Source organism: Neodiprion virginianus, chromosome 4 (assembly GCF_021901495.1).
Source record: "Neodiprion virginianus isolate iyNeoVirg1 chromosome 4, iyNeoVirg1.1, whole genome shotgun sequence".
Lineage (NCBI taxonomy): Eukaryota > Metazoa > Arthropoda > Insecta > Hymenoptera > Diprionidae > Neodiprion > Neodiprion virginianus.
The window spans coordinates 7,214,979-7,503,336 of record NC_060880.1 but is presented as its reverse complement, the minus strand read 5'-3'; the positions used below and the strand labels follow the sequence as shown (position 1 = coordinate 7,503,336).

The following is a 288,358-nucleotide window of genomic DNA, read 5'->3' as shown; positions in this document are numbered from 1 at the left end:
GATGTTATTAAATTGAAAATATCCATTTATTATTGGTCGTATACTCGGTCACTCCGAAGTCGTTCTAAGAGAAATTAATAGCGCCCGCATCTGCACCGCAAAATAGCAGCTACCGGCTGCTTCCGGTTATGCCGATAAGATCGTAATCTGTCGGGAAATCTAGTAATTAGTTATCACGCATGTATTCCGTAACCGTAATTTTGCGCAACGTCACTTCCTAACAGTGAATTACGTATCGTAACCGTTCCCCGCTCCCCGTATCCTCAACGTCTCACAATCAAACGCGTTGCACTGCGGCTATCAAACATCGATTTCGTCTCGTCCGCATGAAAATGCCCGATACAGGATTTATTACTTTGTACAATTTTCATCTTCCCTACACTCAGAGAAATTTTTAGTTTCGGTTACCGCTCGGTCCTTAAATATTTTCATTTTTTACCACAATCGAAATGTATGGTTCTAGGTGAAAAATGAAAATTACTTTTCTAGCTGTGAAATCTTTGGGCGACAAATTTCGAATACCTGATAATTTCAGGCTTTTGTTGAGTTTTTCATGTTAAAGTACAAGATTGAGATTGGTATTAACTGTCGTAACATGATGAAAACTTTGAAAAATCAATATTTTGCAATTTCAAAATGAATATAGGAAGTTTGAATTCTAAAATGAATGAAAAAAAACGCTTTTACCAGTTTGATAGATCTGGTTCTTTGATAAATTTTACTTGAGTTTCGAAATAATATGCAGAACTTGTGAAAAACTTTACGAAGTTTTGAGACTTCTAGAACAAATGTTGAGAGAAATGTGAGAGATATAAAATTTAAGTGAAGAAAAATTGATTGCCCAAATATGCGTGCCTGTCAAAATCTGTTGCGAAAAAGACTTGAAAGTTAGACAAGTACAAAATTGTCAAAAATTTGTTTCGATTTCGACCAAGTACTTTTACAATAAAGCAGTCATTCTACGATGGTAGAGAAGTCGACTTGTTCTGTAACTGTATATAACTTCTGTCCGGCAGCGTTTTGTAAAAAAAATAGAGGCATGCATCTGCAAAAATTTTGGGATCGAGGATACAAAAAAATTTCACAGCATGCAGTTTCTTCGTTGATTCAATAATCTGGTGAATTATAAGGAATACCAAAAATCATAATTATGAAATCTTGAGCCGATTTAACGTAAAAATTATCGGTGACAATTACAGTATTCTGTTTTTTTTTTATTTTTTTTTTTTTATTTTTTCATTTTCTTTATTTTTTTTCAAATATAAGCGGACGCATCTAAAATTAGGTAAAAAGAGAGCCTAAGACCCAAAACCTGAAAGAATTTGTTAGATTGCAAACCTAAAACTGTTCTGGTGCTGATATACGTGCAAGATTGTTGAATATCCGTGATTTGATAAAATCTTCCGTATATGAAGAGAGGCCTTAATTAACGAGACGAATTAAATTAATCAGGAAACTTGATAATATTCTCTTCAACGTGAGGACGATCGGCGCGCGTTGTTTGTAAAATACAAAGAGTAAAATTTCGCGAAAGTGAGGGAGTAAGCGGAAATGAATTCCAGCGGCAAAAAAGCAACGACAATAACGAAATAGGCACGCGGCATATTGTGCTCTGCAGGTATAATTATATTAGGCATAGCTCTGTACGTGTATCGTGCTCGAGTGTAACACCTTTATTATCCTCGATCATTGCGGAGAGGCTTTGCGCATGGCAAACAAGCAAGAACAGTAAAAGAGCGAACACTTTGACGTTTCCTGTAATGAGTGATCGAAATTCTTGCGGAGTCACGAAAAACGATAAGATCGCGATGAGATTAAATCATTCTTCACGATTCTGGAGTTTTCGCGTAATACTGCGAAGTACAAAAATCTTCCTAATCGTGACGTTGCTCAGCAAACGAAGTTTGAATACGGTAACCAATCATGGCCAGAAACACTTGCATACGATCGATTAATTGCGATTGTTAAAGACAAATGCGGAAAGCATATAAAACAGTGAAAACAAATTTTCTCGATAAAAATTAATTTTTTATAATTACCAGTGCAAAAATCGTCCTACGTAAAATTGTCGATTGCTGCAGTACGTAGATTTTATCTACGCTGGTCTGACGTGTCAATTTTTCTCACTATAAATATGGATTGTTGCAATATTTACCCATTTTTCAATACTTTTTTTTTTTCGATCTTCGATAATCGATACGACCTGCTGGGGATTGTTTGAAAACGATCGAATTATTTTCCTCTCAACTTTAGATATTTTTCAGTTGGATAATTTGAAGAACTTTATTGAAAAATCGGGAAACTTTCGGTTGAAACAAAAGTAGAGTAAATGCCTGTAAATACTGGGAGGACAGTTTTTTTTTGGAAAATCTCTAAAATTGACATAAAAACCTGTATGAGATTTATTTTGTGAAACACGAAGGATGCTTTGTGCCGAAAAATGATTTTTAATTATTTGAACGAAAAGATTTTCATATTTTGAGGAGGAAGAAAAATTTGGAATACTTAGGATTCACTTTAGACAAAGGATTAAGGATTTTCTTAGAAATCTAAGGACTTTTGATAAACTTAACAGCCCGTGAGTGACCGACTACACATACAGTGCAAAATAATTAGAATCTATTGGATATGTTGGCAGCAATGTAACATTAAGCTAAATCTAATTTAGTATTTTTTACGTTCATGAGTTGGTACTGCTGTAGTTCAATAATGATAATAATAATAATAAAACAGTGACAAAAAAACTGTCGTCGAAAAGATGTAGAAATTTAAGACGTGTGATTCAATTCGGTAACCAGAATATCCAGATCTCTACTACAAAAAGGCTAAATGCGCACCAAACAATAAGAATTTTAAAATAGAGCTTTGAAGTGGCCAGCTTGCCACTGAGAAAAAAAAAGTCATCGAACCAAAGAACTAATTTTCTTGATTTCCAGTTTATTTGGTTCGAATAATTTTTCAGTCGGAACAACCACTTTTTAATTGAAACAAAAATATCGATGTATCGATTTGAATGCCATATGCTTTCGAGTTTAATGTATTTCAAACAAGTACGTATTTATTTCATAGTATTAAACTGGATATTTCGGAACGAAAGCTTCGCTTGAATCAACAAACCTCATTTAATTCGCGAAAGAATAGTACTTTAACCGCTGAACACATCGGTTGAAAAGTACGGAGAGATTGGAAATAATAATCCCACGCTTGCTAAAATATTAACATTATTGCCAGATAGTATATTTGGCTCAATGTCATGTTTGTCCGACGTAATCAATGTTAACTTTGAACACAGAAATGTGTAATATGTTGAAGAAAGAATTTTTTTCACAAGACAGGTTTTGATATTTATTTAAAAAAAATATTTTGTTCGTGAGATTATATAAGCTACTTCGAACAAAAAAACAAAAAAATCCATGCAAATAAATGAGGATTTGTTTGAGCCGAACCAAGAAATAGTTGTCGAGTTGCTACATGTACCACATATAATTCAAGTTATTGACTAATACAATGAAATATAACTTTCCTCACTTTTAAACAATCACGTGTAGTTGAGAATAGCAAACACACACTTTAAATTGATTTCAAGAACTCTCGATACCATTTCACACGCGCTTGCAATAAATGAATCATTATTTTTACTGAAATGAAATTTTTGTTGATCCGATAATCTTCTGATTTTTTGACGTGCATGTTTCACGGTTTTCCACCGAAATGACTATTCATCCGAAGTAGTACCAATTTCGGTCACTAGAGGGCAAGCTTTCCCACTTGAAAAGTAGCTTCAAACATGTTTATATACTCGAATCGTTCGCATTTCTGTTAATCCGCCAACTACATGTGATGCGATATGTTGCGTTACGGTTTTGATCCATCCGTGTTTTTCGAAAATTGTGTTTGGAAGTGATGCTACTACACTTGTTTGGTGGAAGTCAATAACAGTAGCATATCGTAGTGAACAAAATGGAAAAAAAAAAAATTTACATGTAAACGAGTAATACTTACGCTACATTTATATATCCATAATGCTCAAATACCAAAGGAATCAATGAATTGTTTAAATACGTTTTTGATCCAAATACGGGTATAGTTGTTGTGTCATCAGTTTTTTCTGTACAATTCCGTATCTTCTTTGATCGGAACAATATCCCATTGGTCGTTGTGAACATTATTTGAGTGAAGGGACAATTTGTTTGACTTGATACATGCAACGTTTGGATGAAATTATCAAGCCAGAAGAACAGCTCGGTGAGTTATGTCGCTCAATATCTATTTAATTAATTTAAATTATTTTTCATCGGACCTTAATACGGATTTTTTTAATTGGAAACTACGTAAATTGTCGCTTCGAATAAGTGTGCTGAGATCCACAAGGCTTTCGGTACACGACCTAGAAAAGTTACTTCCCATAATCGAGAATCTTCTGTTAAACAATGAAGTGAGGAAATTGAAATTGCTGTACTGAGAAAAACTTCATTTGTTAAGGTAACTAGAAAAATTCAGTAAAACAGGTATCGTTAGAAAAAATGTTTGAATATTGTTTTTCTCTCAGTGTGAGCATATATGGCGAAATTCAATTATTAAACCAACCATACGTTCTTCGAAAACTTGAGCGTCCGTCAGTATATGAATAACTGAAATTTTCTAATTACACACAAAATCGAAACACATCGAATCAAATTTTCGTGCGGCTGCAGACAGCGGATTCGGTCTTATTAGGAACGAGTTGCCGCCTGAGAATTCGGCTTATGGTTGATCCTGACTTAACAAACGGGCTCGTCCTTCGGCCACGCAGGACTCAAGGATCACGCGTAGTCCGGGGTTATACACCCGATATTCTGCACGTCGTGGAGCGAGACACGCGATGGCTTTTGCCGTCTAGGGCTCGAAGTCCTCTTTCTGACACGAGTCGTCTCCCCGCGACCGTTCTTTCGGTTTATTCCAGATACCCAAAACCCTCTTATCGTTGGCACGATTCCCACACAGGTGCAAGTTTCTCAGGAAGTATCGTGCCTAAATTGACGTTGAAAAGAAATCGGCCACTTGGTTGCCTCTGCGGGAAATGAAAATGTGACCAAAGACTGCTTGAATGAAAATTTCTACCACACAGTTTCCATTTTATGTTACTATCTTTTTTTTTCAATACGTCGTGTCATTTTTTTTTTTTTTGCTTTTTTTTTTTTATTTTTATTCACAATTTGCGCCTCAATTCTTTTTTACAAATTTCGAATTACGTTTTTGTTTACTCCTTTCAAATTAACAATAAAATGAAAGCTTCCTCGCGATTTTTTTACCAACGAAAATTTCTCACAGCTTGCAATGATCTCCGCGTGGATTGAAAATTTTTGCCAGATTGAGAGAAATTACATTCGTACAGGTGATAGAAAATTCTAGTCGAATGAGAACCGTTACGAAAACGACAATGCCGTTGGCGTTACATGAAAATGTGACACGAGTAACTATTTGTTGTAGTCACAGTTGTCGATACTAACTTGCATTTTGTTACTTGAATTTAAATCCTCCGGTTACAGTAAAAAAAAAAAAAAAATGAGTATAAGGTTAATGATTGTACAGTAACCGCAATTAGGAACTACAAATTTATGTCAGTGCAATTATTTACGGTAAACAGGATAATCGAAAGAAAACCACATCACGAAAAAAAATTCTTGATCTTCCATCAGGTAGGTATGCACACAAAATTTCGATGCTGAGATATTTGCGGGCAAAAAAAAAAAAAAAAACTGCGAACAAATTTCGTAAATATTTTTACTCCTACATTATACAGTGAGATAAATTTTTAGTTCCGGTTACTTTTCAGTCGTTGACTATTTTCATTTTTTACCACAATCGAAATATATAGTTCTGGGGAAAAAATGAAAATTAGTTTTGTAGCTGTTACCAGAAAGTCTAGAATCCGTTACTATTCTTTCTCATTACGATCGCTGTTACCATATTTTCTTGCAACTGTTGCGAAAATTTAATGCTCGTGCAAGAATAAATTGACGTTAAAGCCTTGTTTAACTAAAAAAGTAGAGCGAACCTCACAAACTGATTTCGCGTTGCAATAACCAAAAAAGGATCGACGATAGCGCAAAATTATTACGCGTGCCTCGTTTTTCGTAATCCCAACAGTGTTTTTTTTAACGACACCTGATTTACCCAATTTTTCTAGTTACTATAACAAATGAAACTTTTCTCAGTGTAAATATACAGAGAACGAAATTTTACCGAGTCAAGATTCCACGGTCTCCCGAGACTAAGAAGAATACACAGCGTAGATTTTTCGCGTGTGCATCGGCATGTGTGTAATATGCATGCATATGTGCGAAACGCGTTCTGCGTTCGTTCTTCGGACGGTGCGTGCGTGTTTCCGAGGTGGAAAGGGGCGAGGGAGCGGGGAGGGAAAGGTAAGCCAGGCGAACAGGTAGGTAGGTAGGTAGGTAGGTAGGCAAAATCTCTCCTCCTCCAGACGTCAGGCAAGTTTTTGCCAATTTTAGATCGCGAAAATAACATTACGTTGACCTGCACGCAGGATCGGGCTCGAGTCGCGGGCTTTTTGTCTGCGGGTAATAATTATAATCGTCTAGGCACAGCGGAGCCAGAATGATGTGGTGATGTGCAGCATTCGCACACCACGCGGTGCAGCGGACTCTTGTACGTTACACCGTTACACGCGTAAAAGCTTGTATACCTGTACACTACGTAAAACGCAGCCTGAACTCACACCAAAGTTACCGCAGCTCCTGCCGCACTTCAGACTTTGCCTTTGGCCTTTGACGCTGCTGCTTTTGCTGCCAAACGACAAAGCCCTCCAGCCCTCCGCCCTCTTCCTTGAACGTGACCAAATTTTTTTTACCTCCTTCCCGCCCGTTTTCTCGTTATGCATTGTTGAATTAAACCCCCCCAGGACCGAGTGCTGCATCTTTAGATCTCATGCGCTGAATGAAAATTACGTACCGGTCTATGAATGTATCAGGGGATGTGGTGGTACACCTATACTTATACAGTGCACGTACGATGTGTGAGCGACATGAACCTACTTGCAGTTTGGGATGCATGTCGGATCGAGGGAAGGGTCAAAGAAATCTGCAAAGAAAAACTTGATTAATCAAAGGTTTGATAAATAATGTTCTTTCAGTCACAATGGGATGCTCAGCGTCTCGCGTTTACAATTTCCGTGTATTTTATTAACAGTTTTTTTCCATTTCACATCCGCCATATCGGGTCCACACAGATTGGATTCAGAAATTATCTTATTTCGACTTCAGATTCGTGATCAGCGACCCCAAAAACCCCCGAGTAACACGTTTCGGCCAGAATCATCGAATCTTGATAGTTTTTCGATTTTACATTCGCCATATTGGATCCAGAAATTATCAAATTCGGACTTCAGATTCGTGATCAGTGACTAAAAACCTCCGTGTAACAAAATTCGGACCAAAATGTTGAGCTGAAAAATGTGCGACTGGAAGGGTTAAAATGATTGGTTGGACAAAACTCGATACTTTTGGTTTTGTCATTGTATCGCGAGATAGTTTGCATCGAGTATTCGTAAAATTATTTTATTCGGAAGCTACGAAGATATCCTAGAAAAGACTGTAATTGTAAACAAAAATTTGAGTATTCATTACTCGTATCAAAATGGTTGAAAATTAATCATGATAATATTATGGAACGCACTTGAGCGATACTGCAAGGACTGATGGCATCGAATTAGTTTTGGGAATACAATCGAACCATTCGTCATGTATTTCAATGCGCATATAGCCGCAAATATTTATTACTCCAAGAAGCAATTAAGAGTGGGATGATCAGTAGGATCAATAGTACAACTAGGGTTTTTTTTTTCTGTCTATTCCCGCTGCCAACAGAGAATTCCGTACTTTCGAATGACCGAAGAAAATTCAAAAATTTTTTCAGATTTTTCGCGTCATTCAGCAACGAGTCGCGACGAATTAAACTTGACCTACGGTGACGGACTGTGAAAAACAAGTTTTTCAATCTATAGGTGAAGACAGAAGGCGTCAACATTTTATTTTTCATAACGAACAATGAATCCTTGAAGGTAAAAGACTTTGAGCTTTCAAGCAATTTTTTTTAAATTTTGTGCTACTTTTTTTTCGACTAAGATAACGAGCTTCAAAGCCACGCAGCTAAGCCTTCCGCTGAAACGGACATTAGATTCGTTGGATTTCATGCTACAACGGCTCGTTTTATTCGGAAGACCATTTTTTAACAATTTACCGGCTCGGACAATTTTTAAAGAAACCGTTTGCAAAAAAAAAAAAAAAAAAAAACTAACTATTTATCATTTTATGGGTTTTTTGACCAATCAGATGCTGTTGCATAATTACAGCGTATTTAAAGACAAAATACAATTTTTTTCAACATTTGTTTTTGCATATTCATGTAGGTATTTTTTGAAAATACGCAAAACGAATTTTAAGCTGCGTAAAAATCACGAATTCATGCTTTAACATTGAAAAATTTTGCAATCGTAAACCATAATGTTTTGTTTTCTATTTTCTTTAACCTCTGAGAAGATTTCTTTGTCTATAGATTTCCTCAAAATATTTCTGGCTGAATGTATAATTTTAAACGTCATGAAATCAGCATAATATTTGGCAGTTTTTCATTTATCATGGATTAGATCATATTACACTGCGAACACTGGTTACACAATAAAACTTACAAATCAAACGTACGATGATGTGGCAAATGTTTTTCAATTTGAGGATCGATCGACAAATATTTAAAAAAAAATCTAAAGCAAAATACAACCATAAGCTTGTCGTTTTTATAGCAAGAATTTTCATAAAATTTTGCAGACATATCGAAATTAATTAGATTTAAAAAAACTGAATTCTTCCATCTCGCATCAAAATTTCTTGGTCACGAGATCGTCGAGGAAATTTTTGAAAGCTTGTTTTTTCTTTATTTCTTCAAAATTCATGTATCAAGCGGGAGAGAATTTAGAATTTTCAGAGTTGAATATTCAATTTGACAATATCATGGATCTTATTACCGACAAAATGTAAATCATTATTGCATGCAGAGGTGGTCGACGTGTCGGTAATATCGCGTTGTAACTGACCTAGCTCATTTATGTAATTGCGTCACCGCCGAAAACCGGCATGAGCGCTTCCCAGTAATGACGTAATCTGTAATCAGGATTTAACCTGCGGGCTAATCAACGAATCGGATGTAAGTTTGCGCGGTGTTCGAATTAAATGAGACGTAGCCTGAACGAAAAAAAAAAAAAACGAACCCTGACCGAATAATTAAGTGTACATGTATGTATGTTTAGCCGACGAATAGGATATAATCTGTGAGTTTTTGCTTCAGTTTTGTTCTCGCTTCGACTTATTACCTACGTTTTTTTACTTCTCACACCGTGGATATGCGGTTGAATTTGTAAGTCTGAAGCATTTTTGTTTTTTGTTCTTTTCTTTTTTTTTTTTTGAATATTATTCGAATTCCTACATTTTTTAATCATCCAGTTTCTTATTTGTGAAAATATTTCTCCTATCGCACTTGAGCATTCGCTTTAAGCTTACTAATGTAATTTGTTTCGAACATTCGAGGAAATCTTGACTGAAGAAGGAAACAAATTTATACCATTCTGTACATAAATCTGACAGTAAGCTTGTTTATCGTCAAATGTCTTCTCGTTCCAGTGGAAGGAAATCGTACTTAATTTACTAATTATCACATGGATAGTAAAGTAAAATATCGTGTGACACGATAAATTTTCCAACACCTTTAAAATTCGGTGTAAAGTGAGTTGTTTTTTTTTTCTTTTTTTTTCTTTTAATTAGCAGGTTGAAAATTGGAAAGTTACATGTTACGTTCGACTGTCTTCGTTGTTCAGAAAACTTCTGTTAAAACAATTACAGAAGACATGTTTTTTTTAGAATCCTAAAATATTCGTTATCTTCTTTTTTATATTGAATTCCCTTTTTTCTCTTCTTTCTCCATGATACAAAAATAATCGCAAGTCATTTCGGTGCCGTTTCTGGTTGGGTTGGAAAACTCAGCGGCAATAATACAGTTTTGAAACCTTGAAGGTTACCCCGAAGATACTAACAGTCCCTGCATCACGCGAGCTGCAGACAGCGTGACGATGGTCCGCCATTTCTTTGGCACTTATCTCTAGGATTGAGGCGATTAGCCAAAAAAGAGAAGATAAGCCGTAGGAAGAACAAGAATGACCACTTCTCCTCGTCTCCTTCTCTCGACACATCCTCATCCTGTTTCCGTTGCCATGCGAACGCGTTACACAGGAACGTATAAAAAGGATCTGCTGCGCCAACTATGCAGAATATATTTTTAATACCGAGAGCTAAATACGTTGATGAATTGCGTGGTGAAATTCAGTATGGAATGGCATCTTGATACGGTCGGATGATCGCGAAAAAATACAGCTTGATTGAAAAATAACGACAATCGCACAGTCGTTGTTTAGGTTTTGAAAAGCCTGGATTATCATTACTGTTTTTATTATTATATTGTTTATTTTTATACGTGATTATAAAAAAGGCCGTGATATACTGCAACTTTTTGATGATTCATTTTCTTTTTTGTTTTTTTTTTACCGTTTTATGATTTGTTGCGTGCAATCTTTGAGAGGTAAGAAAAGAGGGAATTATACTGAAAATTTTTAACTTTCGCGTTGAAAAATATTCTTACTCGGGTATAATTCTTAATCTTGCCGTTTTTGAACAACGCTCGGTAATTCAGATTGTTGTTTCATCGGCAATGTTTAAAAAGATCGTCGAAAAATTCATTCGAAGGTTCTTCAATTCCAAATTTGTATAAAATCCACGAAATCTCTGATTCGGAATCACGATGGATTGCACCCTGTCAAATTGTTGATGAATTTATCTCATTGTCAGTACGGAATTCGAGAGCTTTGATGCATCAATTCCGAATAAGAAAAAGCTGCGGTAAGATGCGATCGATGGGCCGAGCTTTTAGTCGCGCTGCAAAGCCGATTTTGCCGGGTGAATTCGAAGAGGAACCAGAAATACGATTCCGATAATGAAAACGGAATAATAAATTTGACAAAAAATAAAAATAAACAAACAACGCTGAATTTTTATGCCTCATTCACGTACCCTGAGATGCATGCTTTATGCGCTATGTATATGTATAAATATATATATGATCTGCTCGGTGCGTTGCGTGCGAGGCGTAATTAATAGTTAATATTAAACTGTGATTAACGACTGGGAACGCCATGATGTCACTTGCGTGGATGAATATCCTCTCGCTTATTCGACGATCTCTGAAGGCATTACTTTCTGCGTACACATTTCTGTACGCCGAGATGGCCTGGAGCATGTCTCGCTAATATCTTACGCTTCTATTCGGTCAAAAGTTTAACGCAGGTGTCGGTACACGCACGACCAGGATGCGATGCGATCCGACCAGCGAAATAGACTTGAAGAGGTGGAAGAACAATAAAAAAAAGAATAAATAAAAAGACACGGAATGGAAGAATCCCAGGCTTCAGTGATCGCGGAAGGATCGGGCTTCAGGCAATAAATAACTTGTTCCTCAGTTTTTGATTATTCGAATTATTTGATAATTGCATACTTTTTCCAATTAATCAATCATTTTCAACCTAAAATCCCCTCCGTTAGATTCTTTACACAATTTCAATATTTTTGGGCACGCCGTTTTTCGTTTGTAAAAAAAAATCTATTCATCTAAAGTGTCACGGTTTTTTTTTTTTTGTTATCGATACGAGATTGGAATGATGTGAGACGATACGATTTTGTTTTGAATGAAAAAATTTATTCGAAAATCCGACCGTCTTGAAATCCTTAAAAATGAAGGGTGAATTTTCATGATTCTATTTTTTCTTTTAGCTACGCAAACATCAATCTCATTCAAGTTCAATGCGAATAAGGAAATCTGTATTGAATTTTTTGCAGTTCGCAATTTATACTAATTGATATTCGTTGAAACATTTTTATTTCGTTGCTTTTTTATTCAGACTGTACGGCCCAAGCATTTTTAATGAGGCGTCGCGACGAGCTCCGGTGAACGACGCCGGTTCCGTATCAATTCCTGCAAAATATATTATTATATGCCTCGTGATAATAGGTGAAACGAAGTTTGCTCGCGATGCACTTTGCCGATAATGGATCAGATGCCTCTCTCCCTCGCCACCTTTTGGAGCTTGCAGGAAATGTCTCTCGCATCCTCAATGCCTGTGTTGAATATGATTTAACGGTCATGAAGTACGAACGCGAAACTTGGAACTCAAAGAACAGTGACAAGGAACGTTAAATCAAGTGGCTGGAAACACTTTCTTTCAAATAGTTAGACTAAAATCAGATTTCACGGTAGTCAAACCTTTCAAAGAAAAGTTCGATTGAATATAATCGGAGATATTATGACGAAACATCTGTAATTATTAGTCTGGTCATGAAATCCAATATGAGTATTCTTATCGCTAGACGAAGGTGAACAAGAACGATGAAATAATTACTAGTATCGACAAAAACCGATCAATTATATTTCTAAACTGCAATGTCTAACAATAGGAAAATATCGGTCAATATTTATTACATCCTGTGCAGATATTAGAAATGTACATCGTGTTTGACGATCGCAAGCTGATCCAAAAACTACAGTCGACTCTTCCAATGAGCAATTTTTATCTCCACGAATTTTAGACGACCTGTCATAATAAACCTGCACTCGACAGCTGCACTGAGAAGGCAGACAATAGCAGTGTCCTAAAGGTTAAGGGCTCGCAGCTTTATCGGGTTTAAGTACGGTTTTACTGCCTGCGTATACCGGAGGTAAATACATGTACTGCATACCCAGCCGCATGTAAAGAGATCCAGGTAGAGACGGTGCAGGGTATGGGTTGAAGACGAGTGAACGTGTATGAGCCGCCGGTTGATACACAACACGACCCTGAAAGCTCGCCAAGTTCAAGGTCGATGACGAGCAGAGTAGCGGAAGCCAGCATTGGATGCATTCGTCTGGTGATACGGAGACCAGAAATGATGCGATGTGGTTTTAGATCGTAGGAACGTTGCTTCTTTCATCTAATTGTGAAATTGACCAAGGTTTAATTTACTTTCAACGTTAAAGATTTCTGGTCCAGTATCACGAGTTGGAGAGAATAAACGAACCGTAAGAAAAAGGCAGGGATTATCCTTACCGAATGGTGAAGGAAGGACGGTAGTGGATGAACATGTGCCGCCGAAGTCGAAGAGTCCTCGGAAATGGTCATCCACTGGTACCTTACCACCGTTATTTCAAAAACAGCCACTCTGTGCTACGCGTACTGAACCTCAAATTTGCGGCAAAAGGACAGCTAGATCAACGGTCACTTGAATCGAAGATAGACATGCTTCGCTTTTGAATCCTACGATTCACGAATAGGCACTCACAACTGTGGTGAGTAGTGCTTCATTTCTTCAAGTTCCTTTTCAAACTTTTTACCTGGTAGAACGTGAAATGTAAGAGCCAGTCCCGATCCACGAAAATTGACAGCTCAAGTTCTTGCAGGTATGAAGAGTTCTGGGATCGATGGCTTAACTGCTAGAAGAGCTTTCGAGGAATGGTTCGGAGGTATGAACAAGTTTTGCAGGACGTGGGATGAACACAGCCAGTTGAGCATTAGATCAGAGTAAAACGTGAGTCGTTTTTATACTTGTAATACGTCGGAAATACGGGTATGCAGATTTCTTTTCGATTTAGTAAACAATCAAGAAAACTGCAGCTCTATTGTTCCTAGCCGTGAATTCAATTGTTTTACTCTATATCCTCATAATGTCGTCGTATAAAGTGCACACTTCTCCGTGTTAAGCTAACGTTGTGCTCAAGAGTTACCATACTTCAAGCTCATAACGATTTGGGTTAGAAAATCTTGTTCGTTTATTTTTGAACGATTACAATATCTCACTGGTTTGAGCTATGGGGATGCAAGATTTTTGCTGTCAATTGACGCTATGAGAAAATTTGTCGAAAGTGCAATGGTTCATTGATGTAACCGAATGTGATTAATCCGTTCAGAAGGATTTCATCTTTGGTTCCTTGGTAATTATTCAAATTGGCGGAATGAATTTCTCGGAGAATTCTGCCTGGAAAGACTATAAAGAATCGATTGGATAGATTGACGTGTAGTTTGGAATATCTAAATACTTCGCGAACTATCCCAGAAATTGTGATATTCGATTAAAGTGAAGAAGAATCAATTCAAAAGGTCACCGTGTGTAAGGTTACGGTACGAAACACGAGATGGCCTCGCACCTTCATTCGCGTCACACAATTAGGCTTGCTAGACGTGCTGTAAAAAGCTGCAGGAAGCGTTTCGCCATCACCGTTGAGATGAAAGAAGAGAGATGCGTCCGAGGACGTCTCAGGTCGGTCAGTTCCGGACTGGTTCGGGTCGTCGAGACTTTGGGAGTCTGACAAGAATTATTAGTGGGTGAAGGTAGCCAGTAGCTGAGCCAGAGGATCAATACCAAGCAGACGTCCGTGCACTGTGGCGGAGTGCACTTCTCCTTACAGCACGTAGATAGGTATATACATGTATACATATATATATATGTATGTATATATATATACCTGTACATAAGACAGAGCTCTAGGCTAGGCTAGGTTGGGTCTAGGAAAGGCTGGCTAACCCGGGCGAGGAAAGTCTAGATCAGGCGAGAGGAGAAGAAGACGACGACCCCTTCTGAAGACTCTGAGTCCTTAGCTGAACTCGACGGCTCTGTGAACGCTGAGCTACTGCTCAACGCTTGTCTATAACCCGGGAATTCTTTATTACACACTGGGTGAAGAATTTCCATTTTCACTCGCACTTTAATGCCAGAAAACTGGGGCAATTCCGCACCGTTTGGATCAGAGTTATCGAATCACAACGCCCGGAGTATTTTGGGGTCACTGCAGTGTCGGATGGATAGTGGAATTCAAAACAGCGGATCCAATATCGGTTACGTAAAAATACATTGAAGAAACAATCCAGTAAAACCATTTGCGGGGAAACGATCCCGCTGCGTGTGGTTCCAAATATAATCCGTACGTTTCACCAGCCACTATCCACACATGTGAAACTTTGTCTTGATCTATTCACTTGCGTACTGACGTACGGAACTCTTTTATAGGAGTCAAGAGAACAAGTTTCTACCACGAAGGGAAAAATATCACGCACGCATTCACGTAAAGTTGCATCTGAGTACGTCAGCAAGGATGAAATTCAGTCTGTGAAGCGTTGCGTCATAAAATATAGAGAGACATGTAAGGTTAAAAATGATTTTGAGCCTCACTTGCAATGCGACGTGTGGAGTAACAGTCGATGTCATTGGATCATCATCATCCGTGCTGACATACTTTAAATGTTTGAATATGACAGTATCGATTTCACTGTTTTTCCCTCGTTTTCGGATTGAACAACCAAATCAATCAAATCGTGAAATTCAAGGATAGACTATACAATTTTACAAAGGCAAGCGGTGATTACGGAAGATCGTAACGATAATGGGTTTGAATTTCGTTTGAATTGTTTTCTATGATATTCATTGCCTTGTTTGTCATAAAATTTTTGTACAATATACGTGAGAAAACTTGGGCATGGAAAATCTTTGGTTGGTATTTTAAACACACTGAATACTCTCATCTCAGCTCGTTCTTTCTATGAATCAATTTGTGGAAACTGAACATATCGATGTATAATGGGGTAAGATTCACAGGAAATTGACGTGCCAGGATAGTTTCCAATGAAGTCGGGAATTAATTAATAAATTGCAAAAGACGAAACGTTGAGGTATAATGGTTTAATATAATCGATCATTGTACATAAAAAAAAAAAAAAAATAGAGGAACATTCTCAGATTATAAAACTACGAGGAAATACCTGCAGTAAACTAACGATAAGTTGAATTGAACTTTATACATACGTATGAAGATATTGTAGACTGATGAAAAGTGAACGGAGTCGGAAAAATTAACTCTGGCTGGAAAAGGATTTATTAACCAGATGACTTGATATAATTTCAAGTCATCAGTCTTCAAATTAATTCAAATGACTTCACATGACTTACACTGACTTGAAGGGATTTGTCATGATTTCAAATTACATCAATTGACTTCATTATGACTTTACATGACATCAAGTGTCTTCATGTATTTACGGTAAACTGTCCTCAAGTGAATGCTAATGGATTTATAACAGTTAGAGAGACTCGACATGATTATCAATAACATAAAATGACTCCGGTTGATTCCAATAGGAATTCACGCGACTCGAAGCGATTTGATATACCTACTTTTAACTGTCTTCAAGCAAGTACCAATGACCTTGTGAGAGTTAGAGAGACTCGACTTGATTCCCAATCACTCCGGTTGATTTCACTATGAGTTCACGTGACTTCAAGCGATTTGATGTACCTAGTTTCAACTGTCTTCAAGCAAGTGCCAATGACTTTATGAGAGTTGGAACAGCACGACATGAGTCCCAATGACTTGAAACGATTCCAGTTGATTTCACTACGAATTCACGTGACTTCAGCTGCCTTCAAACGAATGCCAATGACTTCAGACGACTTCGAGTGACTCACCATGATTCCCAACGACGTCAAAATGCTTCAGTCCATTACAATCTGCTAGAAATTCATAAGAAAAGACGACACGTCTCACCAATCCAGGTATAGCTACCCCCTCGAATGATCCGGATGTCGATGATCCCACTGACCCAGTCGTCCGTGGATGCACGGCGAATACAGGGGTGGCTGTACTTGAAAGGCTCTCGAATCAAAGGGTAGGCAGTCAGAAACGAAGAGTCAGCGTCTGTCGCAGCTCATCGCATGGTGAATGCGTGCGTCTGGGCGTGCGTGTCAGGGCGAGAGAGTGCAACGGATGGACCTCGGCTTCGGTGCAGCTAAAACGACGTCGGTGCAGGGGCGTCGGAGGACGAGGGACGCGGAAGGCTACCGATTGATCCGTGGTTGCTCTCCGCTCCTCTTCCCCGACGCCACCTATTCCATCCTCGTCCTCCCCCCTCCGGCCCTGGCAACCCTCCGTTTCTCATTCCTTTTACCTTCTCACTCTTACGACCCTCACGAATCCAGCGTAAGACCTACACACGTATTATGGATAAATAACTGCAGGTACCCGTTCGGTGTGTTTCTCGCTTCATACACTCCTACTTCCATTACGCTCGTGCATCTGGTCATCTATTATTAGCCTCGTTCCTGATTATATCATCCGACCAACTACCATCCGCAATCCAATTTAAATTCGGCATTGCTGTGCGTCACCCTCGAATTTTCACCCCGCGGATATGGATTTTTCAACATTCAAATATCGTCGGCGTGTGTAGCGATACACGTATCGTACTCAACGAGATGAGTTTACCGATTTGTTACGGTTCCTCGGTTCCTTCGAGTCTCGTGAATTCTCATTCTCATTCTCGATGTGACAGACGATTGATCGCTTGCGTCGATGCGACGAAATGAAGAAACTGGCAGGATCGGTGGATTTGCAATTAGTGTATACACTGGGCAAAATTTCATTTGTTACAGTAACTAGAAAACCTGAATAAAACAGGTATCGTTAAAAAAACTGTTTGAATATTGTTGGGATTACGAAAAACGAGGTACGCGTAACCATTTTGCGCTATCGTCGATCCTTTTTTGGTAATTGCAACGCAAAATCAGTTTCTTCGGTTGACTCTACTTTTCTTCGTTAAATAAGACTTTAACGTCAATTTATTCTTGCAAAAGCATTAAATTTTCGCAACAGTGATCGTAATGAGAATGAATAGTAACGGATACTAGACTTTTTGGCAACAGCTAGAAAACTAATTTTCATTTTGTACCTAGAACTATATTTTTCAGTTGTGGTAAAAAATGAAAATAATTAAGGACTGAGCGGTAACCGGAACTAAAAATTTCTCTCAGTGTAGATGCCAGCAAACGCTGTACAAATCGTGCATACCAGTCTAATTCTACCAATGTTGGATCCTCACTGTTTTTAATTTTGTTGAAAAATTTCCTCAGAATTTTTCAAGTAAATCTGTATTACTTGTAATTTTTTCGAACCAACATCTCTCATGTCGTCAATTAATTAGCTTCGAGAAAACTGAAAAACCTCTCAAAAATCTGGTGTTACATACGATAATGAGCAATTTGAGCAATCACTTACAGTAAACTGACTCTTCCTTGTATTTTTTTTCAACTTGTTTTTGCCTAAAAAGCTCAAAATAGAGTAGAGCAAGTAGATTTCTGAGATTTTTTTCAGATTCTTAAATTACGACATAAGAAATGTTGGTTTTAAAAAATTACAAGCCTTGGACGCTAACATAACTTGGAATATGACGTTAAAAAATTCAAGACGGTGGCCGCAAAGTAGATAATTCCAACAAGGATTAAAATTGCTTGAATTTTCGTCCAGACGTTTTCGTTTAGCATTATAAGCTGTGCAATTTGGAATTAAATAAATAATTCTTGGACGGATCTTTCGATTCTTTATATATGGGTAAACTTTCGCAAATTTGTTTGTTTTACTTTTGTTTTTACGTGCAACTTGAAGTCACAACTATTTCTACTTGTTCGTCGATCCAACTGTTTCCCAAAGATTCTTGGCCAAATTGTCAGCTCCGCAGACATTTGCGTTACAAAAGTTTTGGAATTAAAGTTTAAGCTTATATTTAGACTTGTGTAATTCGAAACGAACATTGAATATTTGCTTGGACGAATATCCGGAATTGAAGCCTGAACAAAGGCAACGAAGCGTCTTTGTACGCGGTATACAACAATAACTGAAAATAATTCTGTCATCATAATTCGAATCATGGTACAAGCGCCGAGTGTTTTTAAAGGGTTCGTCTAGTCTGAAGGCTGTTTTTGGGTATTTTTTTAAGACCAACCAATGAAACAAAATTTCTCATAATTTACACATTACATTTATTGACGCTTAAACAAACTTTGCGAATTTTTTCGAGACCAAATATTGAATATAACCTAATTTATACTGCCCGATAAGAACGTAAATTAAAAAAAAAAAAAAAAAAAATGCACACACGATACCTTCTCCTGTTTTGTACTTCCTTTTTTTCAGATTTGAAACGAATGTTCCCCTTTAATTGCGGCATTTGCCTTTATTTATTCTCACCCGTATACACAAAAAATCGTTTGTTTAGAATGTTTTGTAAAAAATCGATGCACAAGCAAGTTTTCGTAACTCCATTTCTTTTTCAGGTGTTTTGAACTGATTTTTCTTCCGATTTGAACAAAAAAGCTACATCACGAACCGCTGTATTCGAATCTAAGAAACGATAAATCGTATATAAAACGAAGGTATTTCGAATGAAATAAAAAGGCAAATGAATTTTCTCACCAATTGAGTGTCGGTAAATAGCGAGCGAAAAAAGTGAAATAAACGAAAATCAACCAAAGTAACAATTAAAAAGCCGTTCGAATGTGACCGGACACGGGAACTTGAAGTATAAAATTGTATAATTGGACAGGTACCTAAAGAAGGTTGCTGGGTCTGCCAATCGAGCTGTGCGTAAAAGGTGCACGTATAGAACTCGACTAGTGTCAATTTGCGAATCCATGTGAGTGTGTAATCCAAGAGGATCGACGTGTCCCAAAGCCGAGTAAAGAATCGTGTGCGTATTCTGCCAAAATGCCGCTACGCTGTAGTAATTTTAGCGTTGTGAGTCATCGTAATTTTGCTTCTTTTTATTTATTTACAGACACTAAATACGCCAAATATATAAATACGCGAAAGTAAAACGAGGGAACAAGTAAAATTGAAATCGACAAAAAATTAAATTACGGGAAAAAATCCGTAGACATTCAAGCAGAAATGTAATCGGTAAGACATTGCGTATCGACACATTTACAGATTTAGGATCGTTGAGGCATTTGGCTTATAATTGAATATTCATCCGTTTCGTTAAATTTATTACAAACAAGTAATTGCACTTTGTGAAATTCACGATATAGTTCGGTAAAAACAGCGTCAAACCTAAAACATTGGAAACAAAATAGGATTTGCAACATACTGAAAATGTTATCCAATGAATTTTATGCACCGAAATCAAAAAAATCCGCGTTATAAAAAATATTCGCCCAATCGAGTTTGTTGCACGGCGTACAAAGAATGACCCAAATTCTGCATCGACGGCCAAAAATCGTTACCGTCTTTCTCAGTTTAAGTATTATACACAATACGTCTACATACGTATACTCAAGGTAAAAACGTACTTCTTTTTGCACAACTCAACACACAATTAAAAAATACAGCTGTGAGAAGAAAAATAAATGTACGTGCTTTCCATTGATCACCGCAAACTCTCTCACACACGCACACACAACAGTTCGTATCATGAATACCCAGAGCAGCAGCTCGCTGCACAACCTTCCACAAATATATAATGTATATATATATATACACACGTGCTAAAATTGATTATTATAATATTAATAACGAAGCAAAAGATAAACAAAAAACAAAAATGGAAAATACCCGTGTAACGAAGTAAAGATCGGGCTTCGATCGCGACTGGGTCGAGGCTTCGATCACTTTAACGAATAAGTCACGCACCAGTTTTCTACCGTATTATATTTATTTCATCCGCGTCGGTGTATATTCGCGTGTGTATGTACGTGAAAATATATTTGCGTACAACGATATCGCGGTCAGATTTGCTAAAATCTCAATTGTCAGCGTCGCTTGCAAACGCGCTATAACGAGACACCGAGTTTCGCGTGGCAATGCCGTGGCGACGGGGGGAAAAGAGGAGGGGAGGGGTTACGTAATCACCAAAATCCGATCCATTTACGCACGCTCCTCCGCACCTCTGTGTGCCTACCTGCCTGTGGTGTACGGACATTATTGCTGTAAACTAGTTACCGACACATTTGAACAAAAAACACGATACTGAGGAAAAATTGATTTTCTACAGTGACTGGGAAAATTTCTGGCGAATTTGGTATTGTTTAAGATAACTGTTCAAATATTGGTGGAATTATCGGAAAATTTTGCACAAATGAGTCACTGTATTTGGGGTAATTGTTACATACATCTTATGGTTAATCGTAAAGAAACTTGGAGCAAAAATATTTTACAGACTGAGAAAGATTTCATTTGTTACCGACTTTCCGGTAAGAGCTAGAAAACTAATTTTCATTTTCTACCTAGAACTATGTTTTTCTATTGTGGTAAGAAATAAAAATAGTTAAGGACCGTGCGGTAACCGGAACTAAAAATTTCTCTAGGTGTAGATCTGTTAGTTTGGTTTAATGATTTTTTTAGGTAAATCAAGCTTCAGCGTCACTTTAAGTGCTTATTGTCAGTCAAGATCAAATTATCGTTGGAGTTATTTGAGGACGATGAGTATGAGCGTGACTTTGTTCAAAGGGAACAGTGAAAGATACATGACTTTCCGGTTGCAGCTACAAAATTCATTTATATTTTATATCCGGAACTATTTTATCGAGCTTGGTGAAAAATAAAGCAAATATTCAAGGATTGGATAGTAACAGGAATGAGAAAATTTGATTGGCACAGGAATACAGATGGAAACTATCTCTGTAGTTACATGTAGGGAACTTCTACGAAAATCAGGATTGCTAATATTTTGACGTTTGAAAGAAATTTTCCCACTTTCATACGTGTTTTTTCACGAAAAGACCGTTCTGTTTTTTTTTTTTTTTTTCCACCAATACTATTTTCCTACTTTTTCTATACTCGAAGTAGGGAGGGAGTTTATAATTATGGGGAGAAAATGTGATGTAATCAATGAAGAAATTTATTGTTTCAGCGTCCGTTTTTCTTCTAGCCATTGGAGTTTGCTTGATTTGTTTACGCTGTTGGTGTTTTTTTTTTTGTCTCGCTGTTCGTCAAATATGAGACGATATTTTCAAGACTATCTGTAAGTGAAAATTCACACGGATTAGGTTTGTTGAAGTTGGGTGAAGTTGGTTACGTTGATCAAGTGTACGTAATAACTTTCAAATACGAAGTTATTTTTCTCGTTATCAACTAATTCTGACTATCCACCAAGAATATACCATCGTTTTTTCACTAGTTGATCCCGTTTTGACTCTGTATTTCAGAAATCACGCGATGAAATTCTCAATCCGGAATTGAAACGAAATAACGGAGCACGTGGTCATTCAAATGCTTGCTCTCTGCAATGGATGTAACATAAAAATCTGATGACTTTCTTCACATTTTACACACGTGTCTTTAACAATTTGAAAAAAGAAAAAAAAAAAAAATTTACGCAACTTCAACAGGTTAAAAAAATGCAGGGAGGGGACGTCCAGTACATCCAGTGTTGGAAGTTTGTCTGAAATGTGCGTTATCAATGACAGTGTCATTAAATTGCACCTGAACATACGTTTTGCAATGGAAAAGAAAAAAACACAATCCACAATTGTCATTGAATTATTCAACCTTACGCGCATTGCGAGGAGCAGGAATTTGCTTCCAACGGAACTTAATCATTCCGCGTACGGATATCGTGTACACGACTAACACGATGACTGATAACATCGCGTGAAAAAGGGGAAAACTACGCAGACGCGTCGTTCCAGAGCGGCAAAAATAAATACCAAGCATATTTCTTTCCTATTCTTTTTTTGGTTTTGTCACTCGCTATCATTTTTCGAAAGATAAAGCTCCGCGGATAGCCGCTTGTTATACAATCGTTTCGTATGCATACGCGTGGGGTTGACGAGAGATGCGTTAATCGCGAAGCTCCGATAACGTGTTCGAAAAATTAACAATATCGCGCGTGTGCGCCAAGACATGCGTGTTCGCGGGTTTATACGTGTTAGGTGGGTGTACAATCAGGCATGTAAACGCTCGCAATGCGCTCAGTCGTCTCTATGCGCGCGTGTTGTACGTGAGTATTTTACAACGTACGTGTGTGCGTGCCAGGATAGGTGGACGTAGATTACATCTAAACGTGCACGACGCAAACATCGACGTATTATTGCGTGTCTACACACACCTAGACACACACTTACCGCGGTTGGATGCGTTACCTAACAATAAAGAAAGAATCGCACGGGTCTCGCGCCAGCTTATACACACATGTATCGGGCATTCCGGTTCGAATTTACGCTAACCATGCCCGCTGAGTTGAAAAATAATCGATCCATCGATTAATCCAGTCGTAAAAAATAATCGAACGCAATGAGAGAAATTTTTAGTTCCGGTTACCGCTCGGTCCTTAAATATTTTCATTTTTTACCACAATCGAAATGTATGGTTCTAGGTAGAAAATGAAAATTACTTTTCTAGCTGTCACAAGAAAGTCTAGTATCCGTTGCTATTCTTTCTCATTACGATCGCTGTTGCTATATTTTCTTGCAACTGTTGCGAAAATTTAATGCTCGTGCAACGATAAATTGACGCTAAAGCCTTGTTTAACTAAAAAGGTAGAGTAAACCGAACAAACAGATTTTGCGTTGCAATTACTAAAAAAGGATCGACGATAGCGCAAAATGGTTACGCGTACCTCGTTTTTCGTAATTTCAACAATATTTAAACAGTTTTCTTAACGATACCTGTTTTACTGAATTTTTCTAGGTACTGTAACAAATGAAATTTTTCTCAGTGCACGACTCGATTGAATCGGTAAAAATCAATCGGTTGATCGATTGTTTTTTATTTTTTTCAAACGGTGCATATGAAACGAAAAAGCTGGAAGCTTTTTTGGTAATCTATAGTTTCGTTCAAAATGTTTTTCTACAATTTCAGGTGAAAATATTCATTTATCCTTCACTCGTTATTTCAAATAGGTACTTAGTAAGTGATACAACGATAATAATTGATACTGTAATCACATAAATTGATATTGTATTGTATCGTCCAGGGTAGTAAAAAACATAAACCGATAGTGAGGAAAACTAATCGAGTCTGTCGATTGATCGAGTTTGAAAAATAATCGATAATTTTTGGTTATTCTTAATTGATGCAACCCAAAATGTCTCAAATAGACAGGACCGAGTACTTTTTACATTTTTCATTGATATCATTTTGATTTTTCTTGAAGTTTAATCACTGCGCACAATCTTGAAGTGTACAAAAGTGTATATAATATTCTATAACCATCCCGAAAATTTGAATATGATCACATTTATCTTTCGTTTCCAAGAGACAGAGCATTCAATAGAATTGAGAGAAGCATTCGGAGAATCAAAGAATCAGATAACCCAATGAGAATTGTGGTGGAAACGTTTTTTTGTTTTTTTTTCATCCTTTTTATTGTGTAAACACAATACTAGCGATATTCCTTTCCTTGTGGTAGCCATGCCAGAACCATAAAAAACAAAAAAAAAAAAACAAACGGAAATAACAAAAACGGAAACTTGTCGGAGGGTACAAATTGCGAAATATTTGTACTGACGGCCTCTCAAGTGATTTAGGAAATTCCGAAGGATGAAAATCGTCTTGAAAAGTATGCTGAAAATCTTTATAGTACTGATTGTTCTAAAATGAATTTAATTTTTTTTAGTTACTGGGAAATTGCAATAAAACACTTAAACACAGTGGGAATTATAAGAAAAATGTTACCGTCACTTTCCAGTTTAATTATACCGGCCAACGCTGTATTTTTTGATAAATCGTAGCTCCGAGCCGTTTCTTTAGTTTGGAATTCTTTTTTCACTTCAATACAGCCCGAGAGTCCCTTTATTATCTTGCGGGAAGTTAAAATCATCCTAACAGTGAGAGCAAAATATATATGTATAGTGAAATCAAACAGAACATTGACTGGTTATGCAGTTAATTTCCAAAATATACGAAGGAGAATGGTTTTTTCATTTTTTGACTATGGTGAAAAACGAAAACAGCTATCACAACTGGATATTATTTGAATTTTTTTTTTTCCAAAATTTCAGACGCAGCCACGGATTCAGAGTTCGGTTTTGTTGCAAGTGGTCGCGGAATGGCTCATACAGACGATAGTATTAGCAACGCAGAGCGCGTGCACCCACACAAAAATATGTGTACAACACACGTCGGGAGGTTCGCGAACACGCGCGTGACGGAGGTTTGGCACATCGCGGATGCACGCGCACGAACGCACGCATAGATACACGGATAAACACAGACGCAAAAACGCGCGGCGTCGTTCGTTCGGCATTACGCGCCACCTGGCCAACCACGTCTAGGCTTTTTCTACGCCGGAATAGTAGCGATCGACTAACGGCCGCAAGATATACCCCGGCGGTTGTTAGTTCGATCCCAATATACATCCATATCCAACCCGACTTACATCATCGGCCTAGTCGCGGGCTGCGTCAGCCTAATCTATAACACGTATGCCGGGTTAGAGATCGATTTGTCCAGGATGCGCTGGAACGATCCTATTTATTTGTTTGTTTACTTATGAATTCGTTTATACATTTATTTGTAGTGAAAAAAAAACCCGAGAGACGAACCGAAGGGAGAGCGCATGCAGCGGATACTGTAAATAAAACTGTTCACTGAATTAAAAAAAAAAAAAGAAAAGGAAAGAAAAAAATCAGGATATCGACGTGGGTGAGGCGCCTGTTGGAATTAGTTGAGAGGTAGGGCGGGGGAGAAACGTATATCAATATAGGAAAATATAAAAAAATATTTTAAATATAAAGGCCAATATTGCGATCATAAAAAATAAACAAATCGTTTAAAACCTACAGTATCAATTTGTAATGAATTTCAAAATTCATGTAAGAAATTAATAGTTATGCTTGAGTTGTTTTCCAAAAAATGACTTGTATAAAAGTATTTTAAAATAAACCAATTTATTCTACATCGGAATAACCGTTTTTCAGGCATTCTATGCGAAGAAAAAAAAAAAGAACTGTAAAATTCTTTATCGCGAGGGCGGCAATCGAATCCTTCAAATTCCCCGATTCAAGATCGCGGATGACCATTGCGCGCCAACACAGCGCAGGTCGCTCGTTCAGAGATCGCGAGTATGCGAACACACACGTAACATACATACATATATACATATACATATATACGTGTGCATGCGGCGATTATCACGCGCCGCGGTGTATACACAACAGAGATAGGTTTAATACAGCGGAACGTTTTATGCAACTTTTTGCTACCGTGCGTACGTACGCACACGTAAGCGTCAAGTCCGCATGTGGAGGTAACTCAGAGTAGATAGATAGATAGATATACAAGTAGACGCAGGCTGCGCATGGTAAACACACCGAGCTCGAGGCGGGCTGCGCAGAGATATAGTTGCCGGTAAATCCGTACGGCGTGTCGGTGTGTTGGTGGGGAGCGTTTCACACCTGACTACTACGCGAGTCAAGCGAGACACGGAAATCGCGTTTTCGGTGTTATTTAGGAACGCGGCCGGCCAAAGTTGGGACGAAAAATCGAGGATCGTTCGTCGACGATTTTTCGCGGGCCTTTTAACTCGCCTATGTCCCGGCACCCTGTCGACCATCTTCGAAAGCGCAAAGTCTAGGGCGCACGGTTCGTAACTTGACTCTCGGGCCGAGCGAGCGCCGAGCTGACAGTAGGCCGGCGACGTCACAGTGGGCCGGTTGAGCCTTCCTTCGTTCGATTCAGGGCAGGCTCCATTCATTTTACATGTAGCAAGGTAAATATTTATAATGCAGTGGCTATTTCCGAGATCGTGCGGCTAAAGTGCGTGCAAATCTTTACACATATGTACGTGCGTATACGTATACCACGGTATACGTGGATATTATTATGCGTATTGTACGCACCATCCGTTACACAACGCGACACGCGCATTTACGATAAAACGTATCCAACCGTAAAGAAGCGTGTATAATAATACAACGTATTTAAAAAATAAAAAATAAAATAAGGAAAGAAAGATTAAAACTAAAAAAAAAAAAAAAAAAAAAAAAAAAACAAAAGAAGACAAACGTATTACAAGAAAAGTACGCGTCTAATAACACATCTAACGCACCGAGTTGATTTATATACGTATAATTGAAAATCGTTTTTCTTTTTTTGTTTTTTGTTTTTTTTTTAACCTATCCGTCGTTGAGAATCTGTGAGTTTTTAAAAAGATATCATGTGAAACGAAGAAGAATATTATCCACGCCTTACGGAGGAACGGAAGAGAGGAGGAAAAGGAAAAATTTTAATAAAAAGTTTTAACCGTATTCTTATGCGCTAAATATGGCGCTTATAATATGATTGTTAATTGTTGTTCCACGAGGTTAGTTTCGCGATCGATTAGTTTGTTGTTTTCGCAAATCGTCGTTGCTTCAACACGGTTTCGTTTCCAATATTGTTCTTCTCCGGTGTTTCTGGCTGCACGCCTCGTGGGAGGAGAAGTTTTCTCAACGTCGTCATCGTCCTCCTCCTCCTCCTTCTCATCCTCCTCTTTCTCCGCCTCCGCCTTATCCAGCTCGTCGTTTCTGACAGCAAAATCGGAGGATCGGAATCGGATTGAAAAATGCGACGCACCGTCCCGACGATATCAAAATAACGATCAGCCGGCTAAAAGTGCAGAAGAGGAAGTGCAGGACAACAACGGCGACAGAGCGCGCCTGGAATTCAAAATCGAATCGTCAACGGTTACGCGAGCGCACCGTTGAACCGATTCGAAAATTTGAATTTCGAACGCCGTTTGGCGCCCCTTTACTCCGGCTCTACCACTCACGGCGAACGACGAAATAACGACTTTCCGCCAGATCTCGTGCTGCGACCGAGGCCGGCGCTGCAATCCGCACAACTTTGACGTTTGAGAAAAGGTCGCGTGCATCGCGATGCCTTGCCTCGACGACGACGCGCCCCCACAACACATATGGCTGGATGATTAACCGTCGTTAAACGTCTCGGACGTCGGGACGAATCGTAACCTCAAAATTGATCGATATTTCTACGTTTCTCGATCGCATCCGAAACCGCAAACTTTTCCGACGGTCCCGGACTCCGCAACATTTTTATTTCTGATTCAGCCTACGATTCTTCTTCTTCTTCTTCTCCTTCTCCTCCTCCTACCTTCTCGGGTTTAACGACTCATGGCTGTATTTTTGTGGGAATCTCATCTGCACCGTGAGTATGTACACATATTTTTTAAACATTGAAACGACACCGTCGAAACGAGGCCAATTTTATTTCGCCATCGCTATACTTATTCGTCGGTCAATTTGCAGTTGAGATCATATTGAAGTTGGTAACTTTATCGTAACGATTTTGGAACTGTAAAACGTAATAAAACAAAACACACTCATATTTCGAAATCATAGTTTCTTAAAAATGATTGTAAACTTAAGAATATAGTGTTTTTATTCCACAATGTTTCGTTACGATAACGTTACTATCTTCTAACTCGTTTGTTAAGTTCGTCACTGTATTCCTCGCGTCGTTTTATCCGCCGTTAAGTTTTCGCTTACTTTCACGCGTCGAAAATTTACTGATATCGCTTTAATTCTGACCGGTACTACCAGTCGTGAAATTGATGGCATATACACGCGCCAAGTGAGCCACCCTCTCCGAGGTTGATTTTTATTGGGGTTCGCTTGACCCGACGTAACGGCAGGCCTTCCAACATCCCACTGCCAAAATCCCTGAAACGAAACAAAAGTATGCCGAGAGAAACATTTTCGCAACTTGTCCGTTCTTCCTGCGAGCAATCGGAAAGTAAACATATCGTAGGCGAAAAAAATCGGGAAACGATTGGAGATGAGGAGTAAAGTGAATTGAATTAAGCGACACAACGCGTTTGCAGTGAAGGTGATTCTGGTGAGTGCTTAGTTTATTCCCAAAAATATTATCCTTGTCTCACGTTTTAGTGCGGAAAGTCTCGAATGGCCCGTGTAGTTAAAGCCGACGGAAAATGAGGCTGAAGCTAGTAACGTTGGTGTAACAAAACATTGAGGGGAAAAAATCACTAGTTTGTAATTTTTTAGTGACTTTGAAGTGGGCAAGTTTTGAAAATATGAATTACTTTCACTTTGCTACAATTTACTGCATTTCAGAGATTCCCAAAATTACGAAGTAAAGACTTTTCCAAAACACGAATCGTTACGATAACGTGACTAACTTCAGCCACGTGACGGAAAGCGTGTTCGTATCAAATTTTTACACTTTTTGACAATCTGTGGGAAAATTTTGGGTACTCGTAATGCTGGTTCAGAGAATCCCGCAATAATTTTGCAGAATTAATCCCCTCTCGCGACTTTTTGGTAACTTTCTTCAAACTGTGACTCGAACACGTGGCTGCTTTTGCGGACTGAAACTAATGGAAGGCCCACATCGGTTGATTACGTTCCTCCGTTTCCCGACCTAGTCGAAAACTTTTCGATACATGGCAGTCGTTCGAACCAGACTGATGTAAAAATAACAAATGTACGTACCTATGTATTATCATAATCCTGACGTGAAGGTTATTGTTCTTTGGTGAGGATAAATCGATTTCGGAAACATTCGAAAATTGTACACCTACATACATCTCGTTCGATATAATCCAGGGGCAATAACCTGGCTGAAGTTAGTAACGTTAACGCAACGAAACGTCAAGGGAATAACCATGACCGTGCAATTTTCTAGCGACTTTCAAGGAGTTTACTTTTCGAAATATGTGAGCATGTTTTGTTTATCACAGGCTTATTTAATTTCAAACAATCCTAAATGTGCAAAGTAACGATTTTCCCTTATCATTCGTTATCACTATAACGTTGCTAGCTCAATCCATCGTACTAAACCAAGTGCATCGAAAAAATTCCACGAGGTTGAAGTTTAGTTTATTGATCTGTAACTGCGATCCTTGAAAACTATTTCGAAAGTTGGGAAACAGCGATTCGTTTTCAGCGTTTCCTTTGGCTGGCGTTACAAACTTCAATCTAGTGAATTTTTAAACGTTTTACCTGTTCAATCGAACGATTGGAATATGAGGCGATTTGGGAACCGACGGCTTCGCCTTAATTTCTTCTTCTCATCCTTTATTTTTCTTCGCAGTTCTCGTTGATATCCGCGTTCGTCTGTCCTTCTTTTTTTTTTCTTCTCCACCCGACGCCGTGCCACTCTGAAATTAACGATGAAGTGCGTAGGTAGGTAGGTTTGTTGGTTGGTTGGTTGGTTGGTTGGTTGGTTGATTTCTCCTTCGTGGAGTCCCGATTCTCCGAGTCTTATTGCAATTACACATAGCCCCCAATCCCCTGAGTGCTCGCAAGTAACTTTTTATGGCGTATAAACGTAGACACGTAGATACACACGCGAACACACGTACATTAAACACAGACGGACCTGTGTTCAAGGTTATAAATAAATCTCAGTTTCATTGTCGGTACACAATTACACCGTTAATTCAAACTCTCCTATGTAAGTGTAACAAATTTTTCTCTTTTCCCCGGCGATGATGTTACAGTTGCGCTTCACTTGGTCTCCTAATTCGATTCAACGCAATGTTTCTTCGATCTTTCTTTGTTGTATTTAAGAAATAGCTGACATAGTAGATCGTGCGTAAATGTCGGCGACCTAATAATGAAGATCGGTTGCGACAAATTTATTTCGGTTCGTTGACCGTTCCTCAGCGCAGATACCAAGTCTCGGATATTTTATACACCGCTGAGAGAAATTTTTAGTCACGTTTACCGCTCAGTCCTTAACTATTTTCATTTTTTCCCACAACTGAAAAATATAGTTCTAGGTACAAAATGAAAATTAGTCTTCTAGATGTTACCGGAAAGTCTATTATCCGTTATTATTTCTCATTACGATCACTGTAGCTATATTTTCTTGTAACTATTGCGAAAATTTAACGCTCGTGCAACAATAAATAGATGTTCAAGCCTTATTTAACTAAAAAAGTAGAGTAAACCTCACAAACTAATTTTGCGTTGCAATAACCAAAAAAGGATCGACGATAGCGCAAAATGGTTCGGCGTACCTCGTTGTTCGTAATCCCAAAAATATTCAAACAGTTTTTTTTAACGACACATGATTCGTGCATTTTTCTAGTTACTATAACAAATGAAATTCTTTTCAGTGCACCTCGTGCCTCAGATAATATATTTCGTAAGAATTACACACACTTGTTTTGATAAATAATCGCGTTGCATTGGTGGTGAAATTGCGGTTCCAAAAGTATTAGTTCCCGGTTCCTATTATAAATAAAAATATATCCCCAACCATAAAACTATCGAATTTATAATGTATGTAGCACATTAACCCGCGAGTTATCGATATTAGCTGTGTCATAATGTATATATATACATTGTGTATGGTTGTGTGTGCACATAATTTGACCACTTATAGGTATGCATGCGGAGCTAATAATTCGAGTATAGCCTGTGGGCGCGTAAATTACCCTTTAGGGCTATAATCATCTTTCGATTAATCTGCGGGGAGGCATGATGTATAACAGTAAATGAATGGATCCTTCTTATCTTCGCATCGAGTATATATATATATATATATACGCGTGTGACATGTTCGTTTTCACCGTGATCGTTATCGTCATCGTTTTCACTCCTTCGTTCATTTTGGTGTTCGTTTAAAGCGGCTACCCGAAGCTAGTGAAACATGAAGATAGGTACATACTTTAATGCCAATTTTTATCCGTAATGATTAATTGCAACGCAGGGAAATTATTAGTGACGCGAATCACGGACCAAGCGGTCTGAAACTCTGCTCACTTCGCTATTAGCTGATCAGGAATTGGTGCATGATCAAAAATCGGGACACTGAGCTTACTCTAAATCGATTCTGGCCTATCAAATTCGTAGAATAACGAGTCGTGTTAATTAATATTTCAAAATGGAACGCCAAAGGTTTTGCACAATTAAAGGGTTACATACAGTTAGAATTTTCAAAAAATCGAATTTTTTTTTTTTTCATTTCATTTTCTTAATGTAACGGTGAATATTTTCGAAGTTACACGTAAATTTGAAAAGGCGTTTCAGAGTGCTTGGAAGTACAAGGCCGGAGCGGAAGCGCTTACCTGGAACGCTGTCCCTTTTATGCACCTGCCTATTGTAAATGTTCCCTTCTAATATATTCAGATGCGTAAAGCAACATTGTGTTATTGTTTTTTTTTTATTTTTTACCTGAAAGGTAAATTTTTATTTCACTCTCCCCAAATTTTAAACGCCTTTTTTCTCAAAATGGTGTTTAAAAAGTCGGTGACCAACATTACTCTAAAACGGCTAAACCGATTAGTATCAAATTTTAACACGAGCTTCTTAAATATATTTTTTAGTAATTAATCGAAGATTTTTTCTCACCGATAAATATTTTTTTTTTTATAAGCAATTTAAGGCCGAAATTTTGGTCAAAAATCGTTTTTTTTTTTTTTTTTGAGAAGCCGCCATTTTGTCAAAAAAAAATTCATTTTGCTTATTCCTTCGATTAATTACTAGATTTAACATCACTTTAACGAAATCTGTTTGGTTATTTAATTTCTGAGGATCCAGTTCAAAGATATAGCGGTCACCGCAAAACGTCATTTTTGAGAGGAGCTCCTTTCAAAATAAATATTTTTACTAATACCAAGTCTTAAAATACAATTAAAAGATACCATAATATGTGTACAAATTTTTAGATCAATAAATTTGAAAGTTTTCTCAAAAAAAATTCTGGAAAATTCGCTTTTTTTCGGTCATCGAACTGTATATAACCCCTTAAGTGCGACTGTTTGCACCAGTCTTCATATATGCTCAAATATTTGGACGATTGATCAGTTTTTATACAAGGCTGAAGCTGGTAGCCAGAATTGGCAGCCAAACGTTCTAATTTTCATTTAAATAAGGCAATGAAGTTCGAAAATCAAAATTTTGCGAAATATCTTGAACCCCCGATACTAAGAGGATAAAACTGAACTACATTTTTGTAATTTCCAAAAAGTTTAACACGTTTAGCTGCCAACTCTGGCTGCTAGCTTCAGCTTCATAATTTTTATAAGCTTCTGGTTGACTTTAACGTTATTTGATAATAACGTTGTCTTAAATAAAAGTCTGAGAACCGGTGAAAACGTACGTCTCGTCGGTAGTCGGGAAATAATTTAGCTAACGCGTTGTAACTGATATAAACGTTATACCCAGTTTCATTGATGTTCTCACATATAACAATTAGCGGCACGATAGTAACTAATTGAAGTGTTTTTAACGCTGCATACATCAGTCAACTCCAATTTTCGAGACCGCGTGCCGCGAATGATTAAGAGGCTTGTTAATATGGCAGCCGCGGTGGGATTTTGGCGCGTATAATATTACGGGAGTGCAAGGATTACGCAAAAATTTCATGGTTACACAATGTAAGGATAACGTTATCAAACTTTCGCTAAGAATTGAAAGGCTAGAAAAGCTCGTAGCAATTTTTTTTTTTTTACTGTGTTTTCCTATATTTTCAACATTTCTTCTGACAACACTATTTTTTGTATGAAAGAATGCAGAAAGTTGAAAAGTGAATAAGTCAAAATATAGAATACTCAGAATTTATGTTTTATCGAACGCTCAAGTTGGTGCTAATAATAATTATAAGAATCGATGCTGAATTTCTGAATAGTAAATGAAAACTGGGTGGTTAATTTAAAGCATGAAGTAATGAAATTGTCGATCAATGATTTGTTGCCTTTGTACGTATCTGTATTTAAATTGTTTTTTTTTTTCAACGTTGTAAATTGGCTCAGCCGACTAATTATACAAAATCGTCAAATGACATGTAAAAAATTGCAAAAATTCCATATTTTGACTTTAGAGGCAGTAACCTTGACTTTCCGTTTCGGTTTCTAAGATTACTTTTTACTTTGACTTCCCGAATTTTTGCATCCTTCTGTATTGAAATTGTTTTAATTTCTCAACCGTTGCGCATTATCTCAACCAACTAACTGTAAAAAATCGTCAAATGAAATGTAAAAATGAAATGTAGAATAACCTTCAGTTTTCGATAAATTAAAGTGTAAAATCGTCGTAAGAAGTACCGAAAAATGATTTAAAAAAAAAAAACACCCCTACAAATTTCGCCCAGTCTATATACTTCCATCTATCCGCACTCCGATTTCACTTTCTTCTCAGGCACTGTACGTGCGACCCTTCTTTCACACGGTCATCCCACTTCTCGACCCCTTCGACCCAGGTAGAAAAGTCAGGCAGATCCGACAACCCCGCTAATTGTGAGCCTATTCAAAAATCCCTGGTGAGGGAGGCTTTACCGAAAAGGGCTGAGGGTGCAACGAAGCTAGAGGTGCATGTGCATACGATGTAGCGACGTGGGTATAGGTTGACGTGCGTGTCCCTCGCCCCCCCCCCTCTCTCTCTCTGTCTTGTTATAAATGGATTGACCCAAAGAAAACCTCTGAAATGACATAAATAACGCGGCAACGGATCCGTAGGCCGTAGGCCGCAGCGTTGTAAGAGCCTTACGTAACATCTTCTAGCTCGACTCCGATGCGTGTGGGGGAGAGAATTTGTCTCGCACACGATGCCAAGGCAGAGATTCAGATACCGGTGCCTGATCGATGCGGTCGTTCGATCGTTACTCCTAGAGTGCCCCGCACTTCTCCATACGTACCGATAACTAACGAAATCCTTCTTAGTCGAGGAAATAAAGCACTAAAAACGGCCCAACTGTCGATTTTTTGAGCAGTAAGACGGATTTTAACGCGGTTTTTTGCATTCGATTCGTAAGAGCGCCTGCAAACTTTGTGAACTAAATTGATTAATTAATTTTTTGAAAATGCATTATGGCATTAATAATATGCAATTTGCAAGTGCACTTCCAAGAGACACTAAATAAAAAATTTGCTACTCGGGGGTTTTTGGGGTCGCTGAACACGAATATCGCCACGGCAACCGTCTCCGAGGTACCTGGTGCCCAGGGTGGACAGTATCAACGTCTTCTCCTAGAGTTTTGGCGAAAATTGTGATCGAATTTGTCGAAACTCGTTGCTTGGGGGTTTTTGGGGTCACTGAATACGAATATCGATACGGCAACCGTCTCCGAGGTACGTGGTGCCCAGGGTGAACGTTTCAACGTCTTTTTCTGGAATTATCTTGAGTATTATCATTTTTACCTCAATTAAAGTATATTGTTCTTAATTCAATCACAAATTCGATCACAATTTTCGCCAAAACTCTAGGAGAAGACGTTGATACTGTCCACCCTGGGCACCAGGTACCTCGGAGACGGTTGCCGTGGCGATATTCGTGTTCAGCGACCCCAAAAACCCCCGAGTAGCAAATTTTTTATTTAGTGTCTCTTGGAAGTGCACTTGCAAAATGCATATTATTAATGCCATAATGCATTTTCAAAAAATTAATTAATCAATTTAGTTCACAAAGTTTGTAGGCGCTCTTACGAAGCGAATGCAAAAAACCGCATTAAAATCCGTCTTGCTGCTCAAAAAATCGACAGTCCATTGCTTTATTTCCTCGACTATTCTGCATTCCACTCACTCACGTACAACACGCCCGAGTATTAAGCGTCCGCTTTTCGTGGCTGGGCCATTCGGATGTACGTAGACGTGCCCGTGCCGCGTCATGCACCTGAACGCTTCGATTCGCACATTGTGTACGAAAATTAATTGCATTTTATCGAACGAATACGAAACGCGGCTAAAGCTGTTGGACGAAGAATTTAGCTGGTTTTCAACGGATAACACAGCTCTGTAACGGTGGAAAAAAAGGCCCAACATTTGACAACTTATTTTGGGTGTTGTGAGAAAAGAGAATGGGGTTTTTTTTATTATTTTTATTTATTTTTTTTTTAAATTTATATCAAATTTTGTACAAACGGTGCATTTTTGAAAAAATAAATCGATTTTTGGCAAAAAATAAGCAGTAAACTCTTGATAGACAAAAAGAGAAGAATTTGCATTGAATAAAAAAAAAAAAAAAAAAAACGGCTAGAAGCTACTGTCAAAATTTCAAATCGATTCATCCAACGGTGTTGAAGTAATCTGTCCTCTCAGTTTGAAAAAAATGGTTTCGAGAAAAAATGAATTCAAAGTTTCACGAACACTCAGCGCTTGTTTCGTGGCAAGGTGGCAAAATCGACAATCGAATGGTTCAAAAATTTTCATTCACTACAGAACCAATTGAATATTGTTTTTGTGAAGATAAATATTGTTTGAGGCGAAAAAAAAAAATCGTCTCTTTCAAAATCCTCGAGTTATTTTACCCCTCAACGTATTTCACAGACCCGAAGAAACTTTGGTTGGAATTTGTAATTTGTGGTCACTTCAATTTGTGCTTAGTCGTCCTGACGGCACTTCGAATTCATTTCAGAACACTGGTGTTAGGTACTTGAATTTCTATCAACTGACGCGAAGTCTGCAAATTTCAGACTTGGAATTGCTGTTTAATTAAGTTGAATTCGTGGGAAGTCACTGATCGATGTCAATTGATGACAGGTAAAAACATAGAAACTCAAGTCCATGCTGTTGAGTCACGTGATACGATTTAAACAATCCTGATTCGTTTGCTATCGTGATTGTGAAGTCATATTCAGCCGTTTGAAATCACGTAAAACGTCGAAAGAATTGACTTTTTTGAAATCATTTGAAGTTGTCTCGACACTTACTTCAAGTCGTACCTGAAATCATTTACAATAGTCTGATTGTGAACTTACATCGAATAAAGTTACACCTCGAAGTCGTTATTGATAAATTAAGGTGGGCAATTCGAATGAAATTCATTTGCTTCAAGTCACGAAGCGATTTAGAATCATTCAGAGTCATATTAAGTTGCGCGAAGTAGCTTGAGTAGTTCATAATGTAGACTGCCTTGAATCCATTGTGTCACTTGAACTCTTGATGTGTCTCGAAGTCAGGTGAACGGTTCACGGCAGGCCGGTAAAAGAAAGGAAAGAAACTAAAAAAATAAAAAAATAAAAAAACAAAGGGATGTCGGTAGCATTGTGCAGCCAAGATAAAAGATAGCGTCAATCACTCCTTGGTGTACTTGATCGCAGGCATGCTATTTCTGAAAGTGCGTTTACATCGAGAAAACGGAACCTCATCGAGAACTTCTAGACTTTGGTGGACAGCGACGCTCTTGTACTGGCAAACTTGTCATTTCAACAAAACTGATTGATAACAGTTCTCAATGTAGGTACAGACAACTGAACTGTAGTCATGAATGAAATTTACATTGATTTGCATTTAAAGCAAAAAAAGAAAAAAAAAAAAACCGTTTCGTACACCTTGGAGGCGGTTTGAAAGGATATTTAAAAATCTTGAACCCGCGAACGTTTCATCAATGTTGTTGTCATTTTTTGTTTATTGGTAGCAGAGAGTGCTGGGTCACATTTTTCGCATTAGCAATGTTATCTGTTCCTATTTCACCGATCGATTCACGTGAGAAATTCCCTTTGATAAACCGAACTACGATTATCCATTTTGCCTGATCATAGGTTCAATAAGGTTCAGATTAGTCAGGTGTGCCGAACGTGACACTGATCAAGGCTACGTTCAGGCTACTTTCGTTACGAAGCTGATCAAGCCACTGTAAATATTACTCTATACTCGTCACCTTGTAATTGTATATCGCCACGTGTTTCCTGTCACTTTTGTAACTGTTGCGAAGTATGCTGTTCGAAATAATGGAGACTCTCATTTTTTGACACGACTTTTGGAACTTTGAGGAATATCGGTACAAGTATGAAAGTTTTCCATGGTATACATACATATATAGGTATATATATATATATATATATATATATATATATATGAGTGTTTAAAAAAAAACGACTATTTTTTTTTTTCGAAGAACATTGAAAAATCTTCCGAGTGTCCCTCAAAAATGACCTCGGTAAAATATGAGCTCTTAATATTGGTATTTAGAGGTGGCGATTCTCAATTTTCTGTTTCCCATTTAAACATCATGGGGAAAAATTTTTTTTAAATTTAGAATTTTATTGCTCGAAAACGAATCAGTGCGAAGATATAAGCAAAACATATTCTTGTAGGAAAATTTTACGCTCTACAAAAAAGAACTGAGTAAAGATTTGCGTAAGGTAAGTCGTTTCGGAGTTATCAGGCCTCAAACATCGAACCGTTTGAAATAATGATGTTATTAATTTATGAATGCTACAAAACTGACTCATATCGTAGATTAATGAAATTTATTAATTAACATTTGATTGGAAGTCTATAGTTTTAATTTTAAAATCAATAATATTGTGTATTTAAGTGATATGAGTCAGTTTCTTAGATTAATGGACAGAGTCACGTGTTTTTTTTTTTTTTTATAAATATCAGAGTAAACCTTGAGCATTCTTTTTTTTCTTTTTTGTTTAAGACTGAATTTTCCGGATCGAATTCTCCGTAGTTTCTAAGAATTCATTGAACGTGAAATCTTAGTTCAGCCGGTCTAGCTATAATTTTGTTCTACGCGAAACTGTAAGTGGAGAGTAACTGATCACCGGCAAGTGCTGAAAGTGGTTGATAAAACGTGGATGAAATTACAAGTGCGTCTAAGATCATCCACGTTGATTCATCATCGTCAGTTTTGTTTGAATCCAACCGCCGAAACGTTTTGCAAACAATGCTTTCCTCTTGACTTCAGCGTCAAGTCTGAATCATTGTGAAACTAAATGTTCCTTCACGCCGCATTATACACTAATTATCGTATAAAAAATGATTACCGTAATTAGAATCGGAAATATCTGTTAACAGGTTTATAATTATCCACTTATCGACAATTCGTTCGTATAAAATCAACAGTTATTCATTGTGATTACGAACATTCATTAAAGGTCAACTTTTTCTTGATACCTGAAAAATAGTCGAAAATATAACGATTCAAATACTACCGAACTGTGACGTCAGAATGGTACAACAATGTGAAATAATGCAAAAATAACAAAATATCACTGACAAACTTTACTGCAATTATCAGCTAGATGCAATTAATGACTAGCAGATGTACATCTACACATATACATATATGTGTGAGAATAGAAAAACCGATTTGAAAAATAGAAATAAACGACGCTTCACTTCGAATCTTGCGTGAAATTGTTTCATTTCTGAAAACGAATGTTTATTTATTTTTTTTTTTTTCATTTCTTGTTTCATAAAAATCGATTTCAGCGTTGTCGAGATGGGTTGTAAGGAATCATGTGGCGAAGGCGTGTGATTGGAGGGAAAAAAAAAAAAAAAATAGAAAATTCTTTATTTCGGAAACATTTCAGGCGTCGTACTAACGCGGGAAGAATCCTTGGTGGAATTCAAAATAAAAAAAAAAAAAAAAAATTGTCAGGGTCAACCGTTCAACGAGTCGGCGTGGAATGACCCGTATATTAAGCCTAAAAATTCGACACGTGTCGCGTGCCTTGTAGGTGTGTACTTTTCGTCGTGACGTCACGTCCCGACGCCATAACCTTACCCAACTCTCTCTCTCTCATGCCTCTCATCCTCGATGCGGCGGATTTTATTCCTTCGCACGATGTTTCGACGAGAGGCGACGCGACCGTCATCGTTTGTTTTACGAGCGGAGTGGAACGGAACAGTTTATAACCTAACCTCACCTAACCTAACCTAACCTAACCTAACCTAACCTAACCTAACTTAACCTGACCAAACCTAACCTAACTTCGCACGATCTGAACCGACTAACCGAGGCAAACGCCGCGAGAGAATCGAGCTTGCCGGGGGGGAGGGGGGGGGGGGAGGGGGGGGGGCGAAACGCCGCCGCCGCCGCCGCTCTCTTTGCATCAGCTGTTGGCGCGAAACTCGAGAGGAACACGTTGCGCGGTCGCATGACGAGAGGCCACCAGACCTGAGGGGAGTGGGGGGGGGAGTGGGGGGGGGAGACACGCGTTTAGCACTTCGCATTGTGATCGCACTCTCGCTGTCAGCCTCTGGGCACACTCTCCCGCCTCACGTTTCCGCTCCTCCGATGATTGTTTTCCTTATTCTTTGACGGGTTTTTGCCTCTTTCTTTTATTTAACTCTCTTTCGTGCTTTCCAAAATTCATCAATTACTTGGCGGACGTACGTAAATTACGTGTTCGAATTTTGAGGGCTTTTGACATTTTCTTCAAAATAAAACATATATTTGATCGAGAGTAGAAACTTGTCTCGCTATTATTCATCCTCGGAATGAGTATTTTTACATTGTACCAAAAACAAAAAATTGCTTTCGCGTTTTGGATTTTTCGCACGAAATTTTTTGGCTCGTAATTGAAGAAAATAGATTCGATATGGATGAATTATTTGATCTCCCGAGTCCAAGATGGTGTGTGTAAAAGATTCCAAATAATTTCTGTATCGAATGCAAAAATAAAACATTTTTCCTAAGCATGGGACTCTCTGTTACAAATCTATATCGTATATCTAATAATAACAAATCGACTGGTATCTTTTGTGTATAAATAAATCACTGACAAATCGTCTGATCTTAAAATTTTGATATTCTTCTCAACTGTCCCAAAAAACAAGTTCAGTAGACCAAATTTCCAAGTAAAAAAAAAAAAAAAAAAAAAAAACGTTTCAAGTGAACGTAGCTTGCGAAAGTTTGAGAAGAATATTGTTTGAATAATTACGCAAATTTCGTATCGTTCATCTAAATATTCTACCTTTTGCTCATACTTATATTTTATATTTTACGTCACAATTCATCGTCGATGCAACGTGCCTGTCATTGTAATTTTTTGATTTCCTTAGCAAACACCTAAAAGTAGATAATTTACACTATTTTTGACGTATCGAAAATTGGAAAATATTTAGTAATTAAAGACAGACGCGTTGTACCAAAATGAGCCAACAAATTTAAAAAAATACGAAAATGGGCCCCCATCTCAAAAATTCACTCCACCGACTTTCCGAATTCTTACCATTTGCAAATATCTGCAACGCTTCATCAACGCAATTCGTATTTTACGCTTCATTGTACTGGAATAAGAGAAACTTAATTTTTAACAGTTGTTATCAATTCTAACGACACTTTGATTTTCTGTAAATATGATTCAGTGCGAGATTGGGATTAAAAATAATTTTCATTTCAACCACAAACTTTTAATATTCGAAAAATTATAGAGCTGAAGAAATCGTTGTTTCGTAGTAAGAGGAATTTTTGAAATGCAGTAAATTATAACGGCACATAACATATTCATAATTTGAAAACTTGACTATTTCAAAATCACTATAAACTTGCAAAATTACGTTAACGCTACAAACTTTGACCTCATAAAAAATTTCAAACCGCAACAAAAATTATTCCCACCAACGATACAAGAAATAAAAAAATACCATGAAATTCCAAAATTCGCAGAAAAAACTTTTTTCACTCAACATGTCAAAAGCATAATTCTTTGACTTTCGTTTGTGCATCGATCTTACACCGTTAATTATCTCTTCAACTTTACATTTATATCCGTTGCGTGATCCACGAACAAATCGATCATTGCAACCAACCCGCTATTAAAATCCCTCTTAAATACACGCTCTGAATTATTTGTCCCATTATTTATATACTTATACGTGATTGATCCACGTTACTGATTTTATCGATGTATCACGAAACAAAATGTTTTATATTAAAAGTCACAAAGTGAATAAGAACCAAGAAACTTATATTGGTAGAAATAGTGATCACAAACACCAAGGTGGCGATAGAACCAGGAAAACCGTGAATAATCTGGGAATTTCATCAATTGGGAAAAGTCGGGGAAAAATCAGTGAATTACTACAGAACCTAGCGCAAAACGTAGTTTATTTTTTTTTTTTTTTATAAATCGTTTTCAAACTTCGGCAATTAACTTTTTCAAATTATTTGTGCAAGAAAGCAATACCACGCGTTTTTTACTTGCGTGCCCAATTTCTGGAGCTTTTGGTCACGAAAGCTTCCCAACTATCACCTAAGTTTCGTGAGAAAAAGTCCGTGAATTTTGATTTTTCTTTTTCTTACGGGAAAATTCAGGTAGTTGTTATTTGAGCAAAATTTTCGCCACCGAGGAAACGGTTATTGTATTTTCTAAAAATCGACGTCGCGTCTGCCGATTAGTCGAAAAATCGCCAATGGATTTCTGTCTGAAATTGCATCGTCTCACCATTATTTGAGAGGCGTTGTATTACTCAGTTATCGAGGCGAATAATATTTGCACACGCGTGTTTGGATAACCCAGTGTATGTATCGGCAAGGCTGTCGTAAAAGCTCATTGCGGTATTTTAAACACACAAGGTACACCGCTGTTTGGATCTGATTATTACTTCGCTCATACTTCTCTCGGCGTGTCTGGTAGCCCGAAACAGCTTAGCGTTTTATCGTTTCTCTTTGTTGCGGTACGATTTTTCACAACTCAACTCAAAAAAAGAGTCTTGTTTTTGAAAAGTGGAATTGGGGCGAATTCCATGGAAACCCGATCAACGTCTAACCCTCACCGTTTCCAAATTGGTTTGAATTTGTTTTTTTTTTACTTTTTGTACAATTGTCTCAACTCTGAAACAGTACCCTGAATTTTTTCAGATTTTTTATTCAACTGCTCAATCACTTATAAATATTTAGAGTCATTTTGAAAAGAACCATCGTTAACATTCTCAAAAAATTTCACACAACTGTAATTTTTTTTCCTAACATTTCCAGACCGATGATGGTCAGATTTTTTTTGTCAACTGAAAAATCGTTCGAACGATACGAAAACTTTTCAAAACTTCTATTTTTCACTTGAAACATTTCTAGACCGGTTACACATTCAACTTTTTTTCATCAACTTCATCGTGAAAACCGGTCTAGAAATGTTACGGGTTAAAAATAGAAGTTATGAGAGTTTATCGTAAATTTTCAGACCCTTCAAACAATGTTGGAGTTGATCAAAATAAAGTGTTGAAAAAAAAGTTGAAAAAAACCTGCCCATTATTGACTCGGTCTTGAAATATTTGGAAATGAAAATATAGTTTTTTGAAATTTTATTAACAATTCTAAAAGGGATTCTTTTCAAAGTCACTCCAAATATTTGTAAATAATTAACCAGTTGATCAAGTAATCTGAAAAAAATCAGAGCACTATTTTAGAATTGGAAAAGTCGCAGAGATTTTCTTTAACAAAATCAAAAATGATTTGAGTCCGACGTTGGTTGGGTTATATTCGATTTTGCGAATTGTGTCAGGTTCGCAAAAATTATCGTTTACTCAGGTCGATGGACGCATTGATAGCAGAATTTTTTCAAACACGAGTATCGATTATCACGCGGAAAATAAAACTGTCCAGCTCCCGAATGTCGGTCAGTTTCAATTCCAGAGAATAATAGGAATGAAAAGTTATAGAATTAATGTAACAGCTGTAACAATAAGATCGAGCACCTCTTGAGAATACTAAGTTAAACACGGAGCAGAAAGATGGAACGAAAATACGAGGTCTTTATTCTTGACCGATTAGTTGTCGTTATAATTGTATCATCTTTGATCAATCGTAGGGATCAAGAAGGATCGTATTGAAATTTCAGCAAAAATTATCGTCGAGCTTGAATGATAATTTTTTTCATTAAAATAAACCGAAGAATAAGATCTTTTTTGGTTGCATTCTGTCTGATCCTTGGTTATAGCATCACGAAAAAAATTAATTTGTAGTGTTCAATTTTATAGCAATTGGTTTCAGTTATCTAGAAATTTACAATTTATGCCGTTAATTTATAATTTTGAAATATCAAAGGGTCAATAATTGAGTCTAAACGTGTCAATAACTGGTACACTATACCTTGGATATCACGGATCTAGATTTTATCGTTTTTAATACATTCATTTATGGATAGAGAATAGTGTCAGTGGTGCGACTATCGTTACAAATTCACGATCTCCGTGCCTTAAACGAAGAATTTCACGCCTAGTTTTCGTTTCTCTTCATTTCATAATTCCGAGGATACAATGGACTCGTTTTCAAGTAACGCGTAATATTTTGAGAGTATGTTCATTATGAGATACTTTTATTTAGCGCTCGTTTTCAACAGTGACAAATGTAAATTGAAAATGATGTGAATGTGTTGAACGATGAACTATGTTTATAAAACATGAAACAATTAATATCAAATTCAGTACATAATACAATATGAATATTAATAATAAAAAAAAAAAAAAACACTTCAGATTTTTAAGACTATTTTCATCGTATGCCGGTGCAATAAGCTTTCAGTTTTTCGAATTAGTAGGCTCAATTCTGAGAAAGCATCCAAACACTTATCAGTGGTTATAACAAGAAATATTTGAATGCAATGTTACGTTCAGAGCAAAATCCTTGATACTGATCGGTGAATCTTTCAATCGTGAGAATATTTTTCCCTGCGATATAAAAATGATCAGCGCAAAATAGGCGTTAATAGTCTTCACCTGAATAATTTTCAAACCAAATACTCGTGCGATTTAATTTTAGAAATCGATATGTTTCATCGTTTTAACTAAAAAATACAGTCACAAATTTAGTATTTATGAAATTATACCCGTCATCTACAAAGATCAGATAATGCTCGTTTTCAAAACGGTTTGAAATTATTATCAATAATTACGATTACGAACCAGAGTTTCACTTGTTTTCCAGCAGTCCATTCGGTATTACCATTTTTTGAATCAAGTATTCAACGATGCCAAAATAACGGAAGGTTTATCGCACAGGTTACTATTAATTTTGTCATTAGATTTGTGATCAGCGACCCCAACAACCCCCGAGTAACAAGTTTCGGCGAGAATCATCGAATTTTGATAATTTTTTCAGTTTCACAACCGCCATATTGGATCCGCCATCTTGATTTTAGAAATCACCAAATTCTGACTCACTTCAGATTCGTAATTAGCGAGCCTAAAACCCCCCGAGTAAAAAAATTTTAATGATACCTGTTTTACTGAATTTTTCCAAGTGCAGGCCTACCAACGTCTCCAATTTGAATGAAATAAAATCCCTTGGATCAGACGCGCTCTCTCTTGCGACAGAAAACGGAGGGCTGCCCGCGCGTGTATATTCGGGTCTTCGATATCGTTACGTGGAAGTTATATCCTATTGACAAAGTCAATGGCATTTTATTAATTGCGTTATGGAGTTGGTATAAAGGTATATCAAGTCCGGAGGCCGCACGAAGGAGCGAGTCACGCACGCTTCTCATTTCGAATATTGAGGAGGCTCTGCCGCACACGCGTATTATACATATATTACGTATATATTATACGTATACACACACGCGCTTACACGTAAATGAATATTGCATGTATCGGCGTACCGGCAACCTGATATAACCTAATATAACTTCTTCCCCCAAGAAGTCAAACCACGATGACGACCGGCTTACCCGCAAATCTCTATTCCGTTGGATTCGTATTTATTACATGTCTATGCGTTCACCTTAAATCCTCAAATCTAATTGTCTGCCAGACAGCGTATAATTTATCAGTTAGCGAAATTATTATCGACGTACAAGATCTACATGTTTCAGTCTATTCGGTAATTTCTTACTGTCCACCAGCATAAGCGTAATATCTTCAATCGAGTATCATGACTTTTGTTACGCTTGTATCACTTTAAAAACGTTTCCTTCACACACTGAGAAAAATTTTCATCTGTCACAGTAACTGGGAAAGTTCAGTAAATTAGGTATCGTTAAAAAAATCTGTTCGACTAAAAAAGTAGAGTAAACCCGACAAACTGATTTTGCGTTGCAATAACCAAAAAGGGATCGACGATAGCGCAAAACGGTTAGGCTTAGCTCGTTTTTCCTAATTCCAACAATATTCAAACAGTATTTTCAACGACACCTGTTTTACCGAATTCTTCCAGTTACTACACAAATGAAATTTTTCCCACTGTACATACATACACGTATATGAAACGTGCAACACGTATTACGTGATGGAAGGAACGAGTATAGAGTGACAGATAAGTTTATATCGTCAGCTGATATCTGTCATATCCTATGCCTCTGCCACGTGTCCGTACACCAGTCCGTACGTAGAAGGTATTCACACGTACGTACCTGACGTATCAGGGATTCGGGTGGGAATCACTTTCACGGTGTTACACCGGTGCTTGCTCGTGCTGCAGAGTGCGTTAGATAAGTTGCCTCCCGCCCTCGCGCGTCTATTTGCTTTCACGATTGATAATACATTATGTAAAAGCAAAAGTGTGAGATAAGCGTTGCAATTTGTATGGTAATATCGATACGCTCGGTACGAAATTTAATCTCCCGATATCGACGGCTATGTGAGTTGGTACACCTAACGTGCGTATACTTGAGCATGTGTGCACCTACGTTCGCATATGTCGGAACATATATTCACGTGTGTAGGGCATTCCCTGACAATTACACCGATTATTATTTTTCGCCATCAAGGATCCGAGCCTCGGGTTTTACTTCCAATAACTTGTTTTGCGTCGTTTTTTGTGTTTTTTTTTTTTTTTTTTTAATCCGAGACTTACAACCTTTTACATCTTTCTTTTTTTGTTTTTCATAAATTTCGTTTCAAATTTTTATTCGTTTGCGATTTACAAGCTGAAAGAATAACGGAACCACTCGAATATACCGATGAAAGGAAACTTACATGACGATTCTTCGATTTATTTTACTCACGTTTTTGACGAATCCTTGAACAATTTTTTTAATATTACCGAAATTCTTCATTAATCGTGTTCCTTGATGCAATTGATGTGAAAAATGATGTTTGTTTTTATATGTACAGTGACGCGAGCGTGTTGAATCATCGGTTCGTTTTTACTTTATCGTTATTCATTTTTAATAAATAACCTATTTGGTATTTTCATGTTTTATCGTGGTCGCGAATTTTTACCCGTCTTACACGTAAACGTGGGAAAATTGGCATTTCGTGTTGTTCTTTTTATCAAGATACGAACCGACTCATGGAAAACTATGCAGTAAGTAAAAAAAAAAAAAAAAGAAAGAAAAAAAAAAACTTAGCCAAGTGACAGATTTTAGTCAATTTCTTTCTTGCTGTTTAACCAAAGCAAAAAAATTTCACTATATTGTGGTTTTATCAAATATTTGAAAAGTGGATTTTTGGTAAAATAAAATGTCCATCGTTAAAACGTTTCCGTGCCGCGTTGAATTAAAATTCGTATACAAAAATCCCTGATGGTGAAAATATCACGGTTGGTGGATATTTTCCGAATTAAGAATTCAAAAGTTTATCGCACTTTTGCGCGTGCGGTAATTTTCATTCACGCCTCACTGTAATTCCGGTATTGAATAAATTGTTTTCATATTGAAATCTGACCTGACTCTTTAGAGGTTGTGTTAATACCAATTACTGTTTCTCTTGCCATTATATCATAATCTGTACAAAGTGAAACTAAGTTTTAGTGCGAAACCAATGCCGGTAACAAGTGAAAGGCATTAATAAACAATACAGTACCTACTTGGATTTCGCAGAAAATTAGACAATTTTCAATTACTCAATGACTGCAGTGGCAATTGCAGTGTGTATGCATCGATAGTTTCGTGAAAATCTACACGTTTTGATATCTTGGGAATCTTGTCTTCTTGAACTGTCTAATATTACGTCTCTATATATTTTAATTTCTTGAAATTTTATCAAATTTCGTTACAGCAGTTGCAAATTATTTACACTTGATTATTTTCGTGTGTTTAGCAACAATCTTATGCAAACACACATTTTTTGCGGCTTGTCTAATGCTGGTACTTTCATGGAAACAAACCGAAAGGTTATGGACGGGCTTTGGGAAAGTAATTTTTTAAAGTTCAAGGTGTTTCATCAATTCAGATACTAAAAAAGTTAGCCGTTTCGACTCTATTTTACATATCGAAGAATTTATACGTAGACGCGAATCGCGGATAAAACTATTCATTGCGAAAATAAAAGCAATAATAAATTTTGTAAGCAATCGATGAGTTCACTCATAGACATAGTCACGGGGAATCGAGAACATGATTTGAAATGTGAAATGTCAATCAATTATGATTTTGAAAGAAAGTGATACTTGATGTAACGTTTTCTACGAATTTTTATCCTTCTTGAGACAATTTCCGATAATGATGAATTTTATACGACATTATTTTCATTTTAAAAACGACAAATGTTTTCAAAAAGTAGTCTGACTGAAAATAATCGTGAATAAGACTAGGATTAAAACAGAGACCCGTTACAATACTGTATATTATTATCAGTTTACAATTAGAAATAATGCAGTCAATACATGCCAATATACCATATTTGAATGTTGAATTGAAGTTCTAAACAGTGAGAATCGAGTTTTTAATATTCAGCTCGAATTCATTGGAACAAAATGTTCAATACTGAAAATAAATCGAGGTCCGGGTGTTTTGAACCTTCTCACTGGGTCTTCGACGGTATTTTAAAGGGTTCACCCAATCCCAATAAAAAGAAAATTGGAAGAAAAATTTACGAAAAAGTCGAGTTATATTTCGGTAAATATCAAGTATCATGAGATCTCGCACAGGTAAGAAACACGAGTAAGGTTTCGTTGGCATAAATAAATGGTACAAGTTTGTTAAAATAGCCTCGGAATCTTGATGCTAAGTCATCGATGATCCTTGAATCATGTATTATTTCGTTAACATAAACTTGGTTATACATCGTTTGAAGTAATTTGACGTATCGTTAAATCCTTGAGTTTCGGAAGTCGAGCGAACGCTCCAACCGAAAACAGTTTTTCCAACTGCCCTTCAACGACTCGAATCGCCAATCGCTGATAAAGGGAGAGTGTTCGACGTTGATCTAGGATCCCCCTGACGACGATCACGTTGTGTAAATGATGTATGGTTTTTGTAATTTTCAGCAGGGTTGCGGGCAGTTCAGACATGGGAAGTGAGCATTACTGCCTGAGGTGGAACAATCATCAGAGCAACTTGCTGGGTGTGTTCAGTCAGCTGCTGGAGTCCGAGTCGCTGGTGGACGTGACGCTGGCGTGCACGGAGGGCCCCTCGATCCGCGCTCACAAGGTTGTACTTTCGGCCTGCTCCAGCTACTTCCAGGCTTTGTTTCTCGACCACCCAAATCGCCACCCCATCGTCATCCTCAAGGACGTCCGCTTCTCCGAGCTACGAACCCTCGTCGACTTCATGTACAAGGGAGAAGTGAACGTTGAGTATTGCCAGCTCTCAGCGCTCCTAAAGACGGCCGAGAGTCTCAAAGTCAAGGGACTCGCTGACATGACAAACATCAATGCTGCGGCATCGTCGAGGGATGAACTAGACCAGCAGCAGCAGCAACAGCAGCAACAGCAACACCAGCAGCAGCAGCAGCAACAACAGCAACAACAGCAACAGCAACAACAGCAACAACAGCAACAACAACATCTTGCCAATGAGAACCAGCGGGATCGAGAGCACCGGGAACGCGATAGGGACAAAGAACGGGAGAGGGAAAGAGACCGGGATAGGGAACGGGAACGGGAACGGGAACGGGAAAGGGAAAGAGAGAGGGAGAGGGAACGGGAGAGGGACAGGGAAACGGAAGTGGAATGCGAACAATCTCAACCTCAGCAGCTCAGCGACGTAATGGAAGCTGTTCATATGACCGAGTGTCCACCGTCACCCACGGGACCCGGGAGTCCGTGTCCCGGACCTCTGGCCCTTCATCGAACCAGAAGGAACTCGGACGACGCTGCGAGCCTCGAAGAAACGAGAGGCTCCCTGAGTCCCATATCCGTTCACAGTGGTCCCAGCGACATGAGTCTCAGTAATAACACCGCCGGTGCAACAGCCGGAGGCATTATACCCCTCCAACTGCCGCAAAGCAGGCTTCCGTCTCCTCACAGTACGGAACCACTCGCCGGACCCTCGGGACTTCCGCCTGTACAACAAGTTCCTCTCGTAAGTCGATCGGATTCTTGCTGCTTTTGGTTTCTTTTTTTTTTTCTTTTCTTTATCTCTCCCAACACTTCCTCGTCGATTTTACCATATCGGTTTTAAAAACACGATCATCGAGACAACCGTCGGTCCGATGTGGATAGAAAGGTTACCGGGACGTGCTTTCAACATTTTGTATTACGTGAGAAAAGTCGGTTTAGGAGACACGAAATGGCGGCATGTGAATAAACTGTCGTAAAGAGGTCAAGGCGCCGAAACGACACTTTCGATCACTACTTTGTCAAGTTTTTATACTTTCAAGTAAAATTTGGAGGTGATACTTCCTAGATGTAATAACTACTATCGAGAAATAAATAGCAGCGTGGCGCGTGGTCAAAAAAAGCTTATGCTGCCTGATCGGGCTGTCAAGTCAACACCGATCCTTGCTTCAAAGAACTAACGGTCCGTACTTAAAGTGTACCTAAGACAGCTTAAAACCTAGGCATATGGCTATTGAAATCCCATTTCAAGTCAAAGACTGTTAGATATTTAGGCAGAAAATTTTTTGCCGTCAATTCGAAAGTTCTTAAATAGACGAATCGATGGAGGCAGGGTTTCGCATGAGGATGATTGCAAAAAAAAAAAAAAAAACCTCTCTTCATTTTTTCACATCTCTCTAACCTCACAATTTCTGAAATACAATATATTTTTGTTTATGAATCGGTATAAAGAGGTTGTAAAAATCGTTGGTAGTCGAATAAAAGAGATCTTGAGTGAAAAATAATTTTAAATTCGGCAAAAATTGATTTATTTTTTGTCTGAAATACGTAACAGTTTCAAAAAAACCAAAAATTTGTTCGGTTAAACTTTGTTTTGGTGAGTAAACAATTTGTTCTGATTAAATAAGTATCCGGTTGGCCGTGTGGTGAACATGTAAAGAAAGTTTAGTACACTTGAATAGTTATAAATCGGAAGTCCGACAAATCTTTACTATAGAAATTAAAAAAAAAAAAAAACTATACTATCCAGTTTTTTATCGTCTCGATGAATCGAAACTAGAAAAAGCGCTTAGTCGTATTCGTATGATATCGACTAGTTCGAGAAAATCAGTCAAATTAGAATCTACACACACAATGTACGAGATGAATTCTTCCATTTTATAAAATCATGCCTGTCAGCCAGTTTAGTAAAATTCACACGACTCACAGTTTGGCATGTTACGAAACGTTATTCCTGAGTGGATAACAAGTCACTTTTTTTTTTTTTTTTCCTCACTCACTGTCACTTTTTTGCTTTGCAAATGTTCGATCATCGAGAGTATTTCGAGAAACTGATTTGTAATTTCAATAAAAAAAATTTAACATTTCGTCATTATTTTACGTCGAAACGAATAGTTTACAGTAAAAAGACAAGGAAAAATCAATTCAGACTCGGAATTGTTGAAACTCGTTCAATTCTGAAATGGAAAAAATTTCCCAGCTCAAAAATGCAGAAGATTTAACTTGTTTCGCCGCAAACTGATTTCTACGTAACAATCATCGCTTGCTCTCCGCATCGCCGATTCCGACCGTTGGTATGCAAAATTAAGTTATATCTCATTGAACAATATTAGATCGGTGAAATCTGTATTCCGAATCTGTGTAGTACGCCGAATGTATTTAATCAAAAGCCAGCATCAATCAAAGTTTTGATCACGCTCTATCAGCGATGACACCGATATTTTCGTCCTACATAATATAGTATAACAGTATTAGCATATGAATATACGACACGTATACAGGTTGTACAAACGTGATGAAACCTGAAACGGTTTGATAACGTGGTAACAAGAGTTAGGCCGATAGTAAAATTTGTTCTCACGTTTTATGCTATACTCGATTCGTAGTTTTTGATTTGCCTAAAGTTCCGCGCGATCTTGCTTGATCAAAAACTCCTAATTACGTTAATTAGCTTTTTTGAAATTACGCTTAAACGTAAAATTTATCCGCAATCTCGTACGTTGCGGGAACACTCTTCGACCGGAACTTCGTTAAGACAGTCGTTTGCGTTCCCTTTTGGCGCAAAATCCTCGTCCTCCGTTCGTTCCGGTAAATGAATAAAATAAAAAAAATAAAAATAAATAAATAAATCACCGAAATATTTGCGTTCTCTTTTTCCAGTCCCTGAAGAAGGAAGTAGATTGGGAGCGATCTACGGACGATCGAGTATCGAATATCGAGGCGACGACTGACTACAGACTCCCACCAGATCCGGTGAGTCTTGATTCAATTATAACTTACAAGTTTATTATCAACTCGCTCTTGTTCGCCTATAACACATGTATACACATATTACGTATTCCTCTTAACTCTGCATAGTTCGTTATACTCTCTTAAATAATAATAACAACAACAACAAAAACAGCAACAACAATTATCGTTATTATTGTTATTGTTATTATTGTCATCATCAATACATATGCATATATTATCCCGTTTAAATACATACCTAACGTAATGTACATGCACAAATATTCCGCGCGTACACGAAACGCTCATCTTGCAACGATTCACGATAAAGCAAGGTCATCAGGTTGCTGATTATTATAATACAAGATCGTAAAGTTTTTTTTATTTTTTATTTTTTTTTCTTCACATTTTTCTGGCCCTCCCCCCCCCCCCCCCGCCCATCTCCTCGCCGAAAAGAGACAAAAAAAAAAAAAAGAAAAAAAATGATTAAACAAATCGAAATAAAAACACTCGAATACTCACCTTATCGTATAATTAAATACGCGTCACTTGCGACCTGTCAGATAATTTATATAGAAGCACCTTTAAAATATTCCAGAGTTATAGAAAAGCAATTCCGTGTTGGGATTTGGTATCGTCGCGTATGTAATTTTTACGTAAACGTTGTTACGCTTAGATCTATGATGACGACGGTCGTTATTGATTTATCATCATTGATAATTATTGTTCGTTGTTTTACGTACGGGCGAATTTGACAAACGCGGACGTAACGTTTCATCGGTTCTGCCGTTAATGCGATTTATCGGTAAAAAGATAATGCTCTGGACGAACATGTGAAAGTTTGAAAAATCACAGGGAATACTGTGTTACGTATGTGATCATGTGTTTCATTATTTATGCTGTAACTACTGCACGTGGGTCTGTTGCATGCATGTGTTGCCGAGAATGCTTTTGCTAACCGCTGCGGTTTTCTTTCTTAATGCCATTTCACCGCTGTACACTTGTTGGAAAAATATATTTTACCATCTTAAGCATGCGTGTGAAACTTGTGGTCAAGTCGAAAAAGTTATGCAGACGAAAATATGAAGGAACGAAACTTTCAACGGGGCGGTCAAAGTCTTGTCGAGTTTAATGCGTATGGAAACAATGCTTAATTGATCAATTTATGGAAAGATATTGGGAGATAGTAATTTTTAATTGAAAAAGCAAAATCGTAAATAATTTCGAGGAGATCGAATTAACGTTACGTTTAAACAAAACGAATGAAATAAATATTAACATCGTTATAAATTGCTAGAATCGAATTTGTCCTAAGGCTTCACGTTTGATCGGAAAGACGTGACGAGGAAAATCATTTTTAGTTTGGAATAGTAAATTGATACTCTATTAAAAAACATATCATTTTAGTCTCAGATCTGACTTTGCCTCTTTGTAAAGAATTCAATTGCAAAGTCGTCGAACACTCTTTTTCCGTTCGAGAAATAATTCAATAATAATTATACAATTTTTGTTCATATTTTTATTTCATATTCAGGAAATACTATTTCAATTGAACTCAAAACGACTAACTTCAACTGCATCAATTAATCCCTCGTTCCATTATACACTTGCCTCGCCAGTTGTCTTGCTTGTCTGTAAATTTGACACGTAAATTCATTCTCTTTACGTAAGATATATTTGAAAACATCGATCCCGCACTTGAAATACGACACAGTTCAAAGTAAAACATCGAGTGAAACTTTAAAATCCCGAGTCACCAGAGGTCGTCACAGTTTTTTCGTAAATTGCTCTTGTATCGAGAACGCCTAGCGCTCAGCGACATCTAGCGGTGATAATTCGTATCTTTTCACGATTCGCTAAAAATATTACAAAAACTTGTCATTTTTCGATTATTCAACCAAATACAAAAGTTAACTATCAATATTTAAATTTTTCCAACTGTGTTCCGCAATTGATGACCGTGCGTTTATCCCGAAAAATTAATTCGACAATTTTTCTTATTAATTGTCCGTTAACATGACGAATTCCGTTTATCACGTGCATATGTACGTAATATACAGTAATATACATCTATGTGTTCCGCTGTACGGTTGGATCTACTATTTCATGTGTGTTTATTACCCTAATAATTTTTCGTCGTCGTCGTTTTATATATATATATTATATTATTCAATACACACACAATTCATTAATCTCTCTATCATACCAACTTCACATACATCGTAATTTTTACTAATTCCCATATAATTATATACTCACGTCTGCTGCGCCTCGCCGCTCCCAATTTCTGTGTACTCACGCTTTTAGAGAGAAAAAGATGAAGAGAGAAAAAAAATCACTCAAAAATGAAATCACCCCTCCTAGAGAAGAAGCAAATAAGATGCAAAAAAAAGAATAGAAAGCAATAAAAAAAAAAAAAAATAGAAAATTCAAAAAAAAAAAAAAAAAAAACGTCTTCTCACATACTTTTCCACACTTCCACGCAAATAACTTTCCACTACACGTTACATCCTCCTTCTCATCATATTATATCCTGCCAGCCCGTCTTGCTAGCTCACTGTCAAGAAGTTGACCTTCGTTTTTGGCCATGGTTGTTTTTTTACTACATTTACATATTTATAAATCTCTATTTATATACATATATATATATATATATATATATATATATATATATACATTGTATATGCGCATTACATGTTGCTACATATCGCATAATAATACACGTATGCTGTACATTTATATGTATGTATGCATATATATATATTATATATAATACATAATAAATATATATGTATATATTAGGGTGGTCCTCATTTAGAATTTTGACGAATTTATTCCGGATCACCCCACCAAATCAATTATAAACAATTGAAAAACTATTCACAATTTTTTTCAGATTTTTATATCAACTGTAATCGCAAGCACGGTGTGAGAGGAAGGATTTCCCAATTTAAAGTACACGTGTTTCGGACACGATCTTAGTATGTATTTTACTGTAAGAGTAACAATGTTCGAAAAAATCCATAAACGTGAGGTTCTAGTGAGCATTAGTGCTACTATCTGAGAAAAAATTCACACCATCGTACCAGGTAATACAGACAATTGCATTTCTTATAAATAAAAAGAAAAAGTCAAATTCTTAGGGTGTGCAACTCGGCGAGATTGGTTGGTACGATGATGTGAATTTTTTCTTAGATAGTAGTACTAATACTCAGTAAATCTTTGCAATTACAGATTGATTCGAACATCGTCACTCTTGCAATAAAATATATGCTGAGAATGTATCTAAAACAAGTGTATTTTAAATGGTGATATCCATCCATTTACAGGCACGGGTTAGAATTGATATAAAAATCTGAAAGAATTAGGAAATTGTTTTTGAATTATTTATAGTTGATTTGGGGGGAGGTCTGAAAAAAGATCATCAACACCCTGAGTAAGGATCACCCTAGTATATATACATACTGTATGCTTTTTGGCATAAAGTTATACTGGGTATGCAAATTTTTTACCACACAATTCGTTTATATTATGTATTACGTACACATATGTGCACATATATGTATGTATTATACGTCGTATATGCACACATTCATTTATCGTTGTTTTGGGGTTGAGTGCAATGCCATTGCTCCACGTACAATTAGCGCTGCGGTATTTCTTATATATTATACACATATATACATATCGTATTGTATATCACTGAATTTGATAAAACAGAAATGAAACATTTAAAAAAAGAAATGAAAAGCAACAAAAGAAACGAAAAATTGGGAGGACGAACGTACTAGCTTTTTTTTTTTTTTTTTTACTCATATATACATTTAATATTATACATATATAGTATACTGTATAAATAGCCCGCCAAACAAAAATGAGCGTCAACTTCTTGTGCTGTCGTTTAATTGAAAATAGAAAAGAAAGAAAGGGAAAAGGAGAAAGAGAGAGAGAGAGTGAGAGAGAGAGAGAGAGAGAGAAAGAGAGAGACAGAGCAAGAAAGTGAAAGAGAGATAGAAAGGGAGAGAGAAGAAAATCAGAAAAGCACAAATATATGTATATACGCAAGTGAATACGTATACGTATACATATATGTGTGTTGAAAAAAAAAAAAAAAAAAAATTCTTCGACCCAACATACATTATTATGTGAACAATATACCAATACATATACACGCGACGTGGAGAATTTCCGTTTGTTACGAATAACTCGACTATAATAACGGATATTTACTTGTATACTGATCGGTACACGTGGAAAGAGAAAATAGTAGTCAAAAACGTAAAAAAAAAAAAAATATATATATATATATATATACAATCAAATGAAATGAAATAATATTTAAAAAAAAGGGAAAATCAGCTTACCTTTATGCATCATACCTGACACGGTCGCGGTGTAAAAAAATCTTACCTACAATTTTTACAAAGTTTATTAGTATACGTGTAATGGACAGTATATGTTATAAAACGATATTATTTCTACATATTATAAACATGTATATGTATACGTATACACACACACACACACTCACACACACGCACACGCACACACATACACACACGATAATTAAATCACCAAAGTATACAGGTTGTACATTTGAAGTATTTCGTCTTGTATAATTGAAAGACAGGAATAAAAGTAGAAATTCGAATACAAATAATATACCGCGACGATACATAGATCGATCGAAAGAGACGTAGAGAGTGAGACAGAGAGAAGTTATAGACACAGAGAGAGCCTGTAGTTACGGTTTACGTGGAAAAAGAAAGGAAGTAAATTTAGAGAAAAAAAAAAAACAAGCAATGAAAAAAATTGAAAAAAAAAATTTTAAAATTTAAAAAAAAAAAAAAAACACCGAGAGAGGCAAGAAGTTGATGTTCTTGTTTGTTTGGTTGCAGGAGTTGATGGGTTTGGATGAACGGGTGTTTGCGTGCATGTACTGCGGTGCCTCGTTCCTCCATCAGAGCAAGCTGACGCGGCACATCCTATCGCACAGCCTCGAGTCGCTAAAGTACAGGGAGCAGGCGGCGCATCTCCAGCTCCAGGCGCAGCTCGGTCTCGATTCGGGTCTCCATCTGGCTTCCGAGGTTGTCCACTACGCGCCCGGAGGTCCGGTTGAGCCGATGGACCTGGAGCTAGCCGCCCATTCGGACCCATCGTCCGGTGTAGTGCTTTGCAAGTTTTGTGGTAAATCATTCCCCGACGTCGGTTCGCTGATCGCCCACCTCCCCGCCCACACCGGCGACCGACCTTTCAAGTGCGAATTTTGCGGCAAGGCTTTCAAGCTTCGCCATCATATGAAAGACCATTGCCGCGTTCACACCGGCGAACGGCCGTTCAGGTGCGCCCTTTGCGGCAAAACCTTTTCGAGATCCACGATCTTGAAGGCACACGAAAAGACACATTATCCAAAGTATGTGCGAAAGTTCCTTTCACCCAGCCCCGTTGATCCATCCGAGGAGGAAGCCCCGGCGGCACATCCACCGGCGCCTCCCCATCATTGAGTATAATGACAAATTTTTAACTCCGCCTCTTTACGTATAATTATCATTATACTTTTATTACTATTATTATTATTATTATTATTATTATATACTATTATTATTACAATTATATATTATTAATCTTACTGTTATTAGCGTAGAGGTACGTGTGCGTTGAAAAATCTCCAACGCGGTATTTTTTCCCACCATTCGTTCGTTCATTTGAAACAAAAAAAAAATTTTTAATTATTTTTTTCAATTTATTATACTCTTTTTTTTTCGATCGCTTCTTCCCGCCTATTGTACTCAGTAGAATATCAATTCCGATCCTGGATACAGATTCCTGCACCGACGTCTTACCGACATATCTAGAACGTTCGAGGATAAGGATATCCCCACTCTGGGTGACCTTATCGACCGTCGGATAGTCCGATTGTCCAGCGTTATCGATCGAAGATAAAAGATATGGTAAAGTAGAGCGCAAATCTGGCGGATTTTAACCCTCTGTCGATAAGGTTGAACAACCGAACGATCCTATGATCGATAAGGTCAGCCAAATTGGGGATATCCCCACCCTTGAACGTTCTAGAAGTATCGGTAAAATGTCGGTGCAAGAATCTGTGTCCAGAACCTGCCTTACTACTCTAATTTTTTCTCCCCGTTTTTCATTTTTCTTTTTTCTTTTTTTGTTGTTCCCTTTTTCACGCCAACGCTCCGCGTTTCATTTGCAAGAATAACGGTTACATATAGGTAGTATAACATAATACATATATAAATATATATATGTATTATATACAATATACATATTATAGGAACAATTGTAAACTACATAAAATAAGCAACTATATAATAATAGCATAATAATGATAATGATGTAGGATAGATATATATAAAAGAAGCGTATACGCGCGTCATGTAGCGATTATACAACATGACCCGGTTGCGTATACATGCATACTGTGCACCTAGCCTCGAGGCAATCCGACGGTATTTCTAGTTAGTCCTGTGATTTTGGTTAGGATGGTTGGTGTATATCCGTGTCTCATTCGAGGGGGAGAGGATAAGAGACACGTTAAAAAACCTAGTATAACAAAGAAACGAAAAAAAAAATGAAATGACATGAAATGAAATTAATATAAAATCATATGAAAATCTCCCTCGTTTAATCAGTGCTTTAAGATAAAACGTTCAGCTTATCCTTATACGTACACATATTTGTATATATCATAGGAAAATACACGCGTGCACGCATAAATTGTACACACATGCATGCGCGTTTCGATGAAACTTTGTTCGCACGCGCACACCCACGCATACTACAATATTACACTATACGCAACTTAATTACGCTGCGTGCATGTGTGTACATATTTATGCGCGAAGTACACGTATTTATACAATTATATATATATACACCTATGTGCATAGGTATGCATACATATGTTCGTGTGTAGGTAAATTATTGAGGTATTTAAGTTGCGAAAGAAGGGGAAGAAAAAAAAAAAAAAGGAAAAGAAAAAAAAATAGAGGTGAAACGACGAGTGAAAACGAAGGGGGAAAAAATAACCTAGACGCCACGGTTGGTGCTTTTAAAAAGAGATTCTGACAAAATGCTGTGAATTATATATAAATTGATTATACATCTAATGATAAAACGGACGAGAAAGAGAAACGATGCTAAAAGTGAAGAAAATAAACTTGATTAAGAAAAGTACACACACACACATACATACAACTACGTCGTGAAATGACGAAAAAAACAAAGAAACAAATAACAATATTGTATATCGTACGATTTCTACTATGTACAATGATTGACTGTTGTTGATACGATTGAGGATATTTTATACTCCAGTTGAACGGGGTGGGTTTACACTATATTAGTAATAATAATATAAAACACAGACGATAAACAAATGAAAATAGTAATGATAAAATAGTAATGATAATTCCATAATATATGTATATGTATATTTAATATACATCTAGAGATACACACGTGCAGGGTGGAGGCTAAAAAGAAATAGAGAGAGAAAGAGAGAGAGAGAGGAGAGAAAGATGAATAGCGAAAGTTGATGAATCCTGAAAGGTCTCTGTACATAAAATATATGCAAACGTACGTACGGATGCAAAAAATGAAATTGCATCCGCATGAATTGGAAACGTAAAGAGTGCGCTGGCATAATATAACGATAACGATACATATTCTCACTCCTTGTACTGTTCGGTCCTTTGATGCGTATGTCGCTGACATACTTCAACCCTTTTTCTTTTTTCTTCGCATTATTACTTTTTTGTACGGTGCAAAAGCTCGGTGATCCTGGAATTCGGCAAGTTCTTCGTTTATATTGAAATGCAATATCGATGTATGATGAATTTTCTAATTTCTTCTGACAAGATAATCGAAAATTCACTGGCTTTTCATTGTAGACACAAACGAGCGGATACCAACGATTGATTTGTCTAGTGCAGATTGTCGAGAATGAAAAAATTTTCTCATCATTCGAAATATAGTATTTGATGTGAGATAACTTCGGTTAGTGTTAAACTCGAATAAAATCGCGCAGAAAAAAATATATATACAACTTTGTTTCGTGTTGGATTAGCAAATTCAAACCTCGGCACAGAATCAACATGGCCGCCGTGTTACCCCGCTTCGAGTTTTATTTCAGTGGCACAATCGCTCTCAGCAACCTTCATTTACCGCGTGACGTTTCACGTTCAACAGCAGTACGGCAAGAGCAGTTTAGTTGTCATTTTACTTTCGGCGAATGTATAAATAGCGAAATTTTCTATTGCAAAGTTTGCACGGATTGTACATGGTTTGCTTATAAAATGTATGTTTCTCGATAAACACAAAAAATATTACAAATGCCTCGCACATTGTGTCTGTTGAACGCAGACGCAATCACGATTTGTTGACGATGTTTGACGTTATTATTCTAAAAATTCGTTCGGCACAATTATTTCAGAAACGACGAGTCGAGATTATCCCGGAATTCTGAAAAGTTGTATCTTTTGAATAATCTCGAATATAAACGACTGACCGAAACCTGTATGGTACGTGGCTATAGAAAGAGATACATAATAGACATGATGCCGGTTAGCCATCGACGGTGCAATATACCTATATCTGTCTATCCACCATTCGTTATTTTTACTCTAATTCGTTGTATATTTATACAGAATAGAAGAACAAGTTATACATGTATACACAAATTAAACGTATATCGCAGTTTAGTTAGCTAGAAAAATCGGTTTTTACATACTATTTGCATACCATAAAATACGTGTACACTGTTGGAAAAAAAGGTTAAGTTTGTTTTTTTTTTTTTCGACGTCTCGAATAGTCTGGTCAAAAATTTATACACGTTTACCAGACAGACCTTTGGCTGATAATAGATACCCACGTTATAAATTTGAGACGAATTCGATGCCTTGTTTTTATAATCATCAAAGATTGTTGATGCTCTGTCGATATTTCTATAACGCATTATTGAACAAAATGAGAAAACTCTCTGCAATAACAATGTCGATTTATACTATTCACCAACGTAATAGAAATGAAACAAGATTTATTTGAAAACGAAAAAATTTTTATTTCCGAACAGTTTAATATTTACACAAACTATTTGGAACAGTGTGTATCCTGTACATCGGTGATGATTGGTCTTTAGAAAAACCACCATAACTTCCTTCTTATTGATTTATTATTTTCAACTTTAATTTGTAAAGAGTGATAAAGCCAACTGGAAAAATAACCGAATATACGTACATACGTAAATATTTAGTCACACGGAAAAAAACGCGAAAAAAAATGTATGCACGTAAATCCTGAGCAAAAATCAGAGCGATTCAAATTGTTTCGAATGTTTGGTAAAAAAAAAAAAAAATTACCATCACGTATTTCGGTATGAAAAGTTCAAGATGGCCGCGTAGTTGGTTCGCCCGGTAATTAATATGTGCAAAAGAATCGTCAATCGAACGCGAATCGAGCTGAAAAAATCTGTGCTGGTTATAATTTTACAGGCACGAAAAGATTGGACTAATTGACAGCCACGATACGTACAATCTTTTCGTGTATAAATACGCAACATAACGTCCAGGATACAATTTGGCAGTAGCGTGAGAAATTATTGGGCAACCCAAACGTAACTTTGTATGCAAATATAATATGAATTTGATGTTTAAACACATCGCGATCAATCAATTAACGTTCAAGTATTGCAGAAATTGTCTATCATTTATACCGTAGTTAATCTTAACCTCATTTTCAATCTCTAAAAGATGTTTCCTACGAGATTTTCGATTATCCAAGAAATTATGCGATGTGAAGGATTTATTTTTCGCAGAAAATATACCGCAAGCGTGTTTTGCAAAAAACTCGATATTCCTCACTCTGTGTTATTACATTTTCCCGTATAGACAGTCGAACGATTTTTCTTGTTTTCCTTTTTATTTATTTTTTTTTTTTTTTTTCAAGTCTTTCTCTTTAGAAAAAAAAAACTTCAACATGCACGCACGCGTATAACGATATGAAGACGAAAATCGAAAGAAATTGTATAAACTAAAAGACATCCGTATACATAAACGAACACACGTGAGAAAAAAAAATTAAAAAAAAAAAAAAAAAAAAAAACAAATACGAACACACGAACCAGAATAAGAACGTATCAATGTCGCGTTAGCAATAATTAATATCTAAATTTTATATACACACCTATACGATAGTTAAATTATTATGTCTAGGATGCGTAAAACTGTACTTTCTTCGTTGTTGATTAGTACCTATGCATATACTAAAAGATGGCGGTGACGATGACGTTAATGATACTGACGACGACGACGATGATGATGATGATGATGATGATGATGATGATGATGATGATGATAGTAGCGTTTCTTACGATTATTTTGGGTGATAAGTAAACCAGTATTTCAATGAACTTTTGTTTTCCTATTAGTTATGTAATTAATAACGCGCTGTTGTTGTTGTTGTTATTACTATTACTATTACTATTACTATTATTATTATTATTACTATTACTATTATTACTATTGTTACTATTATTACTATTATTATTATCATCATTATCATCATTATTATCATCATCATCATCATCATCACGATTATGATTATTATTACTGATATTGTACATAGTACATTATTACACTACATACCTGCCTGTATACGTATAGATACATGTTATACACACTTTCAGAGTGTACCTTGTACGTACAGCGAATGTGTAGATTTTCATTTTTATCGTAATTCTTTCATTTTCTTCTTTCTCCTACTATTTCTTCAATTTCTGTATCTTCATCGTTACCTACTTTTCGTTGATTTTCTTTTTTTTTTTTCTTCTTATTTTCATTCTATTCATCTTTTACTCTCGACGGTGCGTTTCACGATGATGACGATAATGATGATGATGAATATAATTATTATTACTATTATTATTATTATTACTACTACTACTACTATTATTATTATTATTATTATTATTATTATTATTATTATTATTATTATTATTATTCTTTCACCGCGAATATATGTATCATGAACGTGCAGAAAAGGGCATACGAACGGGGCGGCAAAGGGGGAATAGGGAAGGGAGGGGAAGAGGGTGATTATCGTTAATAAATTTTTAGAGAGCGGGTGGGGCGGGGGGGTGGGGAGGGGCAAGGGAGGGACGATTCGGAAACAGGAGTGATTCTTAGAGCTGTGATGACTATACATATATAATGAATAAAATTAATAATTGTATACACAATTTTATCGATTAGTGGTTATGTAGAGAAAAAACGAAATGAAAAAAAAAAAAAAAACAATTATAATAATAATTTAAATGAAACGACGAATGAACCTCTGTGAAGTAAACACGAATATGAGGAATACGAACGATTAGAAACAAAAAAAAAAATAAAAAATTTTATCCAAATTTTTAAAATTATAATTTCGATTTATATACATACATGTGTATATATATACCTGTGTTGTGCATCGTTTATCGAGAGAAAAATTAACAAAGAAAATTGAAGCTGCGAACAACACGATGTACCGATGTATACATATAATACACACTTGCATCTCCTGTTATATAGTGAAAATTATATATGACGGAAAGGAAAGAAGCGAAATCTACTGCGGATGTTAACTGTGATTGTAATTTATACTGTGATTTGTCGATGAAAACGACGGCGAGGAAGGAACGTAAATAATAAAAAAAAAAAAACCAAAAAAAAAACTTTATTCGCATATAAAAATAAAGTCGTTGGAACAAGATGATTTTGATTATTTTTTCTTCAAAAAATCAAGTTAATACTTATCCCTTCGAATCCAAATTATACATCAAACTATCAGTACACTGATCATTTCTTTTTTTTTTTTCTTTTTCGGTAAAAAATCTCATTTCAACATTAATCAACATTGTCATAAGTCATACATATTGAATAATATTTTTTCATTTCATAATATTTTCTCATTAATCATTGCGAGATAAAATGAACGGATGAATTCGGATCGATTACACGGCTTGATTAATCAATAATTAATTATTAAAACATTACGTTATTCGATTGAAACGAAGTAAGATCGCGTTAAACAATGATGTAATAATGTAATAACATCGAAGAAATCGAACTCATTCGATTTTTAACCAACGAAGATTCTCATGCTGATAAAAAATATTATTTCGCACTTTAGAATTGGAATGGAATTTCGCCGGTTTATATTTCAAGAGAAGAGAAAAAGAGACAAAGAGAAAAAAAATTCGGATCACGCTAATTTTATAACGCGGTGATTGTCGCATTCGATCACAGCTGACGCTGTATATAATACGTTCAGGAATGCCTTGTCCGAAATTAAAGAACAAACAGTTTACAGGTGGGTGATTGAAAAAAACATCAATGCAGAACAAAGTCTGTTAATGGAGATGTGAGTGTGTTATGCGTGTTTGCGTGCGTTCCCGTGTCTCTCTGTGTGTCGGAGTGGAAATGATTTTATACAACCCGAGCATGTTTTACGTGTTTTTCCATGCGTGTTTTCCGCACACCAATTACTCGATTTTATAAAGTTCGTGCAGGTCTGCGAATGCGCATGCGCGGAGTACCGAAAAGATCACTTTTAAGTCCAAGGAGTGGAAAGTAGTGTTTTCTGTACTGCGCGCATGCGCCGTTGCGAATAAATCTGACATTACGCGATCCTAACCTCAATTTCGTGCTTCGTGAAAAAACGCAGTAATGAGAGACGACGGCCTTTTCCCCTCGCGTATTTGCAATATTCGTTTTCCCCCTTATTACACAATATACAAATACAGGTTCGAAATGGTGAAGGAAAAGCAAAAAGAAAATCGGTACCTAACGAAGATTAGATAGGAGTTAGACGTGAAATGAAATCGATGAAAGTTACCTGACATAATGAAATCCGAAACTTAATCTTGATTCAGAAATTGCAAAGTCAGGTGAGACTGTCTCAGAAAATCAATTTTACGTCACTCTGATAATATTCGACGTTTATTTTTTCTTCAAATGAATTTTCACCCCGTGTGTATCGAACGATTTTTACAAAAACTAGCGAATTGACTGTCAGGAAAATTGAATCGAAAATTTTCTAAGAAATTTGTTTGTAATCACGCTAGAAGTGGCTAAAAGTCTTTTTTCATGAAAATAAAATTGAACGGAGATTGTATAAACATTGTACCCGGGCAATCGATCGAGACTTTTCTGTCCATGCCTTCAATCATGACGCGTCTGAATAAATAAATAAGCAGTAATTATGCTGTGCAATTTACTTGATTAAGTATGAATTCATTTCTCGTCATACGCGATATATTTATATCTATGTCTGTATATAAATATATTATATATACTACAAACAATTGACGTGACGATTTTGTTTATTTTTATTCGTCTTGCTTTCTTTGTCCGTTTTATTCTGTAAAGCCTATTTTATAACACTCTGATTATACAGAGAATCCGGGAAAACACAGTAATTTATCATATAAAAACGTTCGTAAAAGCGGTGAATTTTATCGAAAATCTGCAACCCCTTGAGAATATTGATGTAGATACTGTTTCTTTAAACTTAATTTGAATTCTCGACTCGACTACTACGATAAAATGTTGTTTTTTTAGTCACATTACGAATACGCTTGTAAAAATTTTACCGAGTAGGTTGAATGTTTGATATTGAAGATTTTTAACCGTCAAGAGAATTGTCGAAAACGAAACTTTGCAAAAACCGTGCTTAATCTTCTCAAAAGTTGAATAAATAAACAGTTTTACGCGATTCTGCATATCTTGTTTTGTTTAAATTTTTTTCTTTTTCATCTTTGTTTATCTTGAAATTCCAAAAATACATTACCGGCATGATTTTTTTTTCGCTCGACACAGTATTACGTATTATTATTACGCATTAATTGATGTAATCAAAAGTATTCGGAAAATTTAACGTAGACAACGGAGGTTTTGAATAATCAAAATTATTTCTTCATAGTCACAATCAGACGACTAATTTCATAATTCTCAAAGCCTTGTAATTAGCAATCGAAGCTGTTGTCCTCTCAACTTTTGGCAAGATTTATTCTGCTATTGTTTTTTTATTCAAATGTATTCTCCCCTCTTTTTCTTCCCCAAGTAATTGTCGCTTAAACATATCATTTTTACAATTAGATGTAACGTCTAATATCCGATGGTAAATCGTATTACGTACAATTGTTGTTCGATTTTCGTAGAGGTGAAAAAATGACAACTATCGCATCGCATTCTCGCCCTTGATTGTGATATAAAAATATAATTCCCGTATGTGTTAGTGAGAAATTTTACTGCTAGCAAGAGTACGTAGTAAAAAAAAAAAAAAAAGCGAAAGATTGATAGAGAGAGAGAGAGCGAGAGAGAAATAAATAGAAGTATTCGTTATATTCTGCACGTTTATAAGTGATGAAGTTAGGACGAAATTTGATAAGGCGAGGAGAATTTGACAATTTTTATAGTACCTGCAAACTCAGGTGCGTTTATTTTTCACGTCGACGGTTTTAAAAACCCATGTAGTAATAAACAATTGGAATCGAAATTTATCCTGTTGGCTCGGAAATCATCGGTGGAAATTAATGACAAATATTGATAGCTATCACACTCAATGTGCCTGTTGAAATAAATTGAAAATATTAAGTAACAAATTTCACAATTTTCACCGCTCGAATACAATTATATGCAACAAGGAAAGCTGTCAAATGTATTCGGATATAAATTTCAATAAAAATTTGAATATTTTTTCAAAAAATTATTTGTTATTCGTTCGAAAACTGTCCTGAATTTATTACATGTAAATTCTCATTCCGACGCGTTATTCATCCGGCTTAATTCATAAATTCATTTTCCAGTACAGATTCATAAAAAAAAAAGAACATGTTTGAACGAACTGTGTTTCTTTTTTTCTTCCGTATGAAAATAATTTTTCTATAATTCCGTAAATTGTATAAAACTTGAAACAGTAAAAAAATACACACACGCACACAAACAAAAGAAACTATATTTGAGCGTTTTTTTTTTTTTCTTTTCTATGTTTCGACCGAACATAATCCGATTATCTAAGTATCAAAAATATTACCGTAACCCAGTTTTTGTTTGTTTTTTTTTTCTATGGTATCAAGTCAAAAATTGAGGCTACAAATACTAGAAGTGACAGAGTTGTAAGAAAAAAAATAAAAGTAAAAAAGTAAAAATGAAAAACGTCAGCGAATATGGCGATAAACGATAAATTCAAAGAGTCAATCATTGTAAAGATAATTCAGTTGGGTTGAAAAAAAAAACTAACCATATGTAAAATGTTTTATTTTTATTTATTTATTTTGTTTTTTTTTTTTTGCTCAACAGTTACGTAATGGCAACAGAATTTTCGAAGTGCAGTATTGTAAAACGGGATATAAGCATAAAGTCACGTTCAAGTTCCATTCAAATACGTGACTTGTAACATATTATTTACACGCACTATTTCCGTCTTGATTTTCCATCCGTCGTATCTCTCACTTCGTTACGAATACAATTGTCAAGTCATATTTGTTAAATTTTTCGAATCTATAAGAAAGGAGAAGAAAAAGAAAGATGATAGCGATTGAAAGTTTGGAAGAAGAATTTCTAAAAATCCGATTACTGAATTTTCATCCCATAAAACTTTGTCAACTTTTTACATACGTACATATCGCATATGATTCATGTACTAGTTTATTCATTCTTTGTTGTAAAAAAAATCAAGCCTATATTGTTATAAAATCTACGAAATTGCAGAAAAATTACCATTCTCTCTTACCAGAGACGAATAAAATTTTCACCAATAAATTATTCACTTACGATGAAAGTATGCCTGCGTTTTGTTGAGACTTGATGAGCTTTTTTTAATAAATATGGTTAAACTTATTTCTCCGTGCCATCATTTTTCGATTTAAGACAACACTTTCATCTTTGTTTATGATTTTTTGTTCCTTATTTCGACGCTCGTTTTAGAAAAAAGAACGATACAAATTTTTGGTACATTGTTAAATCCTGACACAGCGTAATACGTAGAATAAATCTCGGAAGGACATTATTGCCAGAAGTATTAATAAATAATTTAAATCGATTTCTTTAGTCGCGCGTGGATATATAAAATTATATTATCACGTGACATGAATAAACATAAGATACATTGTATATTGTACACACACACGTATACATAACACGATTTCTTTTTTTTTTTTTTTGCTGCGATTAGGCGATGTGTTTTTATTATTTTGCACTTCAAGTTGCGTAATAGTGCTAATTGAAAGAGAATGTTTGAAGGTGGAAAGATCGTATTATTGATGACGTCATCGATATTTTTAAGCGTAGAACTTTCATTGAGTGAAAATAAGATTCGGAAAATTTAAGTCTGGATTTTCATAATCATTCTCGTTACAAAAAAAAAAAAAAGAAAAAAAAAACAGAGGGAAAATTCTATTTTTCGGAAATGGAATAGAAGGTGAAAATCTTCATTGTTAATTTTCGAGGAGGTATGAAAATTTTTGCAAAACGTTGCGGTAATCTTGAGAAGTGGAAAAATTCGTGTAATGCAAAATCCAAGATTTTCACTCGCGACAATTTTGCGTATCATTCCTTACTACGTTTTTTACATACGTGCTGCGGAACGTTGAATCGACAGCAAAGGAGCCTGATAATCATTGTATTAAATATTGAAATACATTACAGTAAACGCATCATGCGCAAGAAACTGGAAAATGCAACAATCTAAATATTGCGCTATCGTCCAAGTGCAACCGCATATCATCCATGTCGCGATAGATAAACCCGTAAACTTGACAGTGATTCTCATATTGCAATTATTCGTACATGCACATCAGGGTGTCGAGGAAAAAAATTATTTGCAAATTTCCACCATGACACCCCCTAAAAACTTGTTACAGTTAAAAAAAGAAAAGGTTTTGAAAAAAGATGAGCGTTTCACGTTACGTGGAAGATCACGCTCATTGTCACTTTTGTACATTTTTTTCAAATTTACGAAGAATCGTGAACAAAATTTTTTTTTTTTTCTTATTGTTTACATCAATCATAATATCGTTTCACGTCACAAAAAAGACCCACAGTTGTAATATTGAGTCTCAAGTTTATGTTTGAGAATTGTATCTGACTACTATTTCATTTTTAATTCAATTTCATAGAATGTAGGTTATAATTTAATACGAACTTTTAATTTAGGCAAATAAGATACTCGGTTGGTACATTGTTGTGTTATGGATTGCGATCTTTGGATTGAATATCAATTCAAAATAAAAAAAAGAATTAGGATGGGAATAATAATTAAAGAACGCTCTTATTTTTACAGAATTTCTCTGTTGATCTGAATGAATTTTTTAGTCGGTGTCATGATGGAAAAATAAAAAAAATTCGGTTCTGTTTTTTAAAGTAAAGAGTTCGTTCGTTCCTATCACGTCGATAATTACTGTGTAATCATATTATATTTGTCTCGCAGTATAGTCATCGAAAAAAACTTGAAAATAACTGTGTACAAATTTCTTTTTTCCCACAAAAATCTACGTACAAACTGTTTTCAAATTATTATGATTCCAACATATGCGATCTCTTTATTCTGCAGCTTCTTCTTCGCTCAAACACTATTATTTTTGTTTAAGAAATCCTCTGTTATTTTTTTTTTACACATATAGCGTAGTCGTAAAAGCCGTGTCATGGCGTTCTGTAATTATTTTGCCGTTTATTCTTACCATTATTATTATTAATATTGTTTATCTGTCCGCAAGGAACGATTCGTCGAGATTATTCATTTTTCCTGAACACGCGTTACAATTTTCACTCGCTGATATCTTAAAAAACAAATTTAATAAGTTAGTATTACTAAAAAATATGTGGGGCCTGAGCTTATGAAAAAAAAAATGTGTCAGTTTTCATTTGAAAACAAATGGCATTAAAATGCTCCGAGTTTTTCGAACTCTCAAAATCGGTTCGAAAAAATAATTGTATAAAAAAAAATATTTCCGCTTGTGATTTTTCATTTTCTCCTTTTTCTGTTCTTCTTCTTCTTCTTCTTCTTCTTCTTCTTCTTCTTCTTCTAAATAAAAAAAAAAAATTGATAAAAATGCCCCACGCGTAAAAGAAGAGATCTAATTGTTAATTTTCCAAATAAATCATCCGGGTGATGAATCGTCGGCATCTGACGTCATATCATTTCTAAAACATATCGCATATTACATATTAGTCGTATATAGATGTATACACGATACAGGAACATGTAAGATTATAACCGTCGTTGAGATACATGATACGTATCTAAATTACGGATAATGCATACTGGACGGGGATAGTAATAAATAATATAGTAAACATTAACAAACAACAGATAGATATAACGATAATAATAAAGCGCGCGAGAGCTCCACAGACGTCACAAAATGCACCTTCGACGTAGAGTACAATGAATTAGCTCCAATATTATACATGTATACACACATATATGCAGTTATGCAGATCGGGATATATATACATACACATGTATATGAACATTTACCGGGAGAATCTCTTGAAAGTTGAAAATCAACCGCGCATGCGCGAGTTTTATCGGCTGTCGCGCAGGCTGGCCATCCCGAGTTTTCAGCTGTCAAACTGTATCTGACGGCGATGCAGTTGATACGAATTTTCGAGGTTAGAATCTCAAATAATCGAGGCAGTGACTCGGAAAGGTTTCGGAAGCATTTGTTGTCGGGTCGGAGAGTCGATTCTTCAAAGAACGGTCGGAAATTAACGCTTATGCTCTTTGAAAATTCAAACGCACACATTTTGCGTAGGTTGGCTCGCCTGCGTCGCGGACAAGAATATCGCCGCGGAAAGATTTCGCCGACCAATGAGATTTAATTATTTGGCGCATGCGCGGTTTGTTTTCAATTTTCAAGAGATTCTCCCGGTATGGTTTTTACACCGCGTGTATGATAGAAATTGTAAACCGATGCGCAGACAAAACCGCGATACTGTAGAATATTTTTATTATTATCGAGTTACTATTATACTTTATTTCTATTTTATTACACCGTTTTAGATAATCATTGCCGATGAAATCGATGTCGTATTAAACGCACGGAGTTCGGTTAAGAAGAGGGAAAACAATTTTATTTTCATGCCTAGGCATTAACGCTAGATAATTATTTATTTACCATGTGATGTATTCATTTCGGTTGTATGATAATAATTAAATTGATTCGACTCGGTTTGTTGTACGTTCATATTTAATCAAGCAAGTTGATTACGATGATATTGAAGAAATCGCTTCTTCTTTGTCGAATCGCGTGAAATTTGTTTCTTGGCTAATTTCTTGGGTGAAAAATGATCGGGTATAATTGATGATTTTTTCTCACGCGACGATAAAATTGGACGAAAGTTTTCGAAAGAGTTTGGAAGAAGAAAAAAAGAAAAGAAAATCTCAACCGATGAAATATTTTACACACCTGTGTTACAATGTGATAAATTTTTCCATACAATTCGGACTTGTGAGACAATCTAAAACATTCGTTAATTATCTGGGGAGAAATGTTGAAACCCAAGAAAAAAACAATTTCAACAATCAATCGTTTCGTCGGTTAGGATGATAACAGAAAATTCCACGTACAGATTTATCAAAGTTTTTGAAAACGGTCCATCAAAAGTAATAACAACATTAACCACGCATTACACAGAGACTGGAAAAATTAATCAACATTAAAATCCCAATCTTACTTGTGAAAAAAATTGAAAAAAAAAACATCTTTAAATTTGAAATCTTAAATATTGCGACATAAATTGAACGAAGAATTGCGCTTATCGCGTTGAAATGGAAGGGGAATGTAAATTGTTTGAAATTTTTACGACTATAATATGAAACTCGCAGAGATGCACACTGTAGGCATAGAGAATTGATCGGTGAACTGGCGAATTAAGGCGAAGATTGTAAGGTTGCGAAATTGCGTTGCAGTTAACGATTATATGCAAAGGTTAATTGGCGCAGGTAACAGTTGGCTGGTTAAATTATATTATTATCGCGCGCATGATGTGCATACGCGCAGACGCAAGGAAAAGAAAATGAGAGAGAGAGAGAGAGAGAGAGAGAGAGAGAGAGAGAGAGAGAGAGAGAGAATAAGCTGAGCGAACGCAAGCGTGTCGCGAGTTTGCAATATTATAAATTATTTACGTTACAGCCGTCTAACGATTAAAGTTAGTACAATAGAAGTAATATATACATGCAAATATATATATAAATATAAATATTTATATTTATATATACGTATATATTACATGTAGGTATAGGTTATAGGTATGTATAGGTGTCTCAAATGGGGTGGGATTGAATTTCCGAATTTTAAAAGTTCCGAAAGCGCCTAATTTAACTTTGATGTTTGCTCAAGGTTTGATTTTTTTTTTTTTTTTTTTTACTTCAATTATCGCCAGCAAAAAATTCGAAATTCCGCGTTATCGGAACTTTTGAAATTCGGTTATTTCGAACCCGCCTCGTCTCAAGTAACTAAATGCACTTGCATATTTTCTGAGCTAAAGTTCCTTAAGGGTTAATCGCGTCTTCAGAGCTTTTATACATATATACATATATATATATTGGCGTATTGTGTGAAGCCAATAAATGACGCGTCCCTGATGTGATGACGGTGCTTTGTTTCTCTTTTAATTATTGTTTAGACGTAGGTAAATATTATATATATACACATATAGGTATCCGTTAAATAGGTGTACAATAGATAAATTTTTTATCATCATCATTTTTAGCAGATTACATTCAATATATAGTTTATAACACTAGGTCTATATATATATATACATACACACGTATTTATAGGTATATTAATTATCAACGATTTATTATTTAAATGTTGTTAGCATAATATATTATATTATCATACGTCACCCATTATAAGTTTATCCTTATACATATTACATTATACACACGATACATTTTATTGTCTCCCAACAATTCTTACCTTATAAGTTATCATTATTATTATCATTGTGTCGACACATAACTTTACTTATATACACAAAAAAAATATATATATATATACATATATATATATGTGTTTATATACGTACATGTATACATATATATATATATATATATATATTATTAAAAATATATAATTTCTATTTTCAAAAATACATTTCTTGTGTTTTCTTATATTTCTTTTTCATACATATCATTATACATATTCATATTATTTCTCAGGAGTAAAATTTCGTATTTCGTTCTTCGAATCGCGAAAAAGGATGATTCTAATATAGTTACTAGATTGTATTTGCTTTTGCCGCTGTTTTTTTTTTGTTTTCATTGAATCATCACGAAGCAAAAGTGCAAAGAGACTGCAAATTCGTGTTTGATTTTTTCAGCTTTATAGACTTTATTTGAGACCGTTGAGAATGTAATAAGAAACAGTAAAAAAAAATCACGTTCTAGTCGCCGAAAAATGTACGTATATTTCGATTTTGATGAAAAATAGCTTTTTACTTATCAACGAATCAATGCCATAAAAAATCATCTTACAGACATATTTATTTCTCGAGCTCACCAGTTGATACGATATTATTCGATGCGTACCGTCGATATACCTTCAAAATGATAAACTTATGGATTCAGCGAGAAGTGCAGGAGAATTTATTTGCGTACAGAATGAAACGAGTTTTATCAGAATCGAACAGGCAACACGGACTTTTATTTTAAAAAAAACTATAAGACAGATTTAAAAAAATTGTGGAACGACCTGATTTCTCTAGTATTCTTAACATCGTGACATGTTGACAGTAGAAATTCAGTGTTTTAAAATTTTTAAATCAGTCTTTTCTTAATTTGACGTCACTAAATTAGCTTCGATGACATTTTTCAAATTTCAGTTTCTCAACGTTTCTGGTTTAACACTTTTTGACCTAACTGTATATGTATACGTTTTATATATTATTATCATCATCATTCGTTTTCATGACAAGAAAGTCTAATTGAAACGGAATTGCGATCGATTCAAATTCTATCGGTGTGTGTCGGTGAATTCTGAACGTTTCTCCGTGCTCAAGATAAGCGTTGACACTTCACCGACTTTGTAAATCTTTCTATTTTGCGAAGGAAAATTATTCCGAATAGACCAGCTGATCTGTAAATAGAATCAAAGTGAAGGAAATAATATTCGTGATTTTCTATCGGTTTTGACAAGTCATTTACACATTTTTCATTGACGGTCTCGCAACTGATGAATCGATTTCACAAACGCGGATACCGTTTGAAACAGCCAAATTGGCAAAAGATTTTGGTAGAAGAAGAAAACGAATTTTCATAAACTTACCATTCGAGAAGATATAATCGTCAAGAATTAAAAATTGTCAGAATATTTGATCTTTCTTTCTTTACGAATTTATTATATTATTACATCGAATGAGATTCCCGAATTATTCTTTCCGGCTTGAAAGATTTTTATACCTAGAATATCGAACACGTGAATAAACTTTTCCAAATATTTTACACTCATACGAGATTGTTACAGATTTGCTCGATTCCAAAAATTAAAATTCCTTCCTTTTCTTCATTCACTCAAAACGGACATCAAAGATTTTGCCAAGTAAACGCCGTGTTGTAATTATTCTCACAATCATTCCAAAATCAATAAATCACACCATCGAATAATATTATACTGAAAAACCCGGATCGAAGTATAAAACTTTGAGTTGTCCGCAACATTTTTGTACACTTCTACAAACGGAATCTAAAACAAAAAAAAAACCGCACCCCTCAAAATCGTTGATACCTTAATTATTTGCTACATAAAATTTCTGGAGATCGAGAAAGAAACTTTATTGCAAAAAATGCGCTATATTTTCTACGGCTAAAATTAACGCTTAGACTTTGTTCGAGAGAGGTTAAAAACGGTGAAACAACGTTTTCATCCGCAGTTTTGTGAAAATGTCGCCGAATTCGATATTCTCGACATGGCGGCGTAAAAATTAGGGGTAAAGAAAAAAAAAAAAAAAAGAAAAGAAAAGAAAAGTAAAACGGTACTTTTAGCCCAATTTTAAGGATTATTTATTTTCAAACCTTGCAACAACCGACCTGACTCGTTCTTCACTTTCACTCTGGTGTATGTTATACATTATTATAGCCTCATTAACCGTTTTATGCACACTTCTGCGGCGAGGTGACCGGACGTCACGCAGCTTCGAGCACGCATTGCGTGCGTTGGCTACTTCACTCCGTTGCCAATTTGCCCGGTTGGCGCGTGCGTTTATTTCTGTAAGTTTCTCTAGGCAACGCACGGCCTGGTTATACGATGTGTATAATATTCGCGAATGATTTTTTTTTTTTTTTTTTTTTTTTTTCTCCACCGAGATATAAATATTCCGCTTCCATTAAATGGCTTCAAAAACAAATTTTTCATTCTCTGCTGAGTACAGAATCGTGCAAATTCTTGAGAGAAGGTTATCCATGCACCTACCGTTCCTACATTTTGTTTTACAATTATTCGAACCTCACCGTCCGTTGCTTCCAAAATTAATCTGATAAAATTGAAATTCTATTCGGATGAAACAATGTTGCTTACGGTTAGGAATATTAGAATGAAGATTGATAAGATTTCACCTAGCCTGACCTAACCTAACTTAACTTAAACTAACCTAACTTAACCTGACCTAACTTACCAAATTAGGTTAGGAATATTTCAATGAAAATTTACAGAATTTGACCTGACCTGACCTAATTTAACCTAATCTAACTTAAATAATTGGGTTGGGTAATATTTGAATGAAAATTCACAGAATTTGACTTGACCTAAACCAACCTATCATGACTCAATTTATTGCGTTAGGAATATTTGAATGAAAATTGTTGGAATTTGATCTAACCTCACTTAATCTAACCTTTGCCTAACCTAACTTAATTTAACCTAACTCGACCTCCATTTGTAGGAGTTATATCTGATTCCGTTCCAACTTGGCATACAAATATCGTTATATCTCTAAAACTATCGATCTGGTTGTAAAGATGTACAGTTTAAAACCTGGCCGAACTTTGTAGCTGTCCGCAGAAAAAAATAGAATCAAAATCGGTTCGATAGTTCTCCAGTTGTGAGGAAACATACGTCAGAAACACTTTGAGTCTTACAAGTGTAGAGATGAAGCTAAGTTTTTGTATTCAAACTTTTAGTAATTCGAACGATTTTTATTTCTACCCTAAAGCCAGAAAAACAACGGTCGATAGTCATGGTGGGTATATGATCGGAAAATTTTGTAATCTGATAATGACACACAGAAATTTTGCCAAATTTTGTTACGTACGAGGTTAGGAAATATTTCGATAAAACTATGAGACACGAAATTCAAACTCGAATAGTCGAATAGTTGAAACTTGAACCATCGGAATACTGATACGTCTCATTCCACAATCGGTGCATATACGATCTAGAAAAAAAGTGAGTTGAAAATACGATCATTTAACTGCAAGCGAAAGAAATTCAGAAAATCTGTGTTCCAATTTTCACATTAATTCTGATTACTTCACCTGGAGCAATGATAATTTAGCATGATTTTTTTACTCTACAGCTATATTGGTCTTTTTCGCATGAAATGGGAATGTTATTTTTTTTTTTTTACAATCTGATAATCGGCATTCATCGGGCCATCAAATCTTGTTACAGGTATCCAAATTTTTTTGCTGCGATTGTGAATAGAAAAAGGATTTCTTTGTATCTGTGACCGAAGCTAAGATACTGAATATTGATTGTTGGCGTTTGATAAGGGCGCGATATCAGCGATAGAATATTGCACGCGCGGCTCTTATCAATGAAATCACGAAACGCACGTGGACGCGATTTGTTTTTTTTTTTTTTTACTTCTTCTTTTTTCACCTACAGCTGCGGTCAAAAGCGTATATCGAACTTCCGGTCTCGTTTCTGAATTAATAACAACTCACGAAGGTTGTGCAAATTGTTTTTTATTTTTTTTTTTTCTGTAAAAAACTCATCAGATTTTCGCATATTGAATCTAAATCTGTCGGTTCACTTTAATCTTGTACCACGTCACATTTTCTCAAATTTTGATTTACTCAACTAGGTATAGTATGAAAAATTATTGAAAATATAAATTTTCACTTGTCAGGTCTACGACAACTGATTCAATCTGTTGAAAGAATTGTTGCATTTTTATTTGCTTGATAATTTTCAAATTTGACTGTGCATTCGTGCGTACCAGTAACCGCAAAACCCAGACGAACCTTATTTCGCGGAAATAAAGTCACTTTCCAAGGGCTTACTTGCTCTGCAGATATGCAAGATTTCTAAATATCAATTTTAATTGGAAATTTCATTTGTTACAGTATCTAGAAAAATTGAGTAAAACAGATATCGTTGAGAAAACTGTTCGAATATTGTTGGAATTACAAAAAACCAGGTACGCCTAACCATTTTGCGCTATCGTCGATCCTTTTTTGGTAATTGCAACGCAAAATCAGTTTCTTCGGTTTACTCTACTTTTTAGCTTAACAAGGCTTTAACGTCAATTTATTGTTGCACAAGCATCAAATTTTCGCAACAGTTGCAAGAAAATATAGCAACAGCGATCGTAATGAGAAAGAATAGTAACGGATACCAGACTTTCCGGTAACAGCTACAAAACTAATTTTCATTTTGTACCTAGAATTATATTTTTCGATTTTGGTAAAAAATGAAAAGCGGTAAACGGAACTAAAAATTTCTCTCAGTGTATAAACCGTCGACTAGAATAGCGGTCAGATTTAATTAACTTTCTGCATCAATCCGGCAGCACTGATTCGACAAATATTTTCCGATGCGTTTGGGATTATTGACAAGAAAAAAAAAAAAAAAGAAAAAAGAAACTTAGATTTCTACAATGTGTACGATTAGATATAAATTTCACACATCATTTGTTGCAATATAGATATCGGTTCAAATATTTACACTTCATAAATTACACTCGCGAAGTGAGACACGTGTGGCTCGGGTTTATTGGCACCGTCATCGTGCTCAAACCTGTGCTATAAGTTGAATTGCTTCTACCTAGAGTCGGTTGAAAGCTGGACCGAGGTGTTAACTGGAATTCACTTTCGTTTATTTTATTTCGTTTCTTCATCCACCCTGAAACATTTACGTTACTCTAATTGTAAGAATTTACACAACGTTGCAGCTGAACGTTAGAATCATCATCGTCACTTTGAGTTAATTATCGTAAATTGAACGGAATAGGTTGGATATTTTTTTTTATTACCCTCTATTTCTCTCTCTCTCTCTCTCTCTCTCTCTATCTCTCTATCTTTCTCAATATTGTAACTGCGTATATGCATATAAGTAAACTAATTTCTCAATTCAGCGAGAAGCATGTCCTTTGTGATTTCTCACATAACTCGTGAAGATTTAAGATAACAAAAACAGAACTCATCGTATACGATACAACGCAAATTTAATGAATATTCTGTAAAACTTTCTGAGCTTTTGCGATTTAAAATCCCACCAACAATAAAAACTAAATTCAATTTAAGCCTAATCGGATATTGAAAAAAAAAATCGCGTGTCAAAGTTTAAACAAAGAGATCACGCGTTGATTTCATTTTTTTTATTCTTCAATATTATTATTATACGTAAATATATGCATGCGGTATGATCTGTAGAAAATTGATTCATCTGTACAAAAAGCGTGTGAAATATGGTGAGAAAATTATGCTCTGAAACTGATTTTGAGTCTAAACAACGGCTTCAGTATCGTCTAATTAATTGCAATTGAAATATCCGACGGTGTGTAAGTTGAATTTAAACGGTTGAAAAATTTCAAGTCGAAACCCGCAAGCTTTGAATATCATCAATAATCTGTTCTGAAATAATCAGCAGACGTTCGAATCATAATCTGAGAGAATACTGCAACGTAGCATTTTTGGTAACAATAATATAACGTGCCACGTGTTATCAGAGTCTCGTATGATTGCATAATTACTTTCTTCCATTTCTTTACGTGTTCTTTTTTTCTTCGGTCATTAATTTTTCCCTTGCGTTTCTCTTTCGATTCCCCTTCCAACGCGATATTTGATTTACCGCAAGACACGTAACGCGTCAAGTTATCGTCACACGAAATTCAAGTTAATTAACGAATCTTCAGCGATACGGTGAATTTTTTTATTTCGTTTTATTTATTTGTTTGTTTATTCGTGTTTACTTCTTTTTGCCTCGTATGCGATTGAACATTTTTATAAGCGAGACGAAGAGAACGAAGGAGAAAAAGAAAGAGAACCTGTAATCGTTTGATTGAGTTATTAACGTCCGTATGTTTAATAATAATTTAATATCTGTCGTCTGACTCGAGACGAGCAAATCAGATACAACGTATTATTAATACCTTCGCTTTATTAAAAATTGATTAATTAGGACCGAATAATGTATCGCTTTAGCTGTGACATCAAAAAATGCGATTATGCGTTTTTTCGATTTATTTTTTTTTTCAACATTGAATAAGATTCACGAAAAATTAAGGAGCGAAAGAGATAGGGAAAATATTAGCTGGCGCACTCGATTCAAACGATGATTCCAAATACTTACATACGTAAAAAACACACACACACAAGCATCTGCATAAAAAATAAAATAGCGAATGAAAAACCGAGCATACAATGTACGTTCACCCGTCAATACTAATTCATCAGTGGTTCACGTATTTGAAATATATGGTCTGTTCCATCAATTAATTATCAGTCAACGATCAGCTGTGAAAAATTGATTTTTCTACAGTTTTGATACGTTATTGTGTGAAAATGTGGATCCGTGCGGAAAAACTCTCAGGTTTTTAAACGGGATCATCACGATAACTTTGTTTGGGAAACTTTGACATTCTATAAATTTTTTGTACAAAAAAAGAAACACCCGTTTCCTTATTTTTTATGGTGCGTCTAATAATGGATCTGATATTTCTCAAGATCAAGATTTTTTTGAACTGAAAACACATTTAGTCATATTTTTTCTCCGAGTACAAAAATATCGTAAAATTTTAAGGAAAAGGTTAAGCTGGAAAAAGTATGAAATCGATCACTGTTTTTATCGTGAACGTTGAGGTTCAAAGGTCTGAAAATTGGAGGGCTTTTTTATTTTCGTATACACGATACTTTAGCAAAATTGCAGTGAAATCAAATTTTTTGCACCAGATCATTGGCCGCTAATTGACCGAATGGACCATACATGCATATTGCGTAAATAAATTCAATGTATAGTTGTGAAGAACATGCATATGGGTGGAGCATAATAGTGCACAAAAATACCGCCTGTTAGCTCGAATTGCGAAGTAATACGCAAAGAACGAAAATAAAATAGTACAATCGTAAATAAATTTTGAAAAATAAAAATAAATCAGAGCAAAGATTTAGAGCAACTTTAAATTCATACAGGCGGATTATAAAATCGTGTATTATTCTACCGATGTATCCGTAATGTTTCGATTCTTGAATCTTATTATACCCTAATTATATACATAATAGGTATTTGGACTGATTGTAATGAAAATATCACTCTTTATTTTTTTATAACGATAGCGATATTCAATATCAGCTGTAATTCTGGATCATTGGTTTACGAACCAGATCGCTTCACCTAACAGGTGGTATGAGATTGAATAATATATGAGGCATTCTGAATCAAATGACGGAGTTATGGGCCTGATGCCATATATATCAGATCTTGATGTCCAATAGATTTTGATTTTTTTTTTCGGCCCAAAATGACCTTAAATTTTGAAAAAATTTCACTCAATTTTTTAGGAGTTGCGTGAGCTCAAAAATTATAAAATCGAGGGAAAACGTGAGGAGCGCAATTTTACAAGGTTATGATTTTTTTTCAGAGAAAACGGGATAAGAACGATTAGTTTTTTTTGTTTTACCTTCCTTTGCTTTCGAAGAAAAAAAACTTTTTCACAAATACTAGTTATTTCTCTAAAGTCATAGGTCGAGAGTGTTATAAGGACAATTGATATTTATTTTTTTTTTTAATTTCTAGAATCAAAAATTGAGATAAAAAACTTTTCAGCTCAAGCATAAAAAATAAAAATAAGATTCGGAGGTCAAAACAAATATTTTCATCGCAGTTTAAGAATGGGCTGAGGATTGTTATTTTTTTTTTATTTTTTTTTAAAATTTCTATAGAAGATAAAAAAAAAGTCTAATAAAATGCCAATTCGAAGTATAACGAAAATATTTGATTTGACCTTCGAGAATAATTGTGTAAAAAAAAAAAAATTGGATCAATTTAAAATCTGTCGCTCTTTACGTCTTCCCTCAATTTTATAATTTATAAGGTACGCGCGACCTCTAACAAATGAAATAAAAATTTCGAACAATCTGAGCTGATATTTTCGGCGAAAAAACAAACCGATGACTCCGTGATTCTATTCAGAATGCCCCATGCGCGTATAATGTAAACGAGTACGTGAATGAGGACGTGCAAATGGATTTTAAATAATTAAACGTTATCTCCAGCATTTGTCTTTTTTTTTTCCTTTAACCTCATTATGAATGCGTCTAAAAATTTCAATCACCGAATCGAATACTTTGAGCCAAAAGTGCGCAGCCAGAAAAAAAAAGATCATGAATTTCACCCCAGTATGAAAAATGTAATCATCTCGATGAAAACAAATTTGTATACGATCGAGATGGAAAAGGTAACCGATTGTGTTTTTTTTTTTTTTTTTTTTCTCACATAGAATAACTTTTATGAGGGTCATAGAAATTATTATCGGTCGTCACAAATCCCGTATAGATGAAAAAAATTAATTAACAACACTAACATAAATTACAACATTTTGAATTAAATTAAAAACGCGCACTCCTTGCCCCCTCGCTTTTGGCTGAACATACATATATTTAATATACTATATATATATAATATGTAATTTATACATAGCTGCTGTTACAATGGGGAGAGAATCGCGAGAGACAGAAAAATGTAGATAATAACAATAATAATAATAATAATAATAATAATAACAACAACAACAATAACAGTAATAACGATTATAATAATGAAATAGAACAATATATAACGCGATATATTATTTCTAAAATGCGAATAACATATAACTCAGCATTTCATAATTACATACTTATAATAATACGCAGATAATCAGACGCGGGGGAGAGGATATAACAAAAATCTGTATTACGTACCTACATCTATAATACATAGTATTTAGCTACGATAACCATTATACATAAATCTTATATTTTACACGTATGTACATTGTACATACATGCATTGTATAACTAACTGCGTCAGTCCGCACAGTTGGCGCGTCTATACATATACATATATTTGATTACGATGCATATATGTATGTAGAACATGTGTGCATATAGTTTTTTAACATCAGAAATCGATCGCGAAGTGAAACAATTTTATTGACATTTTTATCCCTCCCCCCCCCCCCCCTCCCCCCTCGTAGTTTTTCTTTTCGTTTCAAATTTGTTCATTTCTCTGTCGTCCTACGGATTAAATGTGCCGCAGACGACAAGCGCAAATGAACATTGAACGTGACGTGCAGAGTGAGTATAGTTATAACGGTCTAACGGCTTAACGCGCATGCGCTAATATTCTAGAGCGCAAGCAGTTGTTTTGTCAGGCTGACCAACCGTTATAAGTTCAGATGTCAGGCCGCCGCGATCTATGTAACCTGAAAAAATGTTGGTCATCTTGAGGAAACAACCGTTTCTGTTCTAGAATCTTAGCGCATGCGCGTTAAACCGTTCACTCGTTATGATAATTCACTCTGTACGTGGTATATGTAATATTATAACATTCGTGATCGATACATATTCGTTTCTGAACAACACATGTTACATGAACGCGAGCGTTTCAATTGGTTTACACCGACGTGCCACCTCAAACTCGAATTATTTGTATACAAAAGTTTTTAAGCAAGATACAACAAAGGTAAAAGAAAACAAAAAAAAAAAGAAAAAAAAAAAACAACTGAAATCTTCTCTCCCATCGCGGTCTCGTGTAATATAGCAACAATAACAATAATAACGTAATAAATAATATTACAAAACCAACAATACTAACCACTGATAACGATAATTATAACAACAATAACGATAACGCATTAATAATTATTGTTAAAACAATATCACCATTATAGTTACGCAGTAGGAGGGTACAGAAATAATATCAGTTCACATGAAAGCGAATCTACTCTTATATGTGTGTATATAGGTACTATATGCAATGAATTCAATAGCAATAATGTATGATAAAAAAAAAAACAAAAAAACTAAAAAAAAAAAAAAAGACAACAGATATTAACAGAAAAAACTATCAGTCACAATCAGAGGAAAAAGAAGAGAAATGAATCTAGCATGTGAAGAGAAATCGGAACTCGTTATTATATAGAATTTGCGTTATAGATATACAGGGTGTAACAATGTTGCCAATTGCGGGAAATATTAATGTTTTCGTCTCAATTAGCGAAACCGGACGAACGTGAAAAGAGATGAAAAAAAAACAAAGGTCGGTTTTTGCAAAAAAAAAAAAGTATGTAAGTTAGTCGTTTGCGAAATTTGTGCGGATCCGCGGTAATGCGTTGGAAATATGATCCAATTGTAAAGCTAACTAACCAGCTGCCTATGAATTGTATGCGTTTTTTGAGAAAACGGACATTCCAATAAATTTTTTCTTGTTTTTGTTAGTTTTGCGTTTTTCCAGTTTTGCTTATCCAGACGAACTCGGCACCGTATCCCAGAATTGGTAATTTTTTTAACACCCTGTATATACATATACATACAGCTTTATATAAGCGTAGGTTATGTATTGTACGTATAAATAGACAATTGCTGTAATTCAATTTCACGGCTCTGTTAACAATAATCCTGTAATTGAGACTACACACAATATAGTTATATGTATATTATACTGAATTGAATATATAATAATGAAATATAGGGTATAATGTGTACAGTGCTCAGATGTGTGACGAAAATGTCGCGAGAGATATTTATACTAGTATTTTAATAGTTTATTAGGATAGGGTATATAATGATGCATTATATACATATACATATATCGCAAGTCGCAAAACTATAAATTATACAATAATTAAATATATTCATATACATAGTAGAGCTATAAATAAATGAAAAGTGTATTATATACATATATAGGTGAAGAGTGAGAAAAGCAATTATATATAAATATTTAATCACGACGACGTTTTGTAAATAATAATAATAATAATATTAATAGTAATAACACTAATACGGCAAGTACGTATATTTGATACATGTATATATATATATACATAGGTATATTAACATATTACACCGAAACGTAGAAATAAATTATTACAATACAATATACCATGATAAACGCGCATGAATACCATACACGTATAATGCCGAATACAAATATTGTATATTACAATATTGTCACACCATGCTGCGTGCATGATTAACAAATAAGTGAATAACGAGGAGACAAATAATTGATCTATGATATATATGATATAAATATATATATTATATACTGTGAAGGACGACGAATATTATAATGAGAGAAAAAGATGACGAGAAGTGGAAAGAAATTAATCAGGCATCACTGCAGAACGGGCATTCGTGGTCAATTGTGTAAGATCGTAAAAATGATCGTCCCCAAGGCAATGATTCTTTACAACAGTTTACTTTCGTTGTAACGTTGTTTGCTGGGTGGTAGGTAATAGAACTCTAAGAAATCTGGTAGCGTAATTGTGGCGAGAGTAAACAGCAAAATTTAACAGGCTGAATGATCGACTGCGCACGCGCAAAACAATTGAACTCTATTGGTCGGCGAGATCGTACCGCGGCAATATTATTGGCCGCATGACAAGTGAGTCAACTCGCTCGAAACGTGACACGAGGTGCGAAACTCGACCGCACTGAGAGAAATTTTTAGTTCCGGTTAACGCTCAGTACTTGATTATTTTCATTTTTTACCACAATCGAAAAATAGAATTCTGGGTAGAAAATGAAAATTAGTTTTCTAGATGTTGCCGGAAAGTCTAGTATCCGTTACTATTCTTTCTCATTACGATCACTGTTACTATATTTTATTGCAACTGTTGCGAAAATTTAATGCTTGTGCAATAATAAATTGATGTTAAAGCCTTATTTAATTAACAAACTACAGTAAACCGAACAAACTGATATTGTTTTACAATTACCAAAAAAGGATCGACAACAGCGCAAAATGTTTACATGTATCTCGTTTTTCGTAACTCCAACAATATCCAAACATTTTTTTAACGATACCTGTTTTACTGAATTTTTCTAGTTAATATATCAAACGAAATCTTTCTCAGTGTGCGTCAAGTGGCGAACTGATTGTGAAGTAATGTAGTTACAATGACTCGTAGCTAGCATCGGTCATCGCTCGGTTGGTAATAAAAGTTTTCCAATCCTTCCCACATTACTACAACAGCTGTTTCAGATTTGCTTGTTCCAAAAAAAAAAAAAAAAAAAGAAAAGCTTCTCATCACTTACATAACCTCTTAAACTCTATATAAGGCTGCATCTTACAGCTGAATCTCAGGGTGGTCAGCCTGCGTAAAAAGACGACAAGGCTTGCGCATGCGCAGTCGGATATTCAATCTCCCATGTTAAACTATTTCTTGTCGGTATAGTAGGACAAGCTTTTGATTGGCCCGAGGATTCAGGGGAATCGGACTTATAACGAGCATGAATTACGATGTATCGTGAGATTCGTCTCGTCGTTAAGGCGCGTTCACAGAATCGTGAAAATTATTAGAACAATAATAGATAAACAACCGTGATCGGTATTTTATACAATTTTTATCATTACCACGCGGATAGTTATCACATATTCATGACGTACCTACGCGCATAGCGAAATTTCATCAAGGATCTGTTAATCCTTCAACCAATTTTTCACCCAACGCATTCACAAAACTACGTCCGCGTGTTACATAAACTCCTCGTAGGGTAATATCGAGGTGAAGGACGAATAGATTCGCACTAAATGAACGAGATTTTTCACACTTGATTTGATGGTTTTTTGTTTCTCTCTTTTTTGGTCTCGTTCGCGTATGCGTTTTTATGAAGGCAGTGGTGGGAGTTTCCGTCAAGAGATTCAAGCTTGTCAGATTTCTCAGAAAATAATTGTAACCTAACTTAAACCCAATCCAACCTTATAACCTTATTTGGTCACGGTAAATCAGACGAAACTAATTGTAAACAACCATCGCGTTAAATTAAGCGAAATTTCGGTGATGACATAACGATGCTGTAATGAAATTTGTCCCAAGTATTGGAGACCTGTAAAAATTTCCTAAAAGGAAAGATGAAATTAAAAAATAAAGAATGACGATAAATTGAAGAAACTTTGAAATCGCGTGACCAAATTTCATAATACTCAGATGACATAATCGAACAAAGTTGAACGATAAAATAGTCCTGAAAATTTTTTTTCGACTTATCAGAGTTTTGAGATAAAAATATACACGTGTGTGAGAATGTTATTTTTATACATCTCCGTAACGTAAATTCTCTATATCTGTCTGACTCAAATCGCTGCGTACTATGTACGTATATATATATATATACATACATACACACATATATACATACATATACGTGTAAATTATATACAAGTGAAAAATTTATTTCTGCTGCAGTAAAGTATGTATACCGGCAATCTCTGGCATGACTTCACGCATGCCTCTGGATATGTTATACATACCTACGTTGTATATAAGTATATTATGTATAATGTACGTGCATACCTGTCGTACACGCGTATGTTATATCTGCGAATCCGCAACGCCGCCTGGGCCAATTCGCTTCACTTTGCTACACCCAAGGTTAATGGTATAGCGACCGTAGTCAAAGACGCCAAAACGTATCTTACACGGAACGTGAACGTCTTGGTTAAACTCTTATACAAAATTTAACAATTGAACGGCATGCGATCTGGTTTTTAGACCTTTGGAATTTCGCGTCAGAAACTGAAACTTGTAAAAATCTCCGCCGCCTTTGCAGCAGAGTTGTTCAAATATTGTTTATTGCACAGGGTATGAGACGTGTTTTTAGATCGTAATTAGGTTGTAAAAATCTATTGATCAAGAGTCAATTAATATTAATTGACCGTTCAAGATAATCAGATACCGAAAATTTTCCAAAATTACTGTATATAGAAATTGTTTTTTTTTTTTTTTTATACATTTTTTAGATAAACTAACATGTAAAAAGCAATTAATTTCTCGGGAGTATCCGAGCGGAGAATTTTTTAATAATCATCTCTCACAAATCTCTCGAAAGAGCTACGAGTGTAATATGGATTCAAGGAAATAACAAAAACTCCGAGACCTTTTCCGATCTACTTGTGGCATTGGCATCCACAGAAATAACGAAATAATTAAGGGGCCATTCAACAAACGCGCTTGCTTTTTTGAATGATTTGAGAGACTCCCCAACGCCCGAAAATGATACTTCACAAATCTTGACCCTCTCCCCTCCCCCTTTGCTCTTTTTTTTTTTTTTTTTTTTTTGGACTATTGATTCATATTTCGATCTATTTTTATGATTGTTTATGATGAGACATATATTCTAGATATTCAAAATGCAAAATTTGAATAATACAGACCTCTGAAAACGAACGTATTTGTTGAATGAATTCTAACTGAATCATAATACTAAAACAAGTAGTTATCATTTGGCTGACCTCGATGACTAGCCTGAAAACTTCCCTCTGAAATGCGTTTGAAGATCAAAAAGCATTGAATCAGATATATTTTTCGTTTCAATTTTGTTATTCTGTATAATAACTTGAAAAATATTGGTTGGATCGAATCCAAAATCTAAACAGTTTTAAGTTCAAAACAAGTTCATCGATTGAGATAAAAAACATTAAACAAAAATTTGATGAGTTTAAATACGAAAGAAAAACCGTTGATCAAAAACAAATTGACAAGAATCCGTTTACTACTTATTTTCGAGTTGTGGACGGACATAAAATTGATTACACGTAAAACAAACCTCGTCCAGCTGAAAATAGTTGGGGGTGATTCTCTCAACTTCAAACCGTGGTCATCTAATATAAAATCAAATTTCCAGTTATAGGTTAATAACAATTCTTAATAAATAATAAATAATTTCCCTCGTTCTCTTTTTCTCTTTTCAAACAACATTGATGAACAGGAAGTAAAACGCTTGGACACTCGAAGATTGTCAAAGTTGTTCAGTTTTTGTATAAAGTCGATGAAACCCTTTTCGAGTTCCTAATTGATTCTTCGATAAAACAATATTTCATGGTTTCTCAAAAAACATTGACTACGTTTTTTTTTCGATTTTTTCGTACGGTATGACGGGCCGTTAAAAACGTTCCCCCCAAAATAAATTTCTCAGGATTTCTCGACGATGCCGTAAAATTTCCTGACAAAATGCACAGTCTTTCTACACCGATGTGATTACGTTTCTTTGTTTTCTTATTTCCAAGGGTTGAACGTTGGGGACGGTTTTCACCCCTTAAATGGCCGAATTGGCGGATAAAAAGAAAAAAAAATACGTGTCCAAAGTTTTTCGGAGCACCGGAACATGTTACAGAATCCAGGAAATCTGTGAGGTACACCTCGGGTACTTTTCTTGTAACTATGTCGTCTTTCACCCGCATAAGGGTCCTCAGCTCTCGAGTAGCTGCGGCGACCAATTGCGTCCGGAATATCTCACGAGAATCTCCTCGGGGTAAAAACGGCGGTCTCCATCCTCCCTCGGCAAGTCGAAACCCTTGACCTGCGCGCTTAGGGATCAGAGGGTGCGTAACGCCCTGCAGGGTTTTAAGACACGCCCACCTGCGCCGTACGTCAGGAATAATAGGCAACCCTCGGTCCTCCGATCCACCCTTAGCGACCAGGCCCTCTTCCGGTAACCAGGGCTGCGCCGAGTTACTCTACTACCCCATTTCTCGCCCCAGGTTCCGCATCGGGTCACCGGGTAACGCCATGCCACTATTACAAAGCCCAGCTTTCGATCTTGGTCTAAACGCGGCGCATGGCCAATGAGCTTTCGCTTTTTCAAGCGCGATTTGCCAAACAGGGTGCAGTCTCGATTGCCTTTTTGTTTTTTTTTTTGTTGCGAGAGATCAGGAATTAGTCGGTTATCTTGGCCTACTTACCATCGGATTTTAGGTTTCTTCGTGACATTTTATCTTGTGGCCGTACACGGAGGGAAAGGAATTCTCAAAACAATAAAATAGATTTTGTTCACTGAGAAAAAATTCATTTGTTACAGTAACAAGTAAAATTCAGTAAAACATGTGTCGATAAAAGAACTGTTTGAATATTGTTGGGATTACGTAAAATGGGGTAATCGTAACCATTTTACGCTATTGTCGATCTTAAATAAGGCTTTGAGGTCAATTTATTGTTGCACAAGCATTAAATTTTTGCAACAGTTACGAGAAAATATGGTAACAGTGATGGCGATAAGAAAGGATAGTAACGGATACTAGAACTTCTGGTAACAGCTACGAAACTAATTTTCATTTGGAACTAAAAATTTCTCTCAGTGTGGAAATCCATTCGCTTCAATCTAGTTCCCTTCTTTGTTCCAAATACTATGACTTGAATTCAGCAATTACGATTTAGTTATTTTGTCAAAATGATTTAGTCAAGCGAATTCCTTGATTCAATAAAATGTCTTAAATGCGCCTTTCCTATCGCGATCGAGTGCAGTATTGATTCAAGTGAATCTTTTCATGTGTTTCCGAAATTGATTCAATTAAATATCATTTCGTTTCAAGTTTATATGTTGCACCTTGAAGTCGCATGTTTGTTGACAGAAACAATTAGGTACTTCCAATCAAATAAGTACACGAATCTATTCAACACAATATTTACATCGATCGAATGTCATGCTTTGTTGATTTAAGTCGAGCTTGTTTGGCGTGACTGGTTGAATCAGTTGCACTGATTTGTTCAGGATTTAAAAGAAACACGACATGCTTTGAAACAAATGGAGAATACATTCGTCTTAAACATTACTATGATAGTACCATAAACGGCCGCTAGGCGGCGAACTTTCTCGCTAGAAAAGTAGCTTAAGCGATAGTTATAAAACCGGGTAGCCGGCTAAGGAGTCAGTTACGGATGGCTTGAGACAAAGTTGTCAACAGACACATGTAACCATCAAAGAAAGTATAATATCTAGGTTCGAGTGATGGAAATTGACATTAACTACAAATAAGCAGAGACTTTTGACACATGTTTAATTTATATTTGTACACATACAACAATAATTTTTTTCGGATTTTAACCATGAAATATCGAGTAAATCACACAAAATTTTTGAGTCAACAGAATTATGAATGATAACATTCGAAGAATATTACGTTTCGTGCGCTCGAATAACTATAATTTTCAGTCAATGCAAAGAATCTTTGAAGCAACAAATTTCATTACCTCTTTCAACCATTTAACTTTTGACTGAACTAAACATGAATCAGACTATGCTCAATTTGTTGTGATAAAATAATTTCATATTTTTGTAATCAAACGATTACGGCGCGTTCAATCAAATTTTCAGTCATTCCAATCTCACAGCTACTTGATACAATATTCACATTATCTTCGTTGTCAACTTGTTCTTATTGAAACTAGTCAACGAGAATTTTGGCATCACTTTTATCAAAAGTGTGAAACAATATCCTTGGAAGAGATTCCTTGAGAAAATATCGATACCTCTTATTAATTTTTAAGCTAGAAGAATCTTCATAAAAATACAACGGTATAAAACATTCAAATTACAAACAAAAGCTTAGATTCGAATGCCTCGTTACAAATCGCTTAAAAATCTTTAAAAACAACGTCAACTCGTTCGATTTCACTTTACGACGGCTCATTTTATTCACTAGACTATCGGCTGCATTTGCGCAACAAAGAAACCGATCGTTATCTTTCAAGAGGACAAATTGTCCGTATATCTCTCTAAAATTTCTAAGCCGAAAAAATACGCGTGAATCCGCATTAAATAACCTTCAGGCCTGTCGAATTCCTGGATTATTATGTAATACTTTATACTTTTTCCCGTTATCTTTATACTTTTCCGCAGTAGAATGAACAGATCTAATTAATCCCGCAGTCAAGTACGTTGCACTCGTTTGAAGCGTCGTTAAAAACATGTGCAAAGTGAAAAATTGACCGGTTGTAAAATATGGCAAATCGTGATCACCGATCGGTCGTGTCATCAGAATTCAATATGCACAGACGGGCGTTATACATAGTCGCTGCATATATCATGCACGATGTATAGACGATGTTCCTGCAAAATAACTGACCGTTATTCGCCCCTCCCGATCGTGATGTACCTGCAACTGCGACACTCTATATTATTTCGTTTTCAACGCAAATGATAGTATTATGAAAATTCCATGTACATAAGATTCGACGCTGGCTGCACAGTCGTGACAATGCCAATGCACTGTGCATTCGTTGCATGTATACATGTATACCGTATTATATCTCGGTGATATTTACGCGATTGATTCTAAATTTAGATTTTCTCCAAGTAATATCTGCAGGAATATCGTCTCTCTACCCGCGTTATTCGCATTCCTGTTAAACCGTACGTATAACGCTACGAGAATTACGAACGAGTCGTCGTCTACGATGCTTTTTATCTCCTCAAAAACATGATTACACTGAGAAAAAATGTCATTCGTTACGGGAACTAGAAAAATTGAGTTAAACAGGTATCGTTAAAAAAAACTGTTTGATTATTGTTGGAATTACGAAAAACGAGGTACGCGTAATCATTTTGCGCTATCGTCGATCCTTTTTTGCTTATTGCAACGCGAAATCAGTCTGTGAGGTTTACTCTGCTTTTTTAGTCTTTAACGTCAATTTATCGTTGCACGAGCATTAAATTTTCGCAACAATTGCAAGAAAATATGGTAACAGCGATCGTAGTGAGAAAGAATAGAAACGGATACTGGACTTTCCGGCAACAGCTAGAGAACTAATTTTCATTTTCTACCTAGAACTACATTTTTCGATTCTGGTAAAAAATGGTAACCGGAAATAAAAATTTCTCTCAGTGTATAAAATACCGTAAAGACAATTATCCAAGATCGCGACAATTTGAACTGAAAATGTATTTTCTTTTCTACACATTGCGTTGCATTTTGTCCAAACCAAATTGCAGCGCCTCTATTCTGTATTTTTCAATCAAACATTTTTCAATTTTGGTGGAATCTATTCGTCCGAATCTAGCGAGCTGATTTTAATTTCTACGATAATATGTAGATCGAATTAGAATTTTAGAAAAGGAACAAAACAATCGGAATAAATATAAAAATAGAGATTCAAACTTGACGTGTTTTGATACAAATATTTTACATCATCGTTTACATTGCCTACAATACATTTAAATAAAATACCATACAACAAACACCAGGCAGAAAAAAAAAAAAACACGAACACAGCCATGTTTAATATTACATGAAGTAATCAATATGAAATATCTAAGTACTTGCCCACGTATATAATATACCTAATATTATACGGAAACGCAATAATAATAATAAAAACAACATCTTTTGCAATTGCTGGTGACAGATATCAGACCTTATATCGTACACACAACAATACCTTATATAGTACGTACGTAGGATAATAGTATAATTTTCATGTACAGGTATAACGAGGGATTGATTGATGGTTCGATTACTCTCTACTCATTCATTTCACGTTCACGCCTCACGTCATCATTATTCTATAGCCGTTATTATAAACCTATATGCAATATAATACAGCGCGGTTTTAATAGCGAGCTGACATAAACTTGACGGGAATTTTTTTGCACGAGGTATTTAATCACCGCGTTAATCCCTGAACTCCCCCACGTATTACAAACGATGTATTGCCACTGTCGTTTTGTGAAAGAATTAAAAAGGAGTAAGCAATTATAACGCACTAGACTAAACGTTGCAGTTAGAGTTGATGGTGCTTAATTCTACCAGACAACACATCTCACGGACGTTCGGAAGACTTGAGAGTTGCTGATTTTCTACAATTAACCGATCGATTCGGATTGTGAAAAACTTCAACTGTGATCCGCGCAACAGTTTTTTTTTTTTTTTTAATTCTTTTTTACAACGCAGCTTAAGTTTATCGTTAATGACCTGTTACACTGCAGTACGTCTACCTATATCACAGGCTTTTTCATTAACCGATCAGCTGAAGAAAAAAAAAAACAGCAGTAGACAATTCAAAGAGAATATTTACGAGAAAATGAATTGCTCTTGATATGAAAATTGGACAGCTTTTACATTGCGTGCTGCTTTAGAGAGATCAGATAAAGTTTTTGCGTTATAAATTGAACACTGACTTTTTAATGATGAAGAAGTTTTACCATTGTCTGTAAAATACGGTGTGCTTATCAACTCTATCGTTCGTAACCGCCGACTTTGAACCTTGGTTTAGCGATTTTCTGACGGAAAAATAGCAGCGCTGCATTCTAAAAATCCAAGGCACGATCGTAAAAATATATGTTGCACGAGTGGCTATATAAATGCGATCTGCAAGTGTCGTCTAAACGATCGTGCAAAATCAGCATCACTTGAAAAAATTCATCGGAACGCATCGCAATAACGCTTTGCAGGGTAAAAAAATAAGTATAAAATAAACATAACGTATGTTATACGTTACAATTAGTATAAGAATGCGTGATAAAGTTTAGCTTATCGCTTTGTGTTATCGCTAACGACGAAACAAATAAGGAAAAGAGAGACAGAGAGAGAGAGAATTAAAAAAAAAAATCAACAAGTTTCATCGGTAACGCGGAAAGACCGAAAGTATACCAGGGCAAATTCACTGTAAATTATACGAGGATTAGAACGCGTGCTGTAACAGCTGATGATATAACCGAAAGAAAGAAAGTTTTAAGAGAGAGTTGTGGAAAAAAAATTAACGAACAAATAAATTTAACATAGAGGAAAACCACGTGGTTTCCAAGGTCGACGCACCTACGCAGCCGGGAGTCGCGATGACATAAGGTATTAAGTGACCGGAGCAGGAGCGATCGCTAAACGCGAAAGGCGAGGCGCGAAGCTTTGAATTCTTCTGCAGTTCGAACGCGACCTTGCGGGTCCTAGATATTCCGGATCGCTGGCAGTGTAGAGGAGTGTAGGACATACGCATAAAATCGCGCGTCACGTGACACTTGGTGAACTAAAAATAGCAAAGGCCCGCCGAACGAGATGTGACTATTACGACCGTCGCGTTTGATCTGTCGTGTCGCCAGAGAGAGAGAGAGAGGGAGAGAGAGAGAGAGAGAGAGAGGGGGGGGGGAGGGAGAGAGAGAGAGTGGGGGGGGGAGTAAATACCCGATTTCGCACACGTATAACGCCGTGTCACCTGTACACAAACACCTTGTGACGTGAATGAAAATTCGTCGAGAGGACCGGCTTCAGTTCCATTCGGCAAATCCGGCGTATTCCCCACGAATTTCATCATTCTGGATAAGAAATTAATTTTTTTTTTTTTTTCAAATTTATTTATTTAACAATAATTGACAGCCTGTCGCGGCTCCACCCGTTAATATTTTCAAATGACTCTTGCGGCAGAACTACCAGACTTATGCTCTGGCGGTATTTATTGTAGAGATCGTCGAGACCTTGAAAACTCTTGAACATATAACTTGCCTCTATCTGTAAGAGTTTGGTCAGCGTTCGCATAAGTGCCTGATCCCGTTTCGACTTGTCTTATGAATATCGTTATATCTCCGAAACTGTTGATCTCGTTGTAACGAAGTACAGCCTAAGTACTGCCCGAATGTTTTACCTGTTCATAGAAAAAAGAATAATCAAAATCGGTTCGGTAGTTTTCGAGTTATAAGCGAATATACGGACAGAGAGAGATTTTCAGTGTTTACGTATACCTAGAGATTTTAGTGAAAGGACTTTTACTCCTCGCGCGAGCGATTCAACTCGCTTGTTTTTCATTGGCCGACAACTTTTCTCCGAACCTGAAACAAACCTTTCACGATCACAACAAGTTCCCTAGAATCGGTTAACAAGTGACAGTCAACCCTAACCTCTTGAATATTAACAATGCTAGTAACTTTTTTTTACAAAGTTGGTTACGCCTATGAACTAAACGAGTTGCAATTGTCGAGCAAAATCCTTTCAATAGAAACTCGTGGTGTATAATATGTAGAGGAGATGCCGAACGGTACTCGCAGTTTGAATTGAAAGTTAGAAGATGAGGAAAAACTGTGGGAAAAATCTTTAGTGATGTCATTTGCGTCAGTGATGATGTGATCGGTGATTTTGAAACGACATACCTCCACGCTCAGAATTCCTGAACTCTGGGGTGTTTTTCAAACAGCTGTTTGTATTTTCATCCATCATTATTCCGCACGTCACAACTGTACCATAACGTAAGATTTGTTTAATGCAAGCAAAATAAGTCCATAAACATCAATCGTTATAAAATTTCTCATTGTAAAATCTTCATCAAATTATTAATATCTTTGCCTGTGTTACTCGAATTAATCCAGATTCGTTTTTGTTACACAGTAAGGTCGTTGTTTTATTTATCTTTACCATAATTGGCGCTAATGGGATTGCCGTAGATTTTTTGAACGGCTTTTTAAACGATTGGACCGTGGATGGAATTGGTCCTCAACGATCTACTGACTTTCGCAAACTTATTTCTTTCTTTTTCGAAACTTTAGCCAATTTCTGCAACCTTAGACCTAATGAATTGTGTTATTATCATTACACGGTTTTTTTCCTCTAACGTTGTCGAAGAATTAAAATTTCTCTGACCGCAGTTTTGACTTGGAATACGAATTTGTTTTTCCCTATTTCTCAAGATTCGTACCCTCCTGCTGCGAATTATCTAGAAACCAAAACAGCAAGTTTGAGAGGCGTGCAAAAATTTCAAGTCAATTGATATTGAATTTGTATGATATACGTTGTACGTAACGTAAAAGAAGTATCTATTTCTCAACAATACTTCAACAGAGAGAGAGAAAGACACTCGCTATACACGGGTATAGATACACTTACCTATATAATAGTGTAATGTATCATAGAGACGCACTTGCACAGAATTTAATCATTGAATTGCGGCCAATATTCGGCAGCCTGTTTAAACACGTTGGGTGAGGAAGCGATTTTGATGCACTTCATTGATACACGTAATAATTGGGGGGGGGGGAGGAAACGGCAGAAATAAAATTAACCGGCTACAGACTGTAAGGATCATATTCATGCGGTTATATTTTCGAAATATGCGAAATATGCGAGTCGTCTTGCCACGTGTGATATGTTATTATACCTATATATGTAGACAAATATATACACATGTATCGAGATATGTATGCAAAGAATGAAAATAGGGAAAGAGTTGATTTTGAACTTGCGAAAAGTTGAGGGGAGATTTTCCGAGGGTGGCGTAAAATCGACATCGAGATGATTCTCTAAATTGATATCATTTCACAATCATTTCATATAAAATTGTATACGTAAGGATGGAAAATTAACTCCCCGAAACTTGTCGACCGATGGTTTAGTTTCATCTGCGAGGTTTCAGTTTATTTGTTACTATAACTTTAAGTTGTATAATTCATATTGTGTTTCGGTTCTTAGAAGAACGAATGCATATCATAGTTGTAATATAACAATTTGTCGAATAAAAAATGCAAACTGTTTGTGTTAACTCCGTTTGTGTGTCTCTTCATCAGTCATTCAACCGATCACCCATCTGTATTTAATTACGTCGAGAATGTATCGCTATTATACGGTTTGGTCAGAGGAGAATGGAAGTAGAGGCTTAAAAAATGCAACTAAATTAGCTTACAGTCGTGCTGAATACTGTCGAAAATCATTCCTGAACATGTTCCCTTAAAAAAAAAAACGAGCTAATTTTCATTTATAACGACCATTTATTTATATCATTGAAGTGACAATATTATTCGCCAATTGATTTAAAGCCAAAAGTGTAAAATTTGTCCAACATTTATGAACCATAGTATAAAATTTCATTCGTGAATAAATTATCAATAAATGATCTAAAATGAATTTTTGATACCAATTAAGAGCGGTTTTCTGTCTCATCGATATACCAAATGTTTTATATTACTCATATTTCAACGCGCTAGTAAATATTAGGCAAACGTCTCGAATTATTTTGCACTCTTTCGGTTGATAAAAAAAAAAAAATATATGGTCAAGCTCAGTGGAAAAATAAGTGTAAACTAAAATCAATTGGTTCGATATTACCTTATGAAAACAGCAAGACACGTACAACAGAATGAATTTTGGATTTTTCTTCAGTAGATAATTGACTGGAAATTGAACAGAAAAATTTGAACTTTTTCTACAACTCCCAGTGTAGGCATAATTCGTGAAAACTATATTTCGTAATCATACGATGAAACCCTGTGAGGATTTGATTTATTTACATTCACGTTGACGACGATAGGAAAAAATGTGTACAAAGTCAAGACGCAACATGAAAATGAAATGAGAACTTTTATAACTTACATACATCCTCTGAATGACGTTTAGAATGTTATTTTATTCAAGATAGGTACACATGTATCGACTCTATCCGATGCAGGATCTTATCGCGATCATGACAGATAAGTGCAAAAGTGCTCAAGTCGAGTGTGGCGGATTGCTTAAAGAAATACAGAGCCACACATGCTGGAATACTATCGCGTCTTTTTCGTATTCCAATATGAATTTCACAGGTTTCATCTTTAGCCCAAATAACGTCTAATTAATAATTCGCCGCCACCGTGAAAGCAATTATTCGATACAACAGTGAGAAAAATTGACTCGATTCAAGGTTTTCGTCATCGAACTTTATTCACAAGTTCTTCTCGCGGATTTTTTTCACTACCGTATCGCAATCACGATATTATCCGCAGACCAATTTCTCAGTGGCACATTTATCTTTCACGCGCTGGTAAATCTTGGATACAACGATATTATGATCAGTGTTGACGAAGAACTTTCAATCGGGGAAAGTTTGTGTCAGCTGAGCGTAAAGTGAGTCCTGAATTATCGGTACAAGAATTTTGTTTAAACGTTTCGAGTCGCTATATAGATACTGGAATAGACAAACAGCATTTGAATAACCATGTGGTCATACTCTTTTTCTAAATGTCCCTGTGCAATTTTCCTCAGTTTTTTATAACATGATAATAATTGACGATTTAAACGGAAAAGAAGATTAAAAGGAATTACAATTATTGAAGGTGTGCTAGATAGATCCGAAAAAAAGACATTTTTTTCACGTTAGCTAAAAAGGTGAAATACTTTCGAAAATTACGAGTATACGAACAGCAGTAAAACAAGATAAACACATACATTTCAATAACTATGTAATCATATTTTTTTCTTCACTGCCCCATTTTGAACCGGTCTTCCCAAAATTCTTCTGACTGACAATCGATATGACAGAATTCATTGGCCAACAGAAATTTTTATCATCCAGAATTTCGATCAGCACACGAATAATAACGAAAAGCCATGTATCTACAGAGAGTATCAGAATAATTCTGTAAAACGACCGCAGTTTCGATCTTTTCAGAAATACCCTAATGATATTGAGTCTGTACTGAGTAAAAGGATTGGTTAGGTCAACTAAATCCACCAGCACAGACCGCTAAGTGAGAAATTCAATCACAGCAATTGAACACCCTTTGATTCAATCATTGACTCAATTGAGTCAAGCGATATTCAACTTCAGTGAGTAAATTTCTTTATTTCTGACTCAAACATGTTCACTTTTTTGACCTGAAGATCGGGATAAAATATTATGGTGTATTATTCCCTCTTTACTTTTTTTCCTCGTCTGTGAGAAAAAAGTAGCACTTTACTCCCGCATTCACGGAAAATATAGGAAATTAATTTTTCAGTTTTTCTGGTTTTCTCTCCGTTTCCATTTTGTCCTACATCTCTCTGTATTATTATAAACTTTCGATAATATTTTAGTTTTCAGACTCGTAGATCACACTTATACATGAAAGGAAATCACTTTTAAATCAATAATGCGACCAGAATTGAGTCCGGAATAAAGTCCTATATGTAACACAGGAATAAAAGTCGATCATTCCCTTGTTACATAATGTACGGTATTTACAACAGGTTTTTTCTCCCACCGTAGACTCGAGATCATTACCATATTTTCGAATTTCTACTTGACAGAATCGCACTTGTGTTACAGTATACGATTGATTAAACGATAAACTGACGATAACTAGATGAACAAATAATTATCTTCAGTGATTGAATTTCTTATGTAGCGTCCGGCGTTGGCAAATTCAGTTGACAATAGGGTCGTCCTTGAAAAGGGCATTTTTGAATTTTGACTAGTTCGCCCCTAAAATCAGCTCCAAACAATTCAAAAATAATTCCCTAATTTTTTCAGATTTTTATCTCAAATCTATTCCGTGCCCGGAAGAACGTAGATTTCCCCACTCGACCCTTTCAGGGGCACATCAAATCTACCCAACGGATTCAGATGAAATATGGTACCGACAGAAAGGTTTTTTTGGTCGCTATTTACGAATCTAAAGGTAAAAATTTGAAAATTCGAAGTAGTGGATCCAATATGATAAACCAAAACTCCAAAAGTCACTCGATATTGCCATGTTGGTCCCACCATTTAAAATTTTGTAATTTCGAGTTCAGATTCGTAATCAGCGACGTAAGAAACCCCTCTGTATCAAATTTCATCCAAATTCGTGAGGTAGATTTGATGTGCCTCTAAAAGGGTTGAATAAAATCAACCCTCTTGGGGGCACGGGTTAGAATTGAGATGAAAATCCGAAAAAATGATGGAATTATTTTTGAATCATCTGGCATCGATTTGGAGGGCGAACGGGTCGAAATTCAAAAATGACCTTTCGAGGAACCACCCTGCTCGACATTATAGATTTTTTTCTCCAATTGTGGTTCCACGTCGCGCCGCAACGTCCAACCTGACCGTTGTCTTTTTCCAACAGGTATCACTGGCCCTGGGTTTGGAGGTCGGAGGATGGGGTGCGTTGATGGAGAGGTCGTCGAGCGCCGCCCACGGCTCGCTGTTTCCGTCCGGTGGGTTGGCAAGCCTGGCGCGTCGGTGCGGCGTCTGCCTGGCGGCGTTTCCATCCGCGTGGCTGTTGGAGCGTCACGCGTTGCTGCAGCACGCGGGCCACCCTTCCGACGACAAACCGTTCACCTGCGAGCAGTGCGGCCAACGTTACCGATACAGATCGGCGTACGTGAAGCACCGTGAGCAGAACCACCGCGCGCGCCTCCCAGCGGACAAACTCTTCACCTGCGACGTATGCGGCATGCAATTCCGGTACCTCAAGTCCTTCAAGAAGCACCGACTGAACCACGCCTTGGAACGCCTCCACCGGGTCCCCGAGTCCCTGCAGCCGGGGCCCGCGGAGCGTAGTGACCAAGTTTCGAGCACCGGAGAGCCGTCCCAGATGGAGACGACCAGCGAACCGAGCCTCCCGGACGCCGAGGATCGCGTTCAGGTTGCCTCACCCGAGGCTCCCAGGGAGGAAACGACCTCCGAGACCACCAGCGTTCAGGAGAGCCTCCAGGAGCCCGGGGCTCCGGTCGACGTCGACGTCGCCGTCGGTCCCAGGGGCGGCGGGGGCAGCGAAGTTGGAGAGACCGAGGACGCCGGGCTGCAGGACGAAGAACGTGGTGAGCCCGCGGACACGATGCTGGGCCTCCTCAGAGGCCACGATTCCGAGAGACGGGAGCGCCGGTTCGCATGTCCGTTTTGCGGCAAGTGCGTAAGGTCGAAGGAGAACCTTAAGCTCCACGTACGCAAGCACACGGGCGAAAGGCCCTTCGTTTGTCTATTTTGCGGGCGAGCCTTCGGCGGGAAGAGCGACCTCACAAGACACCTTCGCATCCACACCGGCGAACGACCCTACCACTGTGAAATGTGCGGCAAGTGCTTCGCAAGGGCTGATTACCTATCGAAGCACCTCACCACCCACATCCATCAGCGTTAAACGCTTCGAGGGTGTCTTTTCAATCTGCGAATCGCATGGTCCGCTCCTTTTTTTCATCCACACCGCGCGGTCGTTGATCGATTTTTCATTTACGATCCTCAGGACGGAAGTTGTTTTACTTTTCTTTTTTTTTTTTTTTGCAATCGGAGGCTTTCCTCTGGAATAAGGGGGATGGTGTGGCATCGCGTTCGCGAACTGCTGTTGGTACGCGTTGATCGGATTTCGCATTGTGATTATATTTATAGGAAGGATTGAAAAATTAGTCGACGTTGATGTTCTCTTCTCCGAGCATGCCAATAGTCAATGAATGTTATATTGACGAGTGTGTCTCTGGAGATGGTAAATAAGCGTACGACGAAGAAGAAAGAGAATGAAGATTTTTACAATATGCTAGTGAGAATAATTTGTGATAAGGTTTTACCAAAGAACGTATAGAGAATGCGTCGAGCGAAACAATGGCCAACATTTGTTTTCGGTTTTTTTTTTTTAAGTTATTTTTTTCTTCAATCCATTAATATCGATATTTTTTTCCTCGATGGAAGAAAAAGAAAAAAAAAAACGTTCCGAATCTCTGTAGTAATCATAAAACAGCCAATTTATGTGTGTGACTTAAATTCCATAAATATTCTTCCAAATCGGACCGGATATATAAAGAGGAAAGATTCAATGCATTACATTCGGCACTTTCGGTATTGCTATAAATGGAAATATTTATCCAAAAACTGTACCGTATAGTCAGATTGCAAATCACCGTGCAAATCTTTTATTTCGAGTGTATTTCGCAATTTAATATCCGTATTCTGCCGCAAATCTCATGCGATTCAGTTACCATGGAAACCGAAATTGACTGAAACTATTCGAAATTTGTACCTAACTGTAACGAATTTCAATATCACTATTATTCTTCTAAACCTGCTCAAATCATCGACAATATACAACGAATTATCGCGTACCTATCACGTAAATGTGAAACAAAAAACAACGTGCGGCTTGAATGATTATCTCGATCGGAAACAAGCTTTGGAATGAAATTTATACGGTAAAAAAATAAGTGGGAGTTAAGAACAAAAAAAAAAAAAAAAACTGAATTCAATTTTTCAATTACTTTGAGAATCGTGTAGATTTTCATAAAACTTTAACGATCGGCCAATGGTCACGACTTTCAATCGTCTTTAGAACCATTTCAACTCGTTTCAGTATAATGCTGTAATAAACTTCACATACTGGGAAAACGGAGTGAGCATTGATCTTTTCTTCTTATATCTCTCGATTAAATTACACTCACACACACACGCACACGCACAGAAAAGTTTTAATTATACTCAGAGTAAAAAAATCGTTCTACAGTTACGTACGGGATCCTTTTTCGTGATAATGCACGACTCCCAGACGGTGTGTGCCGGTGCCTTTGAGACTCGAGTCCCCTTTTAATATCTTAGCAATAATCCGATCTTCGACTCACTTCCGAAGGGGTAAGTTTGTTTTTCATTATTTGCAACAAATATTTCGAACACTTTGCGTTAAGTAGCGTCAATTAAACCGTACGTCGAACTGGCGGAATTCTTTCATCCATATATTTAATCTATTTCCTTAATTTCAATCGTCATTAATTGCAGCAGGTATATTGATTGCAGACAATATCCTTTCGTTCGTTGATGTGTAAAGCGCGTAATCACACAGGTACAATAATAAAAGTAGTTATAGATTCAATTTTCGCGCCGTAATCCTGGGAGTCGTGTTCCACCTTGTTGTATCCTTTTTTTTTCTTGATCAATTTCTCCTTTTTTCTTGACGTTGAGAATAATAACGAAACGAAAAGTAGGTAAGAAAAATAAAAAAAAAAAAAAAAACGTTCTGTAACGATGAATATAAATTTGAGTAAATTTTCAAAGCGTCATAATAACGATAATAATAATGAATAATGAATAATGAATAATAATATTACCAATAATTTTAATAACAATTAATCATTATAATAATCATAATGACAAGTTGAATATGGGTGCTATTCTACTGGTGAGATTGTCCGGCTCATGAAGCATCCAGGCAGCCAACCCTCCAAATCGAAAGCATCTGCGTGCCAAATATTGAAAATCTCGTCGATTGTATTTTCAGGTTCCCTCCAGATACATAAACATAAAGGCTAGCCTGGTGCTCCGGTGTAACAATTTAGATTTAATCTAGAAGTTGCAAAGGTAAGCAAATAATAATAATAATAATAACACTAATAATAATAATAATGATAATAGTAATTGGTCCGTTGTCGTTTAAACGTATAAACATATGAAACTACTATAAAATACATTAAACATCATATACACACAATATACCTATACGTATATACATATTGCAGTAAATAAACATAGGTATATGATGAATCTTACGTCGTAATATGATTCATGATTGGTTCACTGATTGATGGTGCGATGCAACGAATACATAATATTGGAAAAGTATATGTATATATGTATATATGTATATATTATATATGATATACATGTATATTTACACATAAGGAATGACGAACGATGAATAGAAAAATTATAAAATAATTTTTTGTTTCGTTTCGTTTTGTTATAGCTGTACCGGGACGATATCTTGAAAATTGAAAATGAACCGCGCATGCGCGAGTTTTATCGGCTGTTCGCGCAGGCTGGCCATCCCGAGTTTTCGGCTGTCAAACTGTTTCTGACGGCAATGCAGTTGATACGAATTTTCGAGGTTAGAATCTCAAATAATCGAGGCAGTGACTCGGAAAGGTTTCGGAAGCATTTGTTATCGGGTCGGAAAGTCGATTATTCAACGAACGGTCGGAATTCAACGCTTATGCTCTTTGAAAATTCAAACGTACAAATTTTTTGTACGTTGGCCCGCCTGCATCGCGGACAAGAATATCGCTGCGGGAAGATTTCGCCGACCAATGAGATTGAATTATTTGACGCATGCGCGGTTGACTTTCAAGTTTCAAGAGATTCTCTCGGTATATATATATCAGTATATACAATATACAATATTTAAATTTAGAAAAAAAATATGATTTTTGACATCAGATTAGGATGACTTATCTCGGTGACCTCTCTTCCTATTCGTTTGGTGAATTATAATGGCATCGATTGTTTTTTTACTTTACTACTATACGTCCGGATCGAACGTGTCTAACTGTTCCTCTATACCTATGTGTATGATCTGTCTGTCTTACCGTCCGGCAAATACGTTGGTTGTGAATGGACGGAGATTTTATTCCCTGACGGCTGGACTACTGATACGAAATTTAAAACGGTGAACCCAATATGGCGGATATTTATCCGAGAAATAAAATTAATCATATTTCGTGATAATATGTTTACAGAAACATTTTATTTTTTCTTATTTTTGGAATTCCCACTTCACATTCAACGTTTAAATCCAAAAATTTAAGATAGCGAAGCTCCGTGAAACATTTTTTACCCAAACTTTGTTTATTTCGGTTCAATATTTAAATTAAATTAAAAGGTGTCATTTTCGACGTCAGATTAGAATGATTTATCTTTGTTTTCTCTGCATCTATCTCTTTGGTTATTTGTGGCCATTTTGATTGTTTTTTTTTTTCAAAGATTCAGCGATCGATGTAATTCCACAACGTCAATTTCATTAAGTGATGAATTTGACCGATATTCAGCAAGCCTCATTGCTGAGTCTATGTAACGAAGAAACGAAATAAGTATCTGACTAGAGTAATGAAAAGCCTCAAAACCAGACGTCAGGGAAGACACGGGCATTCGAAATGACGGTTAAAACTATATGGGGAATTTTACGAGTTTTCATCCAGCTTCGGACGATCGCTATTTCCAATTTTGTCAGAACTTAAGCATATGACTGTGCTTTCAAATTGTACAACCGCATGTATTTTCCTTTTCCGATGCCACGCATCGTTCCGAAGATGAAAGCCTTGAATATTAAACCTTAAATTTTCAAGCCACTTTTAGAAAACTGAACAAAATTGCAGTTGGCTCTATACAAAATTTCAAGAACTTCGAAAGGTTGAAAAAAGTAAGCTTGGAAGTCACGAATTATTTACTCGTTACGAATCCATTTATCGTTGTAAATTTTTCTAAAAAAAATTACAGAACCCTTTGGTCAAAATGTCAAAGATTTTATCTTAAATTATCTGTAGTAGCTTTGAATTTTCAAAACTGATCTTAAAAACCTAAAAAAAAGTAAATGAAGTTGTAATGGTACAAATAACTTTCTGCACTATCTTAAGAATTTTATAATTTTGCATAGAATTGAGCGCATTTCTTTCAGATTTTTCGAAGTAGCTGAAAGATATAAAATTTACGCGTGAATGATATGAACGAAAAAGAGAAATATTTATCATATTCTCAATTAAATTACCACAAGTTTGGGAACGCAGGCGAAGGTCCGAAGCTAGGTGAAAACGCTTGGAATTTCCAAAATACTCATACTCACACGCACATACGCATGTATATGATAATGTTTATTTATATATGTATATATGCGTGTGCGATATATGTATGATAATATAAATCTACATCTTACATAATATACAACACCAAGTAATATAAAAATATATAAATAATGATTTATCCAACAATATATTTACACACATACACACATTATATGTATATATATATTTAATGAATGTTCCTATATTTATACCGTAAGTAATATATAATTAGATGTACTATATGAATATTTGATGGTGATTTAAGGTTTTTACCAAAAAACAAAAAAAAAAAAAAATTGTGTCTCTTTAGAGCATATGTATAAGAACGAACTGCGGCTGTAAGAGTTTAAAAGCAAAAAAACAAAAAAAAACAAACGAAAAGAACAAAAAAAAAAAAAAAAAAACAAAACGAAACAAATCGAAGGTAAAAAAAAAATACAACCCTAAAAATCACGATTATTAACCGTAAAAGTAAAGAGATAGAGGGACGAAAATTTGCGAATCGTAGATGATTATACTCGAAGTAAAATTCGATTCAGGTGCTGAAATATAAGTGAAAAAAAAAAAAAAAAGAAATTAGTGAAATTTAAAGAGAAATTAAATTAGAATGAAAGAAAAAAAATAAAATAAATAAAAATTCAAATAGAGAAGACAATTGGTATAAAGATGTATAGGGAAAATACCGCAAGAGATAATTAAGATAAAATGATCTACCTTGTTGAGGTTGGCGCAGGGCTGCAGAGCGAGAGGGTCTTCCTACATTGACTGAATGATCAGATGTGATATACGCGTAAGAAATAATTAACTGATATAATTATTCAATGTAATCGTAATTATGTGTTATTCAATATTTGCTATATATAATAATATATATATATACGATTATGATACATATATACAAAAAGATTATTATAAACGAAGAAGAAGGCGCTGGAGAAGATGGAGAAGAAAAAATGTAATATCTGTAATATATGCAATATGCGCGCGCAGATACAACACAGGGTGATTATTTTCAACGCCAAGAATAACGAATTTCAAGTTGGAAAAATTTGTTTTCCCATAACAGGTTTTCAACAATGTCTTGAAGTGTTTAATATAACGTAAATTCTGACGGTGAGACGTGCCTGTAGTTTTGTTGTGTTTCAAATAATCTTGATTGAAATGATCACCGTGTGTCCATATATGATAATTATCAACGTGTGCGCGTATCTGATACTTTATGGATAATCGAAGATAAGATCATACGTGGTATAGTCTGTTTAAAAAACGTGTCAAGATTTATTTCATTCTAATGTTTTGTGAGGACAGTTTGCCGAAGATTTATGATCTTCCGTTAGGAACGATTTACTCGACTCAGGTCGAATATACCTGTTATAGTATAGTATATAAAAATTACGTCTGCGAGGTAAATTGTTATTAAACGTATAGTCTTACGCTTTTTCCCGTATAACATACGCTAGGTATTACAGTATGGTTATGATAACAAGCGACAAGTAGGAGCGGCTCTGTGATTACAGCTTGGATTCATGCGGTTTTCTGTTCCAGCCAATTACAGGGACGAAGCGACCAGATTTCACACGTCGACTTTTTATTGGATAATATATTGCATACGCGACACTTACCGTGCATTAATTTTAAACTCGTCACGATCGATTCGATATTTTATTTCACAAGGAGTAAGTTCGAATATAAAGCGTCGAGTACATCGAGGATCGTCGGAGAATGATCAAAACCTAGATTATAGGATAAACGACGCGCGATTATCGACATCGAAAATATGGCCGCGTCGTATTTAATTTTAAAAGTTATTATTTACCGGATTTCTTTCCCCGTATAGATTTCGGGTGGCAAAATGAGAGTCCGGAAGCTTGCACAAGGTTTTATTTACCTCGGTTTTCGTACAATTTACCGTAAACGATCAGCTGATCACTCTTCTCAGCGCCATATTGCTTAGTCACGCTTCTTTTTCCGTTCTCAGATATACGTTGATAGAATCTCACATGTTTCGTATTGCAACGCTGAAATACAATGACTGTAATATGAAGGTTCGAGAACGTGTATGGATTGAAATCTCGACTTGTAAAATCATCTCAACTCCGATAAATCTTCCGAAATAATCTAAATACGCACAGTGTCAACGCCATATGACAAAGTGCAAATGAGGCCTAAAATGTGATTTGAAAATAATGGTCAAGATTGTTCAAGAAACTTGAAGAAATATTGAAAAAAAAATAAGTTTACTTTTTGCAACTATGAACTAATTGAATGATCGAAACCAGCTAAACAGAACCTCGCGGTCCAACGTGATTGCCTTTTTTTTTCTTTTTTTTTTGCGCATCCCAGGTAAAAAATTTGCAGACCGATTGATCCACGGTTGATTAACTTCCCTCATCTTCCGTAAATTTAAAGTTTCGCCAATTCTCTGGATCACGATTAAACTATCGTAAGTGAAAATAACAACATCCTACTGCCGCAGTAGTAAAAGAATATCGAAAGGCAAGCTCGCTGTGCACGTTGCAGCCTAAAGCAACGTCCGTCCCCGGCAAAATACCACAATAACGTTTGTATATCGAAGACGTATTTGTGGATATATATATATATATATATATGTAATACGTTAATAGAGTAGATGATAGGGCCGTTTACGCGTTTCATGCAATAAATACGTTACATAGCTGTTTGCTCAATCCTCGGATATCCGTCGGTCCGTCCGTGCGGAACGTTGTTAATTTTAAGGTACGTAATACGTACGGTAGAAACATTATTATTATTATTATTAATAATACTACTACCACTACTGCTATATAATTGTAGCTAACGAAATATTAGAGACAACGTGCTTGGAAGGTAGCGAGCCTTGTAAAAATTATTCTCAACCTGAAAAACCCCTAATATATGTAGCTTGATTATTGTATAGGTAGACCGCAGGTAAACTATATGTTTTACATATAATTGTAACGTTTATTGTGTAATAGTCTATACGAAAAACAGGTATATACGTATATACATACATATATATATATACATATATACCATGTAGTATACACTATTCTTAATAGATCGATGGAATTTCTCCCCCTTTTCTCTAATCTCGATTTCGTCTCGATGTCTTCTTCGGTGTCTATTCAATTGTTATACATTATGTAGGATTTAATACGCAACACGAATATATATTACACTATACATATATATACAATACATATGTTAGATACGTTAATACAGATTTAATAACTAAACTTTACCTATCTGTGAATAATAATAATAATAATAGTAATAATAATTTATTATTACAATTATTGTTACAACCGATTCGTCATGATCGATCTATCGATATTACGTACGTACATCAAAACAGTGTGATTGCAGGAAAACGATATATTATATGCATACATAATTACATATGCATATATATTCAACTATTATGTAAAGTATAAATATAACTGCGTATAAATATAGTGAAAGCACATCTTAAACCTGTGTTTATGTACCGAATATAACAATGCGCGAAAGTGATTTAATTTAATGAAAGAAGACTAAGTAAAAGAAGAAAAAAAAAAAAAAAGAGAGAAAAAGTAAAACGTGCAGACTTTTCGTACCTGATCACGTGCAGTTTGCAGTTGGTAATAATACGGTATAACAGACGCATGTAATACATATATTATACATATATATACAATATATAGTTCCTTGCGGGAAAAATTTATATTTATATCGATGTAGTGATATTTACCCACTGCATAGAAACAACGCCAAATATTGTTACCGTGAAACTTTTAATTTTATGTAATATATACATAATGTAAACAAACACATACAACGACTCGTCAGATTGTTAGGTATATATATATATATATATATATATATATATATAATTATATATATACGTTAACGATGAATACTGCAATCACTCTGTCGACAAAAATCTCTATGGCTGTACTATCATTGTTTACTATTAATTGTGATTATAACCATGTTTATTTTTAACAATATTACCATCATATGATTATACCCACACATTGTATAAATTATACACATGTATGAAAACACGCGTCAACGAATAAGTCGAGAAATATATATATATATGTGTGTATAATTAGACTGGTTGAAAAAATCGAAGGTGTTTTTTTTTTTCTTTTTAATTTCACATGTTTAATAGTTGTAGGAATAGCAAATAAGACGCTTGTTGTAATTTATGCTCTTAATATTAATATTTAATGGTTCCATGAACGCAATTTTCCAATTTCCATTCAATTAAGATGGGAAAATAATTCTAGTTATTTTTGAATTTTTTAGCTCAGTAACGAGGCAATGTACATAAATGACCGATACTCATTTTTGCGGGGAATTTAATGTTCTAAAAAAAAAAAGTCTCTTATAATTTTTTGATAACTAAACTGTTTCAAACTGTTATTCAGGATTCAAGTTGAAATCGCGTGAAAAGAGATTAACAGCGAAAATATATATTTAAACTAATCGATATGGTGAAAGAAAATGTATTAATAATTTTTGGTACTCCGAGCATTTTCGCTAATTATTGACATTACGAACGTGACAATTAATTTCATTTTAAATGTACCTTTTTTTTTTAGCAAAAAATAAACTCGCTTAAACTGAAAATTAATCGAATGACATGATTTTGTAGCGGTTGGAATGCTTCACAAAATAGAAACTCACAATATTTTGTGACAACTTTGGTATTTTCGCTGTTAATCGCGAAAAAATTGAATTTTCATACGATTTCAACTTTATCCTTGAATAACTTTTCAAAGACTTCAGTTGTCAAAAAATTGTAAGAGAACTTTTTTGCGGAGCATTAAATTCCCTGCAAAAATGTATATCGCATATTTTTGTACGTTGTCTCGTTGCTCGGCGACAAAATTGATGAATAACTAAAATTATTTTGTCACGTTAATTGAATGGAAAATGGAAAATCACTATCTAATCAGGAAACACTAAATATTAATATTAAGATAATAAGCATAAATTATAACAAGCGTCTTATTTCCTCTTCCCGCAACTGTTGAACATGTAACATTGAAAAAACAGTCGTTTTGTTTTTAACCAGTCTAGCGTATATGTTTGCATACATGTATAATCGAATCACATATAAGTAATACGAGTATAAAGCAAATGACATTACGTCGTAATACAATATTATTAAACTACTCATCGTACATGTATATAAATTTATTTACATTATATATATTATATTATGTATACATATATCTGAATATGGATGTTAGAAATATTTTTCAACGTGTACTAAATGTGATAATTGAATAATTGACAATGAGCAATGTAACTGTAACATAAATATTATTATACATATATATATATATATATATATATATATATATATGTATATATATATATATATATAAATTATATTATATTATATAACATTATATTATATTATTATCAATGTCTATTGTACAACCTTAGACGTTATAGATTTTGCAATAGATTATACATGTTAGCTGTTAATTAATTAACTGTAACGCGGTGAGGGGAATAATTTCACCTAATTGAAATTGAACAACAATGCTATCTCAGATCTGTCCACAATATTATATACATACCGACACACGAATCCGTACATTAAATAGTACATACACTCAACTATTGCTCCAAGTTACTCTGTGCGGTAATATGCTGCGTAAAATGAATGATTTATTTCCATGTAATGTAACAATCACGCGATATTATCACACCGAATCCGTTTCTGTACCTTTGATATTACAATCCGTGATGCTTGAGTCGCGTACGATTCAAAATCTATCAAAGTGAGCGCAGAAATACGAAATGAGAAAAAAAATAAATGAATAAATAAATAAAAAATACCCAAAAATTACACAGAGAAGTGTGAAAAATTTAGCATCACTTTCAGAGGAAAGATTGCTATCAAAGAATTTGAAAGGTGAAAGAAAAAAGCACATTTACCACAAAAACATGGAAACGATGATTTAATGAAGAATTATTCGAGCTTGTTTAAAAAAGATTGCGCCTGCAATTTGTTTCAAACGGTATGTTTCAACGCAGCATTTTACGGCAATACGTTAATCTGTAATTAGCGCTATCAAAAATGAGAAATAATTGAAAAAACGAAAAATGAAAAAATAAAAATAAAAATAAAAATAAAAAAAAAAAAAAAATCCAATCTTAACGAGAGTAAATATGATATAATATTAAACGAATTATCGCACCAGTAAGTCATATACATTATACATTACTTACAATAATATACAATTATACATAACCGATTGTTGTCTACGATATATATAATAATATGTTATTTTTCTAATTCAAATTTAATTGTTAATTGTTGATAACAAACACACATCGAATTTTAAAACGAACAATGCTATTTAGTTGCTGCTATTCAGTGTTGTATACATGAGATTATTGGTAATTCGAGTATTACGTACATATATACAGTGTAAATCGAACGAACATCTACAATCTATATTATGAATGTATATAGACATACATGTACGGATGGTACGTATCTTAAGCAGTTGGTCATTGGCACTGACGTGCGGTATAATTCAAATTGGACAGTTAATAAACGATCTTGTTATAACTCAAATTACCAAATTATCGTCGCTGCATTAAAATATTGTGCATTGAGCCATAAATAGTCGTATATATAACTAACGATATTTATAATATACTTGGATAATACGGCACAACGATTAACTCAATAATGCCCCCACGGATTGAAACAGTGTGTTTCGATTATTTTTCCACGCAATGTGTGAAATTAACGTCGATTATCATTATCATCCTCAGTGGAATAATTTGTGGATTTTCCTTTGATACGATGGATTTTTGAAAAGAAATAACGAAAATTACGTCATCGACGAATTCTTTATAATTGTGTATTTTTCATTATATTAGGCATAATGTGATACAGGCGAGGATGCATACTTACAACTTTGTTATATTAAATTATACGAGCGATGTGCCGCAGAATTTGCATTGTAGGCAGAGGCTGCAGTTAATAACTCGGCTTATTGTGATAGCTGGATTCGCAGCGTGTTAATAGAAATTGTAGAAGGAAATTGAAGAATAATCGGGAAAGACAATTCAACGAAACGAAGGTGAAAGACTTTTACGATCGTTTAATCGTTGGTATCGTGGGTTGCATCAATTTGAATAAGACGAAAGAAACCGAAACGTCTGGAGCCGTAATTATTGGTTTTAAACGACATTACCTACGATTTTTGTTTTCAAAATTTTTATGCTCGTACAGACGAAACTCGGCAAATATTTCTATTGCCTTGGCTTGCATTGTGTTATAAAATTGATAGAGCGTAAAAATATCTTCAGCGAATTAACATGACTTCCGATAGTAATTACCGATTGAAATACATTGAGATGTTGATTTGATAACCGCAGGCAAGATCTCTTGCCCAAAATTCACCCTACATATTATATGGTGTGTACAATTATGTATATGGTTATTTATAGGCGTATAAAAGGCGTGTGATTTTTCCGTAAACTCGTTAAATGTAACACTGTATATTAGAAATACGATATGTTACCCCCGTGAAAATTAATTGTACCCGTGTATGTAAAGGCATGTATCGCACAAGGAAATGCATGCGATCATCGCGATGCTGTCACGGTACACATATTCAATGCTGTATTTGAGAATTCCTCAATTGTTGTTATAGTTATACAGTTATTCAACGTCAATATATTAGTGAAATCTGATTGTGTATTTGTTGTATTATGAATTACGTAAGAGCGAGTATTATATTGTTTTTTTTTTTTTTTAATTTTTTTTTTTTTTAGTTTTTTGCGCTTCACCAAACGCAACGTCTTATAATATGAATATTCCTCTCTCACGCTCAAAGGTATTGTTACGATACAATTATGATTAATCTCCGATTGGTGATAAATTTACACAAACTAAAGAGTATAAAAAAAAAGAAACAGAATAAAATCAAGAAAAACGAAGAAGCGAAATAACAGCAAAAAAAAAAAAAAAAAATCAAGGCTAATTTCTTAATTTCGAATTGAAGTTCAATTACAATTATACAATAATATTATACATCATATACCGTATGTTTAATTTTGATAATAAACTATTTTTCTACACGTTTTAAAAAGATATTTAAAAGGTAAAAAAAAAAAAAAGAAAAAAAAAGAAAAAAAAACCCAACAAACGAACGCCGCGACGCTTTAATCGATAGTATAAATTGTAATATCATTTTCATTTAATTCAATCGATAAGTAGCCGATACAATTTTTGATAGTAATTCGAATCGTGATCGTACGCGCACGCACACACACACACACATATATATATACATATATATATACATTATAATTACTAAGTGTGTCGTTATTATCTCTTACATCTATATATCGTATGTAAATTTATTCGTCTAGTAATGCAGATTATACAGCATTGAAATAACTGCCTTGGTAGTTGAAGCGTATATTGCACGTTAAATTATAGTGCAGGACTGTGATGTGATAAGAGTTTAGACTGCGTTCTATGTACCGTGCAAGGCTGAGGAGGGAATTTTCGTGAGATTTATACTACACGTGTAATACTATAATAATGTAATGGTTCGAGTATACAATGAAGTCTGCGGATACCTAAGCATAAACCACGTATTAAGTAATATCTAAGGATAATTGATTGTTTACTATTATCATCTCGTAACGTTTTAAACATGTGAGTCAGTGTCGTGTTTGCGAGCAAACGCAGTTTGCTCCTTGGTGTTGTGGGTATATTCGTTCCTAGCAACTGATTGTATATGGTGATTACTATCTCACTCATAACATTGCATTGATCTACTTTTACTCTACCTACTCATCTCCTACGATAAATGAATAAATACATAAATAAATAAATAAATAAATACATTCTGTCCAACTACGCAAGTTCTCGTATCGTCCTAATTACTCTCAATCCGAACTGTACATTTTTAAACGATAAAATTCGCTTTTTGTGTAGTAAATTTGTGCAACAAAATGAACTGCTGGCGGCTTGCACAATACTGAAGAAACCATCGGTCTGGGCACAGTATTGACTGCAGATATTCAAAGGTATTTGAGCATCCTTACGTTATCGTTTAAAACTATGCTGTAGTACGAAAATGTGAAACCGGTTCAGGAGATCGTCGATTTTTTCTTCTACTGTATACCGACGGTTGCGATAATGTGATTGTTGAATAACAACTGAAAAAATTTTGGGTCTCACATTGAAACGTCATAGATGAGTGGCAAATGATTACTTTATTACACTTCTTTTCAACTTATATAGACGTACAATATTGTCCGTGATATAATTATATTACAATTTATTGATATTTTTATTAATGCCAATTACGTTTGTCTATATATAGTACTGAAACGTAATTCGTTAAAAGAAAGTCATGGTACCGTGTTAAATATACACTATTTAACTATTTTGTCATGAAATGTAAAGAAATTTAATACTACTTGCCAATAATTAATGTTAGCCGAAAATTAGGAGGAAAGAATTGGTATAGATATCATTGTACAAAATTAGGCTAGTTAGATCAAGGAAATATTTTTACTCAAATTTAAATCAAAGCTACACAATCACAATCACAATCAAATGCACGCACACCCATACTCTAGATCACAATTTGAGAAAATTTCAGAAGAAGTTGGTCTATACAGAAAAATTCTTATAAAAATTAGGTATCATACGTATAACTATATGTTGTGTAAATTCTCGCAATTTTTGCTCAAAATATATGTTTGCATATCGTGAGGACATAAAACGAATATCTAGGGAAGAAACTGCATTGTCGCAACATTTTGAAGTGCCACAATGAGTCATCGCTACATGCTACAAGATTTATAGATAACGAGCAATCAGAATGTCTTCTGGCAAAGTTTTTAAGCAAGCAGCTTCGCGAGTAATATGTCTCGTTGCACAAGATTTAAGACTGTAGTCAAACAATCGTCAGGCAACTCATTATTGTAACACTGTATTTGCAAGAAAGTCTTAATGTCGGTTTAATTTCAACCATTTCTCGGTTGCAAGCCGAAGAATGTAGGCAGGAAAAGCACCAAATGACGAAAGGCATTCATTCACACCATGTCCAGAATGTTCATATAATTGAGATTACGTACAGTCTACAGGGTTTCGAATAATGTAAGTATAATTATCCACAATCGATCACAGCTAATTTAGAACAAACGCATCAGGTTCCAATTCAAATTATTAAGATTCGGTTAGATAAGGAATTCTCTAGAATTTTGTAAATGTTTTCCCACATGCATATAAACAAACTCTGTATATAAAATTTAGAGTAATTGTCTGCGCCTTAAAAGACTGTTATCAAATTTTAACAGGAATTGTTCGAATCTTAAAATGAAAATTAAATACGACATTCGGCTCTTGGCAACTTCATATAACAGCTGTCATTTTTTGTTTCATGTTTTTTTTTTTGTCATTTTCTTATCTTAATATACATATTCTTAATTCAATAGAGCTACCTAATGTTCAATTGATTTTCTACGATCATTTTCATGAGTAGCGTGTAAAAAATCAAATAAACAAAAATTATTATTAAATAAGTCCGCTACAGGGGTGGAATTGAGAAAATCCATTAAAATTAGTTTAAAAATCTACGCACCAACCTAACAGCGGAAGCGTAAAGTGTATCAGCTATTGATCGGTTCACTGGTATATAGTGATGCAAATCTCATATAACGGACAAATAGAGAATACGAGTAAAAAATTAAAACAGACAATATTATCTATGAACTAAATACTGTTCAATAGTTTAGATATATAAAGTATCCAATTGCATGGAACGTTTTCGAAATTTACAAGTCGACGAAACTGGCAATAGTAACAATAATATTAATAATAATATTAGTGGGTATGTATTAAAAAGATTGAATAATTGTCGAAACATGAGCACAAGGTAACCAACATGGCTTATGCCCAAGGTATAATCCTTGATGAAATTAAAAAACCTACAAACTATTTATATAAATATCTCTTCAATTGAGTTATTTGATCATTACAATACTTATCATGTTTCAGATCCCATTACAGTCGAACTTTTAGCTCGTCCATTCGTTGCATTATTCTCCGTCTCATTTCTTTGTATCTGAAAAAGATAACCAAGTGAACAATATGAACTGTTTCTGATTTCTGAATTTTTAAATACAACGACATTGTACTCGGTACTCATCCTTGATTTAAATATTAGACGAAAAGAGTTTGATTTTCGGGGCAACGCAAATATGCTCACTTTTCTTTCAGGAGAGCTATTTGGCGGTCCTCTTCATAATGATACCGTTGTAAAATGCCTGAACACTCAGCGGCGGAGAGATTCAAAAACTGCGCAACGTCGGAACTGATTTCCGGAGTTGAGAAACGATCGACAAGAAAGAGCCGAGCAACGGTCTCATGGGGTCCCAGTACCACCCTCGTTTCCAGCGGATATTCGTCGTCCCTCAATCTTCGCTGTTCTGAAATTTTGTATTTCACGATATGGGTTTGCCAAATGTGTAATAATTCGTGAACAGGTATTTTTTATCCCTTACCGCCGTTGTCACGAACGACGAATAGTGCAAAATTGCCCGGTTTAGCGTCCACTTTGTACTTGTCGAGCATCAAATTTATAACCTCTTGAGTGCTAACCAGACTTGTCACCCAAACAGACATTTGTGATCCATGCGGTGGCGTAAAAAAACTCGTTTCTCGATTGTAGAAGTGACCATTGATTGAACATCGCCTCCTTAACCGACTACGTGACTGACGTCTTCCACCTGGTCGACGTCTTATGGCAGTCGATCCCGGCTTACGCCGCAAAACAACTCCGTCCAGCTGAAAAATACTCAAGAATTCATTGGCTCTGTTGACCGGTCGATCGTATCTCATCTCCATCTATATTCCTATCAATTAAATTGCTCGCAAGTAGGAGTAAGCCTTTTGAAAGATACTCACTTCCAACCCACTGTCGGTCGACATTGTCATGTTATCGTCGTCGCGAAAATGAAGAGAATTCACTGAATCAGTGTCACTGTCCGTGCGATGTCTCTGCAAGCAATCAGGACCGGACATCGAACGATTCAAACCCTTTTCGATCCAGCTATCATCATTGCTCAAAGTTCTGTTACTGGCACCCATATTCTTCTCTAAACTATCAAAGTACTCGACACGACGAAGGGTCCCATTTCTGTTCGGTGTTCCTTGATAGTTTGGCGTGTCTGTACTAGATGAACTATCCATACTATGCGTCGGTGTGCTGGTTATACTGCTGTCATTGTCGACGATATGTTTCACAGCTTGTTGAGACAGATTACTCGATTCAACATTTTCTACATGTCCTTCAACGGTAGAGTGAACTTTCACCTCAGACGAATCTGCACCGGGCTGAGAGCTAATTGATGGCAAGCCAACTGGCATAGTTTGATACAGCTTGTTGCCCTCCTCTACCTTCCTCTCCACCTGAAAATCGAGTGAGTACATGCGTTTAGTCGGTAAACACATTTTTGTATCACGTATATTACACATTTCATGGGTCAAAAGCATTCTTTTTACGGTCAAGATTTATCTCTAATTCACGCTTATAATTACGAGATATTTAATACCTGAAGAAGTTCATCTAATTCATCCCACTCCATATTTTTGACGTCGAGTTTCATCGGAAGTGTAAGACTTTTCGGGTGATCGGGAGATACTGGAACTGAGTTTGGTTCACTTTCAGTTTCAGTCTCAGGTGGGGAGTTATCCTTTGACGTGGCATCTACTTGGTCGTCATCTCCTCCATCCTGAAAAAGAACTCAAACATTAATTTTTGATTTAGTTTTGATTATTCTGGATTATTTTTATACATTTTTCAGACCTCTGAAACACTCTGTCTACAAGAATTTCGATTTCTTGCAGTGACAACTGTGCGCTGATCATCATCTTCTTTAAGGTGGATAACGCCTCGAACTCCCCAATGAATTCTTAGTGCACCTTCCAGTATTAATCTGCCATTTACCTGAGTTGAAAAAGAATCAATCATCTGTTTTGGCATACTTACGAAGGTAGGGAAAAAAAAATGTGTATTCAAAGAATTTTCACAAACCTCACGACTTCTGATCCCACCACTTTTACCCTCATAATACTGATTGAACAACTTCAACTTTGATTCTAAATGAGACCTAAATGTGAAAATGAACTATTTAGATACAAGGAAAAATCATAATACAATTTATTCATTAATGTGGATTGCGGTTTCCCACATTCAGAAAAAAAACATACAGAACTCAGCTTATCACATGACAATCTACAAAACAAAAAGGACAAGTAATGGTATGAGTAAAAAGTCCATGAAACTTTAATTTCTCAAGAAACAAGTAGAATCTACATCATTTATAATCTCTAGTCGCTTTCAGAGGAATACTACTATAGAATTATTTTTATTCACAGACTGAATTTTTTTTTCGTTTTTTCTAAACTGTATCTTTCACAATTGCGTTAAGCCGTTACAGGAAAACGTATTCTATGATGTGAAATTTATCATACAATTGGCATAAGATAAAAATTCTTCGAGTCAATCACACAGTGTGAATTAATGGTAAGTTTACTCAAATTATACATCTGCGAACATCTAAATACTTTGTTTCAATTGTTTTACCCAAATATTCCATGAGCAGACACACAACTCATAATATCAATGAAATTGAAATTAATAATGTTATTATTGGAATAAAACATAGAAAAAAAATGATCTGTTTTGCAATTTTGCAATAAGTTTAAAGGAGTTAAATTTTCAAAACACCAGCATATCTTGCTCAGTAGTACAGTGAATTACAGACAATTTAAAATTTGCGAAATAATGGTTTTCCTAAGCAGGCCAAATTGTTATCATAATGTTACTAACTTCAAAATGATTAATACTGTCATTCTGAAGATTTTTTATCATACACTTATGTTCTTTACTGACTTGTTTCATATCAAATTCCCTTTTAACACATGAAAAAAGTTTTCATCTCAAAACACTTGGAGTTTCTTCGTGAATTCTAAAGCTTTCTGCTCTTAATTAAGTCCATCTCAACAAAGTTTTTTATTCAAATAAAAATGGAATAATTTTATAATTTGAGACTCTAATCTAGAATCGCTTAACAGAGTATATCTTACCTGGGCAACGTTGATCGAGATTCTTTCTTCCCAAAGCTTGTATGAGATTCCACTCTTGTGCCGTGTCCGAATAACTGGGGCCCAAAGAGAGCCCCGTAACAGGGTACATGACAGTAAGGAACTCCTTTATGCTGAAATGCAGAAAGAACGGGAACGTAATGAGGATATTTTTTTGTTCAACTGCAAATATTCCAGCATGAAAAACTTATTGTCACCTCAGCATGCTGTCCAGGATTTAATCGTTTGCCACATTCTTCGCACCGTAAACATTCTGGATGCCAGTCGTAACCCAAAGATTGTTTCCGCTCGGCTGGAAGATCATACAATATGAAAAGAAAAGAGAAGAAAAAACTAGGGAAAAAAACAATCCTCATCACTATATGGAATAGACATAACCTAAAACAAAGTGCAATGACCTGCCACTTACTACCTTGAATTGTAAATGAGACCCTGCTGTGCATCAGAAGAATATTTACAAACTACCAGGAAAATGTGTGAAATCAGGTTTTTTATATTTCTTTTCTTCATACTCTATGACTTATAGATGTGGAAAGAGTGAGGAAACGAAACTCTGGAGTTTGTCACTCAAGTGACAGAGTGTAAGAAATAAAAAAAAAAATAAAAAAAACTGGTGAATATTCGCGTTTGCATTTTTTATGTGTATATTTACCGAAGTAGACAGGTTTTCCACATTTGTGACACTTCCACATGTTGATACTCGCAGTTGACAACGGTAAAAATTGTTCATCAAGATATACCACTGATATTTTACTGCATTTTGTTTACAAAATTACATACAGACCAGAGTCGAGCCTGCATCTGAAATGACACGCGGTACGTCACTGCACTGTTGTCCTCCCGTTCGCGCATGCGCACGTAACTCGAATGCTGCGCGGCCCACGCGCAGCCATTTCTCATTAAATATCCGTGGACGATATCTTCAGTCAACGCCACTGAAGTCGACGCAACCAGGTGAGTATACCGAGAAAATCTCTTGAAAGTTGAAAATCAACTGCGCATGCGCGAGTCTTGACGGCTCTTCATTCAGGCTGGCCATCCCGAGCATGGAGACTAGAGTAAGTCTCCATGATCCCGAGTTTCAATTGTCAAACTATTTCTGTTGGCGGTATACTTTGTACGAATTTTCGAGGTTAGAATCTTAAATAATTGAGGTAGTGACTCGGAAAGGTTGAGGTAGCATTTGTTATTGAGTTGGAAAGTTGATTCTTTAAAGAACGGTTGGAATTTGATGCTTATGCTTTTCGAAAATTCATCCGTACACATTTTGTACACGCTGATCCGTTGACTGAAAAATATAAAGACGGATATCCCTGGTTAAATTTTTGTGACCAGTTTTCGTCGGGTGTTGACTGAAGAATATAGACTGTTGCCCTGATGGGCTTTGGTGTGAAAAACGAAAATCGTTGTGCGCTTGCGTCCCCTGAGATGGTCCAACGGTAGAGTTGAGAACTTATTGCAGAACATCAGAGTTACCGATTTCGACATGATGCTGGCTGCATTCACCTTCCGAGTAACACAGTCTTCCCAATGGTAAACCCAAGCCGGCGATACAAGAAATTAATAATGAGAATAAATTTCTTCCAAAATTCGTAGCAAAACAGTGATTTAATTAAAGTATAGGTACCTGAGAGAGGAATGTATACATGGATCATAAATAACAATAGATCAGATGTATTAATCATGCAGAGACCAAAAAATACATATGTATATGCGGTCCATGTACGATATTAATATAGGTATATGATCCATTTACGATTCATACGTGATGCATACTATAAATTTTATAATTTTCCACGAGACAAACTAGATTATCTACAATAATACGTTTATAATATTAAAATAAAAGAATTATTCTATTCGACACGCGCTCGATGTATCCCATAACAGTGATATTCATAATTACTCCAACAACTTATCATTTGCTCTCTCGATCTTGAATTTTCTAGGCATAGAATTGAAACGCTGTTTTAGCTAGTCGCAAGTGAAATATCTATGTAAGGTAGATCAGCAGAATTGTTTCTCGAAAAATGTTCGTGCAGAAAAAAATTCAGAGTAACTGTAATAGATCACGGATGCGCTAATTTTGATCGAGATGCTCCGTATATGAGACAGTATTTAACGCAGTGTCCTGATTTAAAAACCTAAAAAGGTGATTGTCAAAGACTTTTTTTTTTATAGGGAGAGATAGAACGAAGCTTTTTAAAACTTTGAGTGTATTTTAACACACATTTGAGAGGTACGAGCAACAATTTTTATCATTCAACTGTCGCGGAACGACAGCGTTATTAGCACCCCCGTTAACTGAAGAATATATCTTTAGTCAACGGCTGACCATCGAAAGGCCTAGCCGCATGAGTCTGGAATCGGCACGAAAGATGAAGTGCGTATTTCTTGTTTGAAATGTGAAAACTAAAATCATTCTACATCATATCATATCATCGTACATCATACATCATACTTCGTACATGGTATTGAAGTTCGAAACAAAAGTTTGGATGCTAGGATGTTCAGAAAGTGACGTCACTCAAAATTTTTTTTCTCTTGACGTCATCGAGCTAAAATTAGCTAGCCGAATTCCTCAGTGTGGAAACAACCGCGCAGTAGAGCGGACGTGTGAAAATCGCGCTCCGCAGATTTCGAGTACCGGGTTCCCTACCTCCTGGGTCCTGCGCTCCGAGTCCGCTTCCTGGTGCAACTCGAGTTTCAGGACAAGCCCTCCATAGTTTCTATGCTCCAGGTCCGCTACCTGGTGAAACTCGACTTCCAGGATAAGTGCTCCGTAGTTTCTGCGGAGCAGGTACGCTACCTGGTGAAATCCGACTTCCAGGACAAGCGTATATGTATACTTATGCATGCGTATATACATATACATATACAGAGAGGTATACACAGAGGTTTTAGTATATTCACATACGGATTTCTGTGTATAGGTATACTTGAACTAAAATATCCTTATCTCTAATACGGAGTTCTTCGTAATTCGCATTTGTTCTTGTAACCCAATGTCCTACATACGATGGCAAAAATCTAGATCCAACTTAACTGAGTCTCAAAGCCCTGTTGACATAAAAGCAGCTATTTGATAGAAATTATAGTTTATAGTTTACACAGCCCATTGCATGATATTTCATTATAAATACATATGTTTCAATGTATTTAGAAATAATTTATCAAATGTACAGAGGTCATGTGCAAATAATAAATGAATTCGACCGCAGTTTGATGTATTCATTGGAGCTTTAACAATAAATTTAAGCTTTGTTACTTCTCTTATTTTATTATGGATAATCAGAAACATTTCCGACTATTCGTGCTGTGGAAGCATGGGGATTAAACCAAATGTAGCAAAAGATTAGAAACAGTGTATGTAGAGTACGAGTTTTTTTCTAATAATGCAAACACGTGCAGCTAGCTTAGTTTTGACATATCTAGAATACCACGCCTTGCGAATTAGCTTTCCAGACGGAGATGAATGATGAATTTTAAGGACTGCATTATCGTTGTTGAATACTCTATGCCTCATGGGAAACGAAAATCTGTAACGATGAAATTGATGCACCGGATCATCGTCGACTTTAACTTATGAAATGTCCTACCATTTTCGAACACCTCCTACCTCCCCCTGCCACCTACGACCATCAATGGCCACTTTCGACCACCCCATATCACCTTCCGCCAGCGCCGACCACCTCCAACCATCCTATTTACCTATATTACTGGATTAGCTATGATATGAAAAGAGAAGAATTATTCATTTCGAAATGGGATTCTATTCGAAGCGCACTCGATGTATTCCACAACATTAGTATTCATAATTATTCCAACAACTTTTCATTTACTCTTTCGATCTTGAATTTTCATAGGCATAGAATCGAAACGCTGTTTTAGCTGGTCGCAAGTGAAGTATCTGCGTTGGGTGGAGGAGCAGAATTTATTTTTCGAAAAGTATTCGGATGGAAAAAAATTCAGAGTAACTGTAATACATCACGGATGCGCTAATTTTGAACGAGATGAAATGGATGCTTCGTATATGAGACAGTATTTAACACTGCGTAGTGATTTAAAGACCTAGAAAGGTGATAGGGAAAGAAAGAACGAAGCTTCTTAACACTTCGAGTGTATTTTAACACACATTTGAAAGATACGAGCGAAATTTTTCATCATCCAACTGTCGCAGAACGGCAGCGTTATCAGCTGACCCGTTAACTGAAGGATATATCTTCAGTCAACGGCTGACCATCGAAGGGCCTGGCCGCTTGAGTCTGGAATCGGCAGGAGAGATAAAGTGCGTATTTCTTGTATGAAATGTGAAAACTAAACTCATTATACATCATATCATATCATCATACATCATACATCATACATCATACATCATACATCTTACATCATCATACCTAGTATTACAGTTCGAAACCAAAGTTTGAATTTTCGGATGTTCGGAAAGTGACGTCACCAATCTAGAATCGGCTAGCCGAGTTCCTCAGTCTGGTAACAACCGCGCAGTAGAGCGGACGGTTGAGAGTCGCGCTCCGCAAATTTCGAGTACCGGGTTCTCAACCTCTCGGATCCCGCGCTTCGGGTCCGCTACGTATTTCGAGTACCGGGTTCTCAACCTCCCGGATCCCACGCTTCGAGTCCGCTACGCGGTGAAACTCGACTTCCAGGATAAGCGCTCCGTGGTTCCTGGTTCATGTTTACAATAAATTATTTCAATTCGTTTTTCGCGCAAGCCGAAATTCAGTAGCTGTCAGTCCGCTGATAAAATTTCTCGACTTCCAGGATGAGCGCTCCGTGGTTCCTGGTTCACGTTTACAATAAATTATTTCAATTCGTTTTTCGCGCAAGCCGAAATTCAGTAGCTGTCAGTCCGCTAATAAAATTTCTCGACTTCCAGGATGAGCGCTCCGTGGTTCCTGGTTCACGTTTACAATAAATTATTTCAATTCGTTTTTCGCGCAAGCCGAAATTCAGTAGCTGTCAGTCCGCTAATAAAATTTCTCGACTTCCAGGATAAGCGCTCCGTGGTTCCTGGTTCATGTTTACAATAAATTATTTCAATTCGTTTTTCGCGCAAGCCGAAATTCAGTAGCTGTCAGTCCGCTAATAAAATTTCTCGACTTCCAGGATAAGCGCTCCGTGGTTCCTGGTTCACGTTTACAATAAATTATTTCAATTCGTTTTTCGCGCAAGCCGAAATTCAGTAGCTGTCAGTCCGCTAATAAAATTTCTCGACTTCCAGGATAAGCGCTCCGTGGTTCCTGGTTCACGTTTACAATAAATTATTTCAATTCGTTTTTCGCGCAAGCCGAAATTCAGTAGCTGTCAGTCCGCTAATAAAATTTCTCGACTTCCAGGATGAGCGCTCCGTGGTTCCTGGTTCACGTTTACAATAAATTATTTCAATTCGTTTTTCGCGCAAGCCGAAATTCAGTAGCTGTCAGCCCGCTAATAAAATTTCTCGACTTCCAGGATAAGCGCTCCGTGGTTCCTGGTTCACGTTTACAATAAATTATTTCAATTCGTTTTTCGCGCAAGCCGAAATTCAGTAGCTGTCAGTCCGCTAATAAAATTTCTCGACTTCCAGGATGAGCGCTCCGTGGTTCCTGGTTCACGTTTACAATAAATTATTTCAATTCGTTTTTCGCGCAAGCCGAAATTCAGTAGCTGTCAGTCCGCTAATAAAATTTCTCGACTTCCAGGATGAGCGCTCCGTGGTTCCTGGTTCACGTTTACAATAAATTATTTCAATTCGTTTTTCGCGCAAGCCGAAATTCAGTAGCTGTCAGTCCGCTAATAAAATTTCTCGACTTCCAGGATTAGCGCTCCGTGGTTCCTGGTTCACGTTTACAATAAATTATTTCAATTCGTTTTTCGCGCAAGCCGAAATTCAGTAGCTGTCAGTCCGCTAATAAAATTTCTCGACTTCCAGGATAAGCGCTCCGTGGTTCCTGGTTCATGTTTACAATAAATTATTTCAATTCGTTTTTCGCGCAAGCCGAAATTCAGTAGCTGTCAGTCCGCTAATAAAATTTCTCGACTTCCAGGATAAGCGCTCCGTGGTTCCTGGTTCACGTTTACAATAAATTATTTCAATTCGTTTTTCGCGCAAGCCGAAATTCAGTAGCTGTCAGTCCGCTAATAAAATTTCTCGACTTCCAGGATAAGCGCTCCGTGGTTCCTGGTTCATGTTTACAATAAATTATTTCAATTCGTTTTTCGCGCAAGCCGAAATTCAGTAGCTGTCAGTCCGCTAATAAAATTTCTCGACTTCCAGGATGAGCGCTCCGTGGTTCCTGGTTCACGTTTACAATAAATTATTTCAATTCGTTTTTCGCGCAAGCCCAAAGTCAGTAGCTGTCAGTGCGCTAATAAGATTTCTATAACTTTACAATCTTCTCATAATCTTTTTGGTCAAATATGTCGATAAAAAAATTATATTAAACCTTACACGGTATTTTTGATTTGTTCTAATGCTGAAAATATTTATTAGCATTCGAGGTATAACTCGAGGTGGTTGGCGGTGGTCGTTGGGGGTGGTTAGGGGTGGTTGTGGGTAATCGCGGTGATTCAGGAGGACGAGGATTTGTGCTCGGTGAGTAAAACACTTTTATAATATTTGATGGCATTTGGATTATATTTTATATAACATATTTCAAACTAGTCATGTTTACATTAAATTATTTCAATTCATTTTTCCCGCAAGCACATATCCAGTAGCTACGAATAATCTTATACAATTTCTTATATCATTAATTAATTAATTAATATTTCTATAATATCTAATGTCAGTTGTAATTATATTTTATCTGAAATATTACAAAGTTGACACGCTTACAATAAATTATTTCAATTCATTTTTCGTGCAAGCACATATTCAGTAGCTATGAATAATCTTGTACAATTTCTTATATTATTAATTAATTAATTAATATTCTTATAATATCTGGTGGCGATTGTAATTATATTTCATCTGAAATATTACAAACTTGTCACGTTTACAATAAACTATTTCAATTCATTTTTCGTGCAAGCACATATTCAGTAGCTATGAATAAGATTATAAAATTTATTATATTATTAATTACCTAATTAATTACATTAATCCTCACACAATATTTTTGATGTGTTCCTATACTAAAAATATTCATTACTATTCCAGGAGTAACCCGAGGTGGCTGGCGGTGGTTGGAGGTGGTCGGAGGTGGTCGGAGGTGGACGAGGAGGCGGACCAGCTGGACGAGGAGGAGGACGAGGTGGACGAGGAGGAGGCGTGGTGCGTCGCCGGAGAGGAGAGGCGGGGTGGGGGCGGGGGAGGGGGAAGGGCCGGGGGAGGGGGAAGGGCCGGGGGAGGGGGAAGGGCCGGGCGAGGGGGAAGGGCCGGGGGAGGAAAGGGTTGGGAAGGGGAAGAGGTGGGACGGGAAGGGAAGGGTTGGGGAGGGGGTGGGGAGGGAGAGGGGAGGGGGGGAGGAAGGGCGGGGAGGGCGGGAGGGTGGGAGGGAGGAAGGGCGGGAGGGAGGGAGGGAGGGAGGGAGGGGGAAGGGATGGGTAGGGGAGGGAGGGAGGGAGGGAGGGAGGGAGGGCGCGAGGGGGGGGGTGACGGATGTCAGTGCGAGCCCGTTAGAGTTGATAGAGTATACCCCCCCTCCCTCCCGCCCTCTCCCCTCCCTCCCTCCCTCCCTCCCGCCCTCCCGCCCCTTCCCCCTCCCTCCCACCCCTTCCCCCTCCCTCCCGCCCTCCCCGCCCTTCCTCCCTCCCGCCCGCCCCGCCCTTCCTCCCCTCTCCCTCCCCACCCCCTCCCCCACCCTTCCCTTCCCGTCCCGCCTCTTCCCCTTCCCAACCCCGACCCTTTCCTCCCCCGGCCCTTCCCCCCTCCCCCGGCCCTTTCCCCTCCCCCGCCCCCACCCCGCCTCTCCTCTCCGGCGACGCACCACGCCTCCTCCTCGTCCACCTCGTCCTCCTCCTCGTCCAGCTGGTCCGCCTCCTCGTCCACCTCCGACCACCTCCGACCACCTCCAACCACCGCCAGCCACCTCGGGTTACTCCTGGAATAGTAATGAATATTTTTAGTATAGGAACACATCAAAAATATTGTGTGAGGATTAATGTAATTAATTAGGTAATTAATAATATAATAAATTGTATAATCTTATTCATAGCTACTGAATATGTGCTTGCACGAAAAATGAATTGAAATAGTTTATTGTAAACGTGACAAGTTTGTAATATTTCAGATGAAATATAATTACAATCGCCACTAGATATTATAAGAATATTAATTAATTAATTAATAATATAAGAAATTGTATAAGATTATTCATAGCTACTGAATATGTGCTTGCACGAAAAATGAATCGAAATAATTTATTGTAAGCGTGTCAACTTTGTAATATTTCAGATGAAATATAATTACAACTGATACCAGATATTATAGGAATATTAATTAATTAATTAATGATATAAGAAATTGTATAAGATTATTCATAGCTACTGGATATGTGCTTGCACGAAAAATGAATTGAAATAATTTAATGTAAACATGACTAGTTTGAAATATGTTATATAAAATATAATCCAAATGCCATCAAATATTATAAAAGTGTTTTACTCACCGAGCACAAATCCTCGTCCCGCTCCTCCTGAATCACAGCGATTACCCACAACCACCCCTAACCACCCCCAACGACCACCGCCAACCACCTCGAGTTATACCTCGAATGCTAATAAATATTTTCAGCATTAGAACAAATCAAAAATACCGTGTAAGGTTTAATATAATTTTTTTATCGACATATTTGACCAAAAAGATTATGAGAAGATTGTGAAGTTATAGAAATTTTATTAGCGCACTGACAGCTACTGACTTTGGGCTTGCGCGAAAAACGAATTGAAATAATTTATTGTAAACGTGAACCAGGAACCACGGAGCGCTTATCCTGGAAGTCGAGAAATTTTATTAGCGGACTGACAGCTACTGAATTTCGGCTTGCGCGAAAAACGAATTGAAATAATTTATTGTAAACATGAACCAGGAACCACGAAGCGCTTATCCTGGAAGTCGAGAAATTTTATTAGCGGACTGACAGCTACTGAATTTCGGCTTGCGCGAAAAACGAATTGAAATAATTTATTGTAAACGTGAACCAGGAACCACGGAGCGCTTATCCTGGAAGTCGAGAAATTTTATTAGCGGACTGACAGCTACTGAATTTCGGCTTGCGCGAAAAACGAATTGAAATAATTTATTGTAAACATGAACCAGGAACCACGGAGCGCTTATCCTGGAAGTCGAGAAATTTTATTAGCGGACTGACAGCTACTGAATTTCGGCTTGCGCGAAAAACGAATTGAAATAATTTATTGTAAACATGAACCAGGAACCACGGAGCGCTTATCCTGGAAGTCGAGAAATTTTATTAGCGGACTGACAGCTACTGAATTTCGGCTTGCGCGAAAAACGAATTGAAATAATTTATTGTAAACGTGAACCAGGAACCACGGAGCGCTCATCCTGGAAGTCGAGAAATTTTATTAGCGGACTGACAGCTACTGAATTTCGGCTTGCGCGAAAAACGAATTGAAATAATTTATTGTAAACGTGAACCAGGAACCACGGAGCGCTCATCCTGGAAGTCGAGAAATTTTATTAGCGGACTGACAGCTACTGAATTTCGGCTTGCGCGAAAAACGAATTGAAATAATTTATTGTAAACGTGAACCAGGAACCACGGAGCGCTTATCCTGGAAGTCGAGAAATTTTATTAGCGGACTGACAGCTACTGAATTTCGGCTTGCGCGAAAAACGAATTGAAATAATTTATTGTAAACATGAACCAGGAACCACGGAGCGCTTATCCTGGAAGTCGAGAAATTTTATTAGCGGACTGACAGCTACTGAATTTCGGCTTGCGCGAAAAACGAATTGAAATAATTTATTGTAAACGTGAACCAGGAACCACGGAGCGCTTATCCTGGAAGTCGAGAAATTTTATTAGCGGACTGACAGCTACTGAATTTCGGCTTGCGCGAAAAACGAATTGAAATAATTTATTGTAAACGTGAACCAGGAACCACGGAGCGCTCATCCTGGAAGTCGAGAAATTTTATTAGCGGACTGACAGCTACTGAATTTCGGCTTGCGCGAAAAACGAATTGAAATAATTTATTGTAAACGTGAACCAGGAACCACGGAGCGCTTATCCTGGAAGTCGAGAAATTTTATTAGCGGACTGACAGCTACTGAATTTCGGCTTGCGCGAAAAACGAATTGAAATAATTTATTGTAAACGTGAACCAGGAACCACGGAGCGCTCATCCTGGAAGTCGAGAAATTTTATTAGCGGACTGACAGCTACTGAATTTCGGCTTGCGCGAAAAACGAATTGAAATAATTTATTGTAAACGTGAACCAGGAACCACGGAGCGCTCATCCTGGAAGTCGAGAAATTTTATTAGCGGACTGACAGCTACTGAATTTCGGCTTGCGCGAAAAACGAATTGAAATAATTTATTGTAAACATGAACCAGGAACCACGGAGCGCTTATCCTGGAAGTCGAGTTTCACCGCGTAGCGGACTTGAAGCGTGGGATCCGGGAGGTTGAGAACCCGGTACTCGAAATACGTAGCGGACCCGAAGCGCGGGATCCGAGAGGTTGAGAACCCGGTACTCGAAATTTGCGGAGCGCGACTCTCAACCGTCCGCTCTACTGCGCGGTTGTTACCAGACTGAGGAACTCGGCTAGCCGATTCTAGATTGGTGACGTCACTTTCCGAACATCCGAAAATTCAAACTTTGGTTTCGAACTGTAATACTAGGTATGATGATGTAAGATGTATGATGTATGATGTATGATGTATGATGTATGATGATATGATATGATGTATAATGAGTTTAGTTTTCACATTTCATACAAGAAATACGCACTTTATCTCTCCTGCCGATTCCAGACTCAAGCGGCCAGGCCCTTCGATGGTCAGCCGTTGACTGAAGATATATCCTTCAGTTAACGGGTCAGCTGATAACGCTGCCGTTCTGCGACAGTTGGATGATGAAAAATTTCGCTCGTATCTTTCAAATGTGTGTTAAAATACACTCGAAGTGTTAAGAAGCTTCGTTCTTTCTTTCCCTATCACCTTTCTAGGTCTTTAAATCACTACGCAGTGTTAAATACTGTCTCATATACGAAGCATCCATTTCATCTCGTTCAAAATTAGCGCATCCGTGATGTATTACAGTTACTCTGAATTTTTTTCCATCCGAATACTTTTCGAAAAATAAATTCTGCTCCTCCACCCAACGCAGATACTTCACTTGCGACCAGCTAAAACAGCGTTTCGATTCTATGCCTATGAAAATTCAAGATCGAAAGAGTAAATGAAAAGTTGTTGGAATAATTATGAATACTAATGTTGTGGAATACATCGAGTGCGCTTCGAATAGAATCCCATTTCGAAATGAATAATTCTTCTCTTTTCATATCATAGCTAATCCAGTAATATAGGTAAATAGGATGGTTGGAGGTGGTCGGCGCTGGCGGAAGGTGATATGGGGTGGTCGAAAGTGGCCATTGATGGTCGTAGGTGGCAGGGGGAGGTAGGAGGTGTTCGAAAATGGTAGGACATTTCATAAGTTAAAGTCGACGATGATCCGGTGCATCAATTTCATCGTTACAGATTTTCGTTTCCCATGAGGCATAGAGTATTCAACAACGATAATGCAGTCCTTAAAATTCATCATTCATCTCCGTCTGGAAAGCTAATTCGCAAGGCGTGGTATTCTAGATATGTCAAAACTAAGCTAGCGGCACGTGTTTGCATTATTAGAAAAAAACTCGTACTCTACATACACTGTTTCTAATCTTTTGCTACATTTGGTTTAATCCCCATGCTTCCACAGCACGAATAGTCGGAAATGTTTCTGATTATCCATAATAAAATAAGAGAAGTAACAAAGCTTAAATTTATTGTTAAAGCTCCAATGAATACATCAAACTGCGGTCGAATTCATTTATTATTTGCACATGACCTCTGTACATTTGATAAATTATTTCTAAATACATTGAAACATATGTATTTATAATGAAATATCATGCAATGGGCTGTGTAAACTATAAACTATAATTTCTATCAAATAGCTGCTTTTATGTCAACAGGGCTTTGAGACTCAGTTAAGTTGGATCTAGATTTTTGCCATCGTATGTAGGACATTGGGTTACAAGAACAAATGCGAATTACGAAGAACTCCGTATTAGAGATAAGGATATTTTAGTTCAAGTATACCTATACACAGAAATCCGTATGTGAATATACTAAAACCTCTGTGTATACCTCTCTGTATATGTATATGTATAATACGCATGCATAAGTATACATATACATATATACACATACATGTACATAAATAATTGCCAAGAAATTAGAAACACTCACAACTTGTCGCAAATAGAGTAAAACGTAAGGTTAATAATATACAAATTATACAAGCGCACCATAAAACGTGGCAAGGGTAATCCTAGTGCAGTGATTGTATAAACTAAAGACATATACATTTACATATACATGATATAAATTAATAGTCTAGAAAAGAGTATTTAGAGAGCTTATCTAATTCCGATCTTGTCACAACAGATCATTAACATAATCAATATACGGTTAAAGCTGTATTAGCTACATTCACAATTAGAGATAATATTTTTTATCCTTTATTATAGTTATTTAATTTCTTGTACAACAATTTTTCAAACTTCACCGCAAAATGCCCAACGAGTTCTCGTAGTGCAAATACGATTCCAATTACCTTACAGATGGCATTACATTGATTTTTGCCTTCTCGCGTCGAGTTATAAATACAGAGAAATCTCAATGAGAGCTCATTTCTATAAGATTTATTGTAGTGCTATATTCGTAGCTGTACCTGTTATTCTATATTATATACTGTCCTTAATTTTAAACACACACCACAACAATGGCTGAAAGCACAATGGCAAGAAGAGAGGAGCAATCTGCATCTTAATAAATCTTTTCTTCTTTATACGTAGCACAGCGATGTCACGTCGGAGGATATGTACTAGTGGATCACTAGGTGGGGCACAGAACTGAAACATAATTATGTTGAAAATCTTCAACATCTCTTACAGAAAGTAGGTACGTTGCCAGAACTTATATACTAACAATGAATATTCATAGAGGCTATATTCATAAATACTTACAAAAGTAAGCTAATATTTTACCCGCAATTGCTTATTACTGATAACTTGATATTACAATATCCCTTTCCCGCCCCTCCCCGCCCCTCTCACGTCCCACCCCGCCCTACCTACTTCTGCTCCTACTCCTACTCCTACTCCTACTCCCACTTCAACTCCTAACTCTCCTATTCCTACTCCGAATTGGTCCTCCTTCTCCATTGGTCATATGAATCGCATCTGGAACCTAAAATTTTCAGCTCCAAGAATAAACAAAAAAGTATGGCTAACCCCTTTGTATTTTTTGCATGAAATTTGAAAAATTGAAAAAGTGCTGGAATAAATTCTTTCATGGTCTATTGCGACGTAATTTTGAGAAAGAAATCGATTGGGCGCATTCCCAATACACTGTGATCAACGGATCAAAAGTTACAGCCAAGAAACGAGAACCTGTGTTTTCGACATTTTTCAGCAGGTGCTTTTTCCTTCGTAATTTCTCTTCTGTTGATCCCACGCTTATTTCGCTGTGTTTTCTGAGTTCCTGAGGGTCCAATTAGTCAGGTGAGGGTCATACAAATCGAATCGGAGACTAAAAGTTTTTCGCTCAAAAAAACAGCAAGGCTTACCCCTTTGCATTTTGGCGAAAATTTTCGCGATTTCGAAAAGTGCTGGAATGAATTCTTACATGCACTATTCCGACGTGATTTTGCGAGGGAAATCGACTGGTCGCAGTCCCAATACGCTGTGATCAACTGATCAAAAGTTACAGCCAAAAAACGAGAACATGTGTTTTCGACATTTTTCAGCAGGTGCTTTTTCCTTCGTAATTTCTCTCCTGTTAATCCCACGCTCGTTTCGCTGTGTTTTCCGAGTTCCTGAGGGTTTAATTAGTCAGAAAAAAGTCATTCAAATCGAATCGGAGACCAAAATTTTTCGCTCCAAAAAACAGCAAGGCTTACCCCTTTGCATTTTTGGCGAAAATTTTCGCGATTTCGAAAAGTGCTGGAATGAATTCTTACGTGCACTATTCCGACGTGATAATGCGAGAGAAATCGACTGGGCGCAGTCCCAATACGCTGTGATCAATGGATCAAAGGTTACAGCCAAAAAACGAGAACCTGTGTTTTCGACATTTTTCAGCAGGTGCTTTTTCCTTCGTAATTTCTCTCCTGTTGATCCCACGCTTATTTCGCTGTATTTTCTGAGTTCCTGAGGGTCCAATTAGTGAGGTAAGGGTCATACAAATCGAATCAGATACTAAAAGTTTACCGATCAAAAAAACAGAAGGGCTTACCCCTTTGTATTTTTGGTGAAAAATTTGGCTATTTCGAAAAATGCTGGAATACACCCTTTCTCGCACTATATTGACGTGATTTTGCGAGAGAAATCGATTGGGCGCAGTTCCAATGCCAAATTTTCCGCCAAAAATACAAAGGGGTAAGCCTTGCTGTTTTTTTGGGTGAAAAGCTTCAAGTCTCTGATTCGATTTGTATGACCCATTTCTGACCAATCGGAACCCCAGTAACTCCGAAAAGGCAGCGAAAAGAGCGTGGGACCAACAGCAGAGAAAGTCCGAAGGAAAGAGCACCAGCTGAAAAATATCAGAAACACTGGTTCTGGTTTTTTGGCTGTAACTTCTGATTTGTTGCTTGCAGCGTATTGGGACTGCGCCCAATCGATTCCTTTCGCAAAATCACGACGGAATAGTGCATGAAAAAATTTATTTCAGCACTTTTCAAAATCGCGAAAATTTTCTCAATATCTCATAACTAATTAGGATGACTCGCTTACATAATGTACATCAAATTAAAATAGGTTACTTAGTCAACAGCACAGACGAACGTGTCAAAATTACGTCAAGATATCTCATGTTACTAAGTCAATCGTATAATAAACGATATTTGATCCTGTCGGAGCACTGGAGTCGCACTCTAGAGTAACATTGACCATGTGGAGCGGCACCAGTGGCTTGGCCTTCCACGTTATTGTGCCCTGATGTGCAAGAGTAGTTCTAGAAATTCTCTCCGTTAGTTGTGACCGGCCTTTAGTATCGAGCCCACTCGTTAGATTTGAGCATTTCGGTTTATTCCGTGAATTGAAAAGACTTATTACCACCTAAATTTTAATCTTCACTGTTATTGACTGACTTTCATCGTTTCGCGAATAGGCACTCTCATGATTATTTAATTTTCCATATCAAATCAGGTTTCGCCCCGATTCGACAGAATCGGGCAATATAAAGTATCGTTTTAAATGAAAATCGATTACGTAACCAATTGTAATAAATAATCATTTCAAATTAATGAGAATTCAGTCACTTTGTCATGTAATTAATCGCGAGCGAACTTTATGGATATTTCTGACCAATAATGTCTTGGCAAAAGACATATCCAAATTTTGAATCCACAAAGACTAAGTGGCTGGGTATAACAACGCGCCGTACTCGTCATCTCTTTCGATTTCGAGGTGATGCTCTTCTCCGGAATTCCATGAAATACTAACCGATACGACCTGATGACTTTAAATCTCGTCGATCTCCGCATATAAAGATAAGTCAATTGGAACAGTTCTCTTCAACTCCAAGCGAATCGATGTTTTCACCACTTTTTCAAACTTCTCTTTTAAATATCGTATCCGAGAATTGATGGCAAACTTCTTTAGCCACAATTAAGTGAAACATATTGTTTTCGAAGCACTTTAAAGTTTGAATCAAATTCCAGAGTTGGTGGCAATCTTTTCTAGCCATCGATCATGAAATATATTCTTTTCTAAAAAACTCAAGATATAACTAACACAAGAATTAGTTATAATATTGTAGAATTGGTGAACTCTCTAGTGTTAAGCTTGACCCCATAGCATAATTTCGCTTATTTCAAATTGATCACATATTTCATTGTCAATAGGATATATTTGTATCGGTGGAAATGCATACTTGGGATTTTGTCAATTGAGTTGGTGCCGATGTGTTGCACATTCCGAGAGTAATTCTCCCGGCGTAACTACAGATAATTAATCAGGAATAAATAGTCCAAATTTGCATGTGGTTCCACGGATCAACTAAATGCAATAATAATTTGTATATTCATGTAAAACTACGTTAATCTAAAAAGAGAGATACAATATTATAATAACCGACCAACTCTAGAATCCTTTTTTTTAATTAATAATCGTTCAGCATAGATGTCCTTGGTACCCTAGCTGTATTTGAATATTAATTCAATGTCGACGTTATTTTCATTTAGATTCACACACAAGCCCGTTATAATTCTTTTATTTCATCAAAATTTATTTGTCATCATTCATTTTTCATAACCAAATAGGTTGAAGAATATATATTAACCTCCAGATTAATCCATTATTAACAATTTATTTTTAACGATCACCTATCCCATATCATTGTTATAATTTAGCCTCAATCATTCAAACAACTCTCACAGCATTGTACATGTTTTTAATTTTTATTCGTCGTCGTTACGCGGGAGCAATCTCGATTATTTATAATCAACAACTACCACCCCTCTGACGTGTCTCACCCGTACGTAAGACTACATCATACAACATTGTTCATATTCTGCTTAATGCAATGTATATCACAGTTGTTTGTCCTTATATATTATAGTCAAACTTTTCATGTGACGTTCGTTTATTGTATTACATTTTCATTTTAGTCTTGAACTCCAATACTATTGGAAATATTACACTAATTATATCAACTGGTATACTATTACGATAATTCTTGGTATAACATATCATGATTAGTATCACGTATTATAATTATACCATTCGGAAACTTGGTAAAAAAGTATACACTGACGCGTAAATACTTGTACTACAAATAAAACATATAAAATAAACTGGAACTGAAACTTTGTAACTATGAATTTTTGATACTTCTCTTCCACTTCCATGAATACCGAGTGAAATAATTTAAACATTTTTCATAGTTATAGTTTGAAAGTGCTCGATCACTTATTTTTTTTTTATATATATTGAAATGTTGGCTCCTGAATGATCATATGATAAGTTCGACATTTCTGGATATAATTGCTACTGTTACGTTCTGGGAAAAACGTCGAGAGAAATCGGTGATTCATTGCGTGATTGAAAATTTAAGTTCCCTTTACAAACCTTGTGATGTGAAGGTTCACGAACTTCGATGGTCAGCTCGTTCAGCTCTTCGAAATCTGGGATTAGGTTGTTTTGCGTCGTGTCAACTATCATTATGAGGGATTGAAATAATTATTCACACAAACACTTTAATTTAAATACACATTTATTGACAAATAACAAGTTCTTCCTAATGCTATTTGAAGTTCGGTTTTAACAATGGTTTAATCACATGTAAGATTCACTAATGGAATCACGTTAACAGTACCGAAGTTCGAAGTTTATGCATGTGAGTGTTGTATAATTTAGATCGATCTACTCTTAATTTAATTTTCATTAAATTGTTTCATGTATAATTTTGTTCTCGACTATCGAATGTTAGTAAAAAAAAATGATGATTGGAGGATGAAATATGGACGGAAATAAAGTAATCAAAACACTCGATTGAGCCAAGAGAATTGTTGCAATTTATTGGCTCGCAGGGGAAAAGCCGCTGAGGCATAAAAACCTGTTATTATTGTATAGTAATAAAGTCGTGTCAAGAGTGTATGACGTGTAAATGTACGATCAATGGTTTTGTCTCGCATGCGGAGAGCTGCCGTGAGATTCAGAGGCCTGAAGGCGTGAAACTACGGAGGTTCTATCGACTGGCGCGAATCTGCTGTTTGTAATTGGAGAGGAGAACAGAGACTGAACTGAGAGGATGGTGAAAATGAGAATACCTAAGATGATCCGCGGCGATGTTATCGGTACCGTGGACTCGATCAGACTGAACCTCCGAGCATCGATTCCGGGTTATTAATCGCTATTCATCCAACGATCAGCGCCATCTTTCGCGATTAACGGCGATCCACCCAATCGCGTATCTCCGCGATCGCGCCTAAACCATAGACCTATAAAGATAGACTGAGCGCTCTTATGAGCCGCTTGAAGCAAACATTTAAAGGACAGAAATATGCCGGGAGTACTCCTTTCTCTCTCTGACGATATTTGTGGCGGGGATCGAGGCGGTAGAGGAGAATGAGGTGAAATTATGCGCCTATATCTATAGCTGTTCCACTTCCACTGCTCCGTTGTCTCCCACCATGACGCCGATTAAAAAGAGAGAGCAGTACTGCCGGTATATCTCTGTCCTTTATATGTAATTGTCAGTGTCTCTTATAGGAGCGCTCAGTCTATCTTTATAAGTCTATGGCCTAAACCTGCCGCGGCTTTCTGGAAGCGGTGGAGATTCCGGGTATCAGACGGGGTAGAAAGCGCGCGCGGACATGGAAACGAAAAGGATAAGTTCGGTTTAAACAGTACTGCTGTGATTATTGGCTGGGGCGTAACATTATTTCTACGTCATTGTGAAGAAAATTGAAACAAATTTTTTGTAAGATATCTGATTATGAATGTATCTTTCTCCGTCTTATGTCGTCGGCACATCATATTCAGAAGTGCAGTTGAAAATTTGTTCGTCAAGAGCACTTAAAAAAAAGTGTCAATTTCGAAGTAGATGATCTTGCTTGCATCATGGATTTCGTATCCGTAAAGAATGGCTGATATGGGTTACAACTTCAATGCCCTTCGATGTCTCTTGTGAGGGAATCTGAAAAATTGTAACGAAAGTTCTTTTAAAGGTTTTGAATTTCTAGAAATAATTAATTATTGTTACTGCGCATATCCGTCACAAAATCGAGCTCAAGTTCATAATACACGTCACCTTTGACACGAAGAAGATGAATAATAAATCTGGAGATTTTGAATCGTAGCCGGCTACGTGTCACTCATTAAAGTTATCGCTAGTGTGCACGTGATAATACTGTTGTAGTATACCTATCTAAGCGGTCGCCTGGATACGCGTTCTCCTGTTTCATCGTCCAACATTTAGAAACTGTCGAAATCCCATGCGGGCATTAAAAATTTTCAAGTAATCCAATCAATTTAGAAAATGTTTTCCCGGGCCGCAAAATCAGCGGCGAAAAACTTTAGACAGAGAGGATACCATGTCGCCGAGGACAAATTCAAGGTCAGCTTAACTAAATTTTCACAGTTTCCCAACTTTACTGTTTTATCGATGATTTCAAGTGTAAAGAACGTAACCGCCAATGCTTGAATGTGTCAGGGGAAACTTTCCTTTACCTTAAATTTTATCACTATCGATTAGGTGCAGATTTCAGTTATTTTTATCAACTGCCAATTAGCGAACTTGATTTTTGATAAACTCATTTAAGTCAATTTAAAATTACTCGTACTAATCAAAGGCTAAATAAAAAACTACCCAAGTTATTGATAGTATTTGCTTTCTCATTACCTGAATACTTTGGCAGAAAACGCAGGCCTTTGTTCTGGCCACAGCGAGGTCTCGTGGTCCTGGAATCCTGGATCCCGTAGTCGAACAGAAGGCCGAAAAGACAGCATTAAACACACCCAAGTCTTCAGAGCAGAACGGTCTCTTTTCCGCTGAAACAAAGAAGAGTTCATTGCAAAAGAAGGTGATAATGTAGTTAATAATAATGGTCCCTAAATTCCTATATCAGACCGAATAGGGGCTATCGGTTTTACACATCCGAGGGAAAGTAATTATTGAATGATTCCATACATGAAAATCGATTAGTCTTGATGTCAGAAACGATTCTGTAACGTTGGTTTCCAAAGCTGCACTCAACTTCTGCAAACCACAAGGCTCAGAATAGCTCAAAGTTTGTTATTGATCTTTCTCTCTTCTTGCGTCACGGATTTGAATTATAAATCATTTTTTAAATAGTTCGTCAAAAAGAGACTGTATCAACAGTAGAATTAGCTTCGGCTACAGTTCACGCTAAAAGCATAGCGTATATGCGATAATTAATGATTCCTACCAAATTATTATTTAACCAATAAAATGCCTTTGCTCCTTCAAACCGTAGCAATCTGAAGCTAGAAAGCTAACGAGCGTTTTCCGAAGTATCCCTGTAAAAAGTGGTCAAGGCAACGCAGCCAATCGTCAACTGAGGACGTTTCCAGTCGCCCGATCTACACATAAGCTTGGAATTTCTAAGCAGGTAAATAATAGTCATATTTTTGCATTATTATTGTTAAATCATATTGTAAAAACTTACCAAGTACCATCAAATGGCATCAGAATCATCAGACAATGAACTCAACTTCCATTTCACGGGTTGACTGATTCAATTCTTTAACGTGAACCTACCATCGAAAAATTGTAACCCTTTGTTGTCAAAACAATGTTCAGAACTAGCTAGTATTCCACGGTTTGAGAAAGTAGATGATAAGATTTCCGTATGTCAGTCGACAGTGACATTTCCAAGTGAAAGACTTCTGTCATAGCAGAATTTGCTCGGAACGATCGAGGCTTTTCGGAAAATGGGTGAACTTCGTGGTATGAAAAATTTCGGAAGTAGCATGCTCGACAAAATACCATTCGTTCGGAAAGTGAACCAGAAACGACATAAACGTGCCGAACAAGCAATGTTGGAGAAAAGGCTTCGCGAAGGCCGGCGACCATCGCTATGGGAAAAAATCAACGACCACAGACCGAAGTGATTTGATGTAGTCAGCGGTGTTGGAGGATGAAACTTGAAAGAGATTTGAGGATGTAGTCAACAAACGAAATAATGGTTTGAAGAATTTGAGCTGCCCTTAACGGATGATGGGTTCACTTCACCCACGCGAAGGAACCATCCGGCAGGATGCGCTAGCGGCTAGTTAATTACGATAATTAGGGTCGCCGAGTGCACACGGTTTTTGTCCTACATCTGTCCCTGATCTGTCGATCGTCTGTTCCCAGAAAACTGAAACACGGAGCAGTATAACCGAGTCGGCACAGATTCTCGGCGAGATGGGCCCATCGTCGTACTCGAGGCCTGACTATTCGAGGACGGATCTTGAGATGTGGTTGCCTGAGCTGACGGAGTACTTCAATATTCTTGGATTGAACGACGCTGGCCGATGCGACTATTCTCCTCCTCCGAGAGTTCGCCCTGGAACTAAAAAAATTCAGAGTCGTAGAAGGCGGTTGAAGAGTGACAGACGAAGAGCGAAATCGGCTAAGAGTGCAACTGCCGTTTTAACAGTTTGCAGCAATCAGCGACAGAGTTCTACCCAGCATATTCGCAAGCGAAGAAAACCAGTGAAGAAAGCAGGTGGCAAGATGGAATCGAGGGATCATGTGACTGTGAGGAAAGTATTCACGGTGTCGATCAATCACACAAGAAAGAGTCCACTAGCGGATCAAAAAAAATGCAGAAGGACGAAGAGTCCGAGGTCGTTTTATAAAAAGTCGGTTACACCACGTATGGGGAATTGGACCGTTCCCGCTATTTTATCTGACCGTAAACCAATCGTGTTGCACAATTTTGAAAACGGAAAGAAAAAACTTAAACCTAAGCTGCCCGCTGGAATGTTGAGATCTTTCCAAGCAAACGTTCTGTCTCTTCCGAAAAATAAGTCCAAAACTAAAAAAAATGCAGTATCAACTAGCCACCTGCAGAGACAGTCCAGAACTCGTACTAGTTATGGTTTCCATAAAAATCGAAAACCGCGACGAAAGCGCCGCTGCAGAATAACGTCGCAATTGAAACCGGAGATTGGAGACAATGAGAACTTTGAACTGGACGTGGAGTCGCTAGAAGAACCGTATTCATCAGTCGAGGAATCATCTGTCAATAATTCTGCATCGGTAATTTCTACGGTTATAAGCAGGAAGGTCAAAAATTGCGAAGAATCATGTGACCCAGGACCAAAACGATCATCAACGGAAACACTTTGCAGTGTATCGCTCGTTTTTAGAGACCACCCTTTGCTCTCCGTTAGCAGTATAAATGGGTCCGAATCTATCGAGAAACAGGCTGCTGAAGTTTGCTATCAAGACTGCAATCTAATTGATTGCGAAAGCTCAGATGAGGTGGGCACAACTGTGCATTCACACGAAACCAAAGAATCTAGGCTGGAGATGAACTTTGTTTCCAACGAAAAATCGGTTTCATATTCATTGAAAAGCTTTTACGGAGGTGGCGACGGTGTCACTGACAATGAGCATGCTTTCCGTGAGCCGAATGGTTTCCAAAAAGCGAGTCAACAGTGCTCTGATTAGAGGTTCAAAAATGATAGCAAACTGTTAGTTTTGATGGTGAAGATTACGCACAAACTTGTCATCTTAAATTGATAACTTTTTCAATAAATATTAAGTGACAATGTCATCATAAAATAGATAGCTAAATTGTCGAGTGACTTAATGTCGTGATGTATATTTTACACTTGTTCTGGAATGTGGTCTTTATGCCAATAAATGTATATAACAAATTTTATTGATGAGATAAATTAGTTTTCATTCCATTATTAGGCAAGACTTGAAGGGAATGCTGGTCAAGAGTACTCAGCTGAAGCAGTTTCTATAGGCGTTTTTATGATTTCAGTTGAAGACCCCAGGAGCCAGGATGTGTGCTCAAGACCCGGATATAACGTGTTCACCAAAAGTAAGTTGTGGGAGTAAGATTCCTAGGCCTCCGCGTTTGTCAAGAGCTAGCGATTTCATAAATTATACGATGGTTATTTTTGGTCGTGGAGATTAATTTTTGTAAATTTCTCGTTAATGGTTTCCTAAGGCATTGAAAATCCAATTCATTTTGAGAACACTACATTTCTCTGACGTCGTTGAGCTCTTGACAGGTGCAAGGACTTGCGGCTTCACCGCTTCTCTAGCTGGACGTTCTCGCTCGCTGTCGCTGTTCTCCTAGACATTGTTGTAAAATGGGAGTGAGGCAATAGTTGGACCCAACTAGTGCTGAGCACCCTCCTGCTCCTAAAGTAACAGAGCGAAAATAGAGGCGAGCTTAACGTACAACCTCGATATCGTCGAAATTCCCCGAAACAAAATCTCCGCAGGAAAAAATACCTCTTACTCTAAGTGGACTGGTTCGAGGGATTGGAGCGATTACCACTTCTCTACGCCCGAAGTCCGCGAGGAAGCTTCATGGGCTGCTTATGTTCATACCAACATCGGATTCTGGAGGCGGAAGAAACTTTAACGATGATTATTTCCCACTGGGAGAGGAATTTGAAGATGAATTGGGCCCAGGCTGGCCGGATCAGGTGCAAAGGATTCCAGCGTCCGGTTTACCTACCGACAAGCTACCTCGATCATCACCTCATATCGACGAAGATCGCGATTATTTCACACGCAAATCACCGTTACAAATGTGCAATCTGCCCAGGCTAGATCAGATCGTTTTGAGGTACGGCCAGCTGGCTGCCCATCTACTAGTCAAGATCGAAAAAACGGTAACGCAGAGTAAATCACATCTTCTATCAAGAAACATGGACGATGACGAGGCTCACGAGAAGTTGCACACCTTGCAGAAGAAAGTGGAAGAATTCAAGCGAAAGTTGTTCCGTCTGAGGGGCGACACTCAGCAAAATGTAAAAGACGTGGAGTCTAGTCCAACGCATAACGGTGAATCGCAGAGCAATAATACCACGCGTCCAACGCGATTCGTGCCTGTATGAATGTGCTGACTTGCAAATGTCTCCGCATCCAATGATTGACAACGCAACGTTGACGTGAATCCTTGTTAGTTATAACTGATCAGCTGATTATTTTTGCCTCAGCAAGCGGCGAGAACGTAACAGTGTGAATTTTGTATATCGGTAAGGGGTTGCGGGTGGTACCAAGGATGAGATGAAGGCTAGGTGGACACATTGGTTAGTTTTTGGCGAGCGTGGAACAAGAAATGCTAGCAAGGAGAAACGGGAAGGCTCGCAAAAAGACTCAATATGTCCCATTGTTTAACTGTAGGTAGGACAAAGAGAGGTGTTGTGGAATACGGAGGGAACGAATTGGGGTGAACGTCCACCAGAGAAGGTCAAGGAGGTGCCGTCCCAACCCCCAGACGACCGAAGCTCGCTGTCAAGTCAGTCGGCGCATCCGGTAAAGAAGAAAAAGGAAAAAAAAATACTCTGCGTAAAATTCCCGCCAAAGAATCTTGGGAAATTCTTCAGGGAATATCGGGTGGGTCAGTCGCTAGGAGAACGGACGACGAGCAATTCCTGACTAATTGTCTTGAACCCCGCAGCCCGGTGAGTCTGGGCCCTGGTGGAAAGGCGGCGAAGCACATGATCCGTTCTCTCTGCTGGGTTCGGGTCCTCACTGCCCCCAAAAAAGGTTCTACGGAAAGAGCGAAGGCCCTCCGAAAGACCCACTGTCCTGTCCACCGGCCGAGAAGAAATCGAGTTATCCATCGCTGGATGAGAAATGCCCGCCTCACAAAATAATATTTCGCGAGTGTCCACCTCCACCGAAGCTCCCTGAATTGCCAAAATGCCCGCCACCTTGCGTGCCGCCACCGGCTCCGCCTCCTCCGAAGTGCCCAGCACCACCGAAGTGTCCTCCACCTCCACCTCCATCATCCTGTCCACCCCCGCAACCTCAACCCTCTAAGGACCCATCCAGTCCGCCTTTTCCGCTAACGCCTGAGCAAAAGTGCAATGGTCGTCGAATTCCGACTCACGCTGGGATTGATCGTGATTGTCAGTACGTGGAGCCGGACGGAAGATTCGATTCGAGGAAGTTCCGTCAACGTTGTGCAGTCTTCGTGGTCCCCCGACGTGGAATCTCATCGTCGTCAGCCAACTTCGGGTCTAAGTGCAAGTCAAAGTCCGTTCAGGATTGTGGTAACAAAAAGTCGAAGACCGATTCGAACTCTGGAGACAAGAAGTCGAAGACGGGCCAGAAGGGCAAAGGCTTTCCCGACGGTGGGTGCCAGGGAGGAAAGGGTTGTCGCGACAATTCGAAGAAGTCGGGGTCGCCGTGTCGTGAGAAGCCCAGAACGTGCGTCAAGAAAACCCCGAAGACTTGCAAAAAACCCACTGATAACTGCCCTTCGTGCGCGCCGAAGCCCAGATGCCCTCCACCGCCTCCATCACGTCCTCCGTGTAAAGAGACTTGCGAAGAGTGGAAGCCCCCGGTTTGCCCCCCGACGAAGCTTCTTGGACCTCCGCCGTGTCCCGAACTGTCTGTCCACCACCCAGAGCCTGTGGCAACGACTTGTCCTCCACCCCCGCCACTGCCAAAGCCACCCTGTCGACCCGTTTGCTTATGCCCCTGTCCGCCGCCCCCGAAACTACCCCCAGGATCTTGCCCGGATATACGCCACATCGAGGAACAGAGTGACCGAACCTGTCCGCAACCTTGTCCACCAAAACCACTTCCTCCGTGTCCCAAGAACACTTGGTGCCCTTCGAAACCTATTTGTTCGACAAAAAAATAGCGAGGATTACTTATCCTGAAGAGACTTAAGAAAAGATAATGATCAAAGATTTGAGTGTTTTGAGGACGAGCCGTAAGGATATTCACCTTTGCGAATGAAGCGAATTGATCAGTGGTCATAGTTGTGTATTTTGGTCTCATTGATCAAGTGTTCAAATCTCATTCCGATGCCAAGATGTTCAAGTCATGTCTAAACTGGAGAAATGGCCTTGGAGGTGTCTTGGAAATATCAAAGGGCTGCATCAGTCGCAGAGTGATGTTTGAAAAGACGTCAATTGCGTCTCACATTGAATTTTAAAATAAATTTATTCCATTCGGTAATTAAAGTAAGCTTAAGTGCCTAATGAATTATGACCACCAAAAATACTATTCGGAAATGTTCCAATAGAAACTCTCGGAAAATATTTTTCGTCTTTCCAACTAGTGGCTCGGGTAAACACATCAAGTTCATTTCGGTCTGAACAAAATTCTGTTTAAATTATAAGTGATTCGATTGAATATTCAAAGTTATCTTCTCATCATTTCGGGTCAAACTGTTAGACAGTTTCGGCTTCGTCACATGCGCGTTACTTTCAACAATGCTTCTGTAAATAATTACCGCCACCGTTTTTCATCATACTGGATACTCAACGGCGGACAATATATTCTGTAACGACTGTGGTCAAAAAATAAATACACACGACGTTTTAAATCTATAGTTATTTAATATCTACTGCAAAGAACAAATGATCATTATTATCCGGAAGTAACTGCAACTGTATAAGAAATAAACGGATGCATCTTTATTTCATATAATCACTGCGGCATTCAGGTTCACCAATTGAGTTAGCGATGAAGGAGTAACACAGGGAAAATAAAGATATACGTTTTTCTGAACAATGCCAAAGTGAAATAGAGCTCAGAACGTTTCTAGTTGGTTACTGAGTATGAGACTCGGGGCTGTTCACCCCGATAATAAAATGATAACAACTGCTGAGCGCACCCGCCCACCCTTTCCGTTCCGCCTCTTCAGACTCACTTGTATATAAATGTCGGTATTATTGTAATGAACCGCTCTTGATGCCAATTTCATAGCTGCACTCCCCTTCGATCGTTCGTAGTACAGAGGAACACGATGTTCCGTCTCAACAGTGGCCATCAGTGACAGCTAGGGTTGTTTAATCGAATAGCGCTGATTGCTTTAAGTAATGATTAAGAATATAATGATTTAAGAACTACTGACATGGTACACTTAGATCACAATTTTTGCATCCTGTGTGATGAGTTTTTCCAGTCATCCTGGACCCGTCGAAATTTTCATTGTTCTTTTTTCATGCAAGTAAGTGCAGCTGATAATGTCCAGACAAAGAGGTCTCAGCCTGTTCGAGTCAAAATTTAGACCCTCGTTTATGCCTGCAAGTCCTACGTTTGGTAAGACGTAGTAGCCCTGTGGAAGACTAAGTTTGTATTGAAAAGAGAACCTATTCTGGACCTAAACTTAATCGATATTTCTGTTTCTTCCACGATCAGGTTCAAAGTAGGACATCTTTAAAATCTCTACAGATCAGCCTTATCCTGTATATCCCCAAGACCTCTACAGGTCCTTTACCATAGAATGTACAATATCAGTCCCTGAATATTAAGATCGTCTTGATAAGTAAATATTATCGCAGGATTTCAATAATCAATAAATATTTTGAAAATTATGTAACATTAGATATGTAATTTCGTTCTCCGGGAAAACAGGTTTCATATGATGAATACAATTACACAAAATTATATCTCGAATTTGTTGAGGGGGAAATGACTCGTGGAATAGATGTGTCAATGGTTTTGGAATTAATTCGAAATAAATTACTCGTTACTTTAGTAATGAATAATACAATTTCAATCCATTATTCATTGCTTTGGTAATAATTATTGCAATTTGAATCCATTACTCACTACTTTGGTAATAATTAATGTAACTCAAATTCATTTTTCATACTCTGACAATTATCAATTGTAAGTAAGGCTTTGCTTAGTACCTGCAGGCTTATGGTAGGGTCTAAATTTCGACACGAAGTACGAATGAAATTTCTTTCTTTCTTCACATATTATATCCTGATCGGTTTGAAAATTAATATCTCAAACGACGACACACCCTAGTCGTTGAAAATTCGTGTCACAGGCTGCAGTATGCAAGTGTGAAAACATTGCTTCGTGTTGGCTCTGGCTCTACTTGAGTTAGGTCACATCTTTTGATAGTTCTCTTTCTGCGTGATAAATGAAATTGATAGCACAATTCGGTGAAAGAACCTAAACTGATCGAAGCGCGTATGACACATCAAAACTAGAGCCTCCAGAATGGCAGTGGATCATTGAAAGCGATGAGTACCGAGCTAGAAATTTTATGGACACTCGACGCCAATAAATTTTTATTTTCAGTCAGCCAGTTGCGTGTAGCGCTTCTATGGGTTATTCGATGCACGAAGCGTACAGCAGTTTAATAAAAAAATTTAAATGCCGCGCAGTCAAGGGTTGATGGACCGTTTGAGACCGGGGTAGGTCTGTCATGCAGACGCGTGTGTTGTGCAATTTGTTCGTCGCTCTCCCGCGACCATGAAGGAACGACGGGAATTTGTGGTGAAACGAAATCGGCGAAGCGGCGGAGCGGATTTCCTCGGATGAGGTGAAAACCACAGGGTGGGTGGAGGGCTGAAATGGTCTCCAGATCGATTTAGACGGTACGCCACGCCGGTATGGGTTTATGCATAATTCAGGAATTGTCACCGTCCAGGATATTGCCAATTTGACGTCGATGAAAACCTGATCAGGGTCTGTTCAACGATGAAACATTCATTGATACCGGCATTTGCAAATTTTGCCATTTCTCGGTGGACTGATTACGGGTGTTCACTAATTATGCCCTGGATGTTAATAGGCGATTTCTGATTGATTGTTCGAAGTTCCGAGACTAGTGGGATGAGGAATCGGAAAGGGTAGAAATTGAACGAGCAATAGTTTAAGATTTAAAATTGAGAACTACCAAAGTTTGAGAATTGAAACTTAACAGTAAAACTAACCGGAATAACAAAATCTATCGCCAAAGGTAGATACAGCTTTCTGAGAAGTAACATTAAAACTTGCCAACTCCAACTGTGAAAACTTTACAGGGATCAAGATGTATAAGAAAGCTTTCGGGTTTAAATTCATCGAACTGAAAGAACGAAAATTCGAGAAGTTAGAGTTGAGACAAAGTAAATAATTACGTAAAATTGTGCGATAATTTGAATACAAGAAATCAACAGATATATATGTGATTTCGGTATAATCTCATTGTCTCTGACTTAAATTTCAAAGTAAAAATTCGAAAGATGAAAAATATAGACTGAATATTGCGTATAATTATTGTGAGTAGATATTTTCATTTTTTTCAACTATCCATGAAACTCTGTATTCCTTAATCCACTTCCTATTGAGGTACGCCAATAGTTTAAAAACGTTTTTGCTTCTAACTCGTTATATTGGATTGTCTATTTTCAGCTAAAAATGTTTCATTCAATAAATTATAAATAAGCGTCTCAAAATCGAGCAGATGCTTGAAAAAAAAAAAAATTGAAAATATACTAATTATACAAAATACTTTCAGTGTAAAGCCTTGATATTCTCATATAATTTGATATTTATATTCTGATCTTTAGGCACCTTTTTTTATATCTTTTGAAATACTCTGAATCAATCTGTATTTTGGACACCTCGATTTGTTTAAATTTTTTTTTAGGTTGGATAAGGGAATCATCAGTTTTCCACAACTTTGTTTTCGACGAAGAATCTAAATTGAAGATACAATTGTTTTATAAGGATTTCAAGTAACCGAGCATTCTAATATACTTTCCTTTTCTATTCCACGCAGAATATTAAAAAGTGAGCAAGTTCAAGAGATCGGAATATCGGTCAATTAATTATCGTTTTCCTCGCCTTGAGGTTTCACCTTTTTCCTCCTTTCATCACAGGAGGCGAGCAGTCGCGTGATCCTGTGACTGAATTATCATAAATACATGAGAAAGCCACTCGGGTCAATTGTTGTCGGGATTCGTTCCAGTCTCTTATGCCGGTGATCGTCAATCCGCATCGGCGGCGGTTCCTCGCGGTCCGGATGTACGGTTTGATTCTGATTGATGAAAGATTATCAGATTTTTATAGCCTCGTCGCGTAAATTCATGGGGATAATACCTACATCGGCGATTCACCGCGGTAGGCCATGAAATATTTATAATACGAGGGTAGATGCGTGCGTTCGTATACGTATACCGCTGAGGCGACCGACGTCCGTTTCAAAAGAATAAATTGGTATCGATTCAATTTGTCAACACACACGTAATTATATTATTATACGATCGTTCGGGGTCGCGGAGCTTCGACGCAGACCATCAATAACCCGCCATTAAAAGAGCCGAAAATAACTAGAATAAATAAGAAAAAAAAAAACGTGATAAAGTACTGACGAAAAAACAGAAATCAAATTGACAAAACTTCTGTGGCGGCTGGGGTCCAGAGAAGGGACAAGACGGGGTGAAAAAAAACGGTCGGTAAGAATGTAAAACCGTCGGTAAGAAAATTACTCTTCGGGTGGTTGCAGCTTCTTCTGCCAGATGGCGACACTGACTTCAATCCCGCGCGAGGACGAGCAACTGCGTCACTAAATATGCCGCTAAAGTGAAGGAGTTGAAAAGTTTAGCTCTTTCTAAGGCGGGCCATTTTTATCGAGGTACGAAACATTATCTTTTTACGTCTGTATGTGGCAACTGAAACATGAATGAAACAGTTTTTTAATTTCATCATTTATTTTCGCAAAACGAAGGATTATTAAATAAAGAATTAATTATAATATAACAATTAATCGCTTCACAGTCGTCGTAATTTCCGTAGTCTGCTTACTATACAAATATTCGTAAATTCACATTGAAAATCATGATTTAACAGAATGTCAGCATAAATTCAGACATTGCTATAGGCAAAGGGGACTAAATTGACTAAAGTGTAATTTTTGAGAAGGTGAGACGATGAATTATTTTCTCGGCATCCCTAATGTTGATAATTGGTGAAGATTACTGGCTGTGATATTTAATGAGCTTTTCTTCACACAGATAATTTTACACCATTTTTCCCAGCTTCGGGTCAACTTCTATATTACCAAAATAAATAATATGCATAAATATATTTATAAACAATGGCAAGACGTTTATTCCACGTATGAACCTTGGAGTTTGATAAAAGGGTGACTATAAAAAGTGAAATTGGAAATTTTCCAACTTTTCCAAGCTTCGCAAAGCGAAGTTTAATTTCTCCTCAGCCTGTTTTACTACAAGGATTCAAGAAACCAAGGATTTCACTATTATTATTGATTTTAACTTTTGGCGTTTTTTCAGAAACTGTCACTAGAGCATCAAGCTACGCAAACTAATATAAGCTGATAATGATCGTGTTTGTGTTAGGTTCATACGTACTTGTTTACGAAATTGCACAAACCATCACCGACATTTTATGACAATGTCCTGACTTTTGCCACCCGCAAGTATTGTAGATTTTAGAATCCCAGTTTTCAAGATTATCCTTACGAGAAAGAATCAACATCAAGAATGCTTCCATAAAAAAATTGCAAAAATCAAAAGATTCCTGATCTCGAATATCACAGACGTAACGATCTTGAAAGACTTTTAAAAAATCCTTTAGCCACGTTTCTATTCTTCGTCTGTGACTATATTTCTCAACTCCCTCTTTTCTATCCATTCCCTCATCTCTATCGTATCTAACTAATGTACCCACGCACTGTTTAGGCACAGCGATATTCATCAATGCCTTAACCTTCCGGCTAACTTGTTTTCGGTCCGGAACAAAATTCGAGTTCGATTCTATACGAATTATTTAACAATGACTCCCATTCTCTCACGACAACTGCATCGCAAGTCATTGTCACAAAATTCGTACAGAATCGAACTCGCGTTTTATTTTAGACCGGTAACAAGATAGCCGGAAGGTTAAGGCACTAAAATGAATATTACTGCCGATATAACAGACGTGTAAACGTATCAATTGCCACATCGTTCGAGGCGATAGCGTCGCAATGACCACCGTCAGTATCCCGCTAAACCGTTTAACGACGTGATTAGCGAATTAACGACAAATTAAGGGTCTCAACGGAACAGACAGATACCCTGATTGAAATATCCTGTCGATGACGGAATCGAGGAAATCAGCATCAAGCACGCAACGTGGCGACACAATCCCGCCTCATTCGACGTTACAGAGCATCGATATTCGATTGTGCGAATCCGTAAGCGATTCAGGGCTGACAATATGGCGCCTCACGAAAACTCCTCGATTCTCTACACAACGTGTACATAGTTACGTTACACCGAGCCCAAGACTCTACCATTGTCCCATCGGCGGATTTCCCACCGCTGTTGAGTCTTCGGCAAGTGCATGAGCACCATAACCATTGGGCACGGTGAACCGGAAGGTCCTCGAAAAGTCGTCAGGGGTGAAAAATGCAACTCGTATATGACACGTGTTTCTCGAGTGCCAACGACCAAATGGCAGCTATAAGGTACCTTACATCGAGGCCGATGAAGGGGAACCACTTCTGGTCTGAAGGGTCTTCTCGGGGGGGGGGGGCTGGAGTTTCGTTTAATACATTTACAACCGCTTGGCAATTGTTTTAAGATCTGTTCCACCGGTACGTTATTACTGGTTATACAGTCATACACCTACCATTGGTACCTAAATCGTTCACATGGCGAGTTGGTGCCTTTGTATCACTACAGTGGCGATTGAAGAGTTTCGGTGCCGCCCATATAGCCGGTAGTTGCAGGCAACGATGCTCGCTCGGATCGATACGAATGTAACCGTCAAATCGAGTCGAGTTAGTCGGCCGACAAGAGCCTGGATGGTGCGGGAGATGAGAAGGGGGGAAAAGTCTCGGATGTAGCTGTACATACATATACATATACGTATACATATATATATATATACGTATACATGTATGTGGCACTGGTTTCTAAGAGCTCTAAAAACGAGACAAGCACGAGATATCCCCGAGGGAACTCCCCTCCGATGCCTGGAGGTTATGACGAAAATTGCCAAACTTGACCAATACTCCGCTGCTTCTCTTCCCGGATTCGGGATGTTTCGCAAACGGGGCCTGACCGACGATTTTTCCTCTTTTATACTTGCGCGTGGCTATTTTTTTTTTTTTTACTCTCTTTATTCTACTTGTTCTTCTTGCGGATGAATTGGCCGAATTCGTCTGAATTTGACGTTAAGGACAGAGAAAAAACCGTTGAAAAATTTCGAGCAATTTTATTTCCGCTGATACAGATGGTTAATAGGAGAATTAAACATAATCCCTGTTACACGATGAAAGTGATAATGAACAAATTTGAATAACACAAGCTACGAGATATCAATAATTTCAGAAAAGGTTTCATTATTATAAAGTTCAAGATTATTAAACTCCTGGTGTCTTTGATCCGATTCTGCTGCTGTACGTCAATCGTTTTGTTCGCTCATCAAATCGTCTAAAACTGTCCAAAATATATTCAAAAAATTTTACCGTATAGTATTTGCAGATTTATTTTCATCCATATCAGAAACGATTATTATCAATTTTGTTTCAGGCTAACTCTGAAAATCTTGATGATGAATAATTTGAGCTCAAAAACATCAAAAGCAGATCAACAATCTTTCCTCAAATTGTTGATATCAAATTGTGTTGTTCGAATTTACGCAGACGTTTCCTTTGTGTTCATAATCATTGGTGCAAATACCATTGTTGGAGATTGTTTAATCAATTTTTTCTCTGTTTCTAATTTTAAATCGCTACGGCCTTTTTTTGTTGTTATGCGGTGTATTTCACATTGCGTTACTCACTTTATCTATTTTTCAACCAAAACGAAGTTTAAGCGTGCGTCAGTTGATGGGATGATCTTTGCTTGCTGACAACCCAATTACAAAGCGATATTAATTTACAGTTATTATAAACGAGGCCCCATATTCTCTGATTAGCAAAGAAAATCCTTTTCCGTAGTCTTAAAATATTGCGCATGCATCGAGAATCCTTGTCACGAAGGGTGAGGCATGAATTGGCGGCTGAAAAAGGGACCGAACGAAACACAAAGAAGAAATAGAATAGCAGTGATTCCGCGCCCCTGCCGACATTTGTCCACATTTATCGAGCAACTTGTATTCCCATTGCTGCACCGTTCCGGAAGGTAATCTAATTTACCCCCTCCCCCCCCGCCCCTCCAAAATATCCGGTTCTTCGACCCAACCTCGATGAAGCGCTGAGGCGCGCAGATAAGTCCGATTAAACGATTCGGTATATAAAAAATGCGCAGTTTAGGGAATAGCAAAAATTTGTCTGATTGCGCAGAGTTCAATCGATCATTGTGGTATAAATTTGTACAGTCCGAACTCGTGCGAGTTGGCTTATATTATGTGTATGTAGAGGAGATCGCCGCTGTAGTTCAGACTGCTGTGCTATACGCGATGAAAGAAGCAAATGCTCCGACGAAAAGCAGAAACTGGAAATCCGAGAGAAAAGTTTTCGCTTCAGCCAGACCGGAAACGGGGAAGTTTTACCGTATTTGCTCTTCCTGTCCCATAAATCTCGGCTCCCGCCACCGAGGCTTTGGGCGCAGCCTCGAGTTGTATCTGCGAATCCGAGTGAAACCGCCCCTCTCTGATCCCCTCGTCCTCCGTCCCTAAATCAATTTGCAAATAATATATACGAGGCTTTTTTAAATGTCTCGAAATGCTCCGCACGTCCGGTGATCGCGTCTTATTATCATACGCACGTTACATTTGGTTATTCTACCCGAAAAAATTATCGATATTCCGCGTGGTAAGTTATAATGTTATTATAACGTTAGACCTTCGAGACTTTACTTTTTAACGCGTATTACAGAACTTTTGTAATTTATTTGGCCAAAACTCAAATCTGATTCCAGTTGAAATATTCGCCAAAGTCGAGAAATCAAGCTGCCTTGAAAATAGCGTGGCTTAAAAGATTTGCATTCAAATTTTTGTCATTACATTTTTTTTTTTTTTTTTATGCAAATCAGATTTTTGTTTGGAAGAATTATTGACCGTAACAATTCGAATCAGATCATCGGTCAGCTTGAAATATTTAGGTATGATAGTTAAGAAATCATTTTACGGGGATCTGATAATTTGTATCACCTAATATCTCCAGTACTATCGTCAATTACATGTATCTATAATACGAAAACTAGAATGCGATTCAGAGAGAATCTATAAAAAAAAAAAAAATAGAGAAATTTTTGAAAAATGGAGATACACGTTTAGGAGAATCTGAAACGATAAATTTTTGGGTTTGGTGAGGAAGTAATTACGATGAAATCTCAATAGAAATGAAGATGCATGTGAGAAGATTTCGGAAAAGGATCAATTCGACGATTGACTCAATAAATACCGAAAAAAAAATTCAAGTTTTTGTTTATATCATGGAAATGTGAACACTATTGATAACGATTTGCTATACATGGAGAAATTTTTAGTTCCAGTTACCGCTCAGTCCTCAACTATCGTCATTTTTTACCACAATCGAAAAATATAGTTCTAGGTAGAAAATGAAAATTAGTTTTCTAGCTGTTACCGGAAAGTCTAGTATCCGTTACTATTCTTTCTCATTACAATCACTGTTGCTATATTTTCTTGCGACTGTTGCGAAAATTTAACGCTTGTGCAACGATAAATTGACGTTAAAGCCTTGTTTAACTAAGAAAGTATAGTAAACCTCACAAACTGATTTTGCGTTGCAATTACCAAAAAAGAATCGACAACAACGCAAAATGGTTACGCGTACCTCGTTTTTCGTAATCCCAACAATATTCAAACAGTTTTTCAACGATACCCGTTTTACACAATTTTTCTAGTTACTATAACAAATGAAAGTTTTCTCAGTGTACAGATCGGTGAATTTTCATCTTCAGAACAAATTGAAGAACATTCATCTTGTTTCCGAAAATGTATAAATTCCACCTAATCAACCGTTACGCAGAAATTTGACTCGAAAAATCTGAAAATGCCAACAAATCACAGCGTGTTGTTCGTGGTATATTTTTTAATCACCAAAACTCGACCACCGCGTTCAGCCCATTGAGGAAAGATTCATTTCTGTTTCAAATACCCCGTCCGCAACCGCATGTGTAGCGTAGAGAAAACTGCGGGGCAACTCAACCCGTCAGAGAGCGAACGGGTAACAGCACTAAAACACTTTCAACGAGCCTCAAATTGCTCGCTACCAGTTGCTCTTTGTAGCTTACTCCTATAGTAATATCGAAACTACGAGGGCGCGGGGAATGAACGTTGGTTCGGTCACGGAATAGAAAATCATTGAATTTATATGCTGAATTCATTCCCAACGATCCGTGTACCTATTTCAAATCGAGTCAAGTGCCAAGAGTGCGGCAAGGCTTCGCAGCAGGCTCACCCTTTTGCACCGTACGTTGCAATACGAGTATCATTACACACGTGTGTATGCTCAAGCACATGATGCATGTATGACACATGTAGCTAGCACATTATACCCGGTGTTTCACTTTCAAACATGGAAAACAAAGATTTTTTAAAAACGTACTTCTTTCGTCCTTTACAAAATTCTCAGATTACCAACAGATATAACAGATTCTTTCAAAAATTATATTCCTTTTGTGAGTATTGGAATTAAATCTTCAAATCCATAACAGTTCTACTAATATTTAATTGTAATAATTTTTAATTGTAAATTTGATCGGATGATTTCCTAAATCGATAACATACTTATTACTTAAATTCACTCTTTCGTTCTTTTCCAAAGAGTGTTTTGTGGTTATCGAATTTTTGGACTTTAAAATTTGGTAAAGGTTTTTTCTTCTGATCTCCGTCTTCGAGGATCATTTATTCCTAAAAATTCATTTAACCGATTTAACGTCATAATAATGACTTACTGTAAACGATTTTTTCAGCTATGGATAAGCAGTATTTTATGAAGAAAGAGTTGAAATTATTAGATTTTCAAGTGGACAGAGAAAAACAATCTTTCGTGGTATTCGTGGTTCAATGGTGTTGGCTGATAAAAAAAAATCATATTCTACGATACAGATACTTGCAACATAATATTTACTAGACAAATAGTAAAAAATAAAAGTTCGCTTCATCCGACAGAAGATTGTTCAAACTGTTTGTGAAAATAAGAAGAAAAAAAATAAATAAAAAAAAATTACTCGAAATAATGTGACCGTGTTTCCAAGTTCGGAAAATGTGATCTGTGGGAAAAACTAAACGGATAATTTCGTTGTTTTTGAGAAGCAGAGTCTGGGCTAGTCGAGTTTGCACGGAATGCCCGGTAGACGTCACGATATTCGTATAATGTTATATGTAACCGACATATCCGCGTACACACACGTTTATTTTTCAAGTGGGCGTCGGTTTAGCGTGCCACTTGACCGGCCGCATGGCGTCACGAGGTAATCAAAGCCCCATTATCCATGGGAAATTGTGTCCCCCTCTTTTACTCTGCAACGCCGACTGTATACACGTGTATATTATAGGGAGTTGCGGCTCCCTTTTGCCCTCGCGGAGGGCGTGGTGGAGTCATTAGAACTCGCGTTATTGGGGCGTATGTACGATGTCAAATCAAAGTCAACCGCTGAAAAATGGCCCCGATCCCGTGATGCCCAGGGTGTACATATGCGAGCTGAATTTGCCCGCAGATAAACTCCCGAGTTGTTTGTCGATTCCACGCTCTTATTATAGGGGGGCGTGTTTCCCACTGCCGAGGGGGTGAAAATTAATACAAATAGAGAGATGAAATGGGAACGAAGGCCGGGGGGAGAAAAAACGCACAGCTACCGATAAGCTTTGTTTAAAACTTAACGAGGTTCGTGTCCTGTGCGATTCTTGAATATAATCAGATGAAAGAATACATTTTACAGTGTAACTAGAAAAACAGGTATCGTTGAAATAAATGTTTTAATATTGTTGGAATTACGAAAAACGAGGTAAGCGTAACCATTTTGCGCTATCGTCGATCATTTTTTGGTAATTGCAACGCAAAATCAGTTTTTGAGGTTTACTCTACTTTTTTAGTTGAATAAGGCTTCAACCGATCAATTTATTGTTGCACGGGCATTAAATTTTCGCAACAGTTCAAAGAAAATATAGCAACAATGATCTTAATGAGAAAGAATAGTAACGGATACCAGACTTTCCGGTAACAGTTACAAGTCTAATTTTCATTTTATACGTAGAACTATATTTTTTGATTGTGGTAACAAATGAAAATAGTCAAGGACTGAGCGGTAACCGGAACTAAAAGTTTCTCTCGGTGTACTTGCAAATAAGGTAAGTGTACCAATTATTGACTCTGTCCTAATTATTGAACTTCTTTGGTTGTATTTGTTTGATCCTTGGTTATAAAATTACCAAAAAATAAAGTTGTAGCGTTTATGCCTCTGGCGATTGGTTTTGGTCATCGAAAAATTCACAATTTGTGAAGTCAATTTATAATTTTGAAAAATAAAAGAGTCAATCATTGGGTCTAGACGTATCAATAACTGGTACACTTATCTTAGGGCCCTATTTTCCAGATATAACTACTTATCGATACATCGTCGTGTTTCGAAATTAATTCTCATTCGTATACAATTTCTTATTTTTTTTTTCAAAATCTATTATTTTAATAAACTTTCATACACATCAGGTCAAATTGAACAGAAATGTTATTGGATATATATGATAAAAAATTATCGTTAACGTTGGTTTTCTCTATTCTTGATTTATATACCGATAGAAGCATAATTTTGTTCAAACGTTATTAATTTTCTTATTTTCATTTGTAGTCACAGTTACAATTTTTTCAAATCTTGTCAATGTATTCGAAGTGCATATTTTCGATATAAAAACAAGTTTTACACACACTGCGTTAATTTCATATTGATCAAAATTGCTGTATTGAAAATAAACTTGACAACGAATCGTATACCATTATACGAGGTAATATATTATTCTTCATCAATTATTTTTATGGCACTGATTTGTGATCAGAGAGTATTCGAATCAATTGTCAAGTAGGCAGAATTCTTTACAGTACTTACGACACTCTGAACGTTCCTAAATCTGACAATGGCAGAAATTCCGGAATTCTGTGAAATAAAGAAAAAAATGCCCCAATAATTGGCACTTTGAAAATATTGGATCCAGGACCAAACTATTACCCAGCAGTAAATGTAGATTCGAAGTATATTCTTGAGGAGGTCGGTTTGTAAAATTTCGATACTTTCATTCATTACACCAAAAGGTACTCGTACAGTAAATATAAAAAAATTTAAAGTGAAATCGTATCAATCTACTAGACTTATAACTATATTTTGAAACAATCTAATTAATTCCAGTATTTCCCATTTCCCCAGTTTCAAGAATGCGGGTATTAATTTGACAAGTACTCGAGAAGCCGACAACTTTTTCATAAAACGAATAAAAAGTATAGATTTTCGTCGAAGCAGCCTCTCAAATTCTCAACGGCAAATTAATTTTGCGCACGTTTTAATCCCGCAGTCCTCGAATAACACGTCGTCGCGTGAATTGACACCGTCTAAAATCCATATCAGACCTCTGTATGAGCGAGGCAATTCCTGGCTGTCGTCAGCGTTGGATAAAGTGAGCGGAGTGTCTGCGCCTGTATGAGTGTTTGCTTGTGGGCCCCGAGAAGCTCCTGTGTGCGCCGGGTCTCGGGGAGTTCGGGGTTCGAGTCCCAGCCCATGCATACCAATCGTTGCCAACCTAACAACGGCTAACCGCCGGCAGTCGACCCGCGGCTAATCAGAAAATCAGTGTCCGCAGACGGAAACCCCATCGGAGTTGGCTCTTGGGGGTTTGATTCGATGAGGCGTTACTGGTGGCGAGAGGTGATGGGGAATTCTCCGGCGCGGGTTATTACTCGCTTCCCTGACGTATCGGTAATTATCGGGTTAAATATCAAGGGGTTAACGACGCAATATGGGGCCAACGATGTGTCGTCCGATCGAACTCCCCGCGGACCGTCATCGGTACACCCTTCGATCTTCTCCGCCTCGTTGCTCTCGCGATTTCATGATTAACCAGAAATTTACAAACCTACCGCGGGGGACGCGGACGATATTTTATCATCGCCGCGGGATGTTTCGAAAAATATTGTACGTCGTGTAGCAAGGAGGCAAACTAGGTTTTTTCAGGCTGATAATTAGCGAATATTGCAAATACATGAGGCGAAAAGATCGTTGCCTCCTTGTTGCACACATTTTCTTCACGTAACAAGAATACGCTAGGTGTATTTTACGAAGTACGAAATTGAGGTTAGGGTCGCGTATTGTCAGATTTGTCTGCGACTGCGCATGCGCGCAGTTCAGAAAAGATCACTTTCAACACGCAGGACTCGAAAATGCTACTCGTTTTATCCCGCGCATGCGCAGTCGTGACTTACTCTCTACGTCGCTGAAACAGTTAACTTATGTACCGATTACAAGAATTAAAAACCGTGTGATACGTGCTTGCGTTATATAAATTATTTTTCTCATGTTCTTTCCAACACTCCTTACAGTTATTTCATGAGGGTACTGACTTTTTTTTTAGTCAGAAATGCTATTTACAGGTGAATTACGAAGAGAAAAGTTACTTCCAATGTTCTTTCCAATTTTTTTTTTTTTTTTTTTAACTCGTTTCATCGCATTGGCTGTGTCTTCAAAAAGATTTATAGTCTAAGAATTTCGATTTTAGTACTGTATACCCATCTCTGCAACATGATTAACAAAACCTCAACTATAGTATTGAGACATTTTTATTCACATGACTGTCAGAATCCATCTTATACTAATTTCAAGAAATTTGATGTATAAGATTATTGAAACTTGTTTTATGTAATTTCTTATTAAATGCCATTGCTTTATGTTTAAGATATTAATATAAAAATTACATACATCACATTAGACTGTTTCAAGGTTTGAAAATGTTGTGATCAAAATTTTATGTAAAATGTGCAAGGCTCCTTTTGCTTAATTCGTGTATAATTTCGCAAGAATAAACCACTATTACAACTACTACTACACTGAAAGAAATTTTCAGTTCCGGTTACCGCTCGGTCCTTAACTATTTCCATCTTATACCACAACCGAAAAGTATAGTTCTAGGTAGAAAATGAAAATTAGTTTTCTAGCTGTTACCGGAAAGTCTAGTATCCGTTACTATTCTTTCTCACTACGATCACTGTTACTAGATTTTCTTGCAACTGTTGCAAAAATTGAACGCGTGTGCAACGATAAATTGACGTTAAAGCATTGTTTAACTAAAAAAGTAGAGTAAACCTCACAAGCTGATTTTGCGTTGCAATTATCAAAAAAGGATCGACAATAGCGCAAAATGGTTAGGCATACCTCGTTTTTCGTTATTCCAACAATATTCAAACAGTTTTTTTTAACGATACCTGTTTTACTCAATTTTTCTAGTTACTATGACAAATGAAATTTTTCTCAGTGTACTACCATTACTATCCATGGTGGCTGTACGGATTTTACGATGCTTTTAGTATGATTCAAAGACGGAAGTGCAGCATATTAATGGACAGAGTCGAATTTATCATGGTTTGCTCATGGTTCGGACCTTTCCCATGCAAAATGGTAAAACGCGTCATGGGTCTTACGGCGTACGCGGTTGGGCCGCACGCCACACGCACGATCACGTGTCGACGCGTGTCTCGAGTGTCCGGAGAGTGCGGTTAAAGCCCCGGTTTACAAAGAGTCACGGGGCAAATAGCAAATGAGCAACGCTTTGAATAACGTTACTTCTGTGTTTCAGCCTGTGGATCGGTTTTGTGTTGTCCATGCGACGATCGTGTTTATCGCCTAATCTACCGCCCATTCATGGCAAAACCGTGTCACGAGACTAACTCCTCCTCGTTCGGGAACCAAATTTACAGAGCTGCGGGATTTTCTCTCATCCTAAAAACCCCAAGGATTCGTGGGATCCGGTTTTAGACATTAATCTGCGAACACCAAAGACGCAGCCTTTGAGGATTATGCAATATATTATTTCGTTCTTGCATTTGAACAAATTCAAAAACGTTTTGGGTGCGAAATTTCGATCTGGCTATAATTTCGATACCTTATGGTTCATATCTGCTAACAACAACGTATGAAAATCCCTCAACTTTTGGGCCTCCAAGTCTTACCGTTTATGAAAAAGAAAAGGTTGATCGACTTACCAGGCTTTTGAATTCACCCTATATCGTCGAACTTTTAACTTGGGAAACAACGTAAGGCTTAATGTGTTTTGTGCGTTAATAAGAAGCGTCTGATTTTTTCGAATATCGATTTAATTTTTGGGTAGATCCTAGAAAAATTGTGATAAGGACACGTTTTTTTAACATTTTGAATTCTCTTCGTATCTATGTGACAAAGTAAACATTTTGGAGGTTATACAGTAGCTTTTAGAATGCAAATGGGCTGAAGACAGGATAACGATTAAATCTATGTATTAAAAATATTCCAGGTATACGGGAATACTTTCAGAAAATTGAAGATGCCGTGAACAAGTTCGACGAAAATGAAAATTAAGAAACTGACGAACAATGATCTTACATCGTTATTCATATGTCGTTTGATCCTCCAACTGCACCCATAAATGAACTTGATCCATCGATCGAGTTTAATAATTTTAGAAACGGGCTGCGGATCGGCATGCTAACGATGTAAAATGGCTTTGGGTTTAAGGTACGCGTATTCTACGCCTCAGGATTAAATGGATAATAATTGGAGTCGGAAAATTGCCGGCATGAAGGTTTGCCACCTGCACTCATTGGACCCTTTACCGATCCGAGGGGGTTGGCTAACGACTGGCTGGTTTATTGGCTTCGAAGCGAGTTTCGTTCGGCTCTAATGTCTCTTCAAATATGTACTTATGTGTCATCAGGTGGCGACCTCAGATTCGAACTGTGTTAACATCCCAACGGCCAATTTCACCACGCAAACACCACATGGGGAAATATTTTCAATAAGCCCGCAAGTATCGGGCAAATATCGTGATTTTATTTACCTCAGCCGCCAATCGTGTAAACTCAACGACTCCCTTTCGCTCTCACACTGGTATACACACTGAATTATCGATAATAGCCGGTGTGTTCGCCACAAGCTGACAAATACTTGTGACACTTTTCTCGTTAGGTCAAGTATAGATTAAACAGGATAGGCAATTTTCTTTCTATTATACTTAACGGGGGTGAAAACTCTTTTCGCAAGCAATATTTTCACTGATTGGTCGATGCATTGGTTGGTATACAAACTCGAATCTGCACCTCGGTAATTTTTGAGAAATTCGTTGTGTACGGTTATTTAATAATACCATCTTCTGGAACGCCGAGAAAGATTTTACTAATAATTCGTCAGCGTTGGAATGAATAATTTTATACCTTACCGTCGAAAGACCGTTTGAATGAAAAAAAATATCCCGCCACTGAGCATTCCGAAGACTTTCTCAAAAAATACGTAAAATATGATCTTTTGTAGATTGGGATTTTTTTTTAAGAACCATTTTCAAAAGATTTTCTTGTACAATTATAAATTTTCGAGTTGAGTCAGATTTTATTTAAAATCGGTAAGGAAATTCTAAGAATCAGCAAAAATCCCTGAGGTATGTTTCTTTCTGAATACTATCTTCAAACGTAATTTGATATTATTTAGAAAATTTCTCTAAATTCAGTTGTTTCGGGCTATATGGAACATTGAATCACAAGTTTTATGTATAAATTTGTACGATTTCTGGCAATTTTTCTAATTTTTCATGAAAATTTTCCAAAGCTAATTTCCATTAGTATAATTCCAGTCGCCACTGTCAATATACGTTTATATAATTTCTTTATCTAGGTATATCAGAAAATTTCAATTTGGAGAAAAAAAAAAAAAAAAATTATAAAGTTGCAGTAATGAATTAAGTGTAGAGTTATAAACTCATATAAATAAAATGCGAGATTTATGGCAATGGAGGTCAAAATATTCCGATCTTAAGTCTAAACATTCCAGATATCCAACAAAAAAAAATCACTCTTTATTGTTTACAAATTATTGAGCAATCTCAGAAGTAATATTGATTTGATATTTCACGATAAAAACTTGAGCAGGACACCAGTTTTTTTGTCAATGGTTATAAAAATTTCATCACAACAATTTCGACATAATCAGTTACGTAGTATTTTTTTTTTTTTTTGAATTTTTATGTCGCATTATTATTCAATTTCGTAGAGCATTAATCAAACGCATTTTTTTCGCTCCGTAAACAGCAATTAAAAAATCTCCAAGAGGATCCTGCAAGAACTAGGAAAAACAGGGTGAAATCATAACATACTGAGATAAATTTTGTAGTTCCAGTTACCGTTCAGTCCTTAACTATTTTCATTTTTTACCAAAATCGAAAAATATAATTCTAGGTACAAAATGAAAATAAGTTTTCTAGCTGTTGCCGAAAAGTCTAGTATCCGTTACTATTCTTTCTCATTACGATCACTCTTACTATATTTTCTTGCAAATGTTGCGAAAATTTATTGCTTGAGAAACAATAAATTGACGTCAAAGCCTTATTTAACTAAAAAAGTATAGTAAACCTCAAAAACTGATTTTGCGTTTCAATGACCAAAAAAGGATCGACGATGGCGCAAAATGATTCCGCGCCCCTCGTTTTTCCTAATTCCAACAATATACAAACAGTTTTTTTTAACGATACCTATTTTACTCAATTTTTCTAGTTATACCATAACAGATGAAATTTTTCTCAGTGCCTTAATATTCTTTGTTCCTTGGAGCGAGGAGATGATATTTTAGCTGGGCGAGAAATTCGCGGATGGAAACAATAGCGGGAATTCAGTGAGTCGATGGGCGACAGACGGACTTTAGCGAAAGGCGATTCGCGGCGAGCACGGACAATTCCTGAGCTATTCAGGGGGTGAAGGGAGGGCGGAGGAGGCAGAAGGGCGAGAATTCGCAGAGCGCGCCACGCAGCCTGTAATTCCCAGTTTATACACGGACGGGGTGATGAGAAGCAGCTCGGCGAGCACCAAGGCATTATATCCCATTGGCGTTATTCGCGAGATTGGATAGCGCCAGCAAGTCTCGATCCAGACGCACACTCCGTGATCTCGGATCCCGCGGTATCCTGGAAAATAAGGAAAAACCCCAATTCCATTCGTACGTGTGACGCCGAGCTCCGATCGCCGGCGTCTGCTTCGAACTTTGCTCCTTACGCGATAGACTCTTCTTGAGGACGCGTGATGCTCGCTTTTTTATCGACCGAGTTTTGGCTGGTTCTCATTTTTCGTTATCATATCGATAAAGTACCACATGGAAACTGGCGAAATCATGTGGCATTGCTCTTTCGTCGTAGAATTCGTATAACAGATATTCACATCCGGGAAATTTTTGTAAAAAAAAAAAAAAAACAATTGCGCTCTTATGACAATTGGCACTATTTTTGCAATTACTAGATTCCCCCGAACGACGGAATTTAAGTTCAAGAAATCTTTCACCGTTTTGGAAATAAAGAGGAGTAGACTGAACCGTTGCATCTGTTTTTATGCCCCCCAAAATTACAGAATTGCGAATTTAAACTTTCCAAATGTTAACGAAGTTAAAAACGAAGTTAAAAATGTTAATCCATAAAAATGGTTTTCCACGAGGTATAAAAACATGTATAAAAAAGGTAAGACTTGAATTTTTCTGACAAACTGAAGAACGTTGTGTAATGAAAATATGATGACTGCTGGGATTTTTGGTTGTTTAGGATTAGGATTGAAAGTGGATTACAAAGAAAATATAGCTGATACATCCAAGTACGTGTTTCACGTTCATTTTGATATTCGCTAACTCGAGACACCGCCGAGATGGCAATTTTGGAAAATTTTCGTCAGCCGACGAACCGCGAAGCGAATGCAATAACCGCGGCGAATATTTCACGCCGTAGGAAACGTAGAAACGGCAAGTGGCGTGATACGATTTGACTGCCGGGTGTTAACTGCTAGACTTTATAGTTCACGGCGTCGTTCTTTGTAGCTATGCGGTATGGCTGGTACCGCATAGCGGCGATAAATGTACACTAAATGCGAAGACGCGTAAGTATGAGTGCGGCGTATTTGCAGCGAGCAATGCTATACGCCTGGTTGGCATACCGCTGGGCGAGGGAAATAACAGCCAAGTTTTTCACTTTTAAAACGCTCTAAAATTCCCTTAAACCCCGCCCGCGCCTTTCGCCAATCCGATGTACACGGTAGACAGAAAAGGAAAAACCCCGCGATTTGAGCCAGTAAAGATATTTCCATTAAAAAGGATGTCGTTGTATAATTTCGACGAGTTATTTCGGTCGGGAGTTAATATTGTGATTTTGAAACGCGAACGAGACGATGGAGACCAACCTTACAGTTTTTTTCAGCATCATGGACCAGGGTTGTAAGAGGAAAAAGTATATGACTGGAATTATTTACTTATATATTAATTAATTGACTGGAATATAAACCTTGGAGAATATTCATGCTATCAAATTTTTGGAAAGCAAATGTTTCTTGCTTCTGTTGATAGGTTAAACTATACTTTTGACTTAATTTTCAGGCGAACATTCTGAGTATTTAATTTGCGGAGCTAGAATACGTCGAGTAAGAATTTACGAGGCATACGGCTGCCGGTGTAAAATCATTTTCTGATGATACTTGGGCAATAAGAACAGTATTTTAGAAAAAACCTAAACCAAAACTGTAAAATAGCGATAATACAACTTGAAATTATACTGCTATTTACGAGCATTTGTTTCATAGGATTTCGTATCTTTCAAACGTAACGCAGGTAACGAACAAAACTTGTTGTAATGATAACTCAGAGGTTGAAGAAAGAAACCGTCAACAAGTATCGAACAAAAATATGATCGTTCCGAAAATTTTATTACTCTCCAAAATTTTTTTAATCACGTGCGGATAAGATTTTCATGCTCTCTGTTAATCGATCACAGAAATGCTGTAAAATATGTTTTCGCACAGTAAAAAAAAAAATAATTGGTCTACTTTTTGAAAGTTGTGTGTGCGTTTTGAGTCTTACACTTCATCGTTGATTCATTTTTGAAATTAAAGGTTCGTTTCTAATATTGCGTGTTTGTCACAGAGGATGAAATGTTTTTTGAACATTGAAAAGTTGAATTCAAGTCACTTCTTTGTCAAATCTTGTACGATGAACACCTAAGAACGAAGCACAGTAAAAAAATGTAAGTTTTCTTTGTAATTCATATCTCGATGTTCATAATATTACTTGCCATGTATTTTCCATTTAAACGTTCTATTACAATTAAACATATTTTCCGTAATTCATGCACAACTTGTTATATAAGAAATCGAGTCACACATGCTGCTTAGCCTAAAAGAAAAATGTTATTGCACGTGGCTCTCTTTACTTGTAAATAATTGATAGTCACACAACGTTCGATAAATTGTAGCCTGAAGATGACAGGCAGAACCCTGTCGAAACGTTGTCAAAATGAAGAAATATTTCTGAGTCGATTACCGACCTTCCCCGTCGAAAAAAAAAAAAAAAATAAATTGATCGGTGACTTACTTGCTTAATTTTTCTTCTTACTTTCTTTTCAACGCTGTTTCCACGCACTGGGTAAAATCAATCGCCGACAGTGTGTGACAAAACGGCGTTACATGGTCGGTCATAAACTCGTGGGTAGAGTGTCGTTGATGCCAGGTGTCCAATCCATAATTTACCACCGATGGAGCAACAATACCCATTGCTGGATGAATTTATTCAATTATAATACCCGGGTGGCGGGAGGGTTGCTACATTCTATAGAAGGGTGAAGTACCTAAGGGTTGGAGGGGGCTGACAGCCCGAGTATCTGTGCATCGTGCGAAGGGATGAAGGGTGACCATTCGCCGCCTACAAAGTCGTTCATTGATTGAAGAAGACACCCGCTTTGCGCTTTCCGTTTTCACCCCCATGATTTCGGAGGGAAAGTCGAATAGTCGCGTAGTTCTTTTCCTTTCAGCGTTTTCTTTGTCGCCGAATTGTTGAGCATATTGAATTCATCGTCGCTCCACACGCCGTCATTCCGATCACGGGACTTACTCTGTAAACCAATTACTCTTACGTAATTCAATACTTGTTAATCATTGACATATATTTGCAAATTTTCGGAACGATTTACACTTCCAAGGCTCGGTGTGTACCTATATTTAAGAAAATTGCAATAGTCGACGATTTTTAATGATCATTGATACGATTATATCGTCGAACAGATTTTTATATTTTCGAACATTTCACTGCAGAATTCCAAAACTTGGGCTTCGTTTCAGTGACTTTCTTTGATTTCTTCGCAAGCCAATAATTTCGTAGTGTTGTGAAAAAAAAAAAAAATTTCAGACGATTGCCAAAACTTTTTCCTACAGATTTTCAAACGCTTCAAAAGCCGCTTGTACAACAAATTTCAGTACACTTGTTTCGGTAATATCAATATATGCTACGTATTAAATTTCAAACGTGATGTATCGTTTGGTTGAATTTATCAAAAACGTAAACTCGAAATTTTCAATTTCCAAAAACTCTCCATTTTTTGTTTTTTTTTTATCTCAGATAATAATTGATCAAACCAAATTAAACCAAATACTCGATCAAATCAACGCAACTATTCTATTTCGCTGCAACGGAATATGAAAAAAATACGCAACAAACTGTATGTCAAAAGTGTCAACGAAGCTGAATTTTATCGGTTACGTTACCGATTTTTCCATGCAAAGTGTATGCGTAATACATTTTGCAGTATATCGGTCGGCCGGTTGGTCAGACATGCATGGAGCACTGATACGATATTCATGAATTGAGATTTTCTTTGGTGTCTTGGGGGGGGGGGGGGGGGGGGGGGGGGGGATTTCAGAAGGTTTGATTGATTCGGTATTGCGTCCCACCTCGCGACGTATTTGATCTCTCGAATTTGAATACCACAAGCAACAAACAAACGGATAAAGAAAAAAAAATAATAATAATCCAGAGAAAATGGCAAAAGAAACGCAAAGGAAATACGTATCTGTATACATAGTACACTTTGTGCGAATATAAATGTATATTCTTGAGACTCGTTGTCGAAAAAAATATACCGAAAAGTATCAATTTATATTTTCAAGGTCTCTCACCTGATTCATGTATCAGGCCTACAAAATAATCTTTCAATATTCAAATATTACATTGAATATTTGTGTGTAAAATACGTAAATTAATAAGGGAGTGTATTGGGGTGATTCTATCCCGTTTTTTTTTTTTTTTTGGTTTTATTTTAAAATTCCGACACACGGAAATAAATAATCGAACAAACAAACCAAGGTTCGTTGATTCGAAACGAAGATTACTGTAAAATCGGTGTGATTCGTCCTCGCGAGATCGATCTATCGATCTAGATCGTGCGCGTGAAATGATAAAACGATATCTGGGTCCTCCTGATTTCCAACCCGCGGATAACAAACAGAGTTTCGGTATGCGGACGAGGGAAGATCGCGTGCTGCGGATCGTCCGGAGCCGTCTGTTCGGCCCGTAGAAGCCAGTTGGTGATGAAGATCGGTCTGCGGTCGATCGGCATATGCCTTTATTGGAACGAGCTCTCGTTGAAAAGGCAGAAAAAATCGTTGGATCGTAACATATGCTTATAATAGTCCTGGCCGATCCCGTTTCCGCAGCTCGCGTCTAACCGACCGCATTCATTGTATACACCGAGGATCGAAAAATCTGTTGATATAATCGGTGGCCAACATAGTTTCAACGCCAAACCGCGAAACGCTTGTTAAACACCTGTTTCAATTCCGTTTCCTTTCTGATTCTTCCGTTACCGGGAATATCAAATCTCGAAAAGAGCAACTATTGTCAGACTTGATCACCACGAATCTGGCGCCACACGACACGAGCGTGATCGGTATCGAAGAAGGCATGATTTCACCTCTGAATGAAATTATCTCTTCTTCTCACACGGGGAAAATGATCTGTTTATAATATATATATATATATATATTATACGAACACGGAGAGAAAATTTTTTTTAAACTAACCGAATCGATTTGTTTGGATAAAAAATTGTTGCTACAATTCATTGTTTTTTGAAAATGAATATATCGCGTAGTTAACATAATAAATTCAGTCAGCCAAATTAACCAAACGAATTATTTAAACTATGCGGTTGATTTGATTGAAAATTTGATAGGTTCAAACAATATTTAGTCGATTCAACTAAATATTTTTTTTTTTTGTCATTAAAGAATTCGGTATTCCGCGGAATCAAATTTGATATCCTTGAATCAACTCTCACATGTGATTTAATAAACAAATTGATTACGCACTGAGAAATATTTCATTTGTTACAGTAACTAGAAAAATTGAGTAAAACAGGTATCGTTGAGAAAACTGTTTGAATATTGTTGGAATTACGAAAAACGAGGTACGCGTACTTAGAACTATATTTTTCGGTTGTGGTATAAAATGGAAATAGTTAAGGCCTGAGCGGTAACCGGAACTAAAAATTTCTCACAGTACGTCAGACTAGATGATTTTTGTTCTTTCGGTTCAAAGTCATACATTGTTCAATACGTATGGTTGAACGAACCGAATGTGCCTTTCGTTAGAAACTTTAAACGTTTGAAAGAAACAAATTAAATTTCTGAGCCTGAATTAATCTTCATCTTGGTGATACCACTTGTTTCGTTGATCCAAGTCAGCGAATATAATTCAACTAACTGCAAATACTTTTGTTGATTAAAATGTACGTTTCAGTCGAAACAACAACAAAATTGTTTCCATACGAATAGTTCAATGAATCTATGTACAGTCACGAACAGGCTGATAAAATTTAGCTGCGTTTGAATATTTTGTTGGTTGAAAGAAAAAAAAAGAAAAAAAAAAAAAAAACGGCAAAATTCCAACACGTAAAGCAGCTGAGAAAACATGAAGGTAATAAAATCCAAATTTTTAGTGTGTTGGATCGGTGACATAAGTGTTTAATTTTGCAATCATCCAGACACGTGGATCAGCGAATTTTGCATCTGCGTGGAACGTTAGCTTGTATAATATACAAAACGTGAAATATTAAATAGAAAGTTTCGAAGAGAAGATCGGAGTCGTGTGCTTTTTACAAACGTGCCGTACCTATCACGAGATACCTTCGTATACACACAGTGGGAGAAACATGAGGAATTTACTTCTCGCAATCCCTTCAGCGTCGGTAGATTCAAGAAGGTGCCAGCAATCTCAATATTAAAATGGCTACATCAAACGACTTTCGGCCGTTTCAGTATACATATCAAATAGCTGGATCTCCGTGTTTCTCATCCTCGAGAATTGCGAGACGCGATATCAACCGAACCGCGCTCACTTTCCGAAAATCTGGATCGTTGCGTATGATAAAAAACATTCTTTGACTTGGCAAAGTGGAAGAAACAAAAAATAAATAAATAAATAAATGAAAACAGCTTTTAATATGAACAGCTAAAATTTGTTTATCGTAGCGACAATTCAAAACTTTCAGTTACTTGGATTCTGCGAGCATAAGATAGCAAAAGCTAGCTTTCTGGGCTTTCAAAATATTACAATCAAGCTTGCAAAATTCCATGTTCATCTTACACATATATAAATACGTATTTCAATCTTATACTCGAAACTACGTATTTTACTTACGTATAAACAAATCGGATGAAACAAAAATTTTATTGTAACCAGAAAAAAAGAATCTCACAAATTTCAACAAAAAAAAAACAATGATGAAAGACAGAATAATTGACACAAAGTATAATTTCATTTAAAACAGTACCTACAACACTTTCACCAATTTTATCGTCTCAGCAAATTTTGCGAAAAATTTACACAAGTGATATAAAAAATTCTGAGAAAAAAGCTAACAGATTTGGGAATTTGCGCAAGAAAGTTGCAATTTTAGCATCAGATCGTGTCGACTGTGGACTTTACACCGAATACACGGGAAAACTGTAAACAAGATTTCTCATCTAACATTCGAAGAAAAGTTACAAGCTCGAAGCTCGGGTGCAGATAAAACCCGTGTATAGAGACTGCACGTTTAACTTTTCTATCTGCGAAGTGGCAAACTCTTCGTCTCAAGCTCGAGACGTAGGATATAAAAACTTGTCATAGTTTTCTTGTTCGGGTAAAAAATTCACTACCTCGTCGAATAACTTTTCTGTCGCTATATTAGGTCGCATCTTTTTGCGCAGGACAGGTTATCCGCATTTTATTGTATACCGTGAAAGCTTTGTAGGATCAACGCTAATTAGGATTCAGTTTTGTGAAAAAGTTCTTTGGCTTTGCTCTATTTACTCTATCCGGGTTTTCTTTGATCGGCGAATCGGAGTTGATGGTTTATTGAGATCTTGCCCGTGGCAATGTTGGGAAATAACAAGAAAAGTATACAAAGTTCAGCTATATTCATAGTCTCAAATCCAAAAACTTAGCCTAGTTTGATATCTAGTGTAAAGAGGAGCACAGAATAAATAAGTTCGACTCGATAATTCGTGTAATAAACGATATGGCGACCGTTCGGAATGAGAGCTGCTGGGATACGTAAGATTTTCAACGATCTAGCTTATTCGGGCGAAGTGTTGGAAAGTGTGGATAGCGTGTGGGAGTGAAGCAATGGTGGTGGAATGGATGTTCAGGGTGATGGAAGGGTGAGTTTATTTGCAATTCATACGGCGAAGCGTCTCTCGCTCACGTTCAAAGCACCGCGCGCCGATATCATAGTTTCTCAAAGGCGTCGACGCAAATAACAAATACGTTGTATATACACACACGCGCAAAGTCGAATTTGCATATCGCACCTAATACATCGTTCAATATAAGAACAAAGTCGAGCAAGAAAAAAAATCTCCCCCCTCCTCCATAACTGAGGTGATCAAAACGTTACGTGAAATCAGATCTCGAGAAATTGGGACAAAATGTCGCGTAAATTTCTGATCATTATCGTATGTGTAACAGATTATACTTGAAGATTTTTTCGAGCGTATACGTTGCAGTCAAGTAAAAATATAAAACGTAATAATAACAGCTGTAAGACGAAAAATAAAATGAACACAGACGAAAACAAGATTTAAAAACATGAATTTAAGCAGATGAAGTCGAATTTAATTAAAACAATCGCAAACTGCGATTTAGGTGAAGGAATTTTAGTTTACAACAAGTTTATTTTACACGAAATTCGAACGATTTAGAATTGAACAGGCATGAAAATTACGTTACTTTTTCGTCTTTACTTTTCACCTTCTGCACGGCAAAAAAATGAAATACCAAGAGCTGACTAAATTTTTATTCTTTCAGAAGCTACTAGAAAATTGATCAGCTGTGTACACCAATGTTCGCTTGAATCAGTGCAGTTTTTTACTCTCATGAATTTATCTCTCGTTAGCCAGATAAAATTCCATTTTTTCCGAATTAAAAAGTTTTTTCAAATTGAATGAAATCCGTTCTCTGTCGTAAAATTTGTAGTATCAATTCACCTACAACTAAAAATTCAATTGCAATTCAACGGTACATTTTTTTAGGTATCCGCACTGAGGAAAATTTCGTTTGTTATAGTGACTAGAAAAATTCAGCAAAACATGTATCGTTAAAAAAAACTGTTTGTTGGAAATACGAAGAACGAAGTTCACGTAACCATTTTGCGCTATTGTCGATCCTTTTTTGTGAGGTCAGTTCAAAATCAGTTTGTTCGGTTTACTCTACTTTTTCAGTTAAACAAGGCTTTAAAATCAATTTATCGTTGCAGAAGCGTTAAATTTTCGCAACAGTTACAATAAAATATAGTAACAGTGATCGTGTTGAGAAAGAATAGTAACGGATACTAGACTTTCCGGTAACACCTAAAAAAACTAATTTTCATTTGTACCTAGAACTATATTTTTCGATTGTGGTAAAAAATGAAAATAGGTGAGGACTGAGCGGTAACCGGAACTAAAAATTTCTCTCAGTGCCGGTAAGTCAAGTAGAGATCGGATTATGCAGGACGAATGACGTATAAATAAATGGCAAATTTTTGACAAATTTTCGGCACAAGAATTTGACGTATTCCCGAAGCTACGCCAGTGACTCACGTAGATGTTACAGGAGGAGGTATACCGAGAGTTGTTCATTTGAGTATGCAAATTATCCCGTTCCTGCTCCTACTGTCCTCCCCCTCATTCTCCACCCCTCACCACCATAGCAGCATTATCTCCACCTCCTTTCACTTCGAAGCTTATTTCATAAAACAACATGGTTTCTGCACGATACACCTTTGAATTTTGAGAAAACATTTAGAATTATTAGTACAAATAAATAATGTACGATGTAAATGTAATATGATCTGTATGTTATCCTATCCGAACGGTCGATAGAAATCAGAAATGGGAATTCAACGTTGTAATTATAGCGTCAACAGGCATGATTCAATTTGATTGTTTCAAGTTTCTCGGGCGTATTTGAAAGATGCTGAAGATGGAAGTTTAAGCAGTTGATAGAAGACTTTCAGAAATTCTGCAAAGTCATACATATTTTTTTTCAGATTTCTTTCGGTCTAGAGGATTGAGTGCTTTCAGTGGATAATCAAATCATGAATTAATGAATATACTTTACTTATTTTTCTATATCTTAATTAATTTACACAATTTAGTGTAATTCGTCTTACGTATCTCGGTTAACCACTTTAGGGACTTCCGGGCGAAATAATATCAGAGTTACGTACACTTTGACAGTGCATTCTTTGCATCAAAACTAAAATCAACAATAATTCAATAATTATGGATTTAATGTAGATCGAAATTTCTTCAGTTCAGCAAAGAATTTTACTGACTGGAAAATCGCTTGTAATTGTATAATATATAAGAATGGAATGGAACATTAAATATCCATTGGATTATACTTAGATATTTGGATTGATTCAACCTACTGAAACCTTACTAATTGATAATTCTGTGGACGATGAATAGTGAAGAGTTATTTTTAATAATAAGGGCCCAGATGAATATATATTCAAAATAATGAAATATCTAGATACAATATAGACTTATGGAAAAAATGTGTTATAAGAAATAACAACTATTATCGAGTAGATCGCACTTTATTTATCACAATTTTTTTGTCAAAATACTATTTTACCTGACAATGGTTGTTATTTTTCATTACACATTCCTTCTACATATTTTAGTTTTCTTAAGTCTATATTATACGTCAAAATAAAGTGTGTTTCACTCAACCATATGTGTTATTTTTCACTCCATATTTTCTCCCACATTTTAGTTTTTTAAGTCTATATTATACGTACACTTGGGGACAATGAATCTGAGACGGTTAATTTTTTCCACTAGACAGTTATGTTGGCAACGCAGAGAAACCTGCAGCGCCACAGTCGGCCGAGCGCGAAACTAACTCAGTCTCAATAAACGTAACATGATCCATGACCGTCGAATCTAACCTTAGAATATCGCGGAAATGATGACATATTGGATTGACACGTATTTTAAGGTTAGATTCGACGGTCATTGGTTATGTTACGTTTATTGAGATTGAGCGAGTTTCGCGCTCGGCCGACTGTGGCGCTGTAGGTTTCTCTGCGCTGCCAACATAACTGCCCAGTGTAAAAAATTGGCCGTCTCAGATTCATTGTCCCCAAGTGTACATATTTTTAAATTTTAAATGCGTATTTAGCTAACTGAAATTGGTTTCAACGAATGTCGGATCGAAGTATGAGGGACGCGTATCGTAACGCACACATGTGCCACTTAATGCCCGCGTACCTCGTCGTCACCGCGCCTTAACGCGTGCAGGTAGACTAACAGGAATCAAGCAACGATGTAATTAGGGACATTAGCGTGGTGGTCGTGCGGTTGCCAGACCGCCACCCTTATTCCCCCCGTTGCTCACGACTACCAGAAAGGGAGGCCACTTGAATATACCGACTGGTCACGCGAAATCAAACCACCCGTAACTGTGTAACAAAAGAATAAACCGCCACCACCTGCTCAAGTTATACTTTTACCCTGACTATGTAACTCGTACCTTTTGGGCTTAAGTTCTGTTCATTCTTCTTTGTTTGTGAATTTTTTTCCCGCTTAGTTAATAAACTCGCAATCGTTAATATCGCTGAAGAAAAACGGTGAAAGATTCACAAGATTGTTGCTGTCAGATTTTGAGGTTAGGATTTTTATTTCTATTCGCGGTTCAATTGGTTGTCAACAATTGTCAGCGGCTCTGTTGACTTAGCGATTTAATGATATTTACTACTGATTTGCCTAATATCAATGTCACAAGTTTCAAACTTGGACGTCATTTGAGGTTAAAGGAATGCCACGATGCTTGAATTCAATTGCTTGAATCACCTGATCCGATTTTTCGGATTACGCCTAAACGTAGTAATAAACTAGATTTTTCTCCTGGCATTCAGAAATTTACAACTAATAAATTAACGCTTGCGTTATGTATAGAAACTAATATAAATTTGAAAATACTTGCTTACTCTGTCGGTAAGGTGGTGAATAAAGCAGCTTTTTGTATGTTCTAGTTATGATTATTATTAGTATCAAGCGCCATTTTGCGATACCTATAAGTTCTCGATCGGTGAAACGAAATTCAATTTTATTGCTCTGCTCAGGAGTAGTTCGAAAACCTGCAATCGCCGTAATTTACCGATTGAGCATTAGTAACTAATCGGTGATGAAAAAGATCCTTCAGAAAAAAACAAAAATCTTGATTAAGTGTGAGGAAAGGCAGTCTTTTTATAGCTTCAAGTATAAAGATAAAAAATTAACACCTATAAATTGTTCGTTATCTACCATTCCATTAATTTCGTTCTATTTCCGTTATTGCTCTCTTTGATTGCGTGATCTTTTCTTTTCCGATCTATCTATTGCAGATTCAAAAATAAAAGAAGAAGACCCGTTACATTTTTCTGAATTTCAAAATCTTGCAGGATTGCATCAGTTTCATAATCAATATAAATTATTTTTCTGTACTCAGAATTGTCAGGGACAGTGTTGACTAGCTTCAAAGATTACGATACAATTTTACCGTCAAGGATCAATTTAACGTGTTTACGTCAAATATTCTGTAGTACCAACTTGAAGTGCACAAGATAACCTGACTTTAACGAAACAAATAACTAGTTAGATAACTAGCCCAACTCTAGCTAAAATCATGTGCAAAACTTAGACTGCTATCAATAAAAAAACTTTCAACCAACTTTCTCCGGTAGCTGTGTGACTAATGTTTTCTTTGAAGTTAACCTCATACTCTCCATGATTTTACTCCAGTGGCGTACCTGAGATCCTAACCTAACCTAACCTATACAAGATGCGTGGAGACTGTACAAGGAGAGCACGAACTGAAATGGGTGAATTTACAAAACTTGTCCCATTATTCGTGCACATTAGGTTTACTTTTTCTGCCACTGGCGTCGCTAGTGTTCCTTTAGTACCGAACTGTCATTGGTTGCAGTGATGCTCGAGATCGACTAATCGACGATCTTGCGTTGGGATTCGTAGAAAGTTTTCATTACCGCCTTATAAACCCCTCCCTTTCGGTATTTATAGAACACTGTAACTTCTCTGTTATTTTGGAAAACGATTTGTATACACAAAGTTCGTGCTCCTTGCATAGTGTTCATGACACGATGTGTAAAGAATTGGATGGCGAGCACTGGCTGAGTTACAGCACATTGCGTGCGAAAAACATAATAATGCAACAAAAATACCGCATCATCAGGATGATAATTCGATATTGAGTCGGCGATGTGTATGCAGAGATCAGGGCAGGTAATACAAGCATACCAACGTAATGTATAACAAAGACGAAAACGTTTCGGGGTCTAAAGCTGACAAATTTCAACCGATTAAAAAGCGATTCGAGATTGAAATGGCCACTTGACACGGATATCCTCTTAAAAGAGGTGACTCTTTGTTCGAAATAGAGCCGTGAATCGGTGGGACCGGGAGACCTGAGTGTGTAAAGGGGGGCCCGTCGGGGCCCGAGACCGTCGAAGAAGTCGAGTCGCGTCTCTTCTCTCTCGGAGAGGCGAGAAACTTGGAAGACCACTCCGTTAAGATAGCCAGAGTGCCTATACTAATATTGTGTCCAACCTGAGGAGATAGCCGAGGTGAGACCGAAGACGGGGTTAACTCCTTGTGCGAGAAGCGGGGCCGAGAAGAGCGCGGTATATACGCGCCATTACACGATTTCGTTTGAAAACGAAAGGAAGAATAAAAACGATCTCCCAGGTTTGAGGAGGGCTGAAGAATAAGAAAAAAAAAAAAACAAATAAAATTAAATAAAAACGGTTGTGGGAAGTGTTGGCAGTCTTCGTTTATTCCAAATTAATTAGTCATTTCGGTAAAAACGATATGGGTGGACACGTCGAATGCTTTTTTACGTGGTCTTTTTTTTTTAATCTTGTTACGATCTCCCATTTTTGTACGTTTGCGTTTGCTTATTTTATCGGATAATTCTTATTATTCTTCTTTGTTTAACTCCAAATTTGGTGTCGACATTATGCAGGTTTGTAAGACTCCTCGCGACGTGTTAAGGGGATCCTGTATTCGTATTTAAGCGGTTAAATTCCTTGATTCGTACTTTCGGAATACTTCCGAACGTGGAATGGTAAAAAAATCAACTGTTTCCAGACGCCAATCGATATAAAGAACATTCAAATTCGTTTCTCCGTTGAAAAGTAATCCGGAAACCTCCTATTATGGTAATTTGATCAAGTGTAGCATCGTTTTGAAACGTTTCTATACACACGCCTTGCTGTGTTCTTTCATAAAGCGGACAGAAAAACCAAAAACAAAAGTGGGCTTTATCGATATCATGCTTTTTAACTCGGTTGGTATAGAAAACTTTACAAATAACTTTGGGGATGATTGAAAACCTTGTCAACACTCTTTTTGCAATGTGTTCCCCTTTTTTCCCTTTATTTTATGTTATTTTCTGGAATAGCAACTTAATTTCACTTAATAATACGATAAGCCGCGTCAGAAAAGTGTAAAGAAAATTCGTAATTCACTAAATCGAACTAATCAAACCTAACCTGACTAAAACGTTGTTGCGAACTTTCGCTGGAAGCTTTGTGACGTCACATAGGTAAAACACAACAAGCAGCATTTCTCATGCAGTTTTGAAGAAAGTCGAATTTTCTGGTAGAAAATCAACGTTTTTGTTCTAAATAAATACATTGAAACTTTGAATGGATGAATCTAATCTAATCGTAAGATACGATCAAAAGAATTGTTGTATGAGATATTGTAGAATGATAATGGAATGACAATTCTTCTTGCCTTGTCTCGAATTTTTTCATTAATCCAAATTATATTCAACAGTAAATAAACACGTAAAATAAAAAGAAAAAAAAAGCGGTAAACAAATCTGACAATAATATGACCAATAACATATTTAATGCAATATTTGTACACAGACTTGTCGATTTTTTCGTAAAAAAAATTGTATCTCTAAAAGTTTATTTCAATTCCCAGAAGAAACACCGTCGATTGGGGATGCATATATTTCGTCCTTTGAAACGACACCGCAAAGCACGGACGGTAGCCAATCCGACGATCAGAAAGATTTTTAGCCTCATTTTTGAGCCGTTGATCAAGCTCTTTTTTATTAATAGCGTCGATTCACTTGGTCGTGAATGTTCCACGATGCCTCAGAGATGGTCGCAGGCGTGTACATGCATCGTCAAATATACAGGGTGACTCGATACAACGCACAATTAATACCGATTATCTTTGTATACTGCTCAGATATATCGAAAGAGAAATATCGCAATTACTCTTTTTTTCTTGCTCATGAGATTTGAAACTTTCTAACTAACCCGTGAATTTCAAAAACTTTTCATTTTGTTAATCACAGTTGGAGTGTAAAAGAGAGAATCCTTTCGTTACGAACATCAAACGTGAATATGTTGAATTGAAATTAGCATTTCTCCAATGATAGGAAATTTTCACACGACACTTGTTTCATGTTCAACGAGTACAACATAAAGATGACGAAAAAAAAAAAAAAATTAAAATATATTTCTCCTCAAATTGTTACGTGTGAAAATTTGAACACTGTGTAAAGTTTATGTGAACGCGATACAAAAATAAATGAAAATAAAAAAAATCGATTCTGCCGAGTATATGGAGTGGTATGGTAATGAGATGAAGCGTAAACCACCCTGTATAGAAAAGGTGTAAATTTGTAAATACATAGGTGGTATATGGTGTATAGAGCTTACACCACGTATATCTATAGGATGGGTATACGGCCCCCGAGATATCTTAATTCTCTGAACATTCCGTGGATAAAGTCCCAAAGCGATTCGGAATAACTCAGTCCTCGTTTTATCTCGGGCGCTGGTCTTGTAGCTAATTTATACGCATTAACGCGATAGGGGCAGCTGTTCACAAATTAAATGTCTCTATCTGTCTGCCCGCGTCAGTCCGTCGTTCATCCCGTGCAGGTAAAGTCACACTTACGCCTTATCGCATACTGCGTTTACATTATGTATAAATATATTTGTGTATATGTATAATAACGTGTCACATATATTTTATATAACGAACACCTACGTACATTTATGGCGCATTTTTTTTTATCCCTCCGACGAATCTAATTTTCATCGATTTTATTCAAATCCGTATAAGTTGTTTCGCATCGATTATTATTGGGAAGTGTTTAGGATTTTATATCATCACGTCTATGTGACTCATATCCTCAGTCTAGTACGCTGACAGAAATTTTCAGTTCCGGTTGTTTACCACAATCAAAAAATATAGTTCTAGGTACGAAATGAAAATTAGTTTTCTAACTGTTACCAGAAAGTCTAGAATCTGTTACTATTCTTTCTCATTACGATCACTGTTGCTATATTTTCTCGTGACTGTTGCCAAAATTTAATGCTTGTGCAACGATAAATTGACGTTAAAGCCTTGTTTGACTAAAAATGTAGAGTAAACCTCAAAGACTGATTTTGCGTTGCAATTACCAAAAAAAGATCGACGATAGCGCAAAATGGTTACGCGTACCTCGTTTTTCGTAATTCCAACAATATTCAAACAGTTTTTTTTAACGATACCTGTTTTACTCAATTTTTCTAGTTACTATAAGAAATGAAATTTTCCTCAGTGTAGCATCTTATCGAAAAAAAAACCCTCAAGTTGGGTGTGAATTCGTATTTAAAATTTTTTTCTTATGGGAGTTTGACATTACTATTGAGGATTAGAGAATTTAGTGGATAGCTGAAACATTGTCTTCGTCAATTTGATTTAAATTAAAACGTCAAGTTTTTAGTATAATTTTTGCATGTTTTTCGGTGCGGGGGTGAAAGTGTAGAAGGATTAGAAACTCGAAAGGTCAGAATAATGAAATTTCGAAAGCAAGAAGGTCAAAATTGGAACATAGAAAAAGCAAGATATAGAAAAGTGAATTATAAGAATCCAAAGGATATAAGGTATGCTCAGGAAAAATATTCTATTGACTTTATAGAATTCTGAAAATTCTATATTTTGGATTGCTATACAATACTCTCATTCATTTGACTGTTTTTTATTTTTTCAATGTTTAAGCCTTTCTACATTTTGACTTTTACATATTCCGACTTCTCGAACTTCCACATTCTATGAAACAAATTGAAAACTCGATATAGGCACCAAATACATTTTCTGATCATTCCAGATTTTTACTACCACCAATGAGAAAAAAAAAAAAAAATTCAATACACAATTTCAGGGATTACCGCTTCGTATTATCCAAAAATTCTTTGTCTTTTGGTAAAAAAAAAAAATTAAATAAAAAAAAAAAACAAATTCCATAACACCCAACAGACTAATCGAAATATTTAAAAAGAATTTCCGATTTATTTGTCGATTTGGCTTTGTGAAATGTTCGGAATCTCAACGTTTATAGTCCTCGTACCTCGGCACATGACAGGTAACGTATTTTTGGTAAATCTTTCCCTTTTCATCCAGCTGCACACCACGTGTATCGGGGCCGTTTTATAAAGAACGTGGAGAGTCCTTATCGGCTGGACAGGTTTTACTAATTTCAAAAGGCGCCTTTCCCGCCTCCTATCAGATCGCGTTGCTTTATTACTCGGATATTTCACCCGGCATTATCAATCGAGAATCTTGATTTGAAAACTTGTCGAACGATTTAGTTACATCCGTGTAGGTATCTGTGTGTGTAGGTGTTGCGGGCATTTGACGGGGTCCGATAAAGAGCCGAAATTAGTGCCTCTCAATTCGATTCGATTTGATAGAATGGTCCGGTATTATTACCGCGCATTCAGTACAGGCAAACCTACTTCCCCACTCTATTGCTACGAGATAATACACATGTTCAACCGGCGACAAATGGTGATAAATATATCGATATAGTATCGAACGGAAAGCTCACGGGCAGATAAAGGATTCGAGTTACGTTCGACGCTGTGCGTTCCGTTTAAACCCTGCTGCATCGGGTAGATCCGACACTTTTCTCGGTTTATCGTCGAACCGCATCCTTCCTGCACAACGTGGGTAACTTACCTGTACGAAAACCTGGGATTTAACGCGTAGATTTTACTGATTAAATGTTTTATAGGATTATAAAAAAATTGAGTCGCAATTCTAGACATATTGAAAAGTTTTTCTAGTTTTTTTTTTTTTTTTTTTTTTCTTAGAGGCTACCAAGATTTTACAAAGTCCCCAAATTGATTTACTGCGCACCCCGCATGGCGGGAAAATTGAAACGTGCGCGGATAGAATGCGCAGAAGTACTTCACGGATGAGACGAGGCGGGAACGAGTTGTTTTCGACACCTGAAGTGTTGATAATTGATTTGGTCGGATAACCTTTTTCGTTTCCTCTTTCACGTTAACACTCGATGCATATTTTCGATACAATTATAAAACACATCGCGTGAAGAGATAAATCGAACCTCATAATATTGTCGATGATTTGGGTGGAGTGGAAAGATGCGAAAGAGCAAAATATCGACGGAACGAAATCCTGACAGTTAAAAACGTAGAAGGGCCGTAAATTCGAAAAGATGACTTGCAGAAAAATAAAAATTGCGAACGGAAAAATGTATAAATAAATTTATACCGACATTTTTTTTTTTGTTTTTTTGTGAGAATGGCTAAGATTACGAAGGGCAAAATATTGAATTGAGAAAATACCAAAGTCACAAAGTCGACTCTTCAAATGTCAGACTCGTGCCTTTGACGAAAATCTACGAACCCGAATTTATCAATAACGACTAATCAAAGACTCGAGAGGTCGAAATCCCGAAATCCGCTAAATACAGAATGGCCAAAGTGTCGAAAGATTGAATGACGTCAGATGCACATATATTTTTTGCAACGCCACACGAATCCGATGGCCGGTGTCTAGTGCCATCTAGCATAAGTCTGCGTAATTGTGACAACCTTTCTAGCCCTTCTGCATTTTGCGGATCGCAATTTTGCTCCTTCGGAACTTTGATTGTGGACAACTAATTTTATCGGTTTCGCGACTGTTCGAAGTATCAGACGCTCTCAATTTTTTATTTTCGAACTTTCATTTATCTCTAACTTCACATTCTGTGCCACGGTCATTCGGAATGCCGACTGTTCTGAAAATACTTTTTCGGGATAAGAGAGTGTTCGTTTAAATAAACTTTCAAAAACAGTTATTCTACTTGGTGATTCATCGAAAATCCCAACTTCGGTACGCTGATAATTTGTTGTTTTAAAATCTCGAAAATTTCAGGTTCCACCCACCCGACGGTTAAATATGCGGCATTGCCAAGCTTCGGAAAAAAAAAACCGTCGTAGAGAAGATATCTCAATTTCGGTGAAGAAAATCGCAATTTCTCAAAACCAATTCTGTCGGAAGAGATGAGCAGTTGAATAAACTGTGAGAAGAAAATGATAATCTGTCAGATTTTAGTACGACGTAAGAATGAATAATAATCAATCATCGTCGTAAATTTACTTTTCGAAACTTTGCTTTATCGTAATCTTGGATTTCGGAACATTGAGCCGTCTTGTTTCCGACCATTCGAAACTTCGCTGTCTCGTAAAAGTTTGATTTCTCTACTTTAAATTTCGCCACCAGATCATAATTCGAAAATATGAGCTTTCGTAACCTTTCAAATTTGGAACTTTAACCCCGGCCCGGTAACATCGCAAGAAAAATATAATCGTGACAATCTGGCGTGACGGTAACGAGATCGAGACGGTCGGCTTTCCTGACCGTCACGGCGTGCCCCGAAGCATAAATACCTAGGAATGGTGAGCCCTCGGGACGCCGGGAGTAAGTAAGTATCTCTTTCCCGAAGCCCTTGTTCCTGATAACCCGACAGCATCAATCATCCCCACCACGGATCGGTAATAAAGACGAGAGACCGGAGTGTCCTCGACGAAAGTTGACCGTCCTCTGGTTTCTCGTCGATAGGAACTGGTTCCCTGGAACTCTGGATGAGCCTCCCGTAGCGAATAACACATTAGGGCGAACATGGACGAATTTTACAAATGCAAATACGGACATGGCCCCGTGTCCGGTAGCAGTTGGGAGAGAGAAATTTCGTTATTAGTCCTATCTCTTATTGTTTTAATATTCAAATCTGGAGGACGATGCAGCGACGATCACGTCTTGAGGCCGCATCCATCTCGCAAGGCCCAAACTCGAACCGTTATCCCGTCACCTCCGACAGTCCGGGGATATTAATCGACGCTACGGGACGCGTTTTTCATTCCGCATCGTTAATTCGTTATCGAGTCGTTGCGAGCTTCCCTTTTATAAACCGGTTGATTAGTCCCTGTTGCACTTGTGCTTTTACTCGCCTGGCACAAGTCGCTCTGCAAAGGGACGTGTTTTACTAATTTTACTGAATTTACTAAATAACAAGGGTAAAGCTCATTCGGTTTCTATAAATTAATGCGATCCTCACAATTTGCTTGAAATGAATTTTTATCTTGATTCTAAGTTGACCGAGGAAACCATAACACAAGAAGACTTTGTGAAGATCTGTAAGCAATTCCTAATGAATGATTTTACAAGCACAAACCTGACGACTAATTGTGAGTCTGTGAATCTCTCAATCGTTTCTCTTCGCCATTTTGATTTATTTTCGTTCTATTCTGGACCCTTCCTCCATCCTGTCCCACAGGCTAAGTAATCCCAAATGCCTCAGAGAATAGAAAACGATAAGTGAATTCCTGACTCGGGTACAAACAATTAGATAACAAGTTACAACCTTAAATCATTCGATGTATATCTCGAGTTAAAATTGATCAATTGCCATAATAATTGAGAGCAAAATAATATATCGTGTTAAAAATAAAAAGGTTTCAGAAGCAGGTGTGTAAATCCCGATTATACATTCAGTCAATAATTAATTTCCCACTGAAATGAATGGTTGGCTCAATTTTACTGTTTCAACTAAATAAGAATAAAAAAAAAAAGAAAAAAGAAGAAGAATTCAGTTTCGTCCATCTTGCTCTCACTTTTTTTCGTCGATACTCACTCGCAGTGAAGCAACAGAACCAAAGTTTTTCTGTCTGACCCAAGACACGGAATAAAAAAGAGAAGAAGAAAAGCAAAAAGAAAAAAAGGTTAAAAAAAAAGTTATACGTGCATCCCTGCTCTAAGCGTTTCGTGATTGCGCCTCTAGTACGTGTATATCTCGGGTGCTTATCGCTGGTTCGATCTTCTCAAACCTCTTCGTTTCGAGGCTAATGGCGCCTCGCCGAGTAGGAAATGTTCCTCCTGTTTTATTAGAAACGTTATTTGTCCAAGGCCTTACCGTGTATATATACACGCTCGTAAATAAATTTTATTCGACAAAACTATACCTATATTCATCCACCGACAATTACAGCTCAGATATAAATTACTGCCTCGTCAACGCTTGTGAACATCGTTATACATGCAGGTATCCAGGGGTATAAATTTTTCTTCACGAAATTTGTAGAATTGTCGATTTAAGGAGGTTGCTAAGCGAAAAATCGATAGTTTTTATTGTCTTCATTGCGAGATGGCTGCATGTGAATTGTTTAACAAATTGTTATATTTTTGTGAGGTACGAAAATATTTAAAAAAAAAATCAAGTATTGGAATTATGAATAAAATTCGCTCGTTCATTTCACTCCGAAGATTTATTTTATACAAAGGCACTGCCGTAGGTTTTTTTTTAGTAGTTAATTTAATGCTGTCGTTTTTTTTTATCATAATCAATATCGGTGCAATCTAATTAAATTGAATATTTGACGATACCAACACGATAAAAAAAAAGAAGTGTTACAGCGAGTTTGTGGAAAACAGTTTTCTGAAAAAAATAAGCTATCGAAAAGTGAAATCGAACGAATCTACTCGATTTTTAAGGATATTGAAGCGGTTAAAAACGAAGCATTGATATCCAAGCTTTGAATAACAATTTCAATATTTCCAATTTATTTATTGTCCAAGAACTCATCGTAGCTTACGAATATGTATATAGATTTGATAATCTTCAGTTGACAAATTGAACATTAGCAATTTTTGGTTCACCAAATCTCCTAAAGTCAAAAACGTAATGTATAAATTATTGGTACTCAAAGTACGAATATCGAGGAGCAATAATTGCAAACAAATTGAATGAAATTTGTTGTTACAAAAATTTTTAGCATTGACTGAACACATTGGAGTTATTCAAGCGCGCAAAACGTACTTTTCCAACGATATCATTCATAATTCTGTTGACCCAAAATTTTGTGGGGTTTACTCGAATTTTAATGGATAAAATCCGAAAACCTATCGTTGCATGTGTAAAAGTGTTAGTATATATATGAACACGTGTCAATAGTTTTTGGTTATTTGTAGTCATTATCAATTTTCATGATTCGAAACTTGGAATTATACATTCTTAGTCTGTCGCAGGCCGGATGACAAAATCTTTCGTTACGCGTATCTAACTTCCCAGCTGACTACCCAGTTTTCTAACTATCTCTGAAGCTACTTCCGTAACGAGAAAGTTCGCCGCCTAGCGGCCGTTTATGGTACTAGCATACCGATGTTTACGATGAATATGTTCTCCACTTGTTTCAAAGCATGCGGTGTTTATTTTACCTTGTAAACGAATGAGTGCAACTGATTCAACCAGTTACGCCAAACAAGCTCCGGTTGGATCGACAGCGTATGGCATACGATCGATGTAAATTTTTTGTTGCCGAGATTCATGCGCTTATTTTATTTCAAGTGCCTAATTGTTTCTGGCAACGAACGTGCGACTCAGAGGAACAATGCATAAACTTGAAACGAAGTGATATTTAGTTGACTCAATTTCGGAAACACATCAAAAGGTTCACTCGAATCGAGAAAGACTTTTGTTGAATCAAGAAATTCGCTTGACTAAATCATTTCGAGAAACTAACTATATCGAAATTGTTGTACTAAAGTCATCGTATTCGCAACAAATGCTAGATTGAAGTGATCGGACTCCAAGAAAATCTATTTTCTTGGTTCGAATACCGTAGTTTTAACTTACTGTTCAATATTTTTAACGAAACATTATACACAGAAAAAACAATTGTATAAATATATCTAAACGAAGCGAAAATTTTTTAGATTCTAGAAACAATCGTCTCAACTTTGCGTGTCAAAAAATCGCGCCATTCACACTGGACGGACAGCTGAGAGTGAAATTTGATAAGGTAAACGGATGGTCGGTTGCAAGTTGTGCAAACCGCAATATGGCGGCATCAATGCTCGAATGGATAATTAAATGACGATTAAGCCGAGGTGAAGCGTGTAGCTGCGAGTGATGTCTGGTTTTGGTGGAAGCGGAGGTATCGAGATATAGGCGGCAAGCGTTGGAGCGGATGGCATATGGCACGTACCTCAACAAACCCAACCGATGGCCATGGGGCAGGAAAACTGCCGATTCATCCCGGATCTTGACGGTACGGTATTATCCTATTTTAGTTTTATTTTTTCAGCCTATCTTTTTTCCGCTCGAGTCACTGTTCGTGGTCACCCGGCCGGGAAAACAGCGTCCAGGAACTTCCTTCGAGCGGCGCTTAAACGGGATGTGCGTTCGACTTTTTTCTTCTCGAATTAACAGCTTTTTAATTCCGATCGAAACGTTTCGTCAAGCGGAAATTCCTCGATTTTAACGCTACTCAAATCGTCCGCATATTATTGTAATAAATATAACATCATCGTTATATCGGCCATGTAAGTTGCTTCTTTTCGTTTTTTTTTTTTTTTTTATTTCTCTTTTTCAGAAATATCTTCTATAGGTAGAAATTAAGATTAGATGACAAGTTACGGTACACAAATATCTGTTCATTTTTTGGATTTTAAATAAATTTGAACACATTGAGATGATTTCAGGGTGATAAAATTTGTCCGGGAACTTTCTGAAATAATGATTTAAAATATTTCATTCGGGAAATTCTCTGAATTAAGATGTTCGGATTCAAAAATACTTACAGAAAGTTTCGAATTCGTTTATTTTTATACACTGGCCGAACTGGTTAGTTTTCCAAAATTGTTTTTGCGACAGTTTTTTGATAGCCATGTAAGATTCTGTAAACATTGAACGGATTCTGCGATATCGCAATAGTAAATTCGTGAAATTCCATGCAATTTCTTTATTTCTGCGTCAAATGAAAATACGTTGGTGTGTTTTTGTTCAGAATTGCGTATAATAGAACGGAGCAGTCAAACCCGTTTTCGCGTTCGAGATGCGTGGACTCGGATATTTGGAGATATATACGTCAAGACACGCTTTTAAAATTAAATATTGTCGACCTTAAACACATGCGTGAAATCATGTTCCAGCCATCCATCGCCGTGGGACAATTTGTTGTTCGAAGAAATCGCAGGGACGGGTACTCGTAATAGGCTTATATTATACCTACTCTAAGTGCAAAAGTGGCATCCCGTGGGATAAGATTTATTAGGGAAAACCACAGGGCTGTATAAGCATCAGTGACGTCACTTTAACGAACGGCGCAAGTTAAATGGCAATTGACTAAAAAGCGATGAGATCGGGTCTTTGAGGAAAGGCGGAGGCGCCCGACCGCAAATGACTTTTCAAAATATACCCTCAAATTTTCACCGCACGCCGAATGGCAATTTGGTGATTTGTCGTTTAATCTTCTGCCCGGCGAAAACTCGGCCGGATGTTCTTAAATTTTTCGAAAAAGAATATCCCCCTCCGGCCCCCTACGCACTTAAAAAGAGATTTCGAAATAAAACCCCCGGGGGCATCGGGTAATGGGATCCGAGTTCATGAATGGAGCCGAGAGTATAAATTGGGCCAAGGATTTCTTTGAAAAAATACTTCACTGATTCTGTCTAATTTTCATAAAAGAGACACTGATTTCCGTGGTTATTTATCTATTTCACTTCTTTTTTGTTTTTTTGTTTTTTTTCATTCACTTCGCTCCACGCGTTTCGTTCTCGACCGATTTTCATTATTATCCGAAAATGAGATCCCGTATATATATATATGTAATATATATTCACCCGCTGGGCCTAATTTGTAGGAAATTTTTGCTTCTGAGTATTGATATAAAGAAAACGACTCGCTGCTTCGGTAGTCCATTATATTCGGTTGCCGGTGGTGATGGTGTTGCCGATGAAGACCAATTTGGTCGTAATTATATTTTCATCCCCAAAAATTGGCACCCCCGTTGCGTTTGAGAACATTAACACGCATCGAAAAATTGTGGCAGATGGCCAGGTGTGCAACCCCGGCTGTAACAATACAACAATCAACATTTTTATCCGTCGTTAATTGATGTGCCGTAAAAATTTTTCACCTCCACTTTTTACCGACGAATCGTTCAAGCGTAATGATTACTGAAAACGATTAATATAGACGCTTTGTATTGGTTGCCGTATTATACGTCGCTCCATTTTATTTTCACGGCATATTTTTCACCGTGTAATTATAGAGATTCCAAAGAAGTTTTGAAATTATTATTTTTTTTTTTTCGAATTCATTGACGCTATTGTTACTGATACTTTACTGGGGTTGACTTGCCAAAAAATTTAGACTTGTTATTAATTTCATTTAATTTGAAATTGTTTCAAAATTATAAACATTTAAGATTATTATATTCATCAGCTGCGACGATCTCTTTGAAATTGGGAAACTAGAATATAATGTAAATATAATATAAACGAAAGCTCAGTTAGCGACTCTTCTTTTAAAATCGCTTCGAAACGATTAAAAATCTTTTCTACGAATGCATCGTGACACTTTTTTCTCATCATGCCGATATCGTCGAATTTATTTTAATTTTGCAACAATGCACTGATGTATCGACCGTGATAAATAATCGATAATATTCAGTTGACTACTGAAAATAAAAGGAAATCGATTTCAGTGACTTTGTGGAAAATAAACTTCTGAATGAAATGAAGCATCGTACAATTAAATCGAACAAATCTAATTGATTTTTACAATTCAACCGTCGTTTGAGATGTTGCATCGATGTCTAAATATTTGACAATAATTCCAGCATGAGAAATGTATTTTTTTGCTTCTAGAAAGGTCTTCGTGACAAAGCGTCTATTTTTGGCTAATCAACCTCCTTGAGAATGGTCTTAGAATATTTGAGAATCCTGTAAAGTTGAAACTTGATAAATAATATTCCAAAATTTCATGCCAGCCATGAGTATTCGATAAAAATAACGAGCATAAGATCTGTGAAATGATACTTGAGAGCCTGACTTTGACCAATCACATAACAACCACCGCCAACCGAGCGGGAGAAAATAACGTGTATACAAGCAAATTCGCATCCACTTATAGAAAGGGTGGAAAAAAAAAATCGAATTAAAGCCGTAACAATTATGAAAAACAAATCCGTGCGGTACGAGCCGTGGGGCGCTAATGAGCGTCGGCGGAAGTGCGTTGTGCCTTCGCCCCTCCCCCCGTCGCAGCTTCCGGTTTGCTTGGGGGCTCAGAGTGTGCAGCGGCAGTGACGGCAGCAGCACGGCAGGGGACACGTCGGTGTAAGGTAGGCAGGCAGGTAAAACGTGTATAATATGAGGCAAACGGCCGTGCGGCGATGTTGATAGTGTGCTGTTGCAGGCGCTGGTTGTCCCGGTGGTGATGCGATAAAATCAACTAATTGTTTCACTAACCGTGTGTGAATGGCTATCTCATGCGTGCGGATAGCAGAGGTATAAGGGTACACATACGTGCACGTCTAATATACATATATATGTATGCATACAACAACGCCGGTGGGGCAACAACTACGGCTAAATTATAGCGAACTGCCACTTCCGTTCCATAAAAATGCGGTGGCGAACACTCGTTCAGCATGACATTATGTGTGGACTCCGGAGGGCATCATGGAGGAAAACTTACGCTGGAATATAACAAACGTTGTTCATGCCGTTGCCGGGCTTTTGGATGGATCGCGTATATTCAACCGAGATTGTAATGTCACGATTGTTCTTTTCATTTTTCATACTCGGGTAACTGAACCAGCTTCAGTTGTCGAGTGTACCTATACTGATCTCTCGTTCACTTTGGTGTGACCGGTCTCTCTTCATTTGGGTCATTTTAACCATCGCATAGTTCATTGTAGGATACTTCCAAGTTGTACGACATTCAGACAAGTCAAGAAGATTGTAATATCACGATTTTTCCTTTCATTTTTCATACTCGGGTAACTGAACCAGCTTCAGTCATCCAGTATACTTATACTGACCTTTCGTTCACTTTTGTGTGACTGGTCTCTCTTCGTTTGGGTCATTTTAACCGTCATAGAGTTCGTTGTAGGATACTTCTAAGTTGCAATGATTCGTATATTCTCCCACTTGTGAAGTCGACCGTGTGATCTGCGATCCAAAAGTGAAGATGTCGGTTCAAGCAACGCTTTATACCGCATCTATATCGAACACTTGTAAAAGAATGTCAGAAACATTTAACGAAGAAAGTAATTTAACCAGTGTTTCCAAGTACTTGATTTAATGCGGAGCATTTAGTCGAAAGACACCCTGATGCACGCCACCATTTTGGCTAAACGTTTTCCTCAGTGTAGGACGAGAGTGTCCAGCTGGCAGTCAATTAGAACCCCGAGAGATGTATCCGGGGTTTCCAGGCCGTTGGAGCGATCCTTTAGATAATCTAAGTTTTGAAATTTCACTTTGGGATATGGCAGGCGGTCTGACGGTGCGTCGCCCTCGAATGCGTTCACCCGTTATTAGTCGAGCACTAATTTGGTTACCAATTGAGCTGCGGGTTGTGCCTCACGCAGTACTGGTTCTGTAAGAGTTTTTCTCACAAGATTGCACAAGTGGCTATGGTCGGATTATTATTTAGGGGGAATAATTAATTTCCTTATCTTGAGAGATCATCGCTCGTCCTGGGCTCCTTCCTTGGGCTTAATTGGGTGCAAACAGCCGTTTTACCGCAAAATCTTAATACAACCTGCCACGCTGCCCAACCGCGTACACGCTGACTCGACTGTAATCCATTCCAGTTCGTGTGGGAGTCCGTGATTTATGAAATGGCAGCCAGGGCATGGCACACACACGCGCGCACCGAGCACGGCTTGATACCTCTCTTAAGCCAGGTAGAGTATGCCCTTGCAGGCGTTGCGGTCATTGCTTATCGCCTTCCAGCAGGCATCTTGGATGAATCTTGTTACGCCTTCACTCCAATTTGCAGTACCACTCGAAAACAATTTCGGTTGTTATTTCATTCCGGGTTTCGACGACCCAACCGTTTAGGACACACACTGGTTACTCCGGTTCAAGTTCAGACTGTGTGTATTTAATGTGTTCAAGATATTCTTCCCACAGACTTTTCACCTGACTCTTTTGCAAATACGAAGAGCATTGATAGCATAAACGTACAATTCTAGAAAATGCTCTTGGTTGGAATTTTTCAAAGAAAGAACGTGGGGTCGACTACCCTGCAATTCAGAATATACCACGATCTCGATACTTCATGGAACCGGATGACTCCGGCAACTGAATTCAAGTCCTGCACCTGACATTGAGGAGGATCAATATCTAGGAAATGAAAGAAGGATGATCGGGAATATTGTACGTGAGATTTATGTATACCTACGAAACGGACGGAAAAAGCTGTCGCATTGACGTAGAACGCGCGATGCATGTGGGTGTCGCTGGGAGGTGAGAATCCTCGGGACTCTAACACCGATGCACTTGGCCCGTCCTGGACCGAAGCAGGGTCCGGCGAATGCGGGAAGATGTATAGATACCGAAGGCGAGCGTGTATAGAGACGAAAAACTCACGAGACTAAAGACCCATAGACACCTCGGCCGTTATCTAAACACGGAAATAATGACCGAGGATGCCCCACCACAAGGGGCTATCAGTTCCCGGAGGAGGATGGAACAACTTCTAATTATGTTTCAGCTCGGAACACATCCTGGCACCGCGACTCGAATGACCGTGTGTAAGTGGGTACGAATGCTCCATGGATCGGTGCAGGGACTGCAGTTACGGCGGCCTCGTATGCATCCCGAAGAAACCACGTTTGATTTATTTCCTAGACGAAATGAGCGCGCGCAACTATCTCAAGATGGACGCGGGTGTTTCTCTTATCTGAAATAGTGATGCTTAAAGTTTTTGATCGGGATACACACCCGGCTGTAGACCGATTTTTATTGTTTAGACACGATAGCGGAATCGTCGGGATTCTTATTCTACAAGGAAAAATACTCTCGCAATGGATCGAAGACGCTTCTTCTCCTTCACCACCGCAGGATATAACCTACGTATCGCGGAAACTGTGGTTGATCACTTTATCCTTCGGTACGTATCTCACAAACAACGAGAAAGAAAACATGTCTAAAAAAAAAGAAATAATAAATATTTTTTTGTCACGATGCACTTTTGATATTCCGATTTGACCACCTTTTCAAGAGCTTCTGCCACATCATCGAACGTTTTCCATCGAAACATTATTACGGAATTAATTTATCTACAATTTCATTCTTGATCCTTTGCAGTTTCACGTGTACTTAAATCCGGCGATACCTTACCCAGACGTAGGATATACAGACTTCAATAGAGGTTACAAAATGATATGTCTTTGGAGTGAATCCGAGACCTTGGCAATCATTCGGAGCCGGTTATGCCCACCCTTTCCCAGGGTCCGTGTAGGTAAGGACGGCGTCTCGAGGTAGTCATTAGAAAAATTAAACGACGATCATACGATTGATTATTGAAATTACACATTGGATTTCCGAGCTGAGCACACGGTCGGTTGGCTGGATTTCAACGAATCTATTTATTACGAAGTCGAACGTGGTTATGCCGAGGAGGAGCAGTTCACCTTCCATTAAATCCCCCTTCGTGATCCCCCCTCAGCTCTTATATCCGATTCACTCGGTGTGTCATTTGTTCTATAATAACGACGTGAAGGGAACCAGGGAGACGTACGGTCAAAGCGACCAAAACCGGGACATTAGAACCGAGTCCCATATCCCGGACCGCAGAGCGTTTTAAATTACATTCATTCAGAGATTCAGTATCCTTCGCTCCTCTCCTCGCGTTGTCCCTTTTCATTCAACCTTTTTTTCAACCTGCAGAACACAAACTCCCACCTCACTCCCTCCCTCGGGGAGTTTACAAGTTTTTGGGTTCATTCACTAAAAGTTAAGGGTCTCGCATCGGGCTTCTTATACACGTATATATTGCCGCGAGGTGATCTCGAATGCAGGCCGTCCCAGGAGATGGCTAATGCCTTGGAATTAGTTTCGTATACCTGTCCCTTGTCCATTGGCGCTTCCAAGCGACCTTCGAGGGCCTCAAGAGCCTCGACATGGTATCTCCGTCCTCCGCTCCCTGGTTTCGGCGACTATGCCGGCGCCAAGCGGTGTTGCTCACTCGCATTAGGATCAACTGTACAAATTGGTCCAAGCCACCTCCACCTTGTCCCAGCAGAACTGCTGCAGCGCGATCGAAATTAGGCGACGCGACTCTTGACGGGAGAAAATGGAGCGCGGCTGGGCAGTTCTGTCTTAGCCTCTAATTAACTCCGTCTGAAGTTAAATAAACGAAATTAGTCTTTTTCCCGACTCTTCGGGCTGCTCGCATCAATTTATGGGACACTTTCAGTTATCGGACCTCCTAGTATAAGTGCATTGACTGTACTTCCACTTCTTTGCGAATGATGATGTTACAAAGACGTTCTCTTGACCTCGGCTCACCTCAGCTATGTTCAACCAATCACGATGGATTGAGGAAATCTTGCGATCGAGCCATCGAGATGCCCTTTCTGGATCAGGTAATCACAGCGTTGTTAGTACAGTGTTTCTCTTTCTACACTCCACAACGATTCAAAATTCAATCAATGTTGGAGCAATGGACCATGGACAAAGAAATTTTTCATACTGAATTTTCAATGGTTAAAAAAGAAAATGAGCAAAAATAAAAATATCAAGATCATACGAAGATGAATTTATTTTTAATGCATTGAATCACATCCTATTCCAAGCCCGACAAATGGAAGAATTGGTGCTCGTATCTGCAATACTTATTTTTCTGAGAGTGACTTTTCCGAGCTGTTGTAGAAGGTGAAAGATCCAGTTGTTGCGAGTGATTTTCGATAACTAGAATTCCTTGTACTTCGATCACGCATCAGTGTGAGAACTGAGCTGAGATCCTTGAAATCAAATCTGATGTTGGGATCCCATAACCTTCCAAGTACATACAAGAAACAGAAGAAAACGAAATCAACGTTTCCGAGTATAGAACTGCATCAACTACAACATACCGGATGGGGTTTTTCACAAGCGAACAAGCTCCACATCATTGTACTCAATTCTCATAAAAATCGACGACTATAAAGAAAAAGAGGACGAAAAAAACAAACGACAAAGATTCGACGCGAAGAAAAAGAGGGTAAAAAATGATTTCTTTCCCGCTTGGTGTGCGTGTATATGTGGAAATGAACTGTCATCCTCCCTAGTTCCATGTCGTTGCTGACTAGGGAGGACTGTGACTAATTGTTATAAGTGAGTCGTCTTCTCGGTGATAAAATTCGTCGACTGTACTCCAATAGTATTACCACCCGAAGGTATTATACCGGGGTTTTCGGTTTTCATTGAGAAGAGATTCTGGGGTTCCTTGCGATCATTGAAACACATCCGTGCGAGTAATACGGGGAACCTTGCACTCTCAGTGATCCTGCTGAGCTGCAGAATGACCGTAGTGTACTTGGATTGTTGAATTCTGACCACTTACCAAATTGGTAACGCTCACCCAGTATGATCAGAATTCGATACGCCGAGTGTTATACATTGATAACAGAGTATCTGTTGCGTGACGATGTCAATGGCAAACGGCAATGATGTAGTTTTGGAAAGTTGGTTACGGTGTCGGTTATTTTTTGATCCCAAACATATCTGAAATTGATTTTGCAAGTCTTGTCAGTCTAGGCGGGATAACTGTAAATGGTCTTCTATCGACTCCTTTGGGTAAGCTAACTGTTCGAACTTATCATGACCAAAGCAGAAGGCCGAACCATTGTTCAATTACTTATTTTGTAACGTGTCACAAAATGTGAGGCTTTATGAACATCAAATCTGGCTTCAAGGACATCTCATGATTTCGCACGATTTCAGGAATACTGGACAATTTAGGTAATGTTAAGAATTTCCAGAGATTTCAGTAGATCTCAAGAGCTTATTTTTATGGATTTCATAAGATTCTTCCAAACGCCACATGATTTTCAAATATTTCAAAACTGATTGTAATTATTTCATAGATTTCATATGATTTCAGCGTTTCACGCGATTTAGAGGATTGCAGGTTGCCTTTCAAATATTTCAGGGTTCTTAAAGAGGTTTCACTTGCATGATATTCTAATATTTCTAAAGATTTTAAAACATCTGAACCACATGTCTAAAAAAAAAATTTGACAACAAATAAAACCACCCCTTTATCCTAATTTCTTTAACTGAGAACTTTTTTGACGAACGACCAGACACCACAAATGAACTTAGTTAGGTATCATAATAAGTTCTGCAATGCACCTGCAGTGGTTTGATAATGGTTAATCGACAAACGGAATGAAAATTAAGAATTTTGCTTTATACTTTTATACTGACTCCTCGCATCCATTTAAGATTCATCGACGTATTTAAGATTCACCAAACTTGTACTGAGCTCAGGCTCTCGTGAAAAATCGTAATCTAGGAAAACGTTCATTTAGAAATTTTTCAGAGTTTGACAGCAGACATCTTAAAGTTTGGAATACAATTCGTGGTGAAAATTTAACAGGGTAAGCGGAGGTATCCGGAATCTAACGAGTGCCAAATCCGGAAAGTAAGGGTTTGTTTCTATCCTAAAAAAGCGAAAGAATGCTAGAAACGGGTTTCTAACAGCTTGGAAGTGATTTTTTGAAGCAAATATTGCTGGATAAGACGGAAGAAAAATTGGACCAACATAATTGAATGGGCGTGAACCCTGGCAAGTTGAGGTTTGTTTGTACCCTGAAGGGTCAGGAGAATGAACAAAACGGGATTCTAACTGTACCGCGGAAAGTAGAAATCAGCGATTTAGTACAGCATATCCGACGGCTGACCAATCGTTCGTTCCTGCATCGGTCAGAATAATGACACAGTGGTTACAGTATCTAATCCAAGCTGCACGAACAACGTTGCAACAGAGAGAGAGAGAGAGAGAAAGAGTCGTAGAGAAGGGCGAAAGGGCGGGGGATGACCGGCTGAAATTAAATGCTGGATCAAGTAAAAAAGGAGTCGGGGGTAATGATAGCCACGGCACGGTGGCGGTACTCCGCTGGTCCAAAGAGGGGGACCGTATCATTATCCGCTGACCAATCCCCGCATCCTCAGCGGCCATCATGGTCCAGCCGGAGACGTGCAATCACGTGCTGCTGCAGGGAGCGCCTTATACGTGATGCGAGGTCTGGCTTAGCCGTCTTCTTCGGGGCCGCGAGATATCATTTGGGGGTGCAACCGGGGCACGAGACGAACGGTCACGATCGCGGACGGCGAAAGCTAAACGTTATCCATGCCGTGCGGAAGAATGCGAAACAGGATATCACGAGGGTTTCGAGATTGCCTGGGTATTCATGTTTGCGGAAAAAGACCCCCATGCCCACAACACCTTACTCGGGTGTATATATCGTTGGTTTCACTGTGCAATCTGTAAAGGTACCGTTCTTTATTCCACGTCGAGACGTGCAGCCGATCGCTTCGCAACCGTTGCACTTTCGTCGGTTCCAAGTGTTTCCTCTTGATCTCTTGGAATGATAGTTCAATACAATGGAATGAAAAATGCGCAATTCCAAATCCAGTGAGTACTCACTACCATCGAGTCAAATTTAAAGCGATTTGATTCACTCCAGGCGTTTGGAGTGGAAAAATTCACACTCAAAAAGTGAATATTCACGCCATCTTGCAAGTTGCGCAGTTTTCACTCCAAGGAAATTTAGACATATGGAGGGTAGAGGTAAGGAGGACTATCTCCGTGTATAGAAAGTGACCGTAATGTATAGAAGGGAATTAAGATGGCGTTGCCGCAGTAAAAGTTCCCGAAAGCGCCAATCGCACTCAATCCAATTGAAATCTGATTGCTAAGCGCCAATCAGATTGTTTTCGTTATTGCTTATGAGCGCTATTCCGGTTACTTGTTGAATCACTATTTCCTGCTTTTTGGCGGACACTTTTTCAGTTCAAAACCTACATGATATACTTTTCCTTGCCTCTACCTTCCATAGTTGAAGCTCTCTTGAAACTGCTCGCAGGCACAGAACTGAAAGACGTTTGAAACACGTCTTATAACAAATTTCTTGACCGCGAAAACACGTCTTTTCGCCAAAAGGATGTCTTTGTCAACTTTCCGATGTCAAAAAGGAGCCTCAAGGCATTGTTTATAGGGTATCATTCTAAAGAGTTTCAGTTTTTTGCTGTTTTGGCGATGGGTGTTACTGAAGAATACCAGAAACCATTTTGGAATTATGCTTTCAGGACCGTGATTATAAGTTATTCTGCAAACCTTGTGAAAAACTCTGAAATTCGGATGAGTACTTGTCAAAATTTGAACGCATGGTTAGTTTAAAACGTTATGAATTCATAAAACTTCGTTGAAATACTAAATAAATACTTATTTCATATTAAGGAGATACGTCAACCTGAATGCAAGCTTTTTAAATTGACATGAAATTTTGACTGCCGTAATGAAGTCACACAAAAAAAAAAAAAAAAATGTTTCCCCGGCTGTTTTGACTAAATAACTTCCTATATATTGGTTAAAATTAAATCAAACATTGGTAAATTCTTCAAAAATCAATATATTTGTCGCAAACTTTTCCTCGTAACGATTTGAAAGTAATTTCACATCTAAATTCCTGATGGCATAGAAAACAAATTTTGGTATCCACTTTGCAAGCTGCATGAATGATTAGCAGCTCATTCATTTTTCTATTAAAAAAGAGACGAATTCGTTAACATTTCATCGCATTTTCTAATTCAGCAAAATTAACGTGCATAAGCGCTATATTTACATGCGTACAAAATACACATTAGGGATTTGATGAATGCGAATTCAAACGGTGAGAGTAAGTCGGAGAAAAAAAGAAAAGATCCAAATCACGTAAATAAAAGAACAAAGTGAAAAAGCAGGATGACTGTCTGAGTAAGCGACACGCAACATTCGTTCGGCGTTCATATTTTCACCCGGCTGTACAGGTGTAACCATATTTCGCAAAGAGACTGTATAATGGACGCTTTCACATGTTGTAAAGGTGCAGGCTTCTTCTCATCCCATGCCTCATATTTTTATTCTCATTCTTTCATACTCTCGTATTATATATTTATTTCATATATTATTATTCTTTCAGTTTATACGCGGAGTGGAGTATAAAATTTAAGCCGGACGTGTCTGCGGCTGTGTAACGATACAACATAAAGAGCGTCTGTTATCCAAGAATCATCTTCGCTAACGATAACCAGAAGACTTCATATAACGCTGATTACCCTCAGCAGTGGCTCTCAATTAAGCGTCTATCAAATTTCTCGCAGCCAAAATTGAACCACAGTCCAAATTTTACCACGAAAGTTGAAGAAATTGTTTTTTTTACACCTATGCGCGATTAAATCACAATGTAACATCGTAATAATTACACTTATAAAATTGAATTTCATTATTTACGCATACCTGACAGGCTAAAAGTAAATTCAAGAATCATTGAGACTGAAAATGATTTTCCAAAATCGTACGTTGACAACCGGCGTAATAAAACTTTGTTCCTTCTAATTGTCTTCTTTTAATTTTTTTTTTTTTTCTTTTTTTCAAAGAAGAGCGGGGGGGGGAGGGGGGTAAGCGTTGATTCATAGATCAAAAGGTTGGCGGTCATTTTTGAGTCAATAAATTATAAATCACACAGGTGCCTTCGGGCGTCGGCTGCGTATATTAACTCTTGTATTTTATTTTTATTTATTTTTTTTTTTGCCCTCCCCCTTCTCTATTCCTCGCAGACAAGATAAATACAGCACTACTCGTTCTTTCGTTCGTTATTACACCGCTCTGATATCTTCCTCATTATCACATATATGCTATGAATATGTGTAAACGTATTATACATGTATATATCCATTGTACATTGTACAGCCGAGATAATTATTAGGCTCATAAATTAAGCCCCGTCTTCTGATATTCACATATTTATTTACTCATTTATTTACTCATTTATTTGCACGTTTTATCAAACGTAAAATAGTTATATACGTGCATAATAGCTCGCGTTCCTAATTAATCTGTAATCAACTTTATTACCACGAAATTTTTCATAACCAATATACGGGATCTCTTGATTCAACATATATTTTTGTTTCTTGTTTTTAGAACGTTTAAATTTATTTTTTATTCTTTCTTTTTCTCAGAATTATAAACTTGAGGTTCTTGATTAATTGTCCTTGGTGATTTTGATTTTTCCGTCAATTTGAATATATAATAATAATACGATTGTAAATTATATATGTTTTTCATCCACTGTCTACATTCTTCAACCTTAGAGATTATTAATTCCAATCCCTGATCTGTTCAGAATTAAAAAGTATTACGTGAAAATTGGATTCTTCACTTTAAGAATTTTCAAGGTGTTGAAAAGAAAAAACGATGCAAAAATATAATTCGATGTATGGTCATTGTGAAAAGTGAGATTTTCAACAAGAATATAAAAGTAACAAATACTATATCTCAATCTTCTGAAATGTATTGTAATGACTCGTTTTCCGCAAATTTTTCTCATCTCTCGATGAAATTGTAACGATTATTGTATTATCATGTGTATGTGAAATTTTCACTGACGCTTGTTCGGCAAAAAATCTTGATAAATGTCGTGAAAAAATAAGAAGTAGAAGCGAAAAAATACCGGACTAAAATGTTCAAAGCAAGCGTGTCGAAATAGAAGAAAAAAAAACGAGGAAATCACGAATCTTCAATAATTTTACGAACCCATTTTACTTATTTATATGTTTTACGTATTATAAATACATGTACGTAATATAATAAATGAGAACCAAATAATGATAAAGTGTTATACCGTGCACGTATAGGCTATATACATACTTACATATATATATATATATATATAAGTTTTTGTTTTAGCAATAACACTTGAGCCAGGTAATTGCATCCTGTTTTTAGTCACGCAAACTGGCGAGATGTTTAATTTTTTCTCTTTAGCGTGTTTTCCTTACAGTCCTTCGTTATTTTCTTATTTTCAACAACACTTTTGCGATCGTTGTTTATGAACAATTTTTTTTGTTTCTTTCAAAAGAACGGACAGACGCCGAGGCGTATCTCGATGCGCATCGTTGAAAAATTTCTCCTCAACGATCTAACCAACATGAGGAATTATCGTAGCTGGTAGAATGTATGATAGCCGTGCTTGTCCTCGGTAACGCACCTTTTGTAAAGCGTCCGCTGGATCGCTCGTGTGAAACGACGCAGCAACGCATCGCGGCGCGATAATAAGCCGAGAGTGTCGAGGCTGGCCTTACCTCTCATTCCATGCTCCTTAATAACTCGTTAATTATCATTTTAGGAAGCATCGCAGACCGCAAGATAGCGCAAGATAGCGCGGCAAGCGTATTATTGCGCTCTTCTACCGCAAGTATAACCAATTAATTTACGTAACTGATTTCCACCTTCCATTTCTCTCCCAATTCCACGTTACACGCGTATGACTCGGGTATATATATATAAATATATACGTACGGTACAATAATTGGTTTAATCGCCTTTCGAAAACTGAAACGTTCCAAGAAAATAAGTATACAAGTTAGTGCTTATTTGGCAAGGGGAAAAATTAAACAGATATGATGACCCAAAACACGTTTACGTAATTGTCAGAGACGCGCGAAACGCAATTCGAACGACGAAAGAAACAAATTGCAATTAAAATTACAACCTCCGCGCTCCTCGACAAAGTCAAACCTTTTCTTTTTAAACTTTTATATTTGTATAGGTATGTAGAGAATATAAATACCGCGATGACGAATTGTTCCGAAATTACGCTTGATTCACGCTTTTTGTTATACTAATTTCATACCTGTAATAATACCAGTCGAAATTTCATTCGCGACAATGACGAGACGACAACTTAATCATTTCTTCTGTCATCATTGATATTATCCTGTTTCTGTGCGAGAGTTTCTTGAAATTATTTCCTAGGATTTTAGACGTCAGCACGATGGAGAAGAAATATATATCGGTGATTGGAATTCGTGCGTATAATTCAATAATCAGTCGATTCGCAAATTTGTTATTCAAGAATATTTAGTTTTTCAAACTTACTGCAAGTAAACTTTACTGATATTCAGCAAAAGTAAAAATTAGCAATATTCTTTCAATCTGTGTCTACTTTTTTTTATCTTTTTTCCTTTTGTTGGAAACTTACTAATGTTTGAAGAGAATAACTCAAATTACAACACAATTTATTCAATTTTCAACAGGTTCTGATTCTTGCTATCGAAAACAAAGAAAAAAAAAAAAAAATTATGTTATACAAGCACCTTGAATCATTATAAAGGTTTGCAAACGTTTTTCAGCAGGTTGAAAGATTGAGACTCAGAAAATAATTAGATTGTCGAAACATTATTAACTTATTGTTAGTTATATGGAATTTGTCCGGGTGAACAGTTTTCAACTTTAGAAGTAGATCCAACTAAACCGTCAATGCGCATGCGCAGAGTACTGAAAAGTCTGCTTTAAAGTCCTAGGAGTTGAAACTCGTCCGTTCTGCACTGCGCGCATGCGCGGTTGCGAACAAATCTGACATTACTCGACCCTAACCTCATTTTCGTGCTTGGTGAAAAACCGCGTAACATACTCGCGTTATATAAAGAATCGTTCGCAACAAGGAGACAACGGTCTTTTCGCCTCGCGTATTTGCAATATTTATCTTCTTCTCACCTACGACTCGTATTGCAAACTTACGCTCGGCCCGAAAAGGCCGAGTTTTCCTCCTTGTTACACAATATACTATTTTTCACACAGTAAAAGTCCTAACGAACTGCGTAAATGCGAATGTAATAAAACAAGGGAAAAAGTCACTTACCAGCAATGGGAGCCAAGATTTAAGGGGGTAGAAAAGAGAGTCCAACTCTCGTGTTGTACCTACGTAAGATTCAGAAGAGCGGAGGTGAGGCTGTCACGCCTTAAGTTGTAGAAGAGGCGGGTAATTAGCATAGAAACAGCGGTAAACTTGGCGAGAGTCCCTGCACACGGGGGCTTACCAAGTCAACAGGGTGTAAAATAACCGCTAAGCTGTCAGACAATGCTTTGCCAACCTTGCGACACTGTCGAGGACTTAACACAGCTCCGTGCTGCAACCGCAAGTATCTGAAATACGGCTACGGTATTTCCTTCACTCGGGTTTCCAACACCTAGCCATTGTCTCAAACGCGACGTTGCCTGGCTCTTTATAACCTCAAATCTTGACTCGCGGTACGCCCAGGAAAAAGATCTATTTCAGTATGAACTTGTTAGAAAAATTGCTTGCTTCGAGTAAAAATTTATTGGCTAGAAACAATTTTCGATCGAATTAATAGTGTTATTACGTAACAAGTAAAAAAGCTCGGTCTTTTCCGGCCGAGCGTAAGTTTGCGATATGAGTCGCAAGTGAGCCGAACACGTATATTGAGAATATGCGAGGCGAAAGGAACGTTGCATCTTTATTGGACACGATTCTTTATATAACAAGAATATGTTAGGCATTCTTTCACGAAGCTCGAAGTTGAGGTTAGAATCGCGTAATGTCAGATTTATTTGCGACTGCGCATGCGCGCAGTGTAGAAAAGGTATTTTCTGTACTCCGCGCATGCGCGTTTGCAGACTCAATACACCGTCGTAGAAACGGGTACTTTGTTCACGGAAAATACGTATTAAAAAATGCGTAAAACATGCTTGCGTAATATAAATAAAATTGTAGCTTTCATGTCAAGTAAATTGTCTGATAGTTTCGTTTTGGAATGAAATCTCTTTGTTTCAAATAAATCCGTAAGAATTTTTTTGTGAATATATACGTGTGTGTAATTTGTACGGTTCGTTGGCTTATTGTTAGCTCGGGATTTTAAGTAAGTGAATAGGCGTAATGGATGCGATTAAACTATTTTTAACCTTTTTTCTTTTCAGTTGTCTTTCGCTAGACTGAAATATAATTCAAGGAAAAGATTGTTTATTGTAAGATAAAAAAAAGAACTACTTTTTTCAAGTCCCTCGATTCAATCTAAAGTAATCGTATAATGCAAATAATCAAAATTTGGTTTGATTTCACAAAATTCAAGAAACCACATTTGTCCATGTGAAAGCAGTATTTTTTGTAGGGATTTAGTTGATATGAACAAATATTATGGAAATTCAACTGAATGGATTAGTCTTCTAGAACATTTGATTTGTTGGAATAAATATACGTATTATAGTTTATGAGTCGTATTGTTGAAACAAAAACTGATTCGTTTGTATGAAATAAAAAGGGGTCAACAAGATATGATTCAAAATAAAATGAATATTTGTTCAACTTAATAACTATGCCAAAATTTGCTATATTTTAACAAATTTTATCGAATTTAAACAAGCCGTTTTTCTCAGAGTATTTCTGATACCTACATTCAAAATTGACGTTGACATCAAATGGTTAGGAAGCGGAAATCGAATGAAAGTCTTACTTCAAAATTTTTAATTTCAAATTCATAAATTTTCAACATTTTATTCAAATAATTTTAATTCAAAATTTGAAATTGACAATATTATGAATTCATTTTGGACAATTTTAGTAAATAACAGAAAAATTCTTGAACCCAATAACTGATCCGTTAAAATTCTTATTGAAAATTTTGAAGACATAAGAATATTTTCGATTTGTTTGCAATTATAATTTAGAGAGTGCCACGCGGATAAACGTAGATATTTACACAATTTTCTTCTCTTTTGGAGAGAATAAATTTGGCCTATTAAACGACTCTTGAGTTTTTAGGTTGGCGAATAACGGAGATTCTCAACTTCACGTGCGAGCAGTATAATGAAAAGAAGAGAAGAGAAGGAACGAGAAAAGTCAAGCTTTCAGAAAAACGGCCAGAGTTTAATGACTCAATGCGTCATGGTTCTAAAATTCCACTTCCGGCCCGACGTATCCGTAAAAAATATACGAAAATGTCAAAAAATGTAGCTAACAATTTTTCTTTCCCTCATTTGACTTTGTTGAATTTTCTAAATCTTTCATGTAATTTTTTTCGCACATTTTTGAAGCCAAACGAATTAATTCAAAGTTGAACTGCCAAATACTCGCCAGTCTGTAATTTATTAAAACAAAGAAATTTTCTTAAATTTAAAGTCTAGTGTTACGGATTCGAAGACTGAGGAAGAAGAATCAATACATTTGCCTACAAAATTTTATCAATAAAACCGATCAATGAATTCGTTGTACCCAAAACTGTTCTTGAGTAATTATTCAGGTGTATTCTCAAACTCGAATAAACGTGATATTCGAATCGAGTATTTTCACTTATACGCAGATATTTCTCATTTAATACGTTATTTGCTTGTGATCGTCTATAACATTAATTCTAAACGTACGAATGCCTGATTCTTTGCAATCTGTTTTATCTATATCGGAACAATAAATTGGAAACCCGCTATACAAACACAGGATATAAATATGCGAAATAGAAATTTCATTGTAATCTAGTAGTAATTAAGAAATAAGAGCGGCGATGGCTATAATTAATCCTCACATCAGAGACCCAGCTTCGTTCTTTTTTGTCTTGTCTTTTTTTTTCCCCCCGTGTGCGCTGTGTTCCTTTTAACACTAATAATATCACTGCGTATTAATGAATCCACTGTTTGCTTCTCATACTGTATAATAATATGATCAGGTAGGTACACCATCAGGTTAAAGCCCGCGGGTGCGAATAAATTCTTTCCTACTTTTCACGGGCCGTGATCACGGTGCACGGGGCCTTTAAAATAAACATATATAATTCATGAGTTACCACAATCAGACGGCGAAAATACTCGCACGCGTAATAAGAATACACGCGTAGGTGTATATAGGTACACATATTGGAAGCGCCAGACTTGCAGATACAAACGAAAGTGGCGAAAGAGAGAATAATAATTTGTAAAATTAACAGAAGAAGAGAAAAAAAAAAAAACAAGGAATGGAGAAAAAACACCAACATCATATTTACGGAAACTTTTGGTATAATTTAGTTGCAAAGCGTATAGTCGTGACACGCGATCGTCTTGTTGGAGTAAATTATTTTCCTTAAAAAAAGTTCGAAGGTTGTACTTTTATCCTACTATTCCATTTACAATTTACACACGTATCGCAGCATGAATTTTCTATTTGTTTTTGTTTTTCTTTTTCTTTCTTCCTCTTTCTTTTTTTTTATTTCAACGAAATATATATATATACACCATCAGAATTTGTGCTAAGACGTAACCATACGCGGTGATCATTATCATAATCGTAATTATTATAGGAATATTTTAAGTTATAAAAATACAACAGAAATGAAACTGCGAAACTTGCAGAGTTATAATATGTGTTGTATATATGTATATGATATAGGTATAGAGGTGGACGTATTGTTAGCTTGTTAAGCTTCTACTTCTGCCTCCGATTTCTACATCGAGAATGCGGGTGAGAGAGACCCGACTAACGCGTTAGACCGCGCCATAATAGAGTTATATAAATTCTTCAAATCTAAGAGCACAAGAGCGTGACTGGAGTGATTATTTTAATGGTTCTTCTGTAAGAACTCAAGTACCTAATGAGTAATAACGAGCTGATCCTAAATCACCGGCTCGCTCATTCTCGTTTCCGTGTGTGTATAATTATTCGAGAAATTGTGTCCATGTTATACAATGACAAAGTAAAATAGCGATACTCGAATAATGTGCCTAGTCGTTTAAACAGCGTCGTTCTATGTTTCGCATTACGTACTTTCGTGTATCTGCAGAAATATTACAACTTCATCTTCTTGTTAGATCGTTATGATTATATTACATTCGTCAACTGCAATTGTACTAGAATTTGTCTGGAATTTTTCTGTTCAACGATATAAAATAAATAAACAAACAATGATGATAGCGAAAATCGTTTGGGTTTACGTCACGAACCAAACGAATCACGTGTATCAGTTTTATCAACAATAAGCCTGACGGGTGTTTCCAGCATCTGTTTTTCTTCTCGTCAAATATACCGGGACAATCTCTTGAAACTTGAAAATCAACCGCGCATGCGCCAAATAATTCAATCTCATTGGTCGGCGAAATCTTCCCGCGACGATATTCTTGTCCGCGATGCAGGCGAGCCAACCTACGCAAAATCTCTACGTTTGAATTTTCAAAGAGCATAAGCGTTAAATTCCGACCGTTCTTTGAAGAATCGACTTTCCGACCCAATAACGAATGCTTCCCAAACCTTTCCGAGTCTCTGCCTCGATTATTTGAGATTCTAGCCTCGAAAATTCGTATCAACTACATTGCGGCCAGAAACAGTCCGACAGCTGAAACTCGAGATGGCCAGCCTGCAATGAACAGCCGATAAAACTCGCGCATGCGCGGTTGATTTTCAAGTTTCAAGAGATTCTCCCGGTATAAAACTCAGCGGTGCCGCTGATTGTATGTCCTTATAACTCCAGAACTACTGAACCGATTTTGATTATTTTTTTTTCTATGAATAGCTGCAACGTCTGGCCGGGTATTAAGCTATACTTCGTTACATCCAGATCTATAATTTTGGATACAAAACGATATTTGTAAGCTGAGTTGGAACGGGTGCAGACAATTATTAGAACGCTGATTAAACTCTTAGAGATAGAGGAAAGTTATGTCCAAGAGTTTACAATGTCTCGATAAGCTCTGAAAAAAATTCTGTAGAGCACGTGGATATGTCCAATGATTTTACCACAAAAAGCGTTTTAAAAGCTGTATATCACAATAACAGCCACTGCAGAAAGCTGCAGCGTACGGCTAAAACTAAGCACATAGGTGCACAGATGGGTATCTTTTTGGTGCACCGGTAAATTGTATGCATTTCTGTGTGAGTGTGAGGTGCGACAGAGAGACACGGGGATTCAATGTATGGAATAATATGTGTGGTTGGCGTTAAAAGCAACACCTGCGCAGGAAATCACTTCCCACAAATGCAAATACTATCTTGATTGCCTGGTCGTTATCGAAAAACGCGCCAGTATAATACCCCAGAGCGATATTGTGATGCATGTTATCTAAATCTATATACTTATATCTACTACGCTGATCCATATCTATATACTGTGCTTGAGTCCCAGCCATTAATAGAATCATTCATCTTTCATGTAAATCCGTCCATTATCGACGAATTAGATACCTCTGAGAATGATTTTCGTTATAATGTTCGATATTGGACAAAGTATGACTGCAGGATTATTAAACGGTTTATTCAGTCACCAATTAGTTGAAATAATTTGCACGAATTGCAGTGAGATCTGCAGTATCGGTACGTCACCATTTATCAATTGCATATTTGGTAAACCTCTAAAGAAACGCGGCTTACATACTTGAGTAATCGAGGGTGTTTTCACGGTAAGAAAATTGCAGAGTGTGAAGTTGAGTCACTATACACGTCCATTCTACACGCACCTAGCCATGCACCCACTTTACCGATCGAGTTACGTCGAAAACCCTCCATTACCACCAATTTGAATCGATACTCACCGACTGGCTTTTGAGTGACTTGAATACCGACACATATAGATGCATTATAGATCCAGGGAGATCACCTGCGAAGCACGCATGACGATTGGACGTCTGGATTAGTGAGGCTGCTCGAATCTTGAACTGCTGGAAAAATTTTTAAGATCGAAATTACGTCAAGATGAAATTGTCACCTTTGGAGGATATTTGTTCATGTTCGTTACACGAACTAACTGCACAAAAACCTAAAAGTCGTAACAGTTGTCAGCACGTGTAAGTTTCTACATTTGATCAGCGATCAGTATGCAAGTGCGATGAATGAAGTCTGAAGTTGAAAAAAATTACACTTCGTACATCACACTTTCCTGAGTTAACGTAATAATTATTCAATTTGTAATTACGTTCTAGCGTTGAGTAACAACTGCGAGAATATATTGTTCATAAGTTATTATTATGTTTTATCGGAGTAAAGATCTCATGGGAAAGTGATTTTACAATTACATACACACATATGTGTCACAATAAATGTACGCTTCGAGGTCGTAACCATCTACCTGCCCCAATGTTCTTCTACCATATACTGCTAAAAGACCATTGTCCTTAATTACATTGAACGTATCAGTGATTATAAGGACATATATTAGAAGTCTTTTGATATTGACAACTATCGGGTACGTGAGTTGCAATAATTGCACCCAATAACCAGTGACGTGTTAACGAATTTCCATCGACATGATACGTATCACCGAAGTGTCGCTATTGGGTGCTACAGGAATACTGATGCTCGTTGCAAAAAGTGATGTTAGTTAGGTCACTTTGTGAACGAGCTCAAAATCCGCTAGTTGGCGTTTCAGGACTGGTCGTGATTGTAGTTTGAGTTAGTGATTGGTGTAAAGATAGTGTAAAAAGTAAGAAATTAGAGGATAATTTTGTTGACAGTAACAACTCAAGTCACTGTACGAAATGGACTCGACGAAAATACGATGCGTCATTGATGAATTGACCACGTCGATTTGCCACGATAAATTGTAAAGCATCGTTTACTCGGCATTATATGACATTATCGACAATTTGTTTCGTTCACTTACACTGGTCTTCATGAAAAAAAAAAAAAAACTTTTCTTCTCTCCCTCTTATTATAATGTATAATTATAATAGATATGATGCTCTTGAATCGAAATATAGTAATAAAAAATAAGTACTTATACTTTTCGTGTAATGTTTTTTTTTAAATAAATCGCTATTTTTTCTTATAAATTTCAATCAAACATTAAATATTAATAAAAAAAAAAAAGTTGAAGCATTAAAATCGTCAGAAAATCCATCTACTAGTATAATTCTAGTTATTTTGTAGTTTTCTTTCTTTTCATATCATCGATTGGAGCTTGGGGGTGTCACGTCTTTCTATGTGCAATATGCCCTGAGTTTACTACGTAAGTAGATTAATGTAGCGTAATTGCGAAACCAAAACACGGTAAATTCTGAATTTCGAACGACGAATGAAAAAAAAAAAAAAAATGGAAAGCAGATATAGATTCGGCACATTAAAGCCTTGATATCTGTAATATTTATTTTTAAGAAGGATTTCGTTGCAAGACCAGTGTTACATGTTCGTCACTGAAACGCAACGTTTATGATGTTTGGTAAATTTTCCCCGAGTACCAAACGCCCACCAAGTTTCGTGCAAGGCATACCTCATTCCCCGTGACCGTGGAAATAGGAGGGTTGACTTTGGCAGGGTTGGTCACCCGGTGGAATGAGTGTTGCGGGGTGCCGGGAACGCTGGTGAAAACGCATTACAATCTTAATGAGCACTTAGCATAACAATCGAAGATCAAGATCGGGTTTCTGAGTGGCTAAGCACAACGCGGCGAGCGCGGGCTTGCTCCACAGTAATGCGCATGCCCGAAGCCGCTCCGCAACTGCGAGGTTTTAGCCGTTAACTTAACCGGCGTTTACCTTAATCTAAGATCACTATACGGCCCGCGGCTTCTACCCGTCATTTATATATATATACGTACGTGTATACATATATATATATATTACTATGGCCACCACACACTTCTCGTTGTAACGTATGACCGTGTGACTATGAATATGCATGCTCGGCGCCCGATACGTACACGTAACTAGAGGTAAGCTGCATGCTGCACGTTCCTGTATTACGGTGTCTTTCTATGCACCCTCGCCTGCAAGTTCCCATACCCAGGCTTAACCGGCTATCGGCTCCACTTATCCTCCTGTCCTGTATCTACACTGAGTATGAGTTGATTCAGTGTCACGTGTAATTTGTTACTACACGTGTTCGCGGGATCGCTGTTGCGGGAAGAGAAGAAACTGCTTTTGACACTTCTGATAGTGAAACGATCACGGAAGCACTTCGAAATTTCTCCCAATTGGCACAAATTGAAATTGTTTTTTTATCGCAGTAACGCATTTTACTTGTTATTCCAACGTTTTTGTTACGGTGTATATCGAATTAAAGTCTTCTTTCTTCTATCTCTGTACAGCAATTTTACAATGTATGCTTGGGGACAATGAATCTGAGACGGCTGATTTTTTGCACTAGAGAGTTGTGTTGGCAGCACAGAGAAACCTACAGCGCCACAGTCGGCCGAGCGCGAAACTAACTCGATCTCAATAAACGTAACATAACCCATGATCGTCGAATCTAACCTTAGAATACGTGTCAATCCAACAAGTCATTATGTCCGCGGTATTCTTAGGTTAGATTCGACGGTCATGGGTTATGTTACGTTTATTGAGATCGAGTTAGTTTCGCACTCAGCCGACTGTGGCGCTGCAGGTTTTTCTGCGTTGCCAACATAACTGTCTAGTGGAAAAAATTAGCCGTCTCAGATTCATTGTCCCCAAGTGTACGTACGATCGTCATGATCACCACATTTCGAATGATAAAAATCTTCGTTTTCAATAGCCACCTGAAATTACGAGCTTCAGCTTCATTCAACTTTTCTCTATGGACGAACTGATTGTGCACTAACATATGGTTGGTTCTACACAAAGATGACCAGGCACAGAATGAAAGGTTTTCCACAGATATACAGAGTATATTGGCGTACAGTTCCACTCCAGTTCGTTAAATTTGTCGAAATTAAGCGACGCCTACACTGCAACCGGCTACATCCTGATGCCCAATTTCCGTAATTCCCCTATTCCTGCATTCTGCACGTGCATTCCGGACCCCTTACGCACTTAATTTGATTCTCGGTGATCAGTTTATTCGTCTAACAAGAGCAGACCTGCGTACTTAGGGGATTGGTCTGAAAACCATATTGAAATAAACTTTGACTCACGCAAAATATGGTAGTTTTGTCGATGATTATAACCGTGATGATATTGTCAATGACATATGTTTGCGAGCTTGTGTTAAATATGTTGAGGACGATATTTGTCGTATTTTCGCATTCGCCGAATCATTTTATTAGTGACATTTATATCCTGTACTATATAAAGTAGAATTATTATCACCTGAGATATCTTCTAGGATTACCGTTTTCTTATTACATTTAAATTATATGCATGTGTGTTGGTATATACGCATCGAGGACTATATAATCCAGTGTACAGTCATAGGGTTTATAAAATTACAACGAACAGATGGTGTCTTAGACATGCTTCGTCGCTTCTCACTGTTCGACATTAGGTTAGGCACTAGGGGTGTGTGAAAATTAAACATGAGTACGTGTGAAATTTTTATGAGTATGCTCCGGTTTTCGTCAAGCTGACATTGCAGACGTCGCATGAACTAAGCAGAAAGAAGTGTCAAAAGTTGTATTGCGAAAAATAAAACGGAAAATCAAATTTGAACGATGTTTTATACTTGTACGCTGTAATGGGATGATTTCGCAAATATGTAAGAAAATAATGCTAAAACTGTCACTTACAAAGTCTGTTCCGAATATTTTGTGATACCTAGAGTTTACGGGATGTTCAACTGTGCGCGGACATCGAATTTTCAAGTTGTCGGCAATGAATGAGTTTAAAAGTAATCGGAGCATACATTTAACTCGAGTAATTAATCATGAATTACAAATGGATACCATCATGCTTAGAGAACACCATTGAATATCTGATTTCTGATTAATAAGCATATGACACAAAAATGTGATACCAAAAAAACTTTGTCAAGTCCAGATGTGCATAGAAATATGGAAACACTTATTTAATGCAAAGTTGAGAGTGGGAATGATTACTCGTTCGATTTCCATCAATGTTCAGGAAAAGATGGTTCTGTAAATGTGAGTAGCTTTATCTCAAACAAAAGAAAATAAATAAATAAATAAAAATCGATTAGCTCGTGATATTTCACTGATCGTGAGCCACTTAACAGAACTTGTTGTCGTCGCATTTTCCTCTCACATTCAAGCTAAAAATGACATCGCTATTGCGCTAAGTGGAAAGATCTCAAGTCATTTAAGTGCCTAAAATACATGTGACACATTATTCGAAAAAAAGCATTACCGAGCATTATCGGAAAAAGGTGAGAAAAATAGTTTCTTTGGAAAGGATGAGCGAAATTTTACTTACAATCAACCTATCAAATCTCTCTTATTCTCTCCCTGAACGTCGGTACAATGTACATATATGTATATACATCTCAGTAACGCAACACGTATATACGAATATGTATACATTGTGCACGCGGGACAAATACAGAAACAAGCTAATGGCAAGATTTTCCGTCTTTGTCCGGAGCGAAGTGGCGGGTATATAGAAAGCTCCCTTCCTCTTGGCAAGCCCCGTTTTCTACTCCCCCTTAGCATCTATCCACCCCCCACCACAAGGGTTTCGGGTAGACGTCGTTGTAGCCAACTATGTATAATGAAAGATATTAACTACAATTTTATATCGAATTACTCCTGAAACACGTTGCGAATTACTTGGGCGGGGGCTGGTTTTATACGGGGCGAACGGCGTCGGGCCGTTTCCTGATTGGCTGGGTCATTAGCGTCGGGTTCAAGGATTGGTCCGTTCCAATTTCTGGTGGGGATCCCGAGAGGCGGGACCGAGGAGGCGGTATGGCCGACTCAGGTCGGAACCTGATGCCCCTGGTTCAGTTTAGCTCAGACGAGGGAGCTCAAAGCATACGTCGTTGCATGCCATCGCCAAGAGCTTGGCCGACCTGACAACGCACAAACGTTTCTTACCGAAGGATCCATCGGTGAGTGAAAATTCGCGCGGTTTTTGAGCTTTTTTGTTATCGTTGTTATTTACGAATCCCCCTCCCCCCCAACCCTCCGTCCTCCCCTCGATTCAGTGTAGATGATCAAGTTTTTCACCGTGCTCGCAAAGACGACGATGTGAACAAACGAGCACGGCAAGTGATTTGTTGGAAAAATATTACGGTCTAAAAAGGAACGTAACGTTACGGTGATTTCAACGAAAGGGAAAAGTGCAGCAAGGAACGTAGGACTCCGCTGATCATAAGTGATTGTTGTTTTTTTTTTCATCTGATCGTTGCTTGGTTGATTCGTTTTTTCAATTTCACTTAAACTCAATTTGAACGGTTGTCAGGGAGGAAAAGTGACGCATGGTGTTGGATTTGATGGGATTGTTGTTGGGTAGAGAGGGATATCGTAGATGCATCGTTGCATGACGAGGACCGATCCTCGCGTCGAGACATTAAGATCAATTATAAAGTGATTAGATACATAGTTGGTGATCAAAGGACGCGAATGAGGAAGGAGAATAAGGAAGAACTCGGAACGGTGTGTGTATTATATGCAGTGACGTGCGTACGTCGGTACGTACGCGGTTAAGTGCCGCGCATGCATAATAGAAAAGTGAGAAATTCACCCTTGTACAGAAAGAGGCACGTAAAGACAGACCAACACAGTGGTAAAACTCGTTGAACGGACGGAGGTTGTATTGTGCGCTTGCACCGGCTCGGTGAATAGGCGCGCTTATATAAAAATTAATTATGAAAAAATGAAAGCGGAAATGGCGGTGAGCGGCGCGGCAGCGGCGGTATACCTCGGTAATTATGTTAAGTGGCCAATTAGCAATTAGCGGAGAAGCTACTAGCGAACACTGTACCGGGCACCTTAATTGCACCTCAGCCGGTTACCAGCACCAAGAGCGCAGGAGCTCGTGTGCCGTTTAAACTATCGTAGTTCCAACAATCTTCAAAGTTGGCGTCCGTCAGGAAACGACCGGCGATCACCCCAGCCGTAGGATAGTTGAGAGGTTGAGTCCGGATCGCCGAAGGAGGATCGATTGGCGAGCTTCCGGGGCGACGAACGATCGGCAAGATTATTTCGCCCAGGTATCGAGGGAGTCCTGCAGGGCTGGCGAGTAGGGAGGCTGCGACTTCGGGCGTGCCGAGATCATCACCGGGTGAATCGCGTGCCGTTATGACGGTCCATCACCACCACAATCACCACGTGCCGACCCTGGGTGGCATCAGCGTCGGTGCAGGCAGCCACGGGTTGAACCTTACCGGGATATCCGCAGGACTGGACGCCAGCAGGAGGCTTCAGCAGGACGGTCTCCACCAGGACAGGAACGGGCTCGTCGAGCGGCTCGTCGGAAACGGAATCGAAAGAAGCGGCTTACCTGCCCAGGACAGGAACGGCCTGATTACGGAGAGGAGTCACATCGACAGGATGGGCGATGCTTCGACGACGATGCCGCAGAGGTCCAGGTTCATGATCACCGACATCCTCGCCGGCGCTTCGAGCCCCTCGAGTCCCTCAAGTCTGATCCAGGGTCAGGGACCTCCCGGAAGCCCGCCGTCGACACCCCGAGATCTCAGCGTCAGGCATCAGTCCAGATCTTCCCTCAATAACAGCACCCTCGACGAGGACAGCGACGAAAGTCATCACGACGCCGCATCCGTCTCCTCGAACGGTAAGACCTACACTTCGGGTTATACGACAGTGGGTTATCATCCATAAAGAGAAATTCCCACCTCGGTATACGTTGATCCGCGAACTTAACAGTTGGGTATTGATCATCAGTTTAGCGTGGACCATGCCAGATCGGAGGTGATAAGAGCGGTTCCACTTTAAGTTACTTTGATCATATTCGTGGAATTGAACATCGTCTCTGGGTCCTTTGGTCAAGAGTGAGAGGACAAGGAAATTCAGTTCGTAGTTCGGTTTGAAGATCCGACGCAAAACGATGATGGTGATTCAATTACAAGCCATGATCGTCGGTGAAGAAAACCCGAACGGAACTTCCGAGACTCAAGTTAGTCTAGGAGTCTGGCGTACCACATTCCGTGAGTTTTGAAAACCAAAAAAACGCGCGATCGGAACGAATTTGTCAAGCGACGTGTGGAGAACTATTATTTAGAATTTGAACCGGCCAACTACAACTACAGCGTAGTAGGTCACCCAACCTAACTTCATCAGTCATGATAAGCATCAAACATCACCCAGTAGGTATTGAGTCGGTAATCCAAGAAACCATTATCTAACGTTATGACCAAATGGTTTTGAATGGAGTCCAACGGAGATGCGAGAACAAAACCCAGAGAATCCTAAAACGAACAAAAGTTTAGGTACGGTGAAACATCTGAGTAGTTTTAGGTGCGGAGAGAATCGGACGGTTTAACTTCCGAGAGTTCGCTTAACACTCTATGACACCGACGACACTGTGGGAAGACTGCAAAGAGTTTGCGCGGAAAAGCGGCTGGAGCAATTACCTTACGACAGCGGTAACTTGTGAGTTGTAGTGAAGTTTTCTTGGTCGTTAATGTGCCCGTGATGACACAGCGATAAAATCTTTTCAACGATGAATAATCACTGCAGCGTCTTGCTACTCGAGTAGAAATTCATCCGGAGTGAAACTTTCTGAAACCTTCTGTATCATAACGTGTGCCACATGCCCGTTGTGCGCCTTGTACCCACTTCGCCTATCCTCACCTCCGATCTCGGATCCATCGCGATTTCGGCCTGAGTCAAGGGCGTCCCCTCGTTTACCTCACAGCCACTCGAGGTGTGTAATTGCGTGCAAACTCACGCCGCCCATGGCATTCAGCGGAGGCAACAATTATCGCCTAAAAAATTATACCGGCGACTGATATATTACACACTGTCCCGATAACCCCAGCGAGCATTTATAATACAGACACCAAGGACGATATTGTATGGTTAATTCTTCCACGCACGTCTTCGAGATACAATTTTCCGGTTTTTAGATGCCTTTCACGACGCATATTGCGTTGCAACTAACTCACGTGTTCAAGATCCTTTTGGTAAATGGTCAATCTGCAAATTTTTCTTGTTTCCAAACTTAGTGATTCTAAATTTCAATCTTCTCACCAGAGAAACTTGGGAACACGATGCGAAGCTCTGTTCAGCAGGCAGATCGTGCTTCTTACTCCAAGAGTTAGGCCCCATGAACATAAAACGAAGCACATTTCTGAGGAATGATGTACTTCTCGCCCTTCCTTGTTACCAAGAACAAGTATAACGGTTGATGATCGTGACGATCTGAAACGAGTTTGAAAAAAATCAAGCCTCGTTCAACACTCAAGCTAAAATTGATACCCTTATACAAAACAGTGTAGGGGATAGAGTAGTCGGAATCCATGGAATCGGCGACTGTCATCCATTCACCGTTTGCACCCTCCAGATCCCCGAATCCGCACGCGATAATAGACGAATGAATCGAACGACCTGTAAGAAAGATAATAATAAAGTGGTGGCGTTCAGGTTGACCCAATTCATAACCATTAGTTCTCTAATAACGCCCCAGTCCTGCAAGTCCCCCCATACACATACATAATCGGGTTTTATCTCCAAGCATCAAACTTTCGTGCGTTCCAGCTGCTCGGAATCAGGAGCCGTCGGCTAGTGAGATCCGTTTCTCGAAGCATTGAAGCCGGGTTCCGTTTATTGAAAAACAATGATTCGAATCTCCACCATCACGAATTGGAAGTGTATTAATCACATGTAGATATAATAATACGGTTTGACGATAAAAGGACAACATTGCATCGCTGTTCCATAATTGAAGGTGCAACACGAGTAGTCCAACTATATATGCACGGGTATAATTTTTTTTCGTATCTAATATAACGCGTATCATCATTTAGCCGTTATGTACGCGTAATGCATAACGTGGGAATGATATATCAGACCAGCACTGGCATACATAAGTATTTATGATAGGTATGGGCGACTACGCGACAGCGGAAATTCGGTGTGAGGTGAGCTTTGGCGTGCCTGTGTCATTGTACGTCCGTATTTAACGTTTCGGTGTGTAATTACAAGCCATTAGCTTACAACGATGGCAATGCGTCAACTGATTAGAGAAAACGCGAAATTACAACGACGCAGGAAGACGACTTGTTGAATAATATTTTTATTATTTTCAATGTAACACATATTTCGTACGCGTGTGTGTGTATGGGAGCCTTATACCTACACCGCGAGCCGGTATCTTCGACCTCATATTGTGTGGTATGGTTTCAAACATCATCGCATAAGTATTGCCGTTATCCTAGCCTGACCGATCACCTAGGTACCTGTTAAATACCTGTTTCATTGATAACACGCAACACTCTTGCTAAATATAATTGCCAACTAATACTCAACGTTACAATATCGCCGATTGTTATACAACTCTTTACCAATTTTCCCGTCAATTTATTCGACTTTTTCCGCAACGTACATTTATGACAATAATCGTGGCACGTGAATATTATTACGATTATAAATATTTTTTTGCCGACAAAGTCTACGCATTTCTATTTTTTATTTTACACATTACTTCACACGTTCGTGACAATTCGCGTAATTTCATGATTGAAACAGTAAGATCAAGTGTTTGATAATTTTCCGCCATAATCGATCAGTTCGGACATTAGATTACGGATGTATATGCGAATCGAGTTCTGAAAGATGAAACAAAAAAGTGACATAAACCTTGCTCGAATTAATGGAAATTTATCGCACTTCGGCGAGACCTCGTTAGTCTGACTGTCGTGTGTTTGTACGAGTAATGGTGTGCTAATTTCATATACTCACTAACATTAGATACATACATGCCGGACTTTAACATGTATTCAGGTTATGCGAAGAGCGATAGCTTGTTCCCGATAGGTTTCAATGTCTCTGTTACTCGGACACGAGCAATATTATAATTATTGCGCACCGCGTAAAAGAAGGTGTACATGTTTAAAGTTTAACAAAAAGTATACGAATACCATTTAGTAATGATCATTCGAACCGTGGACGGTTGTTTCATTTCTGTCTTAGAAGACTGGAAATTTTTAAGAAAGGTTACACGAAGCGAGAAAGGATCGTGTACAAAGTATTCACAGGTTGTCCATCAAATGAATAAAGTTTATGAGAAGGATTTGTTGATTTTCATTAAAATGTGTAAATTACAACGTATCACTAACGAGCAAGAATAGAAATCTCTCTAATACCGATTTATTTATTAATCGGTACAAACAATACTGCCGGTGGTTTTTTAAACATTCATTTCTCTCTTCCTAACTTTTGACGGAGTCGAAGTGTTCAAAAAGTATGAAAAAGTGGAAAGCATATTTTCGTAAAAAAGAGCAACAAAATGTTTTAAAGAAAAAAAAAAATAAATAAATAATGTTTCAACGATTCGGCAAAGCACACGAATAGCCACCGGCAGACAAGGCGTGAAATAATTTCGTCAAAAATTTTGACATCTGTTGCCGACACAGGGAGTGAGGAAAGGAGGCCTGCACATGGTACAAAACGAGGTCTAGCTACTGTAGCGAAACTTGCAGGGACAATCGCTAATCCGAAATGAGATCTAAACGGTTGCCGATCATTTCCGGTCTCGGGATTAACACCGGCGAAGTCAGTTGGCAGTTTTGAGGCGTGAAGCACCCCGACAATCGGTTCAACAATGCGAGGTGAAGGGAACCCGGTTTTCGATCGGTGCACTCGGCAGGCCTGTCAACAATGAATCCGTATAAGCGGATTAGGTTCGACGTTCGGTTTGTGAAGGAGAACCAGAGTTGGGTATTTTCACGCGTTCCATTCCTGCGCGTTCGGATCAACAGCCTGCTGCACATGCTTTTTCGCTTTTCACTTAGAAACCGAGTTTTCAACTTGGTAGCACATTTTTAACTACAAACTTTGAGATTTGTGATTTTTCTTAACAAACGCAAACAAAGTAAATGTCATTGTAGACTTATACAGGCATTAAAAACGTCATGCTGGTATTAGGAGAAAATAGCCAGGCAATTCGATTCAAGATGGTATTGACTACGAATTAAACAGAGTATCGATACCGCAAAAAAAAGAGCTAGGCTCATTATTGACACTGGAACGAAGATATGGATCTTGGATACAATATCTGTATACTTTCACAGATTCTACACGTTTCGCTCATTCGAAAACTTTCCCATGTAGATTTAGTCTAATATGCACCGATTCATAATTAATTCTTCATTGTTTCGTCAAAGTTGTTCAATTCAGTTGTTTCACAAACTGACTTTCCGTAGCAATAACCAAAAAAGGATCGACGATAGCGCAAAATGGTTGCGCGTACCTCGTCTTTTTGTAATTCCGACAATATTTAAACAGTTATTGAAACGATACCTGTTTTACTGAATTTTTTTGGTTACTGTGACGAATCAAATCTTTCTCAGTGTGTATAGTTTCAAATTCATCACCCTCTGTGAAACTGTGCTGTAAAAGTGAGGCCACTTGTAGTTGACTGCACGAGGTGCAGGGGTCTCTAAGAGCCTATAAGAGGCTTTAGGAGAGAAAATCTCGTTACGCAGGCGTCAAGAGCCGACAATATCTCGACGAATCCCGACGCGGACGCAATGCGACGGACTGGATTATTCCTGATCTCTATAATACATATCACTGTTTAGATCCTTGGGATTTCTACTATGAAAAATAATTATGGTACTTGAGTTACAAAAGTTTCAAGAGCATTAAAAAGCTAATCTGCGCACACATATATACGAAAAAAAGTAACCATCATTACACAGGATATAGTGTTGAAACACGGAATTGTTACTGTATCAAACTATCAACATCAGAGAAATCACATCTTTCTACCTTCTATTGTTTTTTTTTTTTTTTTTTTTTACGAACAATCCATATTGCCTCACCGATTCTGATGATCGGTAGGTAATTTTATTTGTAAACGATATTTATGTACATATCTACAAATCGTTCGGATAAGTTGAAATGTTTCATAACAATAACGAATTTTCACTGAATCGTGTGTAAGTTTGACATATTTATATGTTAAAAATATTATAGATTTTAGATATTGTTAGCTCAAGATAAAATCTCTCAGAGACGATTTGTCAGCGATTCGTTTGTGAAATAAAATGACTTATTTTTCGTTAGAATCAGACGAACTCTACGAATTGTTCTGCGTGAAAAATCACTACAATAATGTGTATTCTCTGATGTTGTGAATAAAAAAAAAAAAGTGTTTACAGTCAAGATTTGGTGTTTGAATGACTTTTTTCCGCTCCCGAATTGCAAAAGTTCGATAAAAATAAGCTCAATTTTCTCAGCTTCGGTCCTACTTAAAATCAAAATAAAAAATAAAAAAACATATGTTTCGAATTCATTACTTCGATACATTTTTCATCCAATTATAGGTTTAGTCTAATCTTTGAAGTTGCCGAAATGAAACATAATCAGTGAGTTCTTTGATTCCATAAAAGACGTGAGAGTGATTTCAGGACTTTACGATTTCCAAAGTTTATATTCCGAGGTTGAAATATGGATAAAATAGAAGAGATTTATGATTTTCATCATACCTGTAGACGCATAAGAAAGAAATATAGAATGGAGCGCTTTCGCGGTTGCGAAATGTAGGTATTAGGGCTCTTCGTCAAAACTGTCGAATATATAAAGAGGGCTAATGAAAGCTTTGCAGGTACGCCGTGCGAGGTCGTTGCTCACTTTGGGATTGGCTAACACGAGTTTTGCGTGACAAAAAGGCTTTACGTGATTATACAGAAGCGGTAGGTACCACCAAAAACGTCGCGAGAGAACCCTTCGACTTCCGCTCGTTTTAAGAGGCTCCGCCTTACCCCGTTTCGCCTCCTAGTTGTTTCGATTATTCAAGCCGTCGGTTCCCTGATACGATTTTGATCGTCCCCAACACACGCGTGATGTGACTGCAAACCGACTCGAGAATATTCATATCCCAAGCATGTATAATACACATTATATAACGTATAAATCCGGGAGCGAAAAAACCGTTCCCGTTTCTGCCGCATGACGGCAATCTTCTTTCCCCGATCTGCCGAAACCTCCGATTCCCCGTTTCGATGGAAAATATCGAACCGTTGCTATACTCGAAGACTTTGACGTATTTCAACTATCACTGCCTAACTGAGAGAAATTTTTAGTTGCGGTTCAAGTCTATTATTGTAATTTGAATATGAAAATTTAATCTCTACGCTCTCTGATATATCGAACGAATTATCCCGATGTAAAATTAACAATCGTGATAACAGCTGACGATAAATTATGGAAAAATAGTCCGCAACTTTCACAAGTCCTGAAAATATATGAAAAGTCGAAATCAAAGCGACGATATTTTCACAACTTCTTTCGAGTTCTCTTTATTCCTGAAATTTTATTCCAACTCGCCGGTCGCTGAAACAGAGAAATAAAATTCTGCGAGTAAGATTGATAACCAGCGTTGTTTGAAAGGTTGAAAAAAACAAAAGGGTCGAACGAGCGCTGCGTTACCGACCTAATGATTAACGAACCCTTAATTGCGGGACGTATTGCATGTTACATTACGATACTCAAGTTGAAATACGTCGAGTCTAATTCAATCGCGACAAAAAAAAAAAAAATAAAAATAAAGAATGAAATTCTCAAGAGCAGTTCGTTCCTCGATTCACGACCGACGATCGGAGGGGGAAATCAGGGCAAAGAGTCAAGAATCTTCCGCGCCTTAAGTGGGAAGAAAAAAAGGTAAGGAAGCGAAGGGGAGGGCGAAATGAGGAAGAAAACAGAGAGAGAGAGAGCGAGAGAGAGAAATGTGGCAAAAGAATAGAAGAAATAGGGGCGAAGGGGGAAGAAAAAAAAGAGGGGGGGGGGGGGGGGTGATAGAGATGAAGTAGAAAAAAAAAAAACGGAAACAAAACGAAACGAAACAAAAGAACTCCACGGAAAACAAATGAGCGGCGACTAAGTGGCTCTGCTGGCACTTAAGGGAGAAAAAACTTAATTCGGTAAGGAATCGAGTTTGTCGCCGTAATCTCGTTCCGTTTGAATTATTAACCGCCAGCAGCGTCTGAATACACACACACACACACACACACGAGGTATGTGAAACAATCCAATGTGTTGGTACAGGTGCTGGGCACTTACGAATGATTTAATACGTACATTTGAATTTCGTTGATTTTTTCGAACCGCACTGAAAGAAATTTTTAGTTCCGGTTACCGCTCGGTCCTCAACTATTTTTATTTTTTACCACAATAGAAAAACATAGTTCTAGGTACAGAATGAAAATTAGTTTTCTAGCTGTTACCGGAAAGCCTGGTATCCGTTACTATTCTTTCTCATTACGATCACTGTTACTAGATTTTCTTGCAATTGTTGCGAAAATTTGATGCTTGTGAAACAATAAATTGACGTTAAAGCCTTGTTTGACTAAAAAAGTAGAGTAAACCGAAAAAACTGATTTTGCGTCGCAATTACCAAAAATGGATCGACAATAGCGCAAAAATGGTTACGCGTACCTCGTTTTTCATAATTCCAACAATATTCAAACAGTTTTTTTAACGATATCTGTTTTATTCAATTTTTCTAGTTACTATAAAAAATGAAATTTTTCTCAGTGCGGTAATCGGTTGAATTGACTAATGAGGAAAAGCATCTGGGATTCAATGAGGCCGGAATTATTCTTCGGAAAAAGCTTGAATCTCAGGATAATGGAAGTTTAGGTTATTTATCCAATTTTGAATTTTTCTACACAAATCGTGTTGACTTGGAAATTAATCGTTGCTTCTGTTATCAGTTAATCGGAAAGGAATGTCGAGAAAATTCTCAAAGTATGAAGAAACTTCTTCGACAATGTCACAAACGAGTTTTGATGTAGGATTCAGATTTTGAAATCTCACTTCACGATATTTAAACCGTGAACTGGTTTCATTGGATTGAAGTTAATGCGGGTGAAAAATGTTTTATCCACTTTTTTGACCGCTGTTCATTTACATCGTGAACGTGCAGAAAGTTGGAAGAGGCGATGGCAATTAAATAAATAGAAATATATGAAAACTCGATGCCCAGCGTGAGGAATTCTTGTAATTGAAACTTGAGCAGGCGAAACCTCATCTCGCAGGTATATAACATTCGATACGTTAGTCATGGCACGGAATCTGCATTTACTTACTCGGTCGTTTTTTTGTTTTTTTTTTCTTTTTTTCTCTTCTTTTTTTGCATCAATAGGTACTTCGTTCTAATTTGCTCTAGGATTTCAGGCGATCGCTGAACTAGTTACGTAACGTATAATAAAGTCGTTTAAGGATCTCCGTATCACGCGATATTCAATATATGTATTATACTTGTAAGGGAATACCGATACGCATTAATTAATGCCCCCGTATAATATTGTATTTTAGCACAAAGTAATCCCGATTGAGTTACGCCACGTAGAGTGATTATGCAAGAACGCAGCTGAGGAATGGATAGGGAATAAGTCGTAAAAGATGAATCGAACGTTGATTTGAGGAAACAAATACAAATGGGGAATTGCCTCCAGTTGGTTACGTTGTGCGAATACACATCGTTTGGAGCTGAAAGCTTCGATGAATTTTTATGAACGAAACGTTTTTTTGTATTATGGAATAAACATGGGGCGGAGTTGAAAATCAGAATTTGAAAAGTTACGAAATCGGCTAATTCCGAATCATTTGACGGTGAAACTTCAAGTAAGAAATCAAACTTTTACGAAACGACAAAGCTTCGAACGGTCCGTAAGCCGACGGCTCAGAGTTCCGAAATGCTAAATTGTATGTAAATGCTAAGTTGCGATAGAGCAAATCTCCGAAATGTAAGATTACGATATACTCAGAGAAATTTTCATTTTTTACCGAAATCAAAAAATATAGTTCTAGGTACGAAATGAAAATTAGTTTTCTAGCTGTTACCAGAAAGTCTAGAATCCGGTACTATTCTTCCTCATTACGATCAGTGTTACTATATTTCCTCGTAACTGTTGCGAAAATTTAATGCTCGTTCAACAATAAATTGACGTTAAAGCCTTGTTTAAATAAAAAAGTAGAGTAAACCGAACAAACTGATTTTGCGTTGCAATTACTAACAGAGGATCGACAATGGCGCAAAATGTTTAGGCGTACTTCGTTTTTGGTAATTTGTAAATCGTAACGATACCTGTTTTACTGAATCTTTCTAGTTATTGTAAAAAATGAAATTTTTCTCAGTGTAGAGCGAAATTCCGAAATACAAAGTTTCGACGGAGTAAAATTCCGAAAATTAAAATATCCCCACACAGCGTGGTTTACCCAACGAGTGGGTGTAAAAAATCAGAAAAACCGAAAATCGGAATAACCAGGATTCCAGACGTGAAAACATGGAAAATCCAAAACGAAGATAAATCAAAGTGCAGAAATTTCACCCAGCCAGAAATTCACACAACTAAAAATCTTCGATCATTAGGAATTTCGATGTTTCAGATTGTTAAATTTTCTCATTCTCACACTTTCGGACCTTTGAGCATCGAATTTCGTACTATTCGAAACTTTGCTGTTTCGTCAAAGTTCGATTTATTCACTTTAACTTTCGCCGTGAGATAATTCGGAATTCGGCGCTTTCGGAACTTTTCAAATTCGTAATTTCAACCCTGCCCCGTAAAGTGTCGACATAAACAGAATAATATCGAGTGATATCCCGCATAATTCATACGCCTAGCTTCGCAGGGGTTTTAGTGGGTTAAGTTGGTGACACTGGGACACAATACGCCTCTCGGGATAATTTTCAAGGGGTCAGATTGAGACCCCCGACGACCCTCGCGACCCGCTTCACCCCAGGGATCAACACCGTCTGCAATACAAATGTGTGTATATATAACCATTGTAAGTGGATACGTGATTCCCGCGATCGTTTTTGGGTCTCGCCAAATATATTTGTACGTAGCTTTGGTTCTGAGAAGTTACCTCTTCGGTCGCTTTTTGTTGTTACAATTTCTCTCTCGTTTTTTTTTTTTTTTTTTATTTATTATTCGAAATGTAGTTGGAATTTATAGATGCACAATTTTTGCACATATTTTTTCGTTTTTGAGGCATTTTTTATTAACAATATTCGTGGACGAAAATGAAAACGAGATTCGCTAAAATCGACTGGATTGTTAGTGGCGATAACAAAAAAAAAAAAAAAAAAAAAACATAGTCGCTGCAGGGTTGAAACTACTACTATAATTCTATGATAATCAGTGGACTGAAAATATATTTTTATCAATTTTGTATTAATTCGATTTCATATCGTTTCTAACCTGGAATAATTTTAACCCTGTTTATATTTGTTATTTCTTCAAATTGATTTCACGGTATAAAAATTGAATATGACATTAGACACACTTTTTTAGAAAAACAATTTAAACGAATGTTTAAAAAAAAAAAAACAGAAATACATGTACCGAAGATCGACCAAAAAATCAAATTTATGTACGTATTTTTCGCAAAAAAGTGCACACGCATCGTTAATAAAATCAAAACTGCAGGGGATCAATTTAAAAATTCGGAGGAAATAAGATTAAAAATTTTTTTTCATGTAATCTCTTAGTTATTTTGTCCAATCTATTGAGATATAAAATTGAAAAGCCTGTATTATAAACAGGATATACAAAAAAAAAAAAAATAGTTGAAATAATTTTTATAAAGTCGAGAAGAAAAATTAAAAAATTCTTGAACGAAAGAAGTTCATCGAGCAAAAAAAATGATTCTGTGTTCAAGAAAGGCGAATGAGAAATGAATTCCCACGGTTGAGATTGGAGAAAAGCAAATTTTTCGAATGAAAAAAAATACGCCAGGTGCAACGCAATGTGAAGCTGGGAGCTTTTGCGAAACTTTGATATCACACACATTGAAATTTTCAATTTTACGATCCGTCATGTTGCAGCAGCAGCAGCAGCGGCACGCGAATTCCCGCGGTGTAGGAACACATCCGCGACGAAGCATGCGACCAGGTAGCCGCCATGATGGCATTAATTGCACCGCATATAATTGCTTAATAAACATCCTGTTAATCACGATTTTATACACGGTGTATACCTAAAGCCGCCGCACGAAACCCGCCGGCATAATAACGCGCACCGTGGCACTGCAATATAAATAAGAAGTGATGTAATTTTTACCTTTTCCTTTTTTTATTTTTTCTTTATTATTATTAAAGGCTAAACCCAATATAACGCTTCTAAGATTTTCATTCCATACAGGTATCGTTGAAAAAACTGTGTGAATATTGTTGGAATAACGAAAAACGAGGTAGGCGTAACCATTTTGCGCTATTGTCGATCCTATTTTGGTAATTGCGACGCAAAATCAATTTGTGAGGTTTACTAAACTTTTTTAGTTAAACAAGGCTTTAACGTCAATTTATCGTTGCGCGAGCATTAAGTTTTCGCAAAAGTGACGAGAAAATATAATGAGAAAGAATAGTAACGGATACTAGACTTTCCGGTGACAGAAAGTAAAAAATGAAAGTAAAAAATGAAAATAGTTAAGGACTGAGCGGTAACCGTAACTAAAAATTTCTCTCACAATCAGTGCAGGTTTGGAAAGTAATTAAACAGGCTTAAGGAGGGGGTGAAAATTTCGGATCGTAAGAACGTTCTCAGGTTCAAAAATGCCTCTCATCGGCAATGAGGTATAAAAATCCAGACTCGCATACTCGGGGTACGACCAGTCCGACTCTGCATCGTTCCATCCCTAGGGAGGCGTGTAACCCCTAAAGAGACGTAAAGAGCCGTTATCGGAGGCTCATCGGTTGGAACGGGGTGGTCGACGGCGTATTTTTCGCGGAGGAGGTTAGGGGTTGACGGTGAGGTCAGGGTGGCCGAGAGATTGGGTATTCGGAGGGTGAAAAGGGGCAGGAGGAAGGAGAGAAAAGAAGAGGGAGGAGAAAAACAGAGAGAGGTCGCAAAGCTCCCGAGGACGACGGATGGACCGATTGAGTTATACCCGACGAAAGAGGCGAAAGCGCGGGCTCTTAGCCGCGTTTGATCGGCCAGATTCGCTTGAACGGTTCGCCACCGTCGCCATTTTACAAAATGGCCGCCTTTATCCCCCGAGGAACTCGATCTTCAGCCACGAAAGAGGGGCGAGAGGAAGAGAAGCGCGAGGTACGGCAGGGAGGGGGATGGAAACTAAATTCAGTATGTGATACACTTATTGTCGGAGAGCCGGAGAGAGACTCCGAGACTTCCAACCGTGTTCTTTTTGAGAAAGCTAAGACACTTTCAAGACGTTAGGAGGGAAAAAGTTTTACCCAACTTTTCGCTCTCTTCGGCTAGAGCTAGCTTTTGCTGGCAACGTTCACAAGCTACGGAGTAACGCGAGACGTGAATTTAACCTCGGGGAGGGGGTGGAAAAAGCTTCGGCTGTGGCCTCAAGTTCCACCTCAGTTCCTATGCAACACCAGACGAGAGTAGAATGTATTTTTCAAAACATTTTTAATTCCCTGTGCAGCTTTTCTTTGTCCTCGTTGAATCGCGTGTACGGTCGAAAAATCTACATCGACGTACCTGCGGTATAAGTAACAAACTATTCGACTGAACTTGTTCTCTTCCATGACGAAGTTCAAATATTTCTTTTTTTTTTTAAACTCTTCGTCGGTGTTTCAAATTTCACTAACAATAATTGTCCTGAGTATGTTTTGGCTAGATCTGGAAACCGAAATTTGACTGAAAATTTTTATGTATAACCACATTTTATCAGACGATTAACGGTGGTTTGATCGTATATTATATACGAGGCTGCAAAATTTAATTTTGACAAATATATGCATTAGAAGTAAATATTAATTGTATTTTCGTATGAATCGCAAGCTGATAGATAATTTATTTCGCGCGAATGAACAAATTTCAATAAAATTACACGTCACCAAACAGATCGTTGTTTTAAGAAAATTAGTCTCTTCTTATTGGGTTTACATTCAGATGGATTTCTTTTTTTTTTGGTCTCCGAGTATATTTATTGGAGGAAGGTGCGGTCAGACAATCATTTTTTTTTTTCTTGATCGAATTTCATGCGGTTTTACGGAAATAATATTTGCTTTCAAGGCAGAGAGAAAATGATTTTCCAGTCGTCAATAATTTTTTAAGCTAAATAATTATTAGGAACGAATGTTTAAGCATCTCGTGCAGAGATCAACACGAACACATTTTATTTGTAGACGAAGTTAACAATCTATAACAAATCGCTGATACGCTACCACAAATGTTGAGTTAATTTAATGAATAAATTTTTAACGATTAATTAATTGTAGAAATTAAATTTGTTCCTCACAATATTCCATTTGTCATTTTTGAAATTGAACGAATCCGATGCGTAATATTAAAAGATGCATATTAATTATAGAAAATCCATTTAGTAGGATTCTAAAAATAGATAATTGTATTTAGTAGATAAAAATTTGCAATCTGTACTATCGAAACACAATTCTACAATTGTCGATCGTAAATAATCCAATCCAAAATGAATTATCCCCAATCATACAGAGTATTCGGAATTTAATCTCTTCTACGATTAATATTCAATTCTCCGTACAATTAAGATAATTCGCATATCGTATTCGTCTTTAAATTCCGTGCGTCATAAAATTTTCGAAATCAATTCCAGGTGACTCGTATCACCGTTCAACTTTCGCGCAGTGCATCAACGTTGTTGATACTCGAAAATATTTCGCAACGTGCGAATTGCGCCGCGAATTTTTTTACACATTCAGACGTAATCCCGCCCTTCGTGAGTAATTCGTTCCGCGGTAGCGATGCGGCTGCGTGGTCCAATAATCGTAGCGACCAATGGAGTCTGAGCTGCGCAGAACTCCCTGATCTCGCTTGGCTGGAGATGCACGGAGGGTTTACTGCAAACGTATACGATATACAGCGTAAAACGAGAGAAACGCGAATAAACCCGGCGGACGATCGCGGGAAAGAAGATAAAAGAGAACGAGCTAGAAAGAGAGGAGAAAAGCAGAGAGAGAGAGAGAGAGAGAGAGAGAAAAAAAGGAACGCGAACAAACTCCCAGCATCGATTTCCCGTCGAAACAAAAGGAGCGACTGCAGAAATCCGCAAGGCGGCGACCCGACGCCGCATGCAACAAAATCGCATAGATTACAGAATATCAAGAGAGATTTTGCCTTTTTTCCATATTTTTCTTCCTCCCTTTTCAATCCATGTATATTCGCTCCGTTCGTTTCGTGGATCTGGAAATTTATTATACACAAACGGATTCGCCAGTGTTGTACGTCATACTTGTCACAAAGTATCATAAATCATCCTCTTTTCGCGAAAACTGTACTTCGCAATTGCGGTTATTCATTGGCGATTTTTAATTCATAACGGTTTTTAATTTACAACCTCACAGCCCGGGTCTTGATCTATTATCCTCTACGTCACGGATACGCGGAGACAAATAGTTTTTTTTTTTTTTCAAATTACTGAGCGATTTATATACCAGCGACGAGAAAATTTGCTGCTCGTAACCGCCCAGTGAAGTGATTATGGTGGTTAATACTATGTTTTCTGGTCATTTTTTAGTTTAGTTGTACATTTTTATAAGGTAAACAAGTGCTTGGGAACAATTATTTATTGTTGTATCGACGTCAAATTAACGCGGTAGTGATTACAAGTAAATATATTACGGAGTTACTATTGTTCAAAAAGAATAGTAGACTGAGAGAAATTTTTAGTTACGGTTACCGCTCAGTCCTTGACTATTTTCATTTTTTACCACAATCGAAAAATATAGTTCTAGGTAAAAAATGAAAATTAGTTTTATAGCTGTTACTGGAAAGTCTAGTATCCGTTACTATTCTTTGTCATTACGATCACTGTTACTAGATTTTCTTGCAACTGTTGCGAAAATTTAACGCTCGTGCAACGATAAATTGACGTTAAATCCTTGTTTAGCTAAAAAAGTAGAGCGAACCTCACAAATTGATTTTGCGTTGCAATAACCAAAAAAGGATCGACGATAGCGCAAAATGGTTAGGCGTACCTCGTTTTTTGTAATTCCAACAATATTCAAACAGTTTTTTCAACGATAACTGTTTTACTGAATTTTTCTAGTTACTATAACAAATGAAATTTTTCTCAGTGTAACACGCGCCATACTGTTTGGTTAAAATGTTAGAAAACTCTTTTTCATTTTCAACCCAGATCCATATTTTTCGGTTCTGACTGTACGGTAACCGCTACTAGAATTTTTTTCCCAGTACAGAAGAGTTACGTTGTTATTTCTTTGGGACGAACTGGAAGGTGTTCCTTCTTTTTTATAACTTAACCTCGACTGTAATAGAATGTAAAATTCAATGCCAATTAGTCTCGTTTTTGTACGGCGATGCGAACTGCCGGTGAAAACAGAACGTATGCGAAGCAGTCACTATGCCTAATAAACTATATCGTCATTCGGATGATCGACGTTCTACTAATAGTTATTAACATTACTTCGATGAGTGGTAACAGCGATTGAATAATTTTGTTCGTTAATATACTGCTACTTCTTGTCTCCACTTACTCGACGTTTATACTTTCTAACCGTTGTTCTCTTCAACGCATGTCCGAAGTAGTAAAACCGTATGTCCAATTATACAAACAATTTTGAACTTCGCGATTTAACGTCAAGCTTGCCTGTTCCCAGGCGGTAAAGAAGACGACCCAAAGGGCTCGTCCTCAAGTTCCTCAAGTTCAGCGCTGAGCAAAAAGCAGAGAAAAGCCCGAACGGCGTTTACGGACCACCAGCTCCAAACCCTGGAGAAGAGCTTCGAGCGTCAGAAGTACCTCAGCGTCCAGGACAGAATGGAACTGGCGGCGAAGCTCTCGCTGACGGACACTCAGGTCAAAACGTGGTACCAGAACAGAAGGTGAGTTGCAAAAAATTTGTTCACCATACATTTCCGTTCGTAATCTACTCGCCCATTTTTGTCGCTTTCGAATCCCGTTCGACTTCGCGTTTGCGTCAAGCTTCGAAGGCTCAGCTGTTGCAGGATGTGAAGAGATAGATACATAGATAGACGTATAAAGAGAGAAAGAGAGGGAGAGAGAGAGAGAGATAGAGAGAGGGAGAGGGAGATTGATAAGGCGTGCAGGGGACTATTGGAACAATGCATGAGGGTCGTGGGGGAGGCGAGGAAGCCGGATGAGATGATTGTCAGTTTACGTTTGTTGTCGACTGTCCACTTTACCCGGCAATCACGCATCAAGACAATCGGAATGCCCCACATATTCACGGCCTGTCCGTTTGTCACGCGATCATTGCTCGGAACTTGCTATACATTTTTCTTTTTTTTTTTTTTTTGTTTTTATCCGTATTACAGGCGATGTGACAACGCAACGCTGACTCTGTCATTGCCAATTTTGTGAAATGAGACGCAATACGAGCAATTGGAGAAGCTTTGGTCAGAACGATCAGAACCTTGACTTTATCGCATTACACTAATGTCAATTTTTAAATGAAGGTTAGTGTGAAGCAACACTTGAAGTCAATGCATCTTTTTTCTCCTACGGTGTGACGTTTGATCGACGCTGGTTCCAACATTGATTGTTTCGCGAAATGAGACTGTGATGTGCGATTGAAAAATTTATTTGATTGTCCAGGAAATAGTGTAGTTTGGTCAAAAAGACCAAGACCAAGACCTTGACTCGAAGCTATACGTACGGCAGACCAACTGATTATTGAAGAGTACAACGATCGTAGCTTTTTGCTGAGATTTACTGCGGGAAGATGGTTTGAAACAGTGTTACCAGTTTTTTCTTAGTGATTTTCGTGTGAAAAATGACTGTGTAGAATATGAAGTTCTGCACCATCAGTCGAGTAAACTAACCAAATGACCTCGCCAACATCGTTAGGAGTTTCTTTTCCATTGCGGTGTGATTTTCTCGGAAAATAGTATCCGGAACAACCAAAGTTGAACGGTTTCTTCTCACGACAGGCTAATAATTCCGATCGTTTCACCTCGGCTGTGGCACCTTGTGAATTGAGTAAGAGTGCCTATCGGTGTGAGAATCGAGTTAGAATCCGATACTTTATCGGGGCGCATGGTCCGCGCACTTAACCGACGATCGGTGGAAAGGCGTTCTTGTTGTTTGGGTATAGGCACGACGAATCGGTAAATGGAAGTGCGCGGCTTTCAACAAAGCCGAACTAGCGTTGTTTACTGTTTCGTTGGTAGTATCTAAACGCCCATGGCATTGTGCTCCGTAACGCGGACTTCATAATACTACGAATACCTAAACGCTGTGACGTTTTTTGCGTACACCGCCAACCGGCCGAGAACCGATCGTATCTTCTTGACCGCTTCCGTGCTGCGGACGTGATGACCGTATAGAAGAGGAACTTGAATCTCGATAATCATTAGTCAAAAATAATTCAATCGCTCCGGAGGAATTCAACAATTTTATACTGTACCGAGTCTTAACGCAGACTCGTTGCGGTTTTACGCGTGATTTTTTTGCACCTCTTTCTTTACTCGATCACAGGCATTTTCACATCACTTTCAATTCATTTTTGGATTGGAATCGTGTGAGGTGAAACAGCTTTCAACTATCGGAATCGAGACCGCATGTGGAGGTTTGGATTCCGATGAAATAGTGACACTTTTTACCGGAGTTCTCAACTATTCGTGTCAGCCTTCCTCGTCCATGTGATTTTTTACTGACGTTACCGATCAACACGGACGATTTTGTCTTGGCACTTTTCAAAAACTCTCAAGAAATTCAAGTAACCAGTTTCAGGTGTCTACTTGATGTTCCAATAGTTTGCATGAAGAAACTGACAATTAGTTAATTAGTATAAGTGGTTGAACAACGATGGTCACCGGATGGTTAAAAGTAACGTAACGTTTGACGGTGTTTGACACGTGAAAAACAGTCGGGTATTCTTTCGATTCAGTTACCACACCATGCTTCGTACTTGTGGCTTTTACATGTTAACATTCATGGTATGTTTACGTTAAATACAGAGACAATTGAAGAGAGCATTATGAAACCAAACGACCGTAAAAAGCAAAGGGGTCTAGATCAGTTTTTGACTCCTCTTCTTGTTATACCGGCTCCTCGATTACACGATTGATCGAGTGAATCGTTAAGGTAACCTTCTAGTCATTGAGACTATAGCTCGGAAGCAAAAAGAACTCGTATAAATTGATAAAATGCTACAAAACAAGATATATTGATTGTATTTTGAATAGAATTCAATTGAAACTTTTCTATCGGTTGGGACTAACGTTGCAAGTCATTCCGTGAAATGCTCCCAAGACTTCAACAGGATACAATCATTAAAATTAGCCCAATGTCAAATTCGATCGTACGAATGTGTTTCTCGGTTGAAAAAAATTCTTCTTAATTCGATGTGAAAGAAAAACAAAAGTTCGTATCTCTAAACTCCGATACACGTAAGAAGTAAACCAGCTACGATTAATTTCCCGTTAAAATTGACGTAAGGAGCTGTGAAAATAGGCTTCGTACATACATTACAGTGTGGCTTTAACGCGGACGATTCGAACACAGACGGCGATAGGTTTTTCTCATCCACTTTTCTAGTTCCATCTCTATCTTCCACTCAACTTTTTCACCTCCTCTCCATCCCCCCGCCGATTTAAGTTGGCGTTAATCGGGTGTGGCCAACGGGAGAAGTATCGAGTAAAACAACGAAGCCTCGTCAAGCCGTGTGATTCGGATTAGTTCGCCCCTCGAATCGGGGCCCGGTTTGCTTTTGAAGTTCAGTCCAACCGAGTAACCGAAGACCAAAGGGAATCCTCCCGGGTTTCGGGGGCCCCGATTTTGGGCCTCACGGGGCCCGAATTACAGGCGCCGGTAGATGACGAAGTGAAATCCTCTGTGCGCTGCGCTTCGATGCCGCTTTTCGTGCACACACGCGTCTCTGTCCCTTAATGGTGCGGTCGAATACTCACGCCGCGAGTATAACGACCGGGGCCAGAAACCGTCTAGCCTCGGCGACTTTGGGTCCGTCGGGCCCCTCGCCCCATCGCCCATTACCCCTGACTTGGCTTCTTTGTAATTAGCTCTCACTCGACCGGATGACCGTCCGAGGACCGGATGCTCGTTCGCGGTTCTTTTTAATTTCGTCGAAAAGCCGAAGAGCGATGTACTGTAACCTATAACCGTAGAATTTTCGACACCCGGTACATAAATTTAGGACTTTTGTATCTCGCTCGAAAAAACGTTCAGCTGTCACGTGTATTCAGATTTTACAAACATCCGCATCGTTTTCGATATGTGTCCATATCTTTGTATTCGTTTCTCAATATTTGACCGTCTGAAGAGCCAAACGTTTTTTTTTTTCTTTATGCAGGCTGTACCCGATATTTCTAATAGTTCGAGAATGAAAATACTGTAAAAGGAATAAATCAGACGTTAAACTATTACAGAGAAACGAGTTATTGGAAGATTAACTTTTCCGCCATTTTGCATACATTTCGTTTTTTAGTCAGTCTTAAATCCTCGGAACCGACACACTTGTAGTTGTAATTTTGCCCCAAATATTATACAAATACTTTGAATCAATGTTTTTCTTTCTTATTTGTTATTCTACATAGATTTGATTTCTTCTGTTTTCGAAGCAAAAAAATGGTGACGGTGAAAATTATCAATAGTGTAGATCGATTTTAATGAAAAATATTTTTCGATCCATTTTCAACTCAAATCGGGATCTAAGAAGTATTTCGAAATTCGGATAACTCACGAAAGAAAACCGCGTAAAGTTTTATCGATCAATACTAATGATAGACTGAACACGAATTATGGGCTTACGAAAATCATCGAATGAGCGACAACATTGTGAGAGTAATAAGAAAAAAAAAAAACAACACACACACAGTTGACATTTTACATTGAATATCCTGGCTTAATAAAATTCGATAAAAATTATCATTCGTGCGTACAAAATACACGCAGCTTCACGGCTGAGAGCCGTTGAAGTGAAAATAGTTTATCTTTAAGACAAGAAAAAGTGGTGAATCTCGACCGAGAGCCGCGATTCAGCTCCTCATACGCTGAGAGGAGTGAGAGATAATTTGAAACAGAAACTGTCTTGCCCGTATGTACGTTATATACATGTAATAATAGAAGCCGATCAAACCGGGAGAAGAGATTGCCTTTCGGTTTACCGAACGCACGAGGCACTAAAAATCGACGAAAAAACGTAAACTGCAAAGAAACAAGGTGGGGAAAAATTGAGATAAAGTATGGCCGAGCGGGCGAGGCGTACGCGGTGCTACTTAACGCTCTGTAAATTAGCCAACCATCTTGGTATGTGCGCTCCGCGTCCATCGGACAAGTTACTTTTTTCATACCCACTGACTGGACCAGCCTCTGACAACCACTCGCCACGATTATCCTTCACAACCGGATTAGACAAACGGAACCACGATGATTCGACGCGAGGATAAGCGACAAAAGCATATTATTCAAATTTCCCGTAATTATAATATGGTAGGAGAATTTTTGTCGAGAATTTGAGACTAATTGTAACGTGCGAGATGGATTCTTTTTTTTCTCATTCGTTTTCTACCAAAAAAAAAAAAAAATTGAACAGTTATTAAATATATATGGAAAACGAAACTCGAGCGTGAGATTTTTGTTTCGTATAATTGTATGCTAAGCCATTGAAAAATGACGCAAATTGAATGAATTTTAAAAGAATGTGAAAACATATTATCAAACACCACGTGCAATAGATATTAAACTCGTGAAATAAGGTGAGAATCGTGACAAATTTTATTTCTACCTTTCGAAAATTGGCTTTATAATTTAAAAACGTGCCAATAATAAAACAGTTGTCGCGTTAAGCTATGCAGGAAATGTTTTAATCACTAAAAAAGAAAGAAGCATGAAAGGATGTGGCTAAAGATGAGATAGATTCAAACTTGTAAAAAATTTGATACCAGCCCTGATATCTGTAATTTCTCGTGAGTTGGAAAAAAGTTTCTTTGATAATCTCATTGAGAAAATTACGAAGAGAAGATTCCGCACGAATTTGAAGAATAAATAGTCCTTGCAAATCGCAAATAAATTATTTCTTTTCTCAAAAATAACTAACAGAAACCCTGTTGTCAGTGAAATCAGAGCTGTAGTGACAGTATTATTCTGTTAAAATAAATTTAAAAAAAATTCATCGCAATCTTCGAACCTTTCGCCTCGACTGCAGAGGTCAGTTAGGATGCGACATCGTCTCAATTTGCCAACGGCGCATATAACGCAGGATCTCGGACAGGACATTTCCTGTGTCCCTCGAGGGGTCCGGAATCGTGGAGATAAATCTCGGCGAGTGTCTGGGTGGTGGCATCCGAGGTGTGGCCGGCGCCAAAATCGCTTTAAAAACCACCAAGTCACCGGGCGTTTAAGAAGAATTTAACTGCGCGGCGTGTATTTGGCCGAGGGTCGTTAAAGCGTGACTAATTTCTCGGTTTTCCCTCTCTTCTCAAACTCGCGTTTGTTTTCGACGCAAAAGAGCCGAATTAGCCCAGCGATTCTGCCCTTGTCTCAAGTAAGGTTAGATTACGTTAGGTTAGGTTAAGACCGAATCAGCGAAGCAATTTTTCCTTTGTCTCAAGTGAGAATACGTTAGGTTGGGTTAGTTTAAGTTAGTTTAGGTTAGGTTAGGTTAGGTTAGGTGTTTTTACGATTATTCTTTTTTCTTAAGTCAGATTATGTTAGGTTAAGTTAGGTTAGGTTAGGTTTTTTACGATTTTTCTTTGTTCTCAAGTGAGATTTTTTTAGGTTAGGTTAGGTTAGATTTTTTACGATTTTTCTTTTGTCTTAAGTGAGATTATGTTAGGTTAAGATAGTTTAGGTTTGGTTGGGTTCGTTACAATTGTTTCTTCGTCTAAAGTGAGATTATGTTGGGTTAGATAAGATTAGTTTAGATTAAATTATGTTAGGTTCGTTACAATTTTTCCTCTGTCTTAAGTGAGATTATGTTAGGTCGGTATAGTTTAGGTTAGGTTAGTTTGCGCGGTTCTTTTGTTTTCGGAAAAGATATCCCGGAGCGAAAGATCGCGTCGCCTACATCCTTTTATAATTAATACCGGCGTTAATTAACAGCCGAAAACCGTGTGCCAGCGCGTTTTCCGTCTCCTCGGGCGTGATTCGATCGTTTTTCGATCCTCCGCGAGGGCATAAAACACGGCTACAGAGTCCACCGAGCCCTTTTGATTCACACGGAGCCCACCTTTTGATCCATATTAGGTATATACGCGCGGAGATCTGTGCGGTCCAGTTTCTTATTACTGTTTTTTCATTCTAATTCTGGTTCATTACAAATTCCTTGTCTTCTGTCTTGAGCATTATTTAACCGTTACAAGTCATTACGGAATCTACATATGATCGTGCTTTTGCAACTTCAGGTGTTGAGTATAGGTTTATATTTTCGAACTCTATTACACGCCGCGAGCGTATTTTCGGCCCTCTTTAATAAACTGATGATCGTTAATGGGGATCGGAATCGGAGAAGAAGTATTTGAACGTCAGAGAAGTGTTTCACGTCTTACGCTTGTGCCGAGTAATTGCATGTTATTATTGTAAGTACAGATAGCTGTGAAAGTTATATCGATTGATGGATTGTTAAAAGAAATTCGAATTCTGACAACAAGGAACAAATAACGAGCTAAAATTTTTCACCAGATAGAGATTCCATTATTGCATTCATCGGTTGCAAGAATCTTTCTTCGTTTTCATACTTTTTCGTAATCTTCATTCATCTGTGTACAAATACTCTGTCTCCAACTTGACTAATTAGTTTACTGGGCTGATTGAAAACATGAAAATAGAATAAACTGTACTTGTAATTTCATATCTACTTTACTCGAAACCGCTAAAAATATATGAATTAAAAATAAATTTCTGAAACAAGTAGAAATATCAAGTGAAATTGTTTCAGTTAAATTCGTATCTTTCTTAAAATCGTTTTCACAACGATGCAACAAACACGAACTTTCCTTCCATCCCGGATGCTTGTCAAAAAATTACTTTATCCTCAAAAACAAAATTTTCCAGTCCGCAGGATTCGTAAAGTCCTAGGCGATAACAGTTTGTCGAAGAAACGGCGCCACAGGTCCGTACCTAGTCGTTAATTATATCTAGGGAGAGAGGTTTACACGCGTCTCTTACGCGACTCGATTTTTTTTTTTTAATTTTTCGTTTCACATTTTACTTTTTTTATCTTTTTTTTTCCTTTTTTTATTTCAAATCGAACTTTTTTACGCTCAGAGAGTGAATTATAACACACGGGCAAGAAGGCAAGACTCGACTGCCGGTCGTTGATCGTTCCGTTCCTTCGTTTGGTCGGCCTGCCACCACTCTGTGATTATATTGTCAATTACTGAGCAGAAACTGATATATAATAACATACATCTACTTTACCAACCCGGGAAGAACAACCGGCTGAAAACCTCGGCCATCCGTCTATAATACAAAGAACGACGATTATCCTCCTCTGTCTATCCGTATGAGCTCACAGTTCGATACCCACACCTGTAAAACAAAATTTCTTTGCTAATCTAATTACGTATTTGATTTTAATTATCGACTAGGCGGTACGTGCCAGTTAGAAATCGCCCGGAGCTATTCGCGCGAATTACAGTCGTTAGGAAGTTTTAACCAAAACGAGAATAGCGCGATAATCTCCGGACAAGATATTCGTACGACGTATGTTACCTGTAATATTGTTTATGTACTGTTAAAAGTTTATAGAAATATCCGAAGGAGTAAACTTTGCTAAACGAAGAAGTGAGACTGCTATTTTGTTTCTGAGAAATTCAATTTTTCAATCAAGCAAACAAAAAAATGCCTGTGAGTCAGTTTCAAAGAAATATTTTTAAAGGCTAAAGAAAGAAATATTTTCACGCTTGGGAGATGATTTTGACAATTGATCGTAACCAATTCGAGACAGTTGAAAGATTAAAATTTTCGTCTTAATCCGGGAAAAGAAACTAATCACTGACTTTTCGAAATCTTTCGTCAACTTTAAATAATATTTCTCAAATTTCGCGGATTTTATTATACATCACATTTTTCAAAAAAAATAACACATATCGAGATTGTTCACAAGTCATTGAAATCGGATGATTTTGCTTCTTCATTCGGTGCTTTAACCCTATTATTTTTCAAATCATTGAGTATGAAAGTAGGAATAACAACGGATTTGAACGAAAGAAGAAAAAAAGAAAAAAAGAAGAAAGAACGCGATCGTGAAATGTCACGCACGATTTCGTAACGGTAACAATTAGTCTAAACTGTACATAAAACCGGATAGACAAGTTTCGCATAAATGTATTCGTCATTCGTATATGTATATTATATACTTGTCACATGTCAACCAGCATCGATGAAACTTTAGATCATCGGAGCTCACTTCTTGAGCTCCCTCATTCGCCCGATATGAACACATTATAAACATACGTTAAAAACACGAAACAATTGTGAAAAATTTATGTTCATTTCCAACGTCGCATCGTTCGAGGAAAAGTTTCCAAAGATTCCATGCGTGTTTTGACATAAAATCGTAATTTTCGATCAGGATTTAATTTTTTTATACACCGTTTTCACGAATAAAATTTGTCTCATTTTATTGAAATTGATGGGACAGCAAGTTTCGGCACTGATGAAAAATAGTAGAACAATTGAAATTCCCTGAAATGTATACATCGATTTAATTGAATTCAATTGGATCCACTTGAGTTACAATTTTCTAAAGTTTACTTCGATAACTCGTTTTTTGTTAAAATTGTTATTAGAACTCTGATGAAGACCTATTTAAAAAACCGTCGACCAGCGACGCGAATAAAAAGCGTTAGAATCAGATTAAAAAAAAAAAAAAAGAAACACTAGAAATTTATCGTTCCCAACTTTCTAGTGATAAGATTTTCCAATCGTTCATATAACTGAGCTTGCACTATTCGAATTAGCTCAGAATCATTTCTATCACAAAGTAGAGATGTTACTTCATTAGTTCAAATTATTTCAAATTTTTCAAACAGTTTTTTCTCTGTCTTCCTAACGATGGTCTTCAACTTTGGTTATTAACACAGTTTACCATCCTGATCCATAATTCTGATTCCATAAGATCGTATCGAAGTTACTAACGTTATCGTAAAGATTGAAATTGCCTGAAATTCAGTAAACGGTAATCGATAAAACAAAACCCGCTCATATTTCTAAATCTCAGTTTCTTAAAAATCGTAGTAAAATGAAGAAAATGGTAATTTTTTTCCCTCAAATGTTTCGTTACGATAACTTTACCAACTTCAACCTCGTTCGATAATACGTTAATTCCGTGAAACTAACGATGTCGTCGACACAAAAACGAAGAGACAACGCACACTCATGCGGACTTTGAAAGCGAGGATCTGGGCGGCGAAGAAAGCCTCGAAGGGATTTTTTTACAGGGATCTAGAAACGCGATTCGAATGATATATCTCTTGTGTATCATCCGTGGCTGCAGTGGCAACTCGTCAGATCCCAAATCGACAAGTTCTTGCTACCTTATAATAATCTAGAATTATAAACGTACCATCCGCGCCGAGGGCGAAATTGAGACCGTGCCTAGAAGCCCAGGGATTAAGGCTGATGTGCCGGGACTAACTGAAATTATAATACGTTTCTTATTCTCTTCCCAGCTCGAATTAGTTGTCACGAATATCCCCCACAATTTTGCCTCCAGATTCCTTGAAAATCACTTTTTACATTACTTATATTACATGTTTATTGTATACATTTCTACTCTCTAAAATTAGCCGCGGTTTGAATATCGCGCGAAAATCACCCGGGTCATTTGTTACAAGTTTAAGAAAACAAAACAAAAGAACAAACCATCACACTTATACGAGTATAAACATTTACGTCTAAACACCAAATGATTTTCTCACGTTTAAAACAAGATTTGCTCGCTTTTTGGGTGGTCATAAATTTAGGATACCTTGAATTACGATCTCAACGTAAATTATTGTCGATAATTTAAATCGATTGCATCAGTAGGTACGACAAATTTAAAAAAGATTTTATTACCAAGATAATAATCTCTTTCAAATAGTAAAAAATTCAAGAATATTCTGTTACAGATTTCATTTTTCATTTGCCTTTTTCCAAGTTTTTTCACAGCTAAAATATGGTTTCTACACTGAGAGAAATTTTTAGTTCCGGTTACCGATCAGTCCTTAACTATTTCCATTTTTTACCATAATCGAAAAATATAGTTCTAGGTAGAAAATGAAAATTAGTTTTCTAGTATCCGTCACTATTCTTTCTCATTACGATCGCTGTTGCTATATTTTCCTGTAACTGTTGCGAAAATTTAATGCTTTTGCAACGATAAATCAACGTTAAAGCCTTATTTAACTAAAAAAGTAGAGTAAACCTCAAAAACTGATTTTGCGTTGCAATAACCAAAAAAGGATCGACGATAGCGCAAAATGGTTACGCGTACCTCGTTTTTCGTAATCTCAAAAATATTCGAACAGTTTTTTTGACGATACCTGTTTTACTGAATTTTTCTAGTTACTATGACAAATGAAATTTTTCTCAGTGAACAAGTTTTTATTCCACACGATGGGAATGGAAGAAGGGACGGCGAGATTTGATCGAGCAAACTGACTGTCGTTTATTATCACGGTATGAATATTTTAATTACAGACAGCGAGATCCACGTAAATTAAATACGTGTACATATATGCTGCACAATATAGGTATAATCGCCAAATTACGAATAGCTGTACGACTCGTTATTATACGTGTAACTCGAACGATAATCATCGCGGTGCGACGCTGCTGTACTCGTATATTTATAAACCTACTATTCACATGCCCAGGGTTCAGATTAATTAGATAAGTTAACGAGGACCGCGTTAGTGTCAAATTAATGCGGGAAAAAAGTGAAGTGTAAGAAAGAAGAAACAAAAAAAAACCTAAAAAAACTTAAAAAAACTTTATTAATCTGATGCGCTGTTAACAGCTGCAGGGCGTAGATGTTATTGACGATCTTCGTGAAAAGAAATGATGGAAAATAATAAATCAACTCGCGCTCAGCTTTCGGAATTAATAATTTGGTAAACAAAATTCTCCTTCAGCTGCACACACTGTTTCAGCATTTTTGCTCTATTTTTCCTACAATGACGTATTATTTTCTCAAATTTACTGTATATGTTCAATCGGTGCTTCTAGCTTTTGGCAAATTTGAAACTTGACCGATATAAGTTTCACAGCGTTTTTGAAGTTTTTAGTTTCTATCATTTGCTTCCAACTCATTCTCAACCATTATCTTACTCGGGCAAACGGCCTCATATTTATAAAAGTGAAAAAGTGTTCAGATTTTGAACACCTAGACATCGATGATTGAAACGGTTGTAGCCAGCGTCACGACGGTAGTTGTATGTTTTTTTTTTTCCTTGTTTACTTTATTGTACCTTAAACAGTTTCAGATCACATAAAGAAAATTCACCTAAAAATATGCTGCAGATCAAAGAATATTTTTAAAAACTACATTATGTAACAAGGGAATAACGGACTTTTATCCCTGTGTTACATATAGATCACTTTATTCCCGACTCAACTCTGGTCACATTGTTGACTTAAAAGTAATTTCCTTTCGTGTGTAGGTGTGATCTATCAGTCGGAAATCTATAATATTATTAAAAGCTCATAATGATACAGAGAGATGTAGTTGAAAATGGAAAAGAAAGTGAAAAAAAAAAAAAAAATAGAAAAACTGATGAACTAATTTGCGGGAAGTATAAAGTAATATCTCCCGTGAATGTGGGAGAAAAGTGCTACTTTTTCCCCACAAATAAGGGGAAAAAAAAGCAAAGAGGGAATAATATGCCACTTTCGTCCCACTGTTCAGGCCAAAAAAATTTAAGATTACGGCTGAGTCGGGAATAAAAGCTTTATTAATCAGTTTCCCTGACGTAATGGAACTGTGAAAAATAAATCAATAAGAAATCGAATGAGGTTAAAGTTTCATCCGTCTCAATACCAAAAAAAAAAAAAAAAAAAAAATGAAATAAATTAATGAAAACATTTCAAATGAACCAAAATTTCCATAGTTGTAACAAGACTAAAAACATTCGTTGCCCTGACGCAGTTCTCGGCGTAGAAATACGCGGGACTTGTAAGGGGGATAATGCATTTTTAATGGCGGTAGTTTTTCTGCGGTCTGGCACGGTGGTTACAGATGTACAACATGCTCACGCGCCGTGGGTTCAGCTTTATACCCTTACGCTGTATGGGACGTATAGGCAGATCACAGGACGTAACACCGTACATAAAAAATCCCACCCCATCGAGTTCGCTCGTTCGCCGCCCAACCCCCGTCAACTCAACCACTCGACTATAAGCAGATAGCCGACGCGTATAATAAATAACACCGACAGGGGTGACAATTTGACATTATTATTTGCTCGGCTGAATCCGAAACGCGTTATTACCGTTATTCAGATCCCTTATTAGATCTTGTTTCCGCAGTATCGCGTTATTGTAATGATTTGTCAGAGTTAGATTCTCGTCGCAACTTTTACGATTCTTAGGAATAGCGTCGACAAATAATAAAAAAAAAAATAAATAAAATAAGTTGAAGTAAAAACTTATTCCAAAATTTATGCATTACTGATGGTTTAAAAAAAAAAAAAAAAAACAACAACAATTTTTAGACTCATTTTGAGGAAAAATTTTCTAGTATTTTGTTACAAGTACCAAATCCGATGAAATAATTATTTAAAAAATGGCAAAGAAATGTATAATTGAATAAAATATACTTATAAGTACGAAATGTCGATTTTAATTTCGTCTGTTTAATGAAATTATACTTTTTTCATGTTATTGCCAAAATACCGAATACCCTCTGACAAATTCAATTAAATTGCTTCATGAAGCAAAAGTTAGCAGTAATACCCGTTGACAATTGCTCGAACAAACAATTACCAGTCAATCAACCTAATTTCAATAACATAACGTAAGATGTAGAATTTCATCCTTTGCTCACCGTCGGGAAAAAAGTAACAATTTACAATGGCATACTTTTCGAACGTTGTTTAATGTGTCTCTCAATCCATACGGCATACATTAATTACAACCAAACAAAAATTTTTTCGGTTACAATACTTGAACAATCATTTTTCAATCTTTACACCGAGATTTCACAATCGCAACAGAATCTATGGGATTATGGTGACAAACCTTCTCTTAGACATTGATTAAACATCGTGTTTTCTGTTCACCATAAAATCAACTAAACTTTTCGCTTTTGTGAAAATTAGTACCCTGAAGTTTCGTTGCCGGGAATTTTTTTCTGAACGTGTTTTTTTTCCGCGTTTGTAACTGATAAAAAAAGAATCATTCGAACTGGAAACAACAGCGACTACAAATTTCGTGAACACTCGACTTGGGGATCGTAATTTTCACTACCACGGTTACGAAAACATGCCAAAGAGAATAAATCGCGTCTAATTTGTCAGAGCAATTTCCTCTCACGTATGCACTGCACCTCTTGATGACGCTACACGGTGCAGTGAGAAGTGCACTTATCTCGCGTCGCATAATCGCCGTGCGAGGACGATCCGTTATAATGGAACTGGTGCAGCGTGGGAAGGTCCTTGTCTTTCTTAGTCAGCTTCCCGGGTAAGAATTCCAAGTCGGATCTCACGTGGTTGTCATCGCCGAGGCAAAAAAAAAAAAAAAAGAAAGAAAAATTCCCGAGAAATCGCGAAATAATAACGAAAAATAAACTACACGGTCATAAGATTCGTTGCAAATAAATTATGTGCTTAATATCTACAGAAATAAAATAAGCGAGTATATGTAAAGTAAACGAAGTAACAAAAATCAATATTAACGGGAGCGTAAGACAATTTTGAATTTGTTAAAATTTATTCAAAAGTAAAGTACGTGTAAGATTAGTTAGTTTTATTTCACGATCAAAAAAATAATTAATAGGAGAATAATAATAACGCTGCTTTGGAAAATGAATATCGATCGTTTGGAAAGCGCGAAAAGAGTGCGGTTTTTAGAAAATCAAATTGGTAAGTTGGACTTATATTATAGTTTCGTATTTTCCGAAGCTCGTATCAGTGGGATAGTATATGAATGATATTATTTCGAAGTGTTGGAAAAGGAAGCTCATACAAAGCTCGGCTGCGCAACGAGAACCAGAACAATTAAAAAAAAAAAAATTGAATAGAAAAGCACAAGTGACAATCACGGAAATGTAGAATAGAACTTGGTCGATCAAGGGTAAAAAAAAAAAAATAAAAAATCCATGGTAAAATCGAGGGTGAGAATCGTACAACGGCGACAGGTTAAACTTGGCAACGTTAAGTTCGAACTGATCGTAAGGGTTGGATATTTTTCGAGGGGGTTGTAAAGTAAGCCAAAAGTAAGATTGATACCCTGGGAGTTTAAGAGGGCCCGAACGTCATCGCCGATCGAGAAAAAGGATTTCGAAAAACGTCCGTGAAGTGGCTGAAGAGAAAAAAGGGAAGCAACCCTTGCGTCGTATCGTCTAAGGAAAGAAGGAAAGGTGTCGCCGGTAGCTACATCAGGGGAAGGGAGAGACGAATTGTTAGGCACTCGTTCCCCGGGGGTATAAATCAGTCAGTCATACACGGAGCATAAACTAGACACAATGAAAACAGGGCAATTAAGGATGTTTTAAGCTGGCCGATCGCTCTCAGGGCATTAAAAAACATTACTCATCGCATAATCGCCGTGCAGCCGCCCGATTGTCGAGATCGTTCGTTCGTGTACGAACGGGGGGGGGGGGGGTCAAAAAAAAGAAAATATATATATATATATATATATATATATATATATATATATATGCAAAGAAAGGAAGAGGAAATATATAATGACGGAGAGAGAAAATGAGAAATGATCATCTCTTGTCTGCGCGCTCCGATTCACAAGATAGAATTCGCGCTTTCCGAATCGGACGCGCATAACACGCCGGGACTGTTTAAAATTCATGAACAATTTTATACGCGCGCGTCGCACCGCCAACAAAAGGGTTCGTTCGAATTTCGAATCGCCTGCCATCCCGTACCGTCATCCCTGTGTGTATCAACCACCCGGCTATAAATGCATACGCCGTGCCATCGCGAAAGGGTCGAAACTGTTGTATAGAAATATTAATTGTCGTATTTTCCAACCGAATTATCCGAGAGGCCATTAGGGCTTTAACGTCCTGCAACAATGCCGCGCTACGTTATTAATTGCTTTTTCAATTCGATTCTCAACTGTTTTCGCGATCGCTTTTACATTTTATTTCATTTTGTTTCAACGTTCTCGTTTTTTTTTCTTTTTTTTTTCTGGTACTTCTTTTTCTTTACCTCCAATTCAAAGTATTTATTCCAACCGCCGTACTTGCATGTTTTTTTGAAATTATCGTACATCGTATTCTGATTAAGTACCGACCTCGGTTTTTGATTTCGTTTCTTTTTTCGTCTTTTTTTTTGTTTCTTGGTATCATTCGCGGTATGGAGAAGACGTGTTTTTTTCAAAATCGTTTGTTTATAATATACGTGAAAAAAAAATCGTGGATTAGGTTTTGAAGAGCGTTTAGGTGTAAGAAAAAAAAAAAAGAAAAAAGAAAGTAGTTGGGTGCAATGTTGCCAAGTTGAATCAACGTTTTTCACGATGAGAAATTTGAAAGGCACTGTATAGTTTGCGCTATCGGGTCAGATTATACGAAAAAATGAACCATCATCCTGACGGTGCTTTCGAACTCCTGTATTGAAAGACGTGTTCGTCATCTTGGGGGAATATTGAAAAGGGACACCCTGAACTACATTATAATATAACACGCTTAGGGTCGCACAGTGAGAACAAAATCCACTTTATTCAAGTCTTTATGCATTTTTTAAGCTACACTGAGAAAACTTTCCATTTATTATAGCAACTAGAAGAATTCGGTAAAACAGGTATCGTTAAAAAAAACTGTTCGACTATTGTTGGAATTACGAAAAAAAAGGTGAGCTCCGAGGTAATTATAGAGAGTAAAATATGTTACAAGAAAGGTTCGCTTCGTACTAGAGTATTCAGATTTTATAACGACGAAAATCTCTGACAAGATTCACTGACTTCCGGAGCAAATTAATTTCCAGTGCTTGATATAACTTCAACTCTGAAAACAATTATTCATTTTTTTTTTTTTTTTTTTTAAATTACATGTCTATAAGATTTTCCGAAGCTACCAAATTTGTTACTTCGAATATTGTTTATCAAATTATCACCACTCTGGGAAGAGCAGAATATCGAAACATTCGTAAACTTACCAAAAGTATCAATCGCTGTTACAATAACTGCAAAATTTGTCATCGGTAAACGAGATTAGAGTAAGATTTTGAAACTGAGAAATTTTGAACGATGTAGCAAGTTCACGAAGCTTAAGGTAAACTTGACGAAGCCGGACGGGATTGAAGTTCCGAATTTGAAAAGTTTCAAAACTTGAAGTAAAGAAACGAAACTTTCACGAAACAACGAAGTTTCGAATGGTCGAAAAGCCGACGGCTCAAAGTTCCAAAATGCAAAATTTCGAAAATTCAAGTTACGACAGAACAAAGTTCCGAAAACTATCGTTCCAACAGCGTAATAATCCGAAAATTCAAATATACTCACACGGCGTAGTTTACTCAACAAGTGAGCGTATAAAATCAGAATGTACCAGATTCTGAACGTAAAAATTTCCAAAATCCAAAACAAAGAAAGATCAAAGTGGTAAAATTTCGCCAAACAAGAAATTCATAGAACTGAAAATCTTCGATCATTCGGAATTTCGATGTTTAAGATTTTTAAATTTTCTTACCCTTTCGGAAATTTACATTTCAAAAACCTTGAACATCGGTTTTTGGACAATTCGAATCTTTGCCGTTTCGTCAAGGTTTCATTTCTTCACTTCAACTTTCTCCACAAAAAAAATTCGCAAATCAGCGTTTCCGGAACTTTTCAAATTCGGAATTTCAACCCCGATCCAACGAAGCACAGCGTACGTACAAACAATCTTGAATTGTATAGCACAGGATCAGTCCTCGAATGTACAATTTACAAACCACACACACACACGTTGCTACAAGTATACTGCGCATACACAGACACGATGTCGGAAGTCGGGAGTTCCCGAGAATGGTAATTGGCGGCAATTCTTGAAAACCAACCTCTCAACCCCGGTCGGACATGCAGAAGAAGTATCTCAAGGTGCAGGGGCCGTTTGCCACGACTCGTATAACATAAGTAAGAAATACCCAAGTCTGGGTTTATGCGGCGGTGGATTGCCCGAGATACGATATGATTATCGGTTGGTCGGTAATGCCGCCCCCCCCCCCCCTCCCCTCCCGCCATCCCTTTCCACTCGCTGTTCTTAGCATAACAATCGGATTCGTGCGGCCCGATGAATTAGGGGTGGAGGTAGGGAGGGAAAGGGAATCACGATTTCCAGTCTCTGCACCAGGTCTACGTATGTAAATCTCGATCTAGGACAATTACGCTAAAGCGGGTGGCGTGCCCTGGAGTGGTTAGCCCCCCGCCCCTTCCAACCCCCATCCAACCACCCCTTCCAACATGGTCCGGTCGTTGCGCGGTTCGCCACACTGCGGTGCTTATTATACTAACAAATAGCCCGGAGAGTTCGCGGCCTAATCATCGCCTATCATGCCAACGCGAGCGTGCCTCTAGGTACGGAGCCTGCCTAACCCCAAACCCTGAACCCTGAACCCTGAACCCCCGACCACCCTCAGTCGAAACGGACCGCAGGAAGAGGGACGCTCGGCCACGCGCCGCCCTCCAAACCCAAACTGCAAGACTGTATAACGATCTGCGTTGTCCATTTTATCGTCAAAGCTCGGATGTAACCCGGGGACGTCTTTGAAAGTTAACTGTGAAAGTTGGATTTTATAAACGATTAACTCCGCCTGCGAATGTTTTCACTTTTAGACATAGTCCCAACAAATGAGCCAGGGTTTGACCCTCGACCTCTTGGATATGGTACGTGATTTTTTACATCCTTCTTCCAATCGTTGAAGGCAATCTGATTTTTTGTTCTCATTTTTTTGTGTGTATATCGTTTTGAAGACCGACGTGTCCTTGGACATAATTTAAATAGCTGGGAGAAAAAAAAATGTCAGTTACTTTTTTTAGAGTTGGATGAAGAATGTGCGAAATCGTGGATCAAATCCAAGAGGTCGAGGGTCGGATCCTGCTCCATTCGGCGTGGAATGCCTCATGTGTAGAGAAGACAAAGAAAAGTAGAAGAGATTTATTAGATTTCCCCTTTTTACCTGATTTTTTGTCGACCGTCTATTAGGATTGTCAGGGTTTTTTTCTCGTTCTACATTAATTCTGATCAAATTTAGTTTTGCTGAAGAAAAAAATTCGAAGAACAAACCTCGAGTAAGAAAGCTTCTTACAGTTGGTCGTCTCTCTTGTTGTGAGAAGATGTAAAAAAAAAAACTCTCCCCCCCCCCCCCCCCCACAGGAAAAAAGAAAACGAATCATACGTAATTTATGGACATTCCAAAATAAAAAAAGTTACTTTTCAAAACAGGAATCAAATGCAAATTTAGAAATAAGTAAAGTACCATAATACGAAAAAAAATATGTAAAATACATGTAGGTATGTACGTACATTTGCGAGAAAATTTTGTAAATTTTAATGATCGGTTATTATAGGTATATATCATAAAAAAAAGAAAATAAAAACAAATCCACTACTATTTTGTACATGTGTTTGAAAATGTACGGTTACGTCTATACTTTTGACGAGTAAATTATGATTTGAAAAAAAAAATCCTTAGCCTCGAAGAAAATCCGAAAACGATCAAGGATCTTGAAAAATAATTTGAATAAACATAATAACAGTCTCTTTTATAGAGTTGCCACGATTATAATTACACATTACGGGCATAAGAAAGAGAATATTATATCCAACGGATGATATCTGAGACGATTAGGGTGAGACGATGCTCGAGTTGCCGCGAAATGCCCTTTATACAACCGGGCCACTTATTTTCTGGGGGTGTTCCAAGCGCAAGGAATATAACCCTTTGTGCCTTCACAAGGGAGGGGGAGGAGGTTGAGACTTGAGCTTGAGATAAGAAACACAGAAAAAATTTCGCCCCTATTCTCGGGGCTGCCGGACTTAAGATTGACTTGAATCGTGCGTGAGCCGGGGGTTGAGGGTGGGGACAGAAGGATCGAGTGGCTGGAAGAAGGGGCGAATTAAGGGTGATTTTATACCCCGATAAAACTATACACAAATTTTCCCCCTCCCCGCGTTCCGGTCCCGGCTCGTTGCCGTTCCTGCAAACCCGTCTTTACACCCATTTCTGCATATCGAACGGAGCCACTTACTTCCTCATTTACGGTAATTCCTGTCGGCATTCAACCGTTCGCAAACGACCTCGTATCACAGCCGAGAATTTACCCTGCGGGCAATTTTTTGCGCTGCGATTAATGCGAATGAAAATCTTGGACGTGTCGTAGTTTATTGCATAAGGGCTGATAGTCTTTTCAAGAATCCTGACCTCGTTTTTTCTGGACGATAGGTTTTGCTAATTTTGCTGAATAGGTTTTTTCGCGACATGGATTTTATTCTTGCTTGGAACGCGTGACAAGGAATTGCATTTTTCGTGATCATAAGTCTTCAACGATTCGGAGACTTCGTCATTTGAAACTGCTAATTGGAGTTCATGAGATCGTTGACTTCTCTACTTCTAAATTATATTCCAGCTTTTCTGTAGTCCTGCATTGCTGGATATTTTTCAACCATTTATAGGGTTTGCAAACATCCGGTTTTGTACAAGAATCGAGCGGCAATTATCGATAGAAATGAAAATAGTTTATACCAATCCATAACCGTAGCCTTTATTCAACCGACCGTACAAACATTAACAATCATTAACTTTTTGAATGATTTTTTGACGCGTTAAATTTTTAAGTCTTCGGATTACGAAACATGTCAAATACATGCCTTTTTTTGATCCACGAATTTGAAATATCGCAAAATAGTAAGATCACGATGTTTTGGATTCAGCTCGATTTTTTTATTACTTTCATTACCTTAAAATACTGCGGGGATTAAAATGACTTGTTGGATTGACACGTATTTTAAGGTTAGATTCGACGGTCATGGGTTACGTTAGGTTTATTGAGATCGAGTTTGTTTCGCGCTCGGCCGACAGTGGCGCTGCAGGTTTCTCCGCGTTGCCAACGTAACTGTCTAGTGCAAAAAATGATCCGTCTCGGATTCATTGTCCTCGAGTATACATATGAAAAACACTGAGCAAAAAAAATGTAAAAAATCGGCTTCACCTCTGATTGCAGAACGAAGTGGAAGCGGCAGACGGCCGTGGGTCTTGAGCTACTGGCTGAGGCGGGAAACTACGCGGCGTTCCAGCGACTCTACGCGGGTGGCGTCGGGGTCCCGGGACACCCGTCGGCCGCGGGGCCTTACTGGCCCTACCCCGGGGGCCCGCCCCCACCCCCAAGCGACATCTATTACCGCCAGGCGGCGGCGGCCGTCACCCTGCAGAAGCCACTGCCGTACCGCCTCTACCCCCCGGCAGCGGCGATGATGCTTGCCGGGCCGAGCGCCCCCCTGGGAACCCTGGCGGCTAGCTCGAGCCTATCTAGTCTTAGCAGCTACTACAGGGCGAGTCCCGACACCCTCGACGCGAGGGATCGAGAAACCCTTGAGAGGGCGAGCGTCGGGAGGGCGTCGAGGAGCCCCGAGAGGAGCACGCCACCACCGAGAGAAGACACACCCCAAAGCGTGAGGGCGGAGAGCGACGACGAGAGCATACACGACGTCTAGACTTTTTTAAGACTCCGTAAATTTAACAATTATTTTTTATCATATTTATTATTGACGGTGTTTTGTCATGACGAATGTACCGATTTTACCGGTCAGATCACGAGTTTTCAGTCTGGGTTCTAAGCGTCAAATTTTTATTTCTTCCACGTAGCTGATGAAAGAGAAGACAGTTTTATCGGATAAAGTTTGCTTTTGTAGAAACCAGAATGACATTTCGATTTATAAAAATAATACTGTTTCGGTTTTTTATTAGCTGAATAATTTTTGATCACACATTTTCTTCAATTTTCACATAACACTCTCCTGGACGCGAAATCAAACTTAACATATAACGACACATAACAATAACCAGGTACAAAACCCAGTCAAAAAATCTCTGTAGGCTAGCGATATTATTAAATCGTTATTATTTCTTCCAAGACTGCAAAAGCAAACTTTGATATATCGGGGTATTTTATATATATTTTTTCATATTTTTCCAACTGTTTTGATGCGTGACAAATGAGAAAATAATTCACTCAACCCAGGCACAAAATTGAACAATTGTTTTACTGAACGATGTACTTTGCGTACAGAATTTGACTTATACTTATTATGTACACTTGGCGGGGAGTAATATTGGAAAAATATAATCATAATGAAAACAGAAAAACATTAATTTCAACTATCGGTTCAATATGGAAAAACAAAGCGGATTTTTCTTTCTTTTGCTTTCTTTTTACAACAGAATAATTTCTATGAATATTAATTTTCATCGCTGTGATAACGGTATTGTTATAAATATGCGTGATATTTTGTAGCAGAACATTTTACTTCAACGACATTCGACTTTTGTTTTTTCACCGACGACTCATATTTGTTTAAAAAAAAAAAAAAAAAACATCTGATTGGTCGGAAAAATCAGCGATATGGTCAATCATTTGCACCGATAACTGACGTTACCGTTTATTTGGATCAAATTAATGCTTCGATTCAATTCCATTACGTTTGGTGTAATTCAACAAGTAATTGCTCTCCACGTGATATTTTACGTGTTCGGTATCTCACACTGTTGAAAGAAACAAATAAATGGATGCACGTATTTTTGAGACGTTATTATCAACTCGATGATTTTCTCCTCGAGTTATGGACAAAAAAAAAAAAGAGAGAAAACTTCTCGCAATATACTTTCATCAAGTAACGAAACTCAAATTTCACCAGTTGCAAGAAAACCGGTCAGAAAAATGTCATCAAAATCGTTAAAACACGTTTATAGGCGGAATTGGAAAAAAAAAAAAAAAAAAATTAAATCGTGTTTTAAATTCTTCGCCGAATCTTTTTCGAAATCATGCGGGTTACAATTTTCTTTCTCAGCTTAACGAGTCGGCTTTTCCTGAAACGTGAAAAGCAACGTTAACTTACCTCAGATAAATTAATAGTAAAAAAAAAAAAAAAAAAAAACTAAACAAGAACGAAGAAAAAAAAAACAGAAAGAAAAAAGAAACTTCAATCCGACAGCGAACGCAAATGTACAATTAATATGACATTAGCCTATGCGACTGTACCTGCAGCGTATACGCAGGTAAAAAAAAAAAAAAAAAAAGATGAAATCACAAGTTTTAAACAACACTAAATTATAGAGACACGGTCGATGCGGTGGCGGCAAAGGAGAGTGAAAGAAAAAAAAAACGAGAGACAGAAAGAGATGAAGAGGATTGCAAAAAGCTCTTTACACGGAACGCTCACGGTTATTGTTACATGTTTTATGTACAGCCTCCGCAATGCAAGCACGATAGACAAATCTGCATCGATGCAAACGAGAACGAAGGCAGTGATAACACCACAAAAAAGGAGAAAAAAAAACAAACACAATCGGTAGAAATAGGAATGCAAGATAAGCGAAAAACGTTTGTTCATTCGTTTCACAGAACGAACGAATCGGATCGTTATACGCAGAGCACGACAAAAAATATTCCGTCTTTGTAATTTTTTTTTTTTTTTTCTTTGTGACGGGAAATAAAATCTTCACCATTTAATCGCGAGTAATTTATGTTAATATTGTTATCATTATCATTATTGTTATTATTATTACTATTATTATTGCTATAACTATTATTTTCATTTTTAATCATTACCGTATGCGTATGAAACGAGTATACATGTGTACAAAGAGTGCAATTAGCTTGATAAATAACGGTATAGAACATACAACTTTATCGTACACGAATGGTATATTCAATTTTGATGAAAAATGGTACGACTGCATGACGATGTATATATGCATATTGTTATAATATATTAGTGGTAATAACGATTACTGATAATAATGGGAATAATAATAATTAATAATAATGATCGTATTAATCGCAAATATCGTATAAGTTGTACAACGCGAATAGGTGTGAAATAAAATTTCCAAAATTTCGCTACAACAATACATAATTCGAATTGCAAAACTTTTAGTTGTATTGCGATACGGCAGAATATAATAATTTACATTGTCGATCCGGATTTGGAAACTTAATATTGGTTCAACCATTGTAAATATTTTTATTGTTGTTGTTGTTGTTATTATTATTATTATTATCATTATGTAGTGTAATTCGAAGTATAGGTTAGGTGTAATTTTAACGGTAACCGTAATTATATATATATATATACACAGTATTTAGAAACTGTACATACATTACACATGGATATTATATACGTATGAATATGTGGGTAAGTGTGTAACAGCCAATGAAAAATATTGTAAAAATATATATATGATATATATGATATATCATATATATATTTACGTAGAAATGTCAGAGAACGAGAAGATTTTCGCTTTTCGCGAAATATTGTAATAATATTAGATAAAACTTTGACATAATACTTACGAATAATACGAAATAGAAAAAGACAGCGAGAAGTTCGAAAATAAAGGGTGATATGAACTAGCAAAGTTTCGGATGCAAGGCACGAAAACTTGCTCGATCCCGTGAAAATAAGTGAATTTAATCGATAAATGAATGGTGAGGAGGAGAGAGAGAGAAAAAAAAAAAAAAAAGAAACAGAAATTACCAGTATTATAAATGTACGAAAAGTTATAGGATAATAATAGAGAGCGAGAGGAAAAAACGAGCGAGAGAAAGAGAAAATGGAGAAAATGTATATTGAGAAAAGAGAAAAACACAACTGCAGATATTCTTAATAATTAATGTATTGAAAATCAGACAGGAAAAATAAGACGTAAACAATTCAACATAAGTAGAAAGGAAAAGTGAAAAATAAAAATTATACTCGGGACTTAACGCCACTCTCAGTGAATAACGTACTTTCAGCAAGTATAATAAGCGATTATATATTATATATAAATATATAAATATGCTTTGTATCATAATGTCTGTATAGCAAAAATGATTATATGGAAATATATTATATTAAATTTATATACGACGGTAGTTTAATTTTATTCTCGCAATCACAATATCCTCTCAATTCTTTGCATGATCAGTTTCATGCGGATAAATCAATCTTTTTTCTTTTTTCTTTTCTGTTTCCGGTCGTAATAATCAACTGTGCCTTTGAAATGACGGGGCGGGGTGGAAATTCCGAATTTGAAAAGTTTCGAAAGTGCCAGATTCTGAGTTTTTTGGTGGCTGACACTTAAAGTAGATAAATCAAACTTTGACGAAAGATGAAAGTTTCGAATGGTCCGAAACCCGAAGCTCAAATTTCAAAATGCCGTAAGTACGAAAAAGAGAAAATTCAAAAATCTGAAACATCGAAATTCCGAATGGTTCAAGATTTTCAGTTATGTGACTTTCTAGCATGGTGAAATTTCGCAATTTTGATTTTTCTTTGTCTTGGATTTTGGATATTTTTACGTTCGGAATTCCGGTAATTCTGATTTTTGGTTTTTCTTATTTTTTACAACCAATCGTTGAGTAAACTACACAGTATGAATATATTTGAATTTTTGGTATTTTACTCCGTCGATTAAAAGTTCTAGAAAATGCCGAATTTCGAGTTTTTTGTAGAAAAAGTTGAAGTAAAGAAATCAAACCTTGACGAAACAAAGATTCGAATAGTCCAAAACCCGGTTCTCAAGGTTCCGAAAATGTAAAGTTCCGAAAAGACAACAAAATTTAAAAATCTAAAAAATCGAAATTCCGAATGATCGAAGATTTTCAGTTCTATGAAATTCTGGCCCATCTTTCTTTGTTTGGGCTTTTAGCAATTTTCACGTTGCGAATCCTGGTCATTCTGATTTCTTCCGCTCACTCGTCGAGTAAAACGTGCGAGTATATTTTAATTTTCAAAATTTTACTCCGTTGAAACTTTACTTTTCGAAACTTTGTTCTATCGTACCTTGAATTTTCGGAATCTTTTGACGCGTCGTCTTTCCGACCATTCGAAACTTGGTAGTTTCGTAAAATTTTGACTTCTCTCCGTCAGGTTTCGCCACCAAATAATTCGGAATCAAGCGTTTTCGGAACTTTTCAAATTTGGAACTTTAACCCCGCCCCGTTTCCGGCAACCCGTCGTATCCCTGGACTCTGCCTTTTCACGTACAACTGCACACTGCAATTATTACATCGAGGGAAGGGTTATTTTATTTCGATTAGGGTAATACGGGTAGCCCTCAATTAGGTGAAATTAATTTGGTACCCATTAGCGGTTAGGCCCTGCTGCTACTGCCGCTGCTGCAATACTTCACCGCACCACCGCACCACCGTAACGTTTTTATGGTGTATCGGAGTCTGTCGCCGCGGACACCCAACCGTAACTTATTGTTATAAGTAGAACGCTGATCGTTGACTGGCTCGTCGTTTATTGTGATCAGTAACACCGTGTATTTCATACGGGTTACACGGCTATCGGTCTTTGAGGGAGAGAACGTGAGAGAAGAGAGAGTAGAAAAATCATTGACTTTGGGTTTTTTTTTTTTTTTGTTATTTTGTTTCACTATTTTTTCATCAGAGTGCGTAAACTGCCGGCTCGGTTTTGTAACGAGAGTCTATATTCACATTTCATTTTCGATTTTTGAAAAGAAATTTCAAATTCAAACGAGTCAAGATTATACGCCAAAAAATTTTATATACACGTATATAACATACGTATGTGTGTATTTTTTTTTTTTTTTTTTTTATATTCGTTCTGCATTTCTAGTTCGATCGAAACTTCAAGTTTGAAAATTTGGATTTGCTTTTTAAAGTAAATTTACCATACAATATTTGAAATACCACAACTTTGAAATTAACGTACTAAAAGTTTCGTAGAAAAATTTACATTTTTGCAGGTAATCAAAATATCGTCCAAGATTTCAAGTGAATAAATTAATTCAAGACGCCTCGAAACGTGTAGAATTCTTTTTTTTTTCGTTTATTCTTTTACAAGAATCGCAGATTTTTTTCACAGAAAATATGAAGCCTCGGATTTGGTGCAAAAAGGTGAAAGTTTGATATTCTCATTTATTCTCGACACAACTTCATTAGGGAGAAACATGGGACTTCAACTTTTGATTATTAAACACAGGCGAGAATTCGCGTCAGCTTGATTAGGGAAAAAAAAAAAATTATATTTTTTACGAAAGATTAATGCCTCTAATCTAAACCTAAGTCTAAGCCACTTTTCACTGCTAAAATCGTATTTTCAGATTTTGTATCCAGTTTCACGAGATGTTTGCCCTTTTTCCTATGAATAAAAAAAAAACAAAAAAAAAAGAAAGAAAGAACAAGAAAGTCAAAATCGTTTATTTTAAAGTGAAGTTATAAGCCGGCCGTCAAAGTTACGCATGTTTAACTGGAGGCTAAAATTCTTTAAAAAAAAAAGAAATGGTAGAATGTTTTTTCGATTATTTACAGTATCTCTACCGTGTCAAAATAGAACGTGAAAAAATTCAACCTACTCATAGTATACCACAAGTGAAATGTACGGTGTGATTCGGTTTTATCGTTGAAAATCAAAATTGCACATCAAAATTAAAATCAAAAATTATTTCAACATAGCGAGTGTCATTTGAGATCAAAGTGTAACGAGCTGCGGTCGATTTGAGTGATAGAAAAAAATAAAAAAAATAAAAAAAAATTAAAAAAAATAAAAAAAAAGAAGAAATCCATTTTTTCGAACGCATCACCTGCAAAGCATAAGTTTGGCGCAAAACCTTAAGCAACGGGCAAGCAACAGCAGGGAGGGAGAGAGAGTTGCAGTAAAGGGGGGTAAAAGAAAGGATGTGGTTAACCTGTGTTTAAATCGAGTCGCTTTGCAGGGCTTCTGTTTCCTGAACTGGACAATGAAGGTGGTGCTCATGCACCTATCGCATGCCAGATTATGGGAGAAAAAAGAAGCGTAAGAGGGTCGCGTAAACGCGTATACATAAGTATATTTTTTTTCCTTCTTTTTTTTTTGTTTTTTTTTCTTACATACATGCGTAGGGATAGTCACATCCTGCCTGCCTGACTGTCCGTCTGCGCTCAAGTCTGCCGTATCCGTCTCTCGGTTTCGGTGTAATCTCCACCACTCTCCTTATTATACCTGTCTCTTATTATAATAAACGACCGTAATGCCACTTGAGCATGGCAGAAACTGTTTCGTGTTTATCTTGTTGGTGTATAGGGTAACGTTTCGACTCCACCTTTACCTTCGTAAATCGGTAAACGGTAGGAATGACAAAAAAAAAAAAAGAATCGATTTTCGAACGATTTTTCCCCGATTAATCTGGTAAAATCGATCATTTATTGAACTCGACTATTTTTCCTCAGAAAATCGGTTTCGGGTTTTTTCACTCCCGTGAACAGCGCGATGCAATATCGATTTATGCGATTAAGGTATCGATTAAAAAGCTGAGTGCCTATTTGATATATAATAATTAGTGAAAGAAATTTTGGTTTCAAACGAACCGTTTCCAAAGAAATACGAAATAATGGATTAATCTATTCATTTTTCATTGATCGTTGGAGTGAATTTATGATGGAATGTTACAGCTAATGACATTTATTAATTATTTATTAATAGTTAATTATATTTTGGTTAATATTATTTCGTACACTGGAAAAGAAAAAAGGAAAAAAAAATTTTTGTTTTACATTGGAGGGCCGCAAGGAGTTTCGACTCCATGGCCTTAATATATAAATAATAATAATAATAATAATTTTTTAACGATTTAATCGAGTCGTTTTTGATTATTTTTTTCGACTCGATTATATCGATGGATCAGTGTTTTTTAGATTAGTGGCTATCGCTACCCGTGAAAACTTTTTCCAAAAACTATCAAATGTTTTCAATCCTATGTCTTTAACCTACGAATTTTTAAATCGATCCCAAAAACGCCCAGATTGATTTGTTTAGGATAAGAAAAAAAAAACATTTTCACCGAAGACTGAGAGTAGAAAAACGTTTTTTTTTTTTCATTTTACAACTTGCCACAAGTTTTACACGGAAGTTTTTAACGAGAAAAATTTTCCAAGTGGCTTCAAAATATCAGATTTCGCACATGATCCGAAAACTTGTTTTTTCTTTCTTTCATCCGAGTATAACACAGATTACGATTGCTCAAATTTGTTAATTTGTAACACTTTCTGTTAATTTTTTATTGTTCTTGTCATTTGAAAAAATGTCTCCAATTACTGGCACGAATAAGGAAACTGCATTCTTTTTGTTCACGTTCACGACGATGAGTCGTAAGCTTGAACTTGTAGTTCCGTTTGCTTAAATAAGGTACAAACATACGCAGGGTTTATTCTTCCGTGAGTAAATTCACGAATGATGGATGGAAAAAAAAAGCCCGATAAATTGTCAATACGATAGTTCCGAAAGAGTTTTATTTCTCTCAACAAAGTGTGCAAATTTTCAATCGTGCCGCGACTTTATTCTACCCTCCATTTTGGATGCAGTGCAATTATCATATGCATCAAACAGTTATGTACAATATTTGTCTTTTAACCCTGTAATTCACCTTTTTTTTTTACCATACTACTTCTTTAGTATCAACAGCCGAGTTTTTTTTTTCTCCCGCATGGTGCCTGAAATATTTCTAACTAAAAGAAATATGAAAATTTATTTACTTATTTACCTATTGCAAAAATAGCTCACGTGCACAGATGGTCGAAATTCGTACTTTTCCGCTAATCTACCGCAAAAATTCGAATGCCAATTTTTACACAAACTTAATACGCACTAAAAAAATTTTCCAGAATATTTTCAAAATGGTTCTCCTTGTTTTTTTTTCTTTTTTTTCCGCTATATTGGAGCCGCCATTTTAAATTTTCGAATTTCGAGTTCAGATTCGTAATCAGTGACTCCAGAAACCACGTGATATGAATTTTCATCAAAATCAAACAACTTTTTGAATTTACGTCCGCCACATTGGATCCGTCATTTTGAATTTTCAAATTTTGAGTATTCACAGCCCCCAAGAGCCTGTGCATGAAAAATATCAATCGAATCGCACGTAATAAAAAAAGGTACGTATGAAAGGGTTAATCGCGTCCGTTAAAAAATATAAAATATAAAAAATAAAAACTAATTAATAACCGTTGTACCAAGAATTTTGTTTCATCTTCCCTCGTTTCTCCCGCTCTCCAATATTCTCAAAGCGATTACAGATCCATCACACTCGTCAAGTTTCCGCACACTCAAAATTGGCTTATCTTCCACTCTCCCTGCAAGAACGCGTCAACGACAGGTAGGTAGGTGGTAGGTACGAACGATGATCTCCACCCATTATATCACATGACAAAATAATATCCTCGGACATGCGTGGATCCAGCGGGACCGGAAGTGAGTGCAATTAACGATGTACGTATAATACGCCTGTGCAAGTGGTCCGTATGACGTACACCGTATACATACACGTATACCGAACAAGATACGATCGCACTAACTCGAAGCCTAGCGGCTAGGCGCACTTTTGTGTGCCACCATAAGAAGATCCGGAAGGAGATACGAACTCGCTGAGGACAGGTGCCTCGGCCCGACGAATTATACGCTCTTATTTAGCTCAGTTTCTTATCTTAACTCTCCCTCGCGTTGCACCCTCCCCTCCCCTCTCTCTTTATACCCGCGTCTAATTGTAATAAGAAACTGCCGTTTCCTTTTACGCTATTACGTTTATACGTAGGTACGCGTTATATACGTACGTTCAAGGTGTTGGTGCGCAGGTTGCGCTTCCTGCAAGCGTTCATCTTTCCGCAAGTTGCGCGTGATCGTTAAACCGTAGTTACGTACACCTACTCGGCAATAATTTGCCGTCGCCCGTTTGCACCGAAGTTACGATCAAGTGAAATTAACGCATTACCATTTCTCGTACCAGAAAACCTCTCTTCGCTCCGACGCTGGAAACTTTTTCACGTGTTTCATTTATTTGGCGGGAAATCGCACAGCTTTGAAACGTTGATTGATTTGTGGGTATGGAGAATCGACTGGAGATTAATTGTACGATTGGATGAAAAAAAAAAATAAAATAAGTAAGCTCAAGTCAAGTTAGGATTTTTCAAACATCGATTTTTTCAATTTTACTTTCATAATGTACATATATATATTTATGTATGTATATTCAAGTAGATATACAAAAAAATTCACGTCGATCCGACAAATATTCCAGAAGTTACGAGCACATTTTCAAAAACGCCGGGGAGCCTTTGACAGCACTTTTGATACTTTGAACGCGTTTTTCTCAAAACGAATTTTCAAAGTCAGTGAAGAAAATTTCTAGAAAACGGCTGAACCGATCGGTCTCAAATTTTTACACAAGCTTCGTGAATATATTTTTCAGTCCTTGATCGAAGAGTTTTTCTCGTCGATAGATATTTTCCATTTCGCAAACAAATTGAGGCGAAAATTTTTATGAATAATCGAATTGCATTTTTCGAGAAGCCGTCGTTTTGCTAAAAATTGATATTTTGCTTATTGCTTCGATTAAAGTTCAGGTGATACCTTACATTAACTAAATCGTTTTTTGTTTTTTCATTTCGCCTTTTTTATTTATAAGTGCTCCCGGAGATCGGCTCTAACAGCTTTGAAAATCATAAGTTTTACAAATAAAAAAATATCAGAATCAAGTTCAATATTACCCCAATATATGCAAAAAATTTTGTATTAATAAATTGAAACATCTCTCCATGAAAAATTCTTGAAAAGTTTCTTTTTCTCGTTCTCCCAACTGCGTATAACACCTTAATATACCCAAGTATGATACGCCTTTGCTCCTTGAGAGGAAAAACGTGGCACGTGACGGAGAAAACGCGTAAGCGTAGATATAGAAAGGCGTTTGTAACGTATATCACGCACGCATCTAACGTCTTACGTGTACGCGTGTGCGTGTGTGTGCGCGCGCATGCGTGCGTTAATGTTTACTGGCTGATATTATACCGCGAGGGAAAGATTAAACGCGAGCAATTACAAGGTAATTAATTCCAGCAAAATGAGAAGGCATGAGCTGGACAGCGCGCTGTATACATACACAAACATAGATCTGTAACTCACGTTACGTGTGTGGTATACGGTATAGGTGTTTATGCCAACTGCACGTTATAATATCACCCATGTACGTCTTGTACTGTATAAGCTCTTATTGTTAGGCTATTAAATATCTCAGAGGGAGGCGAAATTGCTGACTATAGCAAGATGCGGAAACAAAAGGAAACGGCTATCTTCCCATCACCTAGAAAATCTCACCTGAGATGTAAAGGTGATCTAACTGTAGTTTCTATAAGCGTAATTATACGTACATATACGTGTGTATAATAAGTAATACGTCGCGGTATTCTGCATTTAAGTTTCGCAGCCGTTCATTTAGCCTTCTCACTTTTGTGCTTCACTCATTATCGTCGTTAAACAATGATTTTTTTCCAATAACTGTTTGGAATGTTTCCGTTTCGAAGCCATTTCCTAACAGTGCGATAAAACAACGTTCGCGCATGCGCGCAATTCAAATGCTACATTTTACGCACTATATATGATGACTCAATTTTACGCATTGTGTCATTGAGCGTGAGTTGCCGAACTGCAATTTTACGCGCTTTCTATAGCAAGTTCCTTACTTTTGAAATCGAAGTTTCCTTGACAGGTGTTGGAAAAAACAGCGTGTGTAACGTGTGCGGGTAGACGATATCTGACTCGTGCGATAACAGCACTTGCCTTTAAGTTTTACATCCTGCAAACTTCACACTAATCGGGAATTGCCTACTTTTCACACTAGTAACACAATACATTATCCTGTTCGTATACGATAAAAGAAATACGTAGAAAAATGAAACCAAAAGTGCCTAGAATCATTCGACAATGAGCGAAGATTTCTCATGAAAATATCGTATCATAGAAGTAAAGAAACCAAAATTATTCTAGTCTTTAACAACAGTCTGAATATAATATTCATTGACGAGACGGAAAAAAAAAATAACGAAAAAGTGTTGTAAAACTGCCCGAAGAAAAAATTTTTCACATAACTAGTGCTCAAATTTTTATTAAAAGCTCTGAAATTCAGTAGAATGTTTTTCAAATTTTCTGATTTCTCCGAAAAGTTTTCACTCAATAGACACTGGAAGATCTTTGCAGATATAATCTCTGACGAAAAATTTCAGATCGAAATGACGATAATGAATACAGTCAGTAAATCGTTGATGATATTTTATTCTTTTTTGTTACGAACACTCCACATATCTCCCAAATTTGTGTTTCAGCACATAATTGAGATTCTCGGATTTCTTTTCGTTTCACGTTTTGTACAGAATTTTTCATTGTTATCATGACATCGATTTTTCATCAATTACCAGATTTTAATGACAGAATAAAGAAAATTAAACAGATTATTGAAACTGATCGTATAATGAGGATAGGTGAAACGAAAACTCCTTTAAAACGAAAGCAGGCATACTCATGCATACGTCAATGAATCTACAGTCGTGTTGCAAATAGGTAGGTACTTTATATATATATATACATACATATACGTACACACACATATATATATACAGTGTGTACGGCGACAGTTAATGTATAACCAGGATCGCGATAAGCGCCAAATGTTTATCCAACAATTTCGTTCGCTCGCTTTCCCCCGACATTTTGTCTTCTCCCTCACATCCACGGGTAGGTACCTATTTCATTAACGTCCAGGGGTTGTATAAATACATACATCCATGAACATAACAAGTAAAGCGAACGCGGTAGGTAAATTGCAGATAGTGAATCGGTCGCACACAGACGCGGAGGGACTTCTGGCACATGTTAGTGGGCGAATGGAAATTTGAATATTGTAATTAAGCCCAGGGCAGACGCGCCAAGGGATAGATTTGATCTGAAACTGAAGCTTCCGACGCGTTTTCGGCGCGCATACACCGGGACAGAAAACTAAACATGTCGAAACTCCCATGTCCTACGGTTGCGCATCGCGCCCAATTCGTGAAGAGCGTCGAGCATATGGTGCCCAGTCAGACAATTACCACGTAGGAGCGAACACGAGGGATAATGATTTTATCTCCGTTCGACATCTGAACCGTTTTAGAGGCGTAAGAGGGCGAACGAACCGGGCGCTTCGTGTGAAACCGACCGAGCTGTTGGAGCAGCGTAGGAAAGTTTTCAATCAAACACTTCTCGTCGGGGAACGAGGCGAAGAAAAGTGCGCCACTCCTGGTTTGAATCAAAATGCGCGCGCGCGGGAAAAACGCGTCGCCCTAACCTATCAGCGATTGGAATGTCTTCGATAGGGAGGGTCTGCCCGATACGACGTCACGTTTTATCGAAATAGAAGCGAACTTTGAGCAGCGTAAGCTGTCGAGTGATGAACTTCGACGTAAATAACAAACCTAGAAAATCGTTCAATACATGCTCGATTTGGAAATACACTTTCATTGTACAAGATAAATGAGGACGATATAATGTGAGTCTCGCTAAATTTTTGGCTGTAAGATTAGGTGGACATAACCTCTCAATAATTGATAAGTTAGTTTTTACAAGTAATTTTTATCCAACGGCAGTTGTTGAATACATGACAGTTCAATAATTTATCACAACGAACCGAACGATTACTGATGTGCGGGTGAAATCATGGTGCAAAACATACACCGAGAGTTACAGGTTAGAATTTCTCTTGAGAGTGCGATGTTTCAAGCGGAAACTCGTTGACATAGATTAACGAAGAGTTTACAAATTAGCAGAATCCTACATGCGCTAAACAAGTACTTGATATCCGACATGGGATTACGAAGTTGGACGAAAATGCGATCAGAAGTACCCTCGGATGATATGAATAATTCAAATTACGCGCGAATTTGAGTTTCAAAAAATGGCGCAGCCAGTCTAGAAGATAACATGCGGTGGTCATTTCTCCTTGCAGTCAAATTCCTTGAAACTAAGTATATAAGGGTTCTCGATGTAGCTGATTTCAAAAATGGGCTCAGATTTGAGAAACTTTCGAAATTCAAAATGGGAGAATATTAAAATCGATCCAATTCGCTTGAAATTTGCTACTCGGGGGTTGTAACATTTATTCTGCAGAAACGGGCATTTTGAACGCTTCGCAAAAATTCAATTTAAATCTTGAATAACAGATTGAAAAAAGTTGTCCCATTCATGAGACGCTGTGCCGCAAAGGGTCGATGAGACTCGGCCGGCTGAGAACCGCTGAGATGTTAGATTGTTACCTGCGCATCCTTCCTGCGGACGCGGCGGTTAGTGGGCCTAAACGAGTCCCATATTCTATGACTAACTCGGCAACAGCTCTACGAAGCCCGCTTAGCTCCTCGACACCTTCTCGAAGCCACCGCGATGCTGTGTCGCACGGCCTTGTGGGTACACCGCGAGTTGTCATCGAATGCAAATAACCGGCGTTCGTTGCTCGTTTACAGAAGGAAACTCGAATTTATTGCTGTATATAACACCGAGAACATTTATACGACTAAATAACGTATTTAAAATTCTGTACCTCTTAACAGATTTTCATTAGATTGGAACAGTGTCGAGAGTTTTTCAGTGGTGTTTAACGAAAGGTTTCTCAAAGATTACAAACGTGAAAATGGCTGAAGAACGAGAGCGAACCTTACTTTGCAAAATTCCCAACAGATTAAAAGAATTGTAATGATTTTTGTGCTCGTATTCTTATATTCGTATGCATACGGAATTATGCATAAATACTTGTTTGCGATTTTAAAAAACTGTTTTTTAGTCCGGTAATAGCGGAATGAAAAGAACAGGAGGAGAATGGATTCTTCGTAAAGCTCGAAAGACAGTTTCTTAAACAGGCCAAGAGAAAAAAAATGTCCAAGTATATGTTCGTTTCTCATAAGAAGATTTAATGCGTGAAAAATTGTAAGTTTACAGTTTTTGAATAAATGTTATTACCGGACCCTGATCTGAAAAAAGATCGGGGAAAGTTTGTGTAGGAATCAATCGCCTGCGTGAGAAAATAATAATCAGGACCATGTGAAAAAAATTATATTTTTTGTCAGAGTAAGAAAAAGGGAGCAAAATTTTTTAGGCCGGTAGATCGGTCAAAGCCGACTACACGAAGCCGGGACAGAATCCGGTATATAAGATGGATGGAGAATCATTTAGGCAGAAATAAGGTCCTCCGCAGGACTATTAATTACGACAAAGGAACCGCTCGAACATCATAAGCGGCGACTTGAAAAGACACGAACAATTAGTTATTTTAACTAAATTATCTTCTGGACAATGGGCGACGCTTAACAGGTGAGAAAACTTCTCGAGCAGTTCGCTGCACCGAAATATACAATCCTGATTACGTTCTGGTCTCCCCCCTCCCTTATTGTGTCACGGGAAATTGGTTTTGAAAATACCCTTAAAATTGTTATTTGTTTTCTATATAAGTAGGTGTGCTATACACACACCCTAAATACTGGTCGTAAATATCGCAGTCTTTGCCATTCGAGTATCCAGACAAGCTGCAACGAATGGTACAATTTACAAATTGATCAAAAATTTTAAGCAATATAGCGATTATCAAAAAATCCAGCATTTATAATTACTATAAATATTGAGCAGTTACTTGTAACACATTTGCTTTCAATTCTTGTAGTGTTCAAAGACTTTGTTATAATGTCTGGTTTAATGGAATTTATTAAGTAACTACACGTTACAGCGAATGAAATTATTTTTGAGTATTGAATAGTTGTTCTGAACCCCGATAAAAATTAAGTACAAAACAAGGAATGTTTCACGATTGAAAATAAACGATTGTAATCACTTGGTTTCAGTCACTTGACACGTGCAATTACCACAAGTTTATAGTTACAGATATATATCGATGAGTTATTTCATCATAGTATTATCTGTTGTTAGAATAAAGCTATTTATCTTCTTAGCAATGATTTTATTGATTTTTGTATCAAAATCACGATACCTACCTGCAATTGAATCGTTGTGTTTTTTTCAAATTATTTCTCCAAATACAAAGTTCAGTCCACTCTAATGCAAAACAGTGACTAAATCCGAACCTAAAATACGTTCTAGTTAATGGTGCGCTATTTTGACACTGAATCCAATCAGATTATAACAAAACAAACTATAACTCCAGATAAGCTAAGGATAATAATGAATATGTTAATGATGAAACGCTTTAGACAAAACGTTTATTTCAGGTTCGCGTTTCAGCGAAATTGAAACAAATCGTTAAATACCGCAGAACAAGTGACATTCTTTAAATATCGCAACATTAAATATCTGTTTGCGATAATCAAGTGCGTCGTTTCAATTAAATTAGGCTTGATCATCGATTTATCATTGAATCAAAATCAAATTATCGCAAAAGTTATGAAAAAACATAGTACGTGCAATAATAAACAAATTATAGCAAGACGTAGCAGGGTGGCCTCAAATTTTTGGGAAAAACATCCCTTAACATTTTCAAGTTTTCCGGGAGACTTTCGCAATTCTAGTAAGTTACTAAAACCTACATCGTTCAAGTTATTAACTCTATATTAGATTCAAATTCAATTTTAATGAAAAAAAAATATAGCGTACAAAAAGTCAGTTCAATCCAATTTCTTTTATGGACAAAAAGAAAAGTGAACTTGTTACATGAAAAAATCGTTTCTGATTCCCATGATAGAAAACTAATATTTTCAATATTTTCCACGACTGAATTAAAAATTCCCAGACAATTCCAGGTTTGCCACGATCCTTGAATTCCCTGCCACCCTGAGGTAGGTACTAGATTATCTACTTCTAGGTGTAAAATTCATTTTCGTTACGTACACTGAGAAAAATTTCATCTGTTACAGTAACTAGAAAAATTCAGTAAAACAGGTATCGTTAAAAAACTGTTTGAATATTGCTGAAAATACGAAAAACGAGGTACACGTAACCATTTTGCATCGTTGCCGATCCTTTTTTGGTAATTGCAACGCAAAATCAGTTTCTTCGGTTTACTCTACTTTTTTAGTTAAACAAGGCCTTAACGTCAATTTATCATTGCACGATTGTGGTAAAAAAATGAAAATAGTTAAGAACCGAGCGGTAACCGGAACTAAAAATTTCTCTCAGCGTACCCGGAGCAGTATCAACTTTTCGGTTACAGTAAACAAAGAGTATCAAAATCAAGGAGCGCGCAGTCGGCACAACTATAAATTCCTGATTGGTGCTAGTAGTTACAAAGCGTTCTAGTTCGCGGCCATTGTCGCCGTCTCGACAAGATGATCGCCGCTCATTTGTTTCTTTGCGGATGCCGCGATAGAGTTTCGTGCTGCAGGGGCTGCCGCCTGTAATTCCGTACGTCAGCGCCGAATATTAATTCGAATTCCTGTCTCGGTTAAATATGGCGGCAGCGCGAGGGGGTTTTGTCTGGTAAATGAAATATCTTCGGTAGCCAGGTACCCCGTGGCTTCTCCTCGAGGCCGCGTTCGATTCCCTGCTTTGTCCACCACGGATTCTTTGGGGACGCCCTGGAGCGGATAAGTGGAATCATTTCAACGAGGTCCCCGCTCCAGGAGTCACCGGGGTGCCCCGAGTCCTCCAACTCATACCGAGACACCTTATCCCGAGACGCCAAGGCGATGCGGGCCGGGATACGCGATATTTTCTAGCTATTCATTTCGGCTCTACCTCGTGGTTAATACTCGCGCCTCAAACACTGAGAGAAATTTTTAGTTCCGGAAGCATAAACGTGGAAAAGTTTCACTGACGATAAACGTTGTATAAAGAAAAAAAAGGTCGCCCGAGTACTGAGTTCTATGTGCAAATTATAGCAATTATCAATCGTGTCAAGTTTAGACGATCGTCGTTTCATAACCGAAGGTTGTACAAGTTTCGAAAGATTGGTGGCACATTTACGTCGAATACTTAATCCGTTAGCAATTGCATTATTTTCTTCTTCAAAGAAATTTTTCTGAAATTTCACCTATACATAACCAGAAGTAGTAAGAACCCGAAAGTTATGACTCGTAAAATTCCATTCGAATCGATCCCGTATTTTTTCCGGAACTTGGAATACAAGTGGAAAAGAAACGTTGAAGCGATAAAAGTGTATTCACAAGTGATAGATATTTTTTTTTCACTCAAATCAACGTTTCTATTAGTGATAAACCTTGATCGAAAAAATGCAAAAATTTCAGTAATTAAAGATCGAAAATACTTTCTTTTCAGGACCTGCTTGGTAAAAGTTCGATCAGCGATCGTTCGTGCGTAGATTAGTACAAAATTTTTATCAGATTATTTTTGAAATTAAAATTCACAACCAGCACGCTGCCAAATTAGCCTTTAATATCTTTTCTCGGCCGTTTCTATGACGTGTATCGGTGCATGGAGGGAGAACGGATGTTGGTTGGCGTATTAGTTAAGATGGCAGTGCTACCATCATCAATACGTGTCACAGAGTTACGTATATTATTCACTTCACACAGAAGGCTGTCCCACCACCACAAGACGAACCTTAATTATCTTCCCCCGTTCTGTTAGCGTGCAACCACCTAACAGGCAATCTCGTCGAGGATTTTTGACACCCCTTCTTCGCGTCCCTTTTTCTTGCTCCGTTTCCTCGACGTTCTAATAACGCGATATCGCAATTCGCTCAAATTACCCGCGAAAACTTGTTCTGTAAAGAAAATCTATTCTAAACTCACATTGGATTCGGAATCGTTTCATATTTTATTTATAACTGCAATTTTTTATGATGCAAGTTGGTGAAACTTGACGGAACCGACAAGACGAAGAATGTCTGGAATCAAAAACTGTCGTAGTGGATAAAGGTATAAAGGGTTGTAACTGAAAATAGTATCGACCAATGTCAAAACAACGATCAAAAAGGAAAGGAAAAGTTTTCGGAAGAAAAAATACTCGTACGAAAGATTCCACACGATTTTTAGTCGTACGGGTTGCATATTCCATCCGTTTCCAAATCCTTGACTTTTAGAATTCTTGCGATCATAGGCGTGTTTAAAATATTGAATGTACATTGAAAAACGCAGAAGAAAAAAAAAAATTCTATTCATCTGATTAATATTCAAAGTAAGCTTAATCTTATCGGATCCAAAATATATACGTGTTAATCTTTCTTTATTTGCACAGATTGTGTTGATTTGAATTCAATAAATTTATTCACAAAAATACACAATTGTACTTTTATGTAACTAGTAATCAAGTAGGCAAAAGTGAACAATTTAACGGGTAAGAAATTCGAGTCGATGCAAAAGACGTAAATTATTCAAACGGTTAGTTTTAACATGTGACAAATGTATCTCGAGCTCGGAAATGTTAAGAAAAGCGTTTTAAGCACCGTTCCAACTTCGTCCATGGCAATGTATAAGAAATCCAGCGCACAACACAAACATTGAAAAGCAACGACGATGTAATTTTCAGGGGCGATTGAGACCGTAGATAAAACAAATTGAAATTAATCGGCGGTTTTATCTTGGGAATATTTTAGCGTAGCATGAGGAAAGCGTTTGGTCTCATTGCAGGACGAAGGAGAGAGAAAGAAGGCAATTGCGCACGTTTTGCGTCAAGTCTGGTACACATGTATACACATATATATATATATATATATATACAAATACACGGACATTATCAAGTACGTAGAGCTACCAAGAAACGCGTTGTAAAATACAGGGCGGACCTCGCGAGCCTTTATCATGCAAAGAAGGTTATCGCATTAGCGACCTCTGTAACAATGGATTCTTGAAACCCCAACTCGACTCCTTCATCGAGTATACGTAGAGGTATAACCGTGGCTTGTTAAAGTAATAACTCTAATTATACAGACCGTTTCGAATACACCTTCTCTCACCTTTTCCAATGGGCGCTAGGTACCATCTACAAGCTCGCGTATATCGTTGCCTCTATCTCTCGGATATATTATATCTTATATCCAGGTAACAGAGACTAAATTGAGTGAGAAAAAATGAGACGAAGGATAAAAGAAATCGAGAAAAGGAAAGGGAGGAAAGGGGCGGGGGGAGAGGACGGAAGGTGATAATGATGTGGATCTCGCTCGATTCATCTAGCTACGCTAATTAGGGATTGATATTACATGCGTTGGCCACTAATTGCGGCAGCCCGATCTTCGGATATGCGAGAACAACTTGGCGCGGTTCAATTTTAAGTGGTATAATACAAAAGTTCTCTGGCACATTCTCATTTCGAACAATTATTCGCCGGCTGGACTTACTCGATCATTTTTACATTTTTACAGTGCAATGCGATGCGTGTAAGATCAACGTTTCGATTCGTGGGTCAATTTTCACTAAGGATAATTGCGACGAAATTGTCGGTTTTGAAGTTTTTTTACAAAAATTTATGCAAAGCAAACTACACCGTGTAGTTTTCTCAGTTTCTTTGTATTGAACGTCAAGTTTGTTGAGATTGATATAGAACCACCAATTGCGACAGACAGAGATCAATACTGTAGGAAAACATTGATCGAAGAAGTATCGATTCGATCAGACAAGCCCTTTTCGTTATTTTTGTCAACCGCCGATGTAATCATCGCGTCTTATTTACCATTGATGTATCTTACTGGATTGAACGTATAAATGAACTCATCTTCACTGATTTGCTTTTCCCTTTACCGAGGATCGCGCCGAACTGAGGAAATCATGATTTCGTTTTGTTCGACTGTCTACATATTTGTTATTTTAAAATCTAGTGATTCACGCTTTTTTCAATTTTGAAATTAGATTTCAATGATAAGTTAAGTGAAATACCGAAAATGCTAAAAACGTTACGTTCAATGTTTGAAGAAAATACGTAACTTCAACTTGGATGAGTAAATTTCAATATCAGAGTAATTTAAATAGCGAAAAAATGTTACTAGATGTAGTAATATCATAGAGATTGGTAAATCAATTTCTGTCGCGGTGTACTTTGAACAAATCCAAAAACGGATAAAAATTTCTTGACTGCTGTAAAAAAAAACCTACTTTAAACTTCTATAAGGGTATATTTTGCTTTCAAGAGTAAATAGTGAACTATTATTCACTACTAGTTTACTTGTGTGAATTTAAAACACATTAACACATTTGACAAACCGATAAAAAATCTCCTACTCCAAGATCAAGCAAATTAGAATTACATAAATATACGCTAAACTACAAAGTAACGAAAATGGGGTCAGTAGTGTAAGTATAATATCAAAACGCCTGATGTTCAGAGTTCCACAAATTTTAACATGGCCAATAACTGGAGGTATGTACACCTGGGGACAATGAATCTGAGATGGTTAATTTTTTACACTAGACAGTTATGTTGGCAACACAGAAAAACCCGCAGCGCCACAGTCGGCCGAGCGCGAAACAAACTCAATCTCAATAAACTTAACATAACCAATGACCGTCGAATCTAACCTAAGAATACCGCGGGGATAATGACTTGTTGGATTGACACGTATTTTAAGGTTAGATTAGACGGTCATGGGTTATGTTACGTTTAGTGAGATTGAGTTAGTTTCGCGCTCGGCTGACTGTGGCGCTGTAGCTTTCTCTGTATTGCCAACGTAACTGCCTAGTGTAAAAAAGTAACCGTCTCAGATTCATTGCCGCCAAATGTACATGGTAAAATATCAGGTCGCATGAGTAAAGAAGGTTATTTGTTCCCTTGGGGTATATAAATATTTACATTTTTCCGCTTATTAGACAATTTTCGCATCCAACGTTATGCCGAAAACGAAAATTACGATTTATCCTTCAGACCATCGCTGCAGTTTGTATTTAGCGAAAGCATTATACCCGCGCCATTAGGCTTAAGCTTCTGACTTTCGTACCTACTGTAGTATACTACAAATGAATCCATAATTTGACAAGCCTGACAAATCATTCATCCGCATCGCCAGTACGTATAATGTATCAGACGTTCGGTAGGTTCGTACGCATAATGTACGTAACAACCACTACATGTAGTCACAAGACTGTGCAATCCGGTCTTGAGAAAAGCGAGTCGTAAGGATGGTCCTGGTATTGTGAGGGTAATAAGCATGCGGTAACCCACAAATGATTCTTTTACTGCCCTGCGCAGTTCGCTACTCGATATAATTTATTATTTTATGGTCCTTTTTCAACCCTTTTCCCGCTCCCCCAAAGAATACCTAACAGGGAGTGAGAACCGGGCTGTTTCGACTCGGAACTCCGCCACGCAACCCTAGAAAACGGACTGCCGCACTGCCCGGGAGACAAATGAACTGCGAAACAAAAGACGAACCGACGGTTTTTCGGCATCAGAGGCGTGGCGTGACGGTATTAAGCCACCCTCTTCTTCGAGAATCGTTCTCCTCGTGTTATGTGCCATTGACGCGGTGTAAACTACCGGAGTTTGGTTTGTTGGAATCCAGTCCGACTGTTTGTTTCTACTCATATTTCCGAGCTAAAGTGAACTGCAACTTCGTTCTCGCGTAAAGTTACACTTTGCACTTTGGAATGCGATGTACATACGTTTGGAAACTTGTCACCTATAAGAGTAATTCTATATCTTCTGAAAACTTTTGTAACCAAAGATTGAAAAGCACGTGTATGACATATGACTGGAATCGTTTTTCCAAGATGAGCGGATGACATTCCAAAGAATCAAGTCCTCTACCAGGTATAAAAAAATTATCATTACCTTGTCTACACTTTTCAGTAGCTGAGTAATTGCAATGTCGGTCGATTTTGGGACCTCACTTTTCACTTGTCACAGTGTCACTGTAGTGATGAAAAAATGTCAAGGAGAAACACGATCTTGATGCACAATGCGCGGTAAAACGTCTCGAATGTTGGTACGGACACTGAACTACTTTAGTTAGGCGCAAAACAAAACTTGACCACGAACTTTAGGCGAACGAAGATGTTGCCGCAACCGCGACGCCGAGGATACTGAACGGGAAATCGATATTCGAATTCAATGTTTACCTATTTCTGTTGAAGTTCACCCGAGCACCTCGTACGTGTTTACATGTACGAACTTGTGGCGAATTCGAGTCTATAGGGTGCTCAATTAATAGCGAGATGATTCAAGTGGGCAAAAACGGTGTCGTGGAGGAAAAATGTGTGAATGGGCCTACATTTTTTCTAACTTCCGATTGACTGATATTTTGAAAACTGGAGATCTTTAAGGTCGTTGATTGCAATCTGATATTGAGATTGGAAGGTCTAAATGTTAATGGATTTGGATCAAAATTCACAGCCGAGTATTTCTGAGGTCGCTGATCACGAGTCTAAAATCAAAACTTATAAATACAAAATCGCTAACTTTCCAGACTCGCTATTTTCAATTTTTCGGATTTCAACTCAAGACAAGATTAGATCCGCCGTTTTGAACTCTCAAATTTTTATTTCAAATTTGTAATAAACGACTTTGTAAGTTTCCGAATCGCAAATGTTGAGTAAGAGAACTTGTAACACGTCCCAAACGGGTAAACAGTTCTGTTATTTACTCATAATTTGCTGCTCTCATTTTTCCTGCACAAAACCGCTGCGTAGTTATTTACAAGAAAAATTCTAATAGGTATTTGGAATATTTAGCTATAGACTGCAAACCAGTCAACAGATTATTGTCCATGTCTTAGATTCTAATTTTTCATTCTATATTCGTTTCAATTTTGATTAGTCCAATTCTAGCGATGATCGCATTCAAGTTGAAACGGAAGAAAAACAGAACATTTTATCTCCGAAAACACGAAATACATGTCGTATTAAAAAATTTCTTCTCGTTCACGTTGTTCAACATTTTACAGCACGTCGATATCATAATTGCTAATCCTACAGAGTATGAATGTTTTTTAATGAAAGCCACGCAAAGCGAAAAGATCTCAGATACGAAGTTCAGATCAAGTAATTATCTTGACAATGATCTTTCGTTCTGTAAACACTGTAAATTTTTATCCCGTGCTAACTGTGCCAACCTAGGTGTGTCGCTACAATATTATCGGAACGTCGAAGGTCTTGCTAGTATATGATTGTATTCTATCTTCCATGTGAGTCGATCACACGATTACAATCACTCCAAAGAAGTGTATAAACAAACGAAGAGGAAAATCGCGTAACTTACACGATGCCCGGATTTGTTACGGGAACTCTCAAATGCCGGTTTCTACCTATCCTACAAATGAATCAGCAATAAGAAACGAAAAAATAGTTCAAGTCGGAATTTGAGTGTAAGAAAAATTTGATAAAGAATATTCACAGATTTTTCATATATTTGATAGCGACGATTGTATATAAAAAATTATGAGGGTGAGAGTATTGAGAAAAATGTGAACACAATGTTCCCACAACAACAACTAGAAAGAAAAAAAAACTGAGCCTCCTTAAATTTCCAACCGTGGTTTATTGGTACAGTCCTTGCATAATTATATATTTTCACTTTTTGCTATAGTCAGAAAATATATTTCGTTGAAAACTGACATATGAAAATTAGTTTTGTAGCTCTAAGTATAGAAAATCTGGTAGGTGTTCCCATATATTTTTGATATAGTAACTTGTGCTGCATTGCCGGTAACTGTTGTGACAATTGGATGACGGTGTGTCGATAAATTGTTTAAAAAAGTGCAATGTAGTTAAACTAAAAGAATAGAATAATGTTTTAATAATCAGAAACTGTAGCGTACGTTTAAAACAACAATCGCATCGAATAGTTACACACGTGGAACATTGTCCAGTAGTTTGCAAAGGCATTTAAATCTTGTTACAACGATACTGGTTATTATTATTATTTTTAATATAATTTCCTGATAACTATACAACAAAATGGGAACACCTCTGGCCAATGTGAGTATTTCTAATCTCGCAGAGAGCACATTACGCGTGCATTAACACTCTTTGGCATTACGCTACAGGCATTATCCGAATTTGTTCGTTCGGCAGAAAACAGCAATTACATGTGCCTATAATTAAATGATGATCGGTGCGAGGGACGATGCAGTATTATAAGTATGTGTTTAGACGGGAGGCTGTGGACGAAGGAAGTCTACCGAAGGACTCTTTTGCCAGTGTATTAAAATTGACGAAAAAGATTCTGCTCTTCGCGTCTCTTACGAACGAAACCGAGTGCAGATGGAGGACTATAATCAGAGAGACAGTGGTACAAACCGCAGAGGCCTCGGTTTAATATTACTGTCATTTCAAGACGAAATGCGGACGACTGAAGACCCGGTCGAAATTGTTACTCGAAAAATTAAATGGACGAAATCGTCCTGTTATTAGGGACCATTACAAACGATCAGACGGAACCTGGTGCCCGTGCAAGCTCTCTCTGAAGCTTCTCCGTCGCAAGGGGGCGAGCTTTTTCCAACCCCGTATGCCGGTCCTTCGATCATCCTGCTCCTCAAACGCGATCGAAGATGAGCGTAGGGTTTACCCTCGGCTATCAAGTTACACCTCCGACTATCGAGATGACGCGATATGCGATTGAAACTTAACGGTAAGTGACACTTGAATGGAAGGAAAAGTTAATTTGAACTAATAACTCGTCTGCAAAGTCATGGGAAAATTTTAGTATGCTTGAACAACAGCGTGAAGAACAAGATTTACTGTAAACAAATTTTGGGCTGTTCGGTGATTCAATCTTTATCGCAATCTATTACATGCAATTAATGGTTCGTTGCTGTTGATGAAACGTTTTATTTTTTATCTGACTGAAGGTGGTTGATTTGAAATAGCTGGCATATTGATAACAAAATTGACGATCAGATCACAATTTGTTAAGCAGACTGTTTAACAGAAATTGAAACGAAGCTACGAAAATTACCTTAATAATCCAAAAATATATAACATTGGAATTATGAACAAAGATTTTATTTTAAATCGATCAAAAATGGTTGAAAATCGAAACAGATTCGTTCGATTTTACTCTGCGATGGCTGATTTTATTCGCATACTATTTTCTAGAAAGGTATAATAAGAGATTTTTTTTCTTACCAACATGGTAAAAAAAAAAAAAAAATGTTTTAGTAAATTTATAGAAAATTGTATTTTGAATAAAACGAGCCGTCTTGGAGTGAAATTAACAAGACTCTCCCAGGTTTTCAACCATTTTGAAACCGTTTGAAACAAGGCAGCGATATCAAAGCTTTAGCTTGAAATCTCAGTATTTCCAACATTCGTATTTTTAAAGAGATCTTCGTAGCTTAATACGAATATAATAATTTGAAAAATAAACAATATACGGATGGTGTGTCGTAATAAAATTGACAAAAAATATCGACTCTTAACCGATCAACTTCCTCAAAACTTATTTCTCTACAATGACATTTTTTTTTTTTATGTTATATATAATTACATTCTGCTCATGAACAATTTCGTCGATATTTAAGCAGCTGGCAACCGTATACAGAGTGAATTACTAACGACTGAATGGTTTAATGCGCAGGCGCTAAAATTAGAGAAAAAGAGCAGTTCTTTTGTCAAGACAACCAACATTTTTAAGGTTAGATACACGACAGTGACCTGTCATCTGTATTTATGAATGTTGGCCGCCCTGACTAAACAACTGCTATTGCTCTTGTATTTCAGCGCATGCGCATTAAACCATCCAATCGTTAGCAATTCGCTCCGTATAATCACAATAGTTCCGAGAGGTTATTTTTTGTTCCTAAAAGGCAAGAAATTTTCGTTTCGAATTACCAGTGAAAATGGTGCAGCAGCTGCAACGGAAAACCCCGTCAATTACGCATAATGGAAGATGCGTACCTGCCTGTATTCTATAATCTGCAGTGTGTGGGAGAGACTCAATTCCCGTTTCTCTCTTTCTCTCTCAGCCGGCCTCTCGCCGAGTTTCGAGTAATGAATTGTGTTTCATTTCAATTGCTCCGAAACGTGTAATTTCGCTCTCAGCCCGCCTAATTAGGCGGAGACATCTGTAGCCAGGGATTCTCAATCGTAATTGCGATTAATAACAGCGGAGGTTTCGTAATGGTGAAGTAACGAAAATCTCCTTCGAGGACCTTCCTTCTCCCCGATCCGATGCGAGTGTAGGTTCGACTCGATCTCTAGCCGAGGCACGTCCTCGCTCAGGCTCTCTATAATTTCATACTAATCTTCGCCATGCCGACAGGTCATATTATCCGATGTCTATTGTATCATAATCTTTCTATCTAGCCTCAACGACCGCGTCCATACGAGCCGCGCACACCGTCGTGAATATATCGGCGTCGCCTCGCTCCGCGTCTAATTCGACCAATACTCACATCCAGAGACCAGAATCGGTCAGCCGTAATGGTTAAACGCTATTCCACGAGCCGAGATCAGCCTCGAAATCTTCATCCTCAAATTCAATTCGGGTATTCTATAATTTGACACACCGTTAAGTCCGTTCCATCGATGCGCGGTCAAACGGGGAACCGAACAAAGAGCGCAAGTTCCACTTTCGAAACATGGTTTCTATACAACTCTGCATCGCAAGCTCTGCAAGCTCTGCTCTGCTTGTGTATAGAGAGACTGTGGAACCCACTTTTCTTGTTTGAAAATTTTGTAACATAACTCGAGACGTGGTAATTATTGGTTTAAATTGTCTCGCAGGAAAAGTGAACCACTGATGAGTTGGTAACGTGATTTGAAACGAGAACATTACTTGAGCTCAGTGAATTTCCTGCAGAATTGACGGATAATGTCGCAGCAAGAAAGTGACCCAAGTATTCGATTTACGAGAAAATTTAGAAAAAGTGTGAAAAGTTACTAGCTACCAAGTCCAATCCCGAATTTTTAAGTTTCACACCTTGATCGCCTTTTTGAGATTCCATCCACGGTGATGTCAACTTTCCAATCAAAAGTATTCGGTAATTTTGTTATACCGCGATTCCGATTATCGTAAGAAATAACAGTTCGTTCGGTAAATTCACTTAGATCAATAATTACGAAGAGTCGAGAAGAATCATGTGGGAAAGATTGAACAACTTTACGTGGAAACGATTCATACATAGTTCACGATCCCTCGAAGGACTCTTTTGAACAACGATCTTTGGTCGGATGAAAAAAGAAACGGCAGCAAAAACGCCCGAAAATTCATTCAAATTTAGACAAACTGGCTTCCAAGAAAGTTCAAACTGAACGTCAAATTGCCCGATAGAAGCTGCTTCCTCCAAATTGTCGAATCACCATCGAATTCCGGAATTTCAAGGAGGACCGCGCGTACCTCGCTACCGTTTTTGAGATACCAGGTAGGACAGCGGTTCGAGTCGAAGAAATCCTTTATTTAGTCAACAAGGTGGTAGAACCCCGGGGAGCCAAAGATCGAGCGTATTGTCGGAGGAGCCACTCCCTCGAGGACAATTTGCAGGTCCATTAGCGGTCGGCTTCGCATTGAGCTTTCGATAATGCGTCGAGCAAGCTGCGCCGTGACTGCGGCTACTTTGTGCGGTACAACCAGCACAGTTTACGGGACCCAAGGGAGATTTTCCCGGTCAAATTAGAATTTCTTCACGATTCGAGCCGCCCTAGGTGCAGTCTGTACCTCCGTCTGCGCAAACTGTGAAGCTTCTTCGCTACTTCTTCAAGAAACTCACATTACCCCTCATCGCGCTTTAACTCGCTTGACGGGTAAACATACCAAGCAAATTTGATACAGGTACCAATTATACCTCGCTGATCATGAATTTCTATCCTTGAAAACGGCGCAACTCTAGATCGAGTGAATATTTCACTCCAATCAACTCAAATTTAGAGTGATTTGATTCATTCGAAGCGTTTGGGTTGGAAAAACTCACTCTTAAAGAGTGGATAATCAGAAAATCGTGCGAGTTGCGCAATTTTCAATCCAAGGAAATTCAGAGTGAACGATGCTTCGATATTATACCAGTCTTTGCCAACCGAGGCAGGAAATTATACCTCGACATCTTTACAGCGGACAGATAGCTGCACGCGGATAAACGATAGCAATCTTTTCGTCCAAATCGAAGAGCGTGAATTTGTTCGTTCAAAGATTGGTTCACGGACGTCGCTAGACTACGACGGGGGGGTGATCCTCTTTAACCGTAATCATTGGCGACAACTCGACACTTCTCCCGATAGGGTTTTAGACGTAGTTCAGATGTGGTTTGGAAGAGGCGCGGCAACGTACATGTGTATACCTATAATGTACGGCTGGTATAACATGTACAGGCAAGGCTGTCCGGACAAGTTGGAAAGGCGCGAGCCAGCCATCAACGCTTGAGAAGCGACGATCTGGAGATGAGAGGAAAGAGGAGATGAGAAAAGAGTAGAGGGGAGTGGAGGGGAGATCTTCTCCCGATCACGGTTTCTTTCCTGCAGAGATCAACGCCGCGGAGGCTCGTGTTCTCGCGTTACCCTTCTGCAGGATGTCTCCTCCGGTTTGTCCAGGCGGCTTACGCGCCTGGTCGCACCCGAATTCGGGCATATCAAGCACGGACACCTTCCAACGAGATTCCCCGGTCGGCGATACTCGGAGCGATCCCGATCCGGCCTCATACTCGTTCAAATTACAAACGACGTTGCATGTTCGATCGAACTTTGTCGTCGTCCTGATCGCGGACTCCTCTCCTCGTCTTCTAGATTTATACGAATCGACTGGTCTGCGGTCACGGTTTCCACCCTCCGTGTACGCAGACGAACACAGACTCACCGCGTTTATACCGCACTCGTGTGTTTTGTTTAATGTGATAATTTGCCAGTTCGGTTCGGCGGGATCGATTCCCCCGTCCGGTCGCGATATCCATTACCCATCGTTCTTTTCATCATTGTCAATTCGCTCCGTGATATCCCTGAGAAACCTAAACCTGTACGCATGATCACTGAGCGGCTCTGTTACTCGATGCCTATAGAATTTATCTAATTATATAAACAAGAGTGGACAGCATTCGATCGATTCTTTATTCCATATATACCCTCCGGGTACTTACTGCCGACAGATCACATTTCACACACCGGTATACCTGTCGTACCGTGCTGCACACCTTACATGCTGTTAAATAGTTTTAAATTCCAAAACGTATAACCTACTCAGACATGGAACACCTGCATTCGTTCGCGGAACTCGACCGTAGCCTGTAATTGGCAAAATGGTAACGAAAAAAGTGACTAAAATCATAACGGAAGTATCAAAATGTCCAGATAATGTCGGATGCATTAAGGATTTAGTCCTGAGTCGTTATCAATATAAAATCAGGACGAGAGAACACATGTTGTGAAAATTTTTGAATCAACTTTACGTTCGAATGGTACAATTTCATCAATGATATACTCAACTTTTTTCATACTCCAAGACCCAGAAAGTAAGCATACCCATGATGCTGCCATTCTTGACGAACACTGCAGTTTGGAAACACGATGTATTATCAAAATGGAAAGTTTTCAGATACCTCACACGATTCCGTACAACGTTGAACAAGTCCTTGGGAATGATGAAATCGTGCAGTGATAGTCTTTGAAGATGTGACCCTTGAGCCATGGCCGAAATTGCGATGCACAAAAGCAAGTACATCACAACAAGCTGGGATGTAGTTGTAGTGAATAAGTATGAGGAGGTATGTAGTATGTATAAAAAGTATAGAGTGTAATGGAAAAAATTATGGTCGACGAGCAACGAATCGAAGCCTCTTACGGAGTTCCTTAAACGCATCCCAGCGGAAGAGAACTTGCGGACCGCCCACGTTGGCAACCCGATATCCGAGACGCGAGACCCGACCCAAGTGATGATCTTAATGTCTAATTGACCGTACGACGTGGAGTGCGTTGATCTTCGACGATCCGTGGCATCTGAAGCACCTTAGGGTAATCGTCCTGGACGTGGGACACTTCTATACCCCAAAGCTGCATGTGTCGTGTCAATATATCGATCGGTGCATCGGGACCCGCGGACCTTTCTCGCTATCCCTATTTAATAATGCGTGAAATAATAAACATCCCTTCCCACCAAACCTCGCGCACGCGTCCTAACGAATATTCCAAGAACACCGTCGAGATTAACTGGTCAAGAATTCAAGCAGAGGTGAATCACGAGTAGATATGGCCTACTATAAACAAGCTTTCTTCGTGTCTGAAGAAATGGTCTGGTTCTTTGGTAATCTTGAAAGGAATGAGCGGATATTTACGTCATGCTCAACTTGACAATAAACTGCGGATCAGTATTATAGTTGAAACGGTGCTGGATTATGAAATTTTTCTAGATATCGATACTTTGCAGAAGCATGTGAGTATCCCAAATCCAATTGAGGATGTTCGGGTGAAATATGAACAGGAAAATAGAAATTGAAGAGGATTGTTATAAAACTAGCAAAGTTACCGACAGTGATGTACGGATCATGATCTCAAATAAAAAGCGTGTCGAACTCTCGTTGGCTAATTTCATACTTAAATTATCATGACTATTCCAAGTCCTCGAGTATTTTAATGTCCCTGACAGTAAGATCGATCTTCACGCTGGTATTTTCGTGTGCAGACTGCTCGGTATCTGGTCAAGAGATGTACAAGGTATGTGTAGAGCCGGCGGTGAAATTTTTGCGGTAACGCAAATTTGAGGTACACGGAGGCCGCCGAACAAACCTCGGTCAGCCACAACCTTCGAATCGACGGGATCGGTGCGGTTCTAGTCATCGTCGGGCAAGAGGCAAGAGGCAATCTTATTGAGCAAACAAAAGAGTGCCACGGCGAGAGAAGAAAAAAAGGGAAATAGAAAAAGCGAGAAACGGAGGGGATCAATGAGAAGAAGAAGAAGAAGAAGAAGAAGAAGAAGAAGAAGAAGAAGAAGAAGAAGGAGACGAAGTATCGGGACGGAGGCGGAAGAGAGAAATAAAAATGAAGTTGGAAGAAAAGCGGGAGGCGGAGGAAGCCGGCAACATTGATCGAACCTTTGTCGGTCGTGGCAGAGAGATATTTCAGTAGCAATCATATCAGTAATTCCTCGGCTGATTGTCCATGACCGCAGCAATGCCTGGGCTCACCACGGATGGGTAACCCTCTGAACGAATATTATTCATATACCTTATTTGGCCAATGATACCTTCTAATAGCTAAGTCCTGCCGTGTAACAAGAAAGAGAGAGAAGGAGGGGACGAGCGTGAGCCGCAAAAACGACGGATAAGGATAAGCGATCCAATCAACCGGCTAGCTATAATATCATACGAGATTGCCTGGAATTCGACCGTTGAAGTTTTGCTACCGTATTCCCGTCACTCCTGTACGTGAGCAAGAGATCCATGGCTTCATATTCGCTTCTCGAAATACTCACGCACCTCCGTTTCTGTCTACCAGAGAGTACCTTGTACCTATGCCTGTCGGGAAGCGATGGGTACAGAAGTTTTTTAAAATGATAACGGTACAAACATTGAGTCAAGACTGAAGCGCCTTGAAAATAGTCAACATTTCAATTCAGCTTTACAACTTTGCTAATTCACAATTCATTCGAGCAAGTTTGACTTTCAGGAAGTTTTTGCAACGAGTGCCAAAAGAAGAGTCAAGTCAGTTCCTCATTCAGTCGTGATTTTGTTTTCTTATCAGAGTATAAGATCTTTGTGAGTATGAAACATGATGGACACCGTATACGTAACACGGAACCGCAGAGTCTCGAATCGTAGGTCAATCCTTTTCATGCACAATCGACTTTGGTGACGTTCAGCCGAAGAGCGTCACCCTCTGTAATGAGCTTATGGATATGCAGGTACCGATCTCCAGGCGCTTGTCACTCGAGGAAGAAATTCTTTCGATCTCAAAACGCGTAACGACAGTAATCCCGGCTCTGAAGTCGGACCATCAATTACTACAGTCAAATATAAAACTACTTAAAGTCATTAAGTATCAGTGAACTGAAAATGTGATGTCTGAGTAATTATGAGTTGCCTTCACGAGTGGACGGTGATCCATTTGTTCATACTGAGCTCAAGTCCATTTCTTGTCTCTTACTTACTACTATATCTGCAATTTGAAATTTTTGAGAAAATTTTCCGCCTTGAAGATATTCATGCTTAAATCAATGGAATAACAGTGTGGGTACAACGTGTACCATGATTAGTGTGATGGTTAGCTGAGAAAATAGGAACGAGGAACTTACTCAGCTTGGTCATTTAGTCGACTGGCACTCTTTCATGACTTGGAAATATTCTGGATACGGTACCTACTCTCGACACGAAACGTCACATCAGATTAAATCCAGCGATTCGGTCGAGTCTTGGGAGAGGACGGTAGAGGTAGATTTTTGTGAAGGATGACGTGGGGGGCGTCCAACCAGGAGGCGTGATACATACGCGACGACGGTTGATATCGAGTGGCGTTATAAAACGGCATGATAAATGCAAGGTAAACGAATATAACACCGAGAACCGCAGCGTCTTCTGTAACAGTTAAGACGACTGGCGGTTTCGTTGGTTTCCTGCGATTGGTGCCTGATGTAGGCGATTCCGATCAACCGGAGATGCTGGCCAACTAGCTCCGCGCGTATGTTCACGCGTTGGACACTGCAGGGTGCTGAGGACATACAACGTGGCCGTGTGTGCTCCGTTGACAAGGCACGGCAACACATGATACATATGGGAACGTAGAGAGTCTGCGGTTTGAAGCCCGTAGCGTGTGCTCGACGGTGTCGAGTGACTTATGTGACCGGAGCTCACGAATCTTTACAAAGCATAAGCGAACTTGCGTAAGCGTTATCTATCAGAGCGAAATGGATCGCATGTACTCTTGGCCGATGGTTACGGTTGATCCGTCGCTTGGCGTTCAACGCTACCTTTCAGGACCGTTCCTCATGAGTGACAAGTTTTTCTTAATATACGATCAGTATGAACATAGTTACGTTGTTTGATGCGAGAGTTAACATAATGACTTTGGCTACCACTCGGATGAGATATGATAAATGGATCATACCGACGATACGGATTGTTAACTTAATGTTCAACGCTTTTGTAGCTCTTTTTTTTTGGAATTCTTTCACATTGAGAGTTTCACCTCGGACATGAAGTTTCAGTGTATTTAATTGTAAGTGCTACTTTATATCTATTGCTAAACGAATATTTCATTGTAACCTTAAATGTTACCTTTATCAATAATAAAAATTATTTATAGTTTTTCTGATGAGTCAAATTTTTGACTTTCATTCACTACGACCTTTGACACCGAGAATTCTACGCATTATTTTGTTCCTCTGATAATGAAACAGAATTTTGAGTGCCAATCATGATCTGATAATGATGAAATATGATCTATGCGCATTATTTGAAAAACGTGCCAACACTTTGTGGAATGTCCTGTCAAAATGTTGTAACTACTTGAATTGTTCGGTTATAATCTTCGCACTTCTGATTGACCGTTACCTCGTTTTTCTTTTACAAATTAACATCATTTATCATCGATTACTCGCAATATTTTACTTCCAAGTCTGCTGAGAAGCTAACAGCTTGATTTGCAAACTGCAGAAAAATTGCATTACTTCAAAATTTATATGAAAAAATATCCAACTATATCAAAAGATACGATTACAGTACAATCTGCAGCTCGTCCTTTCAACAGTTACGCTCAAAAGAAACGCAGAACGATGCGGAAGGTTTGAATTCTATCATCATCAACGATCTAAGCAGACGTGAGATTATCCGCAAGCGCCATCGTGAGCGTAATTATCGATAATCATTGTAAATCGATAATCCGATTAATTGCTGGGCTGACAATGAGGATCGATAAGCGATCGGGTTATTACAACCGGTTGCTCCATTGATTTTTATCAACAAATATCAATACACGTAGATCGCGCATGCGCTATGTAGATGCAGCATGCCTTTCCACAAGACGATGTAATCTGATCAATTATTGAGAATAAAGAAGTCAACTGGCACGATCGTAACCTACATGCACGTGCACAACATACCTGCAATTCGGAATGCAACGGTGATATACTACACATTAATTGAAATAATAATAACAATGAACGGTGCATTGCCTGCTGTGTAAAGGCTGCAGAGGCGATTGAGAGACGTGAGGGGAGGGCAAGTTTTGCGGAGAGGTCTGCAATTCAGATAATTTCCCACAATGGGAATCATCAGGGATCTTGAGCCTCGGCAAATCATTATTGTCATTACCTACCTCGCTGTGGATTGTTATTATCATTACTATTGGTATTGTATAGCATCCGGTTGAAGTGACGTTGGAATAAAGTACTCGCGTATAAGGCATTCCGACGTGATTCGTTATCAAATCCCATACGGTCATTCGATTGCTCAATTTGGTTGAAGAGAAGAACGAAAATAAACATTGCAAAAGAGGGTGCAGAAAGACAGTCGCTTACGATTGTTTACAAAAGTATATCCAGGCATATGATGAGAATGTGTTTCTTCAAAACGCCATGAACGATACTTGTAATTGAAATTCAAGATCAAACGTGGAGCTGTATCCAAAAAATTGAATGCACAAGTGGAAATCAACAAGAAATCTCATTACATTATTCCAAAACCTCATCATGTGATAAACAAAAATCAAATATTATTTTCTGCTAGTATTGATTGACGTGGCTCTAAAAGAATTTGATATTGACCTGGTTGGAATGTTTCACAAAAGTACATTCGGCAACGACTTATAAAATTTCAAAGAGCAAAAAAAGTTTCGCCCACGTTATTTCCATAAGATACAGAGGATTCGAATTTTCATAGAATGTTTTTTTTTTTTTTTGTCTTCATCAATTTGAAAACGTTTAAGCTCCCGGGAAGATAAAAATTGTAAAACAACCCTATTAAGGACCACGTCCCAATCAGAATACAGAGAGAAAAAAAAGCTCGTGAATTTGCTTACAAGTTTAGTTACACAGGTGCAAGTTTCGAACCCGGCGGAACAGTGATGAAAATCCTTGATGAACACGCAACGCGGTGTATAAGAGAGTCCGGAATCGAGGCGCTCCGAATCTTTCGGTAGCGCATCAAGCAGGCACTCGGGAGCGGACGGTTAATGAAGGTAATTAAGTTTTTTATGCACCTCAGGACGCCCTGGCATCGCTTCAATCCCCGGCGATCCTCTCTCGCCTCCCTGCGATCCTTCATCCGGCCTGGAATGATCGATGCCCCGCCACTCCCAGCCGGTGAATGTGTCAGACGCTATTAAGACAATTCCACCAAATAGTCGAACATGCGCCCTGGAAGTCGAAAAGAATAGTGAAAAATTATACCATGCGAGAATTTCTTCCGCCGTTACAAAGTGCAGCTAGTTTCGATTCGTCCTTTGATCGCTTCTTTTAAACACTTTCGATAAGAAATAAAATTGAAAAAGTAAAATATTCGCGCCTCGGCACGTGCAAAAAATCGAGGACAATCGATTAAAATAATGTGGTTGCAAATTATCGCTTTTATTGCAGTAAATTACAATTTTTTTTTTTTTTTTTCAATAAAAACAAAACAGAATAATATTTTTTTGCAACATTTGAACGGCAAGTTTGGCGAATTCAACGAATTCTTTTTTTTGAGGTTGTGTATTTGGGTTTTTAAAAAGTTTTTGCAACTTTGAAGCTTCGGCTTTTTGGAAATCAAAGGTTTTTTTTTCGAAAGACAACATCTCTCGGTACAAAATCCTTAATCTGATGTTTATAACTTTTAGAGGTATGCAATTATATGATATAGCGTTTGCCATTTCGAAGTTACAGAATAACTGAAAAATTTTTCAGATTCGTCGACGCTAGAAATTTATAGGAAGATAAAAATAGATCGAGATTCTCTTGGGTAAAATTATTTCTCAACCG

General features: G+C 37.5%; 4 protein-coding genes across 8 annotated transcripts; 2 read left to right on the top strand and 2 right to left on the bottom strand.

Moving 5' to 3' along the window:
• The first annotated feature begins 26,527 nt into the window (after positions 1 to 26,527).
• On the top strand, positions 26,528 to 101,046 carry LOC124304032 (protein bric-a-brac 1-like). 2 transcript variants are annotated; one of them, XM_046761968.1, is made up of 4 exons: positions 26,528 to 26,599; positions 48,672 to 49,707; positions 51,843 to 51,935; positions 99,933 to 101,046. In XM_046761968.1, the coding sequence occupies exons 2-4, from the start codon at positions 48,694 to 48,696 to the stop codon at positions 100,944 to 100,946; spliced, it is 2,121 nt and encodes a 706-aa protein (XP_046617924.1). In that variant the 5' UTR covers positions 26,528 to 26,599; positions 48,672 to 48,693; the 3' UTR covers positions 100,947 to 101,046. The 2 variants fall into 2 exon arrangements, with proteins under 2 accessions (XP_046617924.1, XP_046617925.1); XM_046761969.1 differs by lacking the exon at positions 99,933 to 101,046 and adding an exon at positions 56,810 to 62,065.
• A 13,580-nt stretch (positions 101,047 to 114,626) lies between these two features.
• LOC124304033 (ras association domain-containing protein 4) lies at positions 114,627 to 120,414 on the bottom strand. 2 transcript variants are annotated; one of them, XM_046761970.1, is made up of 10 exons: positions 120,201 to 120,414; positions 119,746 to 119,840; positions 119,531 to 119,661; positions 118,476 to 118,551; positions 118,248 to 118,388; positions 117,994 to 118,173; positions 117,347 to 117,850; positions 116,944 to 117,226; positions 116,649 to 116,868; positions 114,627 to 116,504 (listed from the first exon to the last, which is right to left on the bottom strand). In XM_046761970.1, the coding sequence occupies exons 1-10, from the start codon at positions 120,238 to 120,240 to the stop codon at positions 116,444 to 116,446; spliced, it is 1,731 nt and encodes a 576-aa protein (XP_046617926.1). In that variant the 5' UTR covers positions 120,241 to 120,414; the 3' UTR covers positions 114,627 to 116,443. The 2 variants fall into 2 exon arrangements, with proteins under 2 accessions (XP_046617926.1, XP_046617927.1); XM_046761971.1 differs by lacking the exon at positions 120,201 to 120,414 and adding an exon at positions 119,961 to 120,113.
• A 16,618-nt stretch (positions 120,415 to 137,032) lies between these two features.
• Positions 137,033 to 287,750, bottom strand: LOC124302305 (uncharacterized). Of its 3 annotated transcripts, XM_046758312.1 has the most exons (4): positions 287,602 to 287,750; positions 208,337 to 208,462; positions 139,137 to 139,285; positions 137,033 to 138,431 (listed from the first exon to the last, which is right to left on the bottom strand). In XM_046758312.1, exons 1-4 carry the CDS (start codon positions 287,617 to 287,619, stop codon positions 138,392 to 138,394), a joined length of 333 nt encoding a protein of 110 aa, XP_046614268.1. In that variant the 5' UTR covers positions 287,620 to 287,750; the 3' UTR covers positions 137,033 to 138,391. The 3 variants fall into 3 exon arrangements, 1 of the variants encoding a protein (XP_046614268.1); XR_006907679.1 differs by lacking the exons at positions 208,337 to 208,462; positions 287,602 to 287,750 and adding an exon at positions 139,924 to 140,799; XR_006907680.1 differs by lacking the exons at positions 208,337 to 208,462; positions 287,602 to 287,750 and adding an exon at positions 139,684 to 139,871.
• On the top strand, positions 213,411 to 252,636 carry LOC124302304 (homeobox protein B-H1-like). Its single transcript, XM_046758311.1, has 3 exons — positions 213,411 to 215,185; positions 231,152 to 231,374; positions 251,830 to 252,636. Exons 1-3 carry the CDS (start codon positions 214,690 to 214,692, stop codon positions 252,317 to 252,319), a joined length of 1,209 nt encoding a protein of 402 aa, XP_046614267.1. The 5' UTR covers positions 213,411 to 214,689; the 3' UTR covers positions 252,320 to 252,636.
• Positions 287,751 to 288,358: the final 608 nt, after the last annotated feature.

Bases quoted from the DNA above. Each gene is read 5' to 3' on its own strand.
- LOC124302304 (XM_046758311.1), top strand. From the start codon at position 214,690: ATGACGGTCCATCACCACCACAATCACCACGTGCCGACCCTGGGTGGC. The intron at 215,186-231,151 runs GTAAGACCTACA...GCCTGTTCCCAG, and splicing joins CGCATCCGTCTCCTCGAACG to GCGGTAAAGAAGACGACCCA. The intron at 231,375-251,829 runs GTGAGTTGCAAA...CTCTGATTGCAG, and splicing joins ACGTGGTACCAGAACAGAAG to AACGAAGTGGAAGCGGCAGA.
- LOC124302305 (XM_046758312.1), bottom strand. The intron at 139,286-208,336 runs GTGAGTATCGAT...TCTTTGTTTCAG, and splicing joins AGTCACTCAAAAGCCAGTCG to CGGAAAAGAGACCGTTCTGC. The intron at 138,432-139,136 runs GTAATGAGAAAG...ACAATTTTTCAG, and splicing joins TTTTCTGCCAAAGTATTCAG to ATTCCCTCACAAGAGACATC.
- LOC124304033 (XM_046761970.1), bottom strand. From the start codon at position 120,240: ATGTGGAAGTGTCACAAATGTGGAAAACCTGTCTACTTCG. The intron at 118,552-119,530 runs GTAAGATATACT...TTTCACATTTAG, and splicing joins TCTCGATCAACGTTGCCCAG to GTCTCATTTAGAATCAAAGT. The intron at 117,851-117,993 runs GTATTAAATATC...CTCGATTTTCAG, and splicing joins AATTAGATGAACTTCTTCAG to GTGGAGAGGAAGGTAGAGGA.
- LOC124304032 (XM_046761968.1), top strand. From the start codon at position 48,694: ATGGGAAGTGAGCATTACTGCCTGAGGTGGAACAATCATCAGAGCAAC. The intron at 49,708-51,842 runs GTAAGTCGATCG...CTCTTTTTCCAG, and splicing joins CTGTACAACAAGTTCCTCTC to TCCCTGAAGAAGGAAGTAGA. The intron at 51,936-99,932 runs GTGAGTCTTGAT...TTTTTCCAACAG, and splicing joins ACAGACTCCCACCAGATCCG to GTATCACTGGCCCTGGGTTT.